At 39.8% G+C, this 288,358-nt stretch overlaps 1 protein-coding gene and 1 long non-coding RNA gene across 4 annotated transcripts; one reads left to right on the forward strand and one right to left on the reverse strand.

Moving 5' to 3' along the window:
- The first annotated feature begins 4,855 nt into the window (after window positions 1-4,855).
- RORB (RAR related orphan receptor B) lies at window positions 4,856-235,398 on the forward strand. 3 transcript variants are annotated; one of them, XM_056523233.1, is made up of 10 exons: window positions 4,856-5,462; window positions 160,700-160,785; window positions 190,076-190,217; window positions 194,498-194,899; window positions 208,211-208,332; window positions 213,141-213,273; window positions 215,924-216,031; window positions 218,820-218,930; window positions 230,265-230,377; window positions 234,704-235,398. In XM_056523233.1, exons 1-10 carry the CDS (start codon window positions 5,456-5,458, stop codon window positions 234,857-234,859), a joined length of 1,380 nt encoding a protein of 459 aa, XP_056379208.1. In that variant the 5' UTR covers window positions 4,856-5,455; the 3' UTR covers window positions 234,860-235,398. The 3 variants fall into 3 exon arrangements, with proteins under 3 accessions (XP_056379208.1, XP_056379202.1, XP_056379194.1); XM_056523227.1 differs by lacking the exon at window positions 4,856-5,462 and adding an exon at window positions 151,140-151,172; XM_056523219.1 differs by lacking the exon at window positions 4,856-5,462 and adding an exon at window positions 159,441-159,543.
- Window positions 85,816-98,229, reverse strand: LOC130275365 (uncharacterized). The gene is made up of 3 exons (XR_008844745.1): window positions 98,169-98,229; window positions 95,769-95,833; window positions 85,816-86,028 (listed from the first exon to the last, which is right to left on the reverse strand). It is a non-coding gene; the product is annotated as an uncharacterized LOC130275365 (long non-coding RNA).
- Window positions 235,399-288,358: the final 52,960 nt, after the last annotated feature.

Raw genomic sequence — 288,358 nt, forward strand, 5'->3', positions numbered from 1 at the left:
GTTTGTCCTTAGTGTACAGAGCCCTGCTTGTCCCCAGTGTACAGACCCCTGCTTGTCCTCAGTGTACAGAGCCCTGCTTGTCCTCAGTGTACAGAGCCCTGCTTGTCCTCAATGCACAGAGCCCTGCTTGTCCTCAGTGCACAGAGCGCTGCTTGTCCTCACTGCACATAGCCCTGCTTGTCCTCAATGCACAGAGCCCTGCTTGTCCTCAATGCACAGAGCCCTGCTTGTCCTCAGTATACAGAGCTCTGCTTGTCCTCAGTGTACAGAGCCCTGCTTGTCCTCAGTGTACAGAGCCTTTCTTGTCCTCAGTGCACAGAGCCCTGCAATGTCTTCAGTGCACAGAGCCTTTCTTGTCCTCAGTGCACAGAGCCCTGCAATGTCTTCAGTGCACAGAGCCCTGCTTGTCCTCAGTGTACAGATCCCTGCTTGTTCTCAGTGTACAGAGCCCTGCTTGTCCTTAGTGCACAGAACCCTCCTTGTCCTTAGTGTACAGAGCCCTGCTTGTCCTCAGTGCACAGAACCATGCTTGTTCTCAGTGTACAGAGCCCTGCTTGTCCTTAGTGCACAGAACCCTGCTTGTCCTTAGTGTACAGAGCCCTGCTTGTCCTCAGTGCACAGAACCATGCTGGTCCTCACTGCACAGAGCCCTGCTTGTCCTTAACCCCTTAAGGACCCGGGCTTTTTCCGTTTTTTCATTTTCAATTTTTCCTCCTCAACTTTAAAAAATCATAACTCTTAAAAATTTTCACCTAAAATTATATATAATGGCTTAATTTTTGCGTCACTAATTCTACTTTGTAATGACATTAGTCATTTTACCCAAAAATCTACGGTGAAACAGGAAAAAAATCAATGTGCGACAAAATTGATGAAAAAACACTATTTTGTAAGTTTTGGGGGCTTCTATTTTTACGCAGTACATTTTTTGTCAAAAATGATACCTTATCTTTATTCTGTAGGTCCATACGGTTAAAATGATACCCTACTTGTATAGGTTTGAATTTGTATCACTTCCGAAAAAAATCATGAATACATGCAGGAAAATGTATACGTTTAAAATGGTCATCTTTTGACCCCTATAACTTTTTTATTTTTCTGTGTTCAGGGCGCTTTGAGGACTCATTTTTTGCGCCGTCATCTGAAGTTTTTAGCGGTACCATTTTTGTTCTGATCAGACTTTTTGATCACTTTTTATTCACTTATTTGTGGTATAAAAAGTGATCAAAAATGCTCTATTTTGGACTTTGGAATTTTTTTGCGCATACGCCATTGAACGAGCGGTTTAAAAAGCAGTATATTTTTATAATTCGGACATTTACGCACGCGGCGATGCCACATATGTTTATTTTTATTATTATTTATATAATGTTTTTTTATTTTTGGAAATGCCGGGTGATTCAAACTTTTATTAGGGGAAGGGATAATTGAAAGGGTTAATGATTTTTTTACACTTTTCTTATGCAATATTATAGCTCCTATAGGGGGCTATAACATTGCATGTACTGATCTTTTACACTGATTGATCCATCTCGATAGGAATGGATCAATCAGGGTTTTCGGCGATTGAATGCTCAAGCCTTGATCTCAGGCTTGAAGCATTCATTCGGCGATCGGACAGCACAGGAGAAGGTAAGAAGACCTCCTCCTGTGCTACAGCTGTTCGGGATGCCGCGATTATACCGCGGCGATCCCGAACAGCTCCCTGAGCTAGCCGGGCACTTTTACTTTCGTTTTTAGCTGCGCGGCTCAGCTTTGAGCGCGCGGCTAAAGGGTTAATAGCGCGCGGCACAGCGATCAGTGCCGTGCGCTATTAGAGGCGGGTCCCGGCTTCACTATGACACCGGGCCCGCCGCGATATGATGCGGGGTCACCGTGTGACCCCGCGTTATATCGCAGGACCGGGACTCATGACGTATGCATACGTCATGGGCCCTTAAGAGGTTAATGCACAGAGCCCTGCTTGTCCTCAGTGCACAGAGCACTGCTTGTCCTCAGTGTACAGATCCCTGCTTGTCCTCACTGCACAGAGCACTGCTTGTCCTCAGTGTACAGAGCCCTGCTTGTCCTCAGTGCACAGAGCCCTGCTTGTCCTCAGTACTACAATCAATCTCTTAGATCCTGAGGTCAAGTCCAGTCCAGACATCTCAGAGCCAGTGTCCAGCAGATCTGGAGGCCTCAAGGCTAAATTGCAGCCACAAGTCAGTAAGTCAAGTCATCTATGTCTGCTGTCCCTATCTTCAGTCAAGTCGTCAATTACAGTCAGCGTGGCTGTGTTAAACTCTGTCAAGTCACTGCAAGTCCCAGCAAGCTGCGAGGTCCCTTTTGTTACTGGTCACCTCTCTGGGATCCTGGCTTAGCTGTAAAGACTGTACCTCAGTAAAAGCTACCATTAACCTAACCTGGTCTTGGACTATTATTTGCCCTGCCGAACCTAGGACTAGCGGTGTTACCTTCGGGTGGTTACATAGGCAAACCACGCCCTGGCATCACGAACATGAAGAGGTTAACACATCTTCCCCTGGGCAACACCATTTGCCCTTACACCTTACATCGTACCCTGTGGCTCACGACATATATGTGTCTGTATATTTATATATACTGTATGGGTGTGCCTGTATGAGAATGTGCACATCTGTATTTATAGATATGCTTATGAGTGTTATATATGCATGCATGTGCCTGTATGAGAGTGTGCACATCTGTATTTATAGGTATGCTTATGTGTGTTATATATACCTGTGTTAGTACGTGTATTCATTCTCTTGTATGCATATATATTTCACTGTGCATGTATTGTGTATATGGGCCTGTATGTGTGTTTGTAAATAGGTGCCACATGTAATTATGTGTTAGTAAGCATGTACGTGTGTATGTTATTGTACCTGTATGTTTATATGGGTCTGTATGTGTGTGCATATGTGTTTGTAAATAAATGCCTGTCTGCACATGTAAATATGTGTAAGAATGTATATTTTATTGTATTTATAGTATGTATTGGAATGCATGTTAGTATGCATATATGTATATATTTAACTGTAATGTAATTGTTAGTTTTGGTGTATACGTGCACCTGCATTTGCATGGGTTTCTCTGTGCATACTATATATTCTGACATGAAGGCCATCATGGCTGACTCTTGAAGCACTGTAACTAAATGTAGAGGCACTATAGCTGACACTGGGGGCACTATGATTATCATGATATAATGAGCTCTGGTAAAGTAAAATCTGAGCTGTGATTGGTTACTATGGACAAACGATTCCAGTTTTTTTTTGTGGTTAGATGAATATATCTGGACCAGTGTGTCTAACTGTTGTAGCACTGTATCTGCTGTGCACTGTCTATGCAGAATTTCGCTCAGGTATTACACTGCGGAAAATATGGTGCAGCAACCTCCCATGGTTTTTAATGGGATTCTGCAGCACCATTCACAGTACAAAAAATTCCGGGTTCCAGACTCCGTTCATTTATGTTCATTCTTTTAGTAGAATCCCCTATGGAAATACATTGCCATCTATAGAGACAATGCATTTCTGAGCGGTCCTAGCTTTAGCTTATTCTGCCTGCACCCGTTAAAGATGGAATCTCAACCCCAAATACCTCCATATGGATATTCTGTAGTGTGAATGAGCCCTTAGGATTATGTGGCTATCACCAGGAGCACTGTGGATGACTCTAGGGGCACGGTTGGTAAAACTGGAGGAATTATGTCTGTAGCTGTTTTTCAGGCGCTATGACTAAGAAAGAGAGCAATATGGCTGAATCAGCAGGTGCTGTGGTTGACTGTGTGGGTTTTGTAAGTAATACCATGGGCCACTGTGGCTGACACACTGAGTTACTTATTAGGCTAGGTTTACACTACGGAATTTCGCTTTGAAGGCAGAAATTCTGCTTACTAAAATGTACTGTATAGTGAATGGGTTTCCGGTCACACATTCACATTTCGGAATTTGTGAAGCAGAATTTGTGAACGGAAAATCCACTTGAAAATTTCCGCCTGAAGAATGCCATACCATACTCGCGGAACACATTGCAGTCTATTGGAGACTGCAGTGTCCGCGCGGTCCTAGAGCCTACTGATTCAGTTTGTGCTGGCCGCACTCAGAATCTATGGGCGGAAATTTTCTGCCCGGAGATTCCGCAGTGTGAACCTAGCCTTAGGGGTACAATGGCTGACACTGAGGACACTTGCTGGCAAGCATGCCATGTGTCTGGCTGTGAGTATAAGCACACTGTGGCTGAGTTTGATGGTTCTGTGGATGACTATGAGGACAATGTTGCTGCCCCTTATGGGTGATATGACTGACACCAAGGGTGCTGGGACTAATACTGGGGGCATTCTGGCTGACGTGTGGTAATGACGCTATGGCTGTCACTTAGGGCATTGTAGTTGATTAGGGAAATTGTTACTGATACAGGGGACATTGTAGCATCATACATGACCTTGTAAGCAGTGTGATACTCAGGGGGCACTGTGACTGAGATTAGGGCTTCTTGGGCATTTTGGTGGGCATTTTAGTGCTCACCCCACCTGCATTTTACCCTTTGGTATCTATAAAGCCTGGAAGGTATAAAATACCACCTGCTGTTCTTAAACCCATTACTACTTGAGGGGCAATTTCTGCTCGGCTCAGTGACATGCTACTTAAACCCCCCGACAAAGTACTAAGACACCTAAAATATGTGCATTCTGAACCATTCTGCAAATCTGAGAAGGAATGTATCTGTATAGTCCTATGAACTCTGACCATTTTGCAGCGAAAGAAAGACTGGGGCATTATGACGTAAAAGAAGAGCTGTTAGTCAGAAGGGGTCAGGTGGGAGGTGTGTGGAGAGTTATATGAGCAGACAACAGGATGTTTTGAATGTTTCCACATGAAATAGCTGCATTCATGTCTCTGTTCCAGCAGCAGAGTTAACATATTTTCTGTCAGGCGAAGGGACAAACTGCGAGTCCACAGCCTGTATAGGAGGGCGGTCTCCAGCCTGTTTAGGAGGGGCGGTGCTATTGGTCCACAGCAAACAGGATTTGCATTATGAGCTTGCTATGGTCATGTCCCTCCAACTTTCTTAGTGGTTGTTGCACCTACAGTTAACAGACGCAGATGTCATATGAAAAGCCACATGCTCTTCCCTGCACACAGCCTCTCATTCTTCCCTGCTTCTTCTCTTCCTTTTCTCTGGTTAGCTTGTTGTGTGTGGCAGCTCACTTGCTTCCCATTGCATAATCCAGCCCCCCTCCTCATCCGTGCAAGTGATCAGAAAGAAATCTGGAGCGGTGTCACAGAAGAGCAAGGGGAAGAAAGCTGTACAGAGCTGCGAACCAACGGAGGGATGCTTGGCTCACTAGATCTGCTGCTCTCCATCTCTATGAGGAGATTTGGCTGCTAACTCTCCAGCCTGGGATATTCATGATCGTGCTGAGAGAGAAGTCTGTCACCTCACTGCCACCATGCGAGGTAAGGGGGCACTTGGAGGGTACTTGCTCCTTCGGAGTTCATCCCAATAGTTCTCTGCCTGTCACCGTATGCCTGTGCCCTTTCACCCTGCACAGCTTTTTTTTTTTTATTACTTTGTGTAGTTGGATTATTGCTATGCCTATTGACCTCCAATATACAGGACAGTTATTTGTGGACATGTGATGAGCATAGGACCACTCCAGTCATCAGGATTAGTGTCAGCTATCCTATCATTTCATAATTATTTGTCTAATTGGCATGTTTATTGATCGATTAGATGTAATATAGATCTATATACTGCTTAATGTCCCGGAGCCCTGTAGGAAAGATTTTGTAGCATACATACATATTTAATTGCCATCATAAAACATATAATTGATTTACGCTGTTTAATTTTACCCAAATCTTCCTTAAATATGCACAGTATATGTCCAGCATATCCAAGGAAGGATGCTGGTTATGGTACCTGCAGGTTGTACCTAATCACTTGCTTAGAGAGGAGTCACTCAAGTTCATGTACCGAGTGTTTGTAAGAGGGGCTTCCCTGGCAAAATAGCTTTCTTGCTGTACTTCACTCCTTTATTGCGTTCGCTGAGTACTCTGTAGGTTGGATCTCTCTTTCTCTCTCTGCCTGTGCATCCCAATTGAATCAGGCACTTCTTCCAGGTCACTGGCAGCATGATCTCTCCAAGTGGAGACATGTCCACTGGAGCGGTGTGTGTGTGTGGAAGGATGGGGGGGGGGGGGGACTGGGGATGCGCACACGGACTTGTTACAATTAATAGAAAGCTGGAGTCCTGAACCCAGACTGCTTATTTTGCTGATGGCGAATATTGCACTTTATAAGTAGTCCATAGTTTACGTACATCCATTAGGGGATGGAGGGTGCTTTGGGGATGTTCTTCCAAGAAGATGTAGTGAAGTAAAGAAAATGCTTATCAGGGAGATGCTAAAACCTCCCAGATCACAAGAAAGGTTCACACTAAACTTTTACCTTGGATTATGTGTTCATTTCAATGGCAGGTGTTCATGACATAATACTGTTGCGTGAATAGTTACCGATACCTGCCGTAACCTAGTTTCTTATACAATCACATATAATGACGCTGCCCCCGCGCGGTGCTATCGGGCAGCATGTAAAGTATACATCCCTTTGAATGAACAGAATGACTTTTATTAAAAGAGATAACCCAATATTTTTCATTTCTACGTAATAGTTCAAAATTCCCATATTTCCATATTATCCAGGTACTATATGATCCACTTGTAACAATCACGGCACATTGCCAAGTCCATGGCAGAATGACACGATTACATAATTACGCAAACCGGATATGTTTTCCTATTGATCAAAAGGGAATTTGGTTGGCTGTGTCTGATCGCTTAGGTACCATAGACGCACCAATTGATATACAAAATTGTCGCGTCATTAGCAATCAATATTTCCTAGCCAAGTTTGTCATATGCACTGTGTGTGTATGTGGATTTCATTAGGACGTAATAAAACCGCTGGCCTTTAGAATAAGAGTGCTTTACTATTATCAGGTGACTATAGGACAGAAAAAGTTGTTAGCTTCTAATTAAAAATCTGGGTCCCTCACTTATTTATTTCCTACCAGCACTATCACAATAGCAGCTAAAGATGCTGATCTGGCACTTATCTCAGGAATAATGCATACAAATTAGTGTGAGGTTGCTTAGTTGAAGGGATTTTGAAGCAATTATAGTAATAAAAAGGATATTTGGATTTAGTGATAATTGTATTTTTGTTGCTTGGCTAAGGAAAACACGACTTGCCAAGGAGAGGAGAGGAAAATAGAGGGATGTCGCCAGTGGTCACTGCACACTTTAATTGCGGAGTTTCAGGATGTGAAACCAGTTGAATATAAGTTTTGTCCTTGATCAATAGGATTGCAAGTAAATTGGTTGTCATACTGCCGGAGTAGATGAAAGATCTTCTAAGAAGCAGAGGCAGATTTATAGGCAAGGGACTGTTTAATAAGTGGATAGAGGGACACAACTTGTTCCTTCTGTGTATAGTGTTAGTCCATAGATAAATCTTATTTATAATTTTAGAATGACACAATATATATATATATATATATATATATATATATATATATATATAAATAATCTCAGATAAAAGTTAGTATGTAATCTCCATCTAGCCGATATTGTCCAGGATGGCTTACGGTCATATGAAGGCAGCATTTGGATTGTTTGCAGCAATTGCTCCTCTCTGATGTACCTTTCCATCCTCACACAAATCTCTCTTTTTGCTGTGTGCAATCAAGTGGATTGTATCAAAAGCTTTGAACTCACATTCATCCACATTTTGATCTAGGGCCAACATCAAGGATTTTTTTTTTTCATAGCCAGTGGAGTTACAAATACTGAAGAAGGCAAAATGTGATATCGCTTGTTATTGTTCCTTGTATTGCATTTTGCCCAACATCAATCATGACAGTTTCTTTGGCATCAAAGCCAAGTGATCATGTCTGAACTCCCCTGAATGGGAATGGTGAGAGAGATGTGTGGCATGGTAATAGGTAGACATGGAGAGATAATGTAACTCATTTACACTTCTGGGGGCAACCAGTCCTGATCTCTGGTGAACCGGAGGTCCATGGTGTTGAAAAGTAGAGTTTTTTTTCAAGGTAGTTGTAAAATGGTTTGACAAAGATGTAAAGCATTTCTAGTGACGGTAATCATACACCCGGGCGCGTTGCCTAGGCTAATATCAATAATCTCTTAATTCTAATTAGAATATAAAGTGTTAATATAATCTTCAAGAAAACTGATCAAAACCAATGTTGCTTGAAAAGTTATAAAAGTGAGTAAATCCATTATGATCTCTATAAAAGCGATAAAAGTTTCTGTTACTACTTTGAATGAATATTGAAAAAAATTATTAAGATTCATGATAACTATTTATAAACAGATAATTCTCTATAGGGAATGCTATTATTTAAAGTTTTATGGGATTTTGTTGGCCTTTTATTAGTCTAGTACTATAATTTCCTCTGGACAACAAAGTAAAAAAATAGAATTCTTGCTGTAGATTAATGTTTTGCAGAAATGTATCAGGGCTAAGTTTTTCCATAAGTCCAACTATGATTTTTACACAGGACTCGGATAAACCCTTGTTTACTCAAACAAGGCTGTCTTTAAGGGTTAAATGACAAACTCAGCTTTGCTACATCCATTTATCCGGTAAGCAGTAGACAATACTATGGAGTAGTCAGATAAATCTATTATGTAAGAGCGTTGTGTCAAATATTTACATACATAAGATGCTTAGGACAGTTCTGTTCACCCAATTCCCTTATAGATGTACACAGTATCCGCACTGATGCCCTAGTGTCTTCTACACTGAGATCTACTCAAAACATGTTCAGGGCATCCGATCGGAGGCTTAAAGCTACATCACATGCCTAACCAGGAACCCTGTCATATATATATATATATATATATATATATATATATATATATATATATATATAATTACTGTACATCCACACAGGTCATAGCTAATGGGATATGGCCCATACCATTTTATGATAGCTGCGATAATTCTAATATCTCTAAGTGGTGTTCTGCCCTTTATCATGACCTTGTACAGAGGTTAAGACTGCATAATATGGACAATTTCAGAATGTTAGAAAAAAAAAACATTTCCGAGACTGTAATCTATTACAGTGTTATTTTACTACAGTACAATGGCAGAATTCAATCTGAAAGCAAGTTTGTATAACACCTGAAAGTACAAGACAGCCTAGATAAGTCCTATTTTCTTTAAATGCTGCAATAATTGTGTTCAAAGGCCTGGCCTATCATACACGACGATACTCAATTAATATTTCTATGAAATGCTGCTTTGGAAAACAGCCAAAACCGAGATGTATATCTTCTTAGCAACTGCACTGACAAAATGTATCTGTATCTAATGTATCCCAGGCCGCCAGGATATAAAGCATAAGAATATAATCCAGAAATAACACAGAACCTGATTAGTGTGATTTTTATAATGATTTCACCATATCACTGCTCCAGTGAACAGCATTGTGGTGTAGTCAGTGTTGCACTTAGTCTGACAGCTTTAGCTAAACCAAGCGGATGTCCTCTAGTAATAGGGATGAGAAGAATGAACAAGACAAAAACTATACAATCAGTAGAGCGCCCTTTCCTAAAAAATAGGAGCGTCTGAATGTCATTGTATCTCTTCGAATATATATATCTATACTTAGTATGATGCCCATTGGTTATATGTTTAATTGATATGTTTACTGTACTTCTACAAATTTTTTTATTATGATTATATGTTATGTATCATTGTTTGAATTTAGAAAGAAACTAACAAATTAAATAGTGAATAATGAGGCCTAGAAAAATATTCATCTATTCATTTTTTTTTTTTTTTTTTTTAAAGCAAACTCCTAGTCTATATGCAGGATTTATGATGAAACAATTTTTACATTGCTGATAATTGCTCATTATTTACATGTATTCAGACTGTCACACCTTTGCCAGCCTCCATGGGTTGTTTGCTGTGTGCCCTGTTTTTAACTCCATTATCCATCTCGAGTAACCCTGTCATTGCCAGCAGTCCATGAAATTCCTTGCCTCTCCAACTTCTAGTTCAAAATAATATAACAATCGCTCATGCCTCCATCCACTGGATAATGTATTGCTCTCGTGCACGGATTGAGTTGCATCTGTTATCATGTGAGAACAGATAAGCATGTCTATATAAATTTTATATGCAACTTGCATAATTAATACATCAAGACATTAGTCATTTATAACATGGTTTCCCTCTACAATATTGCTCTGCAATCAAGAGTGTTATGGTCAAATGAAGTTGGGGATGAGTAGGTTTTAAAGTAGACACAATTCATTAGAATGGTAAAATTATAAAATAAATACAATAAAAAATACCAGGCTTTATTTTAGTTTAGAGACACATTTATCAATGCTTTTTTTTTCATGAAAACCGGTGTAAAAAGTTGCACATTTTTTCACATCGCTTTTAATTTTTGTGAAAAAAAAACTTTCTTCAAAACCTATACAAAAACCACTGACAGATTCCTCACCTATGTCATTAAAAACTTTTCACAGCTGAGACGACCTCTGCAAGCAATGTCAAGTATGTCTTTATTACATGAATTTATTCCCTGATTTTAAGTCTTAAAAAAAATTTAACCATGCCAATTGTTGTCCTACAGAAGACAACTATAGGAGTTGTATAAAAGTTGGCGCCTTTGTTCTTTTTTTATGGCTGGATGTTTCAAACAGAACTGATGAGCATCAAATGAAAGTGTCTTTGGCTGCCAAATAAATCAATTTGTTTCTTTCAAATAAAGCAATGAATTCACCCTAGACAAGGCTTGTGCTCTCAAACTGAAGGATGTCTGCTTTGTAGCTAAAGACAAAAGAAGCACACAGAAATAAATATTGATTGAACTAATCATCTGATGAATAGGAATGAGCTTAACCAGCGCACCATTATAATGGGTTGTGTTAACTAGCCCCTTGCGTGGCCCATATGCTGCCCTTTCAACCCATGACCCCAGCCATTCAGTCTATATTGAGAGAAAACACAGGTGTTATAACGGCATCCTGGGCAAATGAAGCTAAATAAAAGAGTTGTGTAAATAACAGACAATAGAATAGTTACACTGTGTTCTCCTTAGAACAACATGATGGGCAGACAATGACATAGACATGGACCATGGCGATCAGACCATGACTGTGTGACAGCCTCTTTCAGAATCAACTCCGTAAATGAACACTTCCAGACTGGCTCGGAAATACACTGTCTGGACCAATGAGCAACTGAGTTCTTCCAGCGTGTGTTGTCTGGACACTTAATGATGGCTTTTTCCCAAAGACTAAGGACTGTAGAACTTTCCTAACCTTCTTAATTATGTTTTCTCGATTGTCTTTTTACTGAACATCATCGACTTGGTCTGTCAACCATTGTCATATGTTTAAGAGATGTTCCCTGGTTTATGGCTAAGCATTTGACTATATTAAATGTGTTGAAGCAAGATGAAGGTCACGTGGTCATCAAGAGGAAGTTCATTTAGTGCTACTCCAAAATGACCTTTCACGTGTCTATCATTTGTTTAGGGATAATGTTTTGATGTGATGGATTAGTTATACGTTCCATGTAGTTAATAGTCTGAAATGTTATTGAAATCAGAGGTCTAGTCATTTATTGAAGCGCTAGCAGAAAATATTTGCCACACTGTAAATGCTAGGGTCCATTGTTCAATATAAAGAGTCATTGTCTACACAAGGCACAAAAGGGACAATAAGTTAGAATATATAAGAGAATAAACAGAATACTAGAATGCAGAATTTTGGAATACATGGAATCAGCTGGATAGTTCTTAATGTACATGGAATTTTAGCATCTACATACTGTACTCGATGTGTATACTTAGTGTTTTAAAATGGCTGATATTTTATATATATTTGTGCAAATTTAATAAACATGAAAGACTAAACTTTCACCTGGACATAAGTACCCTTACACATGGACATCAGACCCTTTCTATAAAACTTGAAATGTAGCTCTTGATTATCTTTAAGATGTTTCTACACCTTGATTGGAGTCACCTCTGGTAAATTAAGTTGATAGGACATAATTTGGAAAGGCACCAATCTGGGCTTTATGAAAGAGTAGCCTGCCTCTCCTTACTAAAATACACATGGGGTTTGCAAAAAAAGTTCATAAATGACTCTCAGACTGTACGAAACAGAAACTATAAAAACAAAGATAGAACTTTATGGTCTCAAATCCAAGTGTCATGCTTGTAGAAAACCAGGCACCTGCCTAATACCACCTCTACAGTAAAGTATGGTGGTGGCAGCATCATGCTGTGGTAGTATTTTTCAGAGGCTGGTACGAGAAGACTGATCAGGGTTAAGGAAATGCTGAATGGAACAAAGTAAAGCGATAATCTAAATGAAAATCTCATCTAGAGTGTTCTGGACCTCAGACTTGGTCACTTTACTATGTGTAGAAACCAATCTCATGACCTGACTTTTGACCTCTGTCCATATAATGTTCTGGTCTTAGGGAATCTCCACTATGTAACTGTACATGGAACATGCATGTCGGGATCACTGCTATCACAAATCATATATAAAGCAATTTTAAGCCTTAGAGTTTTCATACTAAAATAAAGACTGCCTTGATCATTGTCATCAACACGCCTTATTTTTCTGTAAATTTTTAGGCAAAACCTATTTTTACAATTAAAAAGTAAAATAATTTAGAAAACTAATCCCCACCTCCAAAAAAAGAGACTTTTCGAGCTATGTTTATAAAATGGAGAGGCTACAGAACACAAATCTACTGTTCAAACTCTAGTTTTCAAAATTAGAAAATAAGATGATTTTTCAGTTCAGTCATTTACTTATGCCACGTCATCTGGGCAGCTTTCTGCGTGACATTATTTCCTTAGCAATGACCCAGAATTTACATGATGAGTAGTTTTGCACATGGCAGTCAGTGTTCATGCCAGGCTTTTGTGTGCCCATTGAAGTGCACAGATAAAAAAGAAGTCACAGAAAGGTCATTCTACTAAATTAAAGAACATGGTTGGCTCCAAAAATGCACTACCCAGCCCTGCGAGTGTAAATGGCAATTCATGGCAAATCATTTAAATGGCAATTCCTATATTTCCATTTTTGCATGTAAAGGTAGGGTCACATGTGTCTTATTTTGCTGCGTATTTGCTGCTGCATTTTTTCCTATTCATTAAAGCCAATGGGTAGCAAAACCAGATGCATAAAATACACAGCAAAGAAACTCAGCAAAATATGGCACGGGACTCTACCCTAACACTCATTTAAAAAATACATTGTAAAGGTAAGGTCACATGTGCCGTATTTTGCTGCGTATTTTCTCCAGCTAATTTTGCTACCCATTAACTTCAATGGTTCGAAAAATACACACCAGCCAATATGCAGCAAAATACGCTACCCTTTAAATGTATTTTAAAAAAAAGATTCAGTGGCAAAATGCTACTTAGAAGAACTAGATAAATCTAGTTATTAAACCAATTATTTAAGTTATACATTATGTCACAATTTTTGAAAATATTAAAGCATAGCTCTGGTATGGAGATGCAATGCATAACATATAAAGGAGGTATATCAACCTTCAAATTCTATAATGGTGTTGAGAAATTGATTCCTTTAAAAGATTGAAATAGAGCAAAATAGTCTGAAAAATTAACCGTCGACTTCTTGTATCATCCATCCCAACCTATAGGCAGATTTTTAGTTGGTAAACATTTGCATCCTATAGTCTCCAATAAAGCAGCAACTTGGTAACGTGAGTACTTGAATTTCACATATCTGCCTATCTAGTTTTCATTATAGTATAATGTTCCTGCAAATTGTAAAAATTGCATTTCAAGAAAAAATCACGGATTACAGTGGAATACATGTGTCTGGATTTTACCCTTTCAGTTTCAATAGCAAAAGTGATAGCAAAAACGATGTTACATTTGCAGACTTTACTGTAGATTTGGCGCTGATTTACAGAGAAATCTGTGCAGATATGTGATGTAAAAATCTGCCGCGTGTGAATTTACCTTAAGGATCTAGTCACACGTACAGTATTCTGCGCAGATTTGATGCGCAGGATTTCAAGCTGTCAGTCAGTTTACATTGAAATCTGCAGCAGAAAATACTTTGCATCAAATCTGCGCAGAATACTGTGAATAGACCATAAAAGTATAACTATAACACTTTTTCGATTGGATATCATCGTTTAAATTTCATGAGGCCAAACTGGCAAAATGTAATGCCGAATTGTATGGAAAAAAAAATGATTCATCTCAAATAGGAAAATGATACATTTAGCTTAAAAGCGTACCTGTCATATTCCAGAAAAAGTTTTATGTTACTCAGTACCTAATCCTGATTGTGTACATATAATTTTTATGTGTCTAGCATCTATATTTCTCACAAATGCCTTCTATCTGTTACTCACTTGGTTTGTCATTCTGTGCTGTGGAAGGGGCATATCCTCACTTTGAATTACTGATTTTCTTCTCTGAGTGCTGGGTCTATTCATTCAATCACTGCAGGCTGCTCTTTAACCCCCTCCTCCCTGCTGAAGTCTGATAGGACAGGAGTAAGCACAGAGGAGTGCTAGTCTCGCCCTCACTTACTGGACTTTGTCCACGGTTGTGCTTTAGCTTGGGAAAAGATGATGCTGAAGAAATACATGAGTATGTTCTGGATGGTATTGGGTGTTTTTTTTATAAGACATGATTTCTATAAGGGTATGTTCACACTGTGGAATTCTGAGAATGGAATTCCGCGAGTAGAATTCTGTGCAGTGAACTGTACCATTAGTGTGAATGGGTCTTCCACGAGACCCGTTCACATTGCGGAATTTCAGCAGCGGACAATTCCACCGCTGAAATTATTCCGCGCATAGAAAGAACATGTTAATTCTTTGCACGGAATTCTGCAAGTACTGCATAGCCATCAATGGTGACGGCACAGTGCGAGCAAAGATTCCGCAGTGTGAACATACCCTAAAAAGAAAATAACATTTTCTTATGAAGTATATTATAAAGGTTGATGTTTTGCCAAGATGTATAACATAGAAAAAGTTTTTTAATTTGACAGTGCCCATTTAATACATTAAAAAGTAAGATCCAGTAAGAAAGCTTCCCTTCAAGCAGTGTTTCCCAATCAGTGTGCATCCAGCTGTTGCAAAACTACAACTGCCAGAATGCCCAGACAGCCAAAGGCTGGAAGTTGTAATTTGCAACAGCTGGAGCCACAGTGGTTGGGAAACACTGTTTTAGAGTATGGGAGTTTGCATATGGCTCCATTTAGCACAGTAGACTTGGCATTCCTATACAGAAGGTCCTTACTACCAATAATTGCATCCTGTTTTTGTATATTTGTACCCTATAGGCAAAGGAAGCCTATGCAGTGGCCCTTGTCAGAACTTTCCATTGGAGGTATACAGTGTGAAATCTTTCCTATGTACTGTATACCATCAATGAAAGGCTCACACACAACATGCACAGAGCCTACCTTGCTCTCTTGTATTGTAATATTTGTTTAAGGGTATATTAACCTGTTCTGCTAAACAGGCACTACAGAGCACACGGGCAGGTGATCAGCTGTATCTGGCAATAGAATGGGCAGCCATCTCTAGCCCAACTCTGAGTATCTGAGTATGGACTGTTGCTTCGCAATGGAAGGAGGGGTCAGTAAGATCCTGAAGATGCTGTTTGTTTTCTACATTGGCAGCAGCCTTATTTCTATGCTTTATTATCTATTTTAGTTGTCTTTTAAAGGTCCCTCTTAATTCCTAATTTTAGACACTTTACTTCAGAGCACCCCCCCCTTTCCCCCACACAGCTCTTTTGTTGGTCTCCCTATGTAAAGCACCTGCTATTTTGTATATTCTCCTACCCCCTTTTTCTCACACTACCCTCACTACCTTGTCTACTTCCCTTACTTTGCTTTCTCAGAGTCCTAGCTACCTTGTGGCCTCCTCCCTCTTCCTTCTCAGAACCCCTTATACCTTGTGGTTGCCCCATGCCACCTTCTCCTTGCTTACTCTATACAGAGTTATTAACATGTTCATCTACTTGTCCCTGCTACAACCTAATCCTGCTTTACCAATAAGTGTTTTCCACTGTAGAGAATGGCCATTTTAGTCAGAAAGTAGGGTTGCATTGTGAAAGGAGCCAGGATGCATATAGAAATTTGTTTGTCAACAGAATGCCCCTATTATTAATAATACCAGAAAATTGCCCCATTAGTAGGGCTTGAAGAATGCCCTATTATGAAAAATACTTGAAGAGTGCTGCCACCATGACTAGTGCTAGCAAAGAGTCCCGTTATAAATAGTGCTGGAAGAGTGTCACCATCATTAATACTGTCAACAGAGTACTTCCATTAGCACCGGCAGAGTGCTCCCAATTGTCCTTCAGACCTGTGAGTATCAAAAGGGTGTGTGAACAGAGCCTTCCTGTGCTAGACAGTAGTGTGTAATTATTTCCTTTCTCCTCAGACTCTTGCTCTTTTTTGCGCCGTCATCCATTACACTGCAGCTCAGCTTTCTCAGATTGGTTGCTTTACATAAGCAGAAGCGCTCCACGGCCCGTTATAAAGAACATTATGTGCTTGTCTTTATTATAGCAGAAGAGAATTGTCATAATCTACAGACATGTCATATGTGGGTAAAGATTAATTATTGTCTCACACAAGGGTGGGGAATCCTAGATGAATATCATCGTATGAATTACATGTGATATTATGTGTGAGGACACTGTTATATGACTTTTACCATCCTGATATTACACAAGTAAAATAGTCCTTTTATAACTTTAAAGCCCTTTATTGCCATTTATTAGCTATTGGAGCATCAGTTGTGACCTATGTATATATGTGCCCCTCGTATTTCACACTAATGTGTTTAATATGCAAATAAGCACAGCAGAACGTTAATAGCAAAACCATGTTACCATTAGCGCACGAGATGGACGTCTAAGTGCATTAACCAACTAAACCTGTGAAGATGCAACACATCCATGTAGTGCTAGTCACTTGTGTTTTATGGATCTTCCCAAGAGCACTGATGTTTATATGCTTCTTTAACTGGCTGGTGAGAAATTCCAGCTATTGATTTTACTTCTGCTTCTCCATTTCCTTCACTGCCGAGTTTCTTAACCTTCTCAAGTACCCCAAAAGGTCAGATTTTAAGGATATTCCTTTCTGGTCAGAAATGGAATAATTGCTATGCCAGTCAATTCCTAGAAAGGAGTACTGTTAAGTACATTTAGATCCAGGCCATTCAGGACAATGCTAAGTAACATTTACTCCTATGTGTAATGACATTGCCGGTGTAGAGAACAATGGCAGTTATCTTATCTTACCACTAAACTCCACTATAACAAAAATAACTCAATGTGAAAAGATGTGATAGAAGATTCTAAATTACTCTTGGCCTGGCATTCCTCTATGGCTTGGTTCACATATAATAGTTGTCTGGCACAGTTTCCCTCCGGCGCGCACCGGAGGGAAACTGATGCTAGAACTGATCCCATTCATTTTAATGGGACAGTTCACATTCATCTAGCGTCTCAATTTTGACACCAGATGGTTGGACATGCCGGAGGACGCCGGACAGTGCTGTGTTCCCCTGACCGGTGCCAGAAACAGTGGATTCCAGATGTTATACAACTAATGACAACTGATGCACGTTGTCATCAGTTGTGGCATCAGTTGCGTTGAGATTTAGGTTGAGTCCACGTATGCCGGACATATGTGAACCTAGCATTATACAGTTTTGCTTGTGATTGACCTACAACCTCACTCCTTTAAGGCTAAGCTCACATATGTGCGGCGTCCGGCATAGTTTCCCTCCGGCGTGCATTGGAGGGAAACTGATGCTAGAACTGATCCCATTCATTTGAATGGGACAGTGTACAATCATCCAACGTCTCAATTTTAACGCCGGATGGTTGCACACAATGGAGAGCACCGGACAGGGGAATGCAGCTTGCTCCTTCCCTCTGTCCATTGCCCAGAAACAATGGACACCAGATGCCATACAACTGATGAAAAGTTGTCATCAGTTGTGACATCAGTTGCGTCGAGATTTAGGCTTAGTTCACGTATGCCAGATATGTGAACCCAGCCTAACCCAGGTAAGGAGGGTCCATCAATTGTTCTCATGACTTGCACAATGGTAGTCTCATCACCATAGTTAAGTACAGTGGTCTCAAACTGTGGCCCTCCAGATGTTGCAAAACTTCAACCCCCAGCATGCCCGGACAGCCAATGGCTGTCCGGGCATGCTGGGAGTTGAAATTTTGGAACATCTGAAAGGCCACAGTTTGAGACCACTAGTTTAGGAACATAGTGCTAGCTGTGGAGAAAAGGACGCCAGTTTGGGTCAACATTAGATGAACTTCTCCATATCTTATAGGGATGGTTAATGCACCCTTGGTTTAAGTAATAATTTTTGCTATGTTTAATCATTTAATCATTGGGAAACCAATCATAGTGTTCAATAAATTTTTTGAGGCCTGTCAAACCTATAGCAGATGTAAGTTTTTTTCTTGTCACAATGTTGTGTTCCCTGTCAATGAATCAGCATTGCGTGCTGAGGAAAGTCTCATAACCCTTGTTATCTTGCAGGTAGTCCTGGTAGCTTATGTCATTTCTGAAATGTTCTTTCTGACCAGCGTTAGGAGGAGAATACAGCTGTGTAATATAAAATCACATAGTAAAAAGGGATCTGTAATGCCCCAGATTTGTTTCTTTCCTTTAGGGAGTTGATGCTGAATCATAAAGTGATCTAATTTCCCTTATAAGGCTCTGTTCACATTATGTTCTAGGATGCAATATATTATTTATTGTGGTATAGGATAATAAAGTAGACTATATGGTTAAATACAAAAATATATAGTTAAAGAACTGTACAGTTTTTTGTATTTATTTTACAATGGGAACCTTTTAATGACACATTTTACTATTTGTCTATATATTGTGGGATATGTGGCAGCCTTCATGTAGGGGTATATGTTGTCAGATCTTTCCCACAAACACCTCCAACATAGTGGGGGGGGGTATCCATGAAAAGTGGAGGAGGTTAATGTCTCATGTTGGAAACTGTGTACCGGCACCAAATTTATTACACGGAGCATTGCATGAGCATTGCATCTGTGGCTGATCACAATTTTCTGCGACTTTTTGTACGACGTTTAAACTGTGCAACAAATTTGTGACTTTTTAATAATGCTGTCCACAGTCAGTTTCTAAGCCAACTGAGGACTGGTGTAGAATTGTGCCTAAATAAGCGTAGATGCGCCAAAATATGCGACAAACTGAAAAGTCGCAAATCATAAATTCCTGACCACTTCCAGTGTCACTTTGGAAACAAATGTTCTATTTGGTTTGTTGCAAAACTTTGTCTCTAAAAAGTAACTGCATAGAGACAAACTACAGTCAAAATAATGTAGTACAAAGTGTTATACATACCCCTTAGGGTTTTGCATGTAGTCTGCAGTAAAGGAGTACTCTAGTGCAGGAACATTTATCTCCTATCCAAAGGATACTGGGACCCCCCCCCCCCCACACGATCTCCTGCACTGCACCCAGGCAGCTACGTCATGCCCCCTCCATGTATCTCCATGGGAGAGCAGGAGATACAGCATTCGGGTATCTCCAGCTCTCCCATAGAGATGGAGAGGGTGTGTCGGCCGCCGCAGCAAGCAAGGAATGCCTACATTTGTTGACAGATTATCTTTAAGGCTGGTTGTATCAGCCACTTTAAATGGTTGTCCCATAAGATGCTGTTTCCATATTACAGTGTATGAACATCAAAAAGTGAGGTCCCTCTAATAGAATGGAGTTTGTTAGCAAAGAACGACTCTCGCTCTGGTAGACCTGGTGAGATTGCTATATATCAGATGATTCCTGAATCCCAATCAGCTAGTTAATTGGGGGGCTTCAACTACTAAGTGTTTTCTCATAGGTAGCCCTTTTAACAATTATTAAAAAAATGACAGCTATCCTAGAGTAATGAATTGCCAAGGTAGCACATGATGTTTTTTCTGCCAAACAAGAGGTTTCCATTTTGATTATCAATATTTCTTTAAACAATGCAAAGGTGCTTTGTCATTTGAGGGTTTCTTGTTTGTAAATAAAAAAAAAAATGTCTCCAGCTTTGTATAGTTACAGTAGTAGTTCTACAATTCTGAGCAACGGCAGTAACAAAGGACGGGGATTGCTGCCTCTCCATCTGTTGCTTTCCCATGATGTTGTTTGATACATCATGTGATCAGTATAGTTCATCAACAGTTGGAGTGTTATTAATTGGCTTCCCCGGGTTTAATTGGCGTTCCTTACTTTCCTTAATGAATAGTAACATCTTTGTAATACAATCAATACCTTTGAAGAACTCTTCATATATTTTCAGATACTTCGTAGTATATTTAGTGAAAGCAAAGAAGAAAAAGAGAAGAAATATAAATTATGTATTTCATTATTCTGCCCCTTGGAGACACGTCCCATAAAACATATTTTCCAGATCACCAGTTTCATTCCCTGACCACTTTTTGTAAGTGGAAGGGATGTAATAAATACTATCTGGAAATAACATATTAATCTAATTAATTTGCTAAAAATATCATTGCGGTGCATACTTGATGCTGTGCAAGGTGTTCACGTCGGTAGCAGGATCATTTTGGTTTCATTTAAAACAATTTAGAACCTTTAAATGTGATAGTAACTGAAATAGTTTAAGAATCACTTAGAACTGGAATCTTACCTAAGACAAATTCTATGACATTTAAAATACTAAAATTCTTTTAGTATAATTGTAGCACATAGCTTACAATCTTGATTTCTCCAGCAATATCTTCCCTTTTTTAAAGTTTTTTTCTTAAAGGGGTACTCCGTTACTAGGCATCTTCTACCCTATCCATAGTAAAAAGACAAGAAGCGCTCCATAGTGCATGAAAAGGGTAATATAACTAAGCCGATATTATCGGATGCGCTTACCCAATAGGTTGTGCAAAGTCAGGCACAACACTGTAAAAGGTATTCCACAATGCAGCCAGTCCCACCACCGCAACGGTGTAGCAAATGTAGCAAAAACCTCCAAACTCCACAAGGACTTGAATCGGCGCAGAATGGATGAGGAACAAGAAGATCACTGGGCGATTTATTGGGAACAATGCGTTTCAACGCCAGGACAGGCGTCTTTTTCAAGTTCACCCTTGAAAAAGACGCCTGTCCTGGCGTTGAAATGCGTTGTTCCAAATAAATCGCCTAGTGATCTTCTTGTTCTTCATCCATTCTGCGCCGATTCAAGTCCTTGTGGAGTTTGGAGGTTTTTGCTACCCTATCCATAGGATAGGGATCAAGATGTCTGTTCGCAGGGTTGCCACCGCTGGGACCCACTGCAATCTGTGCATACACCCAGCGTTTTGAACATTATGTTCAGAACGCTGGGTTGGGCGGCTGGGGTCATAACGTCATGCCACTCCCCCTCGTGACCTGTCACAGCACGTCCCCTCCATTCATGTTTATGGGAAGGGGCTTGACTGCAGGGAAATCGTGGGGGTTCCCTGTAACCCCACTATCAGACAACTTATCTCCTATCGTATGGCTAGGGGATAAGATGTCTAGCAACAGAGTAACCCTTTAATACTCTTTTAGTACTCCCTGTTGCCTTAGTGGGAGGGACCTTAACAAGCTCTAAATTCTGAAAGGTGGTATATAGCACTATAGTACTTACTGTGACCACTTTTTTACCTTACTGTGGTCCCACAAAGTTAAAAATTCTGTCACTTGCTCCTCAACAACACAGCAAAAACAGTACACACTGAAGAAGTGTCGTTTTGAAGTGTTCTGCTATAGATAAACACAAAGAATAGGGTAAATCTCAGCTTAAATGTAACTCTACATAGCAAGAAGTAACAGCTAACTACTTAAATAAGTGTTCATTTTGGTGATATGTGCCCATACCCAACCACATGGGGCATTTAAAATGAGATTTAACCACTATTGGGGGTATTTATTAATCATTTTACCCTGTTTTTTTGTTGTTCTTTGGTGCTTTTCTTAGGCACAGTGACTTTTTGCGCCAAAGTTTTGGGACTTTTCATTTAGAAGTTGTTTTTGTTTTTTTTAAATACGATTTGTGATTTCAGCTGATATCCTGCAGTAGGCAGGAATTTATAATGCACAATTTTTCAGTTTGTCGCATCTTTTGGTGCAAATGCACTGAGGTGCAAATCTACTCCAGCCCTGACTTAGCTTACAAAATTGGATGTAGAGAGCATTATTAAAAAGAACACATTTTGTCTCACACGTTAAAAAAGTTGCACAAAAAGTCGCAAAGAAATCACCACACAAAGTGGAGTACTGTAGTTAAAAATGTGGTCAGCACCATATTTATCACATGCCCTAAACCATGTAATAAATTTGGTGCATGAACACAGTTTCCAGCACACAAATAAATGGAGTAAAAAGAGGTGCACCTACACCACTTTTGATGAATACCCCCGTATTTGTATAGGCACTCTAAAACTAAAATAAATTGACTTACCTAATTACATTCTGCTTTATATGAATGGATTGTGGTTTTGAAGTTGAGGATTCCATAAATAAGGGTCATCTCAGTTTTGCTCTTCACTATTTTTTATTCAGTGACACAAGGCTGAGCCATTTTTCTGTTTCCAAACAAAGCATTAGTATAGCACATTTCTTACATATTGCGCACAAATCACATAGGCATTGGTTATAAGGCAAAGAAGCAATGAGATCCAAATTGTTGCATAGTCAAGCCTGGTTCTCTTCCGGATTAACAAGCCTGTGCTAATCTGTATTATGAATGATTTATTATGCTGATAATCATTTTAATTTGGTGACATTTACTGAGCAAACATGACGCCTACACTTAGGGGATGTGGATTGATCTTGCTTCTTGTATTCCGTATATAATGGAGTCATTTTTAGACCTTATGAAAATAAGGAAAACCTTGAAGCAATTGTAAAATGTAGTAGAAATGTTAAACTTCACTGGTAAAAGTCAGTGTAAAATGAATTGAAATAATGATCTCTCTGGGGATGATTTATCAAATAATGTTCCTGGTTCACGCGGCCAGATACTTGAATTGGAGTTGCAGCAGGAAGTCCTGTGTTAAGCCGCGGCAGAGTTTGATTAATCACCCTTGGTGACTATGTACAGAGAGAAGATGAAAGGAAGGCTTCAGTTGTGTAACATATCAGTTATGTTGCAGACCATAGATGTAACTTACAGTGGGAATAGAAGGCATGATAAACAATCTGTAATTTCTACTAAAACATGTATTTGCATATGTTTTACTTACATGTGATTTTGCTTTTCTGGCCGATGCTAAGTGCAGCATGCCCTATGCCCAAAGCCATCTACCATACCGCTGTCATGTTCTATGCAGACATTAGCACGACACAATTGCTTGTATAAACCCAGTAAAGATTCCTAAACTATTTTCAGTCAAGTGAACACCAGTAAATATAAGTTATTGGGTTATTACACACTCGAGTCAGCCATTATCCAGATCAGAGAATGCTAGCTGACATCCTGTATGGCTACCATCATTTCTTCCATTGGGACTGTCATACCACCTTAGCTCCAAATATGTCTAGTTAAAAAGGTTTTTCCTCCATTACAAATGATGGCATCAACTTCTAGAACAGTGGAATCCAACATCCACGGGAGCCCATTGATTCATAGAATGGAGGGGCTATTACGCTTAACTGACTCCTTTTATAGGTTTTCTCTTTACAGCATCATTCCTGTCATTCCTGCCTTTACTTCAACAGAGCCATCTTATCTGCATGGTGGATATACAGAAGAGGAACAGTGCAAGGACATTGTCGAAGGAGCTTGTGCTCTTTCATTCTCGGGATTGAAGGGCATCCCAATGTTTGGATCCTCACTAATCATAAAGCAATGACATAGCCTACAAACATGGCTTACATTTAAATATTAGTAAATCTAACTGATCATTAATGTGGTGATCATTTCCTAAAACTGTATCTGGAAAATGAGATTTAAGTAACCATCGGCCCTACTTATATTTTTGTGCTATATTTTATTTTTAACTCTTCTGTCTCACTGTATATTAAAGGGGATTGTCTATTTTTATTTTTTTTTAACACTGGCCAGTGACTAGAAAGGTGTACTCATGATCTCGTGTTGCTGCTTTAATGGTGTCCGGTGCCCATTGCTCCACACTTCTTTGTCTTCCACTAGATAAAAGGAAGTGAAATATACATTGTTTCATAAGATTGGTTTGACCCAATGCAACATTCAATTAGCAAATTTCATATTCTCAATTGAAAAATAATATAAATAATCTTAATGTAAAAATAAATATTGTACTTGGATATGGATTATTTAGGGAGATTGGATATTTCTGGATATACCGACATGCCATGCTTTTTGTGTTAATGAGTGAGTGCGTGAAGGTTTGAGCTTATAAAACCAGCCTCAGGAGATTACTCCAGTCAGGCATATTGTAATTAAATCAGTCTTTATTTTTTTTGTGCAAATGTTTTGTGACTGTGCTGTTTACATTTTATTGACTGTATTTATAGCTATATATATATATATATATATATATATATATATATGTAGATACATATTGTAGCATTGACCAAGACCATGGCCTGATATGTAACTGCCATTGTACATTACCCTGTATAGAACATGAGAATTATGCAGCTCAATGCCCATTTAATCTGTCGCCCATGAAGAGTAATATAGGAGCAGATGGGTGGTTCACTGTGGATTAATTATGTCAGTAGGGGGGAGCTGCAAGCAGCAAAAGTCTTGCACACAATCATCAAAATACAGAGAAAGTCTCTCTTCAATTCTAATTCATACTTAACCTAGGATAGTTTAGGGTATGTCTTTCTCATCCTGTACTATTGTTATATCTAATTCCTTGTAAAAATGCATTTCTGTGAAATTCATATTTCATAGCTTATTTGCAGGATTTTCAATTTCCATTCAGATTTAAATTGAAATAGAAGAGAGGGACAAAGAAGAGTATGGCCCATGACCCTTGGTAACCTTCCTTTCTTCCGTTCTTCCCTCCTTCCATCATTACTTCCTTCCGTTCTTCCCTCCTTCCTTCATTACTTCCTTCCGTTCTTCCCTCCTTCCTTCCTTTCTTCCCTCCTTCCTTCCTTTTTTCTTCCCTCCTTCCTTCCTTTCTTCCCTCCTTCCTTTCTTTTTTCTTCCTTCCTTCCTTTCCTCCTTCCTTTGTTCCCTCCTTTCTTCCTTCCTTTCTCTAGCCATCAGCAGAACTTTATGATGCTACAAATAAAGTCCCAATATAGGATAAATATATTACAATAGCGTGTTTTATCAAGACCCTTGGGCTAAGAAATAACATATAATTATTCTGAAATTATTCTATTATGTTTCCAAAGTAAATAGTTCTAGGAAAAGCCTTTTCCACTTAACATGTTATCTACTGTGGCAAGTATAAAAAACCCAAACAGGAAAGCGATACAGCAATAATTATTATCTGACTGCACATGCTAGCATAGTAACACTTAAACTAAATAAATGCTAGGTTAAGGCTAAGTTTCCACTTTTTTTCTGGCAGTTTTTGGAATACTGCCACTGCAGTTTTTGAGCCAAAGTCAGAAGTGGATCGATAAGGGAGGAGAAGTGTAAGTCCTTCCTTTATATGTTCTATTTCTTTTGAATACACTTCTGGCTTTTGCTCAAAAACTGCAGTGGGAGTATACCAAAAACTGCAAGAAAAAAAAAAAAACAAGTGGATACTTAGCCTAAGTCACTTAAAAAAATACATGTCACAGAGTATTAAAAAAAATAATCAAAAAGTCTGTAAAAAATGGATGTGCTTCCAAAATATTCATGATGACAAAAGCAATAAATAATGTGGAAAATAGACCACAGGTCACCTAATGTATATACATTGTGTTTGCTTTTGGTTTGATTTATTTTTTAAAAAGAATTAAAAAAACATATATTATTTTTTACTCTGACAACCAACAAATAAAATTCAAGATGTTAAAAGAAAAAAAAAAGAAAAACAAATCTACGAGAGCGAGTGAGTGATTAAGACAACTCTACCATATGGCTCATAATCTGCATTATGGTACACAGATCTGTAGTTAAAACCTTAGGAATTGCAATTACTGCTTATGCAAAGCAACCTCCATCATTATTAAGCTAAAATGTTGTTCTAGTGGTTAAGCGGTAGCTGTAGGTAGTTTTGAGGCCAGTCCCACTGCCATCACTTCACAATTCAATGAAGATCAAGCCAATGCTGTGCTAGTAAATAGTACAAAAAGAAAAGTGAAGAGGCACTCACGGTTTTAAGGTGCAGCAGGTTTCTTTATTTTCGGTGCAGCATCAGCGGGACACCATCACAGGTACACAGGTGCCGTGACAATTGTTTCACACCCCTTCTGGGCGTTTCATCAGACTAGTAAACACTCGCTGTGTGGCACAAATGTAACAGACTATGGCATTTTATTCTTCTGGGAAGCTAAAGTTGTGAAGCAATGCTACATACTAGTATTCCACTATAATTTATAGGATCAATCAGAAAATAGTAAAAATATATAAATTTATAACTTGTACTGTAATACTTGTAAAGCTTTTTGGGAAAAAAAAAAATACAAGTACCGTATATTTCTTAGTAAAATAATACACCCCAAACAGTATACAAGGTCATTCTATAGAATTCCAAGCTAAAAAATACTACAAGCTAGTTACCATCATTAGGTAAAGACAGTGTTGCTCCTCTTAGTAGTTCCTAAAGAGTGAAAGGTTAACAGCGTGATCTGTAGATGTAAGTATTAGACTAGGTTGACAACATTTAGTTCATACAACAATACATTCTCTTAACACATTTCCCTAAAATGCCTACAGGCTATCAGAATGCCTTTTTTGTGTACTCTTGGTTAGTTAACTGTAAAGCGTAGTAGTACTTACTATGCGTTCTGCAAACAAAGGCAAATGATACAACAGCACTTTGTTAGTGTCTAGATTAAGGAAAACATTGAAAATATGGTTTTCAATTGCAATTCAGCTACATTTGTTATGTATTCATACTCTACCCCTTACATTTTTGTGAGGGCATCCTCTATTCCTCTATGATAAGGTCACCTCATACAGATGTGTTCCTAAACTAAATAGACTTCTCTCTAGGACATTTGGACCTAGGCCTACCAAATGAACCTAGGTATACTCTGGTCTTATTTATAAAAAGAAGGCTTGGACAGACAGGAGGTGCCACATATAAACAATTTAACCCCTTAAGGACCAAGTGTTTTTCTGTTTTTGCACTTTTGTTTTTTCCTCCTTACCTTTTAAAAATCATAACCTTTTCAATTTTGCACCTAAAAATCCATATGTGGGCTTATTTTTTGCACCACCAATTCTACTTTGTGATGACATCAGTAATTTTACCCAAAAATCTACATCGAAATGGAAAAAAAACATTGTGTGACAAAATTGAAGAAAAAACATTATTTTGTAAATTTTGGGGGCTTCCGTTTCTATGCTGTACATTTTTTTGGTAAAAATTACACTTTATCTTTATTCTGTAGGTCCATATGATTAAAATGATACCCTACTTATATAGGTTTGATTTTGTCGTACTTTTGGAAAAAATCGTAACTACATGCACGAAAATGTATACATTTAAAATTGTCCTCTTCTGACCCCTATAACTTTTTATTTTTCCATGTATGAGGTGGTATGATGGCTATTTTTTTTGCGCCACGATCTGAAGTTTTAATCAGTACCATTTTTGTTTTGATCGGACTTTTGGATCGCTTTTTATTCCTTTTTTTATGGTATGAAAAGTGACCAAAAATACGCTATTTTGGACTTTTGAATTTTTTTGCATGTACACCATTGACCGTGCGGTTTAATTTACAATATATTTTTGTAGTTCGGACAGTTATGCATGTGGCGATACCATATCTGTTTATTTTTATTATGTTTATATATTTTTTATATGGAAGTTTGGAAAAGGGAGTTGACTTAAACTTTTAATAAGGAAAGGGTTAATGTGTGTGCTTTAAAAAAAAATTACACTTTTTTACACTTTTAGTCCCCTTAGGGGACTTTTAGGAGGAATCATTTGATTCCTCATACAGATCAATGGGGTTACATAGAATCCCATTGATCTGTGTGCTCTGCCCTCGATTGATAAAGCCTGGTCCAGCCAGGCTTAATCATTCTGAGCACTGGAGCCAGCATGAAAGGAGAGGTAAGACCTCAGGCTACCTCCACAGTGGATCGCCCCCACGATCACGCTGGGGGGGGGGGCGATCCATCCCATTGGACCACCAGGGAAGGGATACAGGCACCTTTAGACGCCGCTGTCAACTTTGACAGCGGCGATCTAAAGGGTTAATAGCCAGCCGCTGCGATCACCGAATGTCTGCTATTAACGCCGACCCCATCTACAGGAATCAGCTGGGGGCCGGCCGGTATGATGCGGGCTCGAGTCGGGTGCCCACGTCATACCCCGTTAACAGCACATGGACGAGCATAGACGTCCATGGTCGTTATCGGGTTAAAGAAAAATAAATGTGTGTGTATATATATATATATATATATATATATATATATATATATAATTCATTTTATACTTTTGGGAGTAGGTGAGACACTGGGTGATAAGTTTTGTTGGCAACATAATGTCTGCACCTGGTTGTACTGTATATTTTGAATGTAGTGACTACTTAACAGAAGAGGAAAAAACTATTAAGATTATACTGTTTAATAAACATTGGAGAAAATTCTACTTATTTTCCAAAATGTTCTTTTATTATGCATTCCCAGTCATATTTTACAGCTTTCTGCAACCACTGCATAATGTTCAGTCTGTTTTTAATGGTTCGAAATTGGATTTTTCTCCAAAGCCTGACTTTTGATATTTTGATATTTCTTTCTCATTCCAATCATTTTTTGTGAACAGTTGTGTATTTGTTTTTGTGTGTCTAGTTGTGTTTTTTTTATGTGTGTATGATTTTATGCGTCTGTTGTGTTCAGATGTGTGTCTATTTATTTATGCTTGTATCTTTGCATTTCTGCGTTTAAATACATTTCTGAATGTGGGCACATATGTGTATTTGTGTTAATATTTGTGTGTTGGTTTTTATATATGTGTGTATCTATTTATATATGTGTGATCATATCTATTTATCAGTGATCAGTGTCTATTGTGTATGTGCATGTCTTTTCTAGGTGTATATATCTGTGACTATCAGGATATAACTGAGTGATGACTCTTTACCCTCTCATTCACACAATCTGATGCTCTGTCCTCAGCGTTTTTTTATGTTGATCTGAACAAAGAAGAATCCATCCTTGTTTAGTGGTTCATTTCCTCCAGGGACCTAATTTAGCCATTAAACTATTGTAGGTTTAGAAAGAGGAGGACATAGAAATGGCAGAGGTTTGTTCAGTATCGATGCTTGGAGGGCTAATTCTTCATAACCTTCTGTAAAATTCTCTCAGAAAGAGCTGATTCAGGGAGTCAAGAAGAGGAGGCTTAAGACCAATTGCCACAGATTACAGTATATATGGCTATAACAAAATCACGGAACAAAATTGGTTTTACAACTTCAAAGGCGTCTATTAATCAGCATCCCCCGAAATCTGCTGAAGATACAACTAACCATACATCTATTTCTCAATAGCTACAAATAAGAGATTGGGAATGAGATACCTCTATTTCTAGCTGTATATAATGATAACTAGGTGAAGTATATAATGCTTGCAAATCATCTTTCCAAAAACCAATAACACTTCTAACGTGATGTTTGCTTTGTTTTCCTCTTCTGCTTTACATAGTTGCCTTCTTGGGCCACATGCACACTTGTGTTTAATGCGCAGTGAAGGTCACTGAAGATTCTTATCCGATATTCATGCCAGGGGTAGACAATAATAGAGTAAGAAATGCTTCCAGCCAGAAGGTCCTTTGACCACACAATTGTTGTAAAGAAACCAGTGAATGTTTATTGGAAATCGTAGCTAACTTTCCTTAAAGGAACATACCAGTGCTTGGCATTGTCCGCTGTTAACATCAAATGGCTTTTATTTCAAAGCATGGCCCGACAAGAACTGAAATTGAGTCCTGGTATATAAAAGCACACAAGTTCACTTACATGCGGGGAAAGAGTGATATGTTGGCATGCCTGTTTTTTAGGGCTGATTGGATGATATATGACTTTTGCAGAATACAGACTGCTGTATACAGCATTCTATACACAAAACTGGAGGGATACCATGTGTAATTCGAATATCGAAAGCATGTATAATATAGACTCTTTATAATAGAGACCCCCCCCCCATGGTCTGTTACATGCAGTCAGAGAACAATCATATACAGTATTGACCTTACACCCACTTTCCTAGATGCAGTTGTGATGGCCCAGTACAGAAGTTGCAACGTTGAACCCTTGCTGCCCTGTCAGGTAGACTCCATGTCAGTGACCTCTGGCCCCCCCTGTACTTGTGTCTTATGTATCATCTTAAGTGCCTATGTTATTTAGTGTAGTGTACATATATTATATATCTTTAAGTATTATTGTCATGTGATTGTAACCAGGGAAGGTACCAGTGACCATGTGACCTACAGGGTGACCTATGGGACCCCTCCAGAGCCCTGGGTGGAGCTTCCTCTTCCTCTTTGAGTCTTTGCTGAGATAAAGTGAGGTCAAGTCCTGAGAGAGTGTCTGTTGTCCTAAGAAGGCCCAAAGTCTACCACGCAGCCACTGATCCACAAGTCTACTGCCCCACAGGTGAAAGTCAAAACCTGGTAAGCTACAAACTGGGTGAAGTCTGTCATAGTCAGTCTCAGTCAAGTCAGTCTAAGTCAATCTGTCTCAAGTCAGCGTGGCCCTGCATCAAATTGTTCAATTCCACCATAAGTCCCAGCAAGCCATGTGGTCTCTGAAGTCACTGGTCACCTCCTTGGGTCTAGCCAAGCTGTATACACTGTTACATCTGTCTGACTCAGTAAACCTGCCGTTGTTCCGTAACTTGGCGTCGGAGTCATTATTTGCCCCGTGCGTAGCCCAGGATCCAGCAGTATACCTTCGGGAGGTGTAGAGGATAAACCACGCCCTGGCATCACGAACACAAGGGGTTGATGCCATTTGCCCCTAGGGTAATTCCATCTGCCCTCGTCACACCCGCACCACACAGTCTCTATTACAAGGATGGCCCTGTCTGCCATCAGGAGCAGTGGAAATGTACTATAATGTTAATGGTAATCTGAAATTTATGATTGATCTCCTAAAAATTGGACCATATGAGGATGCAGTAGTATGAAGACAAAATGATGTGTGGCTAGAACACTGGGTCTCCAAGTGTCTAGGGGTGGATACAGGATTGAAACCTGAATGGACAAAATAGCATCAACGAACACCTTTAAAAATTTAATTCCTAATTCCTTTAAAAATGTAAACATGAAAACAAGTATGAAAATGAAAGGAAATTATGAAAACTCCTACTCATACTGCCATGGATGGGTGTCACTTTTTAGGACCCTTGTCAAAAGACTTCACCCCTACTCAGTCTTACATTGTTTAAGCATTGCTGCTGAGTATCAGACTGTGTGGGGTAGCACCCAATTTTCAGCTAGGCTTGAGTTACACAAACATGTTTTGTTGCTATTGATTGATGTTAACCATGGAGATGGCAAGAGCTACAGTCCATATTATTGTATGCAACCTAATGTATTTAAAGTGAACTCCAACGTGCCCAGACTGACTAAAAGCAGTAGCTATTTTATTGTGAAGAACTTATAAAAAAAAAAACAGGTACAAATGGAGGCCAAACAATCCCAGAAGGCTAACGTGTTTCGGCATTCAAGCCTTATACATAGAATTGAATCTTGTACCTCATCTGGAGGTATTAAAGTTCACTGTTATGTTCTGGACAAAAGATGTGGCTCTTCTTCCGATCTTTGGGATTCTCCTAGATTTGTTTTATTTGATCTGCTTTGTTCTACCGCTTAAGGACCTTGATAAAAGGTTAGATATGGGTAGCCTCTCTCTATACATATATACTATGGGTGTATCTTTACATATAAAGTGTAAGGTAGTGTTGCGCCCATAGCGCAAAGCCAAAAGGTGAGTGCATTCTTTGTCTCACCTACAGTGAAGGAAAATACTATTTGATCCCCTGCTGATTTTGTACATTTTCCCACTGACAAAGAAATAATCTGTCTTTTTATGATCGGTTTAGTTTTAATGATATGTTTAATTGAAGAGTGAAAGACAGAATAAAAACAAAACAATTCAGAAAAAAATGCCTTTCCAACAAGTTATGAATTGATTTTCATTCCACATTTCTGCCTCCCTTGTGTCTTTTATACAGGTAAAGAACTGAGAATTGGAACACTCATTTTAAGAGAGTGCTCCTAATCTCAGCTTGTACCTGTATAAAAGACACCTATCCACCAAAGCAATCAAGCAGATTCCAAACTGTCTAAAATCAATGAGCAGTCCAAGGATGTCAGGGACAAGAATGATTCTGATGTTTTTTGGCAGACTTCAAATGGACCTGTACATGATGACTTCCCCTGACCGATGTAGAGTTTTCAGTTGAGAAACCTTCCCTCACTTCTGCAGCTATCTCCAGCCTCTATTGTAACAAAATAAATCAAGAGAGTTCACCAGACTTCTAAATTTTTCAGACAATAGACCAGGCAGGAAAATGTATTCAGACCTCAGTCAAGATCTCAACATTAATTAAGATCTAAGACCAGAAACCTGTTTAATTCAAATCCAAAACCAGACCTCAAAATTAATGTAGACCCTAGACTGGACCTTTTAGACTCCAGGCACTCTTCCATATGCATACCTTCCTTACTCCTAGGTTCATCTTCAGCTTCAGGCACTACTGCACAAAGGATTGTTAGGTTTGACTCATCAGGACTTAATGTGCACTGTCACACACTATGGGGGAGATATATCAAAACCTGTCCAGAGGAAAAGCTGCTGAGTTGCCCATAACAACCAATCAGATCGCTTCTTTCATTTTAAACAAAGCCTCTGCAAAATGAAAGAAGCAATCTGATTGGTTGCTATAGGAAACTGGGCAACTTTTCCTTTGCACAGGTTTTGATAAATCTTCCCCTATATTCTGATGCTGGATGCACCAATAAGGGTAAGTATTATGGGCTGTAATCTATTGGATACATTTAAAATATTTCCTGTGGGAGGGATAGTTGCCAAATCCACCCTTGTAAATGGCCCACTGTCTGCATTTGCCCATCTTGCATTTGCGAAAATTGTCAGATAGGCAGTTCAACCCTGCCTCCAAGACAAATTTTTCAGGTCGACAAATGTGTTACATTATTACCTTTTCAAATAAAATTGTTAGGTTCACAACTGAGCTGCATCTAGGGCTTCTAGTCCTATATCTAGTGCAATAATTGCTTGTGTCCTATTAGCATGCTTTAAGGGGAGGTCATTGCTCTAGAATGTCAATGTAGTCAATGTAGAATTTGCAAAGATCCTCTTCTACCAGCCATCACTCATACCAGTATTTGTATGTAGAAGAGGTGCCCATAGGCACAAGGGCTTGCTATGTCGTCACCCCTTTTAGCTACACCCCGGTGTTTATGTTTGCAATGGATTGCAGCTAAATAGTTTTACACCAGTCTAACATCTATTTCATTAGTTATCCATGACAACCTCTTATAATTTTCACTGCTTGCACCCTAGAGCATAATGCATTAGTAATATGATCTAAAGTTCTTCACTGTCATAGTAGAATGTATAAACCCTTCCAGAATGCTTCTGTACTTGTTGTTTGTTTTAAAGGGGTACTCCGGTGCTTAGACATCTTATCCCCTATCCAAAGGATAGGGGATATGATGCCTGATCGCGGGAGTCCCGCCGCTGGGGACCCCTGTGATCTTGCACGCGGCACCCCGTTTGTAATCAGTCCCCGGAGCGTGTTCGCTCCGGGACTGATTACCGGCGACAACAGGGCAGGTGGCGTGTGATGTCACGCCTCCGCTCCCGTGTGACGTCACGCTCCGCCCCTCAATGCAAGCCTACAGGAGGGGGCGTGATAGCTATCACGCCTCCTCCCGTAGGCTTGCATTGAGGGGCGGAGCGTGACATTGCACGGGGCGGGGGCGTGACTTCACACGCCGCCCACCCTGTGGTCGCCGGTAATCAGTCCCGGAGCGAACATGCTTCGGGGACAGATTACAAACGGGTGCCGTGTGCAAGATCATGGGAGTCCCCAGCGGCGGGACTCCCGCGATCAGGCATCTTATCCCCTATCCAAAGGATAAGATGTCTAAGCACCGGAGAACCCCTTTAAGGTAGTAGAGAGTAGTAAGTGTATATCTGTATATGTTTATTATACACTGTATACTAGTATTATTGTAAAATCTTACTAAATATTGTACCAAAATAATATGCATATAATATATACTGTATATTACCAGGAATAGCTGAGTGCTATTTAAATTTTGTTCATCAAAAGGGAGCTACATTGCCTTTATATACAGATTAAATGGAGTCTGGCCTTGACCTTAAAATGGTGTTCCAAATAACAATACGTATCCACCAAATAGGTGATGAGTGTCTGATTGGTGGGGGTCCACTAAGCTCAGGAACGAGGTTCTATATCCCCTCAGGTTTAATAGAGCAGTGGTCAAACATGTTACTCCATTTAACTCTAAACTGAGTATAGTGTGCAGGGCAGCAGTACTGTCAGCACTACAAAAAAGTCAAGGCCATAGTACTATCACTGCTATTTCTTCCAAGTAATTTATCAGGTAGGAGTACTCCTTTAAGGAGCAGATTTCTGTTTCTGCAGGGCCACCCATATTAACAGGCTCAATATATAGTAGAACCCAGCTCTGATTGCAGCTGTCATAAGCATATGAAAGGACTGATCTAGATGAAGATATATGTGAACAAACATTACATCTCAGTTTCATGTCAACCCTTTCATGTAGTCAAGCCTTTTGGAACTGACCAGCAAAAGCAGAAAAGTGGTCATCTGAGCCATAGGTGATATGAGCCGTATGTGACTCTTTTGTTTAAATATAAAGATATTAAGAGAGGGAAAACGAAATGGGAGTAGGATCTTAGGATGGACTATACGTACATATTTACAGTATACAAAGAAAAATACAGTATATATGAAATATACATTTTAGTTACACTATTACTATGAAGAGCTAAACTATGCTATGTTGTGTTAGATTACTAGATCAATTATTGTAATGTGCAGTGTGGCACAAGGTTTTCTTCATGTCTGCTTAGTTACGAATTGAAGTTCTGAGCATAATGATACATCAAAGGATACTCAAGTTTATCATGGAGATAAGGAGGGATATGTAGAAAGGACAGATTGTGGGGCTCTGAAAAGCAAAACTACTTCAATTAGAGCCAAAATATGACAGCAATAGTTACTGAATAGTTTTTTTTCTTCATTGAGATGTTTAGCCAATGGGCAAAGCTGTGCATGTTCAACTCTAGTGACCTCTTTTGAGTCCCATATTTTGCATATATGTCTCCTTGTGGGTTTTATTTCAATCCCGCACAGGGTTGAGTCCCGCACAGGGACTTATATGTTTGCAAGAGTTGACATGGCTTGTGTAAAGGCACTCTTAGGGTATGTTCACAATGAGTAATGTTAATGGAATCTCCGCTTGCAGAATTCCGTGAGCGGAGATTCCAATTGGAAGCCACTGCCGAAATACTTCAACCTTGTGCCGTCACCATCAATGGCAATGCAGGATTCATAGACTTCAGCGCAAAGGATGGACATGTTCATTCTTTGCTTGGATAAATTTCTACTGTGGAATTGTCCACCGCTGAAATTCTGCAGTGTGAACAGGTCTGCAGAAGACCCATTCACACAAATGTTAGGGTCTTTCAACGCTGAATTCTGACATGCAATTCTGCCCGCTGAATTGCGCGCCAATTCTTTAGTGTGAACATACCCTTAGATTATCTTGTAACAGTGGCCCATGCCAAAGTGTGGGATATATTAGGCAGCAAGTGCACAGTCAGTTTGATGTGTTGTGAGCAGAAAAAATGGCAAGTGTAAGGATCTGAGTGAGTGGTCCAAAGACGGACAACCAGTAATTGTGAAACAGTCTCATGGGTCACAAAGGTTCACACATGTTCATAGGGAGAGAAGGATAACAAAACCACAAGAGCAACCTTAGCACAAGTTGCTGAAAAAGTGAACTCTGACTGTGATAGATGCCAAGACAAACAAAGCATTGGAGCTTGTTTTTATGGGACTGTGTAACCTCAAACCAGTTAGACTGCCCATGTTGACCCCTGTATACTGGCATAAGAGCATCTATAAATCATATTTTACATGTGATTGGTCAGGTTTATTTACGTTGCTTAAAAGATGTCACTAGGATGCCCTATCAGAAGAGGACAAGTCCGCAGAGGCAGTCTGATGCTTTGGGCAATGTACTGCTTGTTTTAGTATTTATGTGAATTTTATTCTGACATCAACAATTTACTTTAATATTGTGGGTAGATTGGGTACACATCTTCATAGCAACTGTTTCCCTAGTGTCAAAGGTCTCTTTCAGCAGAACAATGACCCTGCAACACTACAAAACGCTTCAGGAATGTTTGAGGAACACAACAAAGTGTCTAAATCTCAATCAGATTGAAGGGGTACTCTGTCCCTAGACATGTTATCCCATATTCAAAGAATCCATGCACCGGATGTCTGGGGTGCCAAAGCCGAGATCGCGGGGGTCCCCAGTGGCATGACCCCAGCGATCAGGCATTTTATTCTCTATCCTTTGCATAGGGGATAAGATGTGTAGGGGCGGAGTACCCCTTTAAGTATCAGAGAGATGTGGTGGAAAAAACAAATCTGATCTAGCAAGTTACAAGACTCAAATGGTCATAAACTGTGTAATATATCTTATCAGGAAGAAGGCTCCTTTCCTCCCACCCGGTCAACCTGTTAAAATGTCATTTATATGATGACCATAAATGTTTAACCACTTAAGGACCAAGGACGTACCGGTACGTCCTGAGTCCTTTCCCTTTCTATAACGCAAGGCCATGAAGTGGCCCGCGTCATAGCGGGTCGGGCTCGGCCTCTAGCAACGGCTGGGACCCGTGGCTATTAGCGCACAGCAATGATTGCAGTGCTGAGCGCTATTAACTCTTTAGTTAAAGTGAAAGTAAATCACTGCCGGCTAGCTCAGGAGGCTGTTCGGGATGTCCGCGACCAAATCGCGGCATCCCGAACAGCTGTGGGACACGAGGAGGGTCTCCTACCTTGCCTCTGGTGTCCGATCGCCGAATGACTGCTCAGTGCCTGAGATCCAGGCATGAGCAGTCAAGCGGCAGAATCATCGATCACTGGTTTTCTATGAGAAACCAGTGATCAATGTAAAAGATCAGTGTGTGCAGTGTTATAGCCACCTATGGGAGCTATAACATTGCAAAAAAAAGTGAAAAAAATTTCAATAAAGATCATTTAACCCCTTCCCAAATAAAAGTTTGAATCACCCCCCTTTTCCCATTTAACCTGCTGAGCGGTTATTCCGAGCGTGACTCGGGGTTAATTTTCCCTGCCAGGATCGGTAACCCCGAGTCACGCTCGAGGTAGAATTGCAGAGTTGCCGGCCGGGCTGCACGATATATCGCAAAAGCAATGCGATATAGCGATGCGGCCCCTGGGAAAACATGCAATTATCTGCTCGGGTCGGCTCCCGTGGCGGGGGCCGGCCAGAGCAGGTAAAGAAAAATACTAAAAGTCAGTGTTTCCCTACCAAGGGGCCTCCAGCTGTTGCAAAACTACAACTCTCAGCATGCCCGTACAGCCAAAGGCTGTCCGGGCATGCTGGGAGTAGTAGTTTCACAACAGCTGGAGACACCCTGTTAGAAAAACACTGAGCTAAGTGTAAAAGGAAAAAGGAGTAAAATAAAAAAAAACTTTTGCTCACCTAATCCCGGTCCCTGCAGATGCCATTCCCCTCCGTGCGCTCTGGTCCCTGCTCTCTTCACTATTCATCTTACAGGACCTTTCACTTTTCAGCCAATCACAGGCCGCAGTGGTGTAAAGCCTGTGACTGGCTGAAGGGGAAAGGACTTGTTCTGCAGCAAATACACTAGGTTTGAAATCTGCCCGGCAAACCCAGTGTATACTGCTGCAGGACAAGGTGACAAGGGGGGGGGAGAATGTGACAGAGGGGGGAATGTGACAGAGGGGGGGATGTGACAAGGGGGGGGATGTGACAGAGGGGGAATGTGACAGTGGGGGAATGTGACAGAGGGGGGAATGTGACAGAGGGGGGAATGTGACAGGGGGGGGGGGGTGACAGAGGGGGAATGTGACAGGGGGGGAATGTGACAGAGGGGGGAATGTGACAGAGGGGGAAATGTGACAGGGGGGAATGTGACAGAGGGGGGAATGTGACAGGGGGGATGTGACAAGAGGAAAGAATGTGACAAGGGGGGATGTGACAGGGGGAGGGGAATGTGACATGAAGGGGGGATGTGACAAAGGGGGAAGAATGTGACAAGGGGGGGAATGTGACAGGGGGGGAGGGGAATGTAACATGGAGGGGGAGAATGTAACAAGGGGGTGGGAATGTGACAAGGGGGGGATGTGACAAGGGGGAGGAGAATGTTATAAGGGGGGGGGATGTGACAAGGGAGGGGGAATGTGACGGGGGAGATGTGAAATGGGCGGGGGGGAGATGTGAAATTCAATGCAAAAAATTGTACCACTTTTGGTACAAATTTCCAGACAGAATCATACCGCCAGGGAGGTAAAAAAATAAATAAATTGTATATAAAAATAAACATATGTGGTATCACCGCGTGTGAAAATATCCGAACTATAAAAGTAAATCATTAATTAAACCGCACGGTCAATGGCGTACGTGCAAAAAATTCCAAAGTCCAAAATAGTGTATTTTTGGTCACTTTTTATCTTATTAAAAAATTAATAAAAAGCGATCAACAAGTCCGATCAATACAAAAATGGTACCGTTAAAAACTTCAGATCACGGCACAAAAATGAGCCCTCATACCACCCCATACACGGAAAAATAAAAATGTTATAGGGGTCAGAAGATGACAATTTTAAACGTATACATTTTCCTGCATGTAGTTATGATTTTTTTCAGAAGTACGACAATATCCAACCTATATAAGTAGGGTATCATTTTATTCGTATGGACCTACAGAATAAAAAGAAGGTGTTATTTTTTACCGAAAAATGTACTACGTAGAAACGGAAGCCACCAAAATTTACAAAATGCCGTTTTTCTTTTTTCAATTTTGTCTCACAATGATTTTTTTTTCCCGTTTTGCCGTAGATTTTGGGGTAAAATGACTGATGTCATTACAAAGTAGAATTGGCGGCGCAAAAAATAAGCCATCATATGGATTTTTAGGTGCAAAATTGAAAGAGTTATTATTTTTTTTTAGGTAAGGACGAAAAAATAAAAGTGCAAAAACGAAAAAAACTCCTGGTCTTTAAGGGGTTAAAGAGAGGGTATGAGCAAGGGTGAATATGGGGGAGTGAGCATGTGCGGCATATGGGAGAAGTCAGAGTAGGCTCCACCAACCAGCTCATGGATAACTGAACACTAGAGATGAAGCCTGCAGAGGAAAAAAATGGAGAAAAACTACCATGTATAATTAAAGTAGTACTAGTCGTTATGTACACAAAAAGCTTATCCTGAAAAGTAATCTGCTTACATCTTGGTGCCAGATACGACAGGACACCTAGAGTTGTCTTGTTGAGTCTGTTCCTCAATTAGTCAAAGCTGGTTTGGCAGCACTAGGTAGACCCACACAATATGAGACTTATATTGGGGGGGTTAATGTTACGGCTGATGATGAAAAAGCAGCACATCCACTTTCTTTCTTGAAAATCTGGTAACTGATTTCTGATAAGATGTTGACACTTTTCATGTACAGTTTAGCAAGTCTAAAACGTGCAGATTAAATCATGTTATATTAAAAGATTCCCATTCACATATATTTGGGCTAATGGATAACCCCTAGAATACAAACCATTTCCTTGTATCTTTCTGGCAGCTTTTCAAAGCGTGAATCTTGCACTGGGGACATTTTGCTTTAGATGGCCTGGAAGTGTAAGCCAATTTGCACTGGCTATACGATTTACAGGTGCTCTGGGGTTTTAAGACACAATGAAGATATTGTTATTGCAGCCTTAGTGAAAGTTAATGTTATCCCAGAACTACAATGATACAAGACGGAAAAAAAATGTTCAAATCATTTCATCACTGCAAGATGTCTTTACTTTCTATCTCTAGAAAATGCGGCGGGTATATATTGATTTCCAAATTGTAATTGTCAAGAGTAGTACCCGAATTATAGGAGCAGTCTACTGTATGCCACATGTGCCGCCATGATATCATCATAAGGCATGATAGAACTGCATACTGGAAAAATATTTTTTTAATCCTATTTTAATACATTTTTTTTTTGTTATTGCATCTCTTACTTGCAGCCTGGAAAACTGTCGTAGCTTTATCTGACTACAGAAATAGAGCAGTGCTTATTTACAGTGCATATAACAGGGCTCAATTTTCATACAGACAGGGCTACATGGATCACACGATCGTTCGTGCAGCCCTTTGTCGTCATCACATCGTGTTTTATACAAGGAGATGTACGGCTGGCAATCGATGCTTTAACAGTACAGAACAAAGCATTTAGCGGAGGAACGTGCTAGGTCATTGGCTGAACGCTGGCCCTTTTCCGTACAATAATCACCCCTTGTAATAGAGACCTTATACATATCACATTTTGGGCCTATGCCCCTATATTGATTATTGATGTGAGGGGCAACTAATGCTTCCTTCCCTGTATGCAGTAAATGGCATTTTAGCCAGTTGAAAATGTATAATAGATGTAGCCTAGACATGTTGCGTATAAGCTAAATATTTTGAGTCTTTCTCCTTCCCTCTCCTGGTCTCTGTAAATGCACCTTCTCTCTTTCTATGCCAGCTGAGTGGGTGGATTCTTCCTGTGGTGACATCACAGCTGTCATATCAGATGTCTCCCTACCCCCCCCCCCCCACCACCATTCTTTAACATGCAGTCTCACAGACACTTTAACTCCTTAACGACGCAGGACGTATATTTACGTCCTCCGCCGGCTCCCGCGATATGCCGTGGGGTCACGCGGTGTCCCCGCGTCATATCGGGTGGGTCCCGGCGGCTATCAACGGCCGGGACCCGCGGCTAATACAGGACATCACCGATCGCGGTGATACCCTGTATTAACCCTTCATACGCAATGATCAAAGCTGACCGCCGCGTCTGAAGTGAAAGTGAAAGTATCCCGGCTCAGTAGGGCTGTTTGGGACCGCCGCGGTGAAATTGCGGTGTCCCGAACAGCTTACAGGACAGCGGGAGGGCCCTTACCTGCCTCCTCGGTGTCCGATCGACGAATGACTGCTCCGTGCCTGAGATCCAGGCAGGAGCAGTCAAGCGCCGATAACACTGATCACAGGCGTGTTAATACACGCCAGTGATCAGCATAGGAGATCAGTGTGTGCAGTGTTATAGGTCCCTATTGGACCTATAACACTGCAAAAAAAGTTTTAAAAAAGTGTTAATAAAGGTCATTTAACCCCTTGCCTAATAAAAGTTTGAATCACCCCCCTTTTCCCATAAAAAAATAAAACAGTGTAAATATAAAAAAAATAAACACATGTGGTATTGCCGCGTGCGTAAATGTCTGAAATATAAAAATATATCATTAATTAAACCGCACGGTCAATGGCGTACGCACAAAAAATTCTAAAGTCCAAAAAAGCTTATTTTTGGTCACTTTTTATACCATAAAAAAATTTATAAAAAGTGATCAAAAAGTCAGATCAAAACAAAAATCATACCGATAAAAACTTCAGATCACGGCGCAAAAAATTAGTCCTCAAACCGCCCTGTACGTGGAAAAATTAAAAAGTTATAGGGGTCAGAAGATGACATTTTTAAACGTATACATTTTCCTGCATGTAGTTATCATTTTTTCTAGAAGTACAACAAAATCAAACCTATATAAGTAGGGTATCATTTTAAGAGAGAGAGAGAGAGAGAGAGAGAGCTACTGCAGCTGCATCCTCTTCCCTTCTTTTTACTTATTTTCTGGTGACTGAAGATGTTGGGGCTGGAAAAGTGAAGATATCCTTAAAAGCGATTTGTAGGTAGGCTTTTAAAAGGGAAAATTCTAAGTAGTTAAGTCAGTGTATCCAAACAAGGGTGCCTCCAGTGGATGCAAAACTACAACTTCCAGCATGCCCAGACAGCCTTCGGCTGTACGTGCATGCTGGGAGTTGTAGTTTTGCAATTGCTAGAGCCATCCTGGTTGGGAAACACTGACTTAAAGGAGAACTTGTCCCCTATACACAGGATAGGGGACAAGTAGCTAATTGCGTTGGTCCGACCTCTGGAGCCACTATGTAATCTTCAGGATGGGACCCCAGCATTCTCATTGAGGAGCACCTATCGTTGCGTCTTTTAGGCTCTCCCACAGAATTAATGGCGTGCTTGCCGGCTGAAGGTCACACTCCTCACTGTGCGGGTCCCATCTTGGTGATCACAGGGGGTCCCAGCGGTTGTGCCCCCCCCCCCACAATTTGCTACTTATCCCTTATCCTGTGAATAGGGAATAAGTAAATTTTCGCCGGAGATGTCCTTTAAGTAAACCCCCTCTAGTGTAGGATCGAGCTGGATTTATGAAGAGGTGCATGCCTATTGATATATTCAGGTGCACAGGAGGCGGCATTATAAACCTATACAAGCTTTGTAGTGAATTTGACATTGTAAATTTTGCCCCCTTCATAAAAAAACCATGGCCCCTCTGTTGTAAGACAGTTTACCAATTTGCACCAGGCACAGAGTATTATAAATGACCCCCTAAGCATTGAAACCCCACAGAATAAACACACCAGTATAGTATCCCTGTCCCCTTTAAACTACTGTACTAAACACCTAATAGTAAAAATCACTTAGTACAATAAGGGAATTTGTGTTCTTGGTTAATCACATTGGTAAACATGTCCATTTACATTTATATTCATCAGAGATTGCCCACAAATCCTCCACAGGCTGAAATGTTTCATGATTTAATAGAGGAAAACGCTATTTTAAAGTGTGATATTTTATGAATTAAATCCCTTTACACTAACCTGCTTAGCACTGCATTCAGAATTTTCTTTGTCTAACTACAGAAAGCAAATTCTTTAAATACAGGTGTAACCTTCTTTCTTCTGATCTCCACAGTGTCTTTTTGTGCTTTTTAGAATCTATGGGATGAAAAGGACCACTGAGAGCACCTTCTACTGACCTTGAATATTGTCTGAGATAAGCATCCCATTGTGCTGCATATGTGACTTATCTCGCCATTACCTATGGCTTTTAAAGGAGCCTTCGGTTTTCCGATTTTTTATCTAGAATTTGATACAAACATGATTTCCAAATATTAAAAAGAGTTTACAGTCTGCAAAAAGCTGGATCATTCAGTGAAGGCTACCAGCATACATATTACACTATGGGGCAGATTTATCAGTACTGTACTGTATGTCTCAGGCAACATATTGGAGGAATTCCAATAGAATGGGTCCAAGCAGGATGTCATATATAAACCTCAGTGTATGTACTAGATATGACTAGCAAGCCATACCACACCACATTCTCTTATACCTCTTTCAAATGATGAATTTCCAAAGCAGCTTTACCAAAATGTCTCATACCGTTTACCAATATGTTTCATAACCTTTGGTCCAGAGGCCACAATGTCTCTCTGTGAGGCTGAAGACTGCTCGTAAGTCTTCATCTCTGTCTTGTCTCTTAATGCTGACTGTTGGGAGAGGACATTGTATATGGACAGTTGATGCCAAACAATCTGATTCAGCTATGTTTGAACTTGCTGTAATCTTTTTTCATTGTGGATAAACCCAACAGAGTTCTTTGTTTTGGCCAATCCTCGTCTTTTAGAACGGTCCCTTGACGATAAGAAGTTCACATTTTGTCTTCCTGCTGGGATCCCCCAGCTGTAATTTTTTGGGGAGAAACCGGACAGTAAGTGTTCAATTACCATGCAGCCCAATTGCACAATGTCTGTGTGACACATCTACTGCCCTGCCTCCAAGCCGACAAGCCATACCACGATTTCCAGCTCCTACTACCAGATGTCCTAACAAAGATCCTTACTGGACCAAAGCTTTGGGGACAGGATTATTCTGTCTGTTCAGTCACAATAATAATCAGCAATACAAAGACTCCTCCTTCTTTTTTCGTGCTGTGAAGTGTGACCCCATTTACTCCGTCCATTTAAACAGGATGCCTGTGTAATGCAGGACAAGACAGAGCCTGAGATGCTCTTTGCAGCACTCTCCATTCTGCACAAAAGGTCATGATGATAACAGTGACTCCCACTCATAATGGTGGGAATACCTGTTTGATGTTTCCATTGACCTCTCTAATGCTATGGTGGTGTACCACTCATATACAGAAGCAGAATTTGAAGGTCACGTTCACCTAACAGCATTTTGCGCAGTATTTTTCATGAGTAGTTTAAGGCACAACCAGGAGTGGAACAAACACAGAGAAAAAGTACAATTTTGTGCTCTGCTCCATATGTTCCAATCTTTGGCCTGCATAACTGATTCAAATATGTATAAAAAAAAAACACAATGTGAAGGTACTTGTACAATACAGATGACCTGTGGTTCCCACATTTGTGGACTTTATGTGGTACCACTGTGCTTTACCTCTACTTGCCATGAATCCTGGATAATGAATTGACAGATTGGGCTACCGTATGAAATCACTACATGTGGTAACCACAGCTCATCGGAAACATGTCCAGATACCCTAAAAGTAAAATAAAGGTAAGTAGCAATACAGGAGAGATGTGATTTTTTTTTCTAGGAATAAAGTAGTATGTTCTGTCATGAAACAAAAACATATGCTAACGTCTTTCTCACTGTGTGTTCCATATGGGTTATATTAATATCCATGTGTCCATATATAACAAATCGAGCAAATCTTGAAATAGTTCATGAGCAACCGAGTAAGCTTGGGTGTGATAGATACTAATTCTTTCATTTGCTGACCCTTATGTAACAAGTAAGAAAGCACATGATTATTGCAAACAGTCAAGTTTTAGCACTTTCCCAGTTTGTATCTGAAATAAAGCTTTCCTTTTTGGAAACATCAGAAGAAGTGATATAATTTGCTGTTTTTTTTCTTCTTTTCTATTCACGCTTGAATTTAATATAGACCTCAGATGGAAAAGTGTAACTAGACCCTTCTGTGACACTTGCTGTGTTGGTATTTAACATAAAGAATTTATTTTCATCAAACCATCTTGTTTATACCAATGATAAGGGATAACTTACAGAAAGCTATCACCGGATCTTTGTGACTCTGGCCCTTTAGCCTAGTCTTTGACCAAGAGCTCACTTCCATTGAAATAGGGATTTGTTGTACTTTCCACTGGGAAAAGCACTTCTTCTTATAAATATGTTAGGTCACAAAAGTGGCATGTAATAGAAGGCTGGAGAGTGAAGTAGCAATTTGTATGCGGCCAGCATCGGCAATAAGTGAGTGTAAGGACAGGTGTGTCTTGAATGGTTTATTTTCAGACACAGTATCTTAACCTGTGTGCTTTACAGTGTATCATCAATATAACTTCTAAGACCTGATCATTATATCAATATTTTAGCACAGGGAAAAATTACTTTTCAAGCAGTATTATTTGGGATGCTATATTTAGCATTTATGTTCTTCAAGAATCATTTTAAGGGGTTTTATTTTATTTGGACTATCACTATTCACACTGCAGGGAAAATGTATAGGTTTTCTAATAAAAAAAAAACATTTGTTATGGTTTATGGTCCTTCATAGTCTAGAGCTAGACAGGGAACTCACAAGGTTCAACCTACCCGGTCAACTTGCCACTTTTTTTAATTCACAAGCTTAAAAAAGTTCTATGGAAGTGTGCATATAAGCAGTTAGGGAACACAATTGAGGCAGCATTGAAGCACGTAGGTCCTAGGTTCAAATCCCACCAAGGGCAACTTCTGCAACAAGTTTGTATGGTCCCCCCGTGTTTGCATAGATTTCCTTCCACACTTCAAAAACCTACAGATTTTAGATTGTGAGCCCCGTGGGGACAGGGACATAGAGTATACAGTGCTGTGGAATCTGTGTGCACTATATTAATAAAGGATTATTACATTTACTTACACAAAGGGAGGGATTCAATAGGATTAGGAGAAGTGGCCTGTTGTCGTAGAAACACTTCCACTGATGGAACTGTTTAGTATTGTAGCTGAGCCACAGACTTAGTTGCGATGCCAGACACAAACTACATAGTACAGTATATTGATGATATTGGGAGCCAATTTTGGCAGCAAGTAGTCAATGTTTGGTGCCGATTTTAACTGTTCAATATCATTAGTACACACCAGTTGTTATGTACTAAACTAGATGAAGCAACCTAAAGCCTAGAAATACATTAAGTTTGCATTTTTCATCCTTGGAGTTTACTGGTCACTTCTCGGTCTGATCAAGTCGAGACTAAAGGGTTTTCTCTTTTATATACAAACATTTTCCAAATACTGGGACATCCACTATGATCTCCAGACTCCAATAATATCCATGTAGTAAAGTTGTTTTGTCTCCCACACAACTATATAAGGTGAGCCCTACATGAGTGGGAGCCCAATGAAAAAGATATGAGGGTGTCAACCTGTTACAATATACTGCCCTATGATGAGCTCTAGCCTGCTTTTTACTTTTTAGCGTTGCATGCACAATCTACATAGTGACACTGTGCCTAGAAAGATGACCTAGGAAGACAGTTGATACCTACTGTGATGATGTGGACCATTACATAAGCTTTTGGGCTGTGTGTAGAGTCAAGGAAAAATCCACATCAACCACATAAGAGAAAAATAGTATATGCAAAGTTTCTGGTGTTAACAATGTAAAATATACATCTCCAATAAAAAATGAGCTATGAAAGGATGGATGTAATTAGCATCTTATGAGCAACTAACTCATTTTGATAATGTTATTTTCGGTTAGTGTATCTATATTATTTGGTGTTCCTAAAAGTGCTGTTCGTATGTATCTGCATTCATTATAATGGTTATTTCCTTTTGATACCAACCATATTGAGTCTTCATTCATCTAATGAGGAGCTGACATGTGAATCGGTTCTTGTAGCATTGCCACTGTCACAGTAGTACCATATGCTGCAAATGTATTTAGCTATAGTTATTTAATGGATTAATTAGTCGTCTGCAGTGATTTTTCTTGAGCTCCGGCTTATACAGCATGTGTTTTCAGATGTTAAAATAACTCAGTTTTTTTCGGTATCTCCTTTGCCAAAAAGCATTTTTCCTCCTGGCATATTATCAATTATTTCAGCATATTTAGCAGTTTTCAAAATGAAATGAACATTAAAACTGTTATTTCTACAGTTCTAATGAATAGTATAAATATTAAGCTAACTGAAAATAAACAAGAGAGCAAACAATATACACAAACAAAATTATATACACTGTAATTCAGGCTCGAAGCTAACTGGAGCTATATAACATTGTAACAAGTTTTCTGGGGCTGGAGCTCTGCTAACACTACCTTTAGGGTCCATTTCCTCAGGTGTCTATTACTTTTCGGCAGCCAATAGTGTGGTCTGCTCTTCAATTGCTTTTGGGTAAAGAGACACAAAGCATGATGGATCACTTATAAGTCAATAGGAGTCCGCTAAGAGTTAATACACAATTAATCTATCATTTCTCTGTCGAATATTTACATAATAGAGTGCCATACAGAGGCCCCTGTATCATTAGCCCTTAGGGCTTGTTCATGTGTGTGTTGGAGCTCCGTTCAGGGAGCTCCATTCGCAGATACTGTTAAAGGAAACCTGTCATCAGATTTTACCATATATAACACGTGGCAATGCATCATGTATGGTAAAAGCTTCTTCCACACCATCCCCAGATGAGGTTCCTGCCGGCAGGGATGGTTAGGATATGATGTTTGAAAATGTCCACTTCCGGACCTGTAAGTAGTTCTCTGGGGAAGAAGCTTTTCTTACCTTGTCCTGCTGCTCTAGCTGTAATCACGCCCCCTCAACGTGATTAGCCCTGGCTGGATTACGGCTGAAGTAGTGGGACTAGGTGAGCATAGCTCCCTGCCCAGGGGACTACTTACCAGGCCAACGGGGACACTTTCAGACATCATTTCCTCACCTCTCCTAGTGATGGTGAGGAAGAAGATTTTATCATATAAAATGCATTACTATGCGTTATATATGGTAGAATCTGATGCAGGTTCCCTTTAATGGAAGTTGAGTAGAGAAAAAATAACTGCAGGTGAATGGTTTTCTCAACTCCTGCAAAGCAACGCTAGACGAAATCCTGGTGAACCCCTTTCAGAGTCCATGGGACCTGTCCATGTCCAGCTCTGTTGTTTGTCTCTGAAATGGACTCTGCAATGGAGCTCTGCAGATAGGAATTTAGCCTAAGTTTTACAGGCAAAATTTCTAGTTGCAGCACATAGAGAAGTGATGGAGAGGTAGGTCATTGACCAATCACAGTGCAATAAGAAGCTGAGCCAATGTGGGATATCCTCTGATATTACAGTGTTGGTAATACAGCAGCTATAATTGTTTCTTTTCAAAGTGAAATGCATGTGCTGTGAAGCATGGATTTTTTCTGCCTTAGGGTGCATACACACCACGTTTTCAGGCTACGGCTGCCGGATCCAGCTGGGGGAGGGGAAAACGGTGCCCTCCCGTACTCCAGCCAGACCAGCGCTGAAATCCATTGACTTTAATGAGCTTACCGGAGTCACAGTTTGACTCCGGTCGGCTCATTTCTGCCCTGTATCCGGTTTTGTGACTGGACCTAAAACCGTAGTATACGTGGTGTGCATGCACCCTTAAAAACTATGTTACAATGTTAGATGTTGTTACTTATTCACAATAAATTAGGAAACAAATTTAAAGTTAGCAAGAGATGGCTTTGAAATCTTAGTCCCGAGCATGAAAGGCTGCATTGCATTATAGATACTGTAAGCTATGAGTGCAATTATTCAACTTAATAGAGATCGCACACATAATTTGCTGGATCAAGCTCTCATGGCACTTTTAAATATAGGGGTATCTGTCTTTTACTGCCCTGGAAATGTGTGCAGGATGAAGCTTCATTAGACAACTGGCTTACTTAGCTTATGTAGGCTGCAGGATCATTATACCACAGCAGAAAAGTAAACACGTTCACAAGCAAATATAAAGTAGATTGATTTTTCTAATAACCGGAGCTGCATATCAAAAGTCATACTAAATATAACAAACACAGCAGCTGAGGATGGCACCTAACACACTCCGGTCTTTATTTACCCACACGCCTTCCAGCCTTGACTTAAATGGACTCTAAGGCATACTCCTGCATAGGAGGTTGCCCTGGGGCACAATACTGCATTGTAAATATTGCCTGCAGTCCCTGATCCCAAACAAGCACTTCCGCTCTTACATTGACTCCTGCCTGAGCTGTAATTACCCAGTCTTCACTATAATTTTAGAATTGGGCTCATTGATATAGTTCTATACCGATACTTTACAACTTCAGCATGCACCTCATGAGAAATATAAGTAAAGCTGGAGATAAAACTCATAACAATAAAGCTTAGGTGTATCAGCCATTACCAGGTTCTGTATATATTGCCTTACTAGTTGTAAACATGGAGAATAGTATTCAATTTATATTACCTGAATTGAGATTCTGCCATCCCTACTAAACAGTTACAGTATATTAAGAGCTAAGTTATACACTTTTATATGCTGTGATATATCATCTATGTATAAGCAGAAGAACAATCCAGTAGCTCAACTATTGTACAGCTAAGGACTGATGTTTGTTACGAAATTATTAACAATATGCATGACTGTAGCAAAGGGATTTTACAAAACATTGGGTACTACCCTTCCAGTAGACTCGTATTTCAGAGAATTCAATACATTCAGGCACTTGAATTTTAAATTATGGCTGTAGTGTTAAGGCAATAAAGTGTTAGTGCTGCTGGCTAAAAAATACTCATAAAGAAAGTTATTAAATGTAATCATTAGCCCATGTGGCACACTATTCCTTGCCCCTTAGCCCATCACTATCCCCCTCTTCTTCTTGCCATGTGGCACACTATACCCCTCTCAGCCCATGTGCACACTATACCCCTGTTAGCTCATGTGATACACTCTCCCCCCTTAGCCCATACTGCTTTTTGCCCATGTGGCACATACATTAACCCCTCCCCCCCAGCATGTGTCACACACTAGCCCCATCAGCAGTTTGTGAGGGTGACATCTGTGAGGTGAGTGACTGCATCAACTAGTTCATCTTTTCAGCTTCAACAGCACGTCTTAAAAATAACCCAATCTAAAGGGACTTGTTGCAGTGAAAGGTGCGCGTAAGAAACTACAGAAGTAAAGGGAACAATTATTTGTACCGTCATTACTATTTCACACAGGGACAACAAGTAACGTCCTATTGTTTCCAATAGGGTAAGAGAAATCTTAGACCTTTCCGAAGTGTCCATGAAGTGACTTCAGTTAAGGTCCTGGACTTGCTTTCCATGACTTCATCAATTTTGCAATGAACGTGTTTAATATTGTAAAGGTGCAAGAAAGACTTTCACAAATATCAGGTTGATCTAGAATTGAACAAGGTAATGAGATACATGCAGCCATAATAATCAACAGATAGTGTATCTCAATCAACAGCAAGCAACAAAGAAAAACAGCAATATACAATAAAAATAGCGCATCACGCTGTCTGATCCCAGTTACAGGAATGTCCTATCCCCAGGCCATTAAAGCTGCTGATGTTTAGGTTCAGAGGTCACATTGGCTGTAGTGAAAGCTTTTTTGGTTCCTTCTGTGCTTGAAGGAATAGCTGTGTGACATAATGTCACTTTAGCTAAAAATCTAACTGCAGCAAGCCCATCGCGTTTTCTTTCTTTTTTTTTTTTCTTTTCTTCATTGTCCTGCCATGCAGAAGGAGAAAGAAATATCTGGTATAAACGATATCAATCATTAAATATATGAATGAAATATATAACTACATATATATATAATTTTATATAAAAACAAAAAAAACATGCATGGCAAGGAGGTTCCAACCCCACAGAAAATCAGGTAGACTATTAAACATGCAAATTAAAAGGAAAAAACCTAATGTAAAATACTAAAGAACAATAATGTAATGCAGATAATGAAGGCAGCAATGCCCCGATACAATAAAGTGCTGGATTTTGGATACATAAAAAGAAGGGGCATCCATAACAAAATATCCCACTGGGCCCCCATAAGGCAAAAAGGCTGCTTCACCCATACACTTTATGAATTCTGAGTGCATTTCCTACCCTTTGGCCATTTCCTTAAAAGGAAAAGGGGAGAGGAAAGAACTGCACAAATACCACCCCATAGCAAAGGTGATTGTACCAACCAGAACTCAGCCTCCTATACACAGTGCATTGGCCTCATAGCAGTCACAGATTCTCCTTCTATGGTACGCATGTATGTTGTTGTTCTAAGTAATGATCCAAGTAGCCATCTTACCATCTAGTCTGCCCAATATTTTGAATACTATCAAAAGTCCTTGGTCTTATCTTACATGCAAGATAGTCTTAAGCCTACCCCAAGCATGCTTAAACTTCTCACTGTATTTTAAGCTACCGCTTCTAGAAGAAGGCTATTCCATGCATCCACTACTCTCTCAGTAAACAAATGCTTCCTCATATTACAGTTTAAACCTTCACCCCTCTAATCTAAATAATGGCTAATTTTGCTTTCCTAAATTACAAAGTAGCGGCTCTGCTTGATCCAAAATAAGCCCAAATTTTGCTCTTTTATCCTTCATTTTGACCAGGGTATTACTAACTTCACTAGTGACTAGACTCACTACAGTACTAAAGACACTTTTAATTAGCCAGCACTAGGAAAAGCTTACTTCATGGTTGTATGGAAATCTCCCCCTAGTGGTGTTGAAAGGCGGATAGAATTGTACTATTTGTTTCAAAAAGTTTTGTGAAGTTGTAAAAAGGCATTAAAGGGGTACTCCGGAAAGTGCTTAAAGGGGTTATCTGGCAGTATGATTTTTCTTTCAACAATATGCCCCCAAAAAATAAACCTCTACTCAACTCCAGCACTCCCCGATGCCTCCGGGATCCTGCTAGTGGCCGCCGGTGCTCTTCTCTGCATGGTTCTTATGGACGATCTGTCACACTGCAGCTTAGCAATTCACTGGTAACAATGCTGTCCCGCCTCCCCTAGTGATTGGCTGAGCAGCATGTGACATATTGAGCCCTGGTCTTCCTGGTGTACAGCCCAATATGTCACATTGCTGCTAAGCTGTAGTGTGAGGGATCAACCACAAGAACAAGGAAGAAGATTGCAGCAGAGGGCGGCAGCAGGATAATGGAGGCACCAGGGAAGTGCTGGGGGTGTATATGTTGTTTTTAACTGTTTTTAAGTCACTAGCACTTTTTGTTACACGCCCACCTGGTAACGTCAGCTTCAACAGGTACATAACCGGCAATGACATCGTCAGGAAGCATGGTCTGATGAGGTAGGTAACAACCTACAAAACAGCTGTCACATCAGTTTTGAGATCGCTCCGGCGTCCATGCCCGCTGCGGAAAATGCTGTTCGTTGCACTCTGTCACTTTATCAAGCTTGAAAAATTAAGAGGAATCACGCTCTCAAGAGGTGGTGAGTGCTATCCTTTCATCTACTTACTTGTGTGTGTATATATATATATATATATATATATATATATATATAATATATATTTATGACAGAATGGGTATATTGTTGGAAACAAAAACCCCATAGCCGGAAAACCCTTTAACATGGAGAACTCTGGGCATTTAACACAAAGTGCCAGCCTCCTGTACACTTGTAACAGCTGCTGGCGAAGTAATAGAACACAAGGGGTGACTGCACTCCTCTCGCCATCCTTTTACTTACCTATAGGTAAGAACTTCTGAGTTATATGACAGTTATCGCTTTGTGACACTGGTCTCTGCTTCCCACTTTGGCTCGATATAGTTTTTTACCATTTGTGTATTAATCTATTGTGGCCTATTATGGTTGTGCATTTACAATAATGGTAGTGCTAGTAGTGTGATTCATACAGTGTTGTGATAGCAGTGTTATATATGCATAGCGGGCTTATGATAGTTTTGTATACAATTCATATATGCAATTTCTGCTTTCCTGTTTTTTTTTTTTGTTTGTTTTTTTAATTGAAGGCTTCATATCCAGTTATAGAATTGTAGATGTATTTTAAATTGTAGAAATAAAATCATTTTGGTTTTAATATAAAATGTATTTTTTTCTATGGCAGATTCCCTTTAAAGGGGTACTCCAGTGGAAAACAATTATAGCAATCGTTATAAAATCAACTGGTGCTCGAAAGTTAAACAGATTCGTAAATTACTTCTATTTAAAAATCTTAATCCTTCCATTACTTATCAGCTGCTGTATGCTCCACAGGAAGTTCTTTTCTTTTTGAATTTCTTTTCTGTCTGACCACAGTGCTCTCTACTGCCACCTATGTCTATGTCCGGAACTGTCCAGAGCAGAAGCAAATCCCCAGCAAACCTCTCCTGATCGGGACAGTTCCTGACATGGACAGAGGTGTCAGCAGAGAGCACTGTGGTCAGACAGAAAGGAAATTCAAAAAGAAAATAACTTCCTGTGGAGCATACAGCAGCTGATAAGTACTGGAAGGATTAAGATTTTTAAATAGAAGTAATTTACAAATCTGTTTAACTTTCGAGCACCAGTTGATTTTATAAGGATTGTTTTCCACTGGAGTACCCCTTTAAGTAAGATGTATTAAAGTCAAGGAATTCTGCATTGCGGCCCTTGGGATTGAGTGCTCAGGCGACCTATATTTTCTCCAAATTTTATGAATAAACCTTATGAAGAAGAACAGCAAACCAGGGTATCAACCCCTATAAAACTATTTTATGAAATGTTGCAAAAGTGGACTATTTATTCTAACTGGTTGAAAATATTCAAAAATTGGCTTGATAGACAGGTGCCATCTGACTTTGTGCTGTTGTTGTATCAGTTGTAATAATGACGTGATATTATACAAAAACAATGAAATAATATGTAATAATTCTTTACTTTCCCTGTGTGACTGAACACAACCGTAAATGCTCCAAACAATAGAAAAAAAGGATTAATGCATTCTTCCAGATTTCGTCTATATTCAGTCTCGCTGAATGCAGAATCCACAAAAATCGCTCATTAACCGAGCTGATGGAATTTGTTCATAGTTAGACTGTGCACTATAGTAGTAGATGTATATGTAAAATACTTCCTATTAAATGACAACTATCTCACAAGGCCTAAGGCCCTGTTATTCTACATTTCTATCTGGATTTGTCATTAATATTAATGTACAATTATATATTTATGTCACCGTTTTACATACAGAAGCTTTCCCTGTATAATGGGTTCACTGACTATTAAATATAATGTTGTATTTTCATAATTTAGAAATAATTATTTTAGAATAAATGTCATTTATTCATTTTGGTAGTGATTTTTTTTCAGGTACAATAATGTTAGAATTCAATCTGCAAAATTTTAGAGGATGTGTAAAAAACAGTGATGATGAGTATTGTTATATATTGTATGTGAACATATTTTTTTTATATTTTTTTTTATTACAAAAATTTGCACTGTATTGAGCTACCCCCCTATCTGCAAGTTTTTAGGCTTCATTAGATCTATGACCTAACATGAAGATGGCCAGGATGAGGAGGGTGTGAAAGTTTCATACAACAAATTTCTTATTAGTTATTTCAGTAAGTAATTGTTTTTGAAAGTAGGCAACAAAAATATAATTTTATATACTTTTTTTTTTATTCTGTTAAGCCATCAATAATTAGCACAATTTTTAAGAAGATTAAAATAGGGTAAAATACCGTATTTATCGGTGTATAACACGCACTTTTAAGGCTAAAATGTTTAGCCTAAAGTCTACCTGCGTGTTATACGCCGATAAGCCGCTGCAGTTCAATGTTTTAAAGCGGGCGCTTTAAATCAATGAACTGCAGTGGCTTTGCAGGTGCAGAGACCTGCCGTCGCTGCCGGTTTCTCTGCCCCTGCCTGTCCTGGGGTCTAGAGCCCTGCTGCCGGCCCTTCTCTACCCCTGGCTATAGGTGCCGCTGCCCGTTCTCTCCCCCTGGCTATCGGTGCCGCTGCCCCATTGCCGGCACCGATAGCCAGGGGGAGAGAAGCGGCGCCGGCAATGGGGCAGCAGCGCCAACAGACAGGGGGAGAGAAGGGGCAGCGGCACCCATTGCCAGCGCCTCTGCCCCGTTGCCTCCCCCATCCCCAGTTGTATAATTACCTGTTGCCGGGGTCGGGTCCAAGCTGCTTCAGGCCTCTGGTGTGCGTCCCCTGCGTCATTGCTATGTGCTGCGAGACGCAATGACGTCACTCATCATTGCATCGCGCCGTGCAGTGCATAGCAACAACGCATGGGATGCACATCGGACGCCTGAAGCAGCGCTGACCCGACCCCGGCAACAGGTAATTATACAACCGGGGATGGGGGAGGCAACAGGGCAGCGGTGCTGGCAATGGGTGCCGCTGCCCCTTCTCTCCCCCTGGCTATCGGCGCCGCTGCCCCATTGCCAGCGCCGTCACCGATAGTCAGGTGGAGAGAACGGGCAGTGGTGCAGATAGCCAGGGGGAGGGAAGGGCCGGCAGCAGGGCTCTAGACCCCAGGAAAGGGAGGGGGAGAGAAGCAGGCAGCGACGGCCTCTCTCCCCCTGCCTTTCCTGGGGGTGTATCGGGGTATACGCATGCACACACACGCACCCTCATTTTACCAAGGATATTTGGTTAAAAAACTTTTTTTACCCAAATATCCTTGATAAAATGAGGGTGCGTGTTATAGGCCGGTGCGTGGTATACCCTGATAAATACGGTAGTACTCAGCATGTTTTATTGCTTATCTTAAAGGGGTATTCCAGGCAAAACCTTTTTTTATATATATCAACTGGCTCCGGAAAGTTAAAGGGGTATTCCAGACAAAAACTTTTTTTTATATATCAACTGGCTCCAGAAAGTTAAACAGATTTGTAAATTACTTCTATTAAAAAATCTTAATCCTTCCAATAGTTATTAGCTTCTGAAGTTTTCTGTCTAACTGCTCAATGATGATGTCACGTCCCGGGAGCTGTGCATGATGGGAAAATATCCCCATAGGAGCTGCACAGCTCCTGGGACGTGAGTCATCAGAAAGCAGTTAGACAGAAAACAGCAACTCAACTTAAGAAGCTAATAACTATTGGAAGGATTAAGATTTTTTAATAGAAGTGATTCACAAATCTGTTTAACTTTCTGGAGCCAGTTGATATATAAAAAAAAAGTTTTGGCCTGGAATACCCCTTTAAACAGATTTGTAAATTACTTCTATTAAAAAATCTTAATCCTTCCAATAGTTATTAGCTTCTGAAGTTTTCTGTCTAACTGCTCAATGATGATGTCACGTCCCGGGAGCTGTGCATGATGGGAGAATATCCCCATAGGAACTGCACAGCTCCCGGGACGTGAGTCATCAGAGAGCAGTTAGACAGAAAACAACAACTCAACTTCAGAAGCTAATAACTATTGGAAGGATTAAGCTTTTTTAATAAAAGTAATTTACAAATCTGTTTAACTTTCCAGAGCCAGTTGATATATATAAAAAAAAGTTTTGGCCTGGAAAACCCCTTTAATTCCATTTATTTAAAATGACTAATAATTGGAAACCATCTGGTTTTGGTAATTTTTTATGGCAAGAATAGTGCTACAAAGGGCACCAGCAACTCAGATTGAAACCAACAACACCAGTAACTCTGCATGGTTAATAGGCTTTTGTGTGTTAGTGTATTTAGGAGTAGGTCACTCCTTTAAGCATGTGCTTCAGGATATACTATTTATGACTAGCCTTAGAATAGGCCAAGAGTGTGAGATATTTATGGGAGTCTCACACAAATAAATATGTTTTATTTCTTATATGTGATGTATTGTATTTTGTCCAGTATAGCTGATGCTGCAAGGTATAACAAAGGTTAAAGCACCACACACACCTGATGAAGAAGTTTCATTGGAGTTAGGTTCCCTTTAAAGAAGCAGGATTTTTTTCCCCCATAGCATGCACACTCATCATCACTAGTCCTACAGTTTACTCCAGCGCAGTCACATCCATGAGTTTTGTTACTAGAATTTGGTCATGTGATGACTCTTCAAATCTTCCAGTACTTGAAGGGGTACTCTGGTGGAGAAAATTTTTTTTCATATCAACTGGTGCCAGAAAGTTCAACAGATTTGTAAATTAGATTTCAAAAGAAGGGTGGAGCCAGCACTGAATAAAATTATCCTTTATTTAGATCCAGGTTAAAATCCCATGGCAGGCAAACAATGTACACAAGGACAATAGTGCAGGACTGCATAGCTGGAAGTCCTCAAACGCCGACGCGTTTCAGGCCACAAGGCCTTTAGTCATGGCATACATGTGGACACTTTAGCACATACTTTAATACTGAGACAGTCCAGATGCTCTCCTCCCACAAGGGGAGGAAACACCGGAACTGATCACCTAGAACAACCTTGCAGAATAGGTTTGCTATGGGGATTTGCTCCTGCTCTGGACAGTTTGTGACCCGGACAGATGTGTCAGCAGAGAGCACTGTGGTCAGGCAGAAAAGAACAACTCAACTTTCTCTGTAGTATGCAGCAGCTGATAAGTACTGGAAGTATTAAGATTTTTTAATAGAAATTATTTACAAATCTATTTAACTTTCTGGCACCAGTTGATATGATTTTTTTTCCCACTGGAGTACCCCTTTAGTGGTTCCAATAGGATGTAAGACTAGAGACGGTGTGTCAGCTGGATTGTGTCCCAGTAAAGTCAATTAATGTGGCATCCTGTGAAGAAGTTTGCAAACCACCTAAGTCCACCCCTGAGAAGTCCTAGGTCACACAAATCATAGTCACGTATCTTCTGAGCTAAGGAACAAGTCAGGCTATACCCGAGTGCTGAGTCCAGAACTCCTAATCTAGAAAGTCTTCATTCCAAGCAGAGTTTATTTAGGCACTGATACATTGCTCCTTCTTTATTTAGGCACTGATACATTGCTCCTTCTTTATTTAGGCACTGATACATTGCTCCTTCTTTATTTAGGCACTGATACATTGCTCCTTCTTTATTTAGGCACTGATAATATTGCTCCTTCTCATTTCCCTTGGTTTGCAGCCTTAGTGCCAACACATACAGCCTCTCTATTGACAATAGTTGTGCATACCTAGGGCCAAGTTACATGGGACTGCCACACCGCTCACAGCACTGTTGATGAATAAAGAGCACTACTGGTACTAGCATACAACCCCCTGGGTCACCACATATTGCTGTGGAGAGAGGTATGCTAATGTATACTGTGGTAGGTCCATTGACTTTAATGGCAAGGGAATAGTCTACAGATGTATACACTACACTACACTTATCTCTACATTGATTAAGGAATCAAATATCTCATGATATCTATTCAACATAATGTCACAACAATCACCTACAAAGCAAAAAACTGTTACTTTTACTTTACAAGACTAAGAAGTGCAGAAGGCCACTCAAAAAAGTATGTTGAGGAAATGGAACAAAGTGATTAGAATGGGCCCTCTGTGGGTACACCGTGGTATACACCATCATACATTTCTGCTGGTATGCTGATATATATCACAAGGGTATAACACTTGGCAGACGGCCTTTATAATGATCAATTACCTTTTACTGCATTCCATTTGAAACAATTGCTTATAGATATTACAACCTTAGGCCAGCTGAATGTCCCTTTCATTCTTCAACTGTATTGTCATCCCTAATTTCTCTTTAATCGGTATCCATTGTTCATTGTTCAAGGAGTTATCCAAGTAATAAAAACGTATCCCCTAACCACAGGACAGGATCTGATTCTCCCCCAGTGAACCCTTCAGCCGCCACCTTCTGAGATGTAGTCATTTTGTCAGTGACAGCCTGCTCAGCCAATCACTGACTGAGGCTAAACGTCATTGCAGCTGATGATTGGCTGAGTGGACCATCACTGCTCAGATGACTACGTCTTGGGAGGTGGGGGCGAGACAGTTCAGCAGAGAGAGTAGGGCCTCATTCTGGAGATAGGGGATAATAGCAGGATAAACCCTTTAAAGGGGTACTCCACTGGAAACCATTTTTTAAATCAACTGGTGCCAGAAAGTTAAACAGATTTGTAAATGAATTTGATAAAAAAAATCTTAATCCTTCCAGTACTTATCAGCTGCTATATGCACCACAGGGAATCTGACCACAGTCTGACCACAGTGCTCTCTGCTGACACCTCTGTCCCCCTCTGTCCAGGAAGGAAACCTCTCTTGCTCTGGACAGTTCCTGAAATGGACAGAGGTGTCAGCAGAGAGCAATGTTGTCAGACAGAAAGGAAATTCAAAAAGAAAAGAATTTCCTCTATAGTATACAGCAGTGGATAAGTACTGGAAGGATTAAGATTTTTAAATAGCAGTACAGTGGTCCCTCAACATACGATGGTAACTCGTTCCAAACGAGCCATCGTTTGTCGAATCCATCGTATGTTGAGGGATTCGTGCAATGTAATGTATAGGAAGCTGTACTTCCCTGTCCCCGCCGCTCGAGATGGTGTCCCCGCCGATCCTGATGGTGACCCCAGCCTCCGCTGGGCTCTCTGCTGTCTTCTTCGGTCCTCTGCTGTCTTCTCCGGTCCTTTTCTGTCTTCTCCGGTCCTCTTACTGGGCCTGCATAGCGACGTCATTACACCGCTGCGTACGCCATTCCTATTGGATGTCGTGCGCAGCAGCGTATTGACGTCATCGGAGAGGGCCGAGAAGACACCGGAAGACCAGCGCTGGACCCGGAGGGCACCCCGGAGCATCGTGGAGGGGTAAGTAATACTTACCACACCACACGGGGAACATTAAGCTGCTATCCGGCAGCAGCTTAAGCATTGGGCGCTGCCGGATAGCACTTGATGCGATGGCCCCGACATAAAAAAGCATCGTATGTTGATGCTGACATCGATATGCGATGGCCTCTGAGAGGCCATCGTATGTCGATTTCATCATATGTCGGGGCCATCGTAGGTCGGGGGGTCACTGTAATTCAAAAATCTGTTTAGCTTTCTGGCATCTGTTGATTAAAAATAAAAAATGTCTCCCCTTTAACGTGTCTGCCATATATGTGCTTTATAGACTGAGCATGTGTGAATCACTTATGTCTTAGCCTTCATAAATCTGGCTAGGCTTATAGTAAAGCTATTCTTTTTACTTATACAGCAATAAAGTTCAACCGCATCTGTGTCTTATCACTTGTCAATAAATTGTTGTAGAGAACACTTGTCCAGGTAAAGTCCATCACCGACAACTCAGCTGAACATGTTGGGCAAGAAAGCTGCTTCTTCAAACATTCGGAATTAAGAAGTGTTTATAGGTTCCCAGCAGGTAGGCTTCTTGTCCAGCACTGACAGCCACAACTATTGTGTGCAATCTTCTCCTGAGCCAATTCACAGTGTTTACCATCACGACATGTAGTGGTAACCAGCTCCACTGCTTTATTGTACAATGGAGGGAAAAAAAATATCAGATTATTTTTTGTTATTTGACAGTTTCAGTGGGTAACCTTAGTGATGTATTATCAAAAGTGGGAAAACCATTATTGATTACTATTTGTCGCTCAGGTAAATGTTCACAACAGTGAGAAATAGCTATTGTATTGGAGCTTGCCTTTGCGAGTAGAGAAAGAATTGTTCCTTTTATCTCTTCCACTTTCATAAGAATAAAATAACTTTTACACTTAAAAAAAAAAAAAAAGTATAAATAAGCCTGTAAATAATCCTGGAATAGATGCAAATAACACCCTGTAGAACAGATAGAAAGATAGATAGATTTACAGTGACCCCCTGACCTACGATGGCCCCGACATATGATCATTTCAACATACGATGGCCTCTCAGAGGCCATCGCATGTTGAAGGCAGCATCAACATACAATGCTTTTGTATGTCGGGGCCATTGCATAAACGGCTATCCGGCAGCGCAGTCTGCTTCAGCTGCCACTGGATAGCTATTTACGGTGCCCCGTGTGGTCCGGTGATGTCTCTTACCTGTCCTCGGGATACCCTGCACCGTCGGCGCCCTCCATCATCGTCATCACGTCGCTGCGCACGCTGTCCCGTCATCCAATAGGAGCGGCGTGCGTAGCGACGTGATGGCGGCGACGGAGAGAGAAGATTCCGGGGAAGCAGAAGCCTTACCGGAGCGTCGGGGACACCTCGGGGACGCGGCGACAGTGATGGAGGGCGACATCCAGGGCAGCGGTGACGAGCGGTGACGGTCCGGAGCGGCGGGGACAGGTGAGTACAACTTCCTCCACCAGTGGTCTTCAACCTGCGGACCTCCAGATGTTGCAAAACTACAACACCTAGCATGCACGGCTGTCCGGGCATGCTGGGTGTTGTAGTTTTGCAACATCTGGAGGTCCGCAGGTTGTAGACCACTGTCCTATATTTTACATTGCACGGATCCCTCAATATAAGATGATTTCAACAAATGATGGTCAGTTTGGAACGGATTACCATCGTATGTTGAGGGACCACTGTATATATTTTGATATTGACTTTGTAATATTGTAATATGCAGTGTGAATAAGGCCTTATTGGTGGTACAACTCAAATATTTTACTTAAAATGTCCCTACGGGGATGCCGGGGTTGCTGAGACCCGTACAGGTTTTTGGAAAGACCAGGAAAGACTGTGTTGTACCACACAATCTTATTATAAGTCTATGGGACCATCCAAAGAAACTGGACAGTGATCATGCTTCTTCTTGCTTATTCTACTGATTGTGAAGGTCTAATCACTGGAATCCCAATCGGCAGAACTTTTGACAACTTTCTATGAAATGCCAATTAATATTATAATTTTTTTTTTTTTTTTTAAATGGGATATTTTAAATGGGTTTTCCGGGATACAAAGCATTAATAAGTAAATTGATTTAATGTTTTGAAGTGACTCAGAATCCCCTTTGTTTGTTTGCTTGTTCAGCAATATGCTGTCTAGGCCATCTTGTCATCTCCTCCGCCCTTTCCCACCCACAAATAGCTCATTTCCATAATCTCTAAGAACTGGAATTGCAGTAGTGCCTGTATTCAAGCCAACCATGACCATCATGGCACTTTCAGGAGATCCTCTGGCAGGGAGGAATTCCAAAAGTAAGGAATCCAACATGCACATTTGCAAACTGTACCCTATATTTTGTATTGTTTTTGGGCTTGTTCCAACATCTGGTCTGCTATGAAGTCTAGTTCGTTTCTGATTTAACTGGCTGAACAAACTACAGTATACATAGTATTCCATCCATAGCTTATATTCAAGGTGTATCATTTTTCTATTTGTAATTCTTTATATAACACAGGATAAAAGACACAGGTACATGTACAGCAGCTAAAGGTAGTCCTAACAAGATATTATGAATTCAGGTAGAAGAAACAGGCATGGTCGCACATCTACAATCTTGTATAATGATCTAATTGCTTCTCAGCATAATATCAAAAACTAACAGGTTGTTAGTATACATTTTTGATCAAAAAGTACAAGCCCACTCGCCACGTCAAGGCCACCTATTTAGAGTGGGTCCCTAACGTCTCTAGTATAAAATGGCGTAGCACTGGGCGGCGACCACCACCGCCACGACACCAATGCCCACGGGGGGGGGGGGGGATGACCCACTGGCAGATATTATATAATACAAGATATTATATAATACCAGTTCATCTTCTAATATTCAATATGGCAGACCATTCTGCATGCTACTTATCATGCGGTATATATTTTTTTACTTTTTACTTATTTATTTATTGTTTGCTTCTTTATATGCACATATAGAAATGTCGATGAGATTATGAAAGTGAGAGGTGTTCATACAATGACCAGCTTAAATATTCCTTGGTGAACACTAAAATCGTCATTACTTCTATGGAAATAATCCAACACCCTTTCTAGCTCTGCTGCTTGGCCTTTATCTGCATGTTTAATACATGATCAAGAAGATTAAATCCACTATTACATGCAAGGTAGATTCACACTGCGCCGAGCCGAATAGCATGTAAAAGTCATTGTACATGATCAATACACTTTTATATAATTTCATAACCATATAACCGTCGTGATAATCAGACTGTCTGCTGCCGTGTTTGTCATTACCTTTAGTAAGGAATTGGGTGTCTCTCCTTCTCTTCTGTTACATCTGTCAGAACTTTGATACAGAATGTTTTTGATTGGTGAAACCATTGTTAGAAGCTGTAGAATAGATAAGCCCTTTCTTGTTGACATCCAGCACACACTGAAATGAGAGGTTAGCTCTGAAAGTGTAGGAAGCACATAAATGGCATTATGTTGTCTATTGTGCTGGCTGAGAGCACTGCGTGTTCAATTTATCTTTGTTTGTGCAAAAGCAAAATACCTGTATTTTATAGATACTATACACTGCTAAGCTATTCATTTCTATTCATATAACTCATGGAGAATAGCGTATTGAAACCAAGGCTAGCTAATGCCACCTAACACATTTGATAACACGCATAGTAAAAACTGCACAAAATATGTGAAGCATCATGTTGCATGGGTACCAATTATAGTGTATGTTCAGTATCATCTTTACTTCAGCAAAGCATACAAAACTTTAAACATTCAAACTTTTTTGTATAGTTCATACAGCTTTTCTTAACTCATCTCTTAAGAATAGTTGGTGCTTTATACAAACCTTTGTTGACCTTAAAGAGTATGGGCCACAAACAGCATTTATCCAACCATTGGGACCCCCAAAAATCACAACAACATGGTCCTTAATCTCTCATGAACAGAGCGGTGGTCGAGCATACACTCTTCTACTTCATTAAACTCCATAGGACTAATGTAGACAGCTGAATGTTATACTATGCTTCTCTTTGGTAGTCACACTTACTTTAAATGGAGTGACAGCATGCAGAAAAATCACTGCCCCAACTGGGAAAACAAGACCCCATTCTTGTGTTTTGTGGGATTCTCAGCAGTTGCACCCCCTGCTTTTATTTACTTTTAGTACATCTATTCTGTGAACAGGTGATAAATGTTCATGGTCCAACCCAATTAAAGTGGTCTTCTTATTAATATCACTTCTTTCATCCATCAGGTGATCAGTTGGCAAGACACCTATTTACCCATTTATTACATGGAAAAAGTATCAATGGCTCTCCATATCATTATTGGATGTGCCAAGTCCACCAGAACAGAAGCATTGGCATACAGATTCTTTCAAGAGGGGTAAAGATAGAAAAACTCACAAGTAGTAAGTGCGGAGATGGGAGTGTAACAGAACATGTAGTTGGGGGAAAGGGCCAAAATGGCCATACTAAAAACATTAAACATTATGATCCTAAAAGGGGTTATCCAGGTTTTATTAACTTTTCACTATCATGCCTGTGATGCCAAGTTATGTCTTAAGTGCTTTACTTGTGGGGTGGATAGACCCCTTTATGTGATTTCATGGTCCCTCCAGTTTCAGCATTCCCCTGAACTCTGGATCACTGTTGTCTCAAGACTTTCTAAAGAGCCTGTTTGGTTTGAGACAACAGCTGATCAAAGGGGTGGCAGCACGTACCACTGGACCCCACACGTCATCAGTAGACTGGCTTATCAGGGAAGACAAGAAGAAGCCAAGCCCCCTGTGATCAGCAATTGTTTCGAGCCAAAGAGGATCCTGGGAAAGGCTCAAGACAACAGTCATCCAGAGGAATACTGAACCTGGGGGGACCATAAAATGACAAAAAAGGGCTCAATCCACCCTACACATGTAAGGCAAGTTAAGCACTTAAGACATAACTTGGCATCACAGGCACTATAATGAAAAGTTAATAAAACCTGGATAACCCCTTTAAACATATTTAAACACAAATATGTTAATTATGAATTTCAGGATATTGTGGGTTTTGACCACACATAGATGTGTCCACCCTTACCTCTACACAAATTTTTCATGATTCAAATTTTAATACAATATTGTGACATTCTAGCCAAACGCTTAACAGGCCACGACACACAACACAACCACTGGGTGTCTACATTCATAGACATAACATAAAGAACTCCCAAAATATTATTATTATTTATTTATTTAGTTTTTTCCCAAAGGTGGACACCTGTTGCCTCTGGTCTTGGGATATGTTGAAATAAGAAAAAAATTTAAGGAAAGACAAATGTTTATATGACAACACAGCCACACAGCAGCTATTGAGACACAGATGGGGAAATTGGGAATTGAGATTACTACTGTATATGGGAATGATCATTTTGCTTGTACAGGATGACCAATTCCTACTTTATTGTAAAGATCAGTAAACTTTGGTACCCACATGCATTGTAGCATCTTTTTATGTGTAACATTTTCATGTAACAAAGAATTGCAAACTTTTCAGTGGAAAACAACCATCCTTTTTTTAGGGAGGGATTGAGAAAATGCATAATTTTTAAGCTAGATAAGTGAGTTTGTTACAATAGATGAAAGATGAAATAGAACTATACATAAGGAATATAAGTTGTAAAAAGTTAGAATGGTGCACAAAGGAAACATGGCAAGAGGTTTTCCCGCTGTAAATCAAAGGTGAACACATCCGAAGTGAGAATGGTAAGGTGAGCACATCTGCTTGCTGATAACTGCCATAGACTTCAATGGGTCGGTCTTGTGACTATCTGTGCATATAGAAGAAACTTCTAAAGTTGGGGAAACCCCTTAATGTTTCAAAGGGTTTTATTGAATTACAATTGACTGGTACCAAGTAAGAATTGCACTTTATGACATATATAATGAATGAGTGTTGGTGTCAGTGTATATAGCTTGAGATGTATACACATGTATCCCTTTTTTTGCCGTATGGATACAAAGAGCATTTGGTTGCTCACAATGCAGTCTGGTAACTTTTCATAGAAGAAGAAACAGAGTAAACAGATTAAATCCCTCTGAATCTATCATTTACACAACTATAGAGGATATATTTTGTATTATGATTTGTGATTTATTCAGATTCTTGCAGGCACTACCTAGGGCCATCTCCCAATACAGACAACCTTAATTACTCATTTTTATATATGTATATCATATGCAGAGAAAAGTTTATCACTTTTTGCTGTCTATGAAGAGTTTGTGTTAAATTATAAAACTTTGATGATTGTATTGTGATGTTAGATTCTGAAATATGTTCTTACAGAATATAATTCTTATATTGTGGTTCAACATTTTTTTAATTGCCCAAAGGATATATATTTTATTCATTCTCTTGGAGATTATATGATACTTTATATTTCTATTTTTTGCATATGTTGTTATGTTGTGGATCCTTTTTTTTGTTTGTTTGTTTACAATTTCTCATCTGTTAGGTGCATTATTATACCATTACTAATGGGTCACTAGACTGAAGAACAGGGCTTCACCTTCAGCACTCACCTTTCCCCGGTCCTTACAATGGTTCCAGTATTCAGATTCCACCAGAACTTATAGTAGACCAGAATTGAGAGATACAACAGCAGTCATGCAAAATAAATCATACCAGCTCATATTAATTGTCAGAATCAAAGACAACTCTTCATAGATGTCAGTGACCGATAGGGGCAATAGTCCTGTAGAAAATAGTTGTCTTGCAGGAAGGCTTATATCAGGTATAACACTAAACACACAACAGGAAAACACAGACTGAGAAAATATCTGGCAATAACAGAACCAAGAAAACTTAATAGGCAGAGCTCAGTTATACAACAAATTCAAAACTAAAGTCTAAATCAGACATAGATGGACAGACAAAGACAGCACATGGCAGCAGAGACTAGCAGATCAATATTTCCACAATACATGTCCAAAAAAGTAAACTGTAGTCATGAATGCAGGCAGGACATGACAAAGACATTCAATACATAGCACCAGTGCAAAACAATATCTGACAAAACTATATATATATATATATATATATATATATATATATATATATATAAAACAAAAATAAAGAAAACCAATAAATTGATCTTATATAGACTTGATCTTATATAGACTGAGGGATAACCTCAACCAAAAAGATTTAATGTAAATTGAATGATTGAAGGCAGCTTCAAATATGCAGTAGATCCTGTAAGCATGAAAATACCCTAAGAGTACAGTGCAATGGTAAATATGATATAAGTAGACACCCAAGGCTACCCAGTGGCAGCCCTGTATGTGCAGCAAGGTTTGGAGGCGGGGCAGGCACATTGATATGACTGTGATGTGCTGGCCGCCAGGCATCCCTGAGTGCCTAATCAAAGGAAAATATGCAGCATATTTCAAACTGTGTAGCAGAAAATATGCTGTGTATACACTACATGGAACCATACCCCCAGAGTATGTTCACATGGGCTGATTTTCTGCAGTGTATTTGCTGCAGAAAATTGGCCACAGATTTTGCTCCCAATGACTTTAGTGGGTCCGCAGCAAATCTGCCACCATTGTGTGATGACTGGTTCTGCCAGAACCCATAGGGTTAATGATTTCTAGCCCTGTTTATTTTGGTTGCTGGGATGAGGCCTCTGTGCTCCTCAGCCAATTAGAACCCTCCTAGTTGCAGATCAGGCATATTTAAGGAGGCCCTTTTCAGTCATTCTCTACTTGTGATAGTTCTTAGTAACTTACCTGGCTATCTCTGTGCTCATTCTGTTTATTCTGGTTTTGTGACTTTTGGCTTGGCTTTTGACTTCCCTTCGATACTCTGTTACTGTACTTCGTGCTCTCCAGGCTTAGACTCGGTCCTCTGACTACGTATCTTTGTGTGTGCGTATTTAGGTTTGTTTTCTGTTAGTTGTGTACCTCCAGCCTTTCCCGACCTTTTGTCAGTTTTGTAGTTTATTGTTTTGACTTTTTGACTGTCCCTCACTTATTTAGGAAGCAACTGTCACCCTGGTTACAGACCTGTCGTCTAGGGCAGGTATGTAAGTAGGCAGGGACAGGGGAGTGGGTGAGAATAGTGTGCACTCCTTCCCTGCCCAGACGTGACAATTGCAGATTTTCTGCTGACCCACTAAAGTCAATAGCATCATAATATGCTGTGGAAAATCTGCAGTTAGTCCACCAGTGTGAACAAATCCTTAGGGAAAGTTCACACATGCATGTCAGTAAAAATACAAGGCAGCTCACTAGAGCTGTAAAATACAAAATGAAGCAAACTTACCTCACTCAGTCCAATGGCAGCAGCCTGACTCCCCCTGGACCCTTTGTTTATTCACCCTGTGACACTCTTCTGCTAACATTCTGAACACATTGAAGGCTCAATGATTGCATGCAGTGTGTTCAGAATATCAGCAGGAGAGTCAGGACAGACAGACCAGAGCACCGGAACTGGACAGGGTGAGTATATTTTATTGTGTTATTTTACAGCCCTAGGAGACTTTTGTGTGTTTTCTAGCTAGTTTGGAATATTCCTTTAAAATATGAATAGTAATAAAGTTCATAAAGGATAAGCCTCATGAAAAAAAAAACTTTTTTAGATTTAGATCGCGGGGGGTCCAAGCTCTGGGGCCCCAGCGATCTGCTGTTTTTTTTTTTTTTTTCATGAGACTTATCCTTTAATATATTATTGCTAAATAAACATAGAGCCAGCAAGCCAAAGGTATATGTGTTATGTAAGCAGTAGCTGAATAGACCTTTTAGATATTTGATATACCATCTTACATATAAGGGCTCACTCACACCACCATTGTACCTTCCAAGCCACATATATATTTGCAACCTGTGGGATGCAGATGTATATAAGCATGGACAAGCACAGGCCCCATTGACCCTAAACATAGTCAGTGAGTGACTACCTTTGGGTCATATTGTGAGCTTATATGTGTTTTGTCTCAGACTCTAGAGGGCAGCAATCCACAGTTTGAGTCCGAGACAAAACATCTATGTGCTTTGAAAAATGACCAATGTGTGTTACTATTACATTTGGGAAATGTATTCAAATAGATGGGGCCCGGAAGGCACAGTCATAATGTGAACCTTTCCTTAATCAGAACAAATGTGGGGGTTTTCTGGTACTGCATTGAATAGAATAGGATGCAGGCCGAGCAGCAAATTCTTAAACCCATGCACCATTTTTAGGGGGGAAGGGAGCCTGGCTTCCAAAAAGCAAGCAATGATACCTATTTACAAAAAGAAAACCTGACAGCTATGACAAGTCAAGCCTTACAATAGGACAAAACAGCGGTCCTGTATATATTAATATGCCCCAGTGACTTACATTCAGAGGATACTAGAAATTATTCACTTTTAACTATTTTAACTATTATGATTTAACATTCAATATTAAAGTTCATAATCCATATATAAACAGCATAAATACCATGGAAACCCCAAAAGCTGTCTTTGTGAATTGATCCCTATGTTGTCCGCTATGTTTACTGCCACACATAAAAGTAATGTTGTAAACAAATAAGCCCAGCACAAAAGCTGCCTCACTTTAATATGTACGTGGAGCAGCAGCTTCGGTATATCAGGCTGTCAAACATTTGTAGCTCTGCGGAGTTTTGTAACATAACAAAACATCAGAATCTCAATCAGTCACAAATGTTACTGAGCCCTTGGATATGATACAATTGCAAGCTTGTTAAAACCAGAAGCCATACTGTTAGATGTGCACTAGGATCTCAGGCAAGTTAGTGTAACAAAGTGCTTATTTTTAGGAGAGGCAGATTTAAAACAGATGCAGCACAGCAGTATCTTCAGCTGGTTATGTGACACATAAGATCTGAGAAATAGAACTGTGACCAAGTATGATGTGACATTGTTATAAAAGTTCTATAAAATCATGTATTTCTTCTCCAGATACAAGATCTGCTCAGGCTGATTTAAAGGTGATATACAAGCAAAAATAATGTTCAGTTGAAAAGACTGGAATAGATACGATAGATAAAATAGCTAGATAGGATAGATAGATAGATAGATAGATAGATAGGATAGATAGGATAGATAAATAGATGGATAGATAGATAGGAGATAGATAGATAGATAGATAGATAGGAAAGATAGATAGATAGATTGATAGATAGATAGATAGATAGATAGATAGATAGGATAGATAGATAGATAGATAGATATGAGATAGATAGATAGATAGATAGATATGAGATAGATATGAGAGATATATAGATATGAGATAGATAGATATGAGATAGATAGATAGATAGATAGATATGAAATAGATAGATAGATAGATAGATAGGAGATAGATAGATAGATAGATATGAGAGATAGATAGATATGAGAGATAGATGATAAATAGATAGATATGATATAGATAGATAGATAGATATGAGATAGATAGATATGAGATAGATAGATATGAGATAGATAGATAGATATGAGATAGATAGATAGATAGACAGAAGATAAACAGCACAACCCTTTCAGTAGGTAATGTCCATATAATGGTGCATGCAGAACCTGGGGTCCGGGTCATGGACCCATCCACCGAAGACAGCAATAACGATCTCTCCACAGCACCCAATAAATCAAAACGTGAAGTTTATTCCGTAACATGTGTCTTTACAAAAGTAGCGACGTTTCGGCCAGCTCAGTCTGGCCTTTCTCTGACACATGTTATGGAATAAACTTCATGTTTCAATTTATTGGGTGCTGTGGAGAGATTGTTTTTGTTGTGATAGACAGATATGAGATAGATAGATAGATAGATAGATAGATAGATATGAGATAGATAGGTATGAGATAGATAGATATGTATGAGATAGATAGATAGATAGATATGAGATAGATAGATATGAGATAGATAGATAAATATGAGATAGATAGATATGAGATAGATAGATATGAGATAGATAGATATGATATAGATAGATATGAGATAGATAGATAGATAAATATGAGATAGATAGATAGATAGATAGATAGATAGATATGAGATAGATAGATAGATAGATGAAAGATAGATATGAGATAGATAGATAGATATGAGATAGATAGATAGATAAATATGAGATAGATAGATAGATAGATAGATAGATATGAGATAGATAGATAGATAGATAGATAGATGAAAGATAGATATGAGATAGATAGATAGATATGAGATAGATAGATAGATATGCGATAGATAGTTAGATGTTCATTATATGATGGATAGATAGATAAATAGACAGATAGATAGTCATTATATGATTGATTGATTGATGGATAGATAAATAGCTAGATAGTATAGATGAGGTAGAGCAGAGTATAGAGAGATAAATAGCAGATTTTTCCAGCGGTAACATAAATCTCTAGCCTGCTTATTCCAGTTTTATTAATGTATTCTCTGACAAATGCACACTCACTACATTTTCCACTGCATTTTCTCATACCCTCTGGCACTGAATAGGTTATTTGTGCATTATTTAAATCTAACTCTTCACATTTTCTCTCCATTGTGTACAATATAGCAATTATCTAATTATGCCTTCTGTATAATTTGGCTTTGATGAACATACATAGAGTGTTATGGATGAGGAAGACTTAATCCACCAATAAAAGGGTAAAATAGGGTCAGTTACACAAACAGGTGTACGGGCTATTTGCTAAGGCAAGAAACCTAATAGTATGGGTCATTTTCACTGTGCACCATCTAATGTGCCCTAATGTCTCTGTGACAGGAATAATAAAAAATAAGGTGGAAAACAATACTGTAAATACACAATGAATACCCCATTAAGCCAGTGCTGGGGAAAAAAAACAGTAACAGCATAATTGAATATAATTGGGATACTGCACCACATTCATTGGGGAGAAGCAGAATACCAGCCAACGAAGAGCTCTGTATCTTTAAAGAAACAGGGACATGGTCAGCTGATAATTACTTCATAATTCTCGTACATAGACGTAGAAGCGCAAACGCAGAATTTATATGTTCTCCAGCTTGTGCAGTATCGGCACTTGCTGCCTTAACAACAACTAATATAAACCATTTTACCTGAGCTGCAAGAGATGAGATGGTCGGAAAAAAATGGTCAAAAATGATGTGAAGTGTAGAGCCAGCCATACATATAAGATAGTTATGTCCCCGTCTCAGCCAAGTGGGCATGTTTATTCAGTAGAGGACACTGACAAGGTGCTGCCAGGACTTTTTGTAGTGGCTTACAGAGGCAGAATAAAGATTCTTCCCTACGAACACAGTTTCTTCAAAGAATATTATTATTATCAATAATATTTATGCAGCACTTAATAGATTCAGAATAAATGTATACAAATTTAAATCAAATTGTTACTGAGTAAAAAAAATAATAATATTTAGCACAGTGAGGTCCCTGTTTACCATCTATAAAGGGTAGTACACATAAAGCTGCGTGAGCCAGTATTAGTGTATGTGCTGATCTAAAGTATACTTGAGTGCATAAAGTGTGGGGGCTACTGTGAAAGAATCAGGCCAGGTGGGGGGGGTTAAATAGGGAAGAGTTAAATTATGGCACGTGAAGGCCTGCAAAAATTAGTTTTTAGGGCATGCTAAAATGATGCAGCTAGTCTGTTATTGCAGAGACATTGAAGTAAGGTGGCCACTTAAAGGGGTACTCCGGGGGAAAACTTTTTTTTTAAAATGAACTGGTGCCAGAAAGTTAAACAGATTTGTAAATGACTTCTAATAAAAAAATCTTAATCCATTTAGAACTTTTTAGCAGCTGTATGCTACAGAGGAGATTCTTTACTTTTTGAATTTCTTTTTTGTGTTGTCCACAGTGCTCTCTGCTGACACCTCTGTCCATGTCAGTGTCCAGAGTAGCATAGGTTTACTATGGGGATTTTCTCCTGCTGTGGACAGTTCCTTTATATGGGTATCAGGTGTCAGCAGAGAGCACTGTGGACAACACAAAAAGAAATTCAAAAAATATTTTCCTCTGTAGAAAACAGCTGCTACAAAGTACTGAAAGGATTTAGATTTTTTAGAGGGGTACTCTTTTTAATTAACAGATTTTTAATTAACAGATTTTTAAATTACTTATATTAAGGCTGTGACATTGTATATTTCTTACCGTATCTAGGAAAATATATTGCTCCTCTACTGTAGATGCTCATGACAATGAATCAACACTGTGCCCAAGCTGCTGCAGAACATTAGTGCCACATACAGTTCCAGTTACAATGACCCACCAAAAAGTACCTGTTTATTATATTATGGTCACTACTTTCTAGGTGCTTCCCTATCTGCACATTATTCTATCAGGCCCTCCTGGTTGAGTCCTGCACCAGTTGGGAGAGGAACTTATCTTTTGTTATGGACAAAAAATGTGTGTATCTGGATTATTGAAATAATAACCTAATTGTGATTTGCTGCCTTATCTGTTTTCCTTTATTGCAGATTTACTGGGTTTCCTCTCATATCTGGTGACTCTGAGAATGTTATTCTTACCTCCATGTATTACCCATAAAGACTTATTATCATATATATTTCCATACAACCACCAGCAAAAATAATCACTACCGTTACAGGATGTTAAACCAGCTTTTTAGACAACTTTTAGACATTTTTGTGTCTTGTTCGACAAAGGAGACATGGCTTATCAGAAAAGGGGCTGGGCTTTAAAAAATTAAATGTGCCAAATGTTGGCAAATTTCTGGCACAAAATTAAGCCACTTACATATGGTTCACACTAGAGTAGAGAGTCTAAACATGCCTCATATTTTTAAGCAGCTTGAGTTGCTGCGATAAATCTGGCATGTTCTTAGACTATTTAGTCTAGGTTTACACTAGACCATGTTTATTTATCTCCCCAGTGTGTGTTTAAGACTTGAACATTCTGGCTTCTTGAAACATACCTCAAACAAACATGACTAAATTGTGTTCGTTAATAGTTATTAATGTTATTGAATCATCTTGTCATTTGCATTCCTAAAATAAACAGCACAAGTAATGCAAATTACTCTACAGGTAAAAGGGCAAGTACTTGCTGTATAGACAGGGGTCAAGTCCTGGGAACAAAGTGTGGGAACTCACCCAAGATTTCCACTTAAGGGCTGGTCCTGTAGGACTCCTGCTAATGGGAACAGTGGGGGAGATTTAGCAAAACCTGTCCAGAGGAAAAGTTGCCGAGTTGCCCATAGACAACCAATCAGATCGCTTCTTTCATTTTGGAAAAGGCCTCTGAAAAATTAAAGAAGCAATCTGATTGGTTGCTTGGGGCAACTAAGCAATTTTTCCTCTGGACAGGTTTTGATAAATCTCCCCCAGTGTTCCTGCTGTGAAAAAGTGTAGGAACTCCATTCCCATTCCTCTGTTCCTGCAGGACTTGAGCCTTGCTTACAGGCCTTACTGACCTTGTTGTTCACAGTCATTGATAGGTAAAAGAGAAGGGTTTAAAAGGATAACATATGGGTTCACCCAAGGAAGACATAAAAGTGTCAGTATTGAAAACTGAAAGCAGTAGCCTTGAAAATGGAAATGCAAAGCAAAACAAATGGACAGGAACAGTATTTGTGAAAGAACTGAATGGGTTGAATGAAACAGAATTTACATATAGAAAAGCAAAAATCAGCACTAACACCCAAACAGAAGAAAATAAGGCTAAACTGGGCTAAAGAGACAACATAAGGCGCTCCGTATGTAGGATCTCGAGCTGGCAGGTTTGGGGAGGGGAACCAACAGCCGCTTACCAAAACAGGTTGTGTGAACTCACACACAACAATGGAGAGCACATGGAAACAATATGTCGTCCGCAGCCTTCCTGGAGTGGATATATTCGAGGAGGTGACTGGAAGTATACAGGAATTACTTCGGCGCTGGACGCATGGAATAAACCGGACCATGAGCGTAAAACCAGATCTGTTTAATGTGCAAAGATGCAACATGTTTCGCTGTGCATGTACAGTGAAACACGATGCATCTTTGCACATTAAACATACCTGGTTTTACTCTCATGGTCCGGTTTATTCTATGGGTCCAGCACCCAAATAATTCCTGTATACTTCCAGTCACCTCGAAACTGGGCTAAAGAGAAGAAATCATAGAATGTGGAGGATTAGGTGAAAGTGATATTCAGTAAGGAATCAAGGAGATGATGCTGGAACATGTGTCTGGTACCATTCAAACAAAACATATAAAGAAAACAATCACATTTCCACACTCATTTATAACATGGGGCTGCATGTTAGGCAAAGAACGATGAAAAAAATGACCTCAACAGTTCATTTACACGTGCACATACAGTCTTTGGACACTCTTCTCATTTTACAAAGCATATAGTAGGAAGCTTTTTTAGTAAAGGTATATCAATTCAATGACATGGCAACAAAGCAGTCCAGATTACAACCTTATTGTAAATTCATAGTGAAGGTAGGGTCACATGTGCCGTATATGGCTGCGTATTTTCTGCAGTTGACTTTGTTACCCATTGACTTTAATGGGTAGGAAAATACACAGCAGCAAAATATGTAGTGTAAATTCTACATGTGACCCTTCCTCTAAAGCGTAAAATAAAAAATGGTCCATGAAGAGGCTCCATAAGTAATGCTGATCTGTTAACTGTTCTTTAAGAAAGGAACAGTCTTGATGTAGGGTATTGTTAATCCATAGTGATATCCAGGCCTTAGTCAATTCAGGTAAACTTTTCTCCATGATTTGATATGAAAGATACATCTTGCATTAAGTAAAAATATTTTGTTTAATAGATTTAAGGTATGTTTCTTGAAGCCATAATGGTCAGCTATTAAGTAAACAATTGTTTTGTGTCATATCTGTCAATTGTGCACCAATAACGATAGGGGAGTATCCTCAAAGTACTTTAAGCTTAAATAAAAAAAAAAAAAATGTTTTCTACAACCCTGTATGTAAAAACTCTAATCCTGTAAATTAACCTCTGATTCATAGCTATCATCCAGTCTCAATGTACTAGGCTGGGTTCACATATGTCAGTCGTGCACTGGAGGGAAACTGATGCTAGAACTAGAACTGATCCCATTCATTTGAATGGGACAGTTCACAATCATCCAGCATCTCAATTTAGCTATCGGATGGGTGGACACGCCGGAGGGCACCAGACAGGGGAACGCAGCTTGCTGGGTTCCCCTGTCCGTAGTGCAAAAACAATTGAGGCGGATGCCATACAATTGATGACAACTGATGCACGTTGTCATCAGTTATGGCATCAGTTTCGTCGAGATCTAGGCTGAGTTCACCTATGCCAAATGCCAGACATGTGTGAACCCAGCCTTAGTTAATTTCACTAAGTCTGACATTATAACCTCCAGTTCAACAATTTTATTTGTCAGATTTCTAGCATTGGTCAGTAAACAATTTAGAGTATTTTTATTTATCATTTAAAAATATCCTTTTGAATTTTCTCACCCACTGTCAGTTTCATTCCCCAGTTGAAAGTATAACGGTCATTTCAGCAAACAATCCTCCCCAGATTGCTAGGATGAGAAAAGAGAAGTGCTCAGTTGAGTGCTGTTTTTTCCCCGCTGTCTCTGCACTCACTGAAGAAGGGTCCATAGACTTTCTATGAAGCCTATCTTCAGCAGTGTGGAGACAGCAGAGAAAAACCATACTCAAAAGACTGTTTCTCTCGAATTGTTCTAGTTATCTCAGTACTCCCCCGACTAATGAAAATTTATGACATGCCCAAAAAGTTTTCCGAAATAGCTGTTACACTTTAAATATTTTTTCAAACCTTCTAGAAAATGTGTCCCCAAGTACAAGGTCCCTCCCCCCCAAAAATAAATAAATAAATAAATAAATCAGGTGCAGCCCATCACCCCATACCATAAAGCCAGGTGTATTTCATGGCACATGCAGAATTTTAGAAAATACTGCATTTAATTTTCTTGCTCAAGACATATGACTTTTCACCCCCAGCCTGCCCCAGTATTCTTTCAACCTAAGCCACAAAATGTTGAACTTGAGTGCCAGAAAGATAAAACACTGACGATTCTGACCATTCTGCGCTAAAGGTGTCCCTAAAAATGTACCCTCCACTGCCACAATCTACTACTAGAATCTATCAGTAATCTCCACAATCACAATTGATCTAACCTTTTTAGGTTGTCTAGATGTTGCAATCTAGTTGCTACAATATAGCTAATTGCTCATCATTCCATGAAACTAATACAACACACAATTAAAGTTTCAGACCAGTGGTTGTAAAACAAAAAGTAAGGAAAGCTTAAGATAATAAACAGAGATTATGTAAATTAAAAAAAAAACTTATTTTGTTTGTAAAATACTTTAGGGTACGTTATAGATGACAGGATGTGTAGCTTGGAGAGTAAGTGGTTCAATTGCTTAAAGGGGCACTCCACCCCTAGACATCTTATCCCCTAACCAAATGATAGGAGATAAGATGTCTGGGTCCTACTGGGGACCCCCGCAATCTCAGCTGTGGCACCCCAGACATCCGGTGCATGGAGCGTCACCCCCCCCAGACTTCTATTGAAGGGGCATGGCTGTGACATCATGAGCGGGGCGTGGCCATGACATCACAAGCCTCCATTGCAGTCATCCGGCATGGGACAAAGTTCACTCTATTCACCGTTAGTCTGGGGTGCCGCAGCTTAGATTGCAGGGGTCCCAAGCCTTTGGATAGGGGATAAGATGTCTAGGGTGGAGTACCCCTTTAAGAACCATACCATTTTAGACGCCTTTTCTAAAAAGCTTCCTTCCTTACTAGAGTTTCAGCCTATTACAACAACATTATTTATGACTTGTATTGATAGTAAATGATTATTCAGTGTTGCTTTGGTCAAGGTATTGAAGAACTTAGAAGGAAGTGTTATAGTTTATTATAATATTTTTTTTTTTATTCTCTAAGTATTAATACACCTTAAAGTTAATTTCTGTCTAAGTATACTATATGTATAAGCGGTGTCAAAGTATTGAGTCAACTTCGTTCATACCTGGTAATATTTCTAATACGTAGAGTTTTCTTTGCGCAGTAAAAGTCTTTTTGTGACTATACCAAGATTAGCAGAACAAACTGAACTACAAAGAGTTATTGGATTGAAAAGAAAACTGGTCTACTCAACCTGATTAGCATTCAGTACAGTTGCTTAGTTTCGGGACCACATGTTGCATTTAAAATAGTGTTGGGGATAGGTGTCTGTGACTCGAATTCTAAGATCAAAAGGACAGAGTTTTGTTTTGTCTTTCTCCTATAACCTTGTAAGATCTCTATTCAAGTTTTTCTACATCTATGAAGGGTTTCTGCTGTCAAGTGTCCTGCTGCTGGTAATACCGGGCACTCCTCACCTTAAAGATGAGTAAAGTTAACTGTAGGTTTAAGTTTCCTATCTGTTACAAATCTCCACTTTCATACATTGTTAATGCACACAACAGTATCATGTGCTGTATCGTACAGTCGATAAATGTGTGTCCTGAAGAGTCTTGTGCAATGAATACATTCCAACCTTCAGTACTGGTTTCCTGTATATTATTTGTACGTGTTGAATGGTCAGTCCTCATTGGCACATTTGTCTATTCACGTGGCAAGTCTCGTAGCTCTCAAATTCCTTTTTTTTTTATTGCTTAAGTAGTCTTCACATTTAAAGTTTCCTTCTTATTCCTTCCAGATCTTTTGTTATGCTTCTTTACATAGGATGCCATGAGTTTATAGATGTGAACATGCAGCTTAGACTTCAGAGACTGTTGGCTTATTTGAATAGTTATTGTGTATTTCATGAGTAATTGCTTATTATTCAGAGGACCTCAGTAAAGAGACACAAACCAAACCTTGTGATAAAAAGAATGTTAAACAATGAGACACATTACAACAGCCAGTAAACATCAGCACAGCAGTGTCAATGGAAGCTCTTTATGAATATATTTCTTGGAAAGATTTCAAATAATTGCATTATTTATAATTTTAGGTAGCATCTAAAGTGCATTGCCAAAAATAAGAGATTATAGTGTGCTAAAGTCATTGTACAAATACAAGTAATCCAGAATGACCTTTGTGGACTCGATACATGTAGTGAGATAGTGTCATGGGTAGGGTAAAGAATTTCTCTCACTGATTCTTACCATTTGATTTACCATATTTATCGGGGTATACCACGCACCGGCCTATAACACGCACCCCCATTTTACCAAGGATATTTGGGTAAAAAAAGTTTTTTACCCAAATATCCATGATAAAATGAGGGTGCGTGTGTGCGCGTGTATACCCCGATACACCCCCAGGAAAGGCAGGTGGAGAGAGGCCGTCGCTGCCCGCTTCTCTCCCCCTGCCTTTCCTGGGGTCTAGAGCCCTGCTGCCGGCCCTAATCTCCCCCCTGGCCGACAGCCAGAGGGAGAGAAGGGGCAGCGGCACCCATTGCCGGCGCCGCTGCCCCGTTGCCTCCCCCCATCCCCGGTGGCATAATCACCTGTTGCCGGGGTCGGGTCCGCGCTGCTGCAGACCTCCGGTGTGCGTCCCCTGCGTCGTGCAGCGCATAGCAATGACGCAGGGGACGCACGCCGGAGGCCTGCAGCAGCGCGGACCAGACCCCGGCAACAGGTAATTATGCCACGGGGGATGGGGGGGAGGCAACGGGGCAGCGGCGCCGGCAATGGATGCCGCTGCCCCTTCTCTCCCCCTGGCTGTCAGCGCCGCTTCTCTCCCCCTGGCTATCGGCACCGGCAATGGGGCCGGCACCGATAGTCAGGGGGAAAGAACGGGCAGCGGCACCGATAGCCAGGGGGAGAGAAGGGCCGGCAGCAGGGCTCTAGACCCCAGGAAAGGCAGGGGGAGAGAAGCGGGCAGCGACGGCCTCTCTCCCCCTGCCTTTCCTGGGGGTATATCGGCGTATAACACGCACATAGACTTTAGGCTAAAAATTTTTGCCTAAAAAGTGCGTGTTATACACCGATAAATACAGTATCTATTACCCGCAGACATAAAAAATGTAAACTAGATTCATGTGAACTAAAGTATCCTGGGCATATGAATTTACTTAAAATGATATGGATGCTGCACTTTTTTTTTCTTCATAACACTTCAACATGTGTATTCCGGTGTTTCTCCCAAAAGATCAATAGTTTCTTCCATGATCTGATATAGAAGAAAGGATGTGTCAGATTTAAACTGGAAAAGCTCCAAAAAGGTAACAATAGGGATGTTATAGCAGTCCTAAGCCTTACATATATTATCTAATGAGGGTAGTTATCAAGCCTGAGCTGTTTTTACCAGCATTAAGTGACTTGCTTTACAGCAAGCACCATGGACCTAGACACAATCATATGCAGACCCAATTGTTTGTAAAGGACAGGCTTATAAGGTGGGGAGGCTGATCTACTACTATCTTTTCTACTTATCTACTGGTGTCAACTTTGGCTGTAATGCTACAGATCACCTTCCAGCATTCTCCTCCTTAGAATCACAGACAGAAAATGAAGTCTCAGCTTAGTTGTAGGCTTGGCCGGGATATTGAAAACTGCAAGGTTTCAGGATTATCTATATATATAAAACTCAATGGCCCTCATTTACTATTGCAAACTCGACATGTTTTGTCGGCTTGAGCACCAGATTCTGGTGCATTGCGCCAAAATGTGCACCAGATTTGTGCCAGAATTGAAAATAACCCAACTAACACTTTATTTTACTAAGAAAACCCAAAAAGGGGGCATGGCCATTGGGGAAAGGGGGCGTAGACACTGAAAAGGGGCATATTCCTGACATTTTCACAAAAAAACAACATATTTACTAAGGTTTCCACAGAAAATGTGGTGGATTTCAGCTGAGAAAACCAGACAGATCAGAACATGTGTAAAAAAAGCAAAATGTAGGGAAAAGTGGAAATTGTAGGGAAACCTTAGTAAATACTGTGGGAAAAAAATTTGTAGGGAATTAAAACCCACAAAGAAACCTACACAACACTCTTAGTAAATCAGGGCCAATGTGTGTGTATGTATGTATGTTCCAGCATCACTTCCAAATGGCTAAAGATATTACCATGAAACTTGGCACACATGTTACTTATATGTCAACAACAAACATAGGCATTTAACCCTTACCAACCCCCATTTGCCAGGGTCGGGGTTTTGGTTTTATGTCCCATACAAGTCTATGAGAAATATATGTTAATGCATAACTTCCAAATGGCTGGAGATATTTCAATAGTACTTGGTCACATGCTACTTATATGTCAAAAAATATATATATATAATAGTTAAATTAACCCTAACCTACCCTCTTATGTGAAGGATGGAGTTTTTGTTTCAAGTCTCATACATAGTCTCATCATTCATAGTTGAATGTGTCTCATAAGGGACAAACCATCGTGAACCTTTTCATTATTGTATTACATTGTCAGCAGTAGACAAGGTAAGAGCCAGCTCACCCCGCCCCAAACAGTAGCATGGGTCAGCAGTAGGGTTGCTCACAAATATTCGCAATGCAAATTTTATTCGCGAATATCGCATATTCGCGAATTCGCGAATATTCGCGAATATAGCACCATATATTCGTAGGTACGAATATCATTTTTTTTTTCACAGTACACATCACAGTGATCACCATTCTCTGCTTCCAGCTTGTGTGGTGTAAAGAAGGCTCTAATACTACTGTGTGAGACTGGCGTGCAAATTTTCGTTTATGCTACTTTTCGCATATGCAAATTTTCGCATATGCGAAAATAAAACGCGAATATTACGAATATGCGAATTTAGCGAATATATGATGAATATTTGTCCATATATTCGCGATATATCGCAAATTCGAATATGACCTATGCCGCTCAACACTAGTCAGCAGTTCCCTGATGGAAGCTATAAAAAGTAGGATTTATTCTGAAATGTTTTGTTGTTGCTACTCTCCTTGGTAATGTAACATCCCATATACCATGTACAACCTTTGACAGAGCACAGGTATGATCAATGATGTCTTTATTCTGCTAAAATAAAACAAAAGAAGAATAGACATATGAAATGTAACATTGCTCTCCCAATAATAATTGTAAAAAGTTGGTTAAAAAAAATAATAACCCCAATTACAGTTAATCTTAAGGGTCTTCAGTTGGTAATGCCCTAGAAACGGTGCAGAAACACCCAGTTTATGGGTAAACGCTGTCCATTTGCAGTTTAGGTCGATGGTTGTTATGTCGACTTGTATTGGAAATTGCTGGTAGCATGAAATTTTTTTTATAGCAATAAAAGATGATTTAGAATATATATATATATATATATATATATATATATATATATATTAGAATTAACAAACATTATGTACATTGTACAAGACTGGGAACTAAGCAGATACTATATGTTCAATCCTTAAGGTAATGGATACACGGAGTTCTTTATTTTGTGGAATGAAAGTAGCAGTGAAACTTTACATATAAACAAGCACAACGCATATTTTACACTTCATAAATTTACACCAGTGAGAGAAGTGTTCTTTTAAAAATTGAATGCTCTGTTGAAAACTTGTACACCTGTTTTATAAGCATATTTTGTCATATGTTAATAAGAAATAGAATTAGAAACTGACATACAGATTTAGACGGACTAACATATCCAGAGAATATGTATGTATAAATGAATGACAGAATTTGGATTCTTTTTTTAGTCATTTACAATATATGGCTAATCTCTAGACAATCGGAGAACCTCTGATACTGATACTAATGTAAACTAGTTGACCATTAAAATCCAAAAGGAGGAAGACTCCCGACTAATGGTCCAATTCCCTAAATTTCTTCAGAACATATAGGTCTAGAACAAAGGACAGTTCATTGGCTAAAACTCTTACTATACCTATTTCCCTTCCACAATAATATCTTAACACTCTCAGATACTACATGCTAGGCTTTATCTACAAAAACAAGAAAAGATTTCTGTATCGTGTTCAAAAATGAGAAATTATTGCTAATAATACGTTTTTGATAGTAATGTAGCTAGCACATCCTTTGTGTTTATTATTCATTTATTTATGCTTGTGAAGCATTTATATTAAGTTCTTTAACCCCTTAAGGACCAATACAAATAAACCTGTACACCCCTGAAAGACCAGGCCTGTTTTTTCAAATCGGGGATGTCTGTCTTTATTAGAGAATAACTCTGGTAACGTTTTGCCAATCACGATAATTCTGACAATGTTTTTTGTCACAAGTTGTCCTTCATGTACATAGTAAAAGTAAGCCGACATAATTTGTAGTTTTTTTTTACAATGCAAAAAATCATGAAATTTTTACAAAAAATTACGATTTTTTGCTATTTTAACACTAATAGGTTGCATATATTTATACTTACTGACCAAATAGTTTATGAAACTTATACTTTCAGATGTCTACTTTATTTTGACTTCATTTTTTTGTTTTTAATTAACATTTTAAATTAGTTAGAAGCCTAACAATTTAACTTGAAATTTAGAAAATTTATAAAATTTGATAAGTACATCTTTTTTTATATGCTATGCGCAAGGTTTGCAGAAATTTGAAGGTAGTAGAACATAGGAACACCCCCCCCCCCAAATGACCCCATTTTAAAAACTAGACCCCTCAAGGTATTCGCTAGGGGGTACACTGAGTATTTTAACACCATAGTTTTTTGGCAGGATTATTACAAAGTCAGTGTTTAAAATTCGAAATGTGCAATTTTTCACAAATGCATCATTTGGGGGGCATATTTTTTGTACATCACTTCTGATATTGAAAGAAATGCACCCTATATTTTATTTAGCTGCTTGTCCCATGTTTGGAAATACCCCCGCTTAGGCCATATATGGTTCCTTGGCCGGGTGGTAGGACGCCATTTGGCTTTCAGGGCAGAACAGTACCCCCAACCCCCACAAATTACCTCATTTATATACTGCACCCCTACAAGTTATTGGCTGGACCAGGGTCCTCTCTGATTGGTCCTTGGTCGGCTAGCAGTATAACGCGTCTGTCTGTGACAGTTAAGGCTCCTGATGGATATGTCCGCCATGTTGTGGGAATAAGCACCCGCTCATGGTGAATATATCCATCACTGCTGCGGCTGGGTAGCTCAGTGTGTCCGCTCATGACTACCGGCGGGAAATCCGCCGCTATGAGTGGACACACAAAGCTACCAGCCGCAGCAGGGAGCTCATTACCGTGACTGCTGCATAATGTGTAGGATCACATGGTGGACATCCACAGCATATTACATGCTGCGGATGTCCGCCAATGCGATCCTACACATTATGCATTTTTTTTATTAGATTCATTTAATAGATGTATTTTTTTCACTTTTATTAAATTTTTATTTATTTTTACACTTTTATTTTATTTATTTATTTATTTTTACACTTTTTAATGCTTTGGAATACTTAGTATTCCAAAGCATTGCAGTTATATGCTGCCTGCCAGTTTTCCCTACTTTCAGGCAATACCCAGGGCAGACCTGGGGGTCTTTGTAGGACCCCCGGCTGCCCAGGTATGCAGCAGCACCCCGCGATGCTCCGGGGTGCTGCAGGAGAGACAGAGGGAGCCTCCTCCCTCTGTCAGAACTCCTTACAGCGCGCGCTCACTTCTGACCGCGGCTGTAAGGGTTAAACTGTCGGGAGTGAAGTGAACTTCACTCCCGGCAGTGCGGCAGGCCCCGGCCAGCTGCGGCCACACACAGCACCCTGCGATCGCGATGCGGGGTGCTGCAGGGGTGACAGAGGGAGCTCCCTCTGTCATAACACTTACAGCCCGCGGTCACATCCGACCGCGGCTGTAAGGGTTAGAACTGCCGGGACCGAAGTTTACTTCAGTCCCGGCAGTGCAGCAGGGTCCCGGCTGTGTGATACAGCCGAGTCCCTGCCACGATCTCGTGGGTGCACGTCTATACTCGTCCATGGTCGTTATCGGGTTAAATCAACTTTTTCTCCAGTAGCATTAAAAAAGCATTTATTTGAATATTTTCCTATCATATACCCTTAAGTTCCAGGTTACTTAACAAATACTTTGCATCATGTGTTTTTAATCTTTTAATCAGTAGTACAGTATGTGTAAAGACATACAACTCATATATATCAATAGGAGAAAGCAGCATTATACCATCACAACAAACCCCCCGCCCACACACACACATACACACACACATACACACACACAAACACACACACGCACACACACACACATACACACATACATACACACACACCTTTCAGCTTGGAGCCTCTCTTTAAACATTCAGAAATCACCTCTATTACCAAAGTATTCATTTACTATAAAATAGTAAATAGAAACCAGTGGATTAAGGGAGGAGGGGGATGTAGCTGCACTTTATTAATCAGTGTTTCAGTGAAGCAGTATGAGCAGAAGATGGTGGGTAGCAGAAAAAAAGATTCATGCTAAATAATTACATAAGACACAGCGGCCCAGATTTACTATGGACAAAATGGCAATTCCTAATTCCTGTAATAGTACCACCATACAGTTAGATATATCAGACTTTTTCTCAAATTGAGATTCATAGAGCATTGAAGATGTAAAAATGAAATATTGACACCCATTCAGATTTTTAAAGAATTCTACAACATTTGTGTTCCACTTTTACAATTACAGATAAAAATAAAATAATAACAAAACAGCGTCTCTTAAATTGTTATTTACTGCTCTGAAAAGAGAGCTCAGTACTTTACTAAGAACGTGTCAATACTGGTAAAATTGAATAGCAGAGATAAAAAAAAAAACCCTATTTATTTATTGGCTTCTATAAAGGCCCTTCATTCAGGAGTAATCATAAGATGTCTTACTCTAATTGTTATGTTGTCACAAAAAAGTGAAAGGGGTGCTTCTACAATTTGGTTTCAAAGATGAGTAAGACTCATCCACTGTGCATTTCTTCTCTTCCTGATATGGAGATTTATTCTGACTGTTAATAGATTCCCATTCTTGTGTGCTTCGCACTTAAAATCTGTGTGATACAATAAACATTAGAGATGTTGACTTGGCGGATTAAGAAATTAAGGTGAAGAGTACATTTACACAATGGTTTGAAAAATTTATACAAGTACATGATAAATGGAATGGTCCTAAGTAAAGAGAATGGAATGGTCCATAATTAAAGGTGTTGTACATGATGAAAAAGACTTGGCTCCTATCTTTTAAAAACAAAGCCAAACCTATCAATAGACTAGGGCAAATTCATTTATTAATGTGGCATAAAATGTGTCACAATTTGGCGTAGTTTGGTGCATTTTCAGCTCATTGGCTCATGTGATAAGAGGCGTGGCCTACATATGTAGCAATGGGTGTGGCTTAAAAGGTGTATTTTAAGGTGTATATTTTTAAGGTCTAGCTTAAGTTGGCATAACAAGTAAGATACTAAATTAATTAACCAGCATAAGCCATTGTGATTCATTTTTATATCTTTAGACTTTCTAGTCTACTGAAAGATTATGGCAGCATTAAAGAGGTATGGAGAGGGCTCTGATACCCCATGATGCAATAGCTCCCCTATGATTAGTTGTCATGGCAGCCCAAGGCCTTCCAAAAGCCTTCATTGCTGCACAATAATCTACTTTTGCTAGTAGATCACCAATTTGACAGTAAACTGTAATACATATGTATTGCATTTAACTGTAGAAGCAATCAAGCATTAGCATAGTAAAGTCCCCTAGGGGGACTAAACAAGTAAAACTAAAATCTAAAGATATAAACTTGACTAAGGGCTTTGCTTGAGCCTGAAACACATCAGCGTTTATCACTTTTACGGTGACAGGTTGCTCTTGTTTTGCTTTTTACGTGGATTATTAAAGTTTGAAGACTTTATCCTTTTTTTCCTTGGGAGCTGGATTTTCACCTTTTTTGCTGCTATGTCTATGTGAGATATGGCCCATTGATACCCCGTGCTTCCAAATCAATCCAGTGCCTCGGACTTTACAGACTGTTCAGACTGGTGGTGAGCTGTTTTGCGTTTCTCTATTTTTGGTATATATGGCTGGGACCTTATGTGGCATTTTGGTTGTGCAGCAATTTGTTTATGCATGATCTCTTTTCATGTTGTGCGTAAAGGAAAAAAATACTCTTCAGCAAAATTACCCATTTTTAGTGAGAAAAAATTGAATTAAAAAGTGGTCCCAAAATCTCATATACCCCAAAATGGAACCAATAAAAAATATAGATCATTACGTACAAAACAAGACCTTACATGGTTAACACAGGGCTAAATATTTAACCAAAGCTGCCGTGACTAATATTTCATCTCAGTTCCATCCACTTCAGCTGCAATACCAGACACAGCCCATGAACAGATGTGGCGCTTCTGAAATAGCAGCCATATACTTTTAACCCCATACAACCCCTTGATGGATCTTTGAACAGCATCAGCATGCAGCAGTAAATAGTCTACATTATTCCCTGGTTTCTTAGCTACTTTTTGATACAGCTAAACATACATGCCAAAGACAGAAACATCCGCCGTAACTTCCACACACTGATAGGAAGTGTAATTCCCAGAAATGTTTATTTGTATACAGAATCAAATACGCTGAAATCTTTTCTCGGGGAAATGTGGATCTAACATTCTTATGTAAGTTTGTAATCAGATCTGGTATGTGGTTGGTTTCAGCCTGTCACTACTGCAGTGAATTTCATTCACCAAGGCTGTTTCGCATAGCATATGACTGCAAATCTTCTCTTTCATACATTACAGTGGAGACCTTTGTGTGAGCAATCATTTAGCAGCTTAGGAGGCAACAGGGGGCCAGAGACCAAGACTTTCTTGTGTGAGAGTATACAGAAGCATAAGTACTAAAGAGCCGTATGAGTCGTATAATATTACAATGTGGCAGAATACAGTAACAGAAAACAATTTATTATTTCCTTCAGTATCTATAAAATTTAGAACAATAATTGTGTTTGCTTAATGAGATTTCCTGCTCTTTCTAAAGCTATAACTTTCTTCTGACTTTCACATAAAAGACATCACAAAACAGGTGCATTGGAGATCGAAAACGTCATGATTTGTCTAAGAACAGGTACATTTGTAAAAGATAAGTGTATATACAGATTATCCTAAACAAGATGTTGGGGCTGCTAACTGCTCAAAGTGTACCTTTCACTTAAAAAAAAAAACAACTTGTGACATATCCTAGAGACATGTCAAAAGTTTTGAGTATATAGACCCCAACCAATTGCCAGAATGAGCTGGGAGGTAGGCTCTCCTAACCAAAACAATCCGTTAGACTTCCCTAATGATCATAACTTGTTACATCTCTATTTGAAGGTTTTTTTTTAAGTGACAGTGTCCATATAAACCTAATGTACCAGTGCTATGAAGGAATCTCTCTCTCTGTCTGCAGACTTCTAAATCAGCAGTTTCAAAGAGAGAGCTGTGATGTTAATTTGGTAAAAGAAGGGATTTTCTTCTGGCACTCTACCATTTTCCTTGTTAATGTGGCTGGTGACTACAAGCAGTGCTCAACCCTGTCAATACAGTGTGGTAGGACAGTGCGGGGGAGTTTCTTGGGATAGGCCATCCATGTGTGAATGGTAGGAATAAAGATTGAAGGGACCTTTCTCTATTTGCAAAACAAATGGCTGTATAGAAACAGGATTAACATTTACAGTAAAATGTTATATGTATGTATATGTATCCTCTTAAGGACGCAGGGCATACCTGTATGCCCTGCGCCCAGTCCCAGATATAACGCGGGGTCACGGCGATACCAGGTATGTCCCAGTGGCTAATGAAAGCCGGGACCCTGGGCTAATAGCGTGCAGCACCGATCGTTGTGCCGTGCACTATTAACTTTGATTAACGATCAACTTTGAACGCTGCATCTAAAATGAAAGTGAAAGCTTCCCGGCAGCTCAGTTGGGCTGATCTGGACCATCACGGTGAAATTGTGATGTCCCGATCAGCTAGGACACAGCAGGAGGGTCTCTTAATGGCCTCTGTCGTGTCCGATCGGAGATTGCTCCAAGCCTGAAATCCAGGCTTGAGCAATCGACCGCCGATAACACTGATCTTTGCCGTGTCAATGCACGGCAATCATCTGTGTATGAGATCGGTATGTGCAGTGTAATTGCCACTAGGGGGCTATAGCACTGCAAAAAAAAAAAGTATAAAAAAAAAGTTAAGAAAGATCATTTAACCCCTTCCCTAATAAAAGTAAGAATCACCCCCTTTTCCCGTTTAAAAAAAAAACTGTGTAAATAAAAATAAACATATGTGGTATCGCTGCGTGCGGAAATGTCCAAACTATAAAAATATATAATTAATTAAACAGCACGGTCAATGGCGTACTTGCAAAAAAATTCAAAAGTCCACAATAGCGTGCTTTTGGTCACTTTTTATATCATGAAAAAATGCGATCAAAAAGTTCAGTCAATACAAAAATGGTACCAATAAAAACGTCAGATCACGGCGCAAAAAATGAGCCCTCATACCGGCCGTTTTGCGGAAAAATAAAAAAAGCTATAGGGGTCAGAAGATGACAATTTTAAACCTATACATTTTCCTGCATGTAGTTATGATTTTTTTCAGAAGTACGACCAAATAAAACCTATATAAGTAGGGTATCATTTTAATCGCATGGACCTACAGAATAAAGATAAGGTTTCATTTTTACAAATGAAACCTTGGTTTTGACCCTTTGGCCTGTTCAAGGTATATCCCTCTAGTTTATTGACTTTGTTCTTGATGTGTCCATGTGTTGCTGACCTGAACCTGTCTGACCTCCCTGACTTCCTGTGCAGTTAATATGTGTAGGGACCATTACCCAACAGGGGGCCGCTGGTAAGGGTGGATTATCCAAGTAGGTAGGGACAGTAGTTTGAAGCACTGTTACCTACCTCTTTGTGACACCTTTCACCTCCAGGACATATGTTGCATGAAAATATTTATTTTTCAAAAGACTAACTTTACTTGATACAAACTCAACCTCATTTAACAATTGTAGATTCTGAAAGGCTAATTGGAGACACAAAAGGTGCACAAAGGATATCAGATGTATACACAATCAAGACACAATGGTCTTTCTGTGCATCTTCTCACCTCATGGTGTTGTGCTGGGAGCGCAACAATCAGAGGGGCGTAAAGGATTGTTACTCGATGCCCATAGGCAATTCCCAGAATGGAGAAAACCTGTAAAGGATTTTTGGTTGTGGCTACTATCTTGATTTTCAGAAGAATTTGCCATCTTAAGGCAATAGACAATCCAATTTTTTATGTATTGAATAACAAGTTTTAGAGGCAGAATGCCTTTCTCCTGTTATATACACTTCTATATGAAGAACCTAGCTTTCTTGCAAGCCTTCTACATAAAAATGTCCAGATGAAGATGTAATGTGACCTGATCACATCTAGGTAGTTAAAATCTCCATTATCATCACAGTACCAGCCTGTTTCATTTCTTTATGCAATTGTTCTATATACTCAGTGAAGTGGGAGGGGGGGTTTATGTGAAGAATTTGCAAAAGCAGCACCAATTTCAAGGTCCCATGTTCTCAATGCCTTATAGCTGTAGAGCATGATGCACTTTTCTTGACATATATAAGGACGTCTATATATTACCCATAGACAGGGGTCCAGTCCTGGATAAAAAAAAAAGTGTGGGAACTCACCCAAGATTTCTAATACGCCTCCCCCCCCCTCAGTTTGCACAAAAAAAAACACAACAAAAAAAAAACGGACAACCTAAAATTTTACTTCCTGACGGTTCCAGCCTTTTTACGGGCCACAGGCATACAGCCGCCTACGGTTTATAAGAGTTTAGTAACGGGGCAAGACTCATTGCTCAGTCACTGTACTGGCAGTTGTCTATTTCACTTTAATCGCCTAAACGTAGTCAACTAGTGGCTAAGTTTTAGTCCATTCCCCTCATGTATATGTTTACTTTGCAGCACTGTAAAGCACAGCAGACCACACTTTTTAGTCAAACTAAGTAAATATATACATGCAGAAAATGGACTAAACATAGACAATAGCCCTTGGCTATGTTTAGGCCACTAAAGTAAATGGGGCATTGCTTCTACACCGCAGTATATGTTGACATCTCTGTTTGACAGAAGATATAACCTAAGTGTAAGGTTGAATCATGATGTGAATATATAGAACCACTAGCTGAGTATCCGGCGTTGCCCGGTTTATCCTTCCTAATCCTTGTTGGGGAGGAAAATAAACAAAGAAGGAAGCTTTTGACTTCATATCCCGTCCTCATATATTGTAGTCATATCCCAACCCCATATCCTCCTATCCTGTCCTCCTATTTTGACCTCCTATCTAGACCTCATATCCTGTCCTCATATACTGTCCTCCAATCCCAACCTCCTATCCCGACCTCCTATCCCATCCTCCTATCTCGACCTCCTATCCTGACCTCCTATCCAGACCTCCTATCCCGACCTCCTATCCCGACCTTCAATCCCGTCCTCCTATCCCGTCCTCCTATCTCGACCTCCTATCTCTACCTCCTATCTCGACCTCCTATCCCGTCCTTCTATCCCGACCTCCTATCCCGACCTCCTATCTTGACCTCCTATACTGACCTATCCAACCTCCTATCCCGTCCTCCTATCTCGACCTCCTATCCCGACCTCCTATCCCGACCTCCTATCCCGACCTTCAATCCCGACCTCCTATCCCGACCTCCTATCCCGTCCTCCTATCCCATCCTCCTATCCCATCCTCCTATCCCGTCCTCCTATCCTGTCCTATCTCGACCTCCTATCTCGACCTCCTATCCCGACCGCCTATCCCATCCTCCTATTGATTTGCATGGGACTTTAAACAAAAACCTTGATCCTCACAAATGGGGGTTGTTAAGGGTTAAATTAACTATCCTATATTTTAAGTGGACATATAAGTAACATGTGACCAAGTATTATCGAAATATCTCCAGCCGTTTGGAAGTTATGCAGTAACATATTTCCTATAGACTTGTATGGGACTTTTAACAAAAAAAAAACACCCTGGCAAATGGGGGTGAGTAAGGGTTAAATCACCTACCCTATGTTTGTTGTTAATGTCTTTAGCCGTTTGGAAGTGATGCTGGAACATACAAACACACACACGCACACACACACACACATACACACACACATTGGCCCTCATTTACTAAGAAAATCGGGTTGTAAGTCTATGTTGCTTTCTTACCCGACTGCTTTTTTCCCCTGGTATTTATTATTATGTCGCATCCTGTTTGTCGCACGTGGGTTTTGTTGGTTTTGGTTTCCAACTCCTCTGAGCTGTCGGGAAAAAATCCACAACAATTCAACAAATTCGGGTTGGAAACCTTAATAAATACGTGGGAAAGCTCAGAAATGTCGGGTAACGCCCCTTTTTCGGGTTTGGGAGAATCCACATCGGGTCCGGCGGCAAAAAATGTCGCATAGTGTCGCAGACTGGCGCACGATGTCTGCGACATGGCGCAGACAAAGATGCAACAAAAAAAAACGACAAAAGAGGTCGGGTTTAGAATAGTAAATGAGGGCCATTGAGTTTTTTTTATATATATATATATATATATATATATATATATATATATATATATATATACTGTAGTAGCCAGAGAAGGAGAGAACAAAGGATGCGCTAAACAGTACAAAACTGTCGCTCTCTATGAATCCACCTGCTGAATGTACCCTATGATTTTATTGGACTAAAGCATGGAAGATAATTAATGGGGTGAGTGCAGCCTATTCTTTCCTCCAACATTGTTATATTGGAACTGTATGCTGCTCTTGGGCGTTTTGCACCGCCACATGTTTGTTCCTGTCACATTCTGCATTATCTACATTGGGATTTGCTAAAGGACTGTGTTTATTTGGAGTGCACTTTATGGTAAAAATGACATGTTTTCTTTATTCTGTGGGTCAATATGATAAAAATGATTCTCATGCTTACATGCTTTTTTTTTTTTAAAGCTTTTATTTTTTTTTATTGTATTCTGACCCCAATAATTTTTTTAACAACCTCTTCATGTAATTACCCCACTACTGTGGTGACACACTGTAACAAATCTCCTTCCATGTAATTACCTTACTAGAGTGTCATGTGACCCTCCTCCAGCTCAGCCCTGCCTCCTCCACAGCATCACCTTCAGCCACGATCTTTCCTCTCCTCCACAGCTAAGCTCCTCCCCCAACATGTGATGGTGACATCATCACAGGTTCTTCACCTCCAGCATCTAGCAGTCCGAGCCGGGGGAGGAGATGGAGGGAGGGTAAGAACAGAGGTCAGTCCTGCAGGACTAGTGTAACAGGGACAGCGTTCCTCCTCTGAAAAAAGCAAAGGAATGTTCCTACAGGACTCGAGTCCTGCCCATAGGTCATTATTAACTTTGGGAATGTAGAGGCTGTGATTACACTTGGGCCCTGGAGCCTTAAGAGGTCTTAATACATCTGCCTGTCCCATCGGAGGAAACTGTTGGTTTAAATGGATTGTCAAATATACCTTATTATTTTATAGGGTAGTTAGTGCTAAATATTGCAAGCCCAGAGAAATACTATAAATTCTTTACTATTGAGATCACAAAAGCAGCAATGCACAGAGGAAAACATAATTGTAAGGCTAAATTATGTTAAATAACTATTTCAGATTTCCTTCTTATATATCTAAACTAAAGTGCATCTTATGCATGAAACCCATTGTCTCAAATGGCAGTTTGTTTCCTACATAACTCTATCCGCCATATAGCACTTAGGCAATAAATGGTGTATTATTTTATTCTCACGTTGCTCAGATCACAGGAGAGAAGGCTTTATGGATAGAACGTAATGAACACACATTGTTTTTCCCCATCTTCATCAACACAGTAACTGTAAAATCCATAACATTAATGAACAGTTTTCCTTTGGATCCCATAACTCTAATGCAGTTTTTATTAACTGGATGTTCTCTGGTTCACTGCCAGAAAGTTTTAGTAAATGGACACTTTAGCTTTAAAACAATAACTCGACATAACTTTGCCTACTTATTACCTATTGTATAAGGACAAGTAATGGTTAAACATGTATCATGGTATCTTTGGGCACAACTGTATGGGTTGTCTCAATCACACTGACTAAAATGACCATTTTAATAGGGAGTTCACAGTGGTTTTCAGAATTTTTATTTTAAAATTAGGCTTCAGTCATACTTAGAATTTGGGTTATTATTTTTAGCCAACACCGAGAAGAACTATAATGCAAATGTTAGCACTTTTTTCTGCGTTTAGCTTTTGGCTACAAATATTTATCAAAATATTGCCCAAAATGCTAAGTATAAATAGCATTTTGGGAAATAGAGAAAATGATGTCAAGGTTTTGTTTTTTATAGTGCTGGTAATAGTATGACATAAAGAAATGGTAACTTTATTTGCATCGGGAGTGAGGAGCAACTGACAAATACTTCAAACTCCTTAGATGCCACAGTCACTATTATCCACAGTATCTAGCAGGTTAAACAAGCTGGATCTAAGTTCCTGGCTAGTGCAGATGAGTCGACTGTAAAATGATATCCTAGGTCTATGGCATCACAGCTCCAGTGTACCAATATTGCATGGGAGGGAAAGGGGGTTAATGGATAAATTGACAACTGTATGATCTTTATCATCTAGTGTCACATTCCAATGCAATGTGAACTTGAACCACTCAGTGTGGACAATGTCCGTGTGGACTGTGCTCCATAATTTTGATCTCATGAGAATATGATCTATTATGAGAGAATCCTGTTTTTGTTTTGTTTTTAAAAAAATTGGTTCTGTCCAACTATAGTCTGCTGTGGATTGGCTGCTTGCCAATCTGTTCTTTATCTATTCTCAAGAGATCATTACAGTAAAGCACATGGTAAATGAGCGTAAAAGGAGAGAAATGTCAAAAAATCTTGTATTCTATTTCTGCACTATTGCTCTTGTCATTGCCGTCCCTTGCACTTGAACGAAAATGAGCTCTAATACCAACAAATGAACAAGAAAAACTATATTTTTCTGATCTTAAACAATCCCTGGGCAATAAATTGTCATGGATTTTAAGAATGAAAAGCTCATTCAACTAAATTAACATCTTTGTCATTTGAGTAAATACAATCTGCACATAGAGGGATAAAGCTAAATACTGAGTATATGTCATAATAGCTACGTAAAATAGGACAAGGGAGAAACTAGCCCAGCAGATAGCCGACTCTGTGTTTCAATATGCTCAATGACCATTATGTTGAGCCATTTTGTCCTCTATCAAAGTATGTATCTGTCCCATCTATGCTGGATTTTCTTGTCTCAAACAGCATTATATCATCGTGGGAGGTGGACATTTCAGAACATATTTATAGTGCAACAGGTAATGTTTTATTTGTGTTTTTAATTAGTGTTGAGAGCGAATATTCAAATAGCAAATTTTTTTGTGAATATCGGCACTTCGCGATTTTGCGAATATTTAGAATATCGGGAATTATATTCATTATGACGATTATTCGTTTTTTACAGTTTTTTCACAGAAATTATGAAATTACGAATTTTGCATGGAAAAAAGTGAACGAATATGCAAAATTTGTGGATATAGGATGAATATTAATCCAAATATTAATGAAATATCGCAAATTTGAATATGGCCTATGCCGCTCATCACTATTCTTAATATGTCAATGGGTGACGAGTTTAACAAAGAGGGCAAGTGTTCAATAAACCCTTTTCTTAAAGGTGGCCTTTCTAGGATACAAAAAGTGATACTCACCTGCCCATCCTCCTGCTGCTTTCATTATGTGGTGCCTGGCTTCTCACTACTTCCTTATCTCCTGTCTTGACACAAGGAAGTGCACATTCAGCCAAACATTCTTTGAGGTGGGTCACGTACATTTAAAACAGCCCCTCTAATCTTGATGGATAAAAACACCAATAATCTCCACATTCTACAACTTAAAGCAGAGTCTTGTGGGGATTCCTGTAGTCACCAGTGCCAATTCCCAGACTTCTCCCTACCCCAGCTATGGAAAAACGGTGTACCACTTTTCTAAAAATCATGCCACTCTAGTCCATGGCCTATGCCTAGAATTGTAACAAAGCCCCATTCAAATGAACAAGATACAATGAACAAGATAGAATGATACAAGAAATATCTCTTTGGTATAACGGCGGCACTGTCTCTGGAGGAAAAAAAAAAGCAGACTCTTTTACTTTTCTCCAACATTTCCTTAGGGACAATGGACTGAACAATGGCATGATTTTCCATATACTTATAGAACATATTGGGGGAGATTTATCAAATGATTTAGACTGTTTTTTCCCGTGGAAAATTGTTGCACAGAAAGTCGCAGTCTAAATACTGTGTGGGCGACTTTTTCGTTACTTTTGCTTTAGAGGATTTTTAGTACATGATGCGTTCTATTCTAGTGTAGACAGAAAAATCCATTGGTGCTGAATTTATCAATAGCGACTTTTCGTCTAAAATTTCGGGCGAAAGTACTCTGAAATGTCAGACCATACTGAAGCAGGTTTAAATACAGTCTAAACCATAGATCCCAAAGTCCGTGTTCATAATTTATCAAGAGCCTTCTGACTTTTGATAAATTAGGCACACAATAGACCGGCCTTAGCTAGGTTGGTCTATATTGATCCGGAAAATAGACAACTTTGATAAATCTCCCCCATTGTCTCCCATTTGGTTGAGGTGCAGATCTATGTCATCCTTACAATGAGTGTTGTATGTGTTAAGCATGGCATATTCATCGAAAATGTATTTGCTTTGTTTTTATTATTTTTTAACATCCGAGCTATGTAACGTGAATGTAACTGTGTTAGCAGCAGACTGTATCTAAAAAAAAAAATCTACTTATTTTACAATAACGTAGCCTCACGGGTATTATTAAAATGAAAGAGAAAAATACTGAAGTGGAGTGAGACGGGAAAGACAAATGCCCTGAGGTTGTTGTTAGAACAGCAATTGCTGAAATCCCTCATCACACGATTTTAAATGATATATGAGATTATTTCCACAGCCAACAGAACCTCCACACTGTAAATGACTTTCCTATCCTATTTATGTGCTGTTTAGGTCTGCTTTGCCACAAAATCCGAAACTCCCTGTAACAAAGAAATCAGTCACTTATTTTGGCACTAATGCACCTTAATATATTAGTGATGATCAAAGTATCTGTTTGAGGGGTTATGTTTAATTATTATATTCATAATGGTGCTGTGTGTTTATTGTGTTTTCTTATTGTTATTCTTTATGATAATTATTATTATTTTACTTTGTCCAAAAAACATCTACAATAAAAAGAAATGCAGTTTGGTGCTTTTGAGGATATGGAGTAGAAAACATTCACCACTCTACGTAAAAATTGCTTTTAGGTTATATGTACACATATTATTTTTTTCTGCTACTTGGGTTATTTTTTTTAACAAACTTTTACACTTTTGAAATGTTTTATAAGATGCCTTTTCAGACATTTTTTTTGTCAATTTTTTGTTTACTACAGCAAATGCTATTATGTCTTTTGGAAACCAGACAAAAAAAAAATGAAAAAAAAAAATATTCAAAAAAATTGACGTTATTTCAAGGTGAGGACCTTGTCCTACTACGACTGTATTTTACTGAAAGTGAATTAACAACTTTGCATTAAGTTCAACAGAACTCAACGTACAAAAATGGCCATTGTACAACTCGAAATATTTTCGTACGACTTTCAATAACTGGATCTGTTGTCATTAGTTTAAAATATCTCTTATAATTCTTTAGATATACTCCAATATACTTCAATTTACTTAAAATGCATATTTTTACTGATAGAATACATAGCATGCTGCATTACTCTGACTTCACAAAGCATTGGTAACCTGACCGAAAACAACTAACGCCAAGGGAAAAACACAGCATTAAACAACATTATGCTCACTCATACCATTCATTCATTAACATTGTTTTTTATGTGAGTAACGTGTTCCTTTGCTGGCTATGTTTTTCAGTGATTGACATGCAAAATATAATTAACTGATTATCTTCAACAATCTTGTTGGCCATGTATCCTCTTCAAAAGATTTTGACAAATTTTGCAAATTGTCTTGATTAAAACTTTCACTCCATTTCTATGTATGTTGAGCTATGTGTCTCCATGGTTACAGACTACAAACAAACCTTATGCAGTCTGGTCCTGCAGTAATCCTGACTTCTATGTGTCTCCTATTCTTGCTTCCCTATTAGACATAAGAAAAATGCAGGGCAGTAATGAAAGTATGAGTATGATTACACAAAGTCTATAGTCATTGATCATATGTTATATATTGTACGATATATTGTAGCATTAACGCTTGGTTACATCAAATTGAACCTATTTTTTAGATACATGTAAATGAGATATATGAAATCAAAATTTTTACATGTACTGTCTAAATGTGAATTTTCAAAAACTCCAACCGCACAGCATATCCTAGACCTTTTTTAAGGTCTAATTTGCATAACTTTTTTGCAACACTAAAACTCAAAATGGGAACGTTACTTAATGTGATATAAAAAGGGAGAGAACACTGTAAATGACACATTTTTTACCGTAGTCCATGAGTACATAATAATAAAATTCTATGAATTATTTGTATGGGAACCATCTGGCATTGTCTAAGGTGGCCTCTGGCATTTGTAAGGTGGTGGTTTTTTGATGTTGTGTTCCTTTGCCAAACTTTACAGGGTTACAATAGAGAAATGTGCCTTTCAATTTCATACTAGGCTCTATTTGTACTTACAGGTCTGGCCTTGTGTGTAAATTCTAAGTTAGTACAAGATATTACATGTATGAATCCCTTTGCGGTTCAAAGTCAAACAGTGGACAGTCCTTTTCAGAGGGCTTGATATTCAGGTGCAAACTGTACTATTCCTGTCTTGCCTAGAGCACTCATTTCCATTAATTCTGTAGAAATGGAAGCCAATAGAAATCCTTCATATTATTATTTTTTTTTTTTTACTTTTGCCTAGTGACACAAGTGCAGTAAATGGCATAGGATTTCAGCTATAAATAGGACTATTATTATTTCCCATAGGAAAATAGCCATGGAGCTGCATAACTGTAACAAAACCTTAACATACAGGAGTGAAGCCTGGCATAGTAAAATAGAAAGATATTACAAAAGAAAATGTGTTATTTCATTACTTTGTTTTTCCCAACGTTTTTTTATAAAAAAAAATATGAGGGCAATATTAGTGTTGTGTCAGGCGTAATTGCCACTTTAATGGCTTAAAGTGTGAGGTTGGCGTAAACGTTATAATGGTGTGTGGATTATAATATATTGCATCTGAAAAAAATAGATATGTACATAACATAAGCATAAGGAGTAATATTAATATTATCCCTAAAGTATTATCTATTATATACATAACTTAAAACTCCCTATTGTAGTCTTCTACAATTTGTAATAACTTGACAGATGTTGAGGAACTTTTTCATAAATATTTACTGTACATTTTATAAAAGCATAAAAATGTGCAAATGTATACAAACCTGATAGCCTCTTTTTACAAAAAAATAAGCATACAATGCAAACCCCAAAAGATGAGGAAAGAGCAACATATACAGTATGTCTTCGGAAGATCTGATTCCAAAGAACTTTGTACACAGAGGCACCAACATGCTAATATAGAAAAGGATGTCCTAGAAATGTTTTGACAAAAATGTGCAATTCTGTTAAATCTTATTGTACGCCATTGGCATTTAGATTCTAATTAACAAGGGTGAAAAAAGCTCAGAATAAATCCTTAAAAACAGCTCCAGACCATGAGTTGTCCTCCTCCAGGTGGCACTACATACATGACTATGAAATCTTCTACTGACATAAACCAGATTTCTTCCAACCTAATTGATTCATACCAAATGTCTATGTTGTGTCCACTGGCATTATGGACACATCTAATAAGATTTACATAATAAATAGTTTCACTCTGAACTTGTGTATACCTACCAATTTGTTGTTGTTCCTAGACACATTGGGGGTACTTATCAAAGTTGTCTATGTCCCGCATCAATATAGACCTAACTACAGAGGGATAGGCCGGTCTATTGTGCGCACAGCTCTTGAAAATATTCTGCGCACAGACTTCAGGATCTATGCTTTAGACTGTATTTAGACCTGCTCCAACATGGTCTGACATTTCAGCGTACTTTCAGCTGATGCGACTTGTCGCAGAAAGTCGCTTTTGATAAATTCAGCACCAATGCATTTTCCAATGCATTTCCGTCTAATATAGACTAGAATTCATCATGTTCAAAAAATCCTCTAGAGCAAAAGTCGCAAAAATGTTGCACATATTTAGACTGCAACTTTCTGTGCGACAAATTTAGACAGGAAAATTGATTTGCCCATAACCACCTATCAAAGCTCAGCTTTGAATTCTCAATTAGTCCTGCAAAAATGGTTACTATGAGTCATCCACTTTACTATGGAAGCACTTACAGTCATCAACTGTGACTTGACACCTAAAAAAAATGGTGTCCAATGAAGGTGCCACACTGAAAGGCATTAAAAGGGTATCCCAGTGACTAATACATCCCCTATCCAAAAGGGGGAACTGACTCTACTGCCGGAATGGAATAGCAAGTCTGAACAAACACCATTTATTCTTTATGAAGCCTCCAGAGATAACCAAGCACTGGGATACCGCTTTAAGCTCCTCAGCACAACCTATTAGTCTGTGGCTGTTTGAGCAGATTATGTGCAGCATGCTTCATTTTATGTGAAGCAAGGTGGTATAGATCTGGCACTGCAGAACTAGGGTCAGTTGTAGGAATGCGGTGTAGTAGCGGTACAGGTGAGACGTGGGTGTGGACAACGGTGGTGCAGTTCATGCAAAGAAAACGTAATCCACAAAGAAGAAACTCGAAGAGAATTGCACTCACCATCCACAGGCTTTATTCACAAGAGTACGGGCACATACAGGGGCACCACGGGACAAATTGTTTTGCTCTTCAAAGCGCTTCTTCTAGCCGATGTGTGACGCCGATACCTGGCGCCGCACCTTAAGAGGGCGTCAGGGAGTGATGTCACCACAGGCATGTCATGTACCTGTTGATGTGCTCACGGATCATGTGACCCAGGAACACCCACAGGTAGAAGACAGCTAACAAGGTGAGGGAAACTGTAATCGTATAACAGGAAAGTAAATGAAAATAACAATGTGTATATATATATATATATATATATATATATATATATACACAAATAAGAAGAAGAATATTGTGATCGTGAAAAAAGAAAACGATAATTGTGTTTTAACAAAAATATACACCACTAATTTACAAAAACGGTGCTAATTCGATGCGGTCATTCAGTCCCAAGGGGCCGGTGGCATCTAGTTCTATGATCCAATATGTTTCTCTTTTTAACAGAAAGGAATGCCGGTCACATCCTTTATGAGTTAATTTAACTCTTTCTAAACCAGCAAATTTCATCCGGTTGGTGACACTCTTGTGGACTTCCTTCATGTGGGCAATAAAGCGTGGAGCGCCAATACCAGTACGAATGTAATGGACATGTTCACGAAAACGTTTGAACAGTGGTCTAATAGTTTTGCCCACATAAAAGAAGCCACGAGGGCATACAATCGCATAAACCACAAAGGATGTGCGGCAAGTAATTAGATCACCTCCCGTGAAGCAGTGGCTCCCCAACTTAAATGAGTTAGTAGCTAGGTTGTTGGAACAAAATGAGCATGAACCACAAGGGTGATTCCCAGTAAGACTCTGGTCTGTGAGCCATTTAGAACATGGCATCTCTTTTTTTACTGCTAATGGATTTTTAATCTTATCGCCTATGGTCCTATTAAGAGGAGAATTGGAAGCTATCTCTTTGAGATCGGGATCTGCTTCAATTATAAACCAGTTTTGTCTTATGGCTCTAGAGACTGTGTCATTTATGTTGGAATTGGCCAAGGAAAATATGAATAGCTTGGGTTTTTGGGTACAGCGACTTTTAGGTTTTAATAACTCAGTACGGTCAATGGATGATGCTTTTAAAAAAAAAACCTTATAGATGATATTCTGGGGGTATTTAAACACCCAAATTCTCTCTCAATCTCACTCCCTACCCTATCAGTGCTTCTAGGCTGGATTTGGGCTTGAGGTGAATTGCTGCTGTAAAAAAGCTTTTCTTTGCAACACACACTGCTCTCTGTCCTTCTCACTCTCTGCAAAAGAATGCTGATGTGACTGGGAGGTGAATCGCTGCTGTAAAAATACTTTTCAGTGCAACACACACTGCTGTCTGTCCTTCTCTCCCTGTAATAGAATGCTGATGTCACTGGCCGCAAGATGGCTGATGATTATATAGGGCTGTGACATCACAATGGTGGCTGGCTGCTGATAGGCTGCATGTGATTCAGGGTTATCCCGCCTACCCGCCTTCCTAGGATTCCTTGCCCCATGTCCTCACATGTGGATACAACATTTTAGATGCCCGGCCCCTGGAGCCGGGACACCACTAAATGGAGTTTAATTAAGCGATTTGTGTGATCGAATCGCGGCGATATTTGCATTCATTACTAATCAAATTTTTCCTGAAATCCGTAATGAATTCGGATTTGTCAGATTCAATTCGCTTATCCCTAGTCAGGACCATAAAGATTATGAATTCCACTGGAACCAAAAGTAGTAACAGGGTTGACAAACACTTTTAGTGGGCTCAAGTTGATTATTGAGTATATCAGTATATTCAAAATATTGCCCTATCTATATTCAAGCCAACATAAATCGCATATTGAAGGGAGGAGTTCATACTGAGTGGAAAGGACTGTTTTAAGCATTATGTTGTTTTCAGGCATCTTTATCCTTTAACCCCTTAACGACCAAGGACCTATATTTACGTCCTTGGCCGGCTCCCGCGGTGACTCAGTGGGGCTGATCGGGACCACCACAGTGAAAATGCGGTGTCCCGATCAGCTACCTTCCTCCAGGGCGTCCATTTGGTGATTGATTGCTCCAAGCCTGAGATTCAGGCTTGAGCAATCGACTGCCGATAACACTGATCAATGCAAAGCTATGGCTTTGCAGTGATCAGTGTAAAAGATCAGTGTGTGCAGTGTTATAGCCCCCTATGGGAGCAAAAGTGTAAAAAAAAGTTAATAAATGTTATTTAACCCTTTCCCTAATAAAAGTTCAAATCACCCCCCTTTTCCCATTAAAAAAACAAAACAAGTAAATAAAAATAAATATAAACATATGTGGTATCTCCGCATGTGTAAATTTCCGAACTATAAAAACATATCATTAATTAAATGGCATGATCAATGGCGTACGCACAAACATTTATTTAGTAATTTATTTAGTAAAATTTATTTAGTAATTTTGGTCACTTTTTGTATCATGAAAAAATGAATAAAAAGCGATCAGAAAGTCTGATCAATACAATTATACCGCTAAAAACTTCAGATAACGGCGCAAAAAATGAGCCCTCATACCGCCCCATACGCAGTAAAATAAAAAAGTTATAGGGGTCAGAAGATGACGATTTTAAACGTATACATTTTCCTGCATGTAGTTATGATTTTTTTTCCAGAAGTACGACAAAATCAAACCTGTATAAGTAGGGTATAATTTTAATCATATGGACCTACAGAATAAAGATCAGGTGTCTTTTTTACCGAAAAAAATTTACTGCGTAGAAACGGAAGCCCCCAAAAGTTACAAAAAATTTTTTTCCCTTCTATTTCGTCGCACAATTATTATTTATTTCTTTTTTGCCGTAGATTTTTGGGTAAAATGACTGATGTCACTGCAAAGTAGAATTGGTGGCGCAAAAAAATAAGCCATCATATGGATTTTTAGGTACAAAATTGAAAGGGTTATCATTTTTAAAAGGTGAGGAGGAAAAAAACGAAAGTGCAAAAACTGAAAAACCCTGAGTCCTTAAAGAATTTGGAACCTGGAGGAATTTTTCCTTTGCTTTTGTGGGGCACATTGAGCAAATATACTAGAATATCTGGAGGAATGATGGAATAAAGAAGGTTTGGTACATGTTCACTAATCTTTCTACAAATGTTGCATAGTAAATATAGACTGTTTAACATATCTCAGAGAAAAATTTCTTTTTCTCCACTTATCAAGCTACTTTCTTCCTCACCCACTGCCTTCTAAACTCATCACTTATTGAAAATCTCCTGAAATCCATCTGGAGGTGGATAAGCTCCCTAACAGATCAGGATTCATTCTGTCCATATAAGTCTGTTGAGAGGGAATAGGGGAAGAGGTGGGAGCTGCACAGTGAGGCAGAAGCAGGGAGAGAAACACAGAGAAGCTGCCAAAAGCTCTAGTAAGTATATCACCCACATGCTTCTGAGGGTGTGATTAAGAGATATACAGGAGCAGGATCTCCTCTTCTGTGTGTGCAGCGCATGTGAGACATCATAGCAACTAGTCTCCACCCACTAGCTCAAAGACAACTGAATATTAGAGATGGAACCTGCAGGGGGGATTATCCGCAGAGTATTTCACTTTTTGTCTGCTTGTAGTGGCAGTGGGAGCTCACTTGGCAGTCCCTCTGTAACTGCACATCCTTAGTGTGAAATATGCTGCGGATGCGCCCCGTGTGACCATGCCCTAAGATATAATATATATAACATAATGGCAACAAGTAATGCTATTTCTCATGTACCCGAAGAATAGTCTATCCTGAGATGTTTGTTAAAAGAACATTCCAAACAAACTTTGGTAGTGAAAAAAAGGTGAGAAATAATATATCAGATAATTAAAATGAGAAGCATTATTTTTGAGGGTTTTCCATTAAGCTTTATTGACGGACACAAACTGCACTTTTTTCTCTGGTTACTGATTTCACAAGACCGGACACTCTGTTTACCCTAGGAAAAATTCATTATGTCAAATAGCCATAACCTCGCTTTACCAGATCTTTTTTTTTTCAACATTTTTTATACATATTTATCGTTTACTTTTACTAGATTTCAAACAAATGACCTTTTCCCACAAAGCTTGGTTTAGGATAATTTCCACCAATTAAAGCATCCGAGGACTGTGATTCTTGGGAAGTTTGTGTGGTATAGAAATAGATGGGGCATTTGTGTTGACAATTGCAATCTTTTGCCAGCACATTTTCGGCTGGCATTGAGAGATAAGCTGTCAGTTCCTGTGCAGGGTGGGAAAATATGAAGTGCACAGATTTTAATAGGGCATGGGCCTCTGTGCTCAAATTTCACTTTTCTAATTAGTGGCTCAGACAGCCAAGACATAGTAGTGACATCAATATAGGGTTCTTGTAATAACTATATGTGCCCTGTACTCTCTGCTGAGCGCACGTGCAGCTTCAAGACCCTTCTTCTTACAAAACAAAAAAGAAAAATGCATCTCTGAATATTTCAACAAAATACTAGCACATTTATCATTATGTTAGAAGCCAGTCAATGTATTTGTCAAAGTAATTTGCCATTTATTTATGGTCCAATTTTTGATTATTCCAACAATTATTTGTCATATTATTCAGACACATTGGGGTTTAATAACTAACGTGATCCCAACTCTTTTTTCTTTTTCTGTGCAATACAATTTACAACCCCAAAAACCAAAACCCTCCACTAAAAAAAAAAAAACAGAAAGGGGGCGTTCCAATTGGAGAAAAGGGGCGACAAAAGGGGCATGTACCCGACAGTTTATACTAAGGTTTACACAGAAAATGTGGTGGATTTGAGGTAGGAAAAACCCAACAGATCAGGACAGTCGTAAAACGAGCAACACATAGGGACAAGTAGAGAAACATTAGTAAATATCTTGGGAAAATACCTGTCGGGAATCAAAACCCACAAAGAAAACTCCACTCCACTCTTAGTAAATAAACCCCAGTATATATATAAAACTTATATAGAAAACTTAGCAAAAGCATACCATACAACCACCAGTAGTGTCTAAAGAGATTTCTAGTAGTTGTATAGAGCTTAGACTTATGTGCTCCATCATTGTACATTGTGCATGTGACACTGCAATCAGTCAGATAAAAGAGATCCCTGAGCCAAGTGACTGACTGCAGCATCATGTGCACAATGTATGTAATGTCATCATAACACTAGTGGCAGTGCTAAGGAGGCGGGGTATAGTAATATTTTTTTCTACCCTTGTCCCAGCCACCATCAAAGTCTAATCTATAGACAAATTCCAGATGGTATGTTTCATGGGGGAAAAAAAAAACAACCTGCAGACTCAATAAGGATGTGCTTATGTGGCAATTTGTGGGACCACCCCTTACTCCAGACAAATATAATAAGATTTAATAAATATGCATTAAACATTTGTTTTTCTTTAGACCCATTAAGATTAAGCGACTCAAATATATATATATATATATTTCTAAAAAAATTAATCATTTCCATTTATTTCTCATCAAAACACTTTAACACTTTAACATTTAACATCTGCTGTGTTTTCTGCACAATTTTTAGTGTCAGCTGGCCAGACTTTACAGTGAGTGATACACCTTGTAATACATTTTAGCTAATTGTAAAGTGGGATATTACTTTCTAAGTAGAGAGCTTTGGGAGAAAACCAACCAAAAAGACCTCTTACAACTCCACAAGTTTACTGCTATTGTAACACAATAGAATAACCTATCCATATGCACCAAACCACACTTAGAATTTATCGTGAAAAATATATAGCTTTATTGGATGCACAATTAAAATGACAATTCATTAAAAATAGTAACAATCAGAAGAAAAAAAGACTCAAATCAGAGAATATGGATGTCTCCATAGTGACATGAGATATACAGGAAAGATATGTAAAACATGTGATACCACAACAATATATGTGTTAAACAGGCAATCACAATAAATGGTATATATACTCACATGTTACAATAAATGGTATATATATACCCTTAAGTTGTAAACCCAGCACACTGTAAAAATAGAGACAGACAATAGCGAGGTAGCATATAAATGTCAATTGCCTGTTGTGTGGAGCAGTATAAGTGGGATCATGGGTGAATCCATACCACATGGAGGGCAAAGCACATCCACAAGCATTGGAGCACATTCAGTCCATCTGACAATGTGCTATACTCACAGCTTATCTGAGCCTACTCCTAGCTTCCTCCGGGAGTGTCTTGGGTAGGGAGTGCTATTGTAACACAGCCTCAAAGGAGTTATCCAGCATTTAAGAAACTTATCCCCAATTCTTCTGTCAATGAGGGATGACTGCTTTATTGTTCAGCCTTAGACTTATAGACCATTTAATTTTAGATGAAATATAGGTCACAGCATCCAAGCAACAGACTCCGAAATGGTACAAAAAAACTGTAATCTTTTTTTGGTTACCCAAAGTCCATGCAACATTTGACAATATTCTAGCCTTTGTCAAGCCTTTGGGAAACAAATAAAAAGACTACAGCTTTTTCGTACCATTTCGGTGTCTGCTGCTTTGATGCTGTGACCTATATTTATTCTATTGCTTCTATTTCGGATTGGCCATTTGCTCTGTCACTTGCACAGTAGCTTGTTCCTGTGCTGTCTTCCATTCTACCTAGATGTAACATCACAGACATATGCAATAGTCTGCGATAGATAAAATGACCGATTAAACCAAAAGACACACACACGCATTGTTAACAGGGTAAAAGAAACATTGCACATTTTGGTAAGGGAGGTGTGAGATTTGCACAATTTAGTGAGACTTTTCAGAAGTCTCAAATGATAAATCAGATTCGATGGTGAAACCACAACATTTTTGTCCACTAAACATGCTCTCTGGAGCAGACCACGTTAGTAGCATATGCACTGGCAAAAAGTTGCATGATAAATGTGTTGAACGCAGACTCTCAGTCTACATTGGCAATTTATGTTATATTTACAGGCGCACATGCCTTGATAAATGTCTCTTCCCCTTGATTCCTGTACAAAAAAGTTTAGCAACACTAGGTTCATCATGTTTCTCCTTACCTTTCTCCTAGGTACTGTAGTCTGTGCTGTGTTTGTTACTCTTTGCTGATCATGGGTCGTAACAGAAACATGTTCATTGAACCACAACTTTTACCCTAACTCCCATTTATTTATGATATATATATATATATATATATATATATATATATATATATATATATATATATATGAAATGGTAGAGTAGATCTCCTGTTCTCTACAAGAGGAAGTCTTTTGACATACTTTAATAAATAAACAATTAAAATGAATAAACAATTAAAATAATTGTCTCTCTTTTTCTTTATGAATTGTATCTGATATTGCAAATCATCCTTATTTGCATTGATGGAGCTAAACTGCTATGCCACACACAACCCATGGGGGTGCTGTTTGTAAAAAAAATATATATATTTTTATATGATATGTTTAGGAATACACTGCACATGCTTACAAAGATGCAATTTGTATAAGTGACAATATTAGTATACACTCCCTTATATGTCAAAAATCTTTGAGGAGTACTCCAAGCAACATCAAGTATAGAACATGACATTTTTTTAAGTGACATCACTAAAATATGTTAGAAGACTTCTCTACAATCCCAGATACATATTAATGAATCTGGGATATCAAGTCAGCCTCAAGCTATTTTACATCTTAGCAATGGCTTCTGATTACATGCTTTAACAATGAATGCTACATTGAAATCTCATACCATGAATCTATACACATTTGCACACATTTCTTGTCTTTTTGTTGCTTAGAAAAAGGTAAGTCATTAAGAGGAAAATCACTCTATAACTTATGTTTAATAGATCCCAATAAACTAGGTTGTTCTGCTAGTTGTCTCACTGACACAAGTTGGGCCAGAATGACACTTCAGGTTTCTGGATATTTAGATGGGTGTAAAAAGGTATCCAGGATATTATAACTTATGTGCTTCAGAAACCAAATAGTTCTCTTAATGGTTACCATAAGAAATGTTTGAGTCATATTCTGGTAAATAAATAATCAGGTCATCACCTGTTCATCTGTATAGTCCCTTAATTTTAACTAAAAAACAAAACAACTTGTATAATGACTGGGGAAGGGATGAGAAGCCCTAAACTGTTCTCTAACCCCTGCCCCTGCCTCTTGGATCACTCACCTCTATAAGGGCAGACCCAACTACAAAGACAATTCTTTCCTATGCTAGGTGAGACTGGAAGAATAAATAAAGGATTAGTAAGAAAGAAAAAAAAGTTGACTAGCTGAGTCCTATATTATCAGAATTAGCAAATAGAGGGTAATGAAATGAAAGCAGAGGTTCAGAAACCATAGAGGCAAGTTAAAGCTGACGGAGAAACAATCACGGGCATCTGCCATAGGCAGATGTCGGTTTTAAATAACCAGTGAGAGCTTGGGACGCCAAAGCAGAGTGTGCTTGACCAAGTATCCCTGTGTTCTAATTGGTTAGCAAGTCCCCCTGACCCAGAGGCTGGTGGGCCTGGCAAGTAAATGACGGTTACAGTGTTGCAACCAGCTTAGAGTGGTTGATGTGGTGCTTAGCTAGGACAGTACATTCACCAGTACATTACTTTTTTAAGTAAGTAAGGATTGTTTAGAGTAAAGAGGCTCTTAAGAAGAGAGTGAAAGTAAATAAGAAGTCAAATCTTCAAAAAAATTGAAGGGTCCCCAGTCAATAAACTCATTACAAGGTTCCCCCTTAAGACCTCTAGCAGTAACCTGTTAAGAAACCTGGCAGTAATAGTTTAATTTCCCCACAGTGCCAGCAAAGGGAAAATTCAGAAGGTTGTTTGTATAATTTAGAAGAGGACAGTTCCTAAAGAGCAGAAGACACATTTTGTAACCCCTCTCCAAGCAATCACAATTCTGAACAGGGCTCCCCTCTCTAGTGCCTCAAAACCCCCCATAGGGCTTATTAAACTCTGTTTTCTAATCTAAACAATGCATTTGTCTGGAGCATGAAATTGGTTCCAATATGGCTGCCAAGGTTGTGTACACTATAACCATGCCATTTTAGCAAAAGAAATGAGGCTAAGACACACAGTTATGATGTTTATTATCCTAAATCTGTGTAATTCCTCTCCTCGTCAGGGCCTTAAAGGCATTGCACCCAACCATATTTCTTGCAGCCCTGTCCCATAAAATGAAAGTAACAGAAGACTACTTGGCATTAACTAAAAACCTTTCTTCATGCAAAGTACATTGGAGAGAACATAAGCATGTGCACGATGACTAACTTAGGGTGAACCCAATAGCATCACCTAAGGCAGGATTATTGCACACCACTGCCTGCAGAAAAGATTGCAGTCATATTGCTTTGTGCTCAATGGTTAGATTTATGCTATGCTCTAATTGCACCAATATTTTTACATGACACCTAAAAGCAGATATGAACAGTGATCATATCCGTTGTTTAACCCAATAACAAATGTAGTGTCCATACAGTAAGCCAGTATTTCATTGTATAACTAATGAGAAATCCTCCAGTGTTATCCCTTGAGCTATTTTTTCGATTTGCAAATTTGTCATCCAACAAGTTTTAGCATTAGGCGAGGTCTGGTTCACATTGTAGATTTCAGTGACATCAAGTGGCTAACAAGCAGATTTGCAGCCTTGGCTTAGCACAACATAATATAGACGCTTACATCATTTTCTCTGTTGTCTTTGTTGGAAGGCTTTGAATTACCTTGATTTCTATTGTAAACTAAGCCGTTCTTAGGTAGGCAGATGAACCGCATAGCTTAGGGTTCCTGTTGTTTTGTTGGATACATGAATTAGACTAATATTGGCCCTTCTCTGTCCTTGATGAATTATTTATACACTTTTGTTTACTACTTGTAACTATTAATCATGACTTGTGTCATCATAAAACAGTAAGCTTTAGACTAATGTCTTTCTCTGAACTGCTGTTTTTTTGTTTGTTTTTACAACAAAACTGTGAAAAAGCCCTAGAAGCTTCTATCAGGTCAAGTCAAATGTCTCTGTGTTAGTGAAAAATAGATCATTCTTAGTTTTATGATATGCTAGTGATAGTTTTTCACCTCACCCTCAAGCACTTTCTAAGGCCCCATTACCTAACCATTTTTATCCTAGTATATCATCCAAATGATATATACTAACAGGCATTGTGAAATACTAGGATCTCTTTACAGAGTTTTGATATAGTATTTGCTGCAGTCTACAGCTTTATTATTGCTGGCAAAAATACTAAAAAATACTGAAATATTGAAAAGTCGATAGGGTCCATTGGTGACTACCTAAACCCATCAGACAACATAATCATGGCAGCTTTGTAGCTTGTAATATAAATGTTAGCCATTATGCTAGTGTGAGCAGAGCCCTATAAAGGAGCTACAGAATTGAAAACATGCTGCTATCTACTTATTTAAAAATAAATGCATAACAAAAATTTACACTATTGAACAAATAGTCAATTGGTTCATCAATGTGCCAACTTTGTTGCACTGTTCTTAATGTAATGTTTTTCTACTATTGCCCTCTTTTTCTCATGTTTTCTCTTGCAGCTGTCCTGGCACTTACATCTTAGGTCTACCTCTGGACCTGGGCACCTGATAATCTGTGCACAATTCAACATTGTTTCATTAGCATTGCTAATTACTAGGTGTATGTAGAATATTACATGTTACTTTCTGGCCATAGCTGACATTGCTAATATTGTTGACCTTCATACTGGCAGCTTGATATTGACTTCTCTGCCACATCTCTGCCAACACATTCTATACCTTGACTCTGTAATTTGTCCCATCTGCTTCTCAGTCCTGGTATCTAGATTCCCCAGTAATTATAATTATCTGAGTAAAGCCTGGGGGAACAAAGTACATATGTAGCAGGGCTTTTTTAAATAGATTGTGATAGCGTTTGGAATCTAGATAATTTAGTTTGATGTTACACCATATATATCATAGCATTGTGTCATATTATAAAATTGACTCTGCTATATCTCTTTCAGAGAATACTTTGTGATCTAAGGAAATGAAGCTGCTATTACTCATATAATACTACATATCAGTCATACAAATCATATACAATCTAATAGGACAGACACACAACTGTTTTACTACTGTCCTCTGCAATGAGGATATGTACTCAATTGTGGTGTGACACGAACCCTAAATTTGCAATGCCTTACATATCCAGTGATACTGTACCTAGCATGTAGTCATCAGTTCCCTGCCTGATAAAACTCCTTGTGATCTACCCTTTTTTAGTACTACCCACTTTCTATACCATTTCTACATCTCCAAATTGCAGGCATCATGTTATAGAGCAGGAGAAGCTGAGACGATTGATATGTAGTTTTGTGGAAATAGTTCCAGGGCTGCCCTACCCAGCTCTCTCTATAGTCACACATATACACAGATAGCTGTCAATCACTGAGTAAGACCGCCCACTGGACTCCTGAACCCCACATAAGCAGAGGTTAACATGAAAAAATTACAAGATATCCTGGAACTTTTCACATAAACTATATGTCAGTCTGTTCAGCTCATACTGCTCTTTAACATGCTGCCTGCAGTAAGGACTGCATTTTCAATGTGACATGTTCCCTTTAAAGGGGTACTCCAGAGGAAAATATCTTTTCAAATCAACTGGTGCCAGAAAGTTAAACCAATTTATAGCAGAGAGGTTGGATAAGACAGGTCACCTCAGTTATGCTTCCCACACCTGCGCACAGACTAACCGGCAGTGCCTCCGGTCCAAGCAGCAACAGAAACCAAAGAGATATCCAGCGCGGTGGAGTGCAAACAGGAAACTTTATTGACGGTACATGGACAGCACAGGTAAAACCAACGCGTTTTGGGTCAAGCAGAAAACGTAGTCATGACCTCTGACTAAGGGTCCTGCTTGACCCGAAACGCGTTGGTTTTACCTGTGCTGTCCATGTACCTTCAATAAAGTTCCTGTTTACACTCCACCGCGCTGAATATCTCTTTGGTTTAGATTTGTAAATTACTTCTATTTTATAATCGTAATCCTTCCAGTACTTATCAGCTGTTGTATAATACAGCGGAAGTTGTGTAGTTCTTTCCAGTCTGACCACAGTGCTCTCTGCTGACACCTCTGTCCATGTCAGGAACTGTCCAGAGTAGGAGCAAATCCCCATAGAAAACCTCTCCTGTTTTGGACAGTTCCTAACACAGACAGAGGTGTCAGCAGAGAGCACTGTGGTCAGACTGGAAAGAACTACACAACCTCCTCTGAAGCACATACCAGATAAGTACTAGAAGACTTAAGAATTTGAAATAGAAGTCATTTACAAATCTGTATAACTTTTTGGCATCAGTTTAAAAACTTTTTTTTCCCCTCTGGAGTACCTCTTTAAATAAGAAAGATTTGTGAAGCGTAGTTACTTCCTTTCAATGTGTACTTTGTAAGAATTGTCCTCGCCTAAAAATCCTGTTTCCATAGAAGTTGTGCAGTTTTTACTTTTCTGTAAAATTTTCTTACATGTGACTGTAGAAGAGCAAGTTCAGGTTTGTTTTAAATGAGCATCTCATGCCTGACAAAAGGTATAGTCATTTCTAGCGCCATTATTTCTAATTATGTCCTGCCTGTGATTTCCTATTCAGATTTTTCCCATTTACTATATTTTATCTACTGCAGTACACTATCTGCAAACATTCATGCCTAGCATCAAATTATCAAAATGAGTCCAGCTATATGATGTGAGATAGTCTTTTAATTCGGTTATCTTGAATACATTTTCTTTCTCATCCGCCATCATTTTCGACGTCTCTTCTGAAAATGTGTATGCTGCACAGTGTCCTCTATTCATATGTGTATCCCTTGTCTGAATCTTTATTCATGCCTTACCTTAGAACACGACTGAACACCTAATAGCTGGAAAATATCTCAAATGAATGTACATTCAGGCAATTAAATCTGCTTAAATTTCCTATCGCCCAAACAACATACAGTAAATAAGGCATACTACAAAGTAGGGGAAATTTTGTCTATAAAAGGTCTATGGCCATTTCCTTAATAATGACATAGTGAATTTAAGGTTTTCGATGGCTTTTATTAAACCATTGTTAGATTTTTTTGAAATGTTTGAAGTCCTAGTATTTTTATGATGACCAATCTGGGCACCGCTGAGTGTTAAACCAGGGTCTAGTCTTCTCTAAAGAGGGCATGATGCAGTTACCTCATTTTGGTATAGATGTAGCACAGTCAAAGGGGTACTCCCGTGGAAAACTTTTTTTGCTAAATCAATTGGTGCCAGAAAGTTAAACAGATTTGTAAATCACTTCTATTAAAAAATGTTAATCCTTCCAGTACTTTTTAGGGGCTTTATACTAAAGAGAAATCCAAAAAAGAATTACATTTCCTCTGATGTCATGACCACAGTGCTCTCTGCTGACCTCTGCTGTCTATTTTAGGAATTGTCCAGAGCAGCATATGGATTTTCTCCTGTTCTGGACAGTTCCTAAAATGGACAGCAGAGGTCAGCAGAGAGCACTGTGGTCATGACATCAGAGGAAATGCATTTCTTTTTTGGATTTCTCTTTTGTATACAGCCCCTAAAAAGTACTGGAAGGATTAAGATTTTTTAATAGAAGTGATTTAAAAATCTGTTTAACTTTCTGGCACCAGTTGATTTAAAAAAAATTTTTTTTCCATGGGAGTACCCCTTTAATGATCACAGTCATGGTGCTACATCGTAATATCACAGCGAGCGTACCACGCAAAGGGAGAAACTGTGATCTGCTACATCTGTACCTTGGGGGCGGATTTATAAATGCAATCTTACAGTAGTTTAAAATGGGTATAGAATAAGAGAATTATCTAACTTGATGTGGGCGATTATATAAAAAAAATCACAAGACCCCCCCCCATAATGCCCCTCCATTTTGCTTTAGCCTAGAGCCACCAACATTTGTTTTTAGTTATACCCTTTTAATACATCTGCACAGGTCAGATGGCATACCCATAAACCTTGTCCATTCATGTGGATAGGGTTTGGGCTAGTGTCACCACCCTATGGTTTTAGACATACCCTTTTTTAATACTAAATGTACCTGACCAGTAGACTTTTTTTGTGTACTGGTGATGCAACAATGTACAGGTGTTTTGTTTAATGTTGTACTGTTGTTGTTGAATGCTTTATTTAATGTTGCCAAAAGAGACCACTACTTGTCCACATTCAGTAGACACTGTCACTTCTGATAGAGCCTAGGTGTTAGTACATGTATGTGCCCATTAAAGGGGTATTCCAGGCAAAACCTTTTTTTATATATATCAACTGGCTCCGGAAAGTTAAACAGATTTGTAAATTACTTCTATTAAAAAATCTTAATCCTTCCAATAGTTATTAGCTTCTGAAGTTGAGTTGCTGTTTTCTGTCTAACTGGTCTCTGATGACTCACGTCCCGGGAGCTGTGCAGTTCCTATGGGAATATTCTCCCATCATGCACAGCTCTCGGGACGTGACATCATCATTGAGCAGTTAGACAGAAAACTTCAGAAGCTAATAACTATTGGAAGGATTAAGATTTTTTAAAGAAGTAATTTACAAATCTGTTTAACTTTCCGGAGCCAGTTGATATAAAAAAAAAAGTTTTGGCCTGGAATACCCCTTTAACTAATTGAACTATTGACATACATGGGGTGGACATGGCAGCAGAAACATTGTATCAGAAGCAAGGATCAGCCTGGCACTGAAAAGGTGGAATTGCAGACATGTGGCATGGATGTGATGGGGCATGGATTATTAGTCTCAGCTGTTAAAAGAAACCCATTTCTTTGAAAATGAAGTCTGATCTTTTGGCATCAGGTTATTGAGCAAGAAGAACTGAACATATTGAATTTCCCTGAACTCGTAATGTTTTCATTTTACTTCCTGATCATTCTGGGCTTAGGAGTCCAGTGGGTGGTCTTACAGTGATTGACAACCTTCTTTATATAATTGTTCATAGACTAAACTGCCAATCACCAATAAGACCGCCCACTGGGCTCCTAAACCAGAAAGGAGCAGGAATTTAATGAAAAAATTCAGCTTGAATATTTTTTTCTGCTCAGTTTTAATAACCTGCTGCCCACAGATTGATCCGTGCCCTCCATGTGACAGGTTTCCTTTAAACACATTTAACATATTTATTAAGGCGCAAAAGGATAGAGCTGGAATAGAGTTTTAGAAGAGTTTTGGCTCAAATGTATACTCAAATGCTGTGGAAATGGTTACCTTGCAATCTTTAGCAAGCTGGGGGGTCATGTTTGCATTTTAGGAATTGAAACATTCCAGATAAACACAAGAGGGACATTAGCATCTTATTTAAAAATGTATTTAAATAAATAATCATACTTAAAATATGATGAATTATATTTATAGACTTGATGCAATGAAAGCTTTCTTGTGTACTTGACAATGAGACTGGGCATGCTAATGGATGGCCTGAGGAGGTACAGTTAGCATGGGAATGACCCTGGTCTGTTTTATGGAACATACAGCTTAATGGAGAGCTAATTTTTTGTAGTTCAGATATTATGCATGAATGCACTACAGCTACTGTAAGTTATGGCGCTCAGAGCAGTTATCCTTACCTTCCCCCACGAAGAACAAGGGAGCTCTACAAGCTTAAACAGAAAAGGATTTTTTTTTATTCAGCAATTTGATGTATTGCAAACATTTAGATAGATAGATAGACAGACAGATAAATAGATAGATGATAGATAAATATTGCTCCTCTTTCAGAACATGTACAGATACCTAAATACAATAAATGGGAATTTAGCCAATACTGTAGGTCATAGAACATTTTTTTTTGTGCGTTGACATTTTACATTTACGATTTTTTTTTAAACTATACAGAATGGATTATGCAGAGGCAAATTAGCTGAGCAAATATTTTTGCTGGGACCATCGCAAGACCAAGACATTTTGTGATGTGATCCTGGCAATAGGCAGTGTGGTGATGTGAGCATAGGGGATAGGGCTGAGCTTCCAGGGTCTTCCTTTCACCACCCAAGAGAATACTCATAGTCACCCTAGCACAGACACTAACGGGCACCTACACTACAAACAGACGAGAGAAGCAAACTAATTAAAGAGGAATGTGTGTTTACATCAAGCGTTTTTATGTCAAACACATTGTTTAAGATTTTTTGTTTTATACATGTATATATATATATATATATATATATATATATATATATATAGCAAAATCATCGGTAGTTGCAGTATCTTGTAATACCTTTTTTATTGGACTAACAAGATTTGTAGAGACAAGCTTTCGGGATTCCTCCCTTTATCAAGTCATAAGCATTTCTGAGCTCACAAGGAGAAAACACACATTCTATCTCACAAAATATGCAGGGGTTAAAACAACATATGTGGAGAATGGACATTAAGTTGAGGGGGGGGGGGGTGGGGGGCTGGAGAGCAGAGGTGAGAACACGCTGGACAGAGGAGAAAGGACAATTTTACTCCAGAACCATAGACTGAAGATAAGACTTGGACAAGGCTGTCTTAGTCTTATCTTCAGTCTATGGTTCTGTAGTAAAATTATCCTTTCTCCTCTGTCCAGCGTGTTCTCACCTCTGCTCTCCAGCCCCCCCCCCTCATCCTTATCTGTAGTCTATCATCCTATAGCTATACAATTTATGGCCCAACTTAATGTCCATTCTCCACATATGTTGTTTTAACCCCTGCACATTTTGTGAGATAGAACGTGTGTTTTCTCCTTGTGAGCTCAGAAATGCTTATGACTTGATAAAGGGAGGAATCCCGAAAGCTTGTCTCTACAAAATCTTGTTAGTCCAATAAAAAAGGTATTACAAGATACTGCAACTACCGATGATTTTGCTTTTTGCATCACTGGACTAATACGGCTACTCCTAACTACTCTTATATATATATATATATATATATATATATATATATATATATATATATATATATATATAAATATATATATATATATATATATATATATGTATATATATATATACTGCAGTCTTGCCATTTTCAATCTGGCCTCCCCCTCCTTGTAGAATTGCCTCAGGTCTAGGGCATGCCCATGGGGTTTTAAATTATATTAATTAAAAATAACATGTTTTAGTATCTCGCTCTACTCAGTAAAAAATGAAATCTTAAACATTCTAGGTGATAGCTTCACTTTAAGTGTACTACTCATTTGTTACTGTCATCTTATTTTAATATGTATTTCTGAAGTATTGGCATTGTGTAGTAAAATAGTTTAGACTTTTTGCTTGCTATACTGCTAATGCCTTTTACTGTGCTTTGGTAATACAAAGCTGAGCATAATTTGTAGTAAGACTTACAATTGTAAGTCATGTGATGCCATGTAGGTCTGACAAACATAACAGCATGTGTATGCATATATTATGGCTAGGGCTACAAAACCTTGTTGCAAGATTTTCTTTTCAAATTAATAAGAAAGCTGCAGTTCACAATGGTAATTTAAGAGCATGATCCACTGTCTAACAATCAGACAGTATTATATAATGAATTAACAGTATGATTAGATTTGGACCATTGTGCCGCTTTGGACAAATTTACGGTAGTTTAATGGTTAAAACTGAATGAATGTATAATAATAATAATAATAATAATAATAATAATATATATATATATATATATATATATATATATATATATATGTCTTTGTATAACCTCATAACCTCAGTACCTCAGTCTTAAAAAAAAAAGTAGTAGCTAGTTATTTCCTCCATAGCGTATTTTAGTTTTTACTTTTGTTCTATATGGGAAAAAAAAAATTCTAAGTGTAACCCTTGTAGCCTAAGAGAATGTTGTTCTTGCCCTTTTTCACAGTTCATATATATATTGGATTTAAAACAAAGCTCAAAGCCTACAATATTCCTTTAACACAGTACGGCTTTAAGGGGGTTATAGGAGTTTTAGATTTAAAAATGTTTAAATAAAATAACAAAGCAGCAGTTACTCATTTCTCCGATCCTGTGCTTTTCCCCGCTTAGGCTCCCATTGTTACCCCATTTTGCCTTTTGGGGCTGGTGTCTTATGACCGTGACAGCCAGTCAGCTACCTTAGTGGTAATGTGCTATACTTCAGGCGTCAACTCTCAGTAATGGTGCCTTCAGTATGGCACATGACTGTAAAGGCTGTTGATTGGCTGAAGCAGTCACATGATGTCTGCTCCAAAAGACAGATTGGAGTGCTGACTGGAGCTTGAACTGAGCCTCTGTGAGGTAACTGCTGCTTGGCTTTTCTAATGCATTTAGGGCCCTTTTTCAGAAAAAAAATCTAAAACCTGGATAACCCCTTAAATTGAGCCATTGTAAAAATATTTTTCATGATTTTTTTTCTACAATTATGAGTGAAATCGTATATAATCCATTTTGAAGCTAATTACAGCAATTTTATTCACAAGCTTTTATCACAAGGTCACAAGATTATATTCTCTCACAAAGACCCGTTGATATTATGTAATATAAAAGGGTTGTTAAAGAGTGTGTGCTCTATTGATTTTTGAAGTATAATTGCTATATTCAGCGATCAAAAAGACATATGTGTGCTGTGGGTCGTAAGTTCAGATCCATCTTTGTCATGTACCGCAGCCATTGTCTGGATTCTGTGTGTGTGTACTTTACAATGGGTTAAATATATTGTATAGTATATTTGATATATATTCTTTGCTGTGTGTCAAGTGGAATGATAAAGCTGCTGTTATTCTGGCTTATCTCTAAACCTAGTGTCAGTATCTCACGTTTTGTATGTGCTGCTAAATGGTTGTACTTTATCCTTTTTACTGCTAAGAAGGCTACAAAACATTGGAAAGGTGTCCTGAGGTTGAGCTGCTGAATTAATACACTGCGAGGGCACACCAGGCAGTCACAGCACATAAAAATAAACAGTAACCTCTACGTGTTTCCTGAATTTGTTACAACAGCAAGGGTCCAGGTTCCATGCTAAAGTACTTAGAGCTGCTCGCACTAGTGGGGCTGAATGAATCAACAAAACAGAAGGATAATCTCAGCATCCCTTGTAATGACTAAATGGCTTTATGGCAATCACAGAACATTTTGATTAAAGACCAAGGCAGGACTGGGATTACGAGACAGGCCTGGCACACAAATCATGCCACCTACATGTGTGAAAACATCAACAAACAAATTTGTTTGTTAGATGCAACCATTCATGAAACAGGCTGTTTCTGAACTGTAGAATAATAATGGTACTAAAATATGAACACTATAGGTTACATTTCGTTAAGCCATCCTATATAGGCCCAGTTCAGATGGCTCTGGCAATTCAGCATCGTTGCTTTCTGGTGCGGTTGTGTGCAATTTTTTAAAGGGGTACTACCATGGAAAACTTCTTTTTTCTTTCTTTTAATCAACTAGTGTCAGAAAGATAAAACAGATTTGTAAATTATTGAAGAAAAACCAGCACTCACCCTTCTTCTCTCTAATTTTCTTTCTTTATTGCAAAATACTCACAGGTAAAAACGTAGATGTAGTTGCCCACTACATCCTGCATCCAAACATATTGCCCTAGCAGTGCCGAACATTGGCGCCTCTCTTATGTATTTAGATTTGTAAATGACTTCTATTAAAAAAATCTTAATCCTTCCAGTATTTATCAGCTGCTGAATACTACAGAGGAAATTATTTTCTTTTTGGAACACAGAACTCTCATATTTGGGCCAGAATGGAGTGTGGTTTCAAAGAGTGTCTCTCTCTCTTTCTGCTGGACCTGTTCTGCCCTGCATTGATTGGAATGGTCACTCTGTAATGTATAATTCCCTTTGTGGTGGCATTGTCGGGAAATTGAACACTGAACATGGACTCAGCAAAGGGACATTTTATTATCATAATTATCTAAAGGACTCAAAAAGTAGGGATGCCCAAAACAGACAATCTGTTCAATAGTAATTATATTTTTATTAGTCATTAAAAAAATCAAGTCAAACCAACAAACTATCTATCTATTCAAGGAAAAGATAGCAGCACACAAAGTATCAAATAAAGGGCAGTGTTTATTACATCTTCAGCATAGCAAGGTGCTGAGGATGTACTAAAAACTACACTTTATTGGAGACTTTGTGTGCTGCGATCTTTTCCTTGGATTGAAGTCTGTATTCCCTGACCAGGAAGCATATGATGGCGTGCTATACTATACTATACTTACTATATTCTGTGGGAGTGGATGTGCTGTTCTTCTGGATTTTTTTTTATCTATCTATCTATCCATCCAAAGGATAAATACAGCACACCAAAGGAATCTGACCAAATGTGTTAGTTCATTCCATATTTTGAAAAAGCAGACAATATTTCAGTAGCCTCACGCTACCTTTCTCAAGTGCTAACAAGTAACCAGTGCAGGGTTTTTATACACACCCCCTAGATATAAGTGGCATCACTTAGATGTACATAATCATGTTTACATACAAATTTATCAAATAGTATAAAAGACATACAGAATTAAAAAGAAAAGGGAAACATAAAAGAAGGACTTGTACTTCTCCTTCCTGCTAGACTCACTTCTGGCTTTGTATGACAGCAAACTGCATTTATGTTTCTAACTCAAGGCTCTGTTCACATCTGCGTTGCATATAATGTCATTTTTGACTAGAAGAATGGTGCCACCAAGCAACAGACACCACAACAAAACTCTATGGCCTTGTATACACCATTAGGGTCCGTTGTTCACCACTGGTTGCCATTGAGTTATTGATATTGTTCTCCTTGCACTTTCTTACCTAAATACATAATGACATTACAGAGCAGGACAATATATGATATTTTGATTAAAAACAATAGAGGGAATAAATAGGGAGGGGAGGTCACAAGCCTGATATTTTATTAAAAACAGACACATGAAAGGCAGAGGGGTTCAAACTAATCTTGCATCATTATTGCATTAAAAGAGCTTCTTAATCAACTAGCTCTTTCCTTTTCACTAACAATAAACATCTTTTGGCAGTGGTCCTCCTGGCAGAGATCCAACTGGTGTAGGAAGTCTTACAGGCAGTGCACTCTGGGAAAAAAATATAAAAATCAGCTTTCCTCCAAGAAAAGTCTTTATTTCCTCCTACATGTAACTACTCTGTAAGTCATTGTCTGACACATAAAACAGCCTTAAAATATTACAGGAAAACAGACAAACCAGAGACACCCATTGGTAAACAGCTGTTCCATTAATGTGGAGCAGTGCACTAGTGATCACGGTGAGATGCCTTTGATGCATCTATCGGGGGGGGGGTTCTCCTACCAGAGATCTAAGAGTCTTATAGGCATTGTTCCCTAGTAAAAAGTATGTAAATAAGCTGTCCTTCAGAAGGAAGTAAACTTTTTCCTAGTGCCACCAAAAAGTAGCTACTTAAGAGCCTTGAAACATGATCAGGGATATCATCCATACCAGAGACACCATCATCAGTAGACAACTTTTTTGCCCAACCAACAAGTTCCCAGCTCTGTACGATGAGCGGCATGTGTAGTGTCCATGGTGTGGTTGTAATCCCCAGCCATGTTTCAGGGTTTTTATGTTTATGTGTTGAACATTGACTTACATAGAACCTACCCATAGATGTAACTAGTGAGACAGTTTTCTTCCTTATGAAGGACCACCGATGAAAAAATAATTTCCATTTGTTTTAGCATTCACATTTCTCTGCCAAGCAATTAGAAGCATTAAAATTGTTTAGCAATCTCATAGCTCACTTAAAGAGTATTCTAAAATTGTTAGTTAATTCAGATATGAAAAATAGGGGAAAGAGCCAGAGAGCGCAAATCTATGTGCCGTTAATCCTTTACTTAAGTATAGAAAGTCAAGGTAATGGTACGCTCACCCTCCGGTGTTATGCTAAGAGCACAATACCTGTGATCGCCTTGGGACTCAACAGCATGGAGTCTGAGGTAAAGGTACAGCCTGGATCAGCCCGTCTTGGAGATCCCATGGACGGTCTTCATATAAGAATTATTGAATGCTTGGAGGAAAAATGATCCTTCGCGGCACTCCTTTGTTGAAAATGGTCATAAACCGATGCGGACAAAGGTTAAAATAAAAATAAAGGACTTTATTCTCAATAGCGCTACGGACTACGCGTTTCTGGGGGCTTGCTCCCCCCTTGCTCCCCCCTTCCTCAGGTAGTCTGTAGCACTATTAAGAATAAAGTCGCTTATTTTTATTTTAACCTTTGTCCGCATGGGTTTATGACCATTTTCAACAAAGGAGTGCCGCGAAGGATAATTTTTCCTCCAAGCATTTAATAATTCTAAAATTGTTGTTCACTATAAGATGTAACTCTCTAAGTGGCATTGAATAGATTTTAGGTAAAAAAAAAAAGAAAAAAAGAACAGAAGATGTTGACGGAAATAATACAAAGACACAAAATGTTACCATATTGGCCTTAAATTATCTTTCCTATGTTCCTTTCACCCTAATGTTAATACATTTTGAGGCCTTATGTATCAGCCAGAGAATGCCTTTGATAATTACTGGGATCACAGCATAAAGTGAAAATAAGCTCAGCTCTTTATCTAGAATTTTTGAAACGTCCTAATAATTTCTAGGGAACCTAAAGCAATAATAGCTTCCCTCTCCCCAAAGTGCCTCCGGGTAAAAATCTAATGTTCAGGCAAGTTTGATCTGACAACCTACAGCACAGAGGCCAAGCTCCTGTTGTTAGATAACTGGGTTTAATGATCACAGCAAGCCAGACTGAAATTTTATTGGTGTGCTGCTATGTGACCGTGACAGTGTTGACACTAAATCAAATTCAATTAGCAAGATTGTGCTAATGAGTTATATGCCGCTCTGCGGAGCTGTACGGTGTTCTGCACATGGAAAGGAAGAACTGGACTTCCCCTATCGGTAAATGTAACCCCACAGCTGCCTGCTGATAGAAGACTGCATGCTACTGTATCTGGAATAGGTTAAGTGATGAGCCTGATGTGATCAAATTGTCAATACTTGTTTTCTGCGAATTTCATGAGAAGAGAGTTAATGCTTTACAAGCTAATCCCTTTACCAATGTAACAGTTGGGAGGGGCCTGAGATAAAACCAAAATGAGAACAGGAAGATTTTTCTTTGTCCTTGAGTGCTCTTGAAATAACAAATCTAGCAAAGCATTTTTACACATATATAGCCAAAGGGGGTTACACTTGTGAAGAATGAGAAGAAAAATGTAAAAAAAATATAAAATAATAAATACTGTAGAAAAGTGCAATTAATAGACAGGATAATCGATTATGGGAAATTCATCAGGTCTATAGTAGACTTTCAAAGAACTCTTGGACTCTGTCCTTGCTGCAGCTCCTAACAATTAAAAAGTGTAAAATGGTAGCTATGTCAATAACAAAGGATTAAGGCATTAATACGTACGATCAAAGTTCACACATAAACTTTCTCACCTATAACTTTGTTCTTCCCATTAAGTATTCATGCAGTTCTTCCCACACCTGATACTTAGCAGAGAAAAGGAGGACGCCTGAATTTGTTAAGTTATCTATCGCTCATTTAAATAACTCACTACTGAAAGAATAAAGCCTCGGGAGATACACACAAAAGATGGCACAATGGGAAAAGTCTTTTTTTTTTATGGCATGTTTCTAAATAAGATATCTATCTCACATTTTTCTTTGCATGACATCCTCTATCAATGCAAATCATTGTGCAATGTACTGAACAAGATATTTTTTTTATTATGTGCACAAACCCACTTTTGTTTCCAGTTGCTCCAAATGACCCAGACTCTGTTACTACCTATTTAAAGATACGTTTTCATAGGTGAGAATCAAATTGAAATTATTAGCTGTTGCATTTTTTTTTAAAATAGCAATCCAGAACCTTGTGATAATTATACTTTATGATATACACTTAAAGATTTATTCTTTACATTATTATTGTGACTTTTGTTCAGCCTTCTCAAACATGTTTAAACAATATTATGTGTACAGTAGGCTATAATTTTCCGCGTATAAAGAAATGTTCTACATTGTAAATTTTTTGTAAGCTCTAAGGTTGTCTTTAAATCAACCGTAGGTGGTGTTTATTCCCAACATTATGAGTTATTTTGGCATATGGATGTTATTGAAGGTATGGTCTGTCCCCTTTCTCTTCACCTTTGCAATACTGTTTTAGCCCTGCACAAATATATATATATATATATATATATATATATATATATATCTGCTGACATCTTATAAGGCTATATCTGTTACAGTAGAAAAGTGGATGGGACAACTCATTCAAGTTTATTATGGAGAATCCCCGAAAAGGGTAAAGATGCCCACACAATTTAGCCACGATATATCCAAACCTATCTACACTGGCTAGAATGACCAACTCTCTAAAGTGTATCAGGGGTTGTAAGATGAGAGAAGGGTCAGGCAAGTTAAATTTCAAGTGCCCAACCCTTCTCAGTGAACTAAGCCACCACCAGAGCTAGCTGTTGATGTGTATGGGGAGATTGGGAGAGAAAGCTCTCGGCTGAATGAGGATTTGGCTGAAGGCTATTGAGGGTGTATGGCCACCTTAAGAGATTTGTGAAATTAGATTATCACCACTATATGGGCTCAAAAATAGAGGTTCATTTAGTTAGACCTCAGTCATTGATAGTATATGATAGATATTGCTGTATAGTATATTAGATATATTACAAAGAGTGAAAAGACAGTAGTGGAACAAATGTAAGGGTTCTCAAAGCATGAGTTATGTAGGTTTATAGACAGTACATACAAGTGAGATAACTGGGTGAATATTGACAATGCAGCTGGATTCCAATTGGGATGAAAGTGTCATTTTTTTTTTTTTTTTTTGCGTAAGACCATAACTTAAAGGGGTACTTTTGTGGAAAACATTTTTTTTTAGGTCTTTAGAAGTCAACTGGTGCCAGAAACTTAAACAGATTTGTAAATTACTTCTATTAAAAAATCTTTACCCTTCCTGTACTTTTTTAGCAGCTGTATGCTACCGAGGAAATTCTGTTCTTTTTGAATTTCTTTTTTGTCTTGTCCACAGTGCTCCCTGCTGACACCTGATGCCCGAATCAGGAACGGTCCAGCGTAGCATAGGTTTGCTATGGGGATTTTCTCCAGCTCTGGGCAGTTCCTGATACAAACATCAGGTGTCAGCAGAGAGCACTGTGGACAAGACAAAAAAGAAATTGAAAAAGAACAGAATTTCTTATGTCGCATACTGCTGTTTAAAAGTACAGGAAGGGTAAAGATTTTTTTAATAGAAGTCATTTACAAATCTGTTTATCTTTCTGGCATCAGTTCATTAAAAAAAAAAAAAAAAGTTTTCACCAGAGTACCCCTTTAATGTTAGCAGAGGAATGAGCTGAGGAATGTTCTTGTATATATTTCCCACTTCTTAATAGTTTAAGAAACAAAATGATCTCAAATTATTTAGGCAGAACTGTGTCTATTGCTGTTCCTTCTTACACATCATTGATCACTGCCGGTCTGCTTAACGCTGTGAGTCATGTAGATGATACGAAAGCTTATGTGTCTCTTTGGTCCTCCTTCTCATGAAACCATTGTTAGCTGAGTATAATAATATCACTGGTATGATGTAAGATTTCCTAATAAAACTATACAAAAAAAATAGAAGGAATTCAGCTCAGTACTTTTGATTTGGCTGTATTGCCTTATTCACAAAGGGAATGTCTAGAGATTTGTCTGCTTTGCTTCACTTTTTAGTGATTCGTATAGACTTACAAATCCATCACTGAAATATGAAGAGCCACAAACACGACTGATAGAACAGAACTGCATATTGCCAAACGTATCTTTCTTAAAGTTTGCACACAAGCAATTCTCTTGGGTATAAATCCTGTCAAAACACACAAATACTGAAATGTCTGCCAAAGCGACAGTTTTTGTATTCACTGACCATCACAAATGACCCCCTCACATCATGGGTTTTATTTTATACTACAAAATCACGTATTATTTTATTATGATATGTTGTATGCTGCACACCCTATAGACATAGTTGCCAGCTTGCTACTGTTATATTGTGTTCTGCTTTTGTTAAAAACAGTGTTACAGTATTTATGTATCTGACTCCGATTTCACTTAAACCTTTCTCCTGAACAATCCAATCAATTTGTATTAGCATCCATTATTGATGATCCCTTGTGTAGATAAAGAGGAAAGTAAGTACATTCAGACAGTCTGTCAAGTTACATAACTACTGCAGCGTAATGGTGGATATCTTATACTTAACTGCCATCAGAGGTACTGCCTCAGGGAAGCTGGGTGAGATATAATTACTAGATAGATACATTCACAGATAAACACACATGGACATAAAGAAGGATATACCAATACAAACACATGAAACATCCTAGCTTTTTCAGTACACTTGCACCCCCTCTGACTCCAAACAATACTTTGTAGTCTTGTTACAGACAAAAATATATTGCAGAACTATAAACTAATGTCTTATTAAGGATCACTAAATACTATGCTTGTGCCAGGTTCACACTGAATGTCACTTTCCATGATTTGTGAGGAATACTATTCAATCCCAATGCCATGTGAGAGAGGTTTTTGTAAAGTTACAAGTAAGTGGAAGCTCACATGTACCAAATCTCCTGAGGATTTAGGTATAACATTCATCCAATCTGCTGCCTGAAATCCATGGTAGCTGGTGCCCAATCCACAGATTGAGCTATATAACTTATAGATACAGGGCATTATTTGACTGAACTTCCCTGGGACCACATGCGCATGAGGTAAGGCAACCGCCAGGAGCCCGAAATCAACCTAAGAGTTAATTTTTCTGGGAAAGCAGCCATTACCTTCCAACATAGTCAGCAGTGTATTCCCTGTGTACATGGGAAAAGGTGCTGCCGACAATCAATAATTTATAAGTCTGCACAATCCATACGCTCAGATGACAAGCAAGCTTACTCATCTTGTTACCCCGGCCCCGTGGCAATTATCACCCCATGTAACAGGACCTTAAGTTCATAAATCCCCTGTTGAGGTCTGAAAAAGCCTTGTGACAACAATAAAGGAGCAAGTGATGGCAGCCATTTTCATTTTAATCATCATAATCATTTTATTAAACAGTAAGGGACGGAATAAATATAACTAGGCCTATAGTCACATGGGGGGACATTTATCAATGTTTGCTTATGTATTCCTTTTTTTAGTTGTTTTTTTCTTACTATTTTTTTGCTTATGTGCGACTTATTTATCAACTGGTTTCAGCCTGTTGATAAATTTCTTTCACATAAACACTTTTTCTTTTTTTGCTTTGGTAGTGGCTTTTTCTGCTCCATGTCTGAGCTGGAGTAAATTTAGTAGGTTTTTTCATGCGATGCGACTTATTTGCGACTTTCGCACTTGATAAATCTCTGACCACTGCAAGTCAAAAATCACTTTTTGCTTTGGTAAGCAAGATTTTTATTTTTTGCTTAGGACACTGAACATGCAAAAAGTCGCGTAGTTGCATGTGCGACTTTTTTGTGACAATTTTAATAAAAAAAAAACTACTAAATGCTTTGATAAATGTCCCCCATAGTTCGCTGTAACTGTCTAGAGTGTCCTGTTGGTATAGCTTTAACCAGTATTTGTCAATATAATATTAATAATATTTATATATATATATATATATATATATATATATATATATATATATATATATATTGTTACATTTTTATATAGTTATTATTATTACAAAGTATTTAAAAAAAACTATCAACTGTACCTTTCAATACAAATGAATCCTTTATTGAACTTATTTCATGCAGTATTTGTTTTTTACAATGAGAATCAATACCAGACAGGCAGTTACCTACATGAAGACTATAAATTCGCAGAATATGTAAGGAGATTTCACAAGGTGTGAACAGTGCCTAAGGAACAGCTGAATTTTTTTTTTACATCTTAGTAGAGAAGGACAATTAAAAGGTACTTTCAAAAAACAGAAGAGGAACATTTCTACTTCACTTGCAGGACTGAGATGATTAATTATTGATATGTTTTAAGACAAAATGGGTTTGTGCAAAATGTTGAATGAATATCCATAATAATTTCAGCCAAAAACTAGACTTAACCCCTTAAGGACCAAGCATATTTCTGTTTTTACACTTTCGTTTTTTCCTCCTTACCTTTTAAAAATCATAACCCTTTCAATTTTGCACCTAAAAATCCACCATTATTTTTTGCGCCACCAATTCTACTTTGTAATGACATCAGTCATTTTACACAAAAGTTTACAGCGAAACGGAAAAAAAATCATTGTGTGACAAAATTGTAGAAAAAACCCCATTTCGTAAATTTTTGGGGCTTCTGTTTCTACGCTGTACATTTTTCGGTAAAAATGACACTTTATATTTATTCTGTAGATCCATATGATTAAAATGATACCTTACTTATATAGGTTTGATTTTGTCGTACTTCTGGAAAAAATCATAACTACGTGCACGAAAATGTATATATTTAAAATTGTCCTCGTCTGACCTCTATAACTTTTTTATTTTTCTGTGTACTATGATGGTTTGATGGCTAATTTTTTGCAACGTGATCTGAAGTTTTAATCGGTACCATTTTTATTTTGATCGGACTTCTTGATCGCTTTTTATTCCTTTTTTTTATGGTATGAAAGGTGACCAAAAAAACGCTATTTTGGACTTTGAATTTTTTTGGCGTGTACGCCATTGACCGTGCGGTTTAATTAATTATATATTTTATAGTTAGGACATTTATGCACGCGGCGATACCACATATGTGCATTTTTATTATGGTTACATATTTTTAATATGGAATTTGGGAAAAGGGGGGTGATTTAAACTTTTAATAAGGAAGGGGTTAATGTGTGTGTTTTTAAACTTTTTTTAAACTTTTTTTTTAAACTTTTAGTCCCCTTAGGGGACTTTTAGGAGGAATCATTAGATTCCTCATACAGATCATTGTGGTTTCATAAAACCACAATGATCTGTGTGCTCTGCGCTCGAATGATAAAGCCTGGCTCTGCCAGGCTGTATCATTCAGAGCCCCGGAGCCGCCGCAGCAGGAGAAGTAAGCCCTCAGGCTACCTCAGTAGCGCTGCTGGGGGCGATCCACCCCACTGGACCACCAGGGACGGGATACAGGCACATTTAGATGCCGCTGTCAACTTTCGATCTAAAGGGTTAATAGCCGGCCGCGCGATAGCCGCATGTCGGCTATTAACGCCGGCCCTCAGCTTCAAGAATCAGCTGGGGGCTGGCCGTTATGACACGGGCTCGAGTCGGGAGCCCGCGTCATACCCCAGTAACGGCCATTGGACGAGCATAGACGTCCATGGTCGTTATCAGGTTAAATGTTCAGAGAGAACAATCACTTCTTTAAAGGTTTTCTATTCCTATGGCAAAAATTCTCTCTCCATGATTTAGAGATGGGGTACAGTGCTGGAAGCCAACGTCTGAATGTCACTCAAGCAGGAAAGGAAGGTGTGGGGAGCAAGGGGATGAGCACTACAGTGGCTCTGTCCTGTCTCCAGGAAACTGTCCTCAGGTGAAAAACAAAAGGACAAGAAATGCTGTGACACTCGTCTGTTTAGTTGGCATTCACTATTATCTATTTGATGCTATCTTCAGGTCATATAATGAAAATGAGGCAATAGATACCCTGTAAATTTTAAAATCTTCTATTTTGAAGTATGCTTCACTAAGGTATATAGTTTAGTTAACAAAGTGTCAGAGATTGTTTAATTATTATGGTCTGACTCACCCTAGATAAATAGAAGGCATATGGTCACTTAGGGAATTTGGAAAAACACCACTGTAATTTGTTATTTTGTTTTTAGAGCCAAAACTTCAAAAATTAATTCATTACTTTTGCAAATGTATCAGAATTTTTGGTGCAGTTTCTAATATCCTGCACCAAAATAGGACATCTTCCACATCTTCCACACTTTTTTGAAAGTTTTCCTCCTCGTCCAACAAAGTGGCATGTCCTCGGTAAAATGGGATGTGGCTTTCATATGCCAAAAAGTGCACCAATTGACATGTTTCGCCAATCACAATGGCCTTAATCATAATACCTGGTAGTACGGTATGGTTAAGGCCATTGTGATTGGCTGAAACACATCACTTCCTGTGCCCTGTACCTGTCATTTTATGTAGCATGGAATAATAAAGATAGCACTATGCACACAAGCTGCTTGGCTGGACTTCCATCCTTTATTTCTACTTCTGGCTTTGGCTTAAAATCTGCATCAAAAACTGCAGTGACCCTCACGACATATTATATAAATAAGAAATGTTATAAAATATACTCTCAGAGAATAATCTTAATTATCTTTCTAAATAATCAATACAGAAAATCATTGTAAGGTTTTTTTGGTCAGATAGCGGATACTCTTCTTGTAGTCATGTTATTTTTCATGACTGGCTTTGAAGCCTACAAGTATTGCTGTATTTTCAGTCAAAGAAAGGTCACAAAAGCCGACATGGGCCTCATATTAGATTTTCACAGCACTCATGTGACTGCTTCACTTATTTGTTGCCTATATTTGTATCCTCCGATGTGTTAAGTGTAAAAATTAAATTCAGCTTACAGTTTTTATCTCTTACGTCTATTCACATGGATAACCTATAGAACATAAATTGATTTTTGTCCCCTTTACAGATTACCCATTGTACAAGGCCTATGTGTATTTTCTTTATTGACTTGATTTATTTTAATTGTTGTATCTGTACATCATGACACCATGTTCTATTCCAAATACACTTCTTTATCACCTCCTTTATTTTCTGCATGGGTTCCATTAAGTAAACAAGGATTGACATTTTGTAATTACCTATTCATTGTTCTATGTTAAGTTAATTTGCTCTCCTCTTGATGGTGTTTAAGCAGCTATTATTTTCCCGTTACTCTTTACAAATCGTCAATTAAAAGTTTAGCTTGATGAGGGGGAGAAATGTCAGGGTTTTCAAATGACAACATAAAAGACTTCTCACTATTAATTGCAAAATGAAAGCAAAGTATACTATAAACTCCTTCTGCTACAGCCATTCTTATTGCAATATTTATTGACTTTAATAATATCTGCAACACCAAAATAGGCAGCCTTTAAAGGGGTACTCCCAACTGCCTCTTTACCTTGTCTGTCCCTACATCTATGTTTGTGGGGGTGGCTGCACATTGCAGTTCTGTCCCCTGCATGGCTGTCCTGGAGATCCCACCCCAGGAGCCAGGTAGCTGTCACTAGTAATGCAAACAGGCACATAAGGAGGCAGGGCTCCCGCAATCCCAGCCAGCTGGCTCTTTCCTACTATATGCATAGAGAAGCTCAGCCAATGCTTCTAGAGCAGAGAGGTGGCTTGAAACCTAGAGGTGACAAAAGCCCTTATCTTTGAAAGCATACTAGTTGGAAAATGATATTTATTTCAAAAATATGTATTTTGACATGCACTACAAGATTTAATAGGATCTTTGAGATAGGAAAAGTCCTTTAACATACAGTTAAAAGTCTAGATAAGTTGCACAAAATGTGACACTTATAAATGAATTGATTATACTAACCAATTCAAATTAATACATAAACATAGTGAAAGAGACCCTACTCGTCTCTTGTTAAATACTGTATTATGTTATTTTGCAACTTTAGTCCATATCTCCACAATGTATTTATGCATCTTTTTTTTACTGCTTACTGTTCAATTCTATTGAACTAAGTGTTGAAATGGATGTTAGAGCACACACATTCATTTTACAGCTATAACTTTGGGTGTCATACCAATTTTTTACCCCTGAAAATGAAGCTGTTATTATTAGTATTAAGAACAATAATAATAAAAATAGCTATTATTATTATAGTAATAATTAAGTTATAGTAATAATAATAATAAATCACACCAGTTTCTCCCAACCACCTAAGTGTGCAGGGAATCGCGCTGAATGATGGCCGAACCTCTGCAGGGAAAGACTGTAAAGGAGCTGTGCTGAGGATCGGTGGAGGGGTTCTAAAAGTTATAACCACATTGATCATAAACTAGTGGCATATCCTGGCAATCTGCCATTATTTTATGAAATATGGATACCGCTTTAAACCAGCCAAATACCTGCACAATACTAGTCTAAAGTTGAAACATGCACAGTCAGATCTTGGCATAGGTATTTTTGCTCAATGACCTAAAATCTTCTCAAGACAAGTTTTTTTCTGGCATTTTTTTATTAACCAAAGTCAAAAGTGTATTTAAATGGAATGGGAAATATAAGGAAGGACTTATACTTCTCCTTCCTACTGGATTCACTTCTGATATTGACTCAAAAACTGCAGAAAAAAACACCAGAAAAAACCTCTGTAAAAACCTAGCCTAAATCAGCTATCCAAAGATCTACAGTTATTCCTTATCAATCTCAGCCCCTAGCATTGTTTGAAAGCACCATAGATGATGAGTGGATTGTTGGCTGCACAAGCATACTGTCGCTTCATGGGTTACGAAGACAAGTGACCTGTTTCTTCCTGTTTCAGGTTTGGTGCGGGTTCCAGAAATCAGCCCCCCACTGATCAGCTAGTTTTTCCCCATCCTGTCAATGGAGGATAACATTGGATCTTGGGCTACCCTCTTTTCTTCTTTGGTCACCAGAGTGACAGAGCAAACATTTGTCATCCATCAACCCCATATCCTCTTATGCTTTCTGAAGATGAGTTTTAAACTTTTCATTAAAACTTATTTTAATATTTAATTATAAAGAGTGATTATAATTGTTTTTCATGACAAACCCAAATACAAGATTTTTAGCAAAAGTTCTTAAGTTTCACTCAGTTTAATATATAGCCCAGTATCAATATACATTAATGCAAGGATTTAAAGAATGGTACTTAGTTCTTCTATACCTTATCCTACTTCCAAAAAAAGGATATTTCAGTTATAAAACCACACAAATGAAAGAATTGAAGCCACAGAAAGCATCAAAGCAGTGAATACACTTTGCCCACCTCAAATAATATTTGAGCTTCCTCCCCTGTTATCCACTGTTATTTTGGGTAACATGAACATCAGGCCAAAGGACCTAGTCTCTTTTATTCTCTGACACCAACCTCTTTTCTTCCCTGTGCAGTGTACGCTTATGAAAACGGCTGTCATTCTGAAGGGTTGGAAGTCTATGCAATGGTATTATCTACAAAGGACAGAAGAAAAGTAGAGTAAAAGGGCTAAATAGTGTGCAGCTTTCTTTTAAAAATGCCAGTCTTCAAAGGCACACCAAAAACCAAGGATATCTTATATGTGCTCTCCTGCTTAGCATCTTATATAAATCTACAGCAAGAGTACTCAGTCCTGTAAGGCTTTAAAAAATTGATATTTTTAAAAATTTTTTAATCATTTCCCATCTTTTTGCATCCTGTGTGCATGTTACATATATGTCTAAAAATGATCAAAGGGTTAAGTTGTAAGAGTACAAAATATTGTCAGTAGGAGGTTGAGTGTATTCCAAGATCTAGGACACAGAGGTCTTAGATCAGCATGTCTTTACCTCCAAAATATGTCTCTGATTCTTTATATATTGGAAAAAGTCTGGAAACTAACACCAGATACTATTCTAGTGTCTATTTGGATGACAACGTATCGAACAATGTTTCAGAGTAATACATCTGGTGCACATAACAATTGAAAATACTGTATTTCACACGTAATTTTTTGGAAACTAACACTTTTCAATTTATTGGAAAATAACATTGTATACAGTATGTCCATGTATGCTATTTCATTATAGAGCAGTGAAAATATCAGACAGAAAGGCATCAAATAAAGTTAGGATCAGGCTTACAGTAAACTGTTCTTCCTTTAGTTTTCTGTAATGAAAAACTGAAAGAAGTAACTGTGGTGGGAGCAAAGAATAATTTGCCCACAAAAAAGGTTTTATGATGTTTTCCAGTTTCTAAAATAAAATCTATAATAAACATAAACACTTTATTGAAAATGCATCACATAAAAAAACACACAATTACAAAACGTACACGTTCCCCACCCACAAGGAATGATAAAAAAAAGACCATCCACAATATCTGCCATATATGAATCTCACCCAGGAGTGCATGCAACCCCAATGCATGTTTTCTTGAATGAGCTTCATCAGGGGGCGGGGTTGCATTTGGGTTTAACGTCCTGTGTATGACTGCGAGCATTGGAGCGGTGTTCGCGTCATATACAATGCAGGTCCCACCAGTAATGGCCAAAATCCGCGATGTCCTCCATTGCCCCCTCAGATGCCGTGATCCATACAGATGACGGCATCTGCGGCAATGCGCATTTTAAAATAGATGAACAAATCGCCCGCAGTGCTGCTGCGGGGATCCGATCATCTGTAATGAAGGCCGGATGTCCCCTCACCTGCCTCCAGCCGTCTCCTCGGGTCTTCTGCTCTGGTCAGAGATCGAGCAGATCAGCCAATAATACTGATCAGTGCTATGCCCTATGCACAGCACTGAAATGTATTAGCAATCAACTGATTGCTATTGATTTTACCCCCAAAAAGCTAAAAAAAACATTTTTTATAAACATATTTGGTATAGCTGTGTGTATATGTGTCCGAACTATCAAAATATAATGTTAATGATGCCGTACGGTGAACGGCGTAAACATAAAAAAAAAAATTTTAAAGTCCAAAAATGCAGCTTTTTTGTCACATTTAAACAAAAAAAAGTTAGAAAAAGTGATCTAAAAGTTTTATATATGCAAATGTGGTATCAATATAAAGAACAGATGATGGCGCAAAACAGGAGCCCTCATACTGCCACTTATACGGAAAAATGAAAAAGTTATAGGTGGTCAAAAGAGGGCGATTTCATATTACTGATTTTGTACAAAAAGTTTGAGATTTTTCTAAGCGGTGCAAAAATAGAAAAGTAGCTAGCCATGGGTATCATTTTAATTATATTGACCCAGAGAATAAAAAACACATATAATTTTTACCGTAAAGTGTACAGTGTGAAAATGAAACCCTCCAAAATGCGCAAAATTGTGGTTTTCATTTAAATGTCTTCCCTAAAAAAAAATTTTTTTTGTTTTCGCCATAATTTTTTGGGGTAAAATTAGATATTTCATTACAAAGTACAATTGGTCACGCAAAAAACAAGCCCCTATATGGGTCTGTAGATGGAAATATAAAAGAGTTATGGATTTTAGAAGGCGAGGAGGAAAAAACTAAAACGATAAAATAAGGTGACATCACGATACTCCGGCCCCTGTATCGCCGGTCATTATGCACAGAGCGAGTTTGCTCTGTGCAGTAATGATAGCGGGGTGCTGCAGCAGAGATCCTGGGGGTCCCCAGCGGTGGGACCCCTGCGATCTGACATCTTATCCCCTATCCTTTGGACAGGGGATAAGATGCTAGGGGCGGAGTACCCCTTTAATGTCAAAATGGGCTTGGTCCTTAAGAGGTTAAGCAAGCACCATGGTCCATCTCTTCAGGTACTGTATACCAGCAAATACCTGTGAGCTCCACTCTAACATTATTTAATTTTTTAAATAAATAAAGTTTCTGCACCTCTAGTTAATTCTCAAAATGGGGTTATATGAATATACCATAGAAGATAATTCTGAGGGAATCTGTCCGTCTATATTGGTTTTGCCACGTCCACTTTTAATTTCATGTAATTGTTGTTGTTATCATTGTACACGCAAGACATATCAGCAATAATTGACCCGAGTGACAACTATTTGGCCACAAATTCAGTTTCTAATAGAATGACAACTGCTGGATCATTGGGGCTCATTACTTACATTATTTAGCCAAGGCCCATCTCCTGTTGTCCTGGTAGGCCAGGCCTACCCTGCATGTAGCCACTGCTAAACAGAGATTAGACGCACACTTTGCACTTATTTAATGAGTTAATTCCCCTATAAGGTATAATGAGTAGTTTGAAGGAGAATGGTCTTGCTGTCAATGAAATAAGTTTGGTGGCAGATAATAGAGTACACATTTTTTAGAGCCAACTTCTCCTTTTTTTTTTATAAAGGGACATAAACTTATTTAGGGCTTTACTCTCCAGGGGCATTTCAGTGTTACCAACCAAGATGAGGGAACCAATTTAGGGTCCGTATCATCCTTCCTTTCTACAAAAATGGGAAGTTGGGGAAAGAATAAGGACCTGCCTATCTGGGATGCAACAATAATAACAGTAGGTAGCTATTTTTGATTATAATTATGGGTTAACCTTTTTTATATGGATGCCCTTGACTGTAAGTTTACAAACCTATTGATTCCAAGATGGACATTTTTGTTGTTAAGCTATAGGGACATGACCGCTACATGCATTTTAGTATTGAACTTTTATAGTACACCACAATCTCATTGACTGAATTGAATATTAAGATGGTATTTATAAAACGTTTAGAAATCTGTTGGTTCCGAATAACATTGTTAACAAACCTTGGACATGGGAGCAATTCGCTATCGAGTCTTCCAGAAGTCAAAGGGTTACCCATCATGCTTATAGACGTTATTTACTGTGGCATTTCACTTTTGTTAACAACCTCACATGTTGAAGTATGCATCCCACCAAATCCATCTTCTGCTCTTTTCTTTGGTGAGAGTGCTCTGTGCTTAAAATATATATGAAGCCAGTACAGTTCTCTTCACTTCAGTTTCACTGTCTAGATCCTGTTAACAGCAGGCACAATAAATTATTAAGGGACAACTCTGATGCTTTATTTGAAAATATTCTTAATTTTTCTTATGAGCAGGCAATGAAAAACCATTGCATTAGTCATAGGAGAGTAGCAATGGGGTGCAGTGATGATTTTGTAAAAATTAAAGGATTGCATCAAAAACATGATTTCATGTTTTGTATGGATGTTTCAAGGTGTTTTACTTTGCTTCAGGCTCTTTCTGTTCCCCCAATTCATCTTGCATTTCAGGTGATCTGAATAGACCAGACTGCTTCTCCACTACAGGTAGATAGTCATCACTACAGTGGTAGACTGGTCTAATGAATACACAGAAGGGTTAAAATGTATATGCCCTATAAATAAGTTTAATAAGCTTTGAATTAACAGCTATAACCTGCTTATGTATTCCTAGATTTTGGGTTATCTGCTGGATTCTTGCATATTTTTCTAATAGGACGTTATACTATTTTGTTTGACTAAAAGGGCTACCTCACAACCTATCCCCTATGCACAGGATAGGGGATAAGTGTCTGATCGCGGGTGGTCTGACTGCTTGGACCCCCTGTGTTCTCCTGGCCAATTCCAAGGCTCTCCCCATACACAAAAAGGCCACCACTCCGTGCACAGAGCTTTGTCAACTACCGCACAAGGCGGTGGTCGACACGCCCATCCATGCATCTCTGTTTTTATTTATTTTTTATTAATTTCCTAACATAATTAATATAAAAATAAACTAGAATGTCTTTGTTGCTACATTTGCCAAGTTACAGGGAAAATAAGCCCTTTTACAATGATATCTGTCACTTTTAGGGTAAGGTATCAAGGGATCAGATTGTGGCAGATCAGCTGTCTCAGGCTCTCCCATAGAGATACATGGAGGGGGTGTGGCAGTGGCCGCTTTGTGCGGGGCTTGACATGCTCCGTTCCCAGGGAGAGCCGGTGTCCCATGCAGGAGATCGCGGGGGTCCCAGCGGTAGAACCCCCCCACAATTTAAAACTTATCCCCTATCCTTTTGATAGGTGATAAGTTTTTCTAACACTACTTCACTTTTAACAGACTCTAACTTACTATTACTATTACTGGGTGGACACATAGAGACACATACAGTAAAGTAAATTAAACCAGGACAATATCGCAAAATTATGTTTATTTCTTTACAAAAAGGCTAATCATGTGCCCCACACTAGGAAAGACAGAACACTATGTTCTGATTGCATTAAGGTTCATGGTTTTAAAGTGACCGGATTTCTGCTTTACCTCAATTACCTGTAGTAGCTCAGCTCTTTCTATACTGTTACTATTGTTGTGAAATGTGAAACAATTGACGTGTCTGCAAACCTACAGCTTCATGCTGTAATTGATGTCAATTGGTAGTGCTCTAAGGTATCTATTTGAGAATTCAGGGCACTTGAAAAGTCAAGTGTAAGCACCATCTACATCAGTCACATAACCCAATTTCAGCCAGAATGTTATATAATTGTTTTCTAGCTCTTTTGTAGATCGCATTGAGTAAGAGAAGATACTATTAGGAAATAAACTGTACAGTAATCTTACTGCAGCAACCAAGACAAAGTGCACATGTTACAGAAGAAGAAAACACTTCTGGGATGGTTGGGAACTGCAGTCCTCAGTCACAGGGTTGTCCTAAGCGCCATAATCTATGACACTTAAAACGGACCTGTGGATGGAGGATCATTTTCAGAGCATATTTACAATTGATCACAGCCGTGACCACTAGAATCCTAAATTTATCATCCACTCTTAATTTATAAAACGTAATTTTTAATGCCTCAATAAAGATTAACCCCTTAAGGATACAGGGTTTTTCCATTTTCATTTTTTCCTCATTACCTTCTTAAAATCATAACGCTTTAGATTTTGCACCAAAAGTTCCATATTATGTTTTTTTTTTTTTTTAAGTAACTTTGGGGGCTTTTGTTTCTACGCAGTGCATTTTTTGGTAAAATCTTATGACATCCTATCTTTATTCTGTAGGTCCATACGGCTAAAATGATACCCTACTTATATAAGTTTGATTTTGTATTACTTTGAAAAAAAAATCATAACTACATGCAGGAAAATGTATACGTTTAAAATTTTCTGACCCCTATAACTTTTTTATTTTTCCGTGTACGGGCCGGTATGAGGGCTAATTTTTTGTGCCATGATCTGAAGTTGTTATCGGACCATTTTAACCCCTTAAGGACTCAGACAATTTAATTTTTATGTTTTCATTTTTTCCTCCTCGCCTTCTAAAAATCATAACTCTTTTATATTTTCATCCACAGACTAGTATCAGGGCTTGTTTTTTGCGCGACCAGTTGTCCTTTGTAATGACATCACTCATTATATCATAAAATGTATGGCGCAACCAAAAAACACTATTTTTGTGGAGAAATAAAAACGAAAAACGCAATTTTGCTAATTTTAGAAGGTTTTGTTTTCACGCCGTACAATTTATGGTAAAAATGACATGTGTTCTTTATTCTGAGGGTCAATACGATTAAAATGATACCCATTATTATATACTTTTATATTATTGTTGCGCTTAAAAAAAATCACAAACTTTTTAACCAAATTAGTACGTTTATAATCCCTTTATTTTGATGACCTCTAACTTTTTTATTTTTCCGTATAAGCGGTGGTATGGGGGCTCATTTTTTGCGCCATGATCTGTACTTTTTTTTGATACCACATTTGCATATAAAAAACTTTTAATCCATTTTTTATAAAAAAAATTTAATAAAATGTATTAAAAAGTAGGAATTTTGGACTTTTTTTTATTTTTTTTCGTTCACGCCGTTCACCGTACGGGATCATTAACATTTTATTTTAATAGTTCGGACATTTACGCACGCAGCGATACCAAATATGTCTATAAAAATGTTTTTTTACGCTTTTTGGGGGTAAAATAGGAAAAAACGGACGTTTTACTTTTTTATTGGGGGAGGGGATTTTTCACTTTTTTTTCACTTTTACTTTTACATTTTTTTACATTTTTTTTTACACTTGAATAGTCCCCATAGGGGACTATTCATAGCAATACCATGATTGCTAATACTGATCTGTTCTATGTATAGGACATAGAACAGATCAGTGTTATCGGCGATCTTCTGCTCTGGTCTGCTCGATCACAGACCAGAGCAGGAGATGCCGGGAGCCGCAAGGAGGAAGGAGAGGGGACCTCCGTGCGGTGTTATCGGATCCGATCGTTCATTTAAATCGCGAACTGCCGCAGATGCCGGGATCTGTATTGATCCCGGCACCTGAGGGGTTAATGGCGGACGCCCGCGAGATCGCGGGCGTCGGCCATTGCCGGCGGGTCCCTGGCTGCGATCAGCAGCCGGGGTCAGCCGCGCATGACACGGGCATCGCTCCGATGCCCGCGGTTATGCTTAGGACGTAAATGTACGTCCTGGTGCGTTAAGTACCACCTCACCAGGACATACATTTACGTCCTGCGTCCTTAAGGGGTTAATAATGATCGGACTTTTTGATCGCTTTTTATTCATTTTTTTCCATTATATAAAAAATGACCGAAAATACGCTTTTTTGGACTTTGGAAGTTTTTTTGCACATACGCCATTGACCGTGCGGTTTAATTAACAATATATTGTTATAGTTTGGAGATTTCCGCATGCGGTGATACCACATATGTTTATTTTTATTTACACAGTTTTTTTTTTTTAAATGGTAAAAGGGGGGTGATTCTTACTTTTATTAGGGAAGGTGTTAAATGATCTTTATTAACTATTTTTTTTGCAGTTTTATAGCCCCCCGGTGGCTATTTCACTGCACATACCGATCTCATACACAGATCATTGCCGTGCAATGACAAGGCAAAGATCAGTGTAATCGGCGGTCAATTGCTCAAGCCTGGATTTCAGGCTTGGACCAATCAATCGCCGATCGGACGCAACGGAGGCAAGTGAGGGGATTTCACTGCGATGGTCCCAATCAGCCCGACTGAGCTGCCGGGAAGCTTTAACTTTTATTTTAGACGCGGTGATAAACTTTGAATGCCATGTCTAAAGGGTTAATAGCACGCGGCACAACGATTGGTGCCGCACGCTATTAGCCCAGGGTCCCGGCTGTCATTAGCCGCTGGGTCTGAGCCGGTATGACCGGGCGCAGGGCGTACAGGTACGCCCTGTGTCCTTAAGAGGTTAAAAACTTTCCACCTTACAAACTCTCACTGATTACTGTTACTGTGCAAGATCCAGTCTTACTACATATTATCAGAACGTATATTTGGTGGTGTGGCTGCAGTCCACACACTACATTTCCTATTGAAAGCTGTAGTGGAGAAATTTAAATAAAGCCACTGATGTGGTGAAACGTCGGACGGATTTATATGTATAAGATTTTAATTATACATTAACACCACCAATTATACTTTCTGACAATATGTAGCAAGCCTTGATCTTGCACAGTAACAGTATTCAGTGAGAGTTTGTAAGGTGGAAAGTTTTTATCTTTATTGAGGCATTAAAAGTTACGTTTTATAAATGAACAGTGGATGGTAAATTTAGGATTCTAGTGGTCATGGCTGTGACCAATTGTAAATAAGCTCCATAATCTGTCACAGTGAAGAGGGTGCTGCACTGTAGAAACTGATGGTTACAGTTACCCTAGGACACACACACTGTATAATGTTCGGCTCAGTGGTGTTTAGGGTGCCTGTGAAGATAAAGTGTAGAAATTAGTCTAGACATAGTGATGGTACAGTTTATTTTTTACACAGTTCAATAAACAGGATTAGACTGGATCTAGCGTAACCTGCAAACTGAAGTGTGGAGCATGCAGTCTCTACTCTAGCCTTTCTTGTGTCACTAGCCCCTTGTCTCTCTTTCCTGAAGTGAGTCCTAACTGGTTTGCTCCAAGCTTTTCCCAGAAGTCTGTACTCTATACCTGAAATTCCCTACTGTGGGATCCAGGTTTCTGAGGTTCTGTAGCTTGGCAGCCACTTAACTCCACTAGGAACTAAGAATAAAAAATCTTCAATATAGGGTTCTCCTCATGAGCTGGGAAAGCCTGAGAAGCCAAAGGTATATGTGGTGGCATGTGTGTAATACTGGTGGAGTGATGTGACTGGAATAAAGTTTGTGACGCCCGGGTAGTAGATGTGTGGACCAGAGTTGCCCAACGCTTTCTATTTCTTTCCTGTTACCCTCTTCTTTGCTAATGAGGTCCGTGGGCTCTCTTGGCTCTTCTCCCGACTGCAGACTTGCTTCTGAATAAAATGGATGACCTGGTCGGCAGAATTCTGTGAAGGGTGTTGTTGCTCTGAAACAGATTAGTGCAGCAACTGGATTTTCTTAGGCCCGTCCTTATGTGGTGAAGTACAGGTGCACAGCAGAGGTATAGAGGTGACCTCCACTCTCCTCACTCTCTCGCTAGACAAGCTCCTCCCAGTCTAGCAGACTTAAGGGGAAGCAGGGCAGCAGATCTGATTGGCTGAAGCAAGCATGTGATCCCCTCACCATCCTCCTACACAGAAGTTAACCCCTTAGGGCACATTAAAGCATAAAAGTGCATAGACTTTATATAACAGTGCACATTTAAACATGAGTAGTGGGCCCAGAGCAGACAGGTGACATCCACCTGACAGGTCAGGAAGACAGGTGTGTTCCTCACTGGGACACCACATATAATGCAAACTCTTAACAGAGAGAGAGGCTTAACACCTCCTCTCTCCTTTACACTAACTCATTTACTTCCTGTTCCTCTTTGTAGAGAGGCTTGGCAGAAAGCAAGTGTGTGGGGGGTTGTTAGTGCGAATTTTAACCCTTTGTTCATATATAAATATTACAACAAAGTATAAAGGCATAAAACATACATATTAAACAAGGCATCAACGAATGAGCACTCAACCAACAAGCCTCGTAGGGATCCCAGTGGGTTTCGACCATATCAAATGTCTTTGCCATATTGATTTTTTCATTTAATTAATTATTACCTAATTTGTGATTCTTCACTGTAGTAATTTATATAGAACCCCCCCCCCCCCCTTCTTCTGAACCTATAGGCTGGGAAATATTGATTTTGTGTTTTACAGGGCTTCGTCGCAATTTTTTTTTAATAACACCATTTCATGTTTTTGTACAATAACTTTAATAGCAGTAACAAGAATATTAACCATTTTAACCATATTAACCCTTTAGACGCGGCGTTCAAAGTTGAACGCTGCATCTAAAATGAAAGTAAAAGCTTCCCGGCTGCTCAGTGGGGCTGATCGGGACCACCGCAGTGAAAATGCGGTGTCCCGATCAGCTAGGATGCGAGAGGATGGTCACTCACCTTCCTCCAGCATGTCCGATCAGTGATTGATTGCTCCAAGCCTGAAATCCAGGCTTGAGCAATCAACCGCCGATAACACTGATCAATGCAAATCTATGGCTTTGCAGTGATCAGTGCCTGCAATCAGTGTGTGCAGTGTTATATTCCCCTATGGGGACTATAAAATTGCAAAAAAAAAGTTAATAAATGTGATTTAACCCTTTCCCTAATAAAAGTCCAAATCACCCCCCTTTTCCCATAAAAAAAAAAACATGTAAATAAAAAATAAATATAAACATATGTGGTATTGCCGCGTGTGTAAATGTCCAAACTATAAAAAAAATATCATTAATTAAACCGCAGGGTCAATGGCGTACATGTAAAAAAATTCCAAAGTAAAAAAAAAAGTGTATTTTTGGTATTTTTAAATCATGAAAAAATTTATAAAAAGCGATCAAAAAGTCTGATCAATACAAATACAATACAATCGTACTGATAAAAACTTCAGATCACGGTGCAAAAAATGAGCCCTCATACCGCCCCATATGCAGAACATTTTTAAAGTTATAGGGGTCAGAAGATGACAATTTACATAATATAGTTATGATTTTTTCCAGAAGTATGACAAAATCAAACCTATATAAGTAGGGTATCATTTTAATTGTATGGACCTACAGAATAAAAAAAGTATAATTTTTACCGAAAAATGTACTGCGTAGAGACGGAAGCCCCCAAAAGTTACAAAATGGTGTTTTTTCTTCAATTTTGTCGCACAATGATTTTTTTTCCATTTCGCTGTAGATTTTTGGGGGAAAAATGACTGATTTCACTGCAAAGTAAAATTGGTGGTGCAAAAAATAAGCCATTATATGGATTTTTAAGTGCAAAATTGAAAGGTTTATGAGGTGAGGAGGAAAAACGAAAGTGCAAAAACTGAAAAACCTGTGGTCCTTAAGGGGTTAATATAATAAAGTATGATCACATCTTAGTATACTATAGTATACTGTTACCTTGATACAAATGTTGGCTAAAATCAATAGACAGCATTCATTTTGCACAATTCTTATTTTTTTTTTCCGTAGACAAGTCACGCTTGCCCTTGCTCCTTAGTTGTTACCCTTTAATTGGTCAGTTTCCTATAAAAAGTATTCAATATCGAACAATTATTAGAGGGCACACATTTCCACAATTAAAACTGCTCTCCAAATTCAGGGTACACTATATCCAAATAAGATTCCCAGCCTCATATACCAAACAAAATCTGTTTATTCCCTCAATGCTAATATGATATCTTAGAGAGATGCCTTTAATACTTAGGTGACAAAATATCCCTATTTTATCCTGACAATTTCATCCTAATGACTTGATATTATCTTAATGAATATCAGTGGTATTAGTAATAGACCTTTTTAATCATCATTGCTAAGTGGAGAGCAAATGGAAGGAGTAATTCCGAATCCTTTCCTGGAGAAATAATCCTGTGATTTCTCTTTACTGCTGCTGTCACTCATTCTTACGTAATGGAATGGAATAGTCTATGCCTTTAACATCCCTTTCCTTTAATCTCATTAATGCAGTCTAATAGACTCCTGAAGACATAGCATTGTGTGGACTGGGTGGTTTCCCTCTTAGTATTTTTAACAACAGAAAATGTGCGAGAACTATCTAAGGCTGAAATCTGATGTGATTGGTGAGTGCAAATGTAGTTACAGTTTTCTACTAAAATTTATTAGGCACAGTATGGCTGGCCTTGATGCTATATGTATAGCCCTCTTGATACAAGCTTAATGTGTTGACATCTGCATAAATGTCCTATCAGAGGACTACACAATGCGTACAATGTGATTAGGGACAGTATTTTATAGTTTGATATTAAAATAGTACATAAGTAATACTTTAATATGTTATAAAGATCTGGAAAATATCAAAGCTATGAGGCCTTTCTATTCATATTAGTTACATTGATTTAGTTAGGTCACCTTTATATTGTGATTATATAAGTAAAAGGGATTATTGCTGATCTGAAGTGCATAGATTTTCAGCTTAGTCTAATCAATATGTTTATTGTATTTTATGCAATTGTTAAGAAATGTCAAATGTTTCCCACTAGTTCGAATCAGGTGATCAACCAGGGTTAGTCGATTCTTCCAGAGGAGGTAGAAAAGTCAAACCAAATCTTATTAATTAGTTTCCATCGCACCCTTCAAACGTCAGGCAACATGATCACTACATGACATTTATGTCTATTGTGAGGTTTAGGTTAATGGGGAACAGCTTCTAAGAACAGAGCATACTTTGTTGTAATATTAAAAATAATATACCACTATTTGCTCAGTTATGCCATTATGGAAAACAGGCCCTTGGAAAAGCCCAGATCATCTATTAGACATGATCTGATTTACCTTAAATCTAAATCTGCTTCGCAGCACGGAAAATAAGCTTGAACTGAGATAAAAGCATTAGATTGGAGAAAGTAGCAATCAAGAATGTGTATATTTTATCATTATTCATAAAAAAAGAAATAAATAAACAAACTCTTTGGGGTTAAAATAGAACCAAAACAATATGGGAAAACGGATTGTGTTCGATATAGAAAAATAACACATTGTATTATGCATAATGCTATTTGATTATACAAAGTAGTAGTGAATTGTACATTTTTGTTTTATTCTTTTAGGCTCTTCTGGTTATCAGGTTAAAAATTGTGTTATTATGATCTTAGTGGTGGCATTAGGGGTGGAAAAAGATGTGATATGAGCAGTCTAGTGTTGGCCTTACAGGGCCCTTTTTTATGCCAAAGCAAACACAGGACTTGGGTTGTTCTTGGCAGAAAGAGGAGCTGTGTTATTTTTCTACTAGAGGTTATGGGACCTTCCCTTAAAGAAAGGAGGCTTAAATGTTGCCTCCTGTAACTTTTATGGTGCATTATATTTAAATCTCTGGGGACTCAAGTGGAAGGTCAAACCAGGTAGAGCACAGAGCACTACAAGTAGTGCATGGGATCCAAACTGCTTGATATGAGCGTTCTAGTCAAAGAAGTATATTTCAGTACCTTGGAGAAGACTTCAAAAACCTGTGCACAGAACAGCTGTGTTTCTCCATAGTATCTAATCAGACTAAAGCTGTTATTTTAGCGGCTAAGATGGAAAACTCTAGAAGAAACCAGGTTGTATTCAGTTCGACTTTTTCTTTGTACTAATTTTTGTAGTTCCTCAGTTGTTTGAGAGATAAAATCAGATACCGTGTTTGTCGATTATTATTAGCATAGGCCAGGAGTTTCTGTCAATGGAAAGCAGTGTCTGTGGTAATATATGTTATGTTTAACAGCTGTCAACACATTCGCACTTCTTTTGTATTATGCAACCATAATTTCGACCATATTTCCCACTGACATAGAACACTAATGGAAAGTAATTGTACTTAATGGAGTAAGTCATTTATACAAAGAAGCACAAAATCAGTTAATGCAGATCTCGTGTGCAGATATAACCGTGGTAAATGTCAGGATGTGAATAGTTAAATTCAGCTCTGACATATTATTTGTGGAGTAATTAGTCTAACAGTTAATAGGTGTTATTGAAATGACATTTGTTACTATGGTAAGATGACGGGCATGGCTTTGCGTTACCATTTTCATCCATTGTAAATGGCGTAAACAATGCAGAAACCATCCTAATAGACTCAAGACGTCAGCAGAGTCTAGTGTGTAGAAGTGAATGGAGCAGGCCGACAGACTCCTGACATGTATTGCAGGAAGCAGGAAAATGGTGGCATAATAGAAGGGATCATACCATGTTGGCAATTTTTGTTATCTCAGTATATTATCATTAATTAAAAAACCAACCTCACTAACTAAAGATGTGCTGTAAGATTTCAATTCTTCGCAATGTATCTTTGTTAAAATGACTAAAAGTTAAACTATGTGGTTTGCAGTGTGTTTGTCTATAGTTTTGTTCTTTAGTCAATAGGATTTAAGTTGTGTATTGTAAATACAGATGCTTCCTCCTTCTGCATGGTCAATGAAAGTGAAACAAAATCATTGAGATATACAAAACATTAATATTTTTCCACGCATTGTATGCATACACACTTTTTTGAGGAAAAAAAAAAAGATTTTTATAGCAAATAAAGAAAGAAGATTTTTTATAGCAAATAAAGAAAGTAGCACACTAGAGTTAAAGAGTGACAACCACTAGGCTCCAATATGTGAAATCCATTGCCATAGCTACAGGTGTCACAACATTGATCCTAAAGGCTAGGGGGACGGCAAACATCACTGAAGTCCATCACAGGCTACCATTGCTCAGGCTACAGACACTTTTAGTGATTGAGAGCTGGCCCAAGAGTGAAGAGAAAGAGGCAGGAGAGGGTTTACGTAACTGTGTGTCAGTCAGTGAGGACCTGCGGGTGTGCGGAACTAGGAGGAAGAGGTTACATGCTGAACTTCTACATTGAGCTCATGAGCCCACTGAAGTCTTTTGGTCCACTCTATCAATATGACGATTTAGGATATCTTTCTTAGACTTATTAGTAGGGCCAATAGTATATTAAAGGGGAACTTCGATGGAAACAGGTGGAGAACATATGTTTTCAAATCAACTAGTGGCAAAAAGCTAAACAGATTTGTAAATTACTTCTATTTCAAAATCTTAATCCTTCCAGTACTTATCAGAGAAAATTGTGCAGTTCTTCCCAGTCTGACAACAGTCTGCTCTCTCCTGACACCTCTGTCCGTGTCAGTAACAGTCCAGATTTGAAGCATATCCACATAGAAAACCTCTCCTGCTCTGGTCAGTTGCTGACATGGACAGAGGTGTCAGCAGAGAGCACTGTGGTCAGACTGGAAAGAACTTCACACATTTCTCTGTAGTATATCAGTAGTATACAGCAGCTGATAAGTACTGGAAGGCTTAAGATTTTTTAATAGAAGTAATTTACAAATCTGTGTAACTGTTCTAATATGGAGATACAGATTACATCTGGGCAAATCTGTTGAATTAAAGGAGTTCTCCACTGCTTTAACCTTCTTTGGGCAGTTAGGAAGTACTGTGGATATATGTTATTACCCCTTTGTTTCCTGCTGGTAACGCTACTGTAGTTGGGTTATTTTTTACCTTATTTTCAAACCGGGAAGCTGGTTACTTCATTAGTTTGCTGGCTTTTTTTGACCACTGTTTTTTTTCAGCCGCCGCCATCTTTCCATCACTACGTCACCCTGCAGGGTGTTGTGTTGGAGGCCGGCCTGCCCCACGCTCCGTACGTGCCCGCCTCCCTGATGAATATTCCACCGTCATAATCGCGGACCTCCTTCCTTTCAGCTTCTGATAAGCTGATTGCTGATTGGGCTGCTTGCGGCGAATCGGCTCGGTTGTTGGGCGCATGCGCAGTTCGTCCTCGGTCGGGAGGGTCAGCTGCCAGAGAGCGCCTAGAAAACCTTCGGGAGCTGTCCAGCACACAGGGACTCCCCTCTGGCAAGGTTAGTGTTAACAATACCTCAGCGCGTCAGTCCTGAAGCTGAAAACACAATGGCACATGCTCAGATGACCCTTCAGACTAAGGACGAACTGCGCTTGTGCCCAACAACGGAGCCGATTCGCCGCGAGCAGCCCAATCAGCAATCAGCTTATAAGAAGCTGAAAGGAAGGAGGTCTGCGATTATGATGGTGGAATATTCATCAGCACGGGAGGCGGGCATGTACAGAGCGTGGGGCAGGCCGGCCTCCAACACAACACCCTGCAGGGGGACGTAGCAATGGAAAGATGGAGGCGGCGGCTGAAAAAAAACAGTGGTCGAAAAAAGCCAGCAAACTAATGAAGTAACCAGCTTCCGGGTTTGAAAATAGGGTAAAAAATAACCCAACTACAGTAGCGTTACCAGCAGGAAACAAAGGGGTAATAACATATAGCCACAGTACTACCTAACTGCCCCAAGAAGGTTAAAGCAGTGGAGAACCCCTTTAATTTAGTTTAGCCTTTCCAAGTGTTCCCCAGAAAAGTTGGAAATAAGACTCTGGACAGTTTCATAGCAGATTTCTCCAGGAATGTGAAACACTTGGAAAGCAAAGTAACTTTTGCAGGACTAAATAAACCAAAAGACGACTTGTAAGGTTTGAGTTTGGCAAATCTTTCTGTAGGTTCACTCAACTCTACTTAAAAGACCATAGGACTATGAGGGATTTGCTAGTTTTGCATTCCTTAAGCTGTCAGATAAGAAATTTGTGAAACAAATGTAATTTTATACTTTTTCTAATTACTGTATATGTTTCTTTTTTTTTTTTTCTTACTTTGAGTACCTTAGTTTTTGGTGCAATTGAGTGCTTAATTTAATAAAAGTCCTATTCACATTGAAATCCCACAAAACCATGAGTAATCTTCTTTTGACTGTGTGCTCCATGTTGGCCACAAAGCAGATGTCTTAAAAAGGAGTACTCCGGTGGAAAACTTTTTTTTTTTTTTTTAAATCAACTGGTGCCAGAAAGTTAAACAGATTTGTAAATTACTTCTATTAAAAATATTTACCCTTCCTGTACTTTTTAACAGCAGTATGCTACATAAGAAATTCTGTTCTTTTTGAATTTCTTTTTTGTCTTGTCGACAGTGCTGTCTGCTGACACCTGATGCCCAAATCAGGAACTGTCCAGAGCAGCATAGGTTTGCTAAGGGGATTTTCTCCTGCTCTGGGCAGTTCCTGATACAAACATCAGGTGTCAGCAGAGAGCACTGTGGACAAGACAAAAAAGAAATTCAAAAAGAACAGATCTTAAACCTTCCAGTACTTATTAGCTGCTGAATACTACAGAGGAAACTATTTTCTTTTTGGAAGAAATCATGACCACAGTGCTCTCTGCTGACACCTCTGTCCATTATAGGAAACTGTCCAGGGTAGCATATGTTTTCTATGGGGATTTTCTCCTACTCTGGACAGTTCTTAAAATGGACAGAGATGTCAGCATAGAGCACTGGGGTCATGATGTCAGCAGAGAGCTCTGTGTTCAAAAAAGAAAATAATTTTCTCTGTAGTATTCAGCAGCTAATAAGTACTGGAAGGATTAAGATTGTTTAATAGAAGTAATTTGCAAATCTGTTTAACTTTCTGGCACCTGTTGATTAAAAAAAAAAAGTTTTCCACCGGAGTACCCCTTTGAAAGTATATCTCAGTAGTTTGGTAATGACTGTACACCTTTTCAAATCCCCCTCCTTCTCAGAAGTTCATGAGTTTATGACCTACTATCTGCTGCAGCTATTTAAATACCTTGCTCGCTCTGGGGTTGCCATGGTGACATTAACAGACATCTGTACATGGACATCCTGTCATGTGACAACCGCAAAAATACACAGTGAATATCACATGAAAGGAAGTTGGTGTGCAGGTGTTCAATTGTACTTGTACAACGTTAAAGCAGTTAGTAGATTAATAGCGGCATAAGAGGAGATTTATTAAAACCTGTGTAGCGGAAGAGTGGCGCCGTTGCTCATAGCAACCAAACAGATCGCTTCTTCTATTTTTCAGAAGCCTTTTTAAAAATGAAAGAAGCAATCTGATTGGTTGCTATGGGCAATTGCAGCACTCTTCATCTTAACAGGTGTTAATAAATCTCCCAAATAGAAAATAAAATAAAGGTGTATATTTTATAAGATGTATTGTTTTTAACCAAAACATAAAGGGGTACTCCCCTGGAAATTTTTTTTTTAAATTAGCTGGTACAAGAAAGTTAAACAGATTTGTAAATTACTTCTATTTAAAATTCTTTATTTTTCCAGTACTGATCAGCTGCTGTATGCTCCACAGGAAGTTCTTTTCTTTTTGAATTACCTTTCAGTCTGTCCACAGTGCTCTCTGCTGACATATCTGTCCATTTTTGGAACTGTCCGGATAGGCTTGCTATGGGGCTTTGCTCCTGCTCTGGACAGTTCCTAAAATGGACAGAGGTGTCAGCAGAGAGCACTGTGGTTAGACAGAAAGGAAACTCAAAAAGAAAAGAACTTCCTCTTGAACATACAGCAGCTGATAAGTACTGGAAGGATTAAGAATTTTAAATAGAAGTAATTTACAAATCTGTTTAACTTTCTGGCACCAGTTCATTTAAACAAAAATGTTTTCCAGTGGAGAACCCCTTTATGTCTGATGGACACATACATGCCGAAAGGCTCTATATAAGTGGTCTTAAACTGTGGCCCTCCAGATGCTACAAAACTTCAACTCCCAGCCGTTGGCTGTCCGGGCATACTGGGAGTTAGAGTTTGGTAACATCTGAAGGGCCACAGTTTGAGACCACTGCTCCATATGAATGCCTGTGGACAAACCACCACTGTGGATCCCAAGATCTCAGCTTGGGAACGAAGAATTTAAATTTAAAATGAAAGCATTGAATGGAATGGTTGGCATTTCTTGATCCAGGGAAGAGTTTTCATTGTCACGGTGCTAGAAACTCCCATTTGGGTACACGCATCTACAATATGTCACACATCCAGTATATTGATGGGGGCACATCTTGTTTCGTTTTGTCCAGGTGTATTGAAAGAGCTCAGTCATCATTGCTCAAACAGCAGCAGCTTATATAAACACTAGGTAATGCTGCTAGAGATTACATGCAGAATGCTGGATCCGATGAGCTCAAATATAAGATAGGCTGTGCTGTATAATATTTGGGATTAGAATCCTAATCTCTTTAGGGAAAGTGTGCAGTATCAGCAGAACAGACCCACAGCTCTGTGCAGAAAACTCTGCTCAAGTCATTCCTTTCTAACACTAAAACAAGTTTTATTATGGATTCCGCCTTAAATCTTAATGGGGAGATATTAGACGTGACAAAAGACAGATTATTTCTGAATGTAAATGCTGATCGTGGAATTTTTTTCTAGAATATTTGCTAGACTGACTAATAACGCTGCCCAGATAATCACTAGATCACAAGATGTTTAACTAAACCATAAATATATTTCAGACTGGTATGTGGATAGATTCTCTTGCCTTACATTCGGAAGTTCTCTGTGCTGTAGTCATGTTGACAAAAAATGTTATAAAATTCCTTTAGGGAGCATTGTAAAGGATTACGGGTAGTCAGGCGTGATGTGTTCTTCCCTCTGCTACCTGTCTCCCTTGAGTGGTGGGATGCTCTTTATTCTGCTTTTGGCATGAAAGATTAACATGCAATGGAGGCCCCCTTACAATCTGACCATTTCCCTCCTGGCAGTACATGTGGGCTTGTTCTCTCAGCGGCTGTTTCCTGCCTAGTGATAGAGACTAAGTATGATCAAAAAGAATTAGAGGAAACACTGCCATTTTCTGATGTGCAATCCAGAATGAGATTCAATGCTCATTTATTGATACATTTGATATATTTTTTTTCATTTTCAAAGGAATAGGACATATTAAAGCATAATAAACATAATCCAAAGGGATGCATGCCTGTTGAAAATGAAACCTTTAGATATAACATTAAAATCACCCCGCCCCCCAAAACCACTAGGAAACCAATGCTAGAACAGAACAACCCAAATAATCCAAACCCAAATAAAGGTGATGTTAGGTGACACTAGTTCATAAAAGAAAACATTTTTCACCTAACGCCTGTTTGTCTTGAAGCATTGCAGTAAATACCTAAAAATGTCAATGTGAAAGTTGTCCAACAAGAAGGATAAAGAGATATTCTTCACCCTGGTAAACCATATCTATGAGTGGTGTGGACTACCACTGCCCACACAGGGAACCAGCAGGGCACTTGCCCAAAAAAGGATGAAGCCTGTCCAGGACTACCCCTGTGTTCATACCATAGAAAACCCTACTACCAAGTGTATTGTTATGCATTTCAAATGTATAGAAAAATTCTCAAGTAAATAGGTAAGGGTATGGGGTTAAAGAGGGTAATAAAGAATTTAAGAGTATATGTGTGTGTACAAGAGGCAAACATTTTTTATCTTGCAAGTCTGAGGATAAAGTCTACGTAAAAATGCAAAATGGTAGATAGCAGCCAGGTTATAGCAAGTAAAGTGACCTTCCTGCACCAGCAAAGAAAGATCAGGTGTGCGAGAGGTAAATGCATGGTGGCGCATGCTGTCCATGGTAGTAAGATCAAGCCACTTTATTGTTAGCCCAGTGGGGACAAGGAACCAATTTAAATGTTGCTGAATCTGTGTGCACTTCATAAATTATTATATTCAGAAGAACTATTATTACTACTGTGGAAGTCATGTAGAATTGGGGTTGAAAACATTCCCCTAAAGGGGGATTATTTGTATTGTTCCCCTCTAGCATAGCTTTCCTTGTGGCTCTATTGAGCAATTTTGTGTCATTTTGTGGGGGGATTATTTCAATGTTTTTTTTTTTATTAAAGTGTACCAGTCATTAACAAAAACTTTTTATATAATGTAGATTATCATTTAATGCATATTCATTAAATGCATATTTGTAATATACATTGGGTAAAAAATGTGCATATTTTTGTTCCTGTAGCTATTGCCCGGATGTCTCTGTGAGGAGACCAAATACAGGAAGTGTGAGTGGACAAGTAGGGCTCTGTGCAGAGAGGACAAGCAGGGCTCTGTACACTGAGGACAAGCAGGGCTCTGTGCACTGAGGAAAAGCAGGGCTCTGTGCAGAGAGGACAAGCAGGGCTGTGTGCACTGAGGACAAGCAGGGCCCTGTACACTGAGGACAAGCTGGGCTCTGTGCAGTGGGGACAAGCAGGGCCCTGTACACTGAGGACAAGCAGGGCTCTGTACACTGAGGACAAGCAGGGCTCTGTACACTGAACAAGAAGGGCTCTGTACACTGAGGACAAGCAGGGCTCTGTACACTGAGGACAAGCAGGGCTCTGTACACTGAGGACAAGCAGGGCTCTGTGCACTGAGGACAAGCAGGGCTCTGTACACTGAGGACAAGCAGGGCCCTGTGCACTGAGGACAAGCAGGGCTCTGTACACTGAGGACAAGCAGGGCTCTGTGCAGAGAGGACAAGCAGGGCTCTGTGCACTGAGGACAAGCAGGGCCCTGTGCACTGAGGACAAGCAGTGCTCTGTACACTGAGGACAAGCAGGGCTCTGTACACTGAGGACAAGCAGGGCTCTGTACACTGAGGACAAGCAGGGCTCTGTGCAGAGAGGACAAGCAGGGCTCTGTGCAGAGAGGACAAGCAGAGCTGTGTGCACTGAGGACAAGCAGGGCCCTGTACACTGAGGACAAGCTCAGCTCTGGGCAGTGAGGACAAGCAGGGCCCTGTACACTGAGGACCAGCAAGGCTCTGTACACTGAGGACAAGCAGGGCTCTGTACACTGGACAAGCAGGGCCCTGTACACTGAGGACAAGCTGGGCTCTGTGCACTGAGGACAAGCAGGGCCCTGTACACTGAGGACCAGCAGGGCTCTGTACACTGAGGACAAGCAGGGCTCTGTACACTGAACAAGCAGGGCTCTGTACACTGAGGACAAGCAGGGCTCTGTACACTAAGGTCAAGCAGGGCTCTGTACACTGAGGACAAGCAGGGCTATGTGCACTGAGGACAAGCAGGGCTCTGTACAATGAAGACAAGCAGGGCCCTGTGCACTGAGGACAAGCAGGGCTCTGTACACTGAACAAGCACGGCTCTGTACACTGAGGACAAGCAGGGCTCTGTACACTAAGGTCAAGCAGGGCTCTGTACACTGAGGACAAGCAGGGCTATGTGCACTGAGGACAAGCAGGGCTCTGTACAATGAAGACAAGCAGGGCTCTTTGCACTGAGGACAAGCAGGGCCCTGTGCACTGAGGACAAGCAGGGCTCTGTACACTGAAGGCAAGCAGGGCTCTGTACACTGAGGACAAGCAGGGCTCTGTGCACTGAGGACAAGCAGGGCTCTGTGCAGAGAGGACAAGCCGGGTCCTGTACACTGAGGACAAGCTGGGCTCTGTGCAGTGAGGACAAGCAGGGGCCTGTGCACTGAGGACAAGCAGGTCCCTGTACACTGAGGACCAGCAGGGCTCTGTACACTGAGGACAAGCAGGGCTCTGTACACTGAACAAGCAGGGCTCTGTACACTGAGGACAAGCAGGGCTCTGTACACTGAGCCTGCACAGAGCCATACTTGTCCAGCCCACACTTCCTGTATTTGGTCTCCTCACAGACTAACACAGGAAATAGCTGCAGAGGCAGCATTTTTTTCTCCCAAAAATGTGCACATTTTTTTTTACCAATGTATCTTACAAATATATATATATATATATATATATATATATATATATATATATAATGGTATTATTCACATGATATAGTTTTTTGTTAGTGACAGGTGCACTTTAACCCCTTAAGGACACATGACGTACTGGAACGTCATGTGTCCACTCCCGATCTATAACGCGGGGCCACGGCGTGGCCCCGCGTCATAGCGGGTCGGGCCCGGCCTCTAACAACGGCCGGGACCCGTGGCTAATAGCGCGCGGCATTGATCGCTGTGCCGCGCGCTATTAACCCTTTAGACGCGGCGTTCAAAGTTGAACGCCGCGTCTAAAGTGAAACCGAAAGCATGCCGGCTAGCTCAGTGGGCTGTTCGGGATAGCCGCGGTGAAATCGCGGCATCCCGAACAGCTGACAGGACAGCGGGAGGGCCCCTACCTGCCTCCTCGCTGTCCGATCGCCGAATGACTGCTCAGTGCCTGAGATCCAGGCATGAGCAGTCATGCGGCAGAATCATCGATCACTGGTTTCTTATGAGAAACCAGTGATCAATGTAAAAGATCAGTGTGTGCAGTGTTATAGGTCCCTATGGGACCTATAACACTGCAAAAAAAAAGTGCAAAAAAAAAGTGAATAAACATCATTTAACCCCTTCCCTATTAAAAGTTTGAATCACCCCCCTTTTCCCATAAAAGAAAAAACACAGTGTAAATAAAAATAAAAATAAACATAAATGGTATCGCCGCGTGCGGAAATGTCCGAATTATAAAAATATATCGTTAATTAAACCGCACGGTCAATGGCGTGCGCGCAAAAAAATTCCAAAGTCCAAAATAGTGCATTTTTGGTCACTTTTTATATCATGAAAAAATGAATAAAAAGCGATCAATAAGTCCTATCAATGCAAAAATGGTACCGTTAAAAACTTCAGATCACGGCGCAAAAAATGAGCCCTCATACCGCCCCATACACGGAAAAATAAAAAAGTTATAGGGGTCAGAAGATGACAATTTTAAACGTATTAATTTTCCTGCATGTAGTTATGATTTTTTCCAGAAGTCCGACAAAATCAAACCTATATAAGTAGGGTATCATTTTAATCGTATGGACCTACAGAATACATATCAGGTGTCATTTTTACCGAAAAATGTACTACGTAGAAACGGAAGCCCCCAAAAGTTACAAAACAGCGTTTTTTTTTAAATTTTGTCGCACAATGATTTTTTTTCCCGCTTCACCATAGATTTTTGGGCAAAATGACTGACGTCATTACAAAGTAGAATTGGTGGCGCAAAAAATAAGCCATCATATGGATTTTTAGGTGTAAATTTGAAAGAGTTATGCAAAAACGGAAAAACCTCCGGTCCTTAAGGGGTTAAAGGTTATATTTTAAGAAGGTATGCACCACCTTTGTTTTTAGATTATGTTTTGACTTTGGCCTGATATATTAGTGCTATTCCACCATTTCTACTATATGGTTTGAATCTTGTGTTGTCATATATGGGCTTGACATATAAAACCCATATTTGTGATAAGAAAAAATAATATAAAAACAATGGACGTATACTTGGATACATTTTTAATTCTCTAGAGGACTTAAGCCAAACATAGACATGAAACAGCTGTTCGGATAACAAATATCTCCTACAAAACCACCTTGAACTTGCTTGGTTACTTTTTATTCTATAGTAAAAGCAAGATAACCTTGATGATGAAAAAGAAAATTACTCTTATATAAGTTCACAATGATATAACTTTCCATACTATATTGATACCAAAGATACTTTGAGCTTTTTTTTTTTTTTTTATTGTTATCAAATTCATTGTCCTGTTTAGTTTCTTGATAATAAACACAGTGGTTTACTAATACTGCCCAATACTTAAACAGTAGTCAGGCTACAAAATCACCAGATCATTAAAAATATGATGCATCTTAAACCATGTACACACATGGTAAAATCATCAGTTTTTTGTATAGTAAACAGCTAAAAAAACAGTCCTTTGCTTTTTGTCCATTTTATTTTCAACTGTTTACAACTAAAAATGAGGTAAAAGAAAAAAAAGAAAAAGATATAGTAACATAGCCTTATACTGTCTAATGTATGTTTTGACCATCCATTGTCGTTCTTTTAGTCAAAATTGTGCACCAAAATTTTGGCAACTTTCTTGGTGCATGGCATCAAAATTAAGCAACAATCCCTTTTTAGCGAATTCAGGCCCATTTTCCTGGTAAACCACAACCCCATGATGAGCAAGGCACAATATGCTCTCAAACACATCAAAAATGTGGTGCAACTCACGTAAGCCAGTTTCTTTTATTTATTTATTTATTTTTTTACACAAACATCATAATTCTGGCATATTTGCAATACCAAATGTGCTTTAATGTAGTTTTTCATTAAAGTTAAAATAAAAGGTCCCACAGGTCTAAGGCAATGAGAGATACACTTTTTTGTAAGACACTCTCTGCTATCACACCTAGAAGAGAGATACAGAGATGCATGGAGGGAGCGTGTCAGTCACTGCTTCATGTGGGGGTCGATATGCTCCGTTCCTGGGGAGAGGAGGAGATCGCGGGGGTTCCAGGGGTCGGACCCCACCTGCACCGCTTTTCCTGTGGTCAGACACTTATCCCCTGTTTGGCCATAAAGAAAATGCATAAATGGGACAGATCTGCCAGAGCAGTGCTGTTCTTACAGTACAGAGTATCTCTACTTTCTGGCATATAGAGGGAGGGGCTCTCATAGGACATATGGATAGAGGTTGTCTTTATAAGACAACTTCTTTTTTCCCTTGCTCCCAGATAAAAGACATTGGGGTTTATTTACTAAGATTGTAGGTTTCTTTGTGGGTTTTGATTTCCAACTGGTATTTTCCCAAGGTATTTACTAAGGCTTCCCTACATTTTACACTTTTCCCTGCGTTTTTCTTTTCTTACACATGCTCTGATCTGTCTGGTTTTCCTCAGCTCAAATCCGCCACATTTTCTGTGGAAACCATAGTAAATATGTTGGGATTTTTCAAAACTGTGGGGACCACGCCCCTTTTGTTGGGACCACACCCACTTTATCCAGTGACCACGCCCCATTTTCAGGTTTTTCTTGTAAAATGGAGGGTTTTGGTTTTTTTGGTCACAGATTGTGTCGCAACAGACATGTGACACAATTTGGGCGTGAAACCCAACAAAAAAAAGTCGGGATCACGTTAGTAAATTAACCCCATTGTCTGAACAAATGGATTCATGGCCACCAGTATTTTTGTTTACAAGCATCTCATATTTAAATGGTCACCTGAAGTTTGCATGCTGCCCAATAGAGGTCTATGAAGGGGTGAGAAGTTAGCTGCAGAGAGAGACCGAGGCTGAGAGGAACACAGAGATACCTGGCATATAGCTTTTCTAAGTGTTATATTCCACCCAGTGCTTGATTCACAGCTTACATTTCTCAGTACTGCTCTATTATGTCTTTCATGTTGCTGTTGCTTCTGAAGGTTTGCTACAGAGAGATGCAAGGGCGCAAGATCTCCTCCGTGCAGTTTTTGAGAGCCTTCCTAGCAGCTAGTTCCCACTCACTTACTCAGGGGCAACTGAAAGGTGGAGATGAAACCTGTAAAGGGAAAAAAACTGGATAAAATACTGTATATAGGATGGCCATAAATACTGCTACTCATATACACACATATGACAAATTATGCTGAAAAGTTTCCTGAAAGTTTTGATATGCTTCACATCCTTTTTGAAAAATCAGACTAGATTACTGGGAATATATTCCCAACTTTGATAGCTCCACCTAAAAATTGTGTAACCCAAACAGTTCTTCTAATTGTGGACAACTGTGATACACATTGGGGACGATGCTACGTTTGGGTGTTAAAACACTCAAGTGAATTGATGACAGTGTAGTTTAGAAAAAGTGAAAAATCTTGCAATCCTACACGATTAGACATGCATTGTGAAGGAAATGTTAGAGACTGTGACACTCATTAACACTGCAAAGGAAACTTGGTACGGAGAGTGTTAGTTACAGTAATTTAAGATGTTTCGAGGAAAGCAATAGCTTCTTTTCACCTTGTGTATACAATTAATTACAGAAGTTTTCAGTTACACATCCCTCCAATTGTCCTGCTTTGACACAAAGGATAAATGGCTCTCAGGCAAGAACACAATCACTATGTTCAAGTATCCTTGTACGGGTGCAATTCAGAAACAAAATATAGTAAGCCGTTGCGAGGCAGGATTTTATAATACTTCATTACGTTCCTCATATTCCAATAATCCCTCTTGATTATAAACAACATGCTGGATAAGTACACCAAAGTTGAATTGGACATTGATTGTATTAGGTATAACACTCTTTGTTTAAACCCTTGCTTATCACAATTACTGTTATTATAAAAAACAAGTAAATGATAACGTAAACCATTTAATGATATAAACATCAGCCCGAAAAGCAACGTATTAACATAAAACTACAAACCAAGTTGCATTAAAATGTTTATTCTAACTGCAGAGGGATTAGAGAAATGTTTGTGCTGGGTTTTAGAGCATGCAAATATTGGATATTGCTATTAAATTATGGATTTGAGGAAAAGCTTAAATCTAAGATCTGTTTTTCTACTTGGGCATTCTGAATGCTATATTTTGCTTCTCTTTAATAATCTAAATCTGATGCTTTAGTCATTGACCAAGGATAGAAGAGGCTAAATAAAAATGTGCAATGTCAGCTGAGCTGTCTCTTCTCTATTTTCAGCACAAATTGAAGTGATACCATGCAAAATTTGTGGAGATAAGTCTTCAGGAATCCACTATGGTGTCATCACTTGTGAAGGCTGCAAGGTAAGAGTAAGACAAGATGTGAAGGTATAAAATAAATAAATATATATATATATATATATATATATATATATATATATATATATACCACTAAATGGTGCAGCACTCTCAAACAACAGTGATTTATTTTCTCATGTGAAGCAATGCAACGTTTCAGCTCCTCCTGGAGCCATTTTCAAAGAATGCTTGAAAATGGCTCCAGGAGGAGCTGAAACGTTGTATTGCTTCACATGAGAAAATAAATCACTGTTATTTGAGAGAAAATAAATCATCATTGTTTGATAGTGCTGCGCCATTTACTGTTTTTTATGCTACGGATGGACTGTGATAGAGTCTGGTCAAAAGCTGATAAGTAGTGCTGCAAATTTGCCTTTGGTTGTATATATATATATATATATATATATATATATATATATATATATATAGATATATTTAGTATTTATTTACTTTCATGTATTCCATTATGAAGTCTAAAATTTTCATTCCATGCATACATACACATTGGCTTTCATTTACAAAGACTGGAGTGTCGGTTAGGTTTTTTTTTCTGTGCTGTGGTGGGCAAAGATGTATAGAATCGCTGGGGGGGGGGTTATATATCTGGCCCCTCCAGCGTTTCTATATATCTTTCCCCCTACTGCGCTATATCAAACCTAGTGCCCGCTGCGCTTGAATAAATGTACTGCCCCCAGCGCTATTATATATGTATACTGACCCCCGCTGCGCATATACTGACCCCTGCTGCGCATAGTTATATATATACTGCCCCCCCCCCCCCAAGCTGCGCATATTAATCTTAATGTTCTCCCTCCCCTGGCTGCCAATGAATGAAAACTCTATTAGCGGGGGAGCGGAGGGCTGCTGCCCGCTCTCGGTACTAAGAGTTTGTCATCCATAGCGGGCAGCAGCTGCATATCATGCTGTGGGGGTCAGACATATGGATATATGTCTGACCCTCGCAGCATACATATACAAATGCCAGCTCACCGCTATGAATGACAAGTAAGCTATTGGCAGCAGCAGCGAGCCTCCGCTCCCTGCACTGCTTTTCTTGTCATTCATAGCGGTGAGCCGGCACCTGTATATATAGATGCTGTGAGGGTCAGACATATATCCATATGTCTGACCCCTACCGCGCATCTATATATACAGGTGCCGGCTCACTGCTATGAATGACAAGTAAAGCAGTGCAGGGAGCTCAGCTTTCATATTTTAATAAGGTTGGGTTCACACCACGTTTTCAGCCATACGGGACCACATACGGCTGGGGGGAGCTAAAACTCGGTGCTCCTGTATCCCTGCCATATGCCGCCCGTATTTAATTAATTTCAATGAGTAGTTTTTGCCCCGTATGCAGTTTTCCACTGGACCTAAAACAGTGGTCCACTACAGCTTTAGGTACAGTGGGAAAACCGCATACGGGGCAAAAATGAGCCGACCGGAGTCAGCGTTTCACTCCGGTCGGCTCATTGAAATACATTACTTATGGGCGGCTTACGGCAGGGATAAGGGAGCGCCTGGTTTTAGCTCCCCCAGCCATATGCGGTTCCTTATGGCTGAAAACGTCATGTAAATCCAGCCTAACTTCTGGCAAAATAAAAGCTGAGCTGTGATTGGCTGCTATTTGCAAGTTAGTTTTTGGCCCAAATAAATTTGAGTTGTTATGTGTATATAATGTACTATTCTACTTTCATGCAAAAAGTTTGTAAAATGTCAGTACAACGATAGAACTGTCAAAGATTTTTCATTATGATTTAACCCAGAATCAAATAACATACAATATAACATCATGTAACAAACACAAATGGAAGCCATGTTCAAAGGGATCAAAAATGATCATGTATGTGTCTTATTTTTTCATTCAGTTGTGTCACATGACACATTTCACATTTTAATAGGTGCTGAGTTGTCACATGACAAAGTGCATATACTCATTACTTTCTCTAGAAAGGAAACAATAGCAGTATAGAATCTGACACTGATGCAGTGAGAAAGTAAGTGTCAAGTGTTTTGTGGATGGCTTCCCCCTTTCACATATTTGTAAGGTACATGGCCAACAGACAGCCAACCAGGCATGCAACCGTCTTCTCCTGATGATGATGAAGCCCCTTTTGCACCCGGCTCCCAAGTGCAATCGGCTTCATCATCATTGAGTTGTGTTCTGCATGTCACTGATGTCCTCCTCAGGTTCCTCAACAGTGTCTGCTTCAGGAGCCTAAAAGCTTGCAACACCACCTCCCACGCCACTCTCCCCTTCACTACTTGCCTGCCTAGAGGAGAAAGCGGCAGATGTCTCCTCCACTTCTTGGCTGGGCAGTAGCTCCTCACTGTCTTCTAGTATATCGTCCTCACTAAGTAGTGGAGCTGAACCCACAGCATAAGATACTTCTTTAGGAGAGGGAACAGCATTGGACAGAGGCAATGGGAGGACAGGGACTGCTCCCAGGCCATGCCAACGGAGGGTTGTGCCTGAGGAACCCACCGACTGTTGACTTGGGGAGTCAGATGTCACTTGTGATGAAGTGGATGACCGTGTTAACCAAGCGATAACGGTAGATGGGTTGCTGGTCGAGACATGACCACTAGCTGATACTGGGAGCCCAGGCCTCTCGCTGCAACTCCTGCTACCACTTGCCCCTAGTCTGCTGCGACCTCTGCCTGATGAATTTACACCTCTGCCACTCCTCTGTGGACATCCTGGCACTTCTCTGCCTGACATACTTAGTGCGCATATGAGGGGAGTATAATGCGCTCCACCATGCTTAAAATAGTATTTGTCTACAACTCCAACAGGTGTGTATTTTTGTCTGGACTTTCACAGTATCTAGGCCCTTAAGACTTTAACAGGAACAACACTTAGATGTACATATGTGGTATGCACTTATGAGGTGAGGACAATGCGCATCAGTACGCTTAAAACAGTATTTCTCTACAACACCAGCAGGTGTGTACTTTTGCCTAACCTTTCACTGTATCTAGGCCCTTAAGACTTTAACAGGAACAAAATGGTACACCACTTAGATGTACATATGTGGTATGCACTTATGAGGGGAGGACAATGTGCTCCAGTACACTTAAAAGAAGTATTTGTCTACAACAACAGCAGCTGTGTATTTTTGGCTTGCCTTTCACAGTATCTAGGCCCTTAAAACTTTAACAGGAACAAAATGGTACACCACTTGTTACACTTAATAGAGGACAATATGCTTTTATTGCTCCGCTCACCCTAACTGGCTAGCTACTATTAGCTTTTCAGTTGCTGTGTACTACACCCAAAATTGCACTCTCTCTTAATCTCATTCCCTTCCCTATCAGTGCTTCTAGGCTGGATTTGGGCTTGATGTGAATCACTGCTCTCTGTCCCTCTCTCTCTGCAATAGAATGCTGATATGACTGGGAGATAAATCGCTGCTGTAAAAATGCTTTTCTGTGCAACACACACTGCTCTCTGTCCCTCTCTCTGCAATAAAACACTGATGTGACTGGGAAGTGAATCGCTGCTGTAAAAATGCTTTTCTGTGCAACACACACTGCTGTCTGTCCCTCTCTCTTGTAATAGGGCTGTGACATCACAGGGGTGGCTGGCTGCTGATAGGCTGCATGTGATTCAGGGTCATCCCGCAGACCCTTGTTCCCGCCTTCCCAGGATTCCTTGCCCCATGTCCTTACATGTGGGTCTGCCATTTTAGATGCCTTGCCCCTGGAGCACTAAATGGAGTTTAATTAAGCAATTTGCGCAATCAAATCGTAGCGATATTCGCATTCATTACAAATCAAACTTTTCATGAAATTTGTAATTAATTTAGATTTGTCAGATTCAATTCACCCACTCCAATAAACTTATATTGAAGGCGGGGGGGAAACGTGACATCAGGGGGCTCCGGCCCTTGTATCGCCCCATCATCACGCACAGAGAGCAGGGTGCCGCTACTGAGAATGCGATCAGACATCTTATCCCCTATCCTTTGTATAGAGGATAAGATGTCTAGGGGTGGAGTACCCCTTTAACAGTAACAAGGCAGGACTGCAAGGTTGGGCAAAAAGATGGGGTTTCTTATTTATTGTGCAAAAAGTGTATCCTTTACATCGGAAAAATGTATTATAAAATAGAAAAAGATTTTTTATAAAATAGAAAAAGTGATAAGGGGCAGGTGAGTATGGGTTATTTGTTATTGTGGCAGCACAGCAAAAAAATAAAAATAAAACATCTTTCCTGATGCGAACACTGGCCATTATTGATGAATTCTCTTTCTACAGTGAACCCACCCCAGGAGACCATCTCTTTAAATATTATAGTCTTTCATAAAGACTGTAATTTTCAATGACGGTTCTGCAGTTAAATTACCATCTTATAGTGGCTGGGATTAAAAAGACCAGTGTCTGTCTGTAATGCCTTAGACCCACTAAAGGAAATCATTCTTGGGGCATACTCTTTGCCACTCCTATGCTTCCCCCCCCCCCCCCCAATTCACACTAAAGATAAATAAATAGATAGGTAGGTAGATAGATATACACATGGAAGAAGAAGAAGCAGCAACACTCTGTATAGTATAGGTGGCATTCGGGTGCTGTAGGTACATGGTCCTGGTTTGAGGGCCAGTAGAGATATAAAGCAAAATACGACCGTTGCACTTACAGGATGAGGTGAAGGAGTGGCTTTGTTCGATCACAACTGAATGGCGACGTTTCGGCTACGCAATTGCAGCCATTATTGTGTAGCCGAAACGTCGCCATTCGGTTGTGATGGAATAAAGCCACTCCTTCACCTCATCCTGTGAGTGCTATGGTCGTATTTTGCTTTTGATAGATATTAAGCTTTTGCTTTTGATAGATCAAAAAGACCATCTTTTTTTGTATAATATTAAATAGATGTCACACAGTTGCTAGAAATACCAAATAAAAGGTATATATTATCACCATACAAAAAACTATCCAAAACTTACTGACAAATTCTGTATAATCAGACCAATTTTATCAATATACTGTACTTTCATACCATGACCACCACATAGTGACTTAATAACACTACCATTCTATTATCAAATAATATTGTCACACCTAGACAGCCATTCTATTACTGATTAAAGAGCACTCTAGACAGACCAATAAACACCCTTTCAGGTGAACAAATAGTGGTACATGTCAGTACTACAAAGACTATGCAAACCATATTACAGGGTTTACAGTGCAGATTCCTCCAGTGACTCACAGGGGATGTCTTCAACCCTCGTTATCACAGCAAAGCTAAAGGGGTACTCCGGAGCAAAGCATCTTATTCCCTATCAAAAGGATAGGGGATAAAATGCTAGATTGCAGGGGCCCTGCCGGCGATCGCAAGGGGGTAACCAGCAGCAGGATACTCGCGATCTAACATCTTATCCCCTATTCTTTTTATAGGGGTTAAGATGTTTTGCGCCGGAGTACCCCTTTAAGCGCAAACAGTCTGATGCTGAAAAAAACCTGTGGGTCTCTAGCTGTTGTGAGGGGCACTAAAACTGCTGTTATTCTCTGTGTAACTGAATTTATATTTTTTCCTACAAAAAATTATGTAGCAGATAGAAATAGAGTAAAGGGAAAATCCAAATCCCTTTGATAGGTGAGGTCCCAACCAACTGCTGGTAGCCTCACTTATACCAGAATGAAGGGCATCCAGACCCTATATCATTTGCAGAAGAGTAGCCATGAATGCTTATTCATTTTTAGTGAGGTCCATGAAAGTTAATACCGCTCTACTTTGCCAAATTGTATCTCCACCTTTAATGTGGACATAATGATAGGTAACTTGTTCTTTTCATAAATTCAAACTATATCCACCACTGCCAGAGGTTAAGTTATATAAAAAGGAATAATTCGGAAAATGTATCTGTTTCCTCCATTTAGCAAAATGCTCATAAACCTTGTTAAGTAAATGGCTAATTCACTAATAAATTATAATGTAACACTTCATTGTGTAAGATTAAAGATTTTGTAAGATTAAAGGCAGAGGGTTAAATGATAACAGTGTGGGCTGCATTTTAGCATTTTAGAAAAATTTCCCTTTGGTGAGATTAAAGTACAGATAAGTACCTGTATTATATTAAAACTTAAAGTTAGGTTGGCAAGAAATGGATGACTGGTTTAGCAGAATAAGTGTATCACTATTTTGTCAAACTTAACATGAAACAGAGGCCCAGATTCATTTAACTTTAAACTGACACGTATCGTTTTTTTTCTTTTTTTTAGCCTGTTTTAAGTTTTTCCTGACAGATGTATCATGCTTTTCTGTTGGCTTTTTCCTGATTTTGTGCTGACTGATAAAGCAGCACAGAACTCCTTAAAGGTAGCATATATATATATGTGTGTGTGTGTGTGTCCTGAAATATTAAATAAGGGTTTTCCTACAGATGTTGGCACATTATCTCATAATGGTGCAAAAGAACGACATGGTGTTTGCACATTTCTAAATAGCTTTAAATTTGTCTGTTTTCACACTAGTAATGTGATTCACACAGTTTGGTGCAAAGTGGCGCACACTAGCGCAAGAAGAAGAATAGAGTCACATGTGAAAAACAGCCAAATACACTAAGTGTAAATCAGAACATAAAATATGAAAGTAAAATCCTAATATGGCGTAACTGTAAAAACCAGACAATCCTAGTAAATCCAGAATGTGTCTTAAAGGACACTACATTCTATATTATCCCCATTTGCTGTGCAACTGTATATACACTGCTCAAAAAAATAAAGGGAACAGTTAAACAACACAATGTAACTCCAAGTCAATCACACTTCTGTGAAATTACACTGTCCAATCAGGAAGCAACACTGACTGACAATCAATTTCACATGATGTTGTGCAAATGGAACAGACAACAGGTGGAAATTATAGGCAATTAGCAAGACACCCCCAATAAAGGAGTGGTTCTGCAGGTGGTGATCACAGACCACTTCACAGACATGCTTCCTGGCTGATGTTTTGGTCACTTTTGAATGCTGGCGGTGCTTTCACTCTAGTGGTAGCATGAGACGGAGTCTAAAACCAACACCAGTGGCTCAGGTAGTGCAGCTCATCCAGGATGGCACATCAATGTGAGCTGTGGCAAAAAGGTTTGCTGTGTCTGTCAGAGTAGTGTCCAGAGCATTGAGGCGCTTCCAGGAGACAGGCCAGTACATCAGGAGATGTTGGAGAAGGCCGTAGGAGGGCAACAACCAAGCAACAGGACCGCTACCTCTGCCTTTGTGCAAGGAGGAGCAGGAGGAGTGTTACGCCGAGCGCTCCGGGTCCCTGCTCCTCCCCGGATCGCTCGCAGCGTCTCTCTCTCTGCAGTGCCCCGGTCAGACCCGCTGACCGGGAGCGCTGCACTGACATTGCCGGCGGGGATGCGATTTGCATAGCGGGACGTGCCCGCTTGCGAATTGCATCCCAAGTCACTTACCCGTCCCGGTCCCCGGCTGTCATGTTCTGGCGCGCGCAGCTCCACTCTCTAGGGCGCGCGCGCGCCAGCTCTCTAAGATTTAAAGGGCCAGTGTACCAATGATTGGTGCCTGGCCCAATCAGCCTAATTAGCTTCCACCTGCTCCCTGTCTATATTACCTCACTTCCCCTGCACTTCCTTGCCGGATCTTGTTGCCTTGTGCCAGTGAAAGCGTTTAGTGTTGTCCAAAGCCTGTGTTCCAGATCTCCTGCTATCCTCATTGACTACGAACCTTGCTGCCTGCCCCGACCTTCTGCTACGTCTGACCTTGCCTCTGCCTAGTCCTTCTGTCCCACGCCTTCTCAGCAGTCAGCGAGGTTGAGCCGTTGCCGATGGATACGACCTGGTTGCTACCGCCGCAGCAAGACCATCCCGCTTTGCGGCGGGCTCTTGTGAAAACGAGTAGCAACCGTAGAACCGGTCCACCAACACGGTCCATGCCAATCCCTCGCTGACACAGAGGATCCACATCCAGCTAGCCGAATCCTAACATTAGATCCGGCCATTGATCCCGCTGAGGTGCCACTGCCAAGTCTCGCTGACCTATCCACGGTGGTCGCTCAGCAATCGCAGCAAATTGCCCAAAAAGGACAGCAGCTGTCGCAGTTGACCGCCACGTTACAGCAACTTCTGCCACTGCTACAGCAGCAACCATCTCCTCCGCCAACTCCTGCACCTCCTCCGCAGCGACTGGCCGCTCCTAGCCTCCGCTTGTCCCTGCCGGACAAATTTGATGGGGACTCTAGACTCTGCCGGGGCTTCTTGTCTCAATGTTCCCTACATATGGAGATGTTGTCGGACCAATTTCCTACAGAACGGTCTAAGGTGGCGTTCGTAGTGAGTCTTCTTTCTGGAAAGGCCTTGTCTTGGGCCACACCGCTCTGGGACCGCAATGATCCTGCCACAGCCACAGTCCAGTTATTCTTCGCTGAAGTCCGTAGTGTCTTCGAAGAACCAGCCCGAGCTTCTTCTGCCGAGACTGCCCTGCTGAACCATCCCGCTTTGCGGCGGGCTCTGGTTAAAACGAGTAGCAACCGTAGAACCGGTCCACCAACACGGTCCATGCCAATCCCTCGCTGACACAGAGGATCCACATCCAGCTAGCCGAATCCTAACATTAGATCCGGCCATTGATCCCGCTGAGGTGCCACTGCCAAGTCTCGCTGACCTATCCACGGTGGTCGCTCAGCAATCGCAGCAAATTGCCCAACAAGGACAGCAGCTGTCGCAGTTGACCGCCACGTTACAGCAACTTCTGCCACTGCTACAGCAGCAACCATCTCCTCCGCCAACTCCTGCACCTCCTCCGCAGCGACTGGCCGCTCCTAGCCTCCGCTTGTCCCTGCCGGACAAATTTGATGGGGACTCTAGACTCTGCCGGGGCTTCTTGTCTCAATGTTCCCTACATATGGAGATGTTGTCGGACCAATTTCCTACAGAACGGTCTAAGGTGGCGTTCGTAGTGAGTCTTCTTTCTGGAAAGGCCTTGTCTTGGGCCACACCGCTCTGGGACCGCAATGATCCTGCCACAGCCACAGTCCAGTTATTCTTCGCTGAAGTCCGTAGTGTCTTCGAAGAACCAGCCCGAGCTTCTTCTGCCGAGACTGCCCTGCTGAACCATCCCGCTTTGCGGCGGGCTCTGGTTAAAACGAGTAGCAACCCTAGAACCGGTCCACCAACACGGTCCACGCCAATCCCTCGCTGACACAGAGGATCCACATCCAGCTAGCCGAATCCTAACAGTAGATCCGGCCATGGATCCTGCTGAGGTGCCACTGCCAAGTCTCGCTGACCTATCCACGGTGGTCGCTCAGCAATCGCAGCAAATTGCCCAACAAGGACAGCAGCTGTCGCAGTTGACCGCCACGTTACAGCAACTTCTGCCACTGCTACAGCAGCAACCATCTCCTCCGCCAACTCCTGCACCTCCTCCGCAGCGACTGGCCGCTCCTAGCCTCCGCTTGTCCCTGCCGGACAAATTTGATGGGGACTCTAGACTCTGCCGTGGCTTCTTGTCTCAATATTCCCTACATATGGAGATGGCACTCGCGGCGTCTCTCTCTCTCTGCAGCGCCCCGGTCAGCGACATTGCCGGCGGGGATGCGATTCGCATAGTGGGACGCGCCCGCTCGCGAATCGCATCCCAAGTCACTTACCCGTCCCGGTCCCCGGCTGTCATGTTCTGGCCAGCTCTCTAAGATATAAAGGGCCAGTGCACCAATGATTGGTGCCTGGCCCAATCAGCCTAATTAGCTTCCACCTGCTCCCTGTCTATATTACCTCACTTCCCCTGCACTTCATTGCCGGATCTTGTTGCCTTGTGCCAGTGAAAGTGTTTAGTGTTGTCCAAAGCCTGTGTTCCAGATCTCCTGCTATCCTCATTGACTACGAACCTTGCCGCCTACCCCGACCTTCTGCTACGTCTGAGCTTGCCTCTGCCTAGTCATTCTGTCCCACGCCTTCTCAGCAGTCAGCGAGGTTGAGCCGTTGCCGGTGGATACGACCTGGTTGCTACCGCCGCAGCAAGACCATCCCGCATTGCGGCGGGCTCTGGTGAAAACTAGCCGAATCCTAACAAGGAGCACTTCCAAAGCCCTGCAAAATTACCTCCAGCTGGCCACAAATGTGCATGTGTCCACTCAAACAGTCAGAAAGAGACTCCATGAGGATGGTTGGAGGGCCCGACGTCCACAGGTGGGGGTTGTGCTTACAGCCAAACATCGTGCAGGATGTTTGGCATTTGCTAGAGAACACCAAGATTGGCAAATTCCCCACTGGCGCTATGTGCTCTTCACAGATGAAAGCAGGTGGAGAATGTTCTACTGCCTGCAACATCCTCCAGCATGACCGGTTTGGTGGTGGGTCAGTAATGGTGTGGGGTTGCATTTCTTTGGGGCATTTCTCCATGTGCTTGCCTGAGGTAGCCTGACTGCCATTTGGTACCGAGATGAGATCCTCAGACCCCTTGTGAGACCATATGCTGGTGCGGTAGGCCCTGGGTTTCTCCTAATGCAAGACAATGCTAGACCTCATGTGGCTGGAGTGTGTCACCAGTTCCTGCAAGAGGAAGGCATTGATGCTATGGACTGGCCCGCCCATTCCCCAGACCTGAATCCGATTGAGCACATCTGGGACGACATGTCTCGCTTCATCCACCACAGACTGTCCAGGAGTTGGCGGATGCTTTACTCCAGATCTAGTAGGACAACCCTCAGGAGACCATCCACCACCTCCTCAGGAGCCTGCCCAGGCATTGTAGGGAGGTCATATGGGCACGTGGATGCCACACACACTACTGAGCCTCATTTTGACTACTTGTTTTAAGGACATTACATCAAAGTTGGATCAGCCTGTAGTGTGGTTTTCCACTTTGATTTTGAGTGTGACTCCATATCCAGACCTCCATGGGTTGTTAAATTTGATTTCCATTGATAATTTTTGTGTGAATTTGTTGTCAGCACATTCAACTATGTAAAGATGAAAGTATTTCATACAATTAGTTCATTTATTCAGATGTGTTATCTAAGTGTTTTTGAGCAGTGCAGTTTAATGTTCCCTGTAATCAGGCAATTTCTGGAGAAGCTGGTTGAAGTGTTATTTAGACATGTAGATAAATGTTTGATTTAAAGTTAAAAATACTAGTGATTTACAACTAATGTGTTGGTAATGTTTACCCTTATGTCTGCCTTGTACTATGCTATGTTAATGCTAATCATTGTGCAGTGTATTGAGATCACTGGGCCAATAGTAATATGCTGGTCAAATGATGATCCTAGTATGAGATATATATATATTTCAATGTATATAAATCTGTACCAGTATGGCTATGGACCATACTGATGTAGAATGCCTGGCCCAATAAATGTAAGAAGCTGCAATGCTTACAGCATCTCCTCTTTATTCTAAGCTAACAGTGTACAGGAGCAGGGAAGAAAGGGATCTGAAATGAATCTTAAAAGGACTGATTTATAATGAATCCAATTTTTTTTTAGAAAATTCAGATTCAAATCCTTATTCGTACAGAATTGATTCCCTCATGTCTACTAATACCCAACCAACTGGAATCCTTCTTATCACCAAATGTAGACTGTCTGCCAGTCCCCATAGATAGTAATCCTGTAAAAATAAGAAGATTCAATGAAGAAAATATATGGTCTATGGTGAATGTGGCTAAATATAGATTTTTTTATTTTAATTCAAAGATGGCAAAAAGCAGAACATTTCCCTGGGGATTCAAAGGAAATACTACCTAGTGTATCTACTTGCTAGAAAAAGAATGACAATTCAGTCTAAGGTTTTAACAACAAAACCCCAAATCCACAACTGTTGCCATAATATAGAGTGCATCTTATGCAGCAAGGAGAGATGGAGACAGAAGCGCTCAGCTGAGTGTTCCAGCAATAGGTTAGGGTACTGTGGTGTCCCGGTACTGTATTGCATCCAGTACCTAGTGTAGAGGTTCCCAAAGTCAGAGTAACCATGTTCAGGTAGGGTTCTTCAGGTGGGACAGCCCCTGGTCACCTCTCCTTAAGTTTAACTTGTATATTAATAAATGCATATATTAGTAATTCTATCTATATTATATAGGAATGTATAGTACTTACCTTGTTCAGCGTCGCAGGATCTTCAGTCATGTGACCAAGCTAGTAACCTCTATGGTATGTTGCAGGACCTTAGGAGGTCCTTGAGTCATGTGATACCCAGCATTCTCTGTAATGGTGATTGACATCCGTATGGACCAATTAGCTTTAGTCCAGCCCCTGCCCATATAAGGGAGCTGCATCCAATCATCGCTCTTTTGGGTTGCTGCTCTCATGGATGCCGAACTAACAGGACGGTGTGCTACGCAACTTTCAATGACATGCTAGGCCTCAAAACCTACGGCCTCAGCAGAAGCAAAAATCGTGAGTTTTATACTGATTCCTGCTAATACTAGCCTGACTACTTGACCCCAACTAAATCTCTAAATCCAGTGGAGCAGCGCAATAGTCTAGAGGCTCTTAAAGCTAAAGTCCCGACCATTGTCAATCTCCAAAAGGAAGCTGTATTGATGAGAGACTGTTATGTTGTTGAAGTGTACAGAAAATCTTCAGTAACGTTAACGCTGTTTACAGAAACTTTCCGGTTGTGGACAATCCATTATTACTACTTACTTAAACTCAGTATCATCTACCTCCCTATCGGTCCTGGGAAGGGCGGCGGTAGGAAAAGCTTTATTGAGGACCCCTCACCCTGGCATCACAAATAGCAAGGGTTAACAAACCCCCTTTATTACCTGCACAGCTACACTCCCCATACCCTAGCCCCCCCCCCAAGCTACCACAGTACGAACACCCAGACCCAACCATCCAACAATTTTGATGTGTCTCTATGACTTGTTGAATGTTTTTGTAAGTAACAGTGACACTTTCGTTTAAAGGGCCTGTGCCCTTGTGATAGCTCTGTTGGGACAAGCTTAAGTGACAAGGAGAAACTATTATGGTCCAGCTGTCAATGTATTCATAGATTTCAAGGAGGAATAACAAAGGAGTGGCACAATGTAGAGTTCTTAGGAAAGATATCACAGAATTGTTATTGCATATGGACTACAAGTATCTACTATAACAGACATGTCTGGAGAGATGCGAAACCTTCTTTAACTTTGTCATTCCACCTCCTTCATAACAAATTATTTCTGCATTATCTTTAATATAAAATGGCCAGTTTATTAACCTTCAGTCACTTTTCACAGAATCTAGGACAATTTTGTGTTCACTTGGTATAGGCTGATAAAAACTCTTTTAACAGTTCCGTCCTCTGTGTGTTCTCTGTTTGCTCTTTTTGCATCAGTACCTAATTGCCTAAATCATGTAATAATAGTGTAGTACAAAGCCTAGCCTTATTTACCCTTCACAAAGCTATGTGCTGTAGGCTGCTCCAGCAGAGCCAAGCTAGCATCACAATAAAAGTCAATGACACACTTTTTAGAAGTAAACTCCTTTTAATGACGGCAACATAAAGTGTTAAAGCTAACAAGCAAAGCCATGTAATTGGAAGAGAGGGAAAACAAGTAGTACCACTTAAACTGATGGCGTATTAAGAAGCAATCTGTAAAATGGCTTTAGAACCAAACAAGAAAAAGCTGGAGGAAATGTAAAACCGTTCCAACTGTTATAAATGGGAGGATTCAACATATCGCCATGTGGACATGGGATATGGAGCAATGACATAATGTTGTATGAATGCTCTCCTCCAGTCAAGAGACTTATAATAGGTTTGATACACTTACTGGGACGCCGCTGTGATGTATTATAGTTTTCAACTGGTTTATTGGGTGAGCCACAAGTTATTTTTTTACTGTAGTAGGTCATGGTTAATGAAGCTACTATTTTGAGTATATACCTGGATACAGTAGATAGAACACACCTTAAAGCAGAAATAAATTGTAGTTATAAACTTTGTTTAGAAGTAGATTGAAAAACTCAGTTTATGGCTCCTGCCTTCTTTCCTTCATAGTATACTACTAATCACATGCAGTCAAGTACCTGCTAATGTAGTTCCCGTAAGACCATGTTATTGTTACAAACATTGATCGTCCTGCTGCTTGGAACATTATTGATCTTATTGACTACAGTTTGTTCTGTCACCACCTACTTCAAAAGTGAAAATATCATTAAAAGGGTTGCAAGTTACATATTAAAGCATAAGAGCTATTAATGCTGCTGTGTAAAAAACAAAAACACATCACTAATTGTGTTATCAAACATCACCATATTATGGGTCACATGTATTCCTTATGGGGCATATATTATGCTATATTTTTATTACACCAATGAAGGCACCAGTTTAATTACATTCTTAATTGAATAAGGATTTTCAGCTCCATAAATGAATCAAATATATATTTAAAAATGAAATAAATACATAAAATTCTACCAGACAAGATGGCCATTTGTAGGAGCGAATACACTTTAATACAAGTTCATTAGTGGCAGACAACTCTTGCAAAATTGTATGCATTGAATGGCTATGTGCACTTTTGCAGTCATTGTTTTTTATTGTTCAAGAATTGCAACAAACACTGTTTTGCCTTCTGCTTTCTCATTTTGGAGGTTTGATATGGCATCCTCCTGTCTAAATAATGGTCTTTCACTGTAAGTATCCTCTAAATCTTAACTTAGTCTTAATGGATCAGATCTAAATGGAAACAGTATATTGTCCTCCTGGTCTATCTGCTCTTGTGATATTCCTGATGTCATTTTTTAAGCATTTCTTACAGATATAAACAACATTACTATTAATAAACAGCTTACTCTCACCTCCTCTGTCAAGCTCTCATTATAGAATGCCACTACTACTTACAAGGATGGTCACACACCTGATCTCGCATGGCCCTTCTTTACCTCCTTGTCTCCAAAAAAGCATCAAAGGAAGCCTCATAGTCATCTAAACAAACAGAGATGCCTACTTCCCTACTCTTATTTATTAAACGACACCTCATCCAAAGTTTAACTCTGCCCTCTACCTTTCCGACAGCCCATGTATTTCATCCCAAACACTTGGCCAAATATAGACATGGACAAAATTGTTGGTACCCTTACATTTAAGACAGAAACCCCCACAATGCTTCCTGAAATTACGTGAAATTGACAAAAGTAATAAAGAATAAAAAGTTACTGAAAATTAACCCATGAGAAACAGACATTTCTTTTGAATTGTGGTTCAACAGAATCATTTTGAAAAAAAAAAAATAATGAAATAAAATACTGAAATAATGATGGTCCCCTGAACTTAATATTATGTTTTGTTGCAAAATCTTTTGAGACAGTCACTGAGATCAAATGATTTCTGTAGCTCTCAGTGAAACTTCTGCAGTTGTCTACCGGACAAGATACTGCTCCAGCTGTCTGAGGCTTGAAGGTGGCCTTCTCCAGATTGTATGCTTCAGCTCCTTCCACAGATGTTCAATAGGATTCAGAACAGGGCTCATATAAGGCCTCATATGGAAAATTTTGTCCACCTCTGTAGCTTTAGTTTGCTACTGCTCCTCTTTGCTCAAACCCTACCCTGCATTCTCTCTATCAGTTAACAATCCCCTTTCAATGATTTTCCTTCCTGATCTTACTTTTTTGCATACTCATCCTCTTACCTACTGTATGTCAAGGAAAAGTAACAAAGAGCACTATGATCTTGGAACACGCATTGCCATTAAGGACCAAGCCCATTTTGACCTTAAATGGGCAATGCCAGATAAAAAAAACTTTTGATATGTTGTAAAACATGCAAAACCAATAGGTTTTGCAATTGCTTTCATTGGAAAATGTTCAGTATTTCATACTGAAAAAGCCAGTTAAACAACTGCCCCCTGCCTGCTTGGACACATACTAGTCCTGCTGTGTCCATGCATCATCACCTATGTCATGGACACACTTCCTTGATTGACATCTGTGAGCGCAGGGCTCACAACTGGAGGAAAAATCCTCCCACTGTCAGCTTGTGTCCGGCTTCTGTCAGTGAGGACAAGCTGGGAGTTGTAGGGGAGATGTGAGCAGACAGCATACTGAGGGAGGGGGCAGAGACCTGCACAGTGAGGCCATGCCCCCTCCCTTTGAGAGGAATTAAGACTAGTGAGCTAAATTAAAAGTGTAATAAAATAAATAAATAAAGGTACTAGACACATAAAAATTAGATGTACATGGTCAGAATTAGGTAATGAGGGATATATAAAAAAAAATGTTGTTTAGTTGGATCTGACAGGTACGCTTTAAGGACAAGGCCATTTTTTTTTTCTCCTCACCTTCTAAAAATCATAACTCTTTTTCATTTTCATCCACAGACTAGTATGAGGGCTTGTTTTTTGCACGACTAATTGTCCTTTGTAATGACATAACTCATTTTACCATAAAATGTATGGCGCAACCAAAAATACTATTTGTGTAGGGAAATTAAAAAGAAAACCGCAATTTTGACAAATTTTGGAAGGTTTTCTTTTGATGCCGTACAATTTACGGTAAAAATTATGTGTTCTTTATTCTGTGGGTCAATATGATTAAAATGATGGCCATGATTACTTACTTTTCTATTATTGTTGCGCTTTAAAAAAAAACTAAAACTTTTTAACCAAATTAGTATGTTTAAAATCCCTCTATTTTGATGACCTATAACTTTTTCATTTTTCCATCTAAGCGGCAATTTAGGCCTTTTTTTTTAAGTTCACACCGCTCACCATACGGGATTATTAACATTATATTTTAATAGTTCGGACATATACGCACGCGGCGATACCAAATATGTTTATTGATTTTTTATTTTACACTTTTTGGGGGTAAAATGGGAAAAAAAGGGAGATTTTTAATTTTTATTGAGGCAGGGGATTTTTCAAACTTTTTTACTTTTTTTTTTACACTTTTTATGTCCCCATAGGGGACTATTTATAGCAATCATTCGATTGCTAATACTATTCAGTGTTATGCATAGTGTTATGCAGTGTTATGCATGCATATCTTCTGCTCTGGTCTGCTCTATCTCAGACCGGAGCACAAGAAGCTGAGAAGATGGCAAAGGCAGATGAGGGGACCTCCGTCCGTCATGTTAGCTGATCTGATCCCTGCGGCCGTGCCGCGGGCGATCAGATCAGCATAAAATGTAGCCACCCTGCCGCAGATGCCGTGATCTGTATTGATCACAGCATCTGAGGGGTTAATGGCAGACATCCACGCGATCGCGGATGTCCGCCATTACCGGCGGGTCCCTGGCTGCTATCAGAAGCTGGGACCTGCCGCACATGACCCGAGCATCGCTCCGATGCTCTTGGTCATGTACAGGATGTAAATGCATGTCCTGGTGGGCGAAGTACCGCCACACCAGGACGTATATTTACATTCTTGGTGGTTAAGGGGTTATATGACATTTACTATTATGTAAATGTTAATGACGATCCCATGCTAAACACCGCACCATAACAAGTTTCCAACTGTCTGTTTGATATATCCTCTCAAAATAATCAAGCATGTCATATTTTCTAGTCACAAACTTCTATCTCTATCACCCCTAAATTAGCAGCCTCTATTATAACATTCCAATAACCCATCCCCCACAAGTACACTAAATGTAACAGTTGACTACGTTAACATTTAATGGGAATTTGTCCGCTGCTATTCATCTTCCAAACTACTGACACTGTTAGATAGCTGTTAGGACAAGGCGAAACAAAATCATTATAGTAATAGTTTATGTATACAGCGCACACAGATCCAAAAGCACTGTACACTCAAATCGGTCAATGTCCCCACATGGACTTACAATCTAAATTCACCTATTAGATTGTTTTGCAGAGTGGAACCTGGGGAACCCGGAGGAAACCCACCCAAACACAGAGCCCTTGTGAGATTTAAACCTACAACCCGATAGCTACAAGACAATAGTGCTAACTATTGTGCCACGGTGCTGCCCTGGCACCTTTCATTTATCTGTCTGTGCTTCCAGCTTCCATAATGTAGGAACATGATTTTCTTCACTGGTGCCAGATGTCAAAGAGATGTTCCCAAGCCCCTGGCGTTTTTACTCTTTTCTTCTCCTATTTCCTGTCCCTGCTTGACTGACAGTCAGCTCAAAGCTGAGTCCTGTTTTCAAATCTCACACCTGTACACAGTTTGTATAAACAGAGGAGGAATAGGAAGAATGAGATTTGGAAACATGGCTCAGCTTTCAGCTAACTGTCCATTAAGCAGGGATAGGCATGGTGAGGGAAGGAAGAGGGTGCTCAGTACATTAGGTACTGGGAACACTTTTTTGATACTTGGCACCAGAAAATAAAAGCATTTTTCTATGTTATGGAAGCAAAAACAAATATATGAAAGGTTGAAAGGTAGTGTGTGTCTATTTGCCCTAAGGCTAAGTTTCTACTTGTTTTTTTTTTTTGTGTTTTTTTCTTGTGTTTTTTGCAATTGAGTGGAAATTGCATTTCTGGCCCCTTTTTTGATACCCAAAATTTGTTGGGTACCAAGAAAAAAAAAAGTAGTGATGCAGTAGTGATGGAAAAAAAAGTATTTAACAAAATTGATTTTTTTTATAACAACATTTTAATTAATTTTTAATAAAGTGTGTGTTTGCTTCACTTTTTTCTCTCTGTTTTACATTTTTTAGGTAATACTACTACTCCCAGCATGTAACAGACTGATGGGAGTAGTAGTACCTGTACTAATAGACATATCGCCCCAGGTGTCAGTCGTGACACCCGATGCAATTGTCCATAATATAGCAGAGATGTGGAGCGGCTCTATACAGCGCTCACATCTCTGCACTATACGCCAGTGATGTGAATAGAACATCATTCATTCATATTTTCTGCCCAGAGTGGGGATTGGCAGGATGGTTGCAGCCAATCACCGCTCCCAGAGGGAAATATGAATATGAGTGGCCGGCCGGAGTACAGAGCAGAGATGTGAGTGCAGGAGAAAGCCGCTACATCTCTGCTATAGACAGGATGATTTCATTGAGTGTCAGGAGTGATACCCGCTGTGATCTGTTCTTAACTGCAGGTACTACTACTCCCAACATGGAGCACTCTCTTCTCCATGCTGGGAGCTGTAGTACCTGCATTAATAGACATATTGCAGTGAGTGTCTTCTGACACCTGTTGTGATCTGTCTATTAATGCAGGTACTACAGCTCCCAGCATGGAGCAGAGTGTGTTCCATGTTGGGAGCAGTAGTACCTGCAGTTAAGGAAAGATCACAGAGAGTATCACTTCTGACACTAGCTGTGATCCTCCTGCATAATGTATAGATGTGGGCGGCCGCTCTTCTATGGTCCCCTGCGCTGATGTATATATACACCTATTCATATTTCCCACAGAGAGTTGTGATTGGCTGGGACCATCTGGCCAATCACAGCTCTATGCGGGAAATATGTATAGGTGTAGGGTCAGTGCAGGGGACCATAGAACAGCGGCCGATCCCATCTATAAATTATACAGGAGGATCGCAACAAACACGGGTGATCTGCCAATTAGTACAGGTACTATTTTTCCCATCATGGAACAGTGTGTTCCATGCTGGGAGTAGTAATACCGTCAAAAAAAAATATTTAAACAAAAGTGAATAACACACACACTACATTTTTATTATTGTCGGCTACATTTTTAGTGCCCTGCCCACCAACATAAATTGATCCCTGTTTTAAAAATTCATAAAAATTTTGTTATAAAAAAGATAAATTTCATTAAATACAATTTTTTCCATCACTACTATATCTTTTTTAATTTTTAATAGTACCCTACAATATTTTATTGAAAAGGGTATCTCCATCACTTTTTTGGATAGCTAAAGTCCAAAAAAGAGCAAAAACTGCCTACAAAAATGCCGAAGTTAAAACCCACATGTCGTTTTTCTTGGTGTTTTTTCACTCCCATAGACTTCTATGGGAGAAAAATGCCACGATTCCAGGGGAAAAAACACCATTGGCTCAACATCTACGACTTTGCAAAACCACCAAGGAGCTAAAAAAGAGTGAAAAAACGCAAAAAGGATAATTTAAAAAAACGCCAAACTGAAAAACGGCAAGTGGAAAAGGAATTTGGGGATTTCTCATTGATGTACAGCTAAAATCTGGCTGCAGCGTTTTTTGGCTGAAAAAACGCCATGGGGCAGAATTGGCATTTTTCTTGGCGTTTCCCCCCCCCCCCCCAAAAAAAAGTTGAAACTTAGCCTAATAGCTATCTATACGTGTCAGCATAGCAGTTATGAAATGTTCAGCTAACAGATTGCCTTTAGTACTCACAACCATGTTCCATGGGCCACATCAGACTCAAACATTATTTATTAATTTTTCCCTTTTTCCAGCATGAGAACCAAAATGCTTATCATACAACCATGTAGACCACTGCAACATCCTTCTTTGTAACATTTCTAGGATGACAACTATATAATTATTCTAAACATTACGGCCTGTCTTATCTATCTAACCTAAGTACTGGTACCTAACAGATAAGGACAAAAAAGAGAAGACAAATATCAAGTATCTGTGTTAGGGCTTGCGCTCAAGTGTAAAAACTTCACCCTTGTGTAGTCCTGCAGTCAATGTGGAGGTGTCGTCTTTTGCCATGTTTTTTTTTTTGTGAAAAAGCACAGTTTTGAGAAGGAAACTGGTATGGTTTCTATATCAAAAACCAAATGGTTTTGGGCTGTGTGGACATACCCTAAAACTATATTTAGACAAATTTATTGTAACATATAAATGTATCTAGAGAATATCTGAGAATCTTCCTATGATTCATATGTAATTGATAAGTAATGATCTATAAATTGATCCTTTTTTGGATTACTTTGTGCTTGAAAACATATTATTTTCTTTTGGCTGGGTTATGTAATGTAATGCAATAATTGTCTACCAACGTTCAAATACATGTACATTCTGCAGATTTCTCAAATACCACAATTGCTAATATGCTGTTTTGTTGTTTTGTTTTTTTTTTGTTTAGTTTTTTTTTTTGTGTTTTCTCAATTCCATTTTTATGAAGTTTTTCTGCAGTTTTTTTCTGCAGTGGGCATAACATAGCACCGGGGGAACATATATATATATATATATATATATACATGCACTGCGGGGGGCATAAGATAGCGCCGAGGGAATATGTAAGTATATATATATATATATATATATATATGCGCTGCAGTGGGCATAACATACTGGGGGAATATAAATATATATACATGAGCTGGGGGGGCATAAGATAGCGCTGGGGGAATATAGATATATACATGCGCTGCGGGGGGCATAAGATAGTGCAGAGGGAATATATATATATATATATATATATATACATGCGCTGCAGTGGGCATAACATACTGGGGGAATATAAATATATATATACATGAGCTGCGGGGGGCATAAGATAGGGCTGGGGGAATATAGATATATACATGCGCTGCGGTGGGTATATGACAAGACATATAGCGCAGCAGGGGGCAAGATATATAGAAGCTGTGGGGAGCCAGACATATACAAAACCCCCAGCGATTCTATATATCTTTCCCCACCGCAGCTCTTCTATTTGAGAACCCCGCTCTTCAGTACCGGCCATTCAGGGATCCTAGCGGGGAATTTGAAAATGAAAGTAAAAAATACATCGTACATCGCTGGGGAGCAGAGGATGCCGCCCGCTCCCCTGCTTAATAACTTTTGTTTGGATCGGGTCTCAGAAGTGAGACCCGATGTGATCAATCCCTCAGCCCCTGTACTACTACCCCCAACATGGAGCAGACCCTGTTCCATGATGGGGGTAGGATTTACTCAGTTTTGAGTAATTTCCCGACAGCTTTGGTGAAGAAAAATTCACAGGTTTTCCTGTGAGTTTTTCATCATACTCCGAGTATTTTTTCTTTTTTGTCGGTAACACGCCCCTTTTTGGGATAACCACGCCCATTTTGATGGGTTTAAAATACACTCTGAGTGATGATATCTTTTATAGGGAAATTGTGTCACACACAGTGTCGCATGGGCTATGGGACACAAATTTGGTCGCACAACCCGACAAAAAGAGTAAATTAGAGACATTAGTAAAGAGACATTAGTAAATCAGGGCTATTTTGTTCTCAAGGTAAAATTGGCCATTGAAGCATGGGTATAAAACTATCACAGTTTGGCTCCTTCCAACACGTAAATATCGTTTTATTTACCATTTAGAATGTAATAAATACTTAAAATTGCAGTGGGGGTGTTTTAAAATAACAGAGAAGGTATACTCACCTGATCCTCAATGACCTAAAGTAATGCAATAAAAATTCCTCCAGAACTATGTGAGAGACAGATAAATGTATACAGAAAACCATTACTTCAAGTTATTGCTGCTATAGGTGGTTCTACAAGATATTGAATCATGGGGTAGATGTAGTTTTTTCACACATGGCTTTTCCATTTTGGCTTTCTAGTTGAATAAATAATGCCATAATAATGTTATCCTACATTAAATTTTTATGCATGTCAAATAGTGGAGGCATCTGTTAAAGGTGCAATATAGTGTACATTCACTGAATATCTTACTACGGAATTTGCAAAGCCTGATTAAAAATATACCTGTGAATGTAACACCTCCCAAATTAATTATGTCTTGTATATTTTACCACTCGCTTCAATGTGTATAGCTATAGTAACCATAACATATCATACACTTTGCAAATATGACAGGTTTGAATAGTGATAGTCTCTTTACATGGCTGCAAATATGTTGATGCTATGTACGGAAATTGAAATATTAATAATAAGCTCCGCCCCTAGACATCTTATCCCTTATTTAAAGGATACGAGATAAGATGTCTGATCGTGGGGGTCCCACCGCTGGGGCCCCCAGTGATCTCGGCTGCGGCACCCCAGACATCCGGTGCACAGAGTGAACTTCGCTCTATGCCGGATTACTGGCCATGCGGGGTGGAGGCTCGTGACATCACGGTCACGCCCTGCTCGTGACGCCACTTCCCATAGATTTGCATTGAAGGGGCGTGGCCGTGACATAACAAGCGGGTGTGGCCGTGACGTTTCGAGCCTCCGGAGCTGCACCCAATGCTCTAAATGAATGCTGGGTGCCGCAAGGAGATTGTGGGGGTCCCCAGTGGCGGGACCCCTGTGATGAGACATCTCATCCCCTATCCTTTGGATAGGAGATAAGATGTCTAGGGGCGGAGTACCACTATAAGGACAACCTGTACTATCATCAGAGTGTGAACTCATGCCATGAATTCTGGGCAGTATTCTTATCATACATTTGTTGGGTTATCTTTTATGTTACACATGACAGCACAGTTGACAAGTATAAATCAATCTCCCACCAATAGGGTCATTTACATGTAGTACATTTATATACATTTATGTCGCAAGGGATTATGTAAGTTTCTATCACCTTCCTGTGGTCTATTTTCATTGTTATACTTTTCAATTCAAAACCAGGAATACATAAAAAACTATCACATTGCATAGATGCATATTTGGGCCTAAATAAAAAATTGGACACACCTTTCATGAGGAAGTCATGTTTTTTCATCAATCTTGAATGGTTTTCCAACTCTTGAAGAAGTTACCAGAGATGCTGAGCACTTGTTGGCTGCTTTTCATTCACTTTGCAGTCTAACACATCACATCTCATTTGGGTTTAGAGTGGCCATGTAATCTAATGTAGCATGTCATCATTCTCCTTCTTTGTCAAATAGCCCTTACATAGCTTTGAGGTATGCTTGAGGTCATTGTCCTGTTCAAAAATAAATGATGGTCCCATTAAGCCCAAATCAGATGGAAGAACATGTTGCTGCAGGATACTGTGGTGGCCATACTGGTACAGTGTGCCTTGAAGTTTAAATACATCCCACCAACAATATCCCCAGAAAAGTACCACAATAATATTCACATCTTCTCCTCCAGGCTTCATGGTGGGAGCCACACATGTAAAAGCCATCTGCTAAGCTTTTCTGCATGTCTCAAAGATAAAGTAGATGGAACCAAAAATCTAAAGTTTTAATACATTAGACCAAAGTACAGATTTCTTCCGGTCTGGTTTCTTGGTTAAAGGAATTCTCTGTTTCTTGTTGCTATTCCTCAGTATTGGCTTCTTTTTAGCAATTTGTCTATAAGGGTCCGATTCTCTCAGTCTCCTCTGAACAGTACATGTGTGCCTGGTACTTGATCTCTGCTAAACATGTATGTGGGCTTTTATCTTAGGTGCTGTTTATTTATGGTTTCTGTGGTTGATATTTCTAATGAATGTAGCAGCATTAACTTATGAGCTTCCTTTCCTGGAGTGGTCCTCATGTGAGATAGTTCCATCATGGCACTTGATGGTTTTCATGACTAAACTATAGGATACCTTCAAAGTGCTTGCAATTTACCAGGTTGATTGACCTTCATGTCTTAAAGTAATGCTGAACTGTCCTTTCTTTTTACTTAGTTGAGTAGTTCTTGCCATAATGTGGATTAAAACAGTAGTTAAATAAGGATAAGCAATGAATAGAACTGTGCATCAATGCATGGCACCACACAATTGATGGTCTCAAAGACACAGGGAAAGATTTATCAAAACCTGTCCAGAGAAAAAGTTGCTGAGTTGCCCATAGCAACCAATCAGATCACTACTTTCATTTTTCAGAGATCTTTTCGAAAGCGATCTGATTGGTTACTATGGGCAAATTAGCAACTTTTCCTCTGCACTGGTTTTGATAAATCTCCCCCATAAATAACACAAATGAACTCTTGACAAAGCATACCAGTTAGCTGAAAACTAGAGATGAGCAAATTTTTGAAAAATTTGATTTGGACGATTAGCTGAATTTTCTGAAAAAATTTGGTTTGGTCCGAATTTATTTGCGGTGAATCTGTATTAAAAATGGCTATTTTTGGCCTACAGAGAGCCTAAAAGGGGTGCAGAACACTTTGCCTTGCTGTAATATAGATAGGGTGTGTGCTGGGTTAGTGAAATAATACTGTTATTCAGTATGACATGCAGATCAGAGGCATCGCTATTAGAATCACTGTCACAGAGCGGCACAATGACAGAGCCCGGAGGTGGCATAAGTATGAGGAGACCATATAGTGGCTGAATGACACAGCGTGGAGGTGTTGGCAGCATGAGGAGACCATATAGTGGCTGAATGACACAGCATAAGGAGACCATATAGTGGCTGAATGACCCTGCCTGGAGGTGACAACAGCCTGACGAGGCCATAGGGCTGTAGTGGACCACCGGTGTATGGCGGGACCACAGGTGTAGCGGTGTAGGTGGTGGGGCCAGATGGTATTAACCCCTGGGGCAAGATGTTGTGACGCCAGAGTGGTTTTTGGTACCAAAACCACACAAACGGAATCTCTGCTATTCCAATGGCTAGTTAAGGAAAGGAGAGTCCACAACCAGTTAGGGTTTAACGGAGGCTTTACTGAGTTAAGACAGATGGAATTATCTTCACAGCTAGGCCACATTCCCAGAGAGGTGGCCAGGAACCCAGAAGGACCTCGCAGCTTGCTGGGACCAATTATACTTGTAATAGACTTGAGACAATTATCTTGAAGCCTGACTATATGCAGAACTTGACTATTTGTAGTGACAGCAGACATAGACTTTTGACTGGAATGACTGTAGCTTTGTGGCCTTCCAGATGCTGGTCACTAGCACTGAGATCTCTGGTGGTTGCTGTGCTCAGTAGCAGGTGGTAAGAGAAGAGAGTGAATTGTAATGGGGGGCTTTATAATATATAGTGGGGGGCTGGACTAAAGACCATTAGTCAAGCTGCGGGTCATAGGTTAAGCTGGTGCTCTCTGGGTAATATCAGGTGACAACATAGCATGTGACAATCTCACAGGTCCTTTAGACAACTCGCAGGTCCTTTAGACTATCTATACATTAGGATACTGACTACATATAAGGTAGGATAAATAACATTATGGAAACAGCAGGGGAGACCCTAAGTTACCGAGGGACTCAACCTGACTGGGCCTAACTGCAATGCAGCACCATGTCCTGTACTGGGACATTACAACCCCCCCCCCCCCCCTACTTAACACAAGTTGTTCTCAACACAAGTTCATTGACGTCTGCGTTCTTCATGCTGACTAACATCTTCTTGACAGTTTGATACATGCCTGGTGCGACCAGACTGTGTCTCTCTTTTATAGGGGGGTTGTCGCCTGTCAAAATCCGATGCTGGATCATGGACGTACTTCCAAAGTCTGTAGGATGCTTACTGAAGGCTTCGTGGTACCTCCTGGCAACATTGATAACCCCCTTGACTTGATCCTTCGGGGCTTGTCTCGTCTCCCACTTGAAGTTGTGCCCACCAGGGCGGGACTTTTCACAGAACCTAGAGTCACTTGGGCTGCTCGTTGTCGACCCACTTTGAGTTCTGATAAAATATTCTGGCTGAAACAGGGAGCGACAAGCCACTTGGTGATGCAGCAGGCTGGACGACCAATCGGAGCCACAGTTCTCCCTGGCCGCTTTATGGTGGTGCAGCATATGTTGACGCAGGGCCGTGATGCCAACATTGGGACCCTGGCCACGCTTCACCTTGTGCCGATACATCTTGCATGTGACCAGGTTAACATCCTCCGGTTGCTTGATGAAAAACTGCCACACCGCCGAGTAGCTGATTTTCCCACCAACAGTCTGCACTGATTGACTGCTACTGCTGCTGGCTCCAGGAATGCCTTTTCTACTCCCTCCCGGGAAGGTAGGCTACCTTGAGGCAGATGGTCTACTCCAGTCATGTTTGGCTCCAGACTTTCCACTTCTGCCACCATGCTGACTGCCAACCATGCTACCACCTTACAGGCTCAGCTGCTGCCTCACGGGCAACTTGCAACCCTCTTCTCACGATGATGATGATGAAGCCCCTTCTGCACCCGGCTCCCAAGTGCAATCGGCTTCATCATCATCGAGTTGTGTCTGTACGTCACTGATGTCCTCCTCAGGTTCCTCAACAGTGTCTGTTTCAGGAGCCTGAATGCTCACAACACCACCTCCCACGCCACTCTCCTCATCACTACTTGCCCGCCTAACGGGGTAAGCAGCGTATGTTTTCTCCACTTCTAGGCTGGGCAGTAGCTGCTGACTGTCCTCTTGAAGATCAGCCTCACTAAATAGTGGAGCTGAATCCACAGTGTAAGATCCTTCTGTGGGGGAGGGAACAGCATAGGACAGAGGCAATGGGAGGACAGGGACCAATCCTGGGCAATGCCAACTGAGGGTTGTGTCTGAGGAACCCACCGACTGTTGACTGGGGGTGTCAGATGTCACTTGTGATGGAGTGGATGACCGTCTTAACCAATTGATGATGGCAGATGGGTTGCAGGTTGAAACACGACCTCTAGCTGATACCTGGAGCTCAGGCATCTCACTATGACACTTGCTGCCACTTGCCACCTCTGCCTGATGAATTTAGGCCTCTGCCACTCCTCTGTGCACATCCTGGCACTTCTCTGCCTGACATACTTAGTGCGTATATGAGGGGAGGACAATTCGCTCCAGTATGCTTAAAACAGTATTTCTCTACAACATCAGCAGGTGTGTACTTTTTGGCTGGCCTTTCACAGTATCTAGGCCCTTAAGACTTTAACAGGGACAAAATGGTACACCACTTAGATGTACATATGTGGTATGCACTTATGAGGGGAGGACAATGCTCTCTAGTACGCTTAAAACAGTATTTGTCTACAACACCAGCAGGTGTGTACTTTTGGCTGGCCTTTCACAGTATCTAGGTCCTTAAGACTTTAACAGGAACAAAATGGTACACCACTTAGATGTACGCACAGGTTACACTTAATAGAGTGTAATAGAGAATACACTTTTAGTGCTTTGCTCACCCTAACTGGCTGGCTACTATTAGCTTCTCACTTGTTGTACACACCAGTGCTGCAGCACACAGTCGCTGTGTACTACACCCAAAATTGCACTTTCTCTCTCAATCTCACTCCCTTCCCTATCAGTGCTTTTAGGCTGGATTTGGGCTTGTGGTGAATTGCGGCTGTAAAAAAGCTTTTCTGTGCAACACACTGCTCTCTGTCCCTCTCTGCAATAGAACACTAATGTGACTGGCCGCAAGATGGCTGCTGGTTATATAGGGCTGTAACATCACAGGAGTGACTGGCTGCTGATAGGCTGCATGCTGCTTGTGATTCAGGGTCATCCCGCCGACCCTTGTTCTCGCCTTCCCAGGATTCCTTGCCCCATGTCCTCACATGTGGATCCGCCACAAATTTTCCTGAAATTCGTAACGAATTCTGATTCGTCAGATTCGATTTGCTCATCCCTACTGAAAACCATTCCTGGTGACCACAATATAAAGCTCATTGAGAATGCAAAGCTGTCTTCAAAGTAAAAAGGGGCAACTTTGAAAATGTTTTAATATAACACATATTGGGGGAGATTTATCAAAACCTGTCCAAAGGAAAAGTTGCTAAGTTGCCCATAGACAACCAATCAGATCGCTGCTTCCATTTTTCAAAGGCCTTTTCAAAAATGAAAGAAGATATCTGCTTGGCTGCGTTTGGCAGCTCAACAACTTTTCCTGTGGACAGGTTTTGACAACTCCCCCCATATGTTTTTCTTTTTAGTTTTTGTTTAAGTTTCCCACATGTTTCTTAATCGATTGCATGTCTTAATTCTCCATTGTATTGAATATATTAATATACAATGGAGAATTAACAAATACAAGAAAAAACACTAAATGCAAAGCTGTGTTTAAACTTTTGACTGCTACTAAATATGAACCCTAACTAAAGCTGAACATACACATTGGATTAAAGTCAGCTTGCAGTTTTGCTGGGATCGGCCGACCAACTAAAGTGTTTGTTGTTCTCCCAACTCTCCTGATGGCAGATATTGGTGAAAAGAAGAGTTTTGTGTGTTGGATTTCAGCATGCCCAATTTTTTGGTTTTTAGATAGATAAGCTGCCACCAGAGGTGTCTGGCAGCAGCTTTCTCGTCTTTACCCATTCAGAGTGTATGCATGCATGCATATGTGTAAATTAAGCGAGAAACACACGTCTACCGACACAAACAAGAAGGTCACTAAAAGTGTCAGGAGCTGTAAATATATGGCACCCAGTATATTTATGCATCTTTAGAAAAGTTTAATCCCTTGATATATTTTAGTCTGTACTTTATTTTATCTGTCTGCTTTACATGGAGCTTAGTTTGAGGCTATATGACATCCTATTACGAGTTGTGTAAACTAACAATGTTATCCAGCAAGACAGCACATTGTATACAAATCAAAAGCCTCAATATTCCGTTTTCTTTAATGCTGGGGCAATCTTCCATTATGGTACTTCAAATTACCATGAATAACAAGCTCATACTTTGTAATATCTCACTGTTTCAGGGATTCTTCAGAAGGAGTCAACAAAACAATGCCTCTTACTCATGCCCAAGGCAGAGGAACTGTTTAATTGACAGAACAAATAGAAATCGTTGCCAACACTGTAGACTGCAAAAGTGTCTTGCCCTGGGAATGTCTAGAGATGGTAAGTCAACTTCCTTTTTAAAATTCTATGCTTTTGAAAGTCTCATCTAATGCAGTAGCGATGCAAAAGGAGCATGGAAAGAGCAATATTTCTTGTATGAAGTACAGAATTAGAATTATGATGTTTGAGAAGGTCAAACATCCTTTCTGTGCAGCAAAGTAGCTGTGAATTTTAAAGTCTTAAGTCAAGGAAATGATTCCCACATGGAGGCATACATGTTCAGCACGGGCAAGAGCTGGTTACATTCCGCTGCAGTGGTTGAGATCAGAGACAATTTCAAACTTGGTTGGTTAACACCTTATATGCTGCACTGGCACCTTCAATCGTTTTACCTTAGGCTTAGGCTGCAAAAAAAAAGATTCATGAAAGTTATAAAGTTAAAGTAACAAGGAAACAAAGCTGTGGCTCAAAAGCAGCTTTTATTTTTCAATAAAGTTTTATTTTTTGTTTTTATGGACAAGTTATAAAATATCTTACTACCCCACCACCTCTCCCTACACACATACAAACCCTTCAAAACATTTATAAGGGTAAGCAATACATTATATGTTGCCTTAAAAGGGTGCTCCAGTGGTAGAATGCTGCTATGCAAAAAACGGTCTTCCTTAATCTTACATATCTTTAAATGTAAGAGGGATTGGCCTCATTGCCCTGAAGATGACAATTTGTGACCCATGCTGCCTGTGGGCCCAAGCCACTTTTAGTTGACCCTTCATAGGAAGTTTAAACAAATGTAATTTTCTACAGTAAGTTCTTACTTTTCATAAAACCCTAAATCCCCCTAAAGGACAAACAGATGCTTTACACAATAGCTAGTCATCTTCAGGGCAATGAGGCCAATCCCTCTTACATTGATAGATATGTAACCCCTTAAGGAAGACCCTTTTTTGCATAGCTGCATTCTAAAAGCCATAAAAATTTTTCCCCTTTATACATTGTATATATGACTTGCACTATTTCGCGGAATACAGTTTCGCTCTAACTGAGGAATGTATCTTGCAGCGTCAGCGTTTCCCAAAGTTGTGAAAGTGAAAGTAATCATGCTCTGAAATAAATGTAGCATCAGCATGTCATTTTGACATTTTCCCAACGTACAAAAAAGCTGAAAAGCAGCATGTGAACATAGCCTTAATATAAACAGCCATAGTGTTGTTTAGGCACCTTATGGTTCATGGCATCTAGAAGGTCCCAAGAGACAAAAGGTGCAAACCACCAATGGGTTGCGTAGGTCAGTGAGAGAAAAGGATCAGCTAAAGAGAAAGGACAACCATACCAATACTTAAACTTCTGTAGCACTTTTTTGGGCTGTGGGACTACCTACCATCTCAACCCTACAGCATATCGTAATTTATATACTGCAGGTTATAAATTACATAATAATTAACCAATGATTGCATTGTCTAATGTACAATATAATTGTAGACTCAGTTGCCTTGGTAAAAGGTGAGAGGTGTCAGAAAAAAAACAAGGACCAAAGCCATAAATTGTGTTCTTGTTCATGCTTGTAGAAGACTTTGGGTACATTTGTGTAAGTTAAAGATAAATTCCACTAAATATTTGATTTCATATTCTATGTATATAAATACAAATAAGGCTGATGCTGGTCCATCCACATGGGATAGAAAATGCTTTTTATAGAATTTGCTGTAAACTCTGCTGTGAATTTGCTGTAAAGTCTGTATGTTTTACATTTATTTATTGTATTTTCCCAATAATAATTCTATTACTATTTCTGCAACAAGGCAAGCAAAATAAACACTGACATATAGTACAGAAACAGCCATTGAATGATAACGAAAACCCTATGTAAATGTATTTTTAACTAAAGGCAGTTGATCAATTGTTCCAGACAGACCCTAAGGAGCATTCGATAAAGGACTGTTACCATTGTCATGTCTGGTCTATTGATTACATCAGATACCAGTTAGAATTTGGCAGCTAAACAATGAAGGAGTTTAACAAGCACTTTAAAGCAGTGCACTCTCTTCTGGTCTTTGTTGTGGTGAAACATCCCTGTTCAAGCCAAAGAATTAGCAGAACAATTAGTCTCTTCACCACAGACATCACTGTCTCTGAATGTTTCATGGCTGAAGCTTTCAGAACAATTTGTACAAACATGAAAACAGTGGGGTTCTCAATGGAAGCAAAATCGGTATTTTATATTGCTCATAAAATTGCTCTTGTAAATAGCCCAAACAAATGTATATTGTTACCAGCTATGTTTTAAAAAATTGCTTTCACAAAAAATTGCTTTCACAATGCATGTTTCACCAGTTTTAAGTTTTATATGGCTTCCTCTTCCTGCTGCTATATGAGCAATGGTTGTTTATTTAAAATGTTATTTATGTGTAAGCAATGCATCATCCAGCCATCCCGATAACAGTAAAGAATGAATAACATATCACTAAAGCTATACTGAGAAATGCTCCTAACATGGGGCATCGACCTTAACCCTGTCACCCTGAGGAGTTTTCTGATTAACCTCAGAAATACCATGCAAGAGCAAGTGCACATGCCCACTGAGGGTAGTGCTCAGTATACAGGGAGCACATAGGGGCACTTTCACCAGACACTTCAAAGGAATGAGTATCATTTTTTTCTCCACTCTCTGTCCCTTTGGAATTTTGAGAATAGCATGGAAAAGCCCTTTAAATATTTTAGCCAAAACAAAATGAACCTTGTGCATGATTTTGTGATTTATGTTGGTCAAATGCGCATATTTGTGGAGTTACTTTTTTACGAATAGATAAAATGCAAAATTAGAAAAAAAAAGTTGCAAATATAAGCCAACATTGATACTGATGGCCAACATTATTACTGCAGTGTTTCTGCATCCACTAAGGGTGCATTCACACCACGTTTTTGCAATACAGTTCCCGTATCAGGTTTTTGAGGGAAAACGGATTCCTCAAAACCTGACTAAACTGTATCAAAACTTGTGTACAAATTTTAACCCGTATACAGTTAAAAACCGTATACAGTTTGAAAACTGACATCCGGTTGCATCCGTTTTTTAAGAAAAAATGTATACGTTTTAACTTTTCACTCCATTTTGAATAAAGTTTTACTTGTTTGATTGAAACTCCAAGAAAAAAAACTGTGCAAATTCAAAAACCGTATGGTGAAAACCGGATGGAACTGTACGCACATAAAGTTCTGTACGGTTCCCATTGACTCTCATATTAAAAAAAAAAAAACGTATACGGTTTAATACAGTTTTTCAACCGGACCTAAAACCGTGGTAGACTACGGTTTTGGGTACAGGAAAAAAACCTGACAAAACCGTACAGGATGCAAAAGGGACACAACCTGATGCATCTTTTGGCATACGGTTTTCAATGGAATGTCAATGCATACATTTTCCAATACGGTTCCATACGGTTTTCACATAGAAAATGTGTACGGGAACTGTATTGCAAAAACGTGGTGTGAATGCAGCCTAAGTCTTATCTTTAGCAAGAGACTCCATCTACCAGCTGCATATGCCTCAATAAGGCTATGTTCACACAGTGGAATATCCACACACCTGTAAACTGGTTGGGGGACATTTAACAAGGTATTTAAAGCCCACAAGTCGTACAAAAAGTCGCACATGCGCCTAAGCACTCTTTTGTGCAACTTTTGTGAGTAAGCAATAAGGTACAAACAGCCTTACCTAAGTATATTTCAGTTTTCACTTTGCAGTGGTCAGGTACTTATGATGTGCGAAAGTCGCACATAGGGTTAAAAAAGTCACAAACCCCTTACAAAAAGTTGCAAGTCTACTCCAGGCCTAACCTGGAGTACAAAACTCCTTTACGTGAGCAAATATAAAAAGTCTCACAAAAGTCTCAGCTGCAACTTCTTTGTTTTGCTTATGTGCTCCAAATTTATCAACCCCCTGTGATAGTATGATAAATATGTAGCACATAAGCAAAACCAAAGCAAAAAATTGCCTTCAGAACTTGCTTACCAAAGCAACAATGATAAATGTCCCCTGTTATGTTTGAAAGGGATGGGCTCTACGCTGGCCATCCGCAGCTGATTTTCAGCTGCGGAATCTCTGCTGTGTGCGGACTGTAGGTAAAGTCTGAAAGCATCTTGACTCCTCATGATGCCTTCTGGTCTAATATAATCTAATATATATAATCTAAGGAAAGATGAAGCATGTGGAATGTAATAAGTGGCACAGCAGCATCAATAAATAATTTCCCAATGTGATAATGAAAAACAGCATGAAAAGATGTTTCAATATTTTGTTTTCACCTGTTGACACGTACTATTCTTTTTACTTTTTCTAGCTGTAAAATTTGGGCGAATGTCAAAAAAACAGCGCGATAGTCTGTATGCCGAAGTCCAGAAACACCAGCAACGGTTACAAGAACAGAGACAACAGCAAAGTGGAGAGGCAGAGGCCTTAGCCAGGGTATATAGCAGTAACATCAGCAATGGTCTGAGCAATCTCAACAATGAGACAGGAGGCACTTACTCCAATGGACATGTCATTGATCTGCCCAAATCCGAGGCGTACTACAGTATGGATTCTGCACAGCCCTCCCCAGACCAGTCAGGCATAGACATAACTGGAATGAAACAAATAAAGCAAGAACCTATTTATGACCTTACGTCCGTACCAAACTTATTTATGTATAGCTCTTTCAACAATGGCCAGATCGCACCAGGAATAAGCATGAGTGAAATAGGTAAGTTCATTTATCTGTTGCTCATAACACAGGTGTGCTCCTGAAGATCGATGATAGAAGAACAAACATTCATCATTAAGTTCTTACTGTACAGAATGCAAACATGCATTTGAAACTTTTCATGTTCATCATGTGTTACATGTTGGTTACTTTAAGGCTAAGTTTCCACTTGGTTTTTTGCACTGCGGTTTTTTTTGTGTGGAAACTGCAATTTTGGCCGCCTTGGCGTTTTTTCAAAATTGGTTGGGTACCAAAAAAAAAAAGAAAAAAAAAAGGATGCAGTATATTTTTCATAACGAAATTTTAACACATTTTTAAACAGGGATCAATTTATGTAGGCAGGCAGGGAATTAAAAATGTAGCCGACAATAATAAGAATGTAAAAAAGAGCCATTTAAATGTAAAAATTACAACATTTATAATACATTTTTATTAATAATGTCTTTTAATAATGTGTTTAATAAAGTGTGTGTGTTTTCAAATTTTTTTTCTTAATTTTTTATATTTTTTAGGTAGTACTACTACTCCCAGTATGGAACACACTGTTCCATGATGGGAGTAGTAGTACCTGTACTAATAGACAGATGGCCCAGGTGTCACTCCTGACACCCAATGCGGTCGTCCATAATATAGCAGGGATGCGGATGCGATCGTCCATAATATAGCAGGGATGCGGAGCGGCTCTATACAGCATTTGCATCTCTGCACTATTTTCCGACCGGCCAGTGATGTGAATTCACATCACTCATTCATATTTTCCGCCCAGAGTGGTTAATGGCCGGTTGGTGTTGCCAATCCCCACCCTCAGAGGGAAATATGAATTTGATATGAGTGAGTGGCCGGCCGGAGTACAGAGTAGAGATGCGAGCGCAGGAGAAAGCCGCTCCGCATCTCAGGGATGAAGGATGAAGGGCGATCGCAGCGGATGTCAGGAGTGACACCCGCTGTGATCTGTCCTTAACTGCAGGTACTACTGCTCCCAATATGGAGCAGACTCTGCTCCATGCTGGGAGCTGTAGTACCAGCATTAATAGACAGGATGCACTTCTGACACCTGTTGCCATCTGTCTATTAATGCAGATAATACAGCTCCCAGCATGGAGCAGAGTGTGCTCCATGTTGGGAGCAGTAGTACCTGCAGTTAAGGAAAGATTACAGCAGGTGTCACTCCTGACACCCACTGCGATCTTTCTGTATAATGTATAGATGCGGCAGCCACTCTTCTATGGTTCCCTGCACTGACGTATATATACACCTATTCATATTTCCCACAAAGAGTTGTGATTGTCTGGAACCATCTGGCCAATCGCAGCTCTCTGCGGGAAATATGAACAGGTGTATATATACGGCAGTGCAGGGGACCACAGAACAGCTGCCAGCCACCAACATCTATACATTGTACAAGACGATTAAACACATTATTAAAAGACATTACTAATAAAAATTTTAACAAAATGACTTAAAAAGTGAAAAACACACTACACTACACTCACACACTACATTTTTATTATTGTCGGCTACATTTTTTGTGCCCTGCCCGCACACATAAATTGAGCCCTGTTTAAAATATAATAAAAATGTCATTTTTTTTCATTCAATTTTTTCCATCATTATTGTATCTTTTTTACAACAAAAATTTTAAATGGTACCCTACGAAATTTTATTAAAAAAGGTATCTCCATCACTTTTTGTATCGCTTAAGTCTAAAAAGAATAAAAACCGCCTGCAAAAACACCAAGTTAAAACCCACATGTAGTTTTTCTTGGTGTTTTTTTTACTTCCAGAGAATTCTATGGGAGAAAAATGCCACGATTTCAGGGGAAAAAATGCCATAGGCTCAACATAAATGGAGAGTGTGTGCTGACTCCTGCTCCATGCACAAGGAGAGACTGAGTGTCGTGCAGGAGATATTGGTGGGTCCCAGTGGTCGGACCCCCCATAATCAGACACTTAACCCCTATCCTTTGGAAAGGAGATAAATTGTCCTACCCTGCAGTACCCCTTTAAAAATATATCTGTGATTCCAAAGATGTGTAAACACAGCCTAAAGCAAAAAACTGGGCAGGTTTATCTCTAAATGATTTTATCAATTATTTCTTGATTCAGTGTTCTACAAAAAGATCATGATTCTTGATTATATATTTTCACAGTGCATCCAAGTGGCACATAAAACTAACATTGTGAGAAATAAAGCCGTCCATATGGAGTTTTTGAATTCCGAAAAATACAGGTTACATGCTTTTAAATACTGTGGTCACTTTGAATTCGTTGCCATTGGCTGTCGTGTTTTCAAGCTATGCTCATCTAAACCTCTGGTCACACATATCAGTGTTCTTGTACAGTAGACTCATGAATGGAGTCTGGTGGGGTAGACAGAGTGTCTGCCAGCAGGACAGAATCCGATGCTGATCCCCCTACCTTTCCATGAGATCCAAGTGGTATAAATGAAGTGTCGTGTAACAGGCCTTCTGCTGCGAATCAGTGTATGCTCAGATCGCTGCTCTTTCATCCTAATCAATAAACATGAGATAGCGGATAACTTGTTGAATGTCTATGTATTGTTACCAACAGAACAGGTTGGCTCCACTGCAGAAAATGTGCCAGAACAAGCACTCAGTCAAAAGGGAATATTTAAGGCAACTTTGCCATCCAAATCTATTAAACGCAGTGTTTCCCAACCAGTGTGCCTCCAGCTGTTGCAAAACTACAACTCCCAGCATGCTCGGACAGCCAACGGCTGGAGGCCCACAGGTTAAGAAATGCTGGTTTCACTCATGCTGCCCTGTGCCCTGTGTATTTCTTAAAGGGGTACTCCACTGGGAAAAAAAATTCTAAATCAACTGGTGCCAGAAAGTTAAACAGATTTGTAAATTACTTTTATTAAAAAATATTAATCCATCCAGTACTTATCAGCTGCTGTATGATTCTTTTTGAATTTCCTTTCTGTCTGACCACATGCTCTCTGCTGACACCTCTGTCCATTTTAGGAACTGTCCGGAGTAGAAGCAAATCCCAATAGCAAACCTTTCCTGCTCTGGACAGTCCCTGATATGGACAGAGTTGTCAGCGGAGAGCACTGTGGTCAGACAGAAAGGTAATACACAAAGGAAATTCAAAAAGAAAAGAACCTCCTGTGGATCAAACAACAGCTGATAAGTACTGGAAGGATTAAGATTTTTTTTTAATAGAAGTAATTAAAAAATCTGTTTAACTTTCTGGCAGCACTTGATTAAAAAAATGTTTTCCAGTGGAGTACCCCTTTAACATTTGCTATTATTTACTAAAGCTGCAGAAAGTGTTAAAGTGTCTGGGCAATGAGTAAAACAAAACAGAGGGGTTGATGATGTTATGTAAAAAGCTGCCATTATTTGGGCTGCATTTTAGAGAACGGGGCACTGTTTTAGACTCAATATTGACATTTATGGATGGGCACCCATTACTTTTTTCCTATATGACTTTTTTACCTGTTCGCTTTCGGTATTGTACATATTACTGTCATGCAAGAAAGGCTCATTTTTGGCACAATAAGGAAGATCAATATGTTTTTTTAGAAGTAACATAAAAGGGGCTTGCACTATTTTTGAATAAAATGGCGTAAATATTGGTTTATTTTCCAACGTGTCAAGTGCTTAACGTTTGGAAATTGCCAAGCATTTATTATGGCATCACTCTTTTCGATTGACTTCCCAATCTGGGTAGAAATCACCAAAATCCTGTTGCGTATTGTGTCCTGCACAATGCAACTAATGCTATGTAAGACTCTGACTTACCAACTTTACTCTGAAGCCAGACAAGGGTACAGTATAGTAAAAGTATGCTTGCACAAAGCACTAAATCTATGGAAGGCATTTATCAAGCCTTACATTCTTGCACTGAATGTGCGATATTTGCTCAAAATCGCTTTTCCTAGAGGATTTATACTGCATGGGTCAAGGGGGCATGACGGAGGCTTGGCCTCGCAACTTACGACACCTGAAGTCACAGAAATATACACCACCTTAAGAGGTGCTGTACATTGACCGGGTACAAGGGCACCTATGGCTGCCATTACACACAATATCAGCCGCAGCGCACCCCTCTTAGTAAATCCAGCAGACCTCAAAAGGGCAATGCTTTACTAACTTGCGACACAACAAAACGCTGCACATAGTACACTCAGATGAAGAAAGGAATATACACACTCACCTCTCCGGTACAGGCTCTGTAGAAGATTTATTCAGTACAAGGTAAGGTGCAATTTCATAGAGAGGTACGCGGCATGGTTGCTGGAGTAAGGTGACAGCTGTTGCGCATGCGCACGCTGCTTCAGACCTCTGGTGGTCAGAAGAAGCGTGCTGTGCGCACACCCAACAGCTGTCATCTTACTCCAGCAACCATGCAGCGTACCTGTCCATGATATTGCACCTTACCTTGTACTGAATAAATCTTCTACACAGCCTGTACCGGAGCGGTAAGTGCGTTTATTCCTTTCTTCATCTATTGATGTTTCTGGACTGTCTGTCTCTTGGAGACACGCACCTCCGCCAGTGTATGAATCTTACATCAGGTGATTTTGAATTGCTGCTATGCCCGCCAGCATGTGTTTGTGGACTATATAGGTAGCAGTACTGACTCCTCTCTCTGCTGTGCATTGACTGCACATAGTACCCTTTCATGTACAAGGGATTGTAATGACATGCACACATCCTAATACACCAATGAAAGAGGCAGGGTAGGCTGCCACTGAAACACCCACTGGGTATATTTTCTGCTTTCCATACTGCTCAGAAAATTTTAAACCCAATGTTAGATATTTATTTCTGCATTTTTGTGTCAATTGTCCTGTGCAGTATATGAACCTTTTGGGCACTTGGAATGAGGGGAGTTTGAAAGGGTAGGGTCCCACACAGTGCATCTGCAGCATAATTCATGTTGTGGATGCACCGACGGCTGAGCTAACTCCGTGCTGCGGCTGGGTAGCTCTGTGTGTCAGCTCGTATCGGCAGATTTCTCACCAGCAGTCACGAGCTTACACACAGAGCTACCGAGCAGGGAGCTTGCTTAGCTGTTGCTCTGTGAGTGTGTGACCTAACCCTAAGGCTATGTTCACACTTCCAGAATGTCCACATGGAAAATCTCTGTGCGGACATTCGGCAGAGTGCGGGCGCTGGCATATTATGCCAGTGCTATGACCTCACAGGCATGGGCCGTCTCATGGACGGCTATGCATTCCTTGCAGAGTCCGCAGAAAGAATAAACAGGTTAATTCTTTCTTCGGACAACAAAAATGAAATTTCCGTGCCAGAAAAAAAATTCTGACACAGAAATTCAGGACGTGTGCACAGCGCAGCAGAATCCCATTGAATTCAACAGGACTTTGCTGCTACGGAATCCTTGGTGGAATTTCAATGCAGAATTTTGCCCAGAAATTCCGGACCTGTGAACATGTCCTTAGGATGTATTCATGCGTACAGTATCCTGCATATATTTAATGGGTAGGATTTCAAGCTGCAGATTTGAAGCTGTGTTCAGTCAATTAGTTAACAATTACATCTGCAGCATAAAATCTGCAGTTTCAAATCCTGTATACGCAGGATACTGTACATGTGAATATGCCCTTAATCCAAACTAGAGCACTACATACACGTGCATGCCATGTATAAATACCAATATGATAATACATTATATGTTAAGCTCTAAAACCTTTTTTTTGCGTAATTTACACAAATAAAAACTGTACAGGGGTTGGCTTTGCAAAAGAATACAGTAGAATAGAACAAAAACATTACAGATAATATTAAAAAAAACTTTAAAAGACTAGCAACAGTCAGACTGTTGAAAAAATACCACATAAATAATATATTGCACATATATCACTATTGCACCTGTAAACATAAACCCGCACTTGGGCCAATACGGGTAATACATAGATAATGTGCCAAGCAAAGTAATAAATATTATAACAGATTAATACACATACCAACAAAGAGAGGGAAAAAGTCACAAGTGTGAATAAATCCAACCGGAATCAGAGGGTATGCACCAAGCAACAGACAATCAACTGCTGGTATTACATATCCACAGATTCCACCACAGTAAGTAAATGGGATTATCACACATGTAATTCACCTCACAGAGATGCAAAGTCTCTCTTACCCGCAAACAGCAAATCTACCCCTACGCCGTTTCACACTTAATGCTTCATCAAGGAGTACTCCCTGATGAAGCATTAATTGCAAAACTCTGTTTGGTGCATACCCTGTGATTCCGGTTGGATTTATTCACACTTGTGACTTTTCCCTCTCTTTGATGGTGTATGTATTAATCTGCATCTCTCATTTTATACCACATATTAAGTTTATAATATTCATTACTTTGCTTGGTACTTTGTTTATTGCCGATATTGGCCCAAGTGTGGGTTTATGTTTACAGGTGCAATAGTGGTATATGTGCAATATATTATTTATGTGTTATTTTTCCCCTTCAGCAAGTCCAGCAGTCTAACTCTTGCTGGTCTTTTAACGTCTTTAATATTGACTGTATGTTTTTGTTCAATAAAGTTGATGTTTTGTATTGCAACATGTGTCTCAGTGTCTATTGTTGGGGGTTTATTTCTAAGAAATTTTTTGGACGCTGAGTTGATTGAATGTATATGGCCCATCTATTTGGTTAAAGATTAGAAAAAGCAAAGGGAACAAAGACAAGAAAACAGAAAGACATTTTTTTTTTTCAGGGACAATTAGGGCATTTAATGTTTTGCCTCCTACATGCAGTATTTACATTGTGAACATTCCTCCTATGTTTGAAAAAAAAAAAAAAATATATATATATATATATATAGATAGATAGATAGATAGATATATGTATGTATTTTTTTATGACAAAGATTTATATGTGTTTTTTCAACATTTACTTACAGGCCATTTTTTTCTAGTTATTTTGTGGTTGACTTTCACTCGACAATTTTACCCTTGAATTTTAAACCAACCTATTGTATAAAACTATAATGTTCCTGTTTATTTCTTTGCCGCATTTAAGGTGAAATCATTGTTTATCATGAACTACATTGTTATCCCCATTGCCATCTAATACATGCAATGTCTCTTAATCTATTTTATCAACAAGGCCAAACATAGTTAAATATTTTATACATAAAGAGGGGAGGCTGGCCTATAGTAAACTAAAATGTGGCTTCTTTGTTGCTGGATAATGCAGACCATCTATTCTATCTCTATTAGGAGATCTGCATTGCCACCAAGCATATCCTTTTATCATGTTTTCTACAATGAAGATGCTTGTGGAGATGTACTAATAGACATCCCAAATTCAGTATGTGAACAGATTATTTCAGTCTCAATGATCTCAATACCAGCTACAGAAATGTATCAAAAACTCTATGTATCGATTACACTATTACCAAGTATATAATTAATCAGTGTAAACTAGGCCAGTGGGTCTCAACCTTTCAAAGCCAGTTACCCCCTAGTCAGCTATGATCCAACCAAGTGCCCCCAAGGATGCAAACAGCCAGAAATGTTAACACAATGACATAACAGTATCATTAAATAAGTAGATCATTATCATCGCCACTTGGAAAGCAGATTAAATATTAATAGCGGTAGATCAGGCAGCCATTTCATGTATTTCACCTATAGGTATTTAATATAATGGAAAAGCAAGCAACTTTTTTTTATGTAGCTTTTATGTAGTGTCCCCCCCCCCCCCCATAAAATGTAAATAAATTGGTAGGAACACGCATATTCCACCTATAGTTACCACATAGGTAAACAGATATATGTATCCCCATTATAGGTGTATTGAACCCCACCAGTATTAAATAACTTGGCAAACTGGTGACCAGCATTACTCCAATGTCCACTAACCCTGAGAGACAGGAAGAGATTACAGCTCAATATTAACCCAAATACCACAGTAACAAGTTACCAGAATAGTTTAAATCCTAATATCCCCTAACAACATGAACAAGAAAGCACCAACCCCTACACCCAATATATAATGTGACCAGAATGAGTAGTTTACTAAAAGAGAAGTAAATGTTATGAAAGAGTAGCAGATGCTTGGAAAAAAACTCCACCTCCATATATACATATATCTATTCTAAGATAAAAAAAAAAAATAAAGAAAATAATATAAGGCAAAATTCATAGACCAGGTGGACTTTTTCTGACAAAGTTACTTATGACCCAACAGGGAAGACACTTACCTGTATGAGAGTCATGTCTGCTTTGTGGCATTAGTCAGGTTTAGTGATGTCGCGAACATAAAATTTTCGGTTCGCGAACAGCAAACGTGAACTTCCACAAATGTTTGCGAACCGCCATTGATTTCAATGGGCAGGCGAATTTGCAAACCCACAGGGACTCTTTCTGGCCACAATAGTGATTTAAAAGTTGTTTCCAGGGGACTAATACCTAGACTGTGGCATGCTGGAGGGGGATCCATGGCAAAACTCCCATGGAAAATGACATAGTTGATGCAGAGTCTGGTTTTAATCCATAAAGAGCATAAATCACCTAACATTCCTAAATTCTTTGGAATAACATGCTTTAGCCCCCTTTAGGCAGAACATAGTTAGAGCCCCCCTTTAGGCAGCACATAGGTAGAGCCTCCCTTTAGGCAGCACATAGAGCCCCCTTTAGACAGCACATAGTTAGATCCCCCCTTTAGGCATCACATAGTTAGATCCCCCCTTTAGGCATCACATAGTTAGATACCCCTTTAGGCAGCACATAGATTCCCCCATGGTAGGCAGCACATAGTTAGAGCCCCACTTTAGGCAGCACATAGATTCTCCCATGTTAGGCAGCACATAGAGCCCCCCTTTAGGCAGCACATAGAGCCCCCCTTTATTCAGCATATAGATTCCCCCATATTAGGCAGCACATAGTAAGAGCCTCCCTTTAGGCAGCACATAGAGCCCCCTTTAGGCAGCACATATTTAGATCCCCCTTTAGGCAGCACATAGATTCCCCCATATTAGGCAGCACATAGTTAGAGCCCCCCTTTAGGCAGCACTGGTTTTATTTCACAGCCAAAAAAGGTATTTTTTTTATTTTTTATTTGAACAACTGTCACACCAAATTTGATTTGCACTAGTGTGACAATGAGCAAAAAAGGTTGCCAGCGGAGTTCCCCTTTTGAGCAGAGAACCCCAACCAGGTTGCCTCCAGCAGTTGCATGACACATGGACTGAACTTATAGCCCTTTTAATATTGTAGTTAGTTGCTTGAAGGAACTTAAGTTTTACACTGGAGTACCCCTTTTAACCAGCGGTTCCCTCCCAACCAGAGTGCCTCCAGCTGTTGCAAGACACACGGACTGATATTTGAGCCCTAAAAAGGGCTTTTTTGGGTGCTGTCCTTAAAGCAGATGTTAGACTAGTGCTTTAGGAGTAAAGTGGACCCTGAATACACCACCTAGCAGCAACTTAGCTATCGCTTTCCTATACAGCAGTAGCAGCTTCTCTGTCCCTCCACTTTCTAAGTCTGCAGCATGCCGAATGAAGGTAAAATGGCATCCCTGCAGGAGGTAGGAGGGTCTGGAAGGGAGGGACTGCTGCTGATTGGCTGTAATGTGTCTGCTGACTCTGGCTCACAGGGTCAAAGTTTACCGCAATGTTAAAGTATAGGGAGCGAATCGAACTTCACATATGTTCACCCGGCGAGCTTAGTTCGCCGGGAACTGTTTGCCGGCGAACAATTCGCCACATCTCTAGTCAGGTTGTAGTGCCACCATAATGCCAGAGCATACTGTACATACAATCTGCAGCTATAGCTTGTGCTATGGGCAACTTTACACTCACCCAACTGCAGTTAGGATGTAACCTGTAATTGATAGGAGTCAAAGCCAATCCATATACAGGAAGAAGTTCGGAGATGCGATGATGACCAATCAGCTTTGAAATAGTGTTTGCTTTTTAACTGTTACTGACAGCAATGTAATGTAACCGGGCATATTAAACAAGATAACTGTCGCGTAGGGCAGAGATAGAGTGTAACCCTAATCTTGCCCACTCCCTCTGTCCCTGCCTCCTTGCGTACCCATCCTAAATAACGGGTCCACATCCACGAAGGCGGTCCCTTCCTAAATAAGTGAGGGACAGTGACAAGTCAAAATAATAAAATGCAATACAGTAGGATGTCAGAGAAACAGATGGAGGCACACAAAACTAACACAAATAAAGCTGAACACACACAAACAGAAAGCGAAGTCCAACAAGCCCAGTCTAAGCCAGAAGATTGCGGAGTAAAATAATGGAGAGCCAAAGAGAAGTCTAGAGATAGGCAAAAAGGTCAGAGAACTAGATAAGAGAATAATATAAAGAGTATGGTAGCTACAGTTGTAAGAAATTTCACAGGTGAGGCATGAGTGAAAGTGGCTTACTTAACCCCTTAAGGACCAGGCCAATTTTATTTTTGCATTTTTGTTTTTTCCTCCTTGCCTTCTAAAAATCGTAACTCTTTTATATTTTCATCCACAGACTAGTGTGAGGGCTTGTTTTTTGTGCGACCAGTTGTCCTTTGTATTGACATCACTCATTTTACCATAAAATGTATTGCACAACCAAAAAAATACTATTTGTGTGGGGAAATTAAAAAGAAAACCGCAATTTAGCAAATTTTGGAAGGTTTTGTTTTCACACTGTACAATTTATGGTAAAAATTACATGTTCCTTATTCTGTGGGTCAATACGATTATAATTATACCCATGATTACATACTTTTCTATTATTGTTGCACCTAAAAAGAATCGCAAACTTTTTAACCAAATTAGTAAGCTTAAAATCCCTCTATTTTGCACCGTGATCTGTACTTTTATTGATACCACATTTGTGTATATAAAACTTTATAACGTTTTAATAAATTTAAAAAAAAAAAAAATGTGACAAAGAAAGCAGCAATTTTGGACTTTTTTTTTTTTTTTTTTTTTTACATTCACGCCGGTCACCATACGGGATCATTAACATTATAATTTAATATTTTGGACATTTACGCAAGGTGATACCAAATATGTTTATTATCAGTGCTATCGGCTATCTTCTGCTCTAGTCTACTCGATCTCAGACCAGAACAGAAGAAGCCGGGAAGGTGGCAGAGGCAGGTGAGGGGACCTCCGCCCACCATGTTAGCTGATTTGATCCCCGCGGCCGTGCCATGGGTGACCAGATCAGCATACAATGTAGCCGCTCTGCCGCAGATGCTGTGATCTGTATTGAACACAGCATCTGAGGTGTTAATGGCAGACATCCGCACATGACCCGTGCATCGCTCCGATGCTCACAGTCATGTACAGGAGGTAAATATATGTCCTGGTGCGCAAAGTCCCTCCGCACTAGGACGTACATTTACGTCCTTGGTCGTTAAGGGGTTAAATATCCCTGTGCTGCTAACAGGAGGATCCTAATAGGTTCAGCAAACTGAACCACACCCAGCAGCACAGAAGCGTAGTCCCAGCAACCAGGATAAACAACAGGGCTAGAAAGCATTAACCCTACGGGTTCTGGCAGAACCAGTAATCACAATTAGGAAGTGTCACTGGGGCTCAGTTGGATGGTTAGGATCCTTTCACACATGAAGATAAATGGGTAAAAACAGGCATTGGTTAAGGATGTAGTGCAATGTTAAAGACATACATTTATATGTAACAGTACTTGTGCTTTTTTTCACACTTTCATATGTGTTTGAGATTGTACATCTTTTCTTGTTTTAGTATTCACTCCTGTCTTGCCTGCTAACAACCGGCAGATCCCTGTGCGCACAAGGGGTTGTAATGCAGACAAATAAATTTTTTTGGGCTATCACAAAAGATTCAAATAGACATAACTATTTATGTTTATGCTAGTCAAGCATTATGATCCTTTATTAAATATTAATATATTTTACAGAATTATTGTCAGGTGTAAAAGGCCCTCTACCTTTAGTGTGTGCACCCTGTAGCTGTGGCATATACCCTATTGACACTTAGAGCAAACACAATGTTACCCTTAGACATATATACACTGCTCAAAAAAATAAAGGGAACACTTAAACAACACAATGTAACTCCAATTCAATCACACTTCTGTGAAATCACACTGTCCACTCAGGAAGCAACACTGATTGATAATCAATTTCACATGCTGTTGTGCAAATGAAACAGACAACAGGTGGAAATGATAGGCAATTAGCAAGACATCCCAAACAAAGGAGTGGTTCTGCAGGTGGCGACCACAGACCACTTCTCAGTTCCTATGCTTCCTGGCTGATGTTTTTGTCACTTTTGAATGTTTACGGTGCTTTTACTCTAGTGGTAGCATGAGACAACAAGTGGCTCAGGTAGTTAAGCTCATCCAGGATGGCACATCAATGCGAGCTGCGACAAGAAGGAGACAGGCCAGTACATCAGGAGATGTGGAGGAGGCCGTAGGAGGGCAACAACCCAGCAGCAGGACCGCTACCTCCACCTTTGTGCAAGGAGGAGCAGGAGAAGAGACCCACACAAAATGACCTCCAGCAGGCCACAAATGTGCATGTGTCATAAACAGACTCCATGAGGGTGGTATGAGGGCCCGACATCCACAGGTGGGGGTTGAGCTTACAGCCCAACACCATGCAGGACGTTCGGCATTTGCCAAAGAACACTAAGATTGGCAAATTCGCCACTGGAGCCCTGTGCTCTTCGCAGATGAAAGCAGGTTCACACTGAGCACATATGACAGACGTGACTGGGTCTGATGCTAAAACTGATCCCATACATTTCATCGGGACAGTTCACAATCATCCAACGTCTCAGTTTTGATGCCGGATGGTTGGACATGCCTAAGGGCACCGGACAGGGGAACCCAGCCTAAGTAGTCATACATCTTACTGTTTTCGAAGTTGTCCTTAGTAAGACATTGAAACTCATCTAATTGCTCAATAAAAGTCTGTCAAGCTAAATAATACCAGACCTATATTAATGAACATGATGGATAATGGACCATGTTAGCCAGTCCACAAGGTCATGGCAATATTTAGAACAGGCCACTGTTGTATTCAGAGATCAGATCTGCATGTCTCCTCTTTACAGAGGACTTGTGGCCACCCCCTTCACCAAATAGACTGCCCTGGACATTTTTTAAGACTTCTGCAATGTTACAGCATGTTTATTTTTAGTTGCATAGAACCATATAAAAATTATTGTGAAAGTGGATGTAGTATAGCAAGAAATAGTAGGTAGGCATATGTAGGGTTATGCTCTTGAGCCAAGGAAACAAAGTGTGCAATAATGTGTTAAATTATCTTGTTTGCACAGATTTATATAGTGATTGTTTGATTTATATCATTTTCACAGATCGAGTTGCACAAAATATCATAAAGTCCCATTTGGAGACGTGTCAGTATACAGTGGACGAGCTTCATCAGTTAGCTTGGCAGACTCATTCTTATGAAGAAATTAAAGTGTACCAGAGCAAGGTATAGTAACAATAACTGTGGCTTAAAGGAAAACTCCAGCAGAAATTACAGGATAGTGGATAAGTAGCTGATCGTGGGGGGTACGACCGCTGGGACCCTGGGATCTCCTGGACGGGACCCCGGCTCTCTCAGCGAGGAGCGCATGCCAGCTACTTATTCCATACCCTGTGGATAGGTGATAAGTTAATTTTCGATGGATTTCCTCCTTAAATGTATCAATAGCTTGTGAAACATGTATAAATCTGCTTATATGATGCATGTGTATAAGAGACATTGTATAATACTGGCAGCTTTTCTAAAAAGGCTTTACAATGTGCCCAATTCACGACACCAGTAAAAGTTGTCATGGTGAATTGTACTCTTCCTGACAGTTATGTCAATTGTAAAATATCAAGGCCCATAAGGCTTTCTGAGAAATATCCGGAATCAAAACCCACTGAAAATGTCACATTGTATCTATGTACATTTGATTAACCAGCATCCATCTCCTCAGTTTATTCCTGTTTACAACAGTCCAATAAATCAGGTTTATAAACATGTGGGAGAAAGTCTGGCTCTTATCTCCAAATGGCAGAGAGGGGGTTTCTCATTTAAAGAAATCCTCTAGACAAATCTTCAATTTTTTATTTACTATTCTTTATTAATATGCAGCCAAGATCTTTTTACCAAAAGACAACTTGCAAAATATGACCCCTGCTTTTTGCTGCAAGGTCACATAAAAAAAATGTCTACCCTTGTGGTCTTATTTTTAGAATTGCTCATATATACTGTAGATGAGAGGAGGTAACATAACAGAGTTCCGATGGTTTTCCATTATCTACAGAACGTTGTTTTTTTTTTACTCTATCATACCCTTGAGTCACTTCAGTAGCCCTTGTTTTTTAGCAGGGCAGTTACTCAGGAAAAGACAATAGCAAATGTCCAATAACATGGTCTGCCTTGTGTCAGGGAGTTAATTCCAATGTACCCGAAACAACAACAAGCCCAAGCGGACCAAGTCTGTGGTAAGAAAAATGAATTACCAAATCACAAGGCCTGTAGACCCAGGGGTAAAAACCCTTTCATCACGTGGCCCACACTTAAATACTGTAGCTTTTATTGAATGCACTTGAAAGTGACCTAAAACTACAGTCGTGCAGTACATATTTAGCAGTGCAACTATCCAAACTAGATGGATACTATTATGAAGTGTCTGCAGTATGCTAACTAACTAAAAGCACTGCTAAGACTGCTAATAAAATACATTACAAAAGCCTCCCCAACATATTTTGCTGTCCCAACAACATCATCAGGAAAGTCGTTAGCACTATTTCCCTGATGGCACTGGAGGGACAGTAAAACATGTTGGGAAGGCTTTTCTAAGATGTTTTTTTTTAGCAGTCCTACCTGTGTTTTTAGTTAGCATACTGCAGACGCTTAATGATTTCAGTCATCCAGGTTGAATAGTTGCACTGGCACTAAACACAGCAGGGCTATGGTTTTAGATCACTCAATAATAATTAGTTTTAAGGGAGGGTAACACAATAATATGATAAAGTAATACCAATCATACTTTTATTGTAATACCCCGTTCCACCAATGGTGGCAGAAAATGTTGTCAATCAATACCAAAGAAATATCAATCACAGAAATACTGTTAGGGTTCATTTACATATGTATAAGTTGTAACCTGTGTAGATTCCAGATGGGAGAATGCATCTAAAAGCATTTTTCTATACAGCTCTGTGGGGGAGATTTATCAAAACCTGTGCAGAGGAAAAGTTACCCAGTTGCCCATAGCAACCAATCAGATTGCTTCTTTCATTTTTAAAAGGGCCTGTGCAAATTAAAGAAACAATCTGATTGGTTGCTATGGGCAACTGGTCAACTTTTCCTCTGCACAGGTTTTGCAAATCTCCCCTTGTATGTTTTAGCACAAATAGTGTGAAAAGAACACATAACAACTGATGTATTTTTGCATCAGTTGTTGTATCTGGCATGGTTAGTTTTTGAACAAAAAACTGAGCCTAATGCCCCAGACATATGTGAACCCAGCTGTACTAAGAAATACCTGTGGTCAGTTAATGAGTTAAAAAATACAAGGTTTTGTATAATTGTGTAGCCTCTGGTGCCCTGATTCCAAGGTCATGTTCACATACTGTTTTTCTGTTCCCATCTTTTTTCCTGCAAAAGCCAATATATGTAGCCATCTTTTGCTCAAATAAGGCTGGGTCCACACTACGTTTTGTCCCATACGGGAACGCATACGGCAGGAGGGAGCTAAAACCTCGCGCTCCCGTATGTGACCGTATGCGCTCCCGTATGTCATTCACTTCAATGAGCCGACCGGATTGAAACGTTCGGTCCGGTCGGCTCATTTTTGCGCCGTATGCGCTTTTACAACCGGACCTAAAACCGTGGTCAACCACGGTTTTAGGTCCGGTTGTAAAAGCGCATACGGCGCAAAAATGAGCCGACCGGACCGAACGTTTCACTCCGGTCGGCTCATTGAAGTGAATGACATACGGGAGCGCATACGGTCACATACGGGAGCGCGAGGTTTTAGCTCCCTCCTGCCGTATGCGCTCCCGTATGGGACAAAACGTAGTGTGGACCCAGCCTAAGTCTGTCTTGTTTCTAAAATAAAGGCTGGTATATAGTACAATGTGTGCACTACCATTAGTTCCATTCAACTCAATAACTGGAAAAATATGTAAACTTTTTGGAACCTTAACCCCTTAAGGACTCAGGGTTTTTCCGTTTTTGCACTTTCGTTTTTTCCTCCTTACCTTTTAAAAATCATAACCCTTTCAATTTTCCACCTAAAAATCCATATTATGGCTTATTTTTTGCGTCGCCAATTCTACTTTGCAGTGACATTAGTCATTTTACCCAAAAATGCACGGCGAAACGGAAAAAAAAATCATTGAGCGACAAAATCGAAAAAAAAACGCCATTTTGTAACTTTTGGGGGCTTTCGTTTCTACGCAGTGCATATTTTGGTAAAAATTACACCTTATCATTATTCTGTAGGTCCATACGGTTAAAATGATACCCTACTTATATAGGTTTGATTTTGTCGCACTTCTGGAAAAAATCATAACTACATGCAGGAAAATTTATACGTTTAAAAATGTCATCTTCTGACCCCTATAACTTTTTTATTTTTCCACGTATGGGGTGGTATGAGGACTCATTTTTTGCGCCGTGATCTGAAGTTTTTATCGGTATGATTTTTGTTTTTATCTGACTTTTTGATCACTTTGTATTCATTTTTTAATGGTATAAAAAGTGACCAAAATACGCTTTTTTGGACTTTGGAATTTTTTTGCGCGTACTCCATTGACCGTACGGCTTAATTAATGATATATTTTTATAGTTCGGACATTTACGCACGTGGCGATACCACATATGTTTATTTTTTATTTTTTTTACACTGTTTTATTTTTTTTATGGGAAAAGGGGGGTGATTCAAACTTTTATTAGGGAAGGGGTTAAATGACCTTTATTAACACCTTTTTTTTACATTTTTTTTGCAGTGTTATAGGTCCCATAGGGACCTATAACACTGCACACACTGATCTCCTATGCTGATCACTGGCGTGTATTAACACGCCTGTGATCAGTATTATCGGCGCTTGACTGCTCCTGCCTGGATCTCAGGCACGGAGCAGTCATTCGTCGATCGGACACCGGGGAGGCAGGTAAGAGCCCTCCCGGTGTCCGATCAGCTGTTCGGGACGCCGCGATTTCACCGCGGCGGTCCCGAACAGCCCGACTGAGCAGCCGGGTCACTTTCACTTTCACTTTAGAAGCGGCGGTCAGCTTTGACCGCCGCTTCTAAAGGGTTAATACCGCACATCGCCGCGATCGGCGATGTGTGGTATTAGCCGCGGGTCCCGGCCGTTGATTAGCGCCGGGACCGACGCGATATGATGCGGGATCGCGGCGCGATCCTGCTTCATATCGCGGGAGCCGGCGCAGGACGTAAATATACGTCCTGCGTCGTTAAGGGGTTAAAGGGGTATTCCGGTGGAAAACATTTTCTTTTTTTAAATCAACTGGTGCCAGAAAGTTAAACAGATTTGTAAATTACTTCCATTTAAAAATCTCAATCCTTCCAGTACTTATCAGCTGCTGTATACTATAGGGGAAGTTGTTTTCTTTTTGAATTTCCTTTCTGTCTGACCAAAGTGCTCTCTGCTGACACCTCAGTCCATGTCAGGAACTGTCCAGAGCAAGATAGGTTTGCTATGGGGATTTGCTCCTACTCTGTACAGTTCCTAAAATGGACAAAGGTGTCAGAAAAGAGCACTGTGGTCAGACAGAAAGAAAATTCAAAAAGAAAACAACTTCCTGTGGAGCAAATAGCAGCTGATAAGTACTGAAATAATTAAGATTTTTAAATAGAAGTAATTCACAAATCGGTTTAACTTTCTGGCACCAGTTGATTTAAAACAAAATGTTTTACAGTGGAGTACCCCTTTAAAAAGGCCAAATAATAATAATTTTGGTACAAAAAAAATGGGAGAAAAAATTGTTTGTGAACATAGCCCAAAATTGTTTTTTATTTTGTTTGAACAAGCCTAGTCCCTACCATCACCTTTTTGGTTGCATGTCTGCGCTTTTCCCTTAATATTTAGGTGAGTGTAAACTTTACTTCAAAATGGGGTGTGAATGCAAGGCTTTGGTTTGGGGAGGGGGGTGAAAAAGAAACTTGGAGGATAAAAAAAAAACTTGGGGCAAGTACAAAAAAAAAAAAGACTACTACTATAAGTTTACTTGTTATTTTACCCTTACTTTTTTTTATTTTTTTTGGTGTCTTACAGTCAAGAGAAGCATTGTGGCAACAGTGTGCCATTCAGATTACCCATGCAATACAGTATGTTGTGGAGTTTGCAAAGCGAATAACAGGATTTATGGAACTATGCCAGAATGATCAAATATTGCTTCTTAAGTCAGGTAAGCAAATGGCATTAAAGCTTACATTTTAAAGGGCTTATCTGGCCAAATACATCTTATCCCCTATCCAAAGAATAGGGGATAAGATGTCTGATCGCAGGGGGCCCGCCGCTGGGCTGCCACACCCACACCCCCTCCCATAGACAAGAATTGAGGGGGCGTGGTGTGACATCATGAGGGGGCGTGGAGCTTTCCGAGGCTAGAGACGCAGCCCTGCATAGAATGCGGTTGCTGCACAGAGATCGTGGGGTTCCCAGTGGCGGGTCCCCGGGGATAAGATGTATTTGGCCAGAATACCCCTTTAAGTTTGTATATGTTATGTGCTAATCATTTGCGAGGAATGCTGGTATGTGTTATATTCATGTGACTATTGAGATGCTGTTCTATAGTATTTTACAGTATTAGATGATACCATTTTTAGACATTTTAAATTTGTGCTTAATTTCAGCTTATGTTAAGAAAAGAATAAAAATAACATTATTATTATTATTATTAATAAACATTATATTTGCTACGTCAACTATATTAACAGATAAAAGACATTGCCCCTTTATTTTAATCTACGTATTGGAATATTATTTGGCAAATTTTGACAACAAAAAAAAATAATTTCATGCTGAGAATTTGTCAGCAGGCCACTCGCTATCTACATTTCATTTACTATTTTACATAAGCCAAAATAATGGGATTCCTAAGGAGCTGATTTGTCAGATAGAGAATGAGAGAGAAAGAGAAATATGGTGTCTCGCTGTATCGGCAAGTCGTTTCGAGCTCTGCATGGATAGCTTTAGGGTCAGGCCAGCATATAAAACAAATGATTTGACAAGTAACAATAACTCCTCATCTTGTTAATCTGCGCATTATTAGACTTATTCTTGCTGTATATTTATTGGGAAGAGCAAGATAAAGGTTAATTTTAATGAAACTGTTGACATTATACAAAAAGTACTATGTAGTGTGTAACATGTGCAAAGGGGACTGAGCATCTGAAATGCTTTTTTGCCGAAAAGGTCATATTCCACTTATCTGGAGAGAACTTTAAACAGCTTGTTGCGATAATAAATCGTGCTTTTCTGAATATGACATTAATATAGCGAACGGCACAGCACTTGCTTGTAATTCATATTCATAATTATTGCAGCTGTATGTGGACATAGCATGGCTTTTTATACTAAATAATAATAATAATGACGGTTCCATATTGCTTAGTTTGTTTCAAAGAATTTCTAACAGAATAGATTTACCAATGCATTATGAGGGGTCTATTGTCAGTGACCCATTAACAATATTTAGGTAAGACAGAGAAGGATAACACAGAACAGATACATTTCAGAATGATACATATAATCAAATAATAATACTTATGGAATCTATTGGATCTCTTAGTGTTATTCTCTATATCCAGAAGGAAGACCCCATTATACTGAGTATCTTTGCCTAATTTTTCTGGGATAAGAAACATTTTAAAATGTTCTGTCTAAGCAAAATAGTTCTTCATGTCAATGTAGGGTTCATATTGATGTAATTAGTTATTTAGACAACCATATAGACACAGCCTTACAATGATTTGGTAATAAAAATAAATTATACCTTTACTTAAAGGGTACCTCTCATCAAAAAAACTTTTGATATATTATAGATTAATGTATGCAGAATAACTTTACATTTGCATGTTATTAAAAAATATGCTTCTTTCTATTTAATTTTCCACTTTGAAGAAATGACCACTAGGGGTCTCCCTACCAGTCCTGGCAGCAAGCATTTCAGACTCATGCTGGAGTCCTAAACACTACGAGCTGCCAGTCTGCTTTGTTCACAAAGGAGAACACTCAGAGCTGCCAGCCTGCTTTGTTCACGGCCTGCTTGGCTGTGAACAAAGCAGGCTGGCAGCTCTGAGTGTTTAGGACTCCAGCATGAGTCAGAAATGCTTGCTGACAGGACTGATCGGGAAAAATACAATAGAAAGAAGCATATTTTTCATTAACATGCTATTGGAAAGTTATTCAACATTCATTAATCTAAAATATATCAAAAGTTTATTTGATGAGAGGTACCCTTTAAATGGGTAATCCCATCCAAGATATTGTATTTCCATCATATATTTAAAATTTACATAATACCGCCCCCTTCTCATATGATTTTTGCAGTATCCAATGGTGAACAAATAAGGTCCGTTGCTGGCTTTCTCACCTATATAGAGATGTATTCATTATATACTTCTTTATGTACTTTTATAATCCTGTATATGTAAACAGTGAGGAATATATCACTAGGGAGAGAGACACACATATGTATTGCATTGATGTGTGAAATCGGTGATCTACTAACACAGCCTGCCTGTGGCAAACTGTATTGGTAAAGTTTACATGGCATGTGTGGCATCTGTGCAATCACCGTCTTAATGCCACTATCAATATTGATCATAGCATCTAGATGGTTAAACTGCCAAGATCATACAGTAGGTGAGTGTTAGCTGTTAGAGCACCCTCCACATATGAAGCTGGCTCAGCTCAACTGCTAAAAAAAGCATGTGGTTGGTCAAATCCATGTTTTAGGTTCATGTACTGTATACAAAATCCAGAGAAAGACATCCCTGCCATAGTGCCCATTACTGTACCAATTTTTAACTGTTGTGTTTTTTCTCTGCCAGGCTGTTTGGAAGTAGTTCTAGTAAGAATGTGCCGTGCCTTCAATCCATTAAACAACACTGTTCTTTTTGAAGGAAAATATGGAGGAATGCAGATGTTCAAGTCATTAGGTAACTGATAATTGTACATTTATATGTATTTGTATTATTTGTTTCTAAGTGTTTATACTTACGATCCTTTCACACTATGAGCATTCATCCGTTATTTAACGTCCATTTTCTGTGTAAACAGGGATGTATATTAATGGATGAAATAACGGGTGCTAACAGCTGAATAAATATTCATCCGTTAAGACCCATTAAAACATCCCTCCTGCATGGCCGTAACACCTCTGCCTACAGACCCCCACAGCCGGGACTACTACTACTCCCATCATGGAACAGACTTCTATCCATGATGGGAGTAGTAATTCCCTGGCTGCGGGAGTCTGCAGACAGCTGGGGAGGCTACAATAGTGTTTGTACTACCACCCCCATCATGGAACAGAGTCTATTCCATGATGGGGGATGTAGTACAGGGGCTGATGGATTTATCGCACCGGGTTTCACTTCTGAGACCCGATGTGATCTGAAGTTATTAAGCAGGGGAGCGGGAGGCATGCTCCACAACCCTGTGATGTATAGTGTGTTTTAACTTTCATTTTTGAATCCCTGCAGGGAGCCCTGAATGGCCAGCACCGAGGAGCCATTCAGGGCTCCTGCCAGGAGATTTAAAAATTAACATTGTGAGTAGCAGGGGGGCATATCTATATTAAAAGCGCTGTGGGGGGCAAGATACATAGCGCTGCAGGGGGGGCAGACATATATCGCATTTATAATATGCCCCCTGCAGAACATTAATAAATATATACCCCCCGCCAGCGCATCAATAAATATCTACCCCCCGCCGGTGCATTAATAAATATCTACCCCCCGCCGGCTCATTAATAAATATATACCCACCGCTGGAGCTTTAATAAATATATACCCCCCGCCAGCGCATCAATAATTATCTACCCCCCGCCGATGCATTAATAAATATCTACCCCCCGCCGGCGCATTAATAAATATATACCCACCACTGCCGCATTAATAAATATATACCCCCCGAAGCGCATGTATAATGTGCCCCCCGCAGCTCATGTATAATATACCCTCCACATCTATATACATATGCTGCTGCAGCGCTATATGTGAAAAGCATTCTAGCAGCAGCATCGGCCGCCCGATACTGCTGATAGAAATACTTTTCATACATAGCGCTGCGGCGCATATGTATATAGATACGCTGGGGGGAGGGGCAGATAAAGTTATATGTATGCCCCCCCCCTAGCGTATCTATATACATATACCCCTGCAGCGCTATGAATGAAAAGTATTTCTATTAGCAGCACATAGTGCCAGCAGTGTGAATTCACATGGACAGTATCCTGCACATATTTGATATTTTGAACCTTCAGATTTGATGCTGTTTAGTTTAGTTTAGTTTACACTGAAATCTGCAGCATAAAAACTGCAGGTTCAAAATCTGCGCATCAAATATGCACAGCATACTGTACATGTTAATTCACCCTAAGGGTCAGTTCACGTGGGCGGATTACCTGTATAATTTCCACAGCATATTTGCTGTGGAAAATCCGCAGAGAATTTAGCTACCATTGATTTCAATGGGTTAGCAGCAAATCCGCAGTAGAGGAAGATTTGCAGATTTTCTTTCGGATCTATTGAAGTCAATGGTAGCAAAATCCGCTGCCGATTTTCCACAGCAAATACACTGCGGAGATTCTGCAGGTAATCCGCCCATGTGAACAGACCCTTAGGGTACGTTCACACGTACAGGATCTGCTGCATATTTTTGCTGCATATTTTAAGCAGCTGATTTTGATACAGCTGCAGAAAAATGTGCAACAGATCCTGTCTGTGTACCATATATTTTTGCTGCAGATCTGCTGCAGATTTAGCTGCCCGCTGACTTCAATGAGAAACAAAATCTGCTACAGCAAATCTGCAGCAAAAATATGCACGAGCGGATTTCCTGTCAAACTCACAGTGTGTTTTTGGCTGCAAAATCTCAGTTGCTGAAAACACGCCGCACACCCCATTGAAGTCAATGGGGTCTGCGGCGGATTTTCATCAGCATAAATCCGCTGCTGAAAATCTGCTGTGGACAGGCAGCGGAGACCCTGCCCCCTTTCAAACTCGCAGCAGGAAATATACTGCAAGTTTGAAAGGAAATGTGAACGTGTGAACGAGCCCTTAGTGTGCATGTGAACGAGCCCTATTGTCCCATACATCTGTATACTAACTTAATGAATTTGGCCAATATCTGGTAAATTGTTACCTTTTACAAATGCACTCCAGATCTCTCTATCTTATATGAAGCAGTCAGAGCTCACACAACATTGGCATGATATGTATCATGTTTGTGTAGTTGTTTTATCAGGTACATTTGTAGAGAACTATTGTTGATAATATTTTAGAACACAGTTATGTCCCCTCAGGGCTTCATTGGTAGTCAACAATGGAATTCTGTGGATGCACTTTTGGCCTCCACTAGGTGATTGTGAAAAGCCATTCTAGGTCCTATCTGCATTATTATCATACTAATTATCATTTCAATTATTCAGTCAATTACACCGGAATAAAGCAATGCTAAATAGTGCTGCACTTTCATGAAAAAATATAACCGCTGGTAAAAGAGTATAATATAGACATAAAAAAAACTATTTTAAAAGACAATTAGATCTAGTCTTTTTGTTCTTTTCTCCACATGATGTTGATTGAAAATCTGAAATTTTAACTAACCAAAATACTGTTTTCTACTAGCACCTGTTTCCCTGGCAGGACTACAAGCTGTGTTCCAAGTAAAATTGAACAGTGATTAGCATCTAGTTCTCACTCCGCTTTGCTTGGCCCGCAGGTTCTGATGATTTAGTGAATGAAGCATTTGACTTTGCAAAGAGTTTATGTTCACTTCAGCTGACTGAGGAGGAAATTGCCTTGTTTTCTGCAGCCGTGCTGATATCACCAGGTACGCAGTCTGATATTAACCACAAATATTACTTGTTTATTTCGGTAGCTCAAATCCACGATTCAGACATAGTGCCCTAAATGGAAGATATAACAAGAAGCAGCCTACAAAAACATCAGGAAGGCCCTAAAAAAAAGCTAAGATTGTCAAACATTTTTTTCATATCTGTACTTGTTAGAAAAGTTTAAAGGGGTACTCCGGCGCTAAGACATCTTATCCTCTATCCAAAGGATAGGGGATAAGATGCCCGATTGCGGGGATCCCGCCACTGGGGACCCCCGTGATCAGTCCCCGGAGTGTGTTCGCTCTGGGTCTGATTACTGGCGATCACGGGGACGGAGCATAGTGACATTACGGCTCCGCCCCGTATGATGGCACGCTCCGCCCCCTCAATGCAAGCCCATGGGATGGGACAGATGACAGCCTATGACAGATGCCACGCCCCCCAATAGACTTGCATTGAGGGGGCGGAGCATGACATCACATGGGGCAGAGCCGTGACATCATTATGCTCCGTACTCGTGGACGAGATGGACTCAGCCTGAGGACCTCAAGCGGTTCCGGAAGCCGCTAAAGGTGGGTGCTGCATGGTAGATCCCGGGGGCCCCCAGCGGCGGGACCCCCACGATCTGACATCTTATCCCCTATCCTTTGGATAGGGGATAAGATGTCTAGGGGCAGTGGAAAACTTTTTTTTTTTAAATGAACTGGTGCCAGAAAGTTTAACAAATTTGTAAATTACTTCTATTAAAAAAAATCTTAATCCTTTCAGTACTTTTTAGGGGCTGTATACTACAGAGGAAATGTTTTCTTCTTGGATTTCTCTTCTGTCACGACCACAGTGCTCTCTGCTGAACTCTGCTGTCCATTTTAGGAACTGTCCAGAGCAGAAGAAAATTCCCATAGCAAACGTATGCTGCTCTGGACAGTTCCTAAAATGGACAGCAGAGGTCAGCAGAGAGCACTTTGGTCGTGACAGAAGAGAAATTTAAAAAGAAAAGCATTTCCTCTGTAGTATACAGTCCCTAAAAACTACTGGAAGGATTAAGATTTTTTTATAGAAGTAATTTACAAATTTGTTGAACTGTCTGGCCCCAGTTGATTTAAAAAAAAATAATAATAAGTTTTTCCACGGGGGGTACCCTTTTAACCCCTTAAGGACGCAGGACGTAAATGTACTTCCTGGTGCGGTGGTACTTAACGCACCAGGACGTACATTTACGTCCTAAGCATAACCGCGGGCATCGGAGCGATGCCCGTGTCATGCGCGGCTGATCCCGGCTGCTGATCGCAGTCAGGGACCCGCCGGCAATGGCCGACGCCCGCGATTTCGCGGGCGTCCGCCATTAACCCCTCAGGTGCCGGGATCAATACAGATCCCGGCATCTGCGGCAGTGTGCGATTTGAATGAATGATCGTATCGCCCGCAGCGCTGCTGCGGGGATCCGATCATTCAGAACGCCGCACGGAGGTCCCCTCTCCTTCCTCCGTGCGGCTCCCGGCGTCTCCTGCTCTGGTCTGAGATCGAGCAGACCAGAGCAGAAGATCACCGAAAACACTGATCTGTTCTATGTCCTATACATAGAACAGATCAGTATTAGCAATCATGGTATTGCTATGAATAGTCCCCTATGGGGACTATTCAAGTGTAAAAAAAAAAGTTAAAAAATTTAAAAGTTAAAGTAAAAAAAAAGTGAAAAATCCCCTCCCCCAATAAAAAAATAAAACGTCCGTTTTTTCCTATTTTACCCCCAAAAAGCGCAAAATTTTTTTTTATAGACATATTTGGTATCGCCGCGTGCGCAAATGTCCGAACTATTAAAATAAAATGTTAATGATCCCGTACGGTTAACGGCGTGAACGAAAAAAAAAATAAGTCCAAAATTCCTACTTTTTTAATACATTTTATTTAAAAAAAAATTATAAAAAATGTATTAAAAGTTTTTTATATGCAAATGTGGTATCAAAAAAAAGTACAGATCATGGCGCAAAAAATGAGCCCCCATACCGCCGCTTATACGGAAAAATATAAAAGTTATAGGTCATCAAAATAAAGGGATTATAAACGTACTAATTTGGTTAAAAAGTTTGTGATTTTTTTTAAGCGCAACAATAATATAAAAGTATGTAATAATGGGTATCATTTTAATCGTATTGACCCTCAAAATAAAGAACACACGTCATTTTTACCATAAATTGTACGGCGTGAAAACGAAACCTTCCAAAATTAGCAAAATTGCGTTTTTCGTTTTAATTTCCCCACAAAAATAGTGTTTTTTGGTTGCGCCATACATTTTATGATATAATGAGTTATGTCATTACAAAGGACAACTGGTCGCGCAAAAAACAAGCCCTCATACTAGTCTGTGGATGAAAATATAAAAGAGTTATGATTTTTAGAAGGCGAGGAGGAAAAAATGAAAACGTAAAAATTAAATTGTCTGAGTCCTTAAGGCCAAAATGGGCTGAGTCCTTAAGGGGTTAAACATGAGAATAAAACTCCTGTTCATAAACAGATCAGACTGGAATCATAATAGTTGTACAGAAGAAAATCTAACTTTATTATCCCTTTCAAGTTAGCATAGAGAGTTATTTGGATCTCAGCGCCCCATGGCAGTGTCTCTTGCACTGTTTGCCAGACAGTATAAGCAGAATTGATTGGCTTAGTCCAATGGTTAAGGTGATTTTAAATATATTGCAGCATTACTAAGAGTCCATGACCAGTCTTAAAGGGGTACTCTGCTGGAAACTATTTTTTTTTATGAATTGATGCCAGAAAGTTAAATAGATTTGTAAATTGGTTCTATTTAAAAATCTTAATCCTTCCAGTACTTATGAGCTGCTATATGCTTCATAGGAAGTTATTTTCTTTTTGAATTTCCTTTCTGTCTATCCACAGTGCTCTCTGCTGACACCTCTGTCCATGTCAGGAACTGTCCAGAGCAGGATAGGTTTTCTATGGACATTTTCTCCTGCTCTGGACAGTTCCTGACATGGACAGAAGTGTCAGTAGAGAGCACTGTGGTCAGACAGAAAGGAAATTCAAAAAGAAAATAACTTCCTGTGAAGCATAGAGCAGCTGATAAGTACTGGAAGGATGAAGATTTTTAAATAGAAGTAATTTACAAATCTGTTTAACTTTCTGGTACCAGTTGATTAAAAAATATGTTTTCCAGTGGAGTACCCCTTTAATTCATTGATCTATATATCTTATGGCTTGCTCTTTATACCACGGTATACTTGACATACACTATGTCATATGTACACCTTCAGGATCAACAATAGTGCCCTTCAACAAATTAAGAAATGACAGTTTATAAGTTATAAAGAGTACCAGGAAGAACTCAGGACTTCTGTTATTGCAGTCTGTCTGACATGGTGTTATAAGTTGTCCACTATTCCTTTAGTCTCCCAATGTCTACATTTCCCAGAGATTATTTTCTTTATGTACAAATTGCTGATTTTCTGTACAAGATCTCATTGCACAGCTGAGAAGAGGTGATGAAACACACAGATGTCCTCTCTTACCATCAGTAGGCTCCTTTGTTTAAGACACAACTGACCCAACGGCTGTGCCTTTATCTTAGGCCACTTGGGTTTAGGCCACTCTCTCAACCGAGTCTTAGTAACACTTAATCTCTGGAGTTAGGCTCCTTTCATACCACATTTTTTTTTTTTTATAGAAACCTATCTATCCAATAACAGATACATTACAAGCGTATTTATGTTCTTGAGACATATGGATCCAATGGTAACAGAAAAACCTGGCATGAAAAGATCCTAAGGCCACTGTCTCCAACCTGGGCAGTCCAAAACAAGCTATGTCTTCACACGAGCTAGGAAACTCTCCAAGAGATCTCTCTAGGACTTGATCCTACACATGGATTACAGTTCTTGTTCCTGTGAAAATCAGGGCTAAAACTCCAGGAATTGTATTTGTAGCTTTAGATAAATGTCATCTACATTTAGGAGATGTCTTTTTTCTATGTAAGGGGCGAGAAGGTTAACCGTTGCACCTCTAATCCCCCCCAGTCAGATGGTTTGTTGACTCAATGTTTTTACGGCATCTGAATTATGAAGATTTTTGGTCTTTTAAATTCTAGTGGTTAGGTGAACATATGTCCACGTATAGGGAGGCATAAAACATGTATGAACTCTATATATCATGAATTTCATTTTTAGGAAGAGTTGTGTATCTTAGGCTCTGCTTTCTTTTGCTGTCCTTTAGTTATATGCATTTTTATGCTTTTTACAAATGTTTACTCTTTAGGGGAAAATTGCACGCAAAAGCTCAGGTTTAATTATACTATGTGGCACTACACACTGGGTGTCTACCTTCAGAACTTGGGGGTATGATATCATTTACTTTTCTATTTAAAGGTACTATACAGGATTAGAAAAACAGGGCTGATTTTCCCCCAAAAAAACAGCACCACAGCTGTCCTCAGGTTGCATGTGGCATTGCAGCTTAGTTAAATGGAAGTGAATGAAGCCAAGTCGTAATACCTTACACAACTATATCAGATAAAAATATGGGCATATTTTATCCATAATTATGAGACATATTTTGCAATTTTGTTTATAATGTGCGAACAGAGCCTGGGGGGCAGTGGTTATTAAATGTGGATGTTTTACATGTAATTGCACTCTGTATGTCAGTCATTGCACAGGGAACCTTTTACAGTTAGTTCACAAGCACAAGGCTGTATGACATATGTAACATTTGTTGTGTTGTAGTGTTGAGCGGCATAGGCCATATTCGAATTCGCGAATATTCGCGAATATATGGACGAATATTCGTCATATATTCGCGAATATTCGCATATTCGTTATATTCTCGGCTTATTTTCGCATATGCGAACATACGCGTATGCGAAAATGAACATATGTGAAAATTCGCATATGCGAAAATTAGCATATGTTAATTTTCGCATATGCGAATTTCCGCACGCCAGTCTCATACAGTGGTATTACAGCCTTCTTTACACCACACAAGCTGGAAGCAGAGAGGGATGATCACTGTGATGAGTACTGTGAAGAAAAAAAACAAAAAAAAAAACGAATATTCGTAATTACGAATATATAGCGCTATATTCGCGAAATTCGCGAATTCGCGAATATGCAATATTCGCGAATAATATTCGCATTGCGAATATTCGCGAGCAACACTATTGTGTTGCAGGCTATGTCAGGAAAAGATAACATAACACCTCAATGTTACATCCAGGCACATGTTCACAATACCCACCTACCCTACCAGAGCTCCTGCTTTTATATATTGAGTAAAGACTCGGAATTATGCTCTGACTCTTGTTTGTACATTGTTCTTAATTATCTACAATATAAAATAAGTTCCATTTTAGTCTCTTGTATTGTGGTTGTCTACCAAAGTGTCGTAAACACATCCAAGCCTCTTATAACAATAGGAGTTGTTCTCTCTGCAGAGTAACACATCCTCTTTTTTGTCAATACATTTGTTCTAAGTCTCCAGTCTTCTTACATCAAATCCTCTTTCCTTGTTGCTAACTAGAAAGCATTAGAGACAGGGAGTGAAAGAGAATCCTTCTGGGGATATTCTTATGATTAAATTGTTTAACCACAGACTGTCACGGTGAATTTTCATTTAGCTGACTGAAAAATGTTCCTTCTGAGAGACCAGCATTTGTAATCTAAGTGAAGGCAGACTACTAATCCATTCTATTCTATGGGTGTTTGTTTTGCCTATTGCCCTGGTTTTAATTAAGCCTAATCCTTTATAAAATATGTACAAATTTACCAGAAAAAAAATCTCAAGTATATACACTCAAGTATTATTTTTGAAATAAGCATATCCTTCAGGATGTAAGTTATGTTGGTGACAATGTTCATTCAAAAATTAAATTATTTGAAAAATTGTCATCTGTAAATATTTTGATGTTATTCTGACCATTGTTCAGGGCCGAAAAAAAGTCCCCGTTGTTGGCTGGGCGCGATTGCCTTGAAATGTTTTTCTATAGCCATTCAAACACTGTGTCCGGGAAGCTGATGAAGTGATATGACAGAACTGTACAACTGTACATATTTACAGACATGCTAAGCAAAGACAAACTTGTAGTTGAATCAGGGTAGCTGGGATGAATCATTGTCCATCCAACTGCTATCTTACTAAACTTTAAGGACCAAGGATGGTATAGAGGCACAACCAAAAACACCCACTTTGGGTGCTCAAACAGCTTATCCTATTCCTAACACAGATATGCCAACTTCCTTTTTCCTTTTTATCGACACAACAAATGATAATATACAAAGAAAAAATAATAATAGGCACCCCATCATTTTGTCCCCCTCGTTGTTTCTAGACAGTATCCCTTTAAATCCAGTGTTATTCATCCAGAATGTTCATTGTAACGTGGATGGAGGCTGTTCATTTTACTGTAGAATATTTTATTCAGGGAGTCCCCCATAGTAAAATAGTTCAGAATGACTGTCAATAACCATATAGGGAGGTAAGGTTTGAGGTGAGTGTAGTGGGCCATTGTGGAATTAAGGGGATGATTGGCTGGCACTGGGTTAGAATAGGACAGAGATTGGTAAATGGCCCTGCTTAGTGAATAGGTAGACTTAAAATATTGGGTGGTATGCAGACAGTATGGAGAAACTGAATAAAAGGTATTATAATATCAATGACACTACAATTTTTGGTCCAGGACTTCACACTGTTATAATCAGTAAAGCGCTTTATCTAAGGAAGAGACATTAAAGGGGTTGTCTCATTTACTTACTTCCGGATTTTCCGAATCCTCTGGCCTGTTTTCAGCACCTGGAGGTGGTTGAGAAAGCTAAAAGCAACTAAAGCAGGGAAGTTATGCAATTTATAACATCCATTGACTTAATATGAGCTATGTAAAAAGCTTGGCTTGTGGGGCTATACCATTTGTTGAATGGCCATTTTAGTCAATGAGAGTTTTGCAAACTGACTTCCGGCTTCTGCTGCAAACAGGCTGGAAGAGCTGCAAAAGTAAAGATATAGGCAAACCCCTGTAATATAGGAAAGAAAAAACATTTGACCCAATGGGTTGGGATGTATTCTAATGGCTACAAAACATTACAAAGTGGTCATTGGGATGTTTTTATCCTCCGCCTTTCTGCTGTCAACATTTTACTTTTCCTTAAAATGTGGTCATTTATACCTTATTTAATGCTTATATATATATATATATATATATATATATATATATATATATATATATATATATAGTAAGGATTTCTCCCTGGGGATAGCTCTGGGATCATCCTTGACACAGCCAAAGGACACGCAAAAAACAGTTCTTTATGCAGTCTGGCTCCTTGCCAGCTTTATTAGACAGGTTGCAGGATAAATTAAAAACATAAGAAATGAACAAACAAAACCCTAGACCGTCTAGTCACTAACTAAACAATCCAGCGTGCCCAGACTATCAACTGGGGGTTTTTTCCGAGCCAGTTAAACTTATTGCCTCCTGCAACCTTCTACACACTGTTCACACACAGCATTTGCAACCTGTTTCTGTGTGTCTCATCCACACTTGTGGCTACTCACAGTTTGGGCTGTGTGTTCCTCACCAGGATCCCTGCCTCCCCCCTACAGCCACCTTGCTTTCTTCTGGGGAGAGCACCAACTATTCTGTCTGACTTCCTTTTAAACACACTTCCCCTTTCTGCTACCTCATTAATTAGGCCACAGGTGGAGGTTTCTCCAGGGTTACTTAGGGAAATACACCCTTCCCTTGCCACAGTGTCACATCTATATATATATATATATATATATATATATATAAAACTCAACGTGTGTGTGTGTATGTATGTGTGTGTTTGTATGTTCCAGCATCACGTCCAAACGGCTAAAGATATTAACATGAAACTTGGCACACATGTTACTTATATGTCATCAACAAACATAGGATAGGTAATTTAACCCTATCTCACCCCCATTTGCCAGGGGCGGGGTTTTTGTTTAAAGTCCCATACAAGTCTATGGGAAATATATGTTGCTGCATAATTTCCAAACGGCTGGAGATATTTCGATAATACTTGGTCACATGTTACTTATATGTCAACTTAAAATATAGGATAGTTAATTTAACCCTTAACTACCCCCATTTGTGAGGCTCAAGGTTTTTGTTTAAAGTCTCATGCAAATCAATGGGAAATGTATGCTCTCACATAACTTCTGGAGATATTTCAATAACTGGTACACATCTTACAATTTGGGATATGAGGACGGGATAGGAGGTCAGGATAGGAGGTCGGGATAGGAGGTTGAGATAGGAGGTCAAGATAGGAGGACGGGATGGTCGGGATAGGAGGTCGGGATAGGAGGTCGAGATAGGAGATCGAGTTAGGAGGTCAGGATAGGAGGATGGGATATTTGGATGGGATATGAGGACAGGATAGGAGGTGGAGATAGGAGGTCGGGATAGGAGGTGGAGATAGGAGGTGGAGATAGGAGGTCGGGATAGGAGGTCGGGATAAGAGGTCGGGATAGGAGGACAGGATAGGAGGACGGGATAGGAGGACGGGATAGGGGGTCAGGATAGGAGGTCGAGACAGGAGGTCGAGATAGGAGGTCAGGATAGGAGGTCGGGATAGGTCGAGATAGGAGGTCGAGATAGCAGGTCGGGATAGGAGGTCTGGATAGGAGGATGGGATAGGAGGATGGGATAGGAGGTCGGGATAGGAGGACGGGATGGGAGGACGGGATAGGAGGACAGGATAGGAGGTCGGGATAAGAGGTCGGGATAGGAGGTTTTGGTATGAGGACAGGATATGGAGTTGGGATATGACAACAATATATGGGGATGGGATATGAAGTCAAAAGCTTCCTCCTTTGTTGATTTTCCTCCCCAACAAGGATTAGGAAGGAAAAACCGGGTAACGGTTGTATATATATATATATATATATACATACAGTGGGGCAAAAAAGTATTTAGTCAACCACCAATTGTGCAAGTTCTCCCACTTAAAAAGATGAGAGAGGCCTGTAATTTTCATCATAGGTATACCTCAACTATGAGAGACATAATGAGAAAAAAAATCCATAAAATATTTGGTTATTAACAAAAGTTCATCTCAATACTTTGTTATATACCCCTTGTTGGCAATGACAGAGGTCAAACATTTTCTGTAAGTCTTCACAAGGTTTTCACACACTGCTGCTTATATTTTGGTCCATTCCTCCATACAAATCTCCTCTAGAGCAGTGATGTTTTGGGGCTGTCTCTGGGCAACATGGACTTTCAACTCCCTCCAAAGGTTTTCTATGGGGTTGAGATCTGGGGACAGGCTAGGCCACTCCAGGACCTTGAAATGCTTCTGATGAAGCCACTCCTTCATTGCCTGGGTGGTGTGTTTGGCATCATTGTCCTGCTGAAAGACCCAACCACGTTTCATCTTCAATGCCCTTGCTGATGGAAGGATGTTTTCACTCAAAATCTTATGATATGTGGCCCCATTCATTCTTTCCTTTACATGGATCAGTCGTCCTGGTCCCTTAGCACAAAAACAGCCCCAAAGCATGATGTTTCCACGCCATGCTTCACAGTAGGTATGGTGTTCTTTGGAACTCAGCATTCTTTCTCCTCGACACACAACGAGTTGAGTTCTACTTTGGTTTCATCTGACCATATGACATTTTCCCAATACTATTTTGGATCATCCAAATGCTCTCTAGTAAACTTCAGATGAGCCCGGACATGTAATGGCTTAAGCAGGGGGACACATCTGGCACTGCATGATTTGAGTCCCAGGTGGCATAGTGTGTTACTGATGGTAGCCTTTGTTACTTTGGTCCAAGCTCTCTGCAGGTCATTCACTAGGTCCCCCCGTGTGGTTCTGGGATTTTTGCCCACCATTCTTGTGATCATTTTGACACCACGGGGTGAGATCTTGCATGGAGCCCCAGATTAAGGGAGATTATCAGTGGTCTTGTATGTCTTCCCTTTTCTAATAATTGCTCCCACAGTTGATTTATTCACACCAAGCGGCTTGCCTATTGCAGATTCAGTCTTCCCAGCCTGGTGCAGGTCTACAATTTTGTTTCTAGTGTCCTGCGACAGCTCTTTGGTCCTGGCCATAGTGGAGCTTGCAGTGTGACTGTTTGATGTTGTGGACAGGTGTCTTTTATACTTTTATACTTTTATTCTTTTATACCAGTTCAAACAGGTGCCATTAATACAGGTAACGAGTAGAGGACAGAGGAGACTCTAAAGAAGTTACAGTTCTGTGAGAGCCAGAAATCTTGCTTGTTTGTAGGTGACCAAATACTTATTTTCCACCATCATTTGCAACAAAAAAAACATTTTTAATCAGACAATGTGATTTTATGGATTTTTTTTTCATTATGTCTCTCATAGTTGAGGTATACCTAAGATGAAAATTACAGGCCTCTGTCATCTTTTTAGGTGGGAGAACTTGCACAATTGGTGGCTGACTAAACTTTTTTGTCCCACTGCCCTACATATTTCTTGTATTATTTCATTCTTATATAATGTAAAAAAAAAATAAAAGATACAAAATATACAGTGCAACTGAGTAAGTTGCATGGAATTTTACAGTTTACCTGTAGCAAAGCAAGTATGCTAGTACCCTCCTATATATCTTTGTAGAAAATAATCTATAAAAATATGACACCTGCTTGTACTGTATATTGTGAAGTAATTACCAGAAAGTTTATAACCTCCTAAATCATATAACTACAGTACAACCTCTTTTAGATGACCACCCATACTCATGAAGAATAGTCTACAAGAAGGTTCAGATTAGGGGTCACCTTCTTAAAGAAATTGTTTTACCAGTGGAGGACCTAGGTGTATAACACATTTCCCCCCGCGATCTCCTGTGCGGGGTCCAGGTGTTGGCGCATCTGTGCATGGCTTATGATGCGTGTATTGTGAACCTCACTGAGGTCGATGACACGACCCCCCCCATACAGCTCTATGAGAGGTGGGGATGCACGAATGCTGCATCTCCGCCTCTCCCATAGAGATACATGGAGGAAGAGTGTTGACCACAGCGTCATGCTGCGGCTGACTTGTCTCCTGCACGGGAGAGCTGCGGAAGAGCCGGGGCCCCGAACAGGATCATGGTGGAGTCCCAGAGTTCGGACCCCCCATGATCCTGCGGATAGGGATAAGTGTTATACACCACAGATCTCCTTTAATTAACATGATATTTTTATTGTATAATTTTTCAATAAAGGGAGCCATAAAATGTTTCTCCTGTTGTATACATTCTTTTAAGATGATGTTGGAATTTCAACTTAATAAATCAATAATATGCATATATTTTTTAATTTTAAATTTTTTTTTTACTTTTTAGAGCGGCCATGGCTCATAGAACCAAGGAAAGTTCAAAAGCTTCAAGAAAGAATTTATTTTGCACTTCAGCATGTGATTCAGAAGAACCACTTAGATGATGAGACATTGGCAAAGGTACGTGCTAGTTCTAAGAAGTGCGTTTTCATGTAGAAATATAGCCATGACATATTGAACTTAAATAGCACCTGACAAGTGTCTAGAAAATATTGTTCTTGAGACTGTAGGCTGTGTGATAGCACATAACAGTGTTAAAAGGCATCAGGGCTATTCAGATTTAACTAAACCTTTTTAACGGGGTTCTGAGGTACTACATTTCACATCACAAACACTACACTGTACATATGCACATTGACAAGAAAGGCAACCTTTTCATTGTATTTTATTCTGAATTCTATTTTTATCTTATCTTTTATTTTGTTTTATTACTATTCACTTTTCATTTATTTATTTTTATATGGTGAAATTCACCAAACAATGGATTGTAGCAACTATTTTTTACTGCTTCCATGCATCTAACATTCCAAAGTATAAAATGAATGACAGCATATATAGTACCACTTTGTGTGAACAGCTTTTATGCGCACCAATTTGTTTTTGTGGTTATAGATTATAAAAACCTATTTGTGCAGTGTATTCTTGTTGTCTACTACTTCTTGCCAACAAACTGAGTGCATGTTCATAGGAATAAGAGGGCAGGTAAAAAATGGAGGAGTAGACTACACAGGGTTTGCTTGTAGTTTGTAACCATGGCAACTCATAGGTCTGCATAGAAGCTGTAGACACAGAAGAAGGAGTGTACTTATTTTAGGACTGTTTGTAGTTAACCAGCTCTTTAAAGCTCACGTGCACAAACTATTTTGTAGATGTAGATAATGTAGATAATACCATTATTTGTATATTTGTAATATACATTGGTTAAAAAATGTGTATTTTTTTTTTGTGAAAAAAGGCTGTCTCTGCAGCTATTGCCTGTGTGTCTCTCTGAGGAGTCCAAATACAGGAAGTGTGGATGGGACAAGCAGGGCTCTGTGCAGGCTCCTGGCTTGTCAATCAGCCTGCTTTGTGAGCTGGGAGCATGTTACAGAGCCTCAGTGCACAGAGCCCTGCTTGTCCTCGGTGTACAGAGCCCTGCTTGTCCTCAGTGTACAGAGCCCTGCTTGTCCTCACTGCACAGAGCCCTGCTTATCCTCAGTGCACAGATCCCTGCTTGTCCTCAGTGTACAGAGCCCTTCTTGTCCTCAGTGTACAGAGCTCTGCTTGTCCTCAGTGTACAGAGCCCTGCTTGTCTTCGGTGCACAGAGCCCTGCTTGTCCTCAGTGCACAGATCTCAGTGCACAGAGCCCTGCTTGTCCTTAGTGTACAGAGCCCTGCTTGTCCTCACTGCACAGAGCCCTGTTCGTCTTCCCACACTTCCTGTATTTAGTCTCCCCACAGAGATACACAGGCAATAGCTGCAGGGACAAGAATATGGACAATTTTTGCATCAAGGTATATTATAAATATACATATAATGTTATTTTCTAAATTATATAAAAAAGTTTTTTTGTAAATGACAGGTGCACATTAATGGTGTTTGTATAGTATCCTGCACATATTTGATGCACAGGATTTGAAGCTGTGTTCACATTGAACTTCTGTGTTGTGATTCCGGTCCGTCCATGATGCCTGTGCTTACTTCCACGCTCGCCCTGCTCGAGCGATGAATTTCTGAGTTTGTTCACAACATCATCAGAAGAGCAGAGAAAGAGAGCAACATCACAGGAAGTAAACCCATGCATCGGAGCGGAGCAGAACAGAAGCACAGGACTGATTACTTTATGTTGGAAACCAAATATATACATATTTAAGTTATCCAAAATAATTGCCTTACTTTATTTAGTTGTTTCTTATATATTTTGTATAAAGGTTAGCCAATGGCCATCTTGACCAGTGTTACAATTCCCACATGGATTATCTACAAACTTTCCCAAAACTTTGATTTGATTTAATGTTATACAGTGTTTCTTCTCTGGGATCATTGACTGACAGTAATAGGCTGATTTGCTATTTACCGGTACACCCATTAATAACTTGTATAGAACATATTACTGTACAGATCAATGACTTCTATTTTTTGGTTGTTTCAATTTTGGAGACAAAGGCATATTTAATCTTATTTTATTATGCATCCTGGGCCTGTCTGCTGCTTTCATGCAATGTCATAAAGTTCACACATGGTTTACAGTTCATTAGGATGCGTGTAGCTTGATAATGTTAAATTAATCAAAAATGACTATTTATAAAAAGGCTACATGCACAGTATCACTGCCATACAGATGTGTGGGAAAGCAGTGTGGAAAATTAATCTTTCTTGATCTCTCATTCACCATTCTGACTGCATCATCTACACCTTGTCAGTTGTAGTGTTGAGCGGCATAGGCCATATTCGAATTTGCGAATATTCGCGAATATATGGACGAATATTCGTCATATATTCGCGAATATTCGCATATTCGTTATATTCTCGTTTTATTTTCGCATATGCGAATTTTCACGTATGCGAAAATTTACATATGTGAATATTAGCATATACAAATTCGCATAAGCGAAAATTAGCATATGCTAATTTTCGTATATGCGAATTTTCGCACGCCAGTCTCACACAGTAGTATTACAGCTTTCTTTACACCACACAAGCTGGAAGCAGAGAGGGATGATCACTGTGATGTGTACTGTGAAAAAAATAAAAAAAAATAATGAATATTCGTAATTACGAATATATAGCGCTATATTTGCGAAATTCGCGAATTCGCGAATATGCGATATTCGCGAATAATATTCGAATTGCGAATATTCGCGAGCAACACTAGTCAGTTGTCACATATATTCAATATCTCTCAACACACATCAATCTCTGATCATCACTCATGGGTTTTCTTGGTGAATCCAAATGAGAAGACCTTATGTCTCTTTTTGAAATCTTTGTCTTGTTTTATGTGTAAAAATACACACGCACACACATATACATATATTTAGAAAGAGATAGGTTCATATATGCCCTAGTGTTGTACAAAGATTGCATTCAGCATAACCCATTGATGGGGATCAACACAAGTACGAGGAAAAAGGTGAAACCTGATTTGTTCTAATGGCAGCCCCTTCAATCTTTTTTGCACCTATACTGATAAATATCTTCTTTTGTCTCAAGGAAGGATTATGATGGAATTTACTAATCTAATGTAAGCATACATTAAATTATGACTACCTATAAAATACTGAAGTACAACACATCAGGAAAAGTACAATACATACATTTATCATAATAGTAATAATATATGAATATTTGGAAATATTCATGTATAAAATGTTGTATGCCAATAAATAAAGGTGGATCTCCTAGTAATATTATATTATGTAAAAAGCTATCAATATAATATTGTACTACATATTTGTATATACTCCTACAGTGGACCTCAATAATAACAACCAAAATAATGCGTAACGTGAAAAATATTGAAAATCTTTATTAACAGAAAAAATGTATGATGTGACAAAAAATGAAAACCCCAAATGAAACCCATAAAAAACATATGACACAAGACATGTTTAAAAAGCAAAAAGGGGGAGCACAGGTGGCCAGACATAGCTTAATAACGACTCCCAAACGGGTTGTCTATATGAAGCACCAATAAATATGAACAGTAATTAATATATATATGCACAATGGAAGAAAATTCATTAATTAATATGACAAAAGGGCAGGCAGACTGAGGGGGACATATAAAAATGTAAATATCAATGGTATATTTGGCCGTTGCCGCTTTAAATCCATGGAAAGTGCATAGTGCAACCAAAAATGTAGTTAATATATATCATATAGCAAAACATGGAGAGCAAATACTAAATTCATACACGTCTAATGGCTTGGTGTAACTACCAATACAGTGCCCTCAGACAGTGCCCAATGCAAATAATATGTAAACAATAGATTATCAGTAGCTTACATGTGCCGATGCAAACAGCTGGTCACCTGCGCTCCCCCACCTCACCCTCCAACGCGTTTCACTGACCTGCTTTGTTCACCGCTCCACTTTGCAGCGTTCCCCCATCTGGTCTTCAAAAATAAATGGGTGCCTGACCCAATGGCAATATCCCAGTTACTGAGCCGTATTTCTGGATATATATGCAACCTTACATTTTGTTCCCATAAGAGATATTCTAAGACACTAATAGAGGGGATCAGCAAAGGCTTATTTTTTTTTTGAAAAAAAAAAACCATGCACAGTGGCCAACTTGTACTTAGCCGATTTGACCTCCTCTACAAACCAAAACAAACCATGCAATAGTCCTCCCAATTTTATGAACGCTTTCTTTATTTTTACATTACTTTCCATTAGCTGAGCCCACCTTAGGGTCCAAATATGGGTTGTAATATTAATCCTCTTTTTCATCTCTTTACAGTTAATAGCCAAGATACCAAACATAACCGCACTTTGCAACTTACATGGAGAGAAGCTGCAGGTATTTAAGCAATCTCACCCAGAGATAGTGAATACTCTTTTTCCTCCATTGTACAAGGAGCTATTTAACCCTGACTCAAACACTGGCTGCAAGTGAAGAGAGTGGGATTTCTCACTTAGCTTTGGAATGCATCACTACTAAGACAAAAGAAATGTGCTCAAAAGGACTGACGAAAACCACAAAATAAAAAACAACCATCACTACAGCAGCACTAGGAATGTCCTGCACTTACTAGAATTATTTTTCACCGCTACAGTTTGAAGAATGTAAATATGCACCTCTGAGTGGGGCTGTCTCTTTCTCTTCTTCTTATTAACTGTTTGGTTTTCTTTTGGAACTGACCGTTTAACACTTTTGCTGCCAGAGGCCACTGCGGAAAATAAAAAGGTATTGCAAAGCCCTCTGGTAGCCGAAGCATTTATCTTAATATATAGAACACTGGGTGTATTTACTTTTTTTTATATATAATTTGAGAGACGACAATTTATAGAATTTTATTGTAGATATCATTATGAGCATATACTTCTTCAGTATTACTCTTCTTTCTGGATTACTGTTTCATCTTTCTCTAATTTAAGTGAATTTGACTTCTTTCTATGTTTTAGATGCATGTGTAGATGGTAATGGTATATATATATATATATATATATATATATATATACATATATATATATATTTATATATATATATATATATATATATATATATATATATATATATATATATACCAATAACTGCACCTTTGCCGTGGTGTAATCCTGTACAATCAAGCTCCGCTAGATTTCTTTCTGTCTTACTTTGATAATGTTGTGTTTTCCCCTTGAATTTATGTATTTTATTTATGTTTGGGCAATCAAGTTTCAATCAAAGAAGCCATTGTTTGAACAATAATTGCCAATGTATTGTATACCTACCAAATGGTAAAAAAAAAATGTCACATTGGGTTATGTACAGAAAAAAAAAGCATGCCAGGTGTGTAATGGTTGAAAATGACACAACACTCCCATACAGAAACAAATATCCTTCTACATAGGCAGTTGACTAATTTGAAAGGCGGTACAGGCTCTTGTAAATGATAAAATAACAAGATATAGTTTTGAGGAAAATTTATATTTTTATTGAATTTTTCATAGTATGTAACTTTGTACTTCAGATATACAGCTGTATTTAAGCACATAGAAACAGAGCAATTGCATTGATACCTCGGATCCTTAAAAACAGATATAGTTGTGCCATCGGGTATACCAGACTGAGTTTCACTCAATTTATCCAGGCAGTGTTTAAAAGCAGGCTCACAAAATTCATTTATATGGTTGTAACTTGAAAGTTATCACCCTGAAAAAAATTCAGCTGATATACTATCTGCACAAAAGGGTGTTTAAGTAGGTATAGTAGCAATATGACTTGTCTCGTGAGCGATTGAACCAATCGACCATTAATCCTTATTTATTTTCACTGTATTTATAAAGTCAGAATGACACAGGTGTCGCCTACACAGTCCTGTATCTTGTCTAATAATATGTAGCACACAGAGCAATAAATATATAAGTTACTGGAAATGTGCAGCTTTGCTAAGGTCATCTACCATTGCTTCATGCTCAATGTATGTTTTGCACCATATACCATAATATTACCATACTTATGACTTCCAATGAAGCTAATTAATAAGAAAAATGCAGAGAAAAAATATACACAATGGCCCTGATTTACTAAGAGTGGAGTGTAGGTTTCTTTGTGAGTTTTAATTCCCTTCAATTTTTTTCCATGGTATTTACTAAGGTTTCCCTACATTTTCCACTTTCCCTATATTTAGCTTTTTTTTTTTACACATGTTCTGATCTGTAGGGTTTTCCTCAGCTCAGATCCCCCACATTTTCTGTGGAAACCTTAGTAAATATGTTGGAATTTTGTGAAAATGTCAGAAACACGCCCTTTTTCTGTGACCACACCCCTTTTCCCAGACAGCCATGCCCCTTTTTCCGGGTTTTCTTAGTAAAATGGAGAGTTAGTCGGGCTTTTTCAATTCTGGCGCAGATTTGTACTTACTAGTTAAGTAAGTACAAATTAAAAAATGATCCCATTGGCAGGTGGTTTTCAAAGACACTCCTGGGGAAAATAATACAATCCATGAGAATTGTACTTAAATATAACTAACCCTTTTAGGTGGATGAACTTTTATAACTTATGGTTTCTCAACCATTTGCTACTGGGGTCTCACCAGCCAGAACATGAGGATGTCTGGATGTCATCACTTTCCCTGATTATGGTACATTAATCATAAAAAGGATCAATTAAGCTATTAAAGCTACCTTACAAGCTTCCCCTTACCAGCATATGGTAGGCTACTTAAAAGTGAGGCCTATTACACAGTTTGAGATGCACTTCTTTAAAGGGAACCTGTCATCGGTTTAGAGAGCATTATGCACAGACGGGCTCCTTTAGGGCCACACCAGGATTTACTAGTCATCAAGACTAGTTCCAGTGGCTGGCGTATCTTGTTATAAATAAGATGTGACTTCAGGCCACACATCTTTTACACCAAACCACACCCACTTGTGGCTAAAATTATAGCCATGGCTAGTATAAAAGATTACAGGCTTAAAACATCTGAGGACTTGACAACTAGCATGGAGGGGCAATCCCTGCAGCTGCTCTCCGCCCTGTGAGGCCGAATAGATAGGTTGCTCCAGATACACGGCAGGGCAAGGAGTGACCTTGTTCCTGTTTAAACTTATTATTTCTCTGAAATGCATAAATGAATCATAGCAGGTTGTCTTAACTATGCCTGCCTGTGCTTTGCGGCAGCGTGAAACCACTGACAGGCTCCCTTTAACTAAACATGGTAGATAAGCAGATTGAAAAGTTCTATTGCCAGGATGTAAATAATTTCTGCTACTGACATACTGTGATAGGTCAGAACCTTTCAATAAGATAAAGAATATGAAAATAAAGTAATAAGGAACTTTTAAATTCTGAAATACAAAATGAACTCAAATGAAAAATAATTCCATTCCCATGACTGGTGAAGATGTGGTCAATGTCAGCAATCTCTCTACAAAGACATCTATTGAGAACATACACTAGATTAACCTTGGACCATCTAACAAGCCATAGGTATTTGTAATCACTTCTAGACCTGTCTTCAGTCTGACAAAAGTCTGACAATGTTGTAACGGCTATTCAGTAAATGACATAGCCAGGGATTCTACAGACAGATGTATGCCATGTCTTCATTTACAACAAGGGCCTAATCCTATTTCCAGTAAATGTCACTTTGGTGGGCATTTTGTTTCAAGAATTACTTCCAATGGTCATATTCCATGTCAATGGTAGATTACTTTGCAGATTGCTAGAACACCAGGGTAATAGCACAGTGGCCAATAAAACAATTTGTTCAATGGTTTTCCCAGTCATACAGTACCACATAGACATTCAGATTTATTACGGGCTAGTATGATGAAGCCATGATTTTCCTTTTGAGAGGTTAGCACAGTATTATCAAATGTCAATTTGTAATTTGTTTCATATTTTTCTCACAGCAAAACATAGCAAAGAATGCTTATAGTATAATAAAAAGTAAAAACAATATAAAGCATATAGTAATTAAACCTGGGCCTACATCTTTTTGCCATTAGTTATTTGATTCTTTATAAAGAGCTGCTAAGGTAGCTAAAAGAAAGCACTTTCTGACAAAAGCACAACCAATACTTGATAAACACTGTAATAGCATTATGGCACATTAAATAATGGTATGGCTAAAGGGTTGCGTGTTATTAACGATGAAAGAATTGTCAATTATTTTATTTCCTCAATCTTAGTAACTTTTAACCTTTACGATGACAATCACTGCTCGATGCAGAAGTTGCACTGTTGACCACTCAGGGATGTTTCTTGTTACATAATGTGAAGTGGAGTTAAGGACATATGCAACTTTCCTTCAAATGACCATATTTTCTAAGCGAACAGTTGAAAATAATCAGGTGTACAAATCTTTTAGTAGCTCAGATGCAAAATCACTAATAACCTCATGGTCAAAGGATTTCACAAGTCAAATCCTTGATATTTCTTAAAATACTGATGGCAAACTTTTTTAGCATTTTTTGAAGCAATACAAAATTTGCCTTGCACTATGTGGCACTCTAAAATATTTTTAGCATTTCTGAGGGACCACCAATTTCAGTTTTTCAAATAAAAACTGTAGATCTCCTTTATAACATTCGCATTATGTACGACAAACAGTCAACCAGGTATATTCATTGGAAAAGTCATATGGCTGGTAAAGTAATTGTTTCTTATATTCTGTTTGCCACACATGGTCATACAGAAAATTTTCTCCCATAATAAACAAGTTCATGATGCAAGTTCATAAGCTCTTTCTATGGGGTAGCACGATAAAGATCCCTGAGAGTCAGGGGATAAAGCATGCTACCATGTGCTTATCCCAGCTCATTCTCCAGATCACTGGGGGTCTCAGCACAATCGGTTGAGCCCCCAACCGATTAAAATGTTTTACATGTCTTATGACAGGTACACTACAAGTCAAAAGGGTTAGTCATGATGGCAGCTTTCCTTTAGTAACTACTAACTGAAACCAAGTATAGACAATAGTAACCACTATCACTGAATTTTGTTTGCCATTTGCTTTTAAAGGTATATGGTATTTGTATTTTGAATGTCTACCTAATAATAAAAAGTTAAGATGCACCAAAGCGTGACAAGGAGCATATGGTGCTAATACCAATAGAGAAGCCCTTAAAATGGTAGCCCTTAATACTATCTGCTGAAATTACCACCTGGCACCTGCTTACGTTGTATAACTAGTAATGTCTACAATGTTGAAAATTAGTGATCTTAAGTAAAAGACAAATAGCAGATGCACTAACAGTATACCAAGAACTTTAAACCATTCCAATCAGTTACACACTTTTTTACATACATTTATTAGCAAATCATCAGGTCAGGTCCATTCATTGCATCAGTATCAGTATAATACTTATATGCATTGCCTCCTACTACAAGGTAAAATCTAAAAGTCTGACAACATTTTGTCTTTAATACATGACCTTTTAGCTAAAGCAGGACAAATAACTATTTCTTAACAGAACTATTAAATGCATACATCAAACAATGATAGATCGGAATTGATGTATACTCCAACTATCTAGTAAAATAATACAGTTTCTATGCCAAGTCCTCTACTTCTACATAATAAGCTGTGATTTGTTAAATAAATCTGAAGTACATTGACATACTACTTAAATGAACCGTGAAAAATACAGTTTACCTTCTACTCCTCAGCATATGATACATGTATTTTATTCAAAACTGAAATGCCTTATATCCATTGAAATTATTCATTCACATGGATTAAGTTTCCATTACTTTGGCCTCACCAGCCACAACAAGTAAACTGAACCCAGATTAACATAGAAGTCAAGTCAGTGCTAAGGAGCCCCGTTTGTAAGATGATGACATATAGGCACTTTTTATGGTAGTAAAAGCAACACTATAAACCAGCCAGCCCTGGTGCTTTTCCATCTGACATCTCACCGCAGCCCACCATTTATGACTTAGTTGGTCATTGGTTAGTTGGTTGGATAAGTGTGAAAAGTGCTTTAGTCTCATCACCTGTAAAGTTAATCTTGCCTTACTTCTAGAAAGTTGAACAACATCTGCATGTTTTAGGCAGAGATAAATAATCCTTTAATCACAGGCTCCCAAAAACAGTTCCATTATTGTTACATATATATATCTCACTCAATGCATGCACTTGGGGAATGTACCAGGCGAACACAAACTGATGGAGAGTGATTGGTGTCATTTATACATAGTTTGCACTGTTTGAATTTAATGGCTCGTAATTGTGCTTTAAGATGGTTAAAACACAGCAGCAATAATTGTAAATGCACATTACCAACTTGTTAAAATTGTGGATATGTATGCTGTCTTTTGTAATTTTGTGTAAAGAATATCTGCCGCTTTTTATTTTTGAATTAAATGAATGATTAACAAAATAGCTCCTTTGTTTCAGAAAACCCACATTAAGGTCAGACTCATAAGCATATTTTGGGCCTCAATAGAATTAATTTCCTCTCTTCTCCACTTTACTATCTGTTTATTTTCTCCTGTCTGAAGTAGCAACCTTCAAAAGGATTATGAAGCAGGCAAGGACAGATGGGAGACTACAGCGAGCAGACTATACCTTAAAGGCTGGTCTGCCTTAAAACCGGCTCATAAAAAATCACTTGTATCTGTCTTGATTAGACTGTGAGCTTAGCAAATCAGAAGCAAGGGGATTATATTGTCAGCCTCTTTGGGGAATAAAATGCAATTCAACGTATTCTTGCTCTAAACCAATCAATATCTAAAAATATTTTTACCTTTATTGAAGAATATGAACAGTAATTATATCTTACGGTTGCTGATATCCCAATCCACTCTTTGTGTGTGCTTTGAGATGCTCAACATACACTGCGTATGAAAATTTACCTTCAGATGACCTTAGTTTTGTGATAACATTTATGTATCCTTTATTATGACTGAATTTGTCTCTCCAAAGTCCTGCACTTTGGCATGCAATGCTTAAAGGGGTACTCCGCTGCAAGACATCTTATCCCCTACCCCCTATCCTAGGAGATAAGATGTCTGATCGCGGGGGACCCGCTGCTGAGCATTGTAAACAAACTCTGGGTTCCTGCGGCAGTGGTTGTGATGTCACAGCCATGCCCCCTCATGGCGTCACACCACACCCCCTCCATTCAAGTCTATGGAAGGGGGCGTGTCAGCCGACATGCCCCCTCCCATATACATGAATGGACGGGGTGTGGTGTGTCGTCACAAGGGGCGTGGTCGTGATGTCACGATCACGGCCTCCGGTTCCGAGCCTTCTGAAAAAATGTTCAGAACACTGAAGCACCGGTATACACCTTTAAGAGTATGTTCACACTAAGGAATTGGCAAGGAATTCTCGCTTAAATTTATTTTTTATTTTTTAACACGCGGAATTCAAGGGGACTTTGCTCAGAATTGATTCAGAACTGCGCATGGATTTTCTGCACGAATTATAGGAGGAAACTTTTTTTTTATTTTCCTAGACCACAACCACCAATTAGAATTTCCTTTTTTTTTTTTATTCCGCGTGAAAATGCATTCGGTGGAGAAAAAAATTAACATTGCGGTCAATGGGAATTTAGACACGGATTCCGCATGAAGAAAGAACATGTTCATTCTTCATGTGGAACAGAATTTGGCATGCGGAAATCCCTCAGTGTGAACGGGGGAGCAAAATTCAATTCAAATCAATGGGGGTTGGCACTGCTGAATGAATTGGAGAGAAATAAGCGAGCAGAATTACTCGTGGAAGTTCCTCTCCAATTCCTCAGTGTGAACATTCGGACCAAATGCCATTCAGAAATTGGAAACAATAAGAATGATGGTGCAGCCTTCATCCATGGAGCAGCCATTTGTGGCCCTTTGCTGGATGCCTTTGTATCTTTAATCAACCAAAGTAAACTTGTATAGCTAAAATACATTAAAAAGGATTAAATCCATGTACTCAGTAAATGTTTGAGGCAGAGTTGCACTATCCATAAGGTGAGCTTAGAACTTTGCCCTAGTGGGCCCTCTTTCCCCTACTACAGTAATTTTGCAGTTATTCATCCTACTCCTGGATTTTTTAATCCCACTGATTACAGAGGGAGATATACAAGCTATTATAATAAAGTAATCTAAAATAAAAATATCATTTATAATGGGGTCTATTTAGTAAATATCACCTTGAAAACAAAGCCTGTGCAATTTTTTTATCCCCTAATTCGGATCCTAAAACTTGTTTTATAGGACCACAATGGCAAGAAAGTGTTCATAAGATTGTTCTTTTCAAGGAAGGCATCCTTAGCTTCACATACATATCCTATCCATAGAGCAGCATCACGGTCAAGATGTTTATATGTTACAAACTATATATTAGGAGATAAGAGCACTAGACCTGCCCTTGTATGTTATCATTATTTACCAAACACTTTTAAATAAAGTATCCCCTTAAAGTTGCCATACAAGGTTCAACCTGCCCAAATTTATGTGAAATGATTGTCATGCACCTTGGAAGGGGCTCGCTGACAGTGATACACTGCATACATGAACTCTTAAACATTTCACTCATTCGAGGCTGGGTTAATATACATCGGTTGTGTCATACAGTAGTTTGCAGTTTGTTTAGGGAGGAAACAGAAAATGATCTTAAAAAAAGGAGCAGGGTAAAGGTAATCCTTATTCATTTGAACTCTAGAACTCTCCCCAATCCTTTAGCAGTTTCTCTGCACAATGTGGGTCCAGTGCACTAAAATTACAACTCCCCTTTATTTCAGTCAATGGAGCTATTTTAATTGGGCCAGTTTTATTCCTCCTCTATGTAGAGAAAAACTATGAAGAAGCTACATTACCTGAAGGGGTATCACCATTTCTAAAACATGTCCCCTATCCACAGAATAGGGGATTACAAGCCTCCAATTACCCTCCTTTCCTCTGATCGTTGATGGTTTAAGTAGTAGATAAGGGAACCTGAATGAATGGAGCATAATGCCCTTGGAGGACCAGCACTCTATTCCTTATTTTTGTGGTGCACTCCATTGATTTGGGAGAGAATTTTCTTCATTTTCAGGATCAGTCAGACCCTTCCTAATCAGCTTGTTTTCCTCTATCCTGTGTGTAGGGAATAATTTTGTATATGGAAATACCCCTTTACGCATAGTTACCACCTCTTTATACTGAGTATTGTATGGACCCAAACTAATCAAAAAGCAATGACGTCCTATTATTATGTCATCACTTCTTCTGTTGGGAAACCACTTTTAAATTCTGCAACAGCAAGTAACACCATAGCACCCATATATTTAATAATACTTAATTAGAAAATGCTTATTTCTTACATATGAGTCTGATAATACATATTTAATGAAAGCACAATTTTTATAGAATTTTACAGCACTGGAAGTTGACTGATGATTCCTTGTCCAGTGACTTGATTAATTAAAATACAAATGTGTCGACGATGTACAGCCTAATAGCAAATGTTTTGTGATAAAATATTTTTCTATTTTATTATAAAGGACATTGGATCAAGGTTGTCTAAACACTATCTATATGTCATGTCCCCCAGGACAGGAACCTGGGAAAACGTAGCCCACATCTACGTCATGTAACAGTATACAACATTTGCAGTCTATGAGATGATTCCTATTTTACTATGGACTATTATGTGTATAATAAAAAGTAACATTTTAAATTTCAGAAAACAACCGTGATGTAACGTTCTTAAAATCAAATATTTTTAATAATTTCCTTTTCACTTGGCCTGTAATTTAATCCTCTGGCCTTTTTTCCAATGATGTCTTGTTTTATTCTTTATTGTTTGCAATTCAGACTGGAGAACGCGGTCATAGCATTTGCATATTCACGTATATCACATCTCATGTGATCAAACTTTTTTCCCATGCTGTATAATCCATTACTGAACAGGTTTATAGGGTCTTGACCTCTAGCACCAAAGAGATTCTACTACAGCAATAATAGGTGGAATCATCATGGGCAAGTGAGACTTAGTTTTATCAATCCATATAATTTAGCCCTGTTTCTAAACTAATATAATGTAGTTAACCTGAATGTACATTGAAAATTGCAAAATTTCTACTCAATCCGTTACTATGTAAGTAGTTTTAAATATGATGGGGAAGCCTGATCATTTTATATCCCACCTTTATTTGCAGTACAAACAGATTTCATAAGGTTAAGTTTGAAATAAAGGGTTCTCTAGTTTAGAAAACCCATTTTCCTATTGTGACACCCTGCTTAAATACAATAGAGGGGGCGATAGAGTGGTTTCAAAGAGTATATCTCACTTTGGAAGTCCCAGGATAACCATATATTTTGCAGACAACAAATTAGATTTAGCAATATGTAATGTCCTCTTTCCCCTCTGGTGGTGCTACAGGAGAAATGACTACCTACAGTGTATAGCTTGTCACTGGGGAAACATACAAGAGACTTTAAAGAAGACCGGTCATCACCTGCTGCCCAAACTCCCAGTCGTTGGGTGGTCGCTGATAGCCTCGCCCCACCCCATCAGCCTTAATTGATAGATCACTCCCTGTTTAGGTATAGAAAGAGATCTATCAATCAAGCTCAGTGGGGCAGGGACCACCCTGATGACTCAAGGCCGGGATATCAACCCATCTTCTCAGAGAGTCACTTTACACCAGCTATTACATTTATTAATATTAGTAGTGTGGTTGTAGTAGTATTTTTCTTGTAATATGGTCTGTTGTTCTTGTCACAATAAATATATTTGGCCTGTTTTATTATGGGTTTTATAATCATTCACTGCATTAGAATACACTTGTGCCATATTACATATTAGTTATAATACGACTGTCATTCTTACATTGCCTGAGCAGCCCAGTCATAGAGACAATCCCCAAGAAGCAAAATGTCAATGTTAACATGTACCTGCATGAGTTTATTTGAATTAAGGTAGGTTGAAAATTTGACATTGGAATTCTTTTACAAATGCATATTCAATATCAGAGTAAAATTTAAATATTTATATACATATATAGAATTGTGAAGTGAGTTATTGACAGCTTCTTATCTTAGCTGTACCCCTAAGCCATATGAGGTCTTTACCAAAACAATTGCTAGATGCATTACAATGAGGAATATCTTTATACTTAAACAAAACGGTTTGTAAAATAGCATGTTCATTGCAAAAACAGCATCTACTGTCATTTTCACAGCCTTAGTTTCTTTCACACTGCATTCCACCTGAAGAATGGACAAGACCATTTTTTTTTATGGCGAAATTTCAGCAACGTTCCGCCGCTAAAATTCTATAGTATGCATTGTGCAGCGGAATCCCATTGCCAGCAATGGGATTCTGCTGCACTGGAATTTCTTGAGCTATAACTCAAATAATTCCCTCAATTATAATAACAAATATACATTTGTGTGTTTTATTATTATGATTCTGAGAATTATTTTTATAATAAATCGTTTTTCGCAATTTTGTCTTTTCGACAATTTTAAATATAATTGTACTTAACATATCTACTGCAAACTCTGTTATTGTGCAGTAAAAAAAATCATGAAATAGTATAATCCTTTTTACCACACTTTCTAAAATAGTATTTAAATGAATATATTAAACCAATAAAAACGAAAAAATAATTCAAGTAATACAAACATAAGAATTCATGTGAAATGGCTTATTTTTTCCTACTCTGAAAGCCATAAATGTCAAACTGGTATTTAAACCTAAAAGGTCTTGAAATCTATACTTGAGATAAACAGACCTTTAAAATAAAATGTTTTTGTATTAACATAATTTATCTGTAAATCTAAGAATAAAGTGATATAACTATGTCATCATAACCATACCTACTGTACATTGAGTTACTACTCCTCTGCTACATTTGGCATACAAAGAAGTGTGACACGTTTTCTATCTGTAGTGCCTTAACTGCATCCTACAGAAACAAAGATATAGCCGAAAATGCTCTACTAGTAAAGAAATATCCAGCAATACATTAGCCACAGGAAAAGCAATAACATGTAGATCTATTTTTAAATTCTATTCACATTACAGATTTTCCACCAGATTTCGTTGCAAAATAGCATTGAATAGTATTTTAATCAGTAAAAAAAATTATGCCTGACAGGCCGATACTAACTAGATCAAGATGATCATAACAGATCATTGTATTAAACATAGATCTTGTTAAAACAGAGGTCATGACATTAGTAAACAGAGCCTAACCATAATTGATGTCTAGGCACCACATATAGAATAATAATAATAAAAAATAAAAGTAAATACAATAGTGAAAATCAGATGGGTCAAGATTAAATTGAAGCTATTTTTTACCTTTTTTTCTGTCTGAAATATACTCTTATGATGGTGTAGAATCAATTACCTGCATTCTTGCTCTTCCAAAGAAGGATTTTATTGAAAAACCTATTGTTCTACACTTAAAAAAAAAAAATAAAAAATGTATGTGGATTTGAAACCTATAATTTCGATATAAATATAAATAGTAAATTGTAAATATAAATAGTTACTGTTGTTATTTCATTTTTGAATGAACAACATTAAAACTTTTTGGGTTATTTTGGCATTTTTTTATTATTTCATCATTTTATGATGTAGAAAATGTCAGTGGACCCAAGTATCTTATTAAGACCCATGTTCAATTTTACCTTTTCTCTAATTTTTTCAAAGTTTGCACCTTCACTTAAAGGGGTATTCAACTGGCTCCAGAAAGTTAAACAGATTTGTAAATTACTTCTATTAAAAAATCTTAATCCTTTCAGTACTTATGAGCTTCTGAAGTTAAGGTTGTTCTTTTCTGTCTAAGTGCTCTCGGGAAACGCCCAGTTTAGAAGGGGTTTGATATGAGGATTTGCTTCTAAACTGGGTGTTTCCCGAGACGCGTGTCATCAGAGAGCACTTATACAGAAAAGAACAACCTTAACTTTAGAAGCTCATAAGTACTGAAAGGATTACGATTTTTTTAATAGAAGTAATTTACAAATCTGCTTAACTTTCTGGAGCCAGTTGATATATATTAAAAAGTTTTTTCCTGGATAACCCCTTTAACCCTTCACTTGAATTCAGTAAGTAATCCTAATGTTCAGGATGAACCACAATACCTTGACTTATGAAGGACAAAGACCCCATTAACTCCAACCCTTGCATCTCAGGATTGCAGATGTTTAGTTATACAATCTCCAGATTCCTGAAACCCTTGTATAGAAAACTACTCTCTAAAAAATCATAAAAAAAGACTGACTTCTGTATGTATGCTCTGTACAGTGGATTTTTTTTAGAATCTAAATGTAAAATAGTGTATTCCTTTCTACTTGCCAGTGAGGCTTACAGCACAGTAATGTGATATATTAAATGTTTCATTTACTCTTTTGTTACTTAGTTCTTAAGTCTATGCTATGAGTAAATTCTAAGTCGCAGGGTCTATTTTTCCTTTTGCTTACTTTTTGTCCTAGCCTTTTTATTTTTGTTCATGGAGCGTCGGTTTTGAAGCAAAGCCATCCATGGTTAATTTAGAATGTAATAGATTTTGTCTTTTGTCATTAGTTTTCTGAACTGTTAGCATTTATTATAAAGCACACATGATTTCTGAATGTTTTCTGTAAATGACAATCAATGTTCCTTCCTTTAATGCTGATGAAAATTAAAAAAAATATATATATATAAAACCAAAAAAAGATGCTTGGGATTATTTCATTCTTTCTAAAATAGAAGACATTTATGTAACATGGTGTGGTGTTTAGAAGCGAACATCCATGTATTCATGCAGACTTAGGATTGCACAAGGTTTTCAAGTGATTCTTTCATATGGGATCCCGAAAAAGTTATGTTTCATGCTGGTCTTAACTGAAACTGCAATGGAATAGGAAGTGCCAGATTTATTATGAGGCACACTATTAATGCGCCAGCCATGAGCTTGAGCAGAACAAACACGATAGGCACAGCTTACCATTAAACCTTTGTGTTTTTATGGATCAGAAATAAAAGAAAATGTTGCACCTTGTGCGTTATCTTGAGTAGATTTCTGACACAATTAACACCTTTTTTAATAATTTTTATTTTTTTTTTGTACAAAATTCTACATCCAAGAAAATATGGGACTTTTGGATGCCAGGAAACTGTCATACTGTTATACCAATAATCCCCCCATAGATTTGATGTAAATGTGTAAAACAAAAATACTGATTATTTCTCATAATTTAAACTTATTTCTCATAATTAAATGATTTAAAATTGGTAAATGTCCAGTCATCTATGACTTTGTTTTGTGCTCTCATTCACTTCAATGTTAGTATAATTTTTCTTGTGAAATTACTCTGTTAAAGTGGTTGTCAAATTTAAATGATCTTTTCATAGAAAAGGGTATAAGTATTTGATTACTGGTGGTTTGATTTCCAGAATGGGACCCCGGCTCTTAGAGAGGAGCACGTCCTAAAGCGGCACATGCTCCATTCATTTGTATGAGCGTGCAGAAGATACCAGAGGACAGCACTCAGAATGAATGAGAGCCTGGGTCCCGTTCCAGAGGTCGCTTCAGAGATTGGTGCCATTTCAGGGAACTGATTCTAGCGGTTGGACCCCACCTTCCCCTACGATCAGATACTTATGCCCTATTCTGTAGTAGTTTTCGCAGGATCACTCTTTTAAGGATTAAATGTAAATTTAAAAAAGATGTTAAATAAATTCAGTGAAATCATAGGTATTATGATACAGATGTGACTCCCCAAACAACTGAACACAGCCATGGGGCTATCTTTTACCTTGAAACTACAAAAAACTGTTAATAAAATTCCAATGGCTTCTCAACCCTACAAGTCTATCACCAAGTGTTTCAAGGTTGTAACCATTGTACTTGTCAAACTAAAAGGAATAGACACAGTTCATAGATCGCCAGCACGGCACTGCTTCCCTTTCTAAGTATGGAACAGTGAGGAAATGGCAGATTTAGACTTAAAAATGCTGAAGGTGGTGCTCTGATAAACAATAGTGCAGGAAGACATCTTGAAAGGGCAGAAGAAAAAATCGGCAACTCACCGCAACCAGCTGAATTATTTATTTTTTTATTGCATACTCACAAATATGTTACATGGGAAGAGGGTAGTGGGGGGACACAGGATGGCGACCAAGCTCCGTTTCGCACAGTGATCGTGCTTCCTCCGGCCATGAAGGCTATGATGGCCGGAAGAAGCACGATCACCGTGCGAAACGGAGCTTGGTCGCCATCCTGTGTCCCCCCCACTACCCTCTTCCCATGTAACATATTTGTGAGTATGCAATAAAAAGAAGAATTCATTCAGCTGGTTGCGGTGAGTTGCCGATTTTTCTTCTGATCTTTCAAAACTAAAAGGAATGTTTATGGTTTTAGTATATTCTTGCAAAAAAAATTATACATTTGAAATCAATGAACAATTGTCCAAACAACCTCTAAGGCAAATATAATCCAATGCTATTGTGTAAAATAATGAAATGGACACTGTCATTTCCAAAAACATTTTATATAATGTGGAGAAAAACATGTAAATTTGTAGTATACATTGATTAGAAAAATGTGTATATTTTTGGGTCAAAAAATGCTGTCTTGGCCTGCAGCTATTACCTGTGTGTCTCGGTGCAGACACAAAATACAGGAAGTGTGGGAAGGACAAGCAGGGCTCTGTGCATTGAGGACAAGATGGGCTTTGTGCATGCTCCTGGTGTTGTCAATCAGCCTTCTGTGTGCACTGAGGCTCTGTGACACGCCCTCGCCTCTCAGGGCAGGCTGATTGGGACATGGTTCAGCCTGGCCTACACTGCAACTTTTTGTAGTGCTTATTTATTTTAACTATTGAATGCCAACTGAAGTTCATAGGCAAACGTTAATTAGCATGCAATCTTCATGGAATGGTTAGAACAATGTTGGAGTTGGCATGTGATTATTTAGCCCCTAAACATAGGGTTAGCATTGTACTTTCCATACCCCCATAGCTAGATGTGGCAAAATATATTGCATAGCTGTCACTGTGTATTTGGAATCCATAAACATATTTCAAAAGGGAGAAGAGGATAAGCCACTGTCAGACACTCATAGCAACAGCTTTTCTCCTGTAGCAATAGAGGAATTGCATTTATCTATCTGCCACCATGTATGCCCTCATTCATTTCTGATTACTGGCAGTGCCCCTTACATCAGTGGATTAAGAGGCTCTAACCTAGTATGTACTGTATGGATAACATTTGTCAATGCAATTTTATTGGCTAAAAAAATCAAAAAAAAAATTCAAAAGCCCATTTTTCTTAAAAATTTGCAACTTTTCTGTGTCTAAGTCACTTCTTCACCTTCGGCTACAGTATGAAAATAACAGTATCTTTGTCATGACCGACAGGGGGGACAGGGAGAGTGAGCCCTAAGCTGTCCCAAGTGACACTCTCCCTGCCTACTTGCCCGAATGATCTAAGTGGCGATTCGACAACTTGTAGTCGGTCCCTGCCTGTGCTAAAGTGCAGTGGCGTAAAAAGAAATAATATACATAGTAGTCACAGGCCAGAAACGGAAAACTACCAGACAACCAGATATACCAGACCGGATACAAATACCAACAGGGCACAAAATAGTGTATTAACAAACAGTTCAAAAACCAGATATCAGATAAACGGCAGACATGATAAAATGAACAAGACTAGGTATGCAACAAGAATACAGCAGAATTCAAGAGACACAGGGGATGGACGGAAGAACTGAAAGCAAGACACTAAACTGTTCAGGAACAAAGGACACTGTTCATGCTGGGACACAGAACAAACAAACTGGACACCCCACTCCACAAAAGGACCAGAAACAGATGATTCGAAATAGACTCCAGCATACCAGGATACCAAACAGGAATAATAAATGCAGAGCACAGGTAAAACTAGACTAACACAGTGTGTTAGACTAAGCAGAACGTACATACTAATCCTAAAACCAACTGATGTAGACTAAAATACACAATAAACAAGACTAACCATGGCTAAAACTCAGATAAAATATCACAAGATAAATACAAAGTGCATGTTCAAGCAGACTTGGAAGTATATAGCACAAAAAAACATCATAGTAACATTATTGCACAAACAGACATCATAGTAGCATTATAGCACAAAATAGTCTCAGTTTTTTCTTTTATAAGTATCCTCCATTCAAGATCTGTTTCCTGCTTTGTATTTCATTTTTACAGTTAAAAAACCTGAACACACCCATCTCATCATTCAGTTTAAAAGATAGATTTGGAAAAAAAACATCACCCAACAGGATGGGGTTAGGGGAATCCATATTTTAGCAATAGATGCAACTAGACAGTTCAAATAGCATATCCTTCGATACAAATAGCATATCCTTTGTTTCAAATAGCATATGCTTTAAAACAAATTGGTTGTAAACAGCCACTTCAAACAGCACACCAAAAAGTGGTCACCTGAGAGTCATCCACTTAATAGTCTCGGATACTAACAAATATACTTTGCTGACTAGTACCCATTGCTAACTCAAATGACAGTAAATCCTAAATAATAATCCTTGACATTAATATTACCCACTAAGAGACTTACAGTGATTCCCAAAAATAACACTGCAGTGATCCATTAAAACAAGAGCTTGAGTTTTTTTTTTTTTTTTTTTTTTTTGATGAGGTGCCATATACCAAGGAGTTTTAGCAAAAAAGAAAAAAAACACAGTGAGAACCTTTGTTTAAAAGAAAACAACTTCTGAACGTGAGATTTGGGAATTAATTCATGTTGGAAGAATATCCTTTCTGTTTGATCTGATCCCCGGAGTGTTCTTATATAAAGTTTCTACTGAATATGCAAATGTTTCCTGTTTCTTATTTTTGTGTGTTTCTTGGTGTTGAAGTTCTTTTGACTGATCTACTTAAAACTTCTAGCAAGAAAGAAACAGGAATCAACTTTTAAAAATACCTTTCTAAATCCTATTTAACTGCAAAGAAACTTTGTTTTCTTAGCTGAAATTATTGTTTATAAAGCTCTGTCTGTAGTCAAACAGGTAATGACAGTCTGATGAATTCACCCGGTCCCAAGTGATTTATAATCCCTTATTATTATTCCATTCTGATAAAATATCTCATGTCATGTAGACAAGATATGTTCATTAAAACGTTATAGTGGTAATGTCATATTCTTTGAAGTAAATGAACCTGATTTGAATGGAAGAATAACATCTCAGTTGGTTCTTATCCTTGTGAGCCATTAACAATAATGATTAAACTTCAATATCCTCAGGGGTCAGAGCAAAATTTTACGTTTGCTTCCTAATATATGGAAGACGTCCTCGCATATACTTGTATCTACATAGTTTCACTGCTGAATGCTTTCTTAATGTTGGATTTACCATTATACTTACCTGATCATTTGACCTTCAACAATATTTTTACATAATACCTCCCAGTACTATAAAAAAAAAGAAAATTGTACGGCAGTGTTTCCAAAACGGAGCCTCCAGCTGTTGCAAAACAACAACTCCCAGCATTTCCGGACAGCCACTGACTGTCCAGGCATGCTGGGAGTTTAGCAACAGCTGGAGGCACCCTGTTTGGGAATCACTGACGTAGAACACCACTATGCAATCCCTAATTTAGTCCTCAAATATGCATGGCGCTCTCTCACTTCAGAGCCCTGTCGTATTTCAAGGAAACAGTTTAGGGCCACATATGGGGTATTTCTGTACTCGGGAGCAATTGCACTACAAAATTGGGCGGGGGGGTTCTCCTTTTATCCCTTATGAAAAGGAAAAGTTGGGGTCTACACCAGTCTGTTAGGGTACAAAATTTTTATTTTTTTTTACACTAACATGCCGGTGTTGCCCCATACTTTTTATTTTCACAAGAGGTAAAAGGAAAAAAAGACCCCCAAAATTTGTAACACAATTTCTCCTGAGTACGGAAATACCCCATATGTGGGCGTAAAATGATCTGCGGAGGCACAAAAAGGCTCAGGAGTGAGAGTCCACTAAGTACATTTGAGGCCTAAATTGGTGATTTGCACAGGGGTGGCACAGCGATTCTGACATAAACGTAAAAAAATAAATACCCACATGTGACCCCCAATTTGGAAACTACACCCCTCACGGAACGTAACAAGGGGTATAATGAGCCTTAACACCCCACAGGTGTTTGACGAATTTTCATAAAAGTTGGTTGGAAAAATGAAAAAATAAATTTTTTAACTGAAATGCTGGTGTTACCCTAAATTTTTCATTTTCACAAGGGAAAATAGGGAAAAAAAATTTGAAACCCCATTTCTACTGAGTAAGAACATACCCCATATGTGGATGTAACGCGCTCTGCGGGCGCACTACAATGCTCAGAAGAGAAGGAGTGCTATTGGGCAGTTGGAGAGAAAATTTGTCCGGAATAGAAGGCCACGTGTGATTAAAAAGCCCCCATAGTGCCAGAACAATGGACACCCCACATGTGACCCCATTTTGGAAACTACACCCCTCATGTAATGTAATAAGGGGTACAGTGAGCATTTACGCCCCACAGGTGTCTGACAGATTTTTGGAACAGTGGTCCGTGAAAATGAAACATTCAATTTTTCATTTGCACAGCCCACTGTTCCAAAAATCTGTCAAATGGCAGTGGGGTGTAAATGCTCACTGCACCCCTTAATAAATTCTGTGAGGGGTGTAGTTTCCAAAATGTGGTCACATGTGGGGGGTCCATTGTTCTGGCACTATGGGGGGCTTTGTAAATGCACATGGCCCCTGACTTCAGTTCCAAACAAATTTTCTCTCCAAAAGCTCAATGGAGCTCCTTCTCTTCTGAGCATTGTAGAGTGCCAGCAGAGCACTTGACATCCACAAATGGGGTATTTCCATACTATTATTTCTCCTATTATGCCTTGTAAAAATGTAACATTTGGGGGAAAAACGGCATTTTAGTGAAAAATTTTTTTTTTTTCATTTACACTTTAGACTTTAACAAAAAGTTGTCAAACACCTGTGGGGTGTTAAGGCTCGCTGTACCCATTATTATGTTCCTTGAGGGGTGTAGTTTCCAAAATAGTAGGCCATGTGTTATTTTTTTGCTGTTCTGAGTCTTTCGGTGTGTCCAAAGTGCACGGCAGCACCTATGTCTGGAGCTGTAACTATGGTAAGGGACACTACATGTCCTTTAGGGCCCACTGTATGAATGTGGTTCATGCCGCTTCCTCCTCCACGATCTCAGGCCGTTGGTCCTGTGACAGTGTGTGACTTCGCCTCCTCATCCTGCACCGTGTCCTCAGCCTCCATTGCACGGACAAGTCTCAGTGCCTCTTCAGCATACCATGTTGTTACGCCTAGCGCTCCGGGCCCCCGCTCCTCCCCGGAGCGCTCACGGCGTCTTTCTCCCTGCAGCTCCCCGGTCAGTCCCGCTGACCGGGAGCGCTGCTCTGTCATGGCCGTTGGGGATGCGATTCGCACAGCGGGACGCGCCCGCTCGCGAATCGCATCCCAGGTCACTTACCCGTTCCCGTCCCCTGCTGTCATGTGCTGGCGCGCGCGGCTCCGCTCTCTAGGGCGCGCGCGCGCCAGCTCCCTGAGACTTAAAGGGCCAGTGCACCAATGATTGGTGCCTGGCCCAATTAGCTTAATTGGCCCCCGCCCTGTCCCCTGGCTATATCTAGTCTCCTCCCTTGCACTCCCTTGCCGGATCTTGTTGCCCTTGTGCCTAGTGAAAGCGTTTTGTGAGTTTAAAGCCTGTGTACCAGAACTTCTGCTATCTCCCCTGACTACGAACCTTGCCGCCTGCCCCCGACCTTCTGCTACGTCCGACTTTGCTTCTGCCTACTCCCTTGTACCGCGCCCATCTTCAGCAGCCAGAGAGGTTGAGCCGTTGCTAGTGGATACGACCTGGTCACTACCGCCGCAGCAAGACCATCCCGCTTTGCGGCGGGCTCTGGTGAAAACCAGTAGTGACTTAGAACCGATCCACTAGCACGGTCCACGCCAAACCCTCTCTGGCACAGAGGATCCACTACCTGCCAGCCGGCATCGTGACACATGTGTGCAGGTGTCATGCTGTTCTTCACATGGTTTGCCTTGGCGAATGGAGTGACACAGGGGAGGAACTGCTAAGAGTCATTCATAAAGGAATCGGAGCATGGCTTACTCCACAAAAACTGGAAATAGGAACCATGGTGACTGATAACAGGAAGAAAATCTTGTCTGCACCGTGACAAGAAAGGCTGAGCCATGTTCTGCATGGCACACATGTTCAATTTGGTTGTCAAGCGGTTCCTGAAGTGTTCCCCCCATTTGCAAGACATCCCAACAATGGGATCTGCAGTGTCAGAACGGTATCCTCCAACATAGTCTGATTTGCGACATTGCCACACGTTGGAATTCCACCCTCCATATGTGGGACCGACTATACGAACAGAGAAAAGCCATCACCAATTTCTTGATGATCCAAGTGGATAGGGGAACTCCCCTGTGTAACTTCAATGTCAACCAGTGGCAGCTCATATGTGACACCTGCTGTTTGCTCAGGCCCTTTGAGGAAGCCACATTATGTCATTCGCCAGGATTACGGGATGAACAACGTTATTCCACTGCTTCATTTCTTACAACATGTGTTGGAAACGATGGCTGGTCAGGGCACTGGAGACGTGGCGCCTACATCTCCTGGCCACATGAGCCCTGTGGGGGCTGAACTGGAAGAGGAGGAGGGCACAGTTTAGGGTTTCGTGGAATGGGTGGTTTTTCTAGTCCTCTGACAGGGAAGGAGGAGCTGGAGAAGCTAGAGGGTATTATGAGGAATGCGTGACAGAGGACCCGGACACACCATGGCAGTTTGCAGTGGAGATGGAGTGAGTCCCTCCGAGTCACTTGCACAAATGGCATGATGCATGCTCAGTTGCTTCCGCAGTGCCCGCTGAATTGTCACCATTCGGCAGCAGGATGACCTCTGGCTCTCCACCTTATTGGAACCTCGCTTCCACCCACTGAGAGGAAGGACAAACCGAGACTACAGAGACATCCTACGTAGTCAGTTGGCCGATGCCTATCAGCGCCATTGTCCATCCTCTCCCAGGTCTTACTCGGGGGGCCTCTGCGCTCACCTTCCACTGCCATGGCTGCTGGGGAGGGGGTGGGGTGGCAGGAGCAGTACCAGCTCCATCAGCAGCAGCCTGAGTCTACTGCCGCTGATGAGTACCTTTCTTCACCCGCATAGTGAAGCAACTCATTAGCAGCAGGTAGACCTGGAGCAGAACCTGAACCAACAGCTGGTGGCATACCTTGACCCATGCCAGCACACCTTGAATATCCGCTGGACTTCTATGCAGCCAAACTTGACTTGTGGCCGCAACCAGCAGAGTTTTCCCTGGAAAAACTGTCCTGCCCGGCCAGTAGTGGGCCATCAGAGCGGGTGTTTAGTGTGGCGGGGCCATAGTCACCCCAAGACTTGTCTGTCTAAAAAGATGTGGAGAGACTGACCTTTGTGAAGATGAATAAGGCATGGATCAGCCAGAATGTCCACCCACCAATGCCTGATGCATCAGAGTAGATTGACCATGGTGCCACACCTACACTTTACAAATATGGATAGTGCGGACATGTTTAACCCCTTAAGGACCAGGCCATTTTATACCTCAGGACCAGAGCGTTTTTTGCACATCTGACCACTGTCACTTTAAACATTAATAACTCTGGAATGCTTTTAGTTATCATTCTGATTCCAAGATTGTTTTTTCGTGACATATTCTACTTTAACATAGCGGTAAAATTTTATGGTAACTTGCATCCTTTCTTGGTGAAAAATCCCAAAATGTTATGAAAAATTTGAAAAATTTGCATTTTTCTAACTTTGAAGCTCTCTGCTTGTAAGGAAAATGGATATTCCAAATAAAAAAAATTTTGATTCACAAATACAATAGGTCTACTTTATGTTTGCATCATAAAATTGACGTGTTTTTACTATTGGAAGACACCAGAGGGCTTCAAAGTTCAGCAGCAATTTTCCAATTTTTCACAAAATTTTCAAACTCACTATTTTTCAGGGACCAGTTCAGGTTTGAAGTGGATTTGAAGGGTCTTCCCATTATAAATACCCCACAAATGACCCCATTATAAAAACTGCACCCCCCCCAAAGTATTCAAAATGACATTCAGTCAGCGTTTTAACCCTTTAGGTGTTTCACAGGAATAGCAACAAAGTGAAGGAGAAAATTCACAGTCTTCATTTTTTACACTCGCATGTTCTTGTAGACCCAATTTTTTTATTTTTACAAGGGGTAAAAGGAGAAAATGTATACTTGTATTTGTAGCCCAATTTCTCTCGAGTAAGGACATACCTCATATGTCTATGTAAATTGTTCGGCGGGCGCAGTAGAGGGCTCAGAAGCGAAGGAACAACAAGGGGATTTTGGAGAGTACGTTTTTCTGAAATGGTTTTTGGGGGGCATGTTGCATTTAGGAAGCCCCTATGGTGCCAGAACAGCAAAAAACCCTCACATGGCATACCATTTTGGAAACTAGACCCCTTGAGGAACGTAACAAGGAATTAAGTGAGCCTTAATACCCCACAGGGGTTTCACGACTTTTGCATATGTAAAAAAAAAAAAAAAATTTTCACTAAAATGTGTGTTTCCCCCCAAATTTCAAATTTTTGCAAGGGTTAATAGCAGAAAAGACCCCCCAAAATTTGTAACCCCATCTCTTCTGAGTATGGAAATACCCCATGTGTGGACGTCAAGTGCTCTGCTGGCGCACTACAATGCTCAGAAGAGAAGGAGCGCCATTGAGCTTTTGGGAAAAAAATTGTTTGGAATGGAAGTCAGGGGCCATGTGCGTTTACAAAGCCCCCCGTGGTGCCAGAACAGTGGAACCCCCCACATGTGACCCTATTTTGGAAACTACACCCCTCACAGAATTTAATAAGGGGTGCAGTGAGTATTTACACCCCACTGGCGTTTGACAGATCTTTGGAACAGTGGGCTGTGCAAATGAAAAATAAAATTTTTCATTTTCACGGACCACTGTTCCAAAAATCTGTCAGACACCTGTGGGGCGTAAATGCTCACTGTACCCCTTATTACATTCCGTGAGGGGTGTAGTTTCCAAAATGGGGTCACATGTGGGTATTTTTTGGGGGGGGTTTATGTCAGAACCGCTGTAAAATCAGCCACCCCTGTGCAAATCACCAATTTAGACCTCAAATGTACATGGTGCGCTCTCACTCCCGAGCCTTATTATGCGCCCGCAGAGCATTTTACACCCACATATGGGGTATTTCTATACTCAGGAGAAATTGCGTTACAAATTTTGGGGGTCTTTTTTTCCTTTTAACGATTGTGAAAATAAAAAGTAAAGGGCAACACCGGCATGTTAGTGTAATTTTTTTTTTTTTTACACTAACAAGCTGGTGTAGCCCCAACTTTTCCTTTTCCTAAGGGGTAAAAGGAAAAAAAGCCCCCCAAAATTAGTAAGGCAATTTCTCACGAGTACGGAGATACCCCATATGTGGCCCTAAACTGTTGCCTTGAAATACGACAGGGCTCCAAAGTGAGAGAGCCCCATGCGCATTTGAGGACTAAATTAGGGATTGCACAGGGGTGGACATAGGGGTATTCTATGCCAGTGATTCCCAAACAGGATGCCTCCAGCTGTTGCTAAATTCCCAGCATGCCTGGACAGTCAGTGGCTGTCCGGAAATTCTGGGAGTTGTTGTTTTGCAACAGCTGGAGGCTCCTTTTGGAAACACTGCCATACAATAAGTTTTTCATTTTTATTAGGGGGACAGTGTAAGGGGGTGTATATGTAGTGTTTTACTCTTTATTAGGTGTTAGTGTAGTGTTTTTCGGGTACATTCGCACTGGCGTGTTACGGTGAGTTTCTCTCTAGAAGTTTGAGCTACGGCGAAAAATTTGCCGCAGCCCAAACTTGAAGCAGGAAACTTACTGTAAGCCTGCCCGTGTGAATGTACCCTGTACGTTCACATTGGGGGGGGGGGGGGGGGCAAACCTCCAGCTGTTTCAAAACTACAACTCCCAGCATGTACTGACAGACCGTGCATGCTGGGAGTTGTACTTTTGCAACAGCTGGAGGCACACTGGTTGGAAAACCTTCAGTTAGGTTCTGTTACCTAACTCAGTATTTTCTAACCAGTGTGCCTCCAGCTGTTGCAAAACTACAGCTCCCAGCATGTACTGATCGCCGAAGGGCATGCTGGGAGATGTAGTTATGCAATAGCTGGAGGTACGCAACTACAACTCCCAGCATGCCGAGACAGCTGATTGCTGTTTGGACATGCTGGGATTTGCAGTTTTGCATCTGGAGGGCTACAGTTTGAGACCACTGCAAAGTGATCTCCAAACTGTGGTCCTCCAGCTGTTGCAAAACTACAATTCCCAGCATGCTCGGACAGCAAACAGTTGTTTGAGCATGCTAGGAGTTGTAGTTTTGCAAGATCTGGAGGGCTACAGTTTAGGGACCACTATATAGTGGTCTCAAACTGTAGCCCTCCAGCTGTTGCAAAACTACATATTCCAGCATGCCCAAACAGCTGTCTGGGCATGCTGGGAGTTGTAGTTTTGCAACATCTGGAGGGCTACAGTTAGAGACCACTGTATAATGGTCTCAAACTGTACCCTCCAGATGTTGCTAGGCAACTCACCGGCTTCCGTCGGATCCAGCCGCACGTCATCGCCGCCCGCCAATCTCCGTCGCCTGCAGCTTCCGACGCCCGCCCGGATCGGTAAGTGGATCTTCGGCGCCGGTCCCCGTCATTTCCCCGTCCTGTCCCGCCTATTGTGGGAGGGCAGGACGGGGAAAACGAAAGTAAACCCCCCGCCCCCGATCTGCTATTGGTGGTCGCGTCTAGACCACCAATAGCAGGGATAGGAGGGGTGGCACCCGTGCCACCTCACTCCTATCGCTTCAGGGGGATCGTGGGTGTCTTAGACACCCGCGATCCCCCTTACATTCCGGGTCACCGGGTCACTATAGACCCGGAATGATCCGGAATCGCGCAAATCGCAAGTGTGAATTCACTTGCGATTTGCCGCGATCGCCGACATGGGGGGGTCTGATGACCCCCCTGGGCATTTGCATGGGATGCCTGCTGAATGATTTCAGCAGGCATCCCGCTCCGATCCCCGCCCGGCGCACGGCGGGGACTAAAACTGCCCATGACGTAAATGTACGTCCCTGGTCCTTAAGACCCAGGGTGTCGGGACGTACTGTTACGTCATGGGTCCTGTAGGGGTTAAGGCGCTGCTCCCCAGTTACAGACATTTCTCGACACCTCTAAAAGGTGGAAGGGAACAATGTATAGTCCATTGTAAACGGTTGGGGTAAAAACTTCCCCTGTAAGGCCCTACTCCTGCCCAATTAATTCCCTTCTTGGAAAATGTTACTCACCATAAAAAGGGCAGCCCCACAAAGAAAACTCTCTCTATTTCCACCTAAAAACCCTTGGAAATGGCAGTGTTTTTAGGGAGAAATAGGGAGAGGTTCCTGTGTGGGGCCGCCCTTTTAGGGCGAGTAACACTTGCAAAGAAGAGAATTAATCATGCGAGTGTAGGGCCTTACAGGGGAAGTTTTTACCCCCACCGGTTACAATGGACTATACATTGTTCCCTTCCACCTTTTAGAGGTCTTTCCACCACATCAATACTTGGTGGTGTAGGTGGCACATAGTGTTTTTTGCACACCTTTCCTTTTGTTTGATTTAAAAAAAAATTTAATTAAGTATGTATATTTTCTCCTAAGAAAGGTTTTAGCGAATGCATATCCTCAATACTTACTTGTGGTATGATGTCGAGAAATGTCTGTAACTGGGGAGCAGTGCCTTTGATATGTTTAGCACTATCCATATTTGTGAAGTGTTGGTGTGGCACCATGGTGAATTTACTTTGATGCATCAGGCATTGGTGGGTGGACATTCTGGCTGATCCATGCCTGATTCCTCTTCACAAAGGTCAGTCTCTCCAGTTCTCCTTGGGGTTACTATGGCCCCCGCCACACTAAACACCAGCTTTGATGGCACACTACTGGCCGGACAGGACAGCTTTTCCAGGGCAAACTCTGCTATATGCAGCCACAAATCAAGTTTGGCTGCCCAGAAGTCCAGCGGATCTTCAAGGTGTGTTGGTATGGTCATGTCAACTCATCAGCGAAAGCTACTCATCAGCGACTGTAGACTCAGGCTGCTGCAGATTGAGCTGTTACTGCTCCTGCCACCCCACCCCTCCCAGCAGCCATGGCAGTGGAAGGTGAGCGCAGAGTGCCCCTCGAGTCAGACCTGCGAGAGGATGGACAATGGAGCAGATAGGTATCAGCACAGTGCCTACGTAGGATGTCTCTGTAGTAGGTCAGTTTGTCCTCCCTCTCAGTGGGTGTAAAAAAGGCCCCCATTTTGTGCCGGTAGCGAGGTTCCACAAAGGTGGAGTGGCAGAAGTCATCCCGCTGCCAAATGGTGACAATTCGGCAGTCACTACGCAAGCAAGTGAGCATGAATCGTGCCATTTGTGCAAGTGACTCGAAGGGACTCCCTGCCTCCATCTCCACTGGATACTGCCACGGTGTGTCTAGATCCTCTCTCTCGCTTTCCTCATAACCCTCTAGCTCCTCTAGCTGCTCCTCCTCTCCTGTCAGATGACTAGAAAAACCGTCCATCTCGTGAAACCTAAACTATGCTGCACTGTGCCCATCCCTCTCCTCCTCCTCCTCCAGTTAAGCCCCCACAGGGCTCATGTGGCCGTGAGATGTAGGCGCAACTTCTCCATGCCCTGACCAGCAATTGTTTCCAACACGTGTTGTAGTAGATGAAGAAGTGGAATGATGTTGTTCATCCCGTAATCCTGGCGACTGACTAATAATGTGGCTTCCCCAAAGGGCCAGAGCAAATGGCAGGTGTTGCGTATGAACTGCCACTGGTTGACATTGAAGTTACATAGGGGAGTCCCCCTATCACTTGGTGATGGCTTTTCTCTGTTCGTATATTTGGTCCAACATATGGAGGGTGGAATTCAAACGTGTGGAAACGTCGGAAATCCGACTATGTTGAGGGATGCCGTTCTGACGCTGCAGCTCAAGGAGGGTGTGGTTTGCGATGTACGAGAGGCTGAAGTGCATGCAAAGTTTCCTTCCCATTGTTTGGATGCCTTGCAAATGGGGAAAACACTTCAGGAACCACTTGACAACCAGATTGAACAAGCGTGCCATGCAGGACGCATGTCTCAGACTTCCTTGTCGCAGCGCAGACAAGATGTTCTTCCTGTTGTCAGTGACCATGGTTTCCATTTCCAGTTTACGTGGAGTAAGTAATGATTCAATTTCTTGATGAATGACTTTTAGCAGTTCCTCCCCTGTGTGACTCAAGGCCAAGGTAAGGCAAACCATGTGAAGAACAGCGTGACACCGCTGTGCCCTGCAAAGATGGTATGCTGGAGGGGCACTGAGACTTGACCGTGCAGTGGAGGCTGAGGACACGGTGGAAGATGAGTAGGCGGAGTCACACACTGTCACAGGACCTACGGCCTGAGAGCGTGGAGGTGTAAGCGGCATGACCTGTCCAAGTTGCTGTTGTTGTGGCAGTGCAGGAACCACATTCACCCAGTTGGCTGTAAAGGACATGTATTGTCCCTGACCATAGTTACAGCTCTACATGTCGGCGCTGCCATGCACTTTGGTACACCGAAAGGCTAAAGGACTGGTCCACCTTCTGTTCCACAAAATTGTGCAGGACTGGAACTGCCTTCTTAGCAAAGATATGATGGCTTGGCACTCTCCACCTCGGCTCGGCACAAGCCATCAGTTCTCTGAAAGGTGCAGAGTCCACCACTTGAAAAGGGAGGGACTGCAGCACCAGCAACTTAGACTGGAGCACATTCAGCTTCTGCACTGTTGGATAAGCGGGCACATACTGTTGTCTCTTGGAAATGGCTTCGCCGATGGATTGCTGGCAGAATGACTGATTGAAAGTAGGAGGAGCAGGAGCATCTGGAGGGACAGAAGATGGGTATTACAAACAGCTCCCTTCAGCTGAGGTGGTGGAGCCTTGGCTGGCTGAAACAGGGAGCAGCCGTGCCACTGGGTGATGCAGCAGGCTGGACCACCACATCGGAGCCACGGTTCTCCTAGGCCACTTTAAGGTGACGCTGCATTTGCTGACGCAGGGCCGTGGTGCCAACATTGGGACCCTGGCCATGCTTCACCTTCTGCCGACCCATCTTGCATGTGGCCATGTTAACCTCCTCCGGATGCTTGATGAAAAACTGCCACACTGCCTAGTAGCTGATTTTCCCACCAACATTCCGTGCTGATTGACTGCTACTGCCCCAGACTCCAGGAACCCCTGTTTCACTACCTTGCGAGAAGGTAAGCTGCCCCAAAGCAGGTGGTCTACCCCAGGCAAGTTTGGCTTCAGACTTTCCACTTCTGCCACCATGCTGACTGCCAACCATGCTACCACCTTGCTGGCTCAGCTGCTGCCTGCAACTCTCTCCTCCTAATGATGATGAAGCACCTTCTGCACCCGGCTCCCAATTGCGATCGGCTTCATTACCATCATAGAGTTGTGTCTGCATGTCACTGATGTCCTCTTCAGGTTCCTCCACAGTGTCTGCTTCAGGAGCCTGAATGCTCGTAACACCACCTCTCACATCCCTCTCCTCATCACTACTTGCCCGCCTTGCGTAGGAAGTGGCAGATGTCTCCTCCAATTCTTGGATGGGCAGTAGCTGCTGACTGTCCTCTAGATCATCCTAAATAAATAGTGGAGCTTAAGTCACAGCATAAGATACTTCAGAATAGGACAGAGGCAATGGGAGGACAGGGGCTGATCGCGGGCCATGCCAACTGAGGGTTGTGTCTAAGAAACCCACCGACTGTTGACTGGGGGTGTCAGATGTCACTTGTAATGTTAACCAAGCAGATGGGTTGCTGGTCAAGACACGACCGCTAGCTGATACCGAGAGCTCAGGCCTCTCTCAGCAACTTTCCGCTAGTCTGCTGTGAACCTCTGCCTGATGAATTTAGGCCTCTGCTACTCCTGGAGTACTCCTGGAGTACAATACGCTCCACTACGCTTAAAAAAAGTAATTGTGTACAACCCCAGCCGGTGTGTTCTTTTACCTGGCCTTTCAGAGTATCTAGGCCCTTGAGACTTTAACAGGAACAAAATAGTACACCACTTAGATGTATGTATGTGGTATGCACTATTGAGGGGAGGAAAATGCGCTACAGTACGCTTAAAAAAGTATTTGTGCACAACACCAGCAGTACAAACCAGTGCTGCAGCACACAGTCACTGTGTACTACACTCAAAATTGCACTTTCTCTCTCAGTCTCACTCACTTCCCTATCAGTGCTTGGATTTGTGTTTGAGCTGAATCGCTGCTGTTCTGTGCAACACACTGTGCAACACACTGCTCTCTGTCCCTCTCTGTAATAAAACGCTGTAGACAGTCACTGGGAGGTTAATCGCTGCAGTAAGAATGCTTTTCTATGAAACACACACTGCTTTTTGTCTGGACCGCACTAAATGGAGTTTAATGAAGCGATTTGTGCGATAGAATCGCGAGGATATTCGCATTTGTTGCAAAACAAATTTCTCCTGAAATTCGTAATGAATTCAGATTCGTCAGATTCGATTCGCTCATCACTAATTGTAATGCAAAGGAATGAAGTCTCAGGTTTATATTCTAATAAATCTCTATATTTTTTTCAATATTAATACTTCTCTGCAGAAAAATCAATCAAACATTACTTTTAACCAAATATGAATTTCCCAACAATTAAATTTTGATTTGCTTTCATTCTTATGTTACCAAGCATATTAACTGAAAAGGTAAAGATAAAAAATATGGGATTCAGTATATATTTTTATTATATCCCACAACTGAACCACAGGATAGCACGGGTAAACTTTCAATTATCTGACAAAATAAGGCATCCGTAACTTCAGTTATCTTATTCACAGTGGGAACAGGAATGTTAATGGTAATGCACAATGTAGAGTTTTATGGGAGTCATTTTCTTTTAAGGTTTTTGTTTTATAATTATTTAAGTCTTAGTGCACAATTTGCTTCTACCTAGTAAAGGAAAAGCACACACTTAACTATGTGTTATACAAGCAGCTGGTTAATACTGACATAAGGAACAGTGAATCATTATACCAATATTCAGGAACAATTAAGCAACGCATACTCAACATGGGGGAATGGATGGAGGAAGGAGTGCTGTGAGATAATCATACTCACCATGGGGTGGTTTGTATTACAAAAGCCAACTCTCTGAGTCTGATGCCTCCAATTTGGTTATTGCTTGAAAAGCACATTCCAGCTCATCTTTATTTTGTAGACTTTGTAAGTCCTTATAAATAAAGAAATTAATTAAAATAATTTCTTGTGTTTTTACAGATGAGCCACTACTATAGACACATCTTGTAGACATAACAACCTCATAAAATAAGACAGTTAAAGTAGCTGTCAGGTCCTATTTTAGAACAGGATATGAGTTGGATGTGTTATAGTGAGGTAAAGTTATTTTCAATCTGGCTTGGCTTTAAAGGGGTACTCCAGTGGAAAACTTTTTTTTTTCTTTTTAAATCAACTGGTGTCAGAAAGTTAAACAAATTAGTAAATTACTTCTATAAAAAAAAATCTAAATCATTCCAGTACTTATTAGCTGCTGAATATTACAAAGGAAATTATTTTCATTTTGGAACACAGAGCTCTCTGCTGACATCATGAGCACAGTGCTCTCCATTTTAAGAACTGTCCAGAGTAGCAAAAAAATTCCTATTGCAAACATATGCTGCTCTGGACAGTTCTGGAAGGATTAAGATTTTTTAATACAAGTAATTTACAAATCTGTTTAACTTTCTGGCACCAGTCGATTTAAAAAAAAAAGGTTTCCACCGGAGTACCCCTTTAATTCTTATGAAATATAACATGTCATCAAATAAGAGTTCCATTGACCACCAGGAAATAGCTTCTTAGTCTCTGCTATGTGTTTAATACTAAGATAGCCTAACCTTAGACTAGGTGAGACTATTCACCAATTTTATCACAGTAGCTTGCAATATAAGTCAAAGTAGCAAACAAACACAGTATGGAAGTCAGGGAACAGGTCAGGCCACAAAAGGGTTAGCTAACAACAACACAGCAAATATACAGACAAGGAAAGCACATACAAATATATAACCAAAGTCAAACAAGCCAAGTCCGTAACAGAGAGAGATTTTTTTTTCCATATTTTATTTTTTAAACAATAAAATTTACAATAATACAAAAGTATTCCATTTACAAATTCATAATTAGAAAACCCTGGAAGGGTCTGGAAGTTGAAAGTGACACCAAAGCAGTGGACTTGTGGGGCTGAACAGAGAGAGGAGCCATTGACTGTGATTGATAGATCAGATGGGAAGGTAGAGCAGGATGGGGGGGAAATGAATTCCTTTTTCTCCATGTTGAGTTTGAGAAAGCGAGAGAAGAGGGAAAATATAGCTGACATACAATCTGGGATTTTGGAGAGGAGGGAGGAGACATCAGGGCCAGAGAGGTAGATTTCAGTGTCATCAGCGTAGAAAAGGTACTTGAAGCCATTAGATTCTATAATCTTTAACCCCTTAAGGACCAGGCCAATTTCCACTGTAGGACCAGAGCGTTTTTTGCACATCTGACCACTTTCACTTTAAGCATTAATAACTCTGGGATGCTTTTACCTTTCATTCTGATTCCGAGAATGTTTTTTCGTGACATATTCTACTTTATGTTAGTGGTAAATTTTAGTCGATACTTGCATCAATTCATGGAGAAAAAATCCAAAATTAGATGAAAAAATTTAAAATTTAGCATTTTTCAAATTTTGAAGCTCTCTGCTTGTAAGGAAAATTAATATTCCAAATAAATTATATCTTGATTCACATATACAATATATCTACTTTATATTTGCATCATAAAGTGACATGTTTTTACTTTTGGAAGACATCAGAGGGCTTCAAAGTATAGCAGCAATTTTCCAATTTTTCACAAAATTTTCAAAAGCGGAATTTTTCAGGAACCAGTTCAGTTTTGCAGTGGATTTGAAGGGCCTTCTTATTAGAAATACCCCACAAATGACCCCATTATAAACACTGCACCCCCCAAAGTATTCAAAATGACATTCAGTAAGTGTGTTTACCCTTTAGGTGTTTCACAGGAATAGCAGCAAAGTGAAGGAGAAAATTCAAAATCTTACATTTTTACACTCGCATGTTCTTGTAAAAAGAGAAAGAACCAATTTCTCCTGAGTAAGGAAATACCTCATATGTGTATGTCAAATGTTCGGCGGGCACAGTAGAGGGCTCAGAAGGGAAGGAGTAACAGTGGGATTTTGGAGAGTGAGTTTTTCTGAAATGGTTTTTGGGGGGCATGTCCCATTTAGGAAGCCCCTATGGTGCCAGGACAGCAAAAAAAAAAAAAAACACATGGCATACTATTTTGGAAACTACACCCCTCAAGGAATGTAACAAGGGGTCCGCTGAGCCTTAACACCCCACAGGTGTTTGACGACTTTTTGTTAAAGTTGGATGTGTAAATTAATTTTTTTTTTCACTAAAATGCTTGTTTTCCTCCAAATTTTACATTTTTACAAGGGGTAATAGGAGAAAATGCCCCCCAATATTTGTAACCCCATCTCTTCTGAGTATGGAAATACCCCATGTGTGGGCCTCAAGTGTACTGTGGGCGCACTACAATGCTCAGAAGAGAAGGAGTCACACTTGGCTTTTGGAAAGCGCATGTTGCTGAAATGGTTTTTGGGTGGCATGTCCCATTTAGGAAGCTCCTATGGTGCCAGAACATCAAAAAAAAAAAACACATGGCCTACTATTTTGGAAACTAAACCCCTCAAGGAACGTAACAAGGGGTCCGCTGAGCCTTAAAACCCTACAGGTGTTTGACAACTTTGGATATGTATATGACATTTTTTTTTTTTTACTAAAATTTTTGGGTTTTTCCCCAAATTTTACATTTTTACAAGGGGTAATAGTAGAAAATGTCCCCCAAAATTTTTAACCCCATCTCTCCTGAGTATGGAAGTACCCCATGTGTGGACATCAAGGAGTCACAATTGCAAATGTTGCTGAAATGGAGGGGGGGGGGTATATCGCATTTAGGAAGTCCCTATGGTGCCAGGACAGCAAAAAAAAAAAAAACATGGCCCACTATTTTGGAAACTACACCCCTCAAGGAACATAACAAGGGGTACAGTGAGTCTTAACACCACACAGGTGTTTCATAAATATTCATGAAGTGGGATGTGAAAATGAAAAATTTTTCATTTTCACAAGTGGTAAAAGGAGAAAATATCATTGTAAATGTGTAAATCCATTTCTTTGGAGTCAGGACATACCTCATGTCTGGGCGTAAACAACTTGCACACCGGTCTCAGAGGTGCCGGAGATCAGTCAGGCTCCTTGAGCTTTGGCTTTCTCTTATGGAGCCAGTACAGTGGGACCCCCCCCCCCCTCAAGGGGCATTACATGGGGTAAATAACTGGGGTACACTAAATAACTAAAATGGGGTACAGTGGGACATAAAATTATAAAACAGATTATATTCCCAGAATTATGACCCAGAGCATAGCCAAAACTAAAAAATATGCCCACCCCAAACCCTATGCTCTGAATCATCATTCTGGGAATGTGATGTGTGTGGCCGTGCCTAACCTGTTGCCTCAAATGCTCACACCGCTCAGGTGGAGAGAGAGCACTGTGCATTTGAGGCAACACAAAAAAAGTCCCCGATGATAGTGACCATGACCCATTTTTGGATGTGTGTGTGTGTGTGGGGGGGGGGGGGGGGCAGGGGAGCATGTAGTGTGTGTTTGGTATGACTGAATTATATAACGGTGCGTGATTAACCCCTTAAGGACCAGGCCATTTTATACCTTAAGGACCGGAGCGTTTTTTGCAATTCTGACCACTGTCACTTTAAACATTAATAACTCTGGAATGCTTTTAGTTATCATTCTGATTCCGAGATTGTTTTTTCGTGACATATTCTACTTTAACTTAGTGGTAAAATTTTATGGTAACTTGCATCCTTTCTTGGTGAAAAATCCCAAAATTTGATGAAAAAAATGAAAATTTTGCATTTTTTTAACTTTGAAGCTCTCTGCTTGTAAGGAAAATGGATATTCAAAATATATTTTTTTGGGGTTCACATAAACAATATGTCTACTTTATGTTTGCATCATAAACTTTATGAGTTTTTACTTTTGGAAGACACCATAGGGCTTCAAAGTTCAGTAGCAATTTTGAAATTTTTCACAAAATTTTCAAACTCACTATTTTTCAGGGACCAGTTCAGTTTTGAAGTGGATTTGAAGGGTCTTCATATTAGAAATACCCCATAAAAGACCCCATTATAAAAACTACACCCCCTAAAGTATTCAAAAAAACATTCAGTAAGTGTATTAACCCTTTAGGTGTTTCACAGGAATAGCAGCAAAGTGAAGGAGAAAATTCAAAATCTTCATTTTTTACACTCGCATGTTCTTGTAGACCCAATTTTTGAATTTTTGCAAGGGATAAAAAGGAAAAAAATTTTTACTTGTATTTGAAACCCAATTTCTCTCGAGTAAGCACATACCTCATATGTCTATGTTAATTGTTCGGCGGGCACAGTAGAGGGCTCAGAAGGGAAGGAGCGACAAATGGTTTTTGGGGGGCATGCCGCATTTAGGAAGCCCTTTTGGTGCCAGGACAGCAAAAAAAAAACACATGGCATACCATTTTGGAAACTAGACCCCTCAGGGAACGTAACAAGGGGTAAAGTGAACCTTAATACCCTACAGGTGATTCACGACTTTTGCATATGTAAAAAAAATATATATTTTTTTTACATAAAATGCTTGGTTTCCCAAAAATTTTACATTTTTAAAAAGGGTAATAGCAGAAAATACCCCCCAAAATTTGAAGCCCAATTTCTCCCGATACAGAAAACACCTCGCATGGGGGTGAAAAGTGCTCTGCTGGTGCACTACAGGTCTCAGAAGAGAAGGAGTCACATTTGGCTTTTTGAAAGCAAATTTTGCTCTGGGGGCATGCCGCATTTAGGAAGCCCCTATGGTGCCAGAACAGCAAAAAAAAACCACATGGCATACCATTTTGGAAACTAGACCCCTCGGGGAACGTAACAAGGGGTAATGTGAACCTTAATACCCTACAGGTGTTTCACGACTTTTGCATATGTAAAAAAATATATATTTTTTTTACCTAAAATGCTTGGTTTCCCAAAATTTTTACAATTTTAAAAAGGGTAATAGCAGAAAATACCCCCCAAAATTTGAAGCCCAATTTCCCCTGATTCAGAAAACACCCCATATGGGTGTGAAAAGTGCTCTGCTGGCGCACTACAGGTCTCAGAAGAGAAGGAGTCACATTTGGCTTTTTGAAAGCGAATTTTGCTCTGGGGGCATGCCGCATTTAGGAAGCCCCTATGGTGCCAGGACAGCAAAAAAAAACACATGGCATACTATTTTGGAAACTAGACCCCTCGGGGAACGTAACAAGGGGTAATTTGAACCTTAATACCCTACAGGTGTTTCACGACTTTTGCATATGTAAAAAAATATATATTTTTTTAACCTAAAATGCTTGTTTTCCCAAAAATTTTACATTTTTTAAAAGGGTAATAGCAGAAAATACCCCCCAAAATTTGAAGCCCAATTTCTCCCGAGTACGGTGATACCCCATATGTGGCCCTAAACTGTTGCCTTGAAATACGACAGGGCTCCAAAGTGAGAGCGCCATGCGCATTTGAGGCCTAAATTAGGGACTTGCATAGGGGTGGACATAGGGGTATTCTACGCCAGTGATTCCCAAACAGGGTGCCTCCAGCTGTTGTAAAACTCCCAGCATGCCTGGACAGTCAACGGCTATCTGGCAATACTGGGAGTAGTTGTTTTGCAACAGCTGGAGGCTCCGTTTTGGAAACAGTGGCGTACCAGACGTTTTTCATTTTTATTGGGGAGGGGGGTTGTATAGGGGTATGTGTATATGTAGTGTTTTTTACTTTTTATTTTATTTTGTGTTAGTGTAGTGTAGTGTTTTTAGGGTACAGTCGCACGGGCGGGGGTTCACAGTAGTTTCTCGCTGGCAGTTTGAGCTACGGCAGAAAATTTGACACAGCTCAAACTTGCAGCCGGATACTTACTGTAATCCTCCGCCCATGTGAGTGTACCCTGTACGTTCACATTGAGGGGGGGGGGGGGAACATCCAGCTGTTGCAATACTACAACTCCCAGCATGTACGGTCTATCAGTGCATGCTGGGAGTTGTAGTTTTGCAACCGCTGGAGGCTCCTTTCTGGAAACAGTGGCGTACCAGACGTTTTTCATTTTTATTGGGGAGGGGAGGGGGGCTGTGTAGGGGTATGTGTATATGTAGTGTTTTTTACTTTTTATTTTATTGTGTGTTAGTGTAGTGTTTTCAGGGTACAGTCGCACGGGCGGGGGGTTCACAGTAGTTTCTCGCTGGCAGTTTGAGCTGCGGCAGAAATTTTGCCGTACCTCAAACTTGCAGCCGGATACTAACTGTAATCCTCCGCCCGTGTGAGTGTACCCTGTACGTTCACATTGGGGGGGGGAACATCCAGCTGTTGCAAAACTACAACTCCCAGCATGTACGGTTTATCAGTGCATGCTGGGAGTTGTAGTTTTGCAACAGCTGGAGGCACACTGGTTGTGAAACACCGAGTTTGGTAACAAACTCAGTGTTTTGCAACCAGTGTGCCTTCAGCTGTTGCAAAAGCTACAACCCCCAGCATGTACGGACAGCGGAAGGGCATGCTGGGTGTTGTAGTTATGCAACAGCTGGAGGCATACTACTTTGGCTGGGGATGCTGGGGATTGTAGTTATGCAACAGCTGGAGACACACTGGTTTACTACTTAACTCAGTGTGCCTTCAGCTGTTGCAAAACTACAACTCTCAGCAGTCACCGACAGCCAACGGGCATGCTGGGAGTTGTAGTTATGCAACCACCAGATGCACCACTACAACTCCCAGCATGCACTTTAGCTGATTGTGCAAGCTGGGAGTTGTAGTTACACAACAGCTGAAGGTACACTTTTCCATAGAAAGAATGTGCCTCCAGCTGTTGCAAAACTACAAGTCCCAGCATGCCCATAAGGGCATGCTGGGAGTTGTGGTGGTCTGCCTCCTGCTGTTGCATAACTACAGCTCCCAGCATGCCCTTTTTGCATGCTGGGAGCTGTTGCTAAGCAACAGCAGGAGGCTGTCACTCACCTCCAACGATCCTCGCTGCACCAGGTCAGTCCCTCGTCGTCTCCGCCGCCGCCGCTGCTCCTGGGGCCCCGATCCCAACAGGGACGCCGGGGATCGGGGTCCCCAGCACCGGGAGTCGTCTTCCCGCACCCGCTCACGTCCTCCGGAAGAGGGGCGGAGCGGGTTGCGGGAGTGGCACCCGCAGCAGGCGCCCTGATTGGTCGGCCGGTAATCCGGCCGACGAATCAGGGCGATCGTGAGGTGGCACCAGTGCCACCTCACCCCTGCTGGCTCTGGCTGATCGGGGCCGTCTCTGACGGCCCCGATCAGCCAATAATTCCGGGTCACCGGGTCACTGGAGACCCGATTGACCCGGAATCCGCCGCAGATCGCTGGACTGAATTGTATCATCATAATGACCCCCCTGGGCGATATGCCCCGATGCCTGCTGAACGATTTCAGCAGGCATCGGGGACCGGCTCCGCTCCAGATGGTTGCGGGGGGCCGGTAAAACACATGACGTTCTCATACGTCATGTGTCCTTAAGGACTCGGAAATGGAGACGTATGAGAACGTCATGTGTCCTTAAGGGGTTAAAAATCACACACCGTTATATGGGGTAAAAAAAAAACTGCTGCGGCCAAAAAAGGGGGGGGGGGGAAATCGCGGTGCCCTGAACCCTTAGTAGGGCCTGGGTCACACTGAAAAAACTGCAGAGGACTCTTGGGAACCTATTAGAGGGTCGGGGGGGGGGGGGGTTTTAACGTTTTTTTTACTTTCACTTTTTTTTACCCTACCTTTCCCTGGGCTGTATTATTTCCCTGTTCTATCGGGGCTTCTTATCTCCTGAGGGGGCTCCGATCTCGGCAGAGGGGGGGGGGTCCCTGGCTTCCTCCAACAGCTCTGACAGCCGACTAAACTCAGCCAGTGGCGGGAGCTGCAGGAGGATGCCGTTAACCCCTCCCCTGCCGGCTGCTATTGGCTGGCCAATAGCAGCGATCCTGGGGGGGTGACGAAATCGCCACCCCCCATAGATATAGGAGGTGATTGGGGGTGTATCCTACACCCCCGATCACCATGTATCTCCGGGTCAGCGGGTCACCCATTACCCGCATCACCGGAATAGCAGCAAGTGTGAATTCAATTGCGATTTTCTGTGATCGCCGACATGGGGGGGGGTCTGATGACCCCCCTGGGCATTTGCGCGGGGTGACTGCTGATCGATATCAGCAGTCATCCCGGTTCGGTCCCCGCCCGGCGCGCGGCAGGGACCTTAATTCCCACGGACTTACGCATACGTCCTTGGTCCTTAACTACCAGGGTCCTTAGACGTACGCCTACTTCCATGTTCCTTAAAGGGTTTAAGAAAGTTTAGTAATAGTTATACCAGCGCTTCCTAAATGGAATACCCTAAAAAAGAGGAGGGGGGAATAGCTGCCAGGAAGTTTATTATGGAACCCTGTAGACCATAAGGTAGAGTATGACTCCAAAAATGTATAAATAGAAAAAATACCAGCGCTATACAGTTAAACAATATATTTTATTTAAGGAAACAGGAGTAGCAACAAGAAGGGTTGATGTAGGGCTCACTTGGCCAGTGATACTCCAGATGGTTCGGCGTTTATCATTATAAGTGTAAGTGAAGCATTTTTCTATGTTGTTTTGTTTGCTGGTAATGTGTAGGAGCACCAGATTTATTAAATCATCGCAGAGCATTTGATAAATTTTGTGCAGGTACACATTTTCTGAAATTTCTCTCTTCACATACACCAAAAAGCTAATCTAAGTCTGGGAAGGTGTAGTTTTGGAGACTTTTCAGTGTTTTTTTTGCCTTTTTGCACCTTTTCCCTTCCATATCATGTGTATTCCCAAAATCAGTGGATTGCAACTCAAAATCAGCAGAAATGTGTAAACCAAAAGGCGCAAAAAAGGTGCAAATAAACCCTGCTTGAGCCTTTTTTGTGCCTTTTGTAGACACAAAAAACAGTTTAAAGACAATGATAAATGTTGGCCGTAGTGTTTCCAAAAGTGTGTTTAGTACTATATAACAATAAGGGTATGTTTACATACCTATTAGGACAATGAACTTGTTTGACTGTTGATGTTCCTATGAAGAAAGCTGCATACAGGAGGAAGGTGCAAAAAAAGAGCAAACCTGAATAAAAAGTAAATTAATATGAATATGCACTTTTCTCCTAATTATATAGACAAGGAGGTAAAATAACTTTTAAAATGCAAATCTCAATACTACAATCCATACCTGTTGCTGTCACAGGAATGTAGGACAACAACAGAAAACGGCACTTCTTCAGTTTTTCGTAGTTGCTCTGTTCTGCAGTAAGTATGTCTATGATTAACGTTGGATTAAATATACAATTAAAAAAAGGAGAAAAGAGGAGAGCTTTCCAATAAAAAAAAAACACGTACTATGAGTGCAAAAAATTGTCCTGCTTATCCAAATTTGCTTAGAAGTATGTAGATAGCTTTCCGGGTTGTGTTCCGTTCAATATGGTGCAATGTGCTGCTGACTGTGCCTTTAAAAATACAAGGTACAAAAATACTAAATAAAGTTTGCAGTTATTTGGTAATGTGCTTGCTTAATGCAAGCAGTTTTACAATGTTGGTGCAATAGTCTGCCGTAATGCTGTTTTTTCGCAGTGAGCGTGCCGCTCCGCTGGTTGCTATGGACGCGTGTGTGCACCGTTACTCACTATATGTGCGTGCGGCTCGCTCCTTATCGCTGTATTAATTAAATGTATCTGATGTTTATTTTTATGTTCCGGAATGTACTCAGCGAAGCTCCAGTCCTTTATTTTCTCTGTATGGAGAGGTCTGGGAGACAGCCCCGGCCAGTGGCGTCCCTAACAGAACCCATTCCTGCCGCTCAGTATAGGTGAGGTGATTAGATGTTTGCTATGTCAGTGAAGTCACTACGGATGAAATATTTGACCAAAAAGCTCTGACGCTTTCGAAAACCCTCCGTTTTCTTTGTCTGGGAGTGCCTTTGGTCCGTGTTCACCCACAATTTATATCCTTAGCAGCTGCATTGAGAAAACAGGACTGTTTTTTGGCTAGTAATATTGCTTGTTACATTTCTGGATGAATGATTGCTTTTATAATGTAAACAAGAGATTTTAAGAGGTACATATATATATATATATATATATATATATATATATATGCACCTGCATCTGTAGGCTAGGTTTTTACAATAGTTTGGAATCAATAGTGCTGGCCAACTTATTCTTTGGTTGTATTACACATACGGGGGAGTGGCTACCTCCATGTTGGCTCCTGCACCCCACCCACCTCTATTAGGTGTATATAAGGTGCCTTAGATGTTTCAGACCTTGCAATGCCTGCTGACTATTCACACAGAGGCATATTCATAGTGTAGGGTCCGTCCCAGAATGAGGTCACCTTACCGTGGTGGGACGGTCCACGCTATTTGGCACCAAATTTGCAAGCTAAGTACCCCATTTCATAGTTTCATATTTTCATTTATTGTACTACAGCTGTATAGCTTTTCATGTTCTATCTATATACTCATGTTTTATCTATATACTCATGTTTCATCTATATCTCTGTGCTAGCAGTGTTCTGCTGTATTCTCCTGTTGCTATATATATATATATATATATATATATATATATATATATATACAGTGGTCCCTCAACATACGATGGTAATCCGTTCCAAATGAACCATCGTTTGTTGAAACCATCGTATGTTGAGGGATCCGTGCAATGTAAAGAATAGGAAGTTGTACTCACCTGTCCCTGCCGCTCCAGACCCGTCACCGCTCATCACCGCTGCCCTGGATGTCGCCGTCCATCGCTGTTGCCGCATCCCCATGGTGTCCCTGCTGCTCTGCTGCCTGGGATCGTCGCTCTCACATCGCCGTCATCACATCACTACGCACGTTGCTCCTATTGGATGACGGGATGGCGTGCGTGGTAATGTGATGACGATGATGGAGAACTCCGGTAATGGAGGGGATCTGAAGAGGATGCTCCGGAGCCCCGAGGACAGGTAGGAGACCATCACCAGAGCTAAAGCAGTCAGCGCTGCCGGATAGCCGTTTATGCAATGGCCCCGACATACTAGTGTTGCTCACGAATATTCGCAATTCGAATATTATTCGCGAATATCGCATATTCGCGAATTCGCGAATTTTGCGAATATAGCGCTATATATTCGTAATTACGAATATTCGTTTTTTTTTTTTTTTTTTTTTTCACAGTACACATCACAGTGATCATCCCTCTCTGCTTCCAGCTTGTGTGGTGTAAAGAAGGCTCTAATATTACTGTGTGAGACTGGCGCGCGGAAATTCGCATATGCGAAAATTAGCATATGCGAAAATTAGCACATGCGAATTTTCACATATGCGAATTTTCGCGTATGTTAATTTTGTATATGCTAATATGCACATATGATAGTTTTCGCATGCGCGAATGTTCGCATATGCGAAGATAAAACGGGAATATAACGAATATGCGAATATTCGCGAATATATGACGAATATTCGTCCATATATTCGCGAATATTCGCGAATTCGAATATGGCCTATGCCGCTCAACACTACGACATACAAAGGCATCGTATTTTGATGCTGCCTTCAACATGCGATGGCCCCTGAGAGGCCTTCGCATGTGGAAATTATTGTATGTCGGGGCCATCGTAGGCTGGGGGGTCACTGTATATGTATATATATATATATATACATATATATATATATATATATATATATATATTTGTATGTATATATTAGTAATCAAACAGAAATAATTATTTATAAAAATCCTAAAAGTTCCATTGCCCCATTTAGCCCGTTAGGTTAAATGTACTGCAAAAAATACTCATCCAGTTATACAGGAATTGTGTTTTTCTGTTGTGTTTTATTTTTATTTCTTTTTCATTGTGCAAAAAGGAGTGGACTGGATTCTTATTGTTCATATTCCTGCATGCTTTACAGCTTTTGCAGGGAAAGAAACCATTTTTTCCCCCCAATGTGTTATGTTTGGGTATTTTTGTTATTTTGGTATGTGGTTTTTTTCATTTGTGGATTTTTAATAGTAGGGGGCCACGTAGTTCCCTATGTTTTGAGCTTTTTTGAAAATAAATCTCAGAACTTTGGGTATAAGTTCCACTATTGTCTTATCATTTTTTAAGATATCCCAATGTCTCGCTACTATTTTCTTTACTAAGTAGCTTTGCTTACTGTATGTGGTGATTATTGGAATACCCATTTCAGCTATTTTATATTCTGTGTGGTTATCATCCTTTCTTGATGTTTTTAATAATTCCATATTCCTTGTAGTTGTGTGTTGTACTTGTTTTTTTGCATGAGTACTTCTTCCCTTTTCATTTTCATTACCTCTTCTTTTACTTTATGTAAATGTTTTTCCTCACATCCCTTTTCCCAAAATTTTTGTTATAAGGCTTCTGCTTCATGTTGGTAATCTTCCACATACGTGCAGTTGCGTTTGAGGTGTAAAAATTGTCTATGGGGTATGTTCTGCAACCAAAGTGGTAAATGGCAACTGCATCGATGTATAAAACTATTGCTGTCTGTGGGCTTATAAAAGGTTTTTGTTACTATTTTATTATCTTTAATATTGATGGTTGTAGGTGGCTGTGATGTAGTACTATACACAATATTGATGGTTGTACAATATTTAGTACTATACACAATTTTGATGGCTGTAGGTGGCTGTGAAGTGCTTTAGGTGGCGGTGAAGTTCAAATAAAAATCATTTTTATTAATATTAATTAAAAACTGTGCCAATGTTTCCTCACTTCCATTCCATATAAAAACCACATCATCAATAAAACGTTTCCAGAGGACCAGGTTCTAATTCAGCTTGCCATTGAGAAAAAGGGTTTCTATTGGAAAGCTCTCCCCTTTTCTCCTTTTTTTTCATTGTATATTTTAAAAAAAATCCTACGTTATTTGTAGACATATTCACTGCAAACCATCTGCAGAACATACAACTACGGAGAACTGGAGAAGTGCCCTTTTCTGTTGTTGTCCCATCTTCCTGTGACAGCAACAGGTACGGATTGTAGTATTGGAATTTGCATTTTAAAAGTTATTTTACCTCCTTGTCTATATAATTAGGAGAACAGTGCATATTCATATCAATTTACTTTTTATTCAGGTTTGCTCTTTTTTGCACCTTCCTCCTGTATGCAGCTTCCTTCATAGGAACATCAGCAGTCAAACAAGTTCATTGTCCCAATAGGTATGAAAACATAACCTTATTGTTATATAGTACTATACACACTTTTGTAAACACTGCATACTTATACATTCCCATATATTATTTTTTACAGCTACATCTTTATAACCATCTGGAGTACTAATGGCCAAGTGAGCCCTACAATACCCTTCTTGTTGCTACTCCTGTTTCCTTAAATAAAATATATTGTTTAACTACGTAGCACTGGTATTTTTCTATTTATAGATTCTATAATCTGTCCCATGCCAAGGGTATAGATGGAGAAAAGTAAGGGCTTCAGGACAAAATCTTGGGGGACTCCAACAGTGAGAGAGCAAGGTAAGGAGGGAGCATGTGAGTGAAAGACACTGAATGTGCAAGGTATCAGGAAATCCAGGAAAGGGATACGTTTGTGATGCCTAGGGATGAGACAGTTTGTAGCATGAGGAAGTTGTTGGTTGACTGTGTCAAAGACAGAGGAAAGGTCAATGAGAAGGAGCACAGAATATTGGTGTGATGCTTTGGCAGTCAACAGATTATTGGCCACCTTGGTTAAGGTGGTTTCAGTAGAGTGGTAGGGACAGAAGCCAGATTGCAGATGGTCGAAGAGCAAATTGAATGAGAGGTAGTAGGAGAGTTTAAGGTAGACATGTTGTTCATAGAGAAGTGTGTTGGGACAAGACAAAGAGGATGAATTGAGAGATGTTTTTTTGAGGAGGAATGTAATGGTTTCATGTTTAAATGATGAAAGAAAAATGCTGGTTGTACAGCCAATATAAAATCAATTACAGGGGAATATGATGGCATAGATTAAGTAGGTAATCTTGCAGCAGATACAGGCTCATACCCATACAGGCACAAATCCAAGTGTGAGAGCTGTGTCAGTACAAATGAATTCAAGTGCCACAACATAATTGCCTTGAGGTGCAATATTGGGTAGCCAGCTTTTGCTCACTCTGGCCAACTTTTATGTGCTCTAACGTAATCAGCTGTACCAATGGCTAATGCATCAGATATGAGTATGCCAATAAATAATAGTAACAGGCCTTGGCCAAGTTCATATGATTCATTATGCCATGCATTTGTCATTCATTTCCTAATAATTTGGTTATTTGTTCTAGTATGCGGGCTAGACTTATTAGTTTTGAAAGAGTTAACCTTTGTTTAAACCTAATTTGCAGTTGCCTTTATAGCATTTTAGCCTCTCGTCACAGTAAACCAATACAGTGGTAAATTAACAAGAATGGGTGCCCTAGTTGAGACTGTAATGAACATTCCCATTGGTAAGAAAAGCACAAAGCATGACAAGAAATGCCCTTAATCCCTTCACAAATACATTATATCCTAGGTTAAGTGCAATGAAACTCCGGGAGTGGCAAAGTTAAATCAGTTGAATTGTCTGATTGTACATACTCATGAAGTGCTGTTGCTGGCAGGGGTCCAAATAACTTAGGGTTTTAGAAAGAAGCTACTTTGTGATAATTCATTGCCCTCTGCAGTTGCTTTATTCAGGAGAACTGCAATGGTCAAAACAAATGTGACTCCAGACACTTCTTAAGAATGATCTAGCGGATAGCCAGCTGCTGGGCCAGATGTCAAGGTGCATTAAGCCCCCTCGGTTTTGATTCAACCTTATTCCGGAAATGTACAATGAATTTGGCTGTAAGCAGTGCAATAAAAAAAAAGATGGTGATTAATGAAGCAGCGCAACTTAATAAAGCAACTTGACTCTCGCTTCCTCCTCTTAGGCATCCTAAATGTCCACTAAACAGTTCTTTTACCTACCAGCTGGGACATGTAAAATGTTAATCATCAGTCTGTGGGCCATTATAGAAAGTTGCTTTCACTTTCTCAAGTTGATAACCAAGGGGGGAAAGATAATAGGTTTGGTTAACAGAGCTGTTCAGATAATGGAGATATACAGAGTCAAGCTTTGATAGAGTCAGCGTGGTAGCATAGCTCTTTAATCCATTCTTGTTCATGGCTACTGTACCATGAGTTTAAATCTGTGCTGGAGATGGAGACTCCTGATTCCAAATAAATTATACACTTTCTTTCTATTTCTACCAACTTTTTCCTCCTTAGAGAAAGGCAATGACGGTAAAACTAGATTCATTAACCTGACAAACAAGATCATATGAAATAAGCATCTTCGCTTCCCATACAAATACAAACAAATGCATTCGATTGACTTCACATGGAGCAGCCACGATAGACAATTATTCTGTTTTCATTGGAAATGTTTACAATTATTTGCACCACTCTAGGCTGTATTTCATTTTCCATGTAAAGATATAGAGTCCCTACAACAAAGCCAGCCCTGTCCATGTAATTAATGTACACCAACAACATGTACGCTGTGTACGAGCGTGACTCATCCTTAACACCTCTGTTATGTAACGGGAAAAACAACGCGTCATACAAACAAGCCATATCCTTGTTACAGCTCCATATTTAGCATTACACATAAGAACATTATGAAAAATATTGCTTCTAGGAGGTTATACAAGCCTAAAATGTGCCATGTCTATTATAGTGGTGTCAGCAGGGGATCATGTCTTACATCCTGTTTTAGCAAGCAATGAAGAATTCATCCAGCACTCTTGGTAAAACAATTTTGTCTTTATTGAACTTCTTAAATCCTTTGAGGGCTGGGCCATTTTTCATTTTTTTCCTCCTCCCCTTCTAAAAATCATAACACTTAAAACTTTCCACCTACTGACCCATATGAGTGTTACGCCGAGCGCTCCGGGTCCCCCTCCTCCTCCGGAGCGCTCATGGCGTTTGGCCTGTAGCAGCGCTCTGGTCACTGTCCCTGACCGAGAGCGCTGTCTCCCTGCCTGCGGCGAGGATGCGATCCACGTGGCGGGACATCCCCGCCCGCGGATCGCATCCCGAGTCACTTACCACTCGGGTCCTGCTGTGTCTTCCTCCCGGCGCGCGCAGCCCCTCTCCCATGGGCGCGCGCGGGCCGGCTCACTGAAATTTAAAGGGCCAGTGCACCACTAATTGGTGCCTGGCCCAATCAAGTTAAAATGTGTATAAACCCACGTCCCCTTCCTGTCCTCGCCGGATCTTGTTGCCCTAGTGCCCTGAGAAAGCGTTTTGTGTATCCCTAGCCTGTGTATCCAGACCCTTGCCGTTGCCCCTGACTACGATCCATTGCTGCCTGCCCTGACCTTCTGCTACGTCCGACCTTGCTCTTGCCTTGTCCCTGTGTACCGCGCCTGTCTCAGCTGTCACTGAGGTTGAGTCGCTATCGGGTGGAACGACCTGGGGGTTACCTGCCGCTGCAAGTCCATCCCGCTTTGTGGCGGGCTCTGGTGAAAACCAGTAACCCCTTAAATTCCGTTCCCCTGGTGCGGCCCACGCCATCACCTCACTGACACAGAGGATCCACCACCAGTGTCCTCTCCGCATACCAGTCCGGATCCTGACAATGAGGTCTTGTTTTTTGTGCCACCAATTTAACTTTGTAATGAAATCAATCATTTCATTACTACATTTATGGCAAAAGCCCCCAAAAATATTTGTGAGGCAAAAAAACTTTTGGGGGCTTTCAATTCCACGCAGTGCACTTTTTGGTAAAAAATGAAAGCTTATATTTTTTCTGTAGGTCCATACAATTACAATCATATCCAGCTTATATAGGTTTGATTTTGTTTTACTTCTTTTAAAAAATTATAACTTTTTGCATGAAAATTAGCATGTTTAAAAATGTCCTTTTCTGACCCCTATAACTTTCTTATTTTTCCGTATATGGGGATGTGGGAGGGCTAATTTTTTTGTATCGTAATCTGTAAATTTTATCGGTACCATTTTTGTTTTGATGGGATTTTTTGATCACTTTTAATGCATTTTTTTAAGGGTATACAAAGTGACCAAAAATATGCAATTCTAGATCTGGTATTTTTTTTTACGTATACACCATTGACCATGCGATGAAAGTAACATTTCATTTACCATATATATTACGATACCACATATGTTTATGTTTATTTTTACATATTTTATTTACTTAAATGGGAAAAGGGGGGGTAATTCAACTTTTATTGTTTTTTAAACAATGTTATAGTCCTCATAGAGGTTAACCCCTTTAGTACTGAGCGATTTCACATTTTTGCATTTTCGTTTTTTCCTTATTGCCTTTAAAAAATCATAACCCTTTCAATTTTGCACCTAAAAATCTGTATTATGGCTTATTGTTTGCGCCACCAATTCTAATTTACAGTGACATTAGTCATTTTACCGAAAAATCCACGACGAAACGGAAGAAAAATTCATTGTGCGACAAACTTGAAGAAAAAATGCCATTTTGTAAATTTTGGAGGCTTCCGTTTCTACGCAGTAAATTTTTCTGTAAAAATTACACATTATCTTTATTCTGTAGGTCCTTACAGTTAACATGATACCCTACTTGTATAGGTTTGATTCTGTATCACTTCAGAAAAAAATCATAAATACATGCAGGAAAATTTATACGTTTAAAATTGTCATTTTCTGAGCCCTATAACTTTTTTATTTTTCTGTGTTCAGGGAGTTATCAGGGCTCATTTTTTTGCGCTGTGATCTGAAGTTTTTAGCGGTACCATTTTTGTTCTGATCAGACTTTTTGATCACTTTTTATTCACTTTTTTGTGGTATGAAAAGTGATCAAAATGCGCTATTTTGGACTTTTGAATTTTTTTGCGCATACGCCATTGAACGTGCAGTTTTAAAAGCGGTATATTTTTATAATTCGGACATTTCCACACGCGGTGATTTTTATTTACACTGTTTTATTTTGTTACTAGGAAATGCCGGGTGATTTAACCCCTTAAGGACCGGGGGTTTTTCCGTTTATGGATTTTCGTTTTTTGCTCCTTGCCTTTAAAAAATCATAACTCTTTCAATTTTGCACCTAAAAATCCATATGATTGCTTATTTTTTGTGCAACCAATTCTACTTTGTAATGACGTCAGTCATTTTGCCGAAAAATCTACGGTGAAACGAAAAAAATAATAATTGTGCGACAAAATTGAAAAAAAAACGCCGTTTTGTAAATTTTGGGGGCTTCCGTTTCTACGTAGTACATTTTTCGGTAAAAATGACACCTTATCTTTATTCTGTAGGTCCATACGATTAAAATGATATCCTACTTATATAGGTTTAATTTTGTCGTACTTCTGGAAAAAATCATAACTACATGCAGGAAAATTAATACGTTTAAAATTGTCATCTTCTGACCCCTATAACTTTTTTATTTTTCCGTGTATGGGGCTCATTTTTTGCGCCGTGAACTGAAGTTTTTAACGGTACCATTTTTGCATTGATAGGACTTATTGATCGCTTTTTATTCATTTTTAAATGATATAAAAAGTGACCAAAAATGCACAATTTTGGACTTTGGAATTTTTTTGCGCGTACGCCATTGACCGAGCGGTTTAATTAACGATATATTTTTTATAATTCGGACATTTCCGCACGCGGTGATACCATATATGTTTATTTTTATTTACACAGTTTTTTTTTATGGGAAAAGAGGGGTGATTCAAACTTTTAATAGGGGAGGGGTTAAATGATATTCATTCACTTTTTTTTCACTTTTTTTTGCAGTGTTATAGCTCCCATAGGGACCTATAACACTGCACACACTGATCTTTATCATTGATCACTGGTTTCTCATAGGAAACCAGTGATCGATGATTCTGCCGCTTGACTGCTCATGCCTGGATCTAAGGCACTGAGCAGTCATTCGGCGATCAGGCAGCGAGGAGGCAGGTAGGGCCCCTCCCACTGTTCTGTAAGCTGTTCAGGATGCCGCGATTTCGCCGTGGCTATCCCGAACAGCCCACTGAGTTAACCAGCAGCTTTTACTTTCACTTTTAGCCTGAGCGCGCGGCTAAAGGGTTAATAGCGCGCAACGCCGTGATCGGCACTGCGCGCTATTAGCAGCGGGTCCCGGCTTCACTATAACGCCGGGCCCGCCGTGATATGATGCGGGGTTACCGTGTAACCCTGCGTTATATTACGGGAGCAGGACCAAGGACGTACCTGTACGTCCTTGGTCCTTAAGGGGTTAAACTTTTAAATCAGATGGGAATACCTGAAAGGGTTAACTTTTTTAACACTTTTTTGGCGAGCTCATAGCTCCTATAGGGACCTATGAGCTTGCGATGGCTGATTGCATACACAGATTGTTGCCTTGCCGTTGCATGGCAACAAACTGTGTAATCGGCGGTTTATTGCTCCAGCCTGTAACTGGAGCATGGAGCAATCAATCAGAGCCGGGATGCCGACGGAAGAAGGTAGGGACCTTCTTTTCTCCGGGTAGCTGATCGGGGCATCGCGATTTTATCGCGATGACCCCGATCAGCCCGACTGAGCAGCCGGGAAGCATTTACTTTCACTTTCGATGTGGCGCTCAACTATGAGCGCCGCATCGGAAGGGTTAATAGCGCATTATAGACAGGGACCGGTCTTAGGACGTACTCATACGTCCTAAGTCCTTAAGGGGTTAAAAGGTAGTATCAAGCAGTACTGAGAAACAGGGAGCTCTGAATGTGTTTTTGGCAAAAGTAACAAAAAGTTTTTAAAAACATAAAACCACAAATAATTATATATATACAGTCATGGCCGTAAATGTTGGCACCCCTGAAATTTTTGAAGAAAATGAAGAATTTCTCACAGAAAAGGATTGCAGTAACACATGTTTGGCTATACACATGTTTATTCCCTGTGTGTGTATTGTAACTAAACAAAAAAAAAGGGAGGAAAAAAAGCAAATTGGACATAATGTTGCACTAAACTCTAAAAAGGGTCTGGACAAAATTATTGGCACCCTTTCAAAATTGTGGAAAAATAAGATTGTTTCAAGCATGTGATGCTCCTTTAAACTCACCTGGGGCAAGCAACAGGTGTGGGCAATATAAAAATCCTACCTGAAAGCAGATAAAAAGGAGAGAAGTTCACTTAGTCTTTGCATTGTGTGTCTGTGTGTGCCACACTAAGCATGGACAACAGAAAGAGGCGAAGACAACTGTCTGAGGACTTGAGAACCAAAACTGTGGAAAAATATCATTAATCTCAAGGTTACATGTCCATCCCCAGAGATCTAGATTTGAACCTTTGAACTTTTCCTTTGGAAAAAATAACTAAAATCAGTCGCTTCCTATAAGTATCAATAAGCTTCTTACACCTCTCAGCCGGAATGTTTGACCACTCTTCCTTTGCAAACTGCTCCAGGTCTCTCTTATTGGAAAGTCGCCTTTTCCCAACAGCAATTTTAAGACTCTTCAGAACTCTCCAGCGCTTTGTTGCCATTCATTTCTGGGTGCTTTTTGACGTATGTTTGGGGTCATTGTCCTGCTGGAAGACCCAAGATCTCGGACCCAAACCCAGCTTTCTGACACAGGGCTGTATAGTGCGACCCAAAATCCGTTGGTAATCCTCAGATTTCATGATGCCTTGCACACATTCAAGGCACCCAGTGCCAGAGGCAGCAAAACAACCTCTTTTCTTTGTAGGCCTCATTCCGTTTTCAGTAAAGAGTAGAATTATGTGCTTTACCTAAAAGCTCTATCTTGGTCTGTAATGTCCACAAGACATTTTCCCAGAAGGATTTTGACTTACTCAAGTTAATTTTGGCAAAATGTAGTCTTGCTTTTTTATGTCTCTGTGTCAGCAGTGGGGTCCTCTTGGGTTTCATTTCATTTAAATGTCGATGTATAGTTCGCGCTGACACTGATGCTCCCTGAGCCTGCAGGACAGCTTGAATATCTTTGGAACTTGTTTGGGGCTGCTTATCCACCATCCGGACTATCCTGCGTTTCATAATTATTTTCAATTTTTCTCTTCCGTCCATGCCCAGGGAGATTAGCTACAGTGCCATGGGTTGCAAACTTCTTGTAATGTTGCGCACTGTGGACAAAGGTAAATCTAGATCACTGGGGATGGACTTGTAACCTTGAGATTGTTGATATTTTCCTCAGACAGTTCTCTTCTCCTCTTTCTGTTGTCCATGCTTAGTGTGGCACACGCAGACACACAATGCAAAGACTAAGTGAACTTCTCTCTTTTTTATCTGCTTTCAGGTATGATTTTTATATTGCCCACACCTGTTACTTGCCCCAGGTGAGTTTAAAGGAGCATCACATGCTTGAAACAATCTTATTTTCCACAATTTTGAAAGGATGCCAATGAATTTGTGCTGCCCATTTTTGGAGTTTGGTGCGACATTATGTCCAATTTGCTTTTTTTCCTCCCTTTTTGGTTTAGTTCCAATACACACAAAGGGAATAAACATGTGTATAGCAAAACGTGTTCCTGCAATCCTTTTCTGTGAGAAATACTTACATTTCTTGAAAAATTTCAGGGGTGCCAACATTTACGGCCATGACTGTATATTAACCTCTTAAGGATGCAGAGCATACCTGTACGTCCTGCGACCACTCCCTCGATATAATGCGGGGTCACGTGGTGACCCCACGTCATATCTGGTCGGTCCCGGCGGCAAATGATAGCCTGGACCCAGGGCTAATACCTATCCCGGTTATGTCTGTTATTAACCCTTTGGATGGGGCCATCAAAGTTGATCGCCGCTTCAAAAGTAAAAAAATGATCTGGTGAAACAGCGGTGTCCCAATCAGTTGGGATGCACAAGGATGGTCCCTCACCTGCCTCATCCGTGTCTGATTGGCGATTGATTACTCCAAGCCTGAGATTCAGGTTGAGCGGTCGACCCCAGATAACACTGATCAATGCAATGCTATGGCATAGCATTGATCAGTGCCTGCAATCAATGTAATGCATGTTACAGTAACCTATGGGGGCTATAACATTGCAAACAAAAGTGTAAAAAAAAGTTAATAAATATGATTTAACCCCTCCCCTAATAAAAGTTTGAATCTCTCCGCTTTTCCTATAAAAAAAACCTATGTAGATAAAAATAAATATAAACACATTTGGTATGGTTGCATGTGTAAATGTCCGAACTATAAAGATATATAATTAATTAAACTGCATCGTTAATGGCGTACACGTAAAAAAAAAAAAACTCCAAAATGACGTATTTTGGTCAATTTTTATACCATAAAAAATTTAATAAAAAGTGATTAAAAAGTCAGATCAAAACAAAAATGATACCAATAAAAACTTTAGATCATGGTGCAAAAAATGAGCCCTCATACATCCCTGTATGCAGAAAAATAAAAAAAGGTATAGGGGTCAGAAAAGGACATTTTTAAACGTCTATATTTTCATTTTCATGCATGTAGTTATGATTTTTTACAGAAGTATGACAAAATCAAATCTATATAAGTAGGGTATCATTTTAATCATATGGACCTACAGAATAAATATAAGGTGTCTTTTTGACCAGAAAATGTACTGCGTAGAAACCCACAAAAGTCCCAAAAGCCCCCAAAAGTTACAAAATTTTGGTTTTTCTTTAATTTTGTCACACCGTGATTTTTTTTTTTTTGTTTCGTCATAGATTTTTGGGTGAAATGACTAATGTAATTTTAAAGTAGTATTGGTGGTAAAAAAAAAAATAAGCCATTATAT

This window comes from Hyla sarda, chromosome 1, assembly GCF_029499605.1.
Source record: "Hyla sarda isolate aHylSar1 chromosome 1, aHylSar1.hap1, whole genome shotgun sequence".
Taxonomy (NCBI): Eukaryota; Metazoa; Chordata; class Amphibia; order Anura; family Hylidae; genus Hyla; species Hyla sarda.

Excerpts from the sequence above, each read along its gene's own strand:
- RORB (XM_056523219.1), top strand. The coding sequence starts at position 159,456 with ATGCAAGGGCGCAAGATCTCCTCCGTGCAGTTTTTGAGAGCCTTCCTA. Across the intron at positions 208,333-213,140 it reads TTAAAGTGTACCAGAGCAAG|TCAAGAGAAGCATTGTGGCA; the intron begins GTATAGTAACAA and ends GGTGTCTTACAG. Across the intron at positions 216,032-218,819 it reads GCAGATGTTCAAGTCATTAG|GTTCTGATGATTTAGTGAAT; the intron begins GTAACTGATAAT and ends CTTGGCCCGCAG.